The sequence below is a fragment of the Sceloporus occidentalis genome, unplaced genomic scaffold (genome assembly GCF_023333645.1).
Source record: "Sceloporus occidentalis isolate IW3139 unplaced genomic scaffold, rSceOcc1.0.p SCAF_1, whole genome shotgun sequence".
NCBI lineage: Eukaryota > Metazoa > Chordata > Lepidosauria > Squamata > Phrynosomatidae > Sceloporus > Sceloporus occidentalis.
In genome coordinates this window covers 284359730-284648087 of record NW_028316981.1, presented here as the reverse complement: position 1 = coordinate 284648087, position 288358 = coordinate 284359730, and the positions used below count along the sequence as shown (strand labels likewise).

The 288358-nt window shown below is 41.2% G+C and overlaps 1 protein-coding gene across 1 annotated transcript; it reads left to right on the top strand.

Annotated features, from left to right (window-relative positions):
• Window positions 1-53309: 53309 nt before the first annotated feature.
• On the top strand, window positions 53310-185308 carry LOC149324005 (zinc finger SWIM domain-containing protein 6-like). Its single transcript, XM_089495293.1, has 14 exons — window positions 53310-54039; window positions 110597-110953; window positions 122660-122808; window positions 125437-125587; window positions 152428-152607; window positions 154979-155155; window positions 155410-155556; window positions 158103-158249; window positions 159751-160011; window positions 164480-164615; window positions 174102-174259; window positions 175313-175476; window positions 179427-179508; window positions 182275-185308. The coding sequence occupies exons 1-14, from the start codon at window positions 53310-53312 to the stop codon at window positions 183135-183137; spliced, it is 3702 nt and encodes a 1233-aa protein (XP_089351419.1). The 3' UTR covers window positions 183138-185308.
• Window positions 185309-288358: the final 103050 nt, after the last annotated feature.

Genomic DNA, 288358 nt, shown 5'->3' with positions numbered 1-288358 from the left:
TGAAAGAGAAATAAAAGTCTTGGCAGAACATTTGCTTTTATTACTGCAGTTCTATCCAAAAGGGATAAATTTATTTTTCCCCATTTTTCTATATCTCTTAATTTCTTTCAAGACTTCTTCATAGGTTTTTTTTTTTAAAAAAATAATAAACTGCTGTTCTTTGGAATTGTAATTCCCAAATATTTGATCCCCCTTTTTTGCACTTCAAAATTTGAAAGAGCAGTTAGTTCATTGTCCTCTTCTGAAATCATATTTTTAGTCAGCAATTTTTTTTGTGACAATTTACTTTAAATCCACAGCATGTCCTAAACACCTTAAGCCCCCCCAAAAGATCTTTTATTGAGAACAGTGTGTTTTGTGTCATTATCACATTGTCATCTGCATAAACTCTCAGCTTCTACTGTTCTTTTAAAACCCTTATCCCATAGATTCTGTCACCTTGTCTAATATCTCTCAACAGGCCCTTCATTGCCAAAATAAACAGTAAAAGTTAGAGAGGGTCTGGTCTCATTTTGTATTTCAATAAATCTCACTGCATTGCCATTTACTAAAATCAGGACTTTTTCAACTGAGTAAATTGGTAAAAATATTATTCGGGCAATAAAGTCCATTCACTCCTGTACTTGAAATAAATAGATCCACGAAATAATGTCAAATGCTTTTTCTGCATCAAAAAAAATTAAAATAGCTTTCTTGTCATTTTGATGTTCTAAAAATTCAAGAATATTGAGAAAGGTTCTCACATCATTCTTTGATTGTCTTTTTGGTAAAAAAAAAAAATCCACTCTGGTCCTCATGAATATTCTGAGAAATGTATCTTCTCAATCTGCTTGCCAAGATGGTAGTAAATATCTTAAAGCCATTATTTAGTAGTGATGTCTCATCTGTACTTTCTTTATGAATCACTGTAATATAGGCATTTCCCCAATAATCTGGAAAATGCCCTTCTTCTAATAACTCATGATACACAATTTTAATGACTGAAATAGCTCATCAAATTTCTTATAATACGCTGCTGGTAGTCCATCTGGGCCTGGCACTTTTACAGATTTAATATTTTTAATTGCTTCAATAGGTTCCATAGTTGTCACAGGCCACCTTGTTTTTGTTCCAAGCATAATTTCTCCAGCTGGAGTTTATCCAAGTAGCTTTCCATATCAAATTTTTTTCATTGCCCCAGACATATAAATGTTTATTTTATTCCTCAAAGACTTTTAGTATTTTTAAATTATCTATTACAAACATAACTCCATTCCTGACCTTTGTGACATTTTTCTTTATCCTTTTCTGTCTCGACTTATAGGAAAGCTACTTCTCAGTTATTATTTGTGAATTCAAAGTTCTTTGGCTTAATATGTAGCCGCTTAGCATTCATTTCTCAGACTGTAAACAATGAAGAATGTTGTTGGAGTAACTTATATTTTGTTTAGCCTCTTTATCAATTTTTTTCTGTTTTTTCTTCATATTCTGTATTTCTTCCATTAACTCCTTTTAGCTTCTCTTTATTTTTTCAATCTAGAACCATATCTTGTCCCCTTGTATAAACTCTGCTTGCATCCCAAACTATTGTAGGCTCTGTACCCTTATTTATGATGGAGGTGATTTTCTAAGTGACCCTGTCTCTCCCATACAACTAGCTATTCAGAAAGTAGCTCTCTCTGTACAGCAGACATGGCAATTGACAGCACCAGTGGTACATGGACAGTGATGGGGGAAGACATTACTTCCTACCTCAGGTGGTAGAAGAGGTTTAGCTGCCCCTGGTCCTGTTTGGGCCATATTACTGTACAAAGTAATTAACTAAACACTTATGTTGCACATATCTTGTAATGTCTTCCTTGATGCACAACACTAATGCTTGTAAGGAATTAGCCTTTGTGTATATAGCACAAAGTGAGTTGGAACACTGATCTCAGACTTTTAGTGAAATCCTTAAGATGTGTGAAGGCCCCCTCCCTGGAGATGTTTGCAATATGTCCATACGTATGGGCATCAATGAAATGACAATATGATATTTATAATATCAGGGGGGTGATATTAAGTGTGGTTTGACCCCCACTTGCATATTCAATAACAATTTTGAATAATGTCTGAACAGGTCTAGAGTTATTTAGGGCTAGCCACTGGCAGCACCTTTTTATAATAGGTCACTGCAATACACTTCAGGAGCTGTATTTAAAAGGGCTTTAAAACAAGCTACAGAATACATTTTTAAGTAAATATCCTGGAAAGTTCTGTGTTTTTTTGAAATAATACTAGACCATTTTTATAGAGAACTATACTATAAATGTAAACATAAATTAAAGCACAGTCAAAGTTTTTGCTGATGAACTATGCATCAAATAGTGTACCATTTAAATTAAACATACCAATTTTCCCATCACTGTGAAGCAGCTTTCCCCAAGGATGATCAAAGTATTTTGACATACACTTCCAACAGTGGCAAAATGCCATCAATAAAAGAAAATCTTAGAACTAGTGTAGCCAGGCACTAAAGCTGATTAGAAAGAACAGTTTCTGGGAGAAAATCAGATTCTGAAGCAACCACTGAGCACCTGTTAAGCCATGCAATACACACAAAAATTACAGCACTCGCCACTCAAGCAGAACACTCAGATCTAATTATTGAATGTACTTAATGGAAAATGGGCTCCACTACTTTAAATGAAGTTTACTTTCTAAGTATGCATGCTTGGAAAGTTATTTTAAAAGTAATTAGCTGCAGTCATTATTCCAAGGGCCCTCAATGGTAATTAGGTACAGTTAAACTTCCATTTTGTTAAAAATGTAACTTCTGTTTTCTCCGTTTACAAAAAGGAACCAAGATGTTTATAGTTACCTAACCAGCCACTAACCTATGGTATGAAACACATTCTTTTCCTATCCATCTTTTCATCTCAACATCCATAAAAGAGCATGAGGCAGAAAGCCCCCAGAAGGAGTAGAAATGTCTCTTGTATGTTACAATTGTAACAACATAGCTATCCTTCAATTATTCCAAAAGGAATTAATTACAAGGAAATAATCTCTTTTAGGTGATGGTGGTGGTTCTGTGGCTACCAGTTGTTTCTGACTTATGGTGACCCTAAGACAACCCTATCAACGAGTTTTGGTGACAAGATTTGTTCAGAGGGGGTTTGCCATTGCCTTCCTCTGAGACTGAGAGAACGCTCCCCCATGGGTTTTCAGGGATTTGAACCCTAGTCTTAATCCAACACTCAAACCACTATACCCACACTGGCTCTTCTGCTCTTTTAGAGCTATAATGTAAAAAGAATTCCTCCATTCAAAGATGACAGGCAAGAAAGAAATTAAAAACACAATAATGAATTTCTTGCATTATGCAAATCAATTTGTCTTGCATTTTCTATCTCCGAATGCAGAAAAAGCTTGACTTTTAGATTACTTTTATGGGCCATCAGAGGGAGTGGCCTTCAAAGTCTGGAATTCTCAGGAGAAAGGGAGAACTTGTTCCAGGGCATCTTTGTGCTTCCTTCATATTTATAATGAAAACTTGAAAATAATGCAGAGGATTTCCTGAATTCCTCAAAAATTTCACACCATGTCCGTTAAATATAAGATGGGCTCTTGAAAAAGCAACAAATTTCTTTGCTTTAGCTCTAGCTCAGAAACAACAAGTTTAAATCTATTCATAAAAAATTATTTTTGTCTATCCTGGATTTTCTAAGCTTTCTAAACTGCTCTATACTGCATGAACAGCACTGGAAAATGGCTTTTTCATCTCTTGCTAGGATCTCTGCCTCTATCTCCATGCCTTTTATTTAAAATCAAAACGAAAAAACAAAGATCCTTTTGATCCTGTGTTTTATATGGTTGCATATACATCCTGTCTCTCAGGCTTGTAGCAGATGGAAAGGAAAAGCTGGCTCACCCTTGGGCTTTCCTGATTTGTAGGGAGAATCCGCTGACCACACTGCTGGTTCCCACAATGGCCCAGCTACTGATGCACAGTCTGCACTATTCCCCTCTTGGTGTGAGGAAAGACCTGCCAAAACGAAGCATTCAGATCTACAAGCTATGCTGCACCACTATTATTTTTCTGTTCCACTCCAAATGCATGCACATGAATGCACAATGCTCCTGTCAACCCCAGCTACTAGTCCATTGGATACCAAACGTGACTGGCCACTTGACTGTACGACTGATCAACTTCCCATAAGGAAGTGACACATTATCACAGCATGTCATGGTGCCCCACTGTACATACCCCTTTCCCCCCATCCCCATCCTGGACTCTTGTCAGACTGGCTAGTTTGTTAATGTTAATTAAATTAATGTTAATTAAATTAATTGCTCTGTTGGTAACTTGATGTCTTTGGCATCATTTCACTCCACAGGGTATACAATGGTTCAGTAGCACAGCTGACCACTCGTGTGCTTGCCCAATTGATTTATGGGTGGGTGACAATGGCCCGCAATGGCACTGGTAGCTCGCTTGGCTTTCCCCATCTCCGTACCAGAATGCAATCTGCATGCTGTTGTGACAGTTCACTCTCTCCAGCCTGAACCAGAGCAAACCAGAATTTATTTTTCTCCAGTGTTCAGCCCAAGTGTGTAGCTTGGGTTTGTTTTCCTCCCATTTTAGGCATGTGGATCTTCTAAACACATGAGTTCCAAAATGAGGTGGGGCTATTTCTTTTATCCCATGTGCACAGCTCCTAAGAAGACAACTGCTAGATCAAATCTCTTACATGTATCTCTGAAGTTGGCATTATTTGTTTTCTATGTATTTCTATATTATTTTTCTATATTGAATTCCATTTGCCATTTTGTTGCTCATTCTCTGGTCCTTCCTCAGGCTTCTTGTGTTTCCATAATTCTAAACAACTTGGTGCCATTTCAAAATTTGGCTACTTCACTGCTCATTCCTGATTCTAGGTGAGAAATTTAAACCAACATTTAAACTTTAGCTCTCCCTGCCCAAAGTGATATTAAGATGGGCTACCTTCTAATCCTTCACATTCAAAGTGAACAAATTGAAAATAATTAAATTATTCCAATAATGCTATTTTTAAATAAAATCCGATGAAAAAAAGTTGTTTATAGCCCCGCTAGTACAAAAACTGCCAAAGGTCCTAGTCATAATAAGGTCTGTCTGTTGTGGGGTGTGAAGCCATATGTCTATTCATCCCAGAGCTTGGTACAGTTTTATTGTTAATAGAAAGGGTACTTTGGATTGGGCAGAAATATTAAGACAGGGAATCACACAGGTAATGTGAAGAAGGAAGAACAGTAGGTGACAAGGTTAATGAACTATCCCCAGGTCTCCTTCCTCCCACTCCACCACCTTCCTCCCCCTTTCACCCTCTATATATCAGCTACTCAAAGGCTAATTAGATGCGGTTTTATATAGGACTGATATAACAAACCTGTCAGGAGCTGAGCTATGAATATGTGACAGCAAACACCCTCTACATTTAGCAATATGTTCTACTAATCCAAACAAAACCTTATACTGAATACAATAAAATGTTCTGATGAGTAACCTATTGCCTTGTTAAAAACAAAGGACAAAAGCTTGTGGCACTTTGACTGATCTGAATAAAGCATCTCCAAGCTTTTGAGGCTCTCAAATGCAAAACAGTAAAGATGAAGAATGGGCCCATTACCATGAGATATCACAACAGTCTGTCAAGATTCTTTTCTCTTCACAGAGAAGCAAGGCAGCCGAATGGAAGCACAGCTGTTTTCACAGTAGAGCAAATATGATTTTTAGAATAATATTCTGCAAAGATGATTTGGTTTGGAAAAATGGAGCACCTGCTTGTGCTTTACGGCATGCGTGACGTCTTCTTAATTTATGTTGTGATTTTTTAGATTGTAAATTAAGCCCCACATAGTTCTGGATTCAATATGAATCACAAAACAAGCCTTGCAACTGTATTATTCAAGTCAGCCTAGATTGCCACAATGAGACTGTTTTGCAGATAACCTCGGATGCCAAAATAAACAGAAGCAGCAACATGCTTGTTCTCTAAGGGCAAGTGTAGGCCAGTGCATTTGCAAAACCTTCTTTTGAAAGCCCATCCATATAATGATGTAGGTAGGTGTCCTGTCAAGAACCACACTGGGAATTTGCCAACAGTACAGAGACGATTTGAAGAAAGCAGAATTTTAGATGAATCTTGGGTTCTAATACTCCCTGTTTAGTGCTATTTTATAAAAAGACAGAAATACAGTATTAACAATACATTTACACAGGAGCTTATCATTTTGGCCAACAAGACAACTTACCTCTTCCAGCTTTAGTTCTGGATCTGGGATGCCCCCAGATGTTATCATAGCTAAACTGCCACTGATTGATGCTGCTGCTCAGTTGCAGCCTGCACTTTTTTGAAGTTGGGGAGTTTCCAACTTAAAAATAAAATTGGCTGGCTGAGCAAGGCTTCGACCTGGGATGCATCCGGGTGGCGGCATCCCATGTAGATTGGTGGCAGTTTAGCTATGATAATATCCAGGGGCATCCTGGATCCAGAATTGAAGCCAGAAGAGGTAAGATGGTTTATTGGCCAAAGAAATAAGCTGCTTACAGAAATCTCTTTACCTAAACCCTATTCCCTGCTTTGAAAAAGCAGGTTCTGTACAGTGTCATAATGCTATTTCAGTTCTATGTATCACCTGACTCCTATTGTTAGCTACAACTAGAGTAGACCCACCAAATCAATGGTATTTATCTATTTGTTGACTCATCATGCAACAGTTAATCCAATGAGTCTTCTCTAGTTGGGACTATCTAACAGGATTACAGGCTACACTTGTTTAGAATCCAGTATTACTTTACAGTGGCATTGTAAAATAAGAAAATAATGATGCCCTTAGTAAAGTAATCATTCTGTTAAGTTCCACATGAGACTCTTTAGAAAGGCAACACCATAGTGTGAATCAATTACAAGTTTCATATGTGGTCACATATGATTAACAAGTTTCACATGCAGTGTGTGTTAATTGTTGGTCAATGTAAATTTGGGGAAAGATTTTTGGTTTTTTAAAAAAATAAATACCAAATTATGTGCTTCCCCAAGTTTAAAAAAAAAACCTACAGATGTCATTTTGATGGATTTCACCATACTTAAATGGAAAGGCTTCAAGTGTGAGAAATAATTTAAAAAACTATAGAAGAGTATGGATTTTCCAAGAGAAGCGTTCCCAGGCATTGCATACTTGTCACTTGCTATTTGATGTTCTTTTGTTGCCTGTTTTATTGAATCATTTCCTGTATTGCTATGTATTTTATATGTATTATCCTACTAGAGAGGCAGGCTAACTCCAACAGGCCTCCCTGGAAGAAGTTTACCCATCCATTAAGAAGCCAAGCCCTCCCTCCAGTCCATCTCCCCTGATCCAGGCCTCGGAGGTAGAGAAGAACTGCTGGCCCTCATCCCCTTCTCCTCCACCACTCCCTTCTCCTTTTGTGTCATTTCTTTTTAGATTGTAAGCCTGAGGGCAGGGAACCGCCTAATTAAAAGATTGTATGTACAGCGCTGTGTAAATTTACAGCGCTTTATAAATAAAGGTTAATTAATTAATTAATTAATTATATCTTGAGGAGAAATTGTCTTAGTCTGATATAAGGAAGTAAAAAAAGAAATTCTGACCACCTTATTTGCTATCACATTTACTGTGTTTTTGTTTTCAATGGATATTAATTGATTATTAATATGTTTAATTGACTATTAAACTCTCTATAACTTATTTATGAATAGAGTAATAGAGACTATTAATTGATAATTTAATTGACTATTAAATTCTCAGGGTATTTCTTTCTTTAAAATCACACCTATTTAAAATTTTGTTTGTTTGTTTGTTTATTGGATTTATATCCTGCCTTTCTTCCAAAATGGGATTCAAGGCAGCTGTGACAGAGGTATTGCTCCATGCTGCTCTGTGAGAGAAGTATTGCTTTGGCACTGTCAGGCACTGTTTAATTGTAGTATCAAATCTACAAGGTTAAGAATTTGGCTATTTCATTTCCCATATATGCCTTTATTACCATCTATTTGAGATATTATTTCCGGGGGCACATAAAAGCAGCTGGCAATCCAAAGTGTTTATTTTAGTATCCTCTGTGATATCTGAAGAGATTCTTTGGTACAGTCATTTGAAGGAAAAATACTCTGTGCTTTCTTTCCTCTTTGGCATAATCTTCCTCTTTGAGTAATCTGTCTTCCTCTATATTCTCTGTCTCTTTCAGTCCTGCTCACATATTCCCAAGTCATCTTCCTGCACAAAAAGGCTCTCGCTTGTCCTCTCCACCCAGATGAATCACTCCAGTACAAGGCCTGCAGCATGGGTGGCAGCGTAATGTTTTTGGCCAAGCCCTGCACATTTCTGCACCTGTTTTTCCTCAAGGCTAAGGCAGCAATGCTGGGCTGATCTTCATCATCTCCTCCCTCTAAAGCAAAGCCACGGAGTTAAATGAACTGACTGCTCCCTGTTTTGTGAGACAAATCAAGTGTAGGAGATTGTACCCACAGCCACGCGCAGTTGGCTTCAAGAGAAGAAGAGCTCAACACTGAATAGTAATTGAGGCTGCCCAGTTCTGACCCATAAGTCACACACACCCTGTCATGTTGGCACAGACAAATGAAGATGCACACAGGATCTCCATCACATCATCCTCAATTCTCCCTGAAATGTTCTGTAGTGTGTGGAGCATACTGTTCTTACTATTTTCCTGCATATCAATATCTGCAGACACAGTACAACCCTTTGGTGTGAATAACGGAGACTATAAAGAAGAAATTTAGCTACTGAAAGTGAGAGTGTAACAGTCAACATGAGACCATGCTCTGGAGCATCACTCCCCAATTTGATGCTTCCAGTTGTCTTGGATTACAACTCCCATCATTCCCCACAGTCCAATACATAGTGAGGAAAGCTGCTTAGGAAAATACTTTCTTTTCCACGTAGTCATTTTACTAGATATATTTAAGACAATTTAGATCAAAAACACACTGCAGAAATAATCCAGTTTGAGACTGCCTTAACTGCCCTGGCTCAATACTAGGGAATTTTGGGAACTGTAATTTTGTGAGACGTTTTGTAACAGAAATTTCAGGAAACTTAAAAATCTAGGATTGGCAGAGCAAGGAATTCGCAAGAGGACCTAGTAATTGAAAATCCATAAGTTTATTTCCAATTGTCGACAAAGGAAAACATTGAACTCAGTGGAATTCAAGTTCCAAAAAGCTGAGACCCCGAACAAGACAAAATGGCTCTTTTTATATTATTCAAGACAAAGAAGCTTCTTCAATACACCTGATTGGCTAATTACAATTTAAACATACAGAATTCTTACAATCAGAACAGAAATACATGCATACATTAAAACTGCATCATCACTCCTTACCCCCTCCTGTAGCCTTCCTCCTAACCTTGCTTCTGAATGTCAACTATGTATCCTTATCTCAGTAGCTTATGTTATGTCTTTTTTACTGGTGCCAGCTTCCATCCAGGTCAAGATGCACTCATTATTCCTTTGCTCTAGTTTTTCTAAACTCCAAGCCTTTATTTCAAAAACCATCTCTCTGGCTGACAAAGGTGACTCCATCTTTCTATAGCTTTTTATTTCAACAAGGAATTTCCACCACAGTTTAGCCTTCTCTGTCAAAGAGCTGTGGTGCCACAATAAACTACAATTCCCAGGATTCCCTGGCACTGAGCCAAGGCAGTTAAAGCAGTCTCAAAGTGGATTATCTCTGCAATGTGTTTCAGACCTTAGTTTCTACACTTCTTGTGCTAAACCATAAATTCACAATCTCTGCAGTGCTGCTCATTAGATAAAAACTATAGCTTACATTTTCTTTCCTACAATCACACCTATAAACAGAACTACAACAAATTCTTGTGGCCCTCTAAGTTTCTAGAACCTCTGAAATGGTTTCTAGTAATATAAAGCCCTTGGTACGCCTTAGAAGATTGTGTTCTTCACCCACTGAAGCTGATAGTCTCATAGGGAACATGATGGCAGTGGTAGATTGGAAGCAGGTGGAAAACAAGGTGACTCAAAGACATTAGGAATATTTGATGTTGCTGTGTGCCTTCAAGTCATTTCTGACTTATTCCAACCCTAAGGCAAACCTATTATAGGGTTTGCTTGGCGAGATTTGTCCAGAAGGGTTTGTCTTTGCCTAGCTCTGAGGCTGACAAAGTGTGACATGCCCAAGGTTATGCAGTGTGTTTTCATGGCTGAATTGGGATTCGAGCTCTGGTCTCCAGAGTCATAGTCCAATGCTCAAACCACTATACTATGCTGGTTCTTTTTAGGGATATTAGATGGGTACTACTACAAACACTAATATTGTGCAGTTTGATGCAGAGAGATTTCATTAATTCTGTTTAATGCTTATTTTCAAGCTCTCTGAACTTCCATCCCAAATGTAATCTTTTATTAAAAGCTTTAGCAGAATGCTTAGCTTTCTTGCTTGAAAATTAGCCCAAGAACATAAATAATTATGACAGAAAGATCACAGTTGCAAAAGTAATATTCTCTCATATCATTTCTGTCTAAGCAAATGATCATTAAAATTCACATTGGGTTCTGAAAGAGTAAATATATGAAGGCAGGCTATTAACATATTTGGATGACAGAGAAGATCATAATGTTGTGACATCAAGACATAGATAAGTTATCCTAGTTGATACAGAGGGGGTAGAGGAAAAACATTTAAGTGCTAGCCTCTAGACAAAGTAATGTGTGCAATGCAATATACAGCTCAGTCCTAAGAGTATCGGCTGTTATGGTACTGACAGGGAAGTACCATAACAGACGATACTCTTTCTATATCTATATGTTGTTGTTATGTGCCTTCAAGTAATTTATAACTTATGGTGACCCTAAGGCGAACCTATGACTGGGTTTTCTTTTCAAGATTTGTTCGGAGGGGGCTTTGCCATTGCCTTCCTCTGAGGCTGAGAGGCTTTGACTTGTCCAAGATCACCCAGTCAGTTTCTGTGGTTGAGCAGGGATTTGTACCTCAGTCTCGGGGGTCCTTGTCCAACACCCAAACTGCTAGACCACAACATAGTAAGCATGGTACAGAGTCCTGGCACACTAGGGGGGAAACACTGCTGATCCCATGCATGGGATAACTTAAGAAGTATTGCTTTAAAGCATGTTAGAATCAAATATAACCATGCAGGCACATTGATGGTACTACATAAGTACTATATTAGTAACAGATAGTGTGATAATCAGATTGGGTTTTTTCTTCTATTTACCTTTTTGTTTTTGTTTTTAAAAAGTTATTTCTGGAACCTTAGATAACAAACAGAAATGAAACTCTCCCCAAAACTAACAAATGAACAAACAACCAATATAAATAGACATTTGACTGTAAAGAGGTGAATAAATCAGCAGAACACGGTAAAAACTATCAAGTATTTAACTTTACCCAACATTCTGAAAGATATCTGCAAGATAAAATTGTATTAATTTCGTGTCTCTAGAGGCTTAAAATTAGTGTGAAAAACAGCTTTACTCACAATCACGTTACTAAGAGCTAAGTATAAGAAAGACAATCCACTCCTGAGTTCAGATGAATGGTCTAATAAAACATAGCAGTTTTAATAACAAACATATTTTAGATTCTTAGGAAATGTTCATGTAGGCGCGTTACAGACCACCCATTTGGGGCGGCCTGTAACCGGCCCTTTCCCCACCGGATCGGGGCCTCACCTGCCACAACGGCAGCCTCCGAGGCCCCGATCCACCGCTTTCCAGGCTGCGGGGAAGCTGCAAAAGGTCACTTCCCCATGGCCTGGAAAGGGGTGTCCTTCGGGCTTCAAGCCCCAAGGACACCCGGCGGTGGCGGGGATGGCGCAGCCAGGTAAAGGCTGCGCCCAGCGATGCAAAGCTGGAAGGAGCTCCGAAATGGAGCTCCTTCCGGGGTCACAGAAATGGCGCCCTACACGCCCTTGCACAGCCCCACTATGTCACAACCGCGCTGCCCCATTTAGAGGCGGCGCGGTCGTGACGTAGTCATGGCGGCGACCGTGTGCATAGGGCACTGCCATTTTGTACGGACTCAGTCCGTATTAGGGTTAGGGGAGTCAAGAAGTGACGCCCCTTCCTAACCCTAGTACGGACCCAATCCGTACTTTTATGCCCGTTTGTAACAGGCCGTAATCTTACAACAAGTGCTGTTTAGCTTGCTATACTGGATATGCTGCTTCCTAAAAATTAAACTGCAGTGATCAGAATGAATTCTCCTACCTAGATATCAATAAATACTGGAAACAGCTGAAGACCTACAAAATATTGTCTGTATAGATAAATTAGATTTTTAATTGTAGATGATTTCTCTCTCTCTTTGCTTCCAATTAATTGGTGGGACAAGGAGAGTACTAATGACGTGGGATTTTAAGCTTTGTTCATACACAATTACCTGGAAGAAAGGGCCACAGAGCTGGCATATATAAGACTGCTGTATTTTTTTTTACTGATTAAAAGTTTATTGTTTTAAAATTATACATGTTGATAAAAAGATAAAGAAAAACAACAAAACAAAAAACCTGGAATATCATACATATTTCAAATACAGACAAACCAAATATACATTAAATCAACCAAACAATACTCAAACATGCCTAAGGAAGGTTAATTCCCTTGTTAAATCCTTCCATTCCATTTCTATCCTTCCCTTTCCAAATCTTTCTTCCTCTAACCTTCAGTTTCTTCAAAATCTTTCCATCCTTCCTCCTACTTTATTCTCCTTTCACCTTTCCCTCTCTTCCTATCCTCTAGAAATCCTTCCACCTCTCATTATTAACATCCTCTAATCTTTCATTTCTTATCCTCTTCACCTCTAACCTTCAATCACTTACTCTAACCATCTTCAACATTCTTTCTTCTTTCTCCATTCTTACCAACTTCCTCTTCCTTTAAGCACTGTTTGCTTTCATTTTACTTAACCTGACTTTCTTTTCTTAGATTTGAGTAACTTCATTACTTATTTCCCTTCTTAAATTATTTTTAACTACATTGCTAGCTTACCTAGACTGATAAGACTGCAGTATTAATGGACTTTGTTGTTGTTGCGTACCTTCAAATCATTTCCAGCTTATGGCTACCCTAAGATGAACCTATCATGGGATTTCTTGGCAAGATTAGTTCAGAGGAGGTTTGCCATTGCCTTCTTCTGAGGCTGAGAGCATGTGACTTGCCCAAGGTCACCCAGTGGGTTTTGTGGCCAAGCTGGGAATCAAATCACTGCAATGCAAAGCCACTGTGTTTTAGTGCCATTCTCCTCTCTTCGTTAGATTTGATGGACCAAATATTGATAGGATGCTTTTTCTTCTAGTTTGTACTCAGAATTAGTACATTTTTAAAATTTAAGCTTTCTCTCTCCAGTCAAAAACAAACTCTGAGCAACCCACAACAGTGTTATAATTACATAGGATTTTATAACCATCGTATGCAAATGAAATAGAATCTAAAAAAGGCCTGGGAATTTTTAAAGGTTTTTACCCTGGTGCTAAAATGATTTCAGACTCAACAAAAGGTGAATCTCTCCAGAGATGGTATTCCAAAGAGAGACCACCACCATCAAAGGGGTCCTTTTTCTTAGTCATTACTCACCTTGCCTGTATAGGCAGCCAGAAAAGAGCTTTGGTGATTTCTTAAAGGATCAGCAAGTCCATGTGAGACAAGGCAGGCTTTAAGGTAGCCAAACCCAAAACATTTAGGGTTTTAATGGCTTAACATCAGCTCTATGAAATCTGTATAGAACATACCAAATGATGACACATGTTCCATATATAAACAACCCTTCCTTCAGTAATTTTGATCTTTCCTCCAAATGTAGTTTTTGAACAATATTGAAAATCAGTCTTATGCATACTATATTGCAGTAATATGACCAGAGTATGGAAAACTGGCCCAGGGAAATTGCAGCCAAAACAGGCTACAGTTAGAGCACCAACTTCAGCTGGTGAAATGTGAGTAAGGTTATGGAAGCTACCAGGGCATCAAAAGATAAGGCCAAATAAAACAGCACCTTTAGACTGCAAACCAGATGCCTTAGGGTCAATGCAATCCCATCCTGAAGCAGCTAGCCACCACCTCAAGGGCAGAGTAACCCATGACAAATGCTACTTTCATCTTGCATTGACTGTCAGTTTATTACCCCTTTTCAAGAATTGGTTCAGCATAGTTCCTTTACATTTAATGAAGAGTAAGAGAATGCACTTTGCCTTTCTGTGTAAAGCTATTTAATTTAACTGAAGCAGGCAATAAATATTAGTATACTGTGTAAATGCTTTGAAGTCACCTGTCAACTTAGGTGACTCCATGAGTTTTCTTAGGCAAACACTAGACACCAGCACTAGAGTCAGCATGAACTACTGAGTAAAACTATTTGTTTTAGGGATATTTGGCACATCAAATATTTGCTTAGAGCCCTTTAAAGTGCTTAATGATTATTTCTTAGGGTTCAAGAAATACTTTTGTTAAGACAAACTACTAGTGCTTTCTTGTATTTGTATGTGCCTTCAAGCTGCTTGTCAACTTATGGCAACTCCATGAATTTCATAGGATTGTGTTAGGCAAGGAAGCCACAGAAGTGGTTTTGCCAGTTTCTTCCTCTGAAATATAGCCTACAGCACCTGATATTTATTGGTGGTCTCCCATCCAAGTACAAGCTTAAACATGATCTGGTATCTTTAAGGTACTTGGGCTCCTATGAGTATACTACATAGTGTAAATTTACAATCAATATTAGTATAACATTTATATCTAGATTTTTCACATTACTGTTAATATACCTTTAGCTGTGTATTAGGATATTTTACTGTGTTACAAGACACACTAGGTGTGACTAACTTAGTATGGATCCAACCCAGTGCTTTTAGGTTTGAACAAAATGCTTAAGATGGTATTATTTTCTAGTAAGGAGTGATAGCTATAGGTTTTTTTAAAAATTATCTTACATTTAATGTTTTTTTAATTCTGTCCTTTTCTCTCAAAACTCTCAGAACATATGTTATTTTATATCTACTTATATATAAATGTGAATAATTGATTAAAATAAGATACTTAAACCCCTAAATTGTGAAAATCTTATAAATAAGCACTTCCAATTACACGTCAGCCTAACTGGTAAGAATATTTGTTTCCTACACTGTTGGCAGAAAAATATAAACTACCATATTAATGAATAACAGATGTAAATGTCTACTAGGGCAGCTTTACTAATTCAAAGTGGTAAATCAGCTTCGAGTTGGGAGCATGGGACATCTAAGCTTTAAATAAAACATGAAATCATTGGTGGGAAATGTGCATTTATTGGGAAAGACACTGTATATTATTTTTGATATGTGATCCATAATTAGAAGAAATTTGTTGAAAGAAGCATGATACCTGTCAATTATCAGCAAGCAGAAAATTCAGTGAGTATAAATAATTCAGCAGAACACTGTCCTTTGTTGTTATGCTGACTGATAAAGCTTCCTAATATAAGATGCCTTATTCAGAAGAAAGTATTTAAAGTCAAACAAAACATGATTCCTTATATTCATTTAAAAATAGGCACATCCAGCTGCATTTTAAAATTGTAAGCAAATCGTAAAGCCCATAGACTTTTCTGTATGCACACATCTGTTGCATAAAGGAAACAAGAGCAGTATCTGTATTAGATATTCATTAAAGTCACCAGCAGAGAAATGTTTTACAATTTAGTCAACTGTAAAATTTTAATAGGGATGCTGTCCACTCATTTTCATTTTTTGGGGGCACTGTACAATTTTTCTAGTTTTATTTTTGTTATGTAGATTAAATTATCATAATAGTTTCAAAAATTTGAAGTCTCAAATGCAAAAACATCTAGTGAGTTAAATACTAATACCTGTGAATGTATTATCAAAGATGAAAAAAAGGAACTTAATGAAAGATTTTTTTAAAAAAAAACCTGAGGTTTTCAAGCCATTAAAAAAATCAATGAAGATATCAGTGGTGAGAGGTAGTGAATGTATGCATAAGGCTCAAGGCTAGTAAAGGGTCACTACTAAAGGCTTAATGGTACATGGGCAGACAGCACTCTGCCTTCTTTTCTTCACCTTGTCACAAAGGCTTTGGATCTTTGCTCATTGTTCTCCTCATTTCCCCAACTGTCTATGGTAGAAGTGTTCAGTCTTGAATCATCTGAACAAGTCCTTGCCAGGTCTAATCGGATTGCTGAGGTCATGTAGTATCTGAGCCATTCACTTTCCACTGTGCTTAATTCAGAAATTTGAGCCTTCTTCACAGGAGCCTTTTACTTTCTTACAACCAGCCTGGAGTTTAGAAAGAAGAGCCTCCCCTTTCAATAGAGATATTGCCTCTTGTTGCAGTTCTAATGCAAAATCATTCTTGTTTAACTAGAGTCACCCCTATAATGAGAGTAAATACCCTGACTTGTTTCTCTGAAACCCATGTTGACTTTTTGTGATTATGGAATTCTAGATGTTCACAGACTCTCTGTTTAATGATCTGCTCCAGAATCTTTCCTGGTATTGATGTTAGATTAACTGGACGATAATTGTTGGGATCCTCTTTTCCCCCCTTTTTGAAGATGGGGACAACGTTTGCCCTCCTCCAGTCTGCTGGGATTTCTCCTGTTCTCCAGGAGTTCTCAAAGATTTAGTGCCAGAGTTCCACTGGCTTCACAAAAAGAAACCTCCTTGGAGATCTAGGCCTTGCACAGGACAGGGACAACATGGAGGTCATCAAAGGAGGTTTCTTTTTATGTTGCTAATGGAGTTTAAATGTTATTTTCTGGACTTTATGACTCTTTGCCTCCCAGAGCCCGTGTGACAAAGGAGGATGAATAAATAATAATAAATAAAATAAAACTTTTATTTATATCCCGTTTTTTGTAATGCAACAATCAAAGTGGCTTACAACATTAAAACATTCAAAATACAATACAATTTTATATGATTCACCCCCTAAAAAAGGATTAAACAAATTACAATTAAAATTACAATTAAAAACAAATTACAATCCTTTAATTTAAAATAACATCTAAAATCAAATCAATGCTGGGCAGATGGTAGGATAATAGGTGGTAGATGGGAGTAATCCTTTTATGGCCAAGGACTTGATTTGGGGAAGGTCTGCTGGAAGAGATCCGTGTTGACGGCTTTTAAAAAACTGTCTAAATTGGTAATTTGATGGATCTCATTCGGCAGGCCATTCCATAAGCTGGGAGCAGATGCTGAAAAAGTCCTCTGGGAGGTTGCAGTTAATCTAATCTTTAAAGGCTGCAGTAAATTCCTCCCAAAGGGCCTGAGTGTGCAGGACAGATTATATGGAAGTAGGCGATCCCTTAGATAAGTTGGACCCAGGCCATATAGGGCTTTAAAGGAGATAACCAATGCCTTGTACTGTGCCTGGAAACCAATAGGCAGCCAGTGAAGTGATTTCAGAACTGGTGTTATGTAGTCACTCCTAGTTGTTCCAGTGACCAGCCTGGCTGCCATATTCTGTACCAGTTGGAGTTTCCAGATTAGGCACAAGGGTAGCCCCATGTAGAGCGCATTGCAAAAATCGTGTTGTGAGGTTACCAGTGCAGAATAGCTTCTGCCTACATGGATATCTGTGCCTACTGTATTAACTGAGAAAAGTTTAACAACATCTTGACAAAATGTATGCCTATGACTCTAAAACTGTCAACTAACAATAACTGACTCTGGCTAGAGGGGATACACACACACACACTAAATATCAAGTAACAATCATACAGTTACAACAAGGACTATAGTCCATGTACCCTCACAGACATTACAAAATACAATTCCTCATAATAAAAAACAACAACTATAATTAGTTCAGGGCTCAATTTTAAGTCAAACTTAGTTTCCGCTTCTGCCCGCCTTGCAGCGGACTTCCACCTAGATGTTAAAGCACCATATAATTGTCTTATTGAAAATGTACATCCCTGTCTTTTTTAGCTTGGTCACACCAAATATGGCTTTGTCTAGATGTTCAATTTCTTGTTTTATAATTTCTCACTTTCCCTGATTCATGCTTCTTGAATTCCAAACTCCTACTATATAACATTGTGCTGCTCTGAATGTTTCGTTTCCTTCTGCATATGTCAGCAGCTGGCTTGAGTCCAGCTGTATCATTAAGTCCAGCACTACTCACACTTGTCTTCTGTTCTTTCCCAGTAACTTGTTAGTGACCAGGAAGTCTCATCTTCCAGCACTATTTCTTGATTCATTTTGATTGTCTCATAATACGATTTTTTTAAAGTAAAAGGAGTCATTCTGTGTTACTAACTGACATGTGTTAGAAATGGTGCTACTTCCTTTGTCTTTGAGAGATCCTCCATCATTGTCATCCCATACACACACACACACACACACAGCTGCTGCCCGTAGCTGTTTGGTACATTTAATCTGCCTCCTCAGCAAAACATTTAATCTGGCTCCTCAGCAAAAGCTTGTCTAACCTGAGAGACCCCACCAGCAGCAGTGCTACCACCTGTACAACATCATGCCTTACAGGACATGCAATCCCACCATCACAGAAAGACAGTGCCAAGGTGGGTACCATTGCATAGTAGTTCCTAAAAAGGGACTTAACTGGTGCTCATCTGACAGTCTTGTTGTTTATCCACATTATTCCATTGCCTGGAGCTCTCATTTCCCTACTCCACAGATTCAGCCAGGGCATCAGTTGGATCACCAGCACCCAAGAATCCTTCCAGGTCCATTAGTCTTGGAGGACAGTCTATAGAGTTTATCACACAGGCCCCTGGAACAGGCCTTGTGCATTACAAAAGTTTATCACACAGGCCCCTGGAACGAGTGGGGGACACATTTTACCGCACACAAGAAGTCCCCGTTCCGTTCTCTTCCTTTCCATCCTCCATCCGTCCCACAGGAGGCGATTTTTGAGAACTGTTCAGCAGCCCCCCCCCCCCCCCAATAGTATAATTATAAAAATGGACAGTATTCCAAATGTTGCAGCTTACCTGCTTTTGATTTAGTTAATAGGTAATCTGGCTCACAACATTTGTTTCACATATTGATTCCCTTGGAAATCAACACAAATAAGTGATTAAGGGGTGAAACAGAGAGGTCAGAAAAAGTGGTCTCCATCCACTTTAGATGCATGCTTCCAAAGTGGGCAGAAACTGGATTCAAACTGCACTCCAGGGCTAAAAACAGTAAAAAGAAGCCAGGATAATTCAACTTAGCCCAGAAAATGAGCACCCTCAACCCTGCATATAAATGCCTCAATGTGAGAGCGGTTTGGAAGGAGCGATTTATCCTAACCCTAACCCAAAAGCTGCATATAGTTGCATTGGTGCAGGTGCACAATTAAAAAGGACAGAGCTGGGCAGTAATGCAAAAAAGTGAAAATGTGACACCTCCAATGGATATAGATACAACATACACAAACCAAACAGTGGAAGAAGGACCATGAGGTGAAGGGTGTATGTAGGGGGCCCAATGATTGTGCTTTGCCAGTGTTTTACTGGGCACACTCATGCTCCAATGCCCTGTATTGGAGGAGTATCGCAGATGCAACTGTGTGGCCGATCAAAGGGGTGGGATGGCATCTAGTCAGCAGGCAGTCACTGGCAGTGTGTTTATGCACTGGTGTGCATGCATGGTGGGGAGGCAACAAAAATAATTACCCAGCAGTGCGGCTTGATGCTGCACCATGCGGTTGAGCCATGTGCATTTGGACCTTGGGAGCAGCCAGTGTGGACAGCAGGGTTTCAACCCACTTCCAGAAAATGCAGCTGATTTTTCCTGCCCATCTGTTCTGCCCCTAAGAAAGAAAGTTGAGTTCTGTCTACAGATAGGCTTCACAGTCCTCCACCCAGGGACGTAGCCAAGGGGGGGGGGGTTGGGGGGTTTGGACCCCCCCCCCTTCAGGCCTGGGGACGTTCAAGCTCCTTCCTTCCCCCTCTCCTCCCCTCCATCAAAAGCGTGGAGGACTCAGATGGAGAGGGAAAAGGGGAAAGACAAAACTTGCAGGGAGGGAGCAGGGAGGCTCAGAGAGAGGGGGGGGGGAGGGATCCCTCCCTGTGATTTTTTTCTTTCCCTTTCGTTTCCTCTCTATCAGAGTCCTTCTTCTACTCCTCCTCCTCCCCTGTGCTTTTGCCAGAATAAAAGTCTCCCTTCCTGGGGAAGGAGAGAAGGAGGAAGAAGGGAAGGAAGGAAAAAAAGGAAGGAAGAATGATGGGAAGGGAGGGAGGGAGAACTGAAGAAAAGAAGGAAAAGAAAGGAAGGAAGAAGAAGGGGAGAAAGGAAGAAAGAAAAAGGAAGGAAGAAAGCTTCTAAAAGGAAATATAAAAGAAAGAAAAGGTGACTTCTGACTTTCCTTTCAGCAGTTATATCCATATACAATATAGTAAAATAATAATAATAATAATAATAATAATAATTCAGAGTTTGGTATATTTATATATGTCTAATGGGGTATTTTGGAGATGGGACCCAAGTCCAACCATTAAATCCATTTTTGTTTCATATGCATCTCATAGACATAGGCTGAAAGTAATTTCATACACAATATTTTTAAAATAATTTTGTGCTTCTGTACACTGAGCTGACAGTGAAATCCTGAGACCACTATTCCTTGTATAATTCAATAATTCAGTCATTTATCTAAACCTTCAGGATTCCCAAGTTTCCTTGAGTTGGGGTCAGACCAGATGCTCTCATGGTCAGTTTGGGGTTTCAGAATAATTTAGATTTCAGAAGTCCAGAGAAAGGAGACTCAGACTCTACTTCTGATAATGCACTCAGAGTTTCAAAAACAGTCATTTCTGGATTTTTGCAACAACAAAAAAGAGGAGGGTCTGTGATGCAAAAAGCAAGACGCTTCCTTCCAGCCTTGTTTTTTATTTTTTTTAAAAGACAAATAAAATAAAATACAGTTAGCTGGCCCCTTTTCAGCATGTCAGTGGGGATGCTTTGATTGAGAGTTCCTGCATGGCAGAATGGGGTTGGACTGGATGGCCCTTGGGGTCTCTTCCAACTCTATTATTCTGTGATTCTATGATTAATTAATTAACAAAAGGAATCAATCTAAGTGGGTCACCAATGAAAGGTCAGCTGCAAAGGTCTGGGCCTCTCTGCCCTTCTGCCTTGTAAGCAAAGTCCATTGGAAGACCTCTGGGTTTTACTTTGCAAGGAGTTTTTGATTTTCTTTACTTTGGCCTTTTTAAAGGAGTTTCCCCCAAATTCTGCCAGATGATGAATCGGGGCTGTTGAGTCCTATGGCCCTGCTTCAGGCAATGCTAGACTGCAGGCCCCATCATCCAGCAGCACCACAGACTGCTGGGAATTGCAGTCTAATAAGGCTGCACACTGCAGAAATAATCCAGTTCGACACCACTTTAATGCTATGGAAATCCTGGGATTTGTAGTATGTTGTGGCACCAGAGCTCTCTGACAAAGAATGCTAAATGTCTCACAAAACTACAATACCCAGATATTATTGTTGTTATTATTATTATTTTCTTATATCCCGCCTTTCTCCCAATATATGGACTCAAGTTGGTAATTTTCCATAGCATTAATCTAAAGTATGTTTTTCTACAATGTAGATGGACACCCCCATTACATAATTTGTTGGGGATGCTTTGATTTAGATTTCCTGCATGGCAGAATGGGGTTGGACTGGATGGCCCTTCTTTGGGTCTCTTCCAACTCTATGATTCCATGATTCTATAGCACTCTGATCCTACTGTGATTTTAATTGTTTTTAAATTTATAAAGTTTGAAAGTTATAAAGTCTTATAATGCAACCCATGCACTGATGGACTATTGCACTATAATTTTTTATTGATTGATTTTATATCCTGCCTTTCTCCCAAAATAGGATTCTCTTAAAGGGATTTGGTTTTTATAAAAAGAAAGGAACATATAATGTCTTGGAAATTAAAATTATGATAGATAGATAGATAGATAGATAGATAGATAAGTCTTGGAATTAAAAAGTGTGTGTGTGTGTCTTAAAATTAAAAATCCCTCTTGGAAGTGGAAATGAAATGTTGTGTGGATGCAGGCCTGATTTCTTCGCTCAGCTCAAAAGTTGGAATGCAGTGTCTCAAAGCATGAACAGAGTGTCTCTGAGCATGAACAGGGTGGCTGCCACTCATTGCTTGAGCAACTGCACTTTGCTTTATCGAGCTGAATTTATCTGATGTAAACACCTTCAGAGGAAGGACTCAGTTTGCATCTGCACTGAAAAAATAATCCAGTTTGATGCAACTTTAACTGCCCTTGGCTCCATGTTGTGGAATGCTGGGATTTGTAGTTTGTTGTGGCATCTGAGAGATGGCTAAACACCTCCTCAAAACTACAGATCCCAAGATTCCATAGCATGGAGCCATAACAGAAGTTAAAGTGGTGCCATCATGAGGTAAACGCTTGTCCTGGACTGCGGCCAGCACTCACAGACACAAGCCGATAAGAATAGCTCAGCTCAGCAAGTGGAGGCAAAACACAGACCTTGCAAGGATTCAGCGTGAAAGCAGTCCGAGAAGTCAAGCCGAGGTCGGGATACCAGAAGTCAAAGCAATCTGAAAACCAAGCCGAAGTCAGGATACTGGGAGTCAGAGTGGTCAAAGCAGTCCGAGGTCAAAGCAGCCAGAAGATAACAAGGGTCTGGTCCAAGGCCATAGCAACAAGGAATCAAGATACAAGAAGCCAGTGCTAGCAGCAATCATGCCAAGGGATCATGCAATAAACTCTGGCAAACAGTGAAGGTCTCTCAACAGTTTAAGTAAGGGAAACTCTCCCCCCTGCCACCTGAGGCTGGTTGGCTGATTGCCTCTCTGCAACAGTGTTGCCAATTTCGCGACTTTCACGCGAAAACGGGGACTTTTCAGAGCTTTTCGTGTGATTTTCGCGCCTTGCTCTATTTCAGTGCCTTTTCCGCGACTTTCGGGTTTTCCCACTTAAGATTTGAAACGATTTAAAATACAACGTTTTTAATAAAATCGATTCAAAATAACACTGTTCTTATCCCGCTATCCGAATCGCTTTGTTCATCGTTCCCATCTGTTTGTTTAAATCGAAGTTTTTACCTGCAAGCGTTCCTACTTGGCATGAAATCGGTGTTTAAATAAAGCGATTCTTCTCCTCCATACCTTATTTGGAGCTGTCAATCAATAGTACGTCAGAATGACGTAACGTTAATCCGGAATATTTGGAAGCGATTTATCTTTTGGCATCGTTTCCATTTCATTGACAGCCAGGGAGAATCCCTTCAGAGAGCACAGAGATCAATGAAGGAGGCTGCTGGAAAAGCAGGGAGGGAGCACTCTTCCCAAAGATTCTCTTTCCAGGGTTGGAGGAGAAGGCAGATTCCATTTGAGAAATGGAGGGAGAAAGGCTCTATCCCCCCCCCCCCATTGATCAGAGCCCTTCCTTGCCTGGGCGAGATCAGATGCCTCCTCGCGAGGAGCTTTCCCTTCCCTGCCTGGGTGAGATCAGATGCCTCCTTGCGAGGAGCCTTCCCTTCCCTGCCTGGGTGAGATCAGATGCCTCCTCGCGAGGAGCCTTCCCTTCCCTGCCTGGGCGAGATCAGTGCCCAAGCGGGCAGGGAATGCCTCTTTGAGAGGAGCCTTCCCTTCCTGCCTCTCCTCCATTAGAAATGGGCTCTCCCCACACAGAGGGGAGGTTGCAATCCACCGGGGGAAGCCTTGTACTCCTTTGGCAGATGCAGGCGCTTGAGCAGCCGGGACTTCAGGTGTTTAAAGCGCTGAAGAGATTAAGCGCCTGTAAACCATTAAAATAAAAAATAAAAATAATCCTTATCTCTTATTGAAAGACCACAGCGGACAAAGGGGTGAGGGAAGCAAAAATGGCGACAGCCAGACGGATGGGGCCAGAAAGGGCAACTCCCCCAAGGACAGCCCCATCGCACTCTGCTCCTCCCATTCATCTAACGCAATTTCAAAGGCTGTCGTTCCTATTTAAATGCTCCGGTTCCTAAATCGAATCAATGGAAAAACGTAGGTCAGACCCTAGTGTTTTTTTAACACGCGTTAAATGAGGAAAACTCGAATCAAAATTTTATTCCGCTCTACAATTCGATTTGTAGTGGAGACGATTGCGGGTTGCTCTAGAACCGTTCTAGGTTTAAATCGGATCCTAATAGGAACGCCACTCCTTGGATTCGATTCAGAACGCGGGGTTTCACCTAGTGAGAACAACCCCTTTGGCCCTTTCAGCTCCAGCCTGAGAAGGCTGCCTGCAGAGCAACCAAAACCCTTTGGAGTGTAACAGTTTTCAGCCAAGAGAGCTGGAGAAAAAACTCTCTCTCTCTCTCTCTCTCTCTCTCTCTCTCTCTCTCTCTCTCTAATGACTCCCTCTGAGAGCCAGGACGGAGCAAGCCCAACCAACTCCAACTGTTTGGAGGAATAGTTCAGCCAATCAGAGAGAGGACAGTGATTGCCCCCCCCCCCCTCAGGCATTCTCAGGCTCCAGGGGCAAAGCACAGTGGCTGCAGTGCTGGAGAGAGAGAGGCAGGGAGTGAGGGATCTTGGCTGGCTTAATCCCAATTGCCTTGGATTTCCAAGTAAGACATAAGTTTTAAGGCACACAAAGGCAATACTTGATCATGGTATCATGGCTTGACATTGTGGACTTCTGTGTGTGCCTGAGAGTGACATTTGAATTTATGAATTCCTGAGCTTGGGCAGAGTGCCCCAAGCCTACCTCTCAGGGTTGTTGTTGTACTGTGAGGACCATTTGGGTTGTGTGATGTGAATGTGATGTCCCTGAGTGTGTGTGTGTTAGTGATTAAATATGCCTCTGAGCATGGGCAGAGCACCTGGTAAGTTGGCATCCCTGCCCTGTCTTCCCAGAATTTTGTTTTGTGGCTCTCTTTCGTTCTCTTTTCCATTGCCATCCATACTGCAGAAATAATCCAGTTTGGCACTGCTTCTAACTGCAAGGTTCCCTGCAATGATGGGATTCTGGACACAACAAACCACCAAGCCCAGAATTTCATGTATGGAGCCCTGGCTGCCGGTAAAAGCAGTGTCTTAACATGTCACAAGAAACTACAATTCCCAGGATTCCCTGGTTGAACAAGGGAATTGCCTCCACGCTTCCAGATCACAGCCCCAGAGAATGAGTCTACAGGATATCAGTGTTGCCAGTTTAAGTCCACTTCTTCAGCTGCATTTGGATTTAATAATAATAATAATAATAATAATAATAATAATGGATGATGATAGAGAGATCTTGTAGCACCTTTGAGTCTCACTGAAAAAAAAGTTGGCAGCATGAGCTTTCCTAGACTTAAGCATATTTCCTCAGATGCATGGGAATTGTAGTTCATTGTGGCACCAGAGCTCTTTCTCACAAAACTACAATTCCCAGAGTTCCCTAGCACTGAGCCAGGGCAGTTAAAGCGGTCTCAAACTGGATTATTTCTGCAGTATGGATTGGACCTTGAGCATTTTTAATAACGAAGGTCCAAAACACTGCAGAAATAATCCAGTTTGTGACCGCTTTAACTCTCCTGGCTCACTGCTAGGGAATCCTGGGAATTGTAGTTTGTTGTGGCACCAGAGCTCTTTTTGATAAAGAAGGCTCAATGTCTCACAAAACTACACTTCCCAGGGTTCCCTAGCACTGACCCAGGGCAGTTAAAGCAGTCTCAAACTGGATTATTTCTGCAGTGTGTCTTGGACCCAACTCAGGCTGCATCTTCACTCCAGACTCCAGAAACAATTCCCAGGATTCCATAGCACTGAGCCAGGGCACCTAAAGTGGTCTTGAACTGGTTTATTTCTGCAGTGTGTCTTGGACCTAACTCAGGCTGCATCTTCACTCCAGAGACAACCCAGTTTCATACCGTTTTTACTGCCATGGCCATGGCCCAGTGCTATGAAATCCTGGGAATTGTAGTTTGTTGTCACACCAGAGTTTGCTGAGAGAGAAGGTTAAATGTCTCCCAAAACTAGAATTCCCAGGATTCCCTAGCACTGAGCCATGGCAATTAAAAGGGTGTCAAACTAGATTTATTTCTGCAGTGCGGTTGCAGCCGAACACGTTTCTATTTGGCACAAAGCTTCCTGAACCCCCTTCATGTCAAAATAAATATCTTAAAAGGACTGAAAGATTCTTTGTTTGGTTCAATGGTGATTTTGAGGGTTGAAAGAAGTTACAATTATTTTTATTCAATTATGTTTACGTTTATTTGCAAAACATCCGCCATTTTAACATTATGGGAATTTTCCGGGAATTGTGACTGAATATTCCGTGGGATCTGGGGGGATTCAGCGGGTTTTGGACAAACATTTCCGGGAATTATCTCCGAGGCTTGTTGGCAACACTGCTCTGCAATCCTCTTGGATCTGCGCCTGCAAGCACTCTATCAGCCCTTCTCTCTTTGAATGTAGGCACCTCCAGGCAAGCTTCCTCCCCAGAGTCACCACTAGGCTGTTGCACCATAGGAGGCCCCTCTCTAGCACTAGGACCTGGTTGGGCCTCCTCCTCTGGGGCTGGGAGAGCACAGTTGGGACCTGGCAGAGCAGGATGGCCACCTGGTGTAGCCTCAATCAGCTCTTGCTCTGGAGGAGGCTCATCCTCCTCCTCCTCCTCTGAGAGCTGATCTTGGCTGGCCATGACAATGCTCAACCCTCTTTTTGTGTCTTGGGGGGGGGGCTCTTAGCCTCTCAAAATGGTGGCACTTAGTGGCACTTAGTCTGGACCCCCCCCCTTCCCAAAATCCTGGCTATGTCCCTGCTCCACCTCCACTCAATTGTCTGTCAAATTGAGCTGAATGCTGGTATATGACAGCTATGTTATTTATTATTTATTTTATTTTATTTATAGCTCTCCTTTCTCACAACATTAGATCCAAGGCAGTGTACAACATTTTAAAAGCACAGAACAATAAAAAACTCTTAATAACCAATTATTCTAAATTTCTATTTTAAAAAACACAAGTTAAACACAGCATTAAAAGATGCTTAAAAACATAGTAAAGTAAAAACACAACACACACACACCCCCACACACAAAATTAAACACAAACAGGCAGAGCTAGTTATGTGAGTTTTGCTATTTCTGATAAAGGCATTAAAATAAGAGAAGCACACATCAAAACAAAGGGAGGCATAAAGGAAACAAGCAAAACATACATGAGTATTCAGTACATTTTAAGATGTGAGCAAAACTATTTAAGATATGGTAAATTTACAAATGTACAAATAACTGTGACATGCACATGCACATACTTGCCCAGCATCGGGCTTATACTATGAGTAGAAAGGCTGTCTGTGTATCTATTACAAATAAATGAGAAGAAGGTGCATGTAAATTCACATGCATGACACACCAGTTAGTTTTTAAACATTTAAATAAGTTTATCACTTGTAGTTAGGGCTGTACAGAGTGTGGCTGGACAACATTACTCCACAATTGTGTAATCAGGCTTTAAAAAAATCCAAACATAAATCAGATAATGTTTTTCCTGAAAAACATTTTTGTGTAATTAATGATTCACTGCAATAAATACCAAACTACTTGGGGAAAGTGATAAAAATTTTAACAGATTAATAATATTGAAGAGGACAAAGAGTATTTTTAGTATATAAAATGAAGGCATAGGAGTATACTTCTCTTCTACTATAAGGATAACAAGAAAATACTATGGTACAGTTGTATGCAAAACTTGTATCAATACGAACATAGCTCTTCAGTTCAAGATAAATATACTACAGCAGCAGCTCATATCTCCTTGCACAGTGTCACTTGTTTGCTAGGATGGCACTTATGAACAAAAGAGCTTCTTTCACCCAAGTACTGTTGAGTAACTAACTCTAACTAAAGCATTTAGAACATGAAGGTAATCTCAGGAAAAAGAGAGGGGAACACAATACCCACTTTTGATAATTTCTCACTGAGAAATTCCTCCGCACATTGTATAGCATTTGACATCTAATATAGTCTAATGAACAAAGATTTCCATAATATTTCTTGAGGAACTAAAAAAGAAATTCTGCCTCTAGATATCTCTTTAACTTTCTTGTACCATTCAACAATTGAACAAATTCATGCAAATTTAGGGTTTGGATATAATACTGAACTTCAGGTAATCTTTTTTTTAAAGTAATTTTATTGTAGAAGATCACTCGAGACAATATACATGAATTATATAAGAAAAAACATGGCAATTAACTTCATTTTATTAATTAATTCAGTTAATCTTAACTCATGACATGGAGGTGGCTTTGTTTATCAACCATGATTACGAATAGGATCAAACATCTCCACGGTCCCAACAGAAAGCTACAGCATCCCCAAATGAGCCAAAAACAAGGCATAAATCCAACCTGGAAGTGATCTGAAGTGGCCTGAAGTGACTTCCACTTTCAATTGCTAGGGTTCCCCCCCTCCAGAGCTCTCTCCTGGGTTTTTGTTTTGTTTTTCAGGGGTATGTAGGCTACAATTCACTAATCCAACATAGTTAGAGTCATCCAAATTTGAACTGGGGTGTATGGAATGGGGGGACACAAAGAGAGGTGCATTTCTCTCATGTTCCATTAAACTGAATTGGAGATTCAAATGAAAGAAAATGCTGTTCACATGAATGGAAGTGTGTAAGCTTCTGAGCTCATGAAGATACCAATGAAGAGACTGGGAGAACATGCTACTTACACATTCTCATTCATCTGCATGAATCCATATGTTTGCATACGTTCAACAAAATCTGAACTATGGGGATCTTATACAGAGCTGTGGCATGCACCCAGCAGACCTTGTACTGCATTTGGAAAAATGAGTAAATGGTCATCAACAAAGATCAAGAATTTTATTATACGAAATGAAATGAGACTTAACTGGCTGAACACCCAGCTAGAATGGACCTACAGACTGTCTCTATTGAAATTAATAGAAGGACAAGAGAAGTTGTCATTCACCCAAGAAGTATGGTAGAAACTAAGATTATGGGGGTGCAATGGTTAGGAACTATAGTCTGACACATGTGGAATGCTGCAAGGGTGCCAGATTGAGGAAGGATGTTCTAGGGGTGATACTAACAGCAGTGAAAAATATAAGCTACTTATGTACAACTTGTGGACTCTTTCAAAAAGCCAACTGTTCCAGTAATTGTCAGGCTATTTTGTTTTTCCTTATACTGACTGTTCTGATTTCCACATACAGTCAGGGTTCATTCATTCCAGAGATTCTGTCCCTTTCTTTCTTTCTTTCTTTCTTTGCTTGAAATGTGGTATGGGTGGGTTTTTCTCCCATCCTGGGAACCGCAATGAGGGAAGAAAGGTCTTTGTGGCAATGGTCATACCCCCATTCACAACATTAGCAGCCCATGAGTACAGGAAGAAACACAGGGTTGGTACACACTGCCACAAAGCTGAGTGCTGCCAGCGATACTAGGGTTAGGGAGTGTGCACCAACCGCACGCTCCCTAACCCTAGTCCATGGCAGTCCTGGCATGGCGGCCTCCTGTCCACACAGGGGCTGGCACTGCCGTGCAGTGTCCCCATCACCACACAAGGAAGCGATGTCATAAGAGATGCAATGCTCATTCCCGTGGCAACTACACGGCCGCGGGAACGATCCTGAGGGAAAGGGGCTGCCCCTTTCTCCTCTTGGCTGTCCAGGTGTCCGGGGCATGAAGCCCAAAAGACACCCCGTTTCTGAGCCATGGAGAAGTGGCATTTTGCTGCTTCTCTATGGCCCGGAAAATGCCGGATTGGGGTCACAGAGCTGCCGGTGAGGTTGCCCTGGCCCCAATCCACTGCAAAAAGGGGCAGGTGCAGGCCACCCCTTTGGGGCGGTCTGTACTGGGCCAGAGACAACCAAGACAGTCATGAACACAGAAAGCCAGACGAGAACATTGCCTATACTGGAATGTCCCAGGAGCAGAGCTGGATTCAAAATATCATAACTTGTTCTGGGAGCAAGAGTTCTGCCATTTGGATCTTTTAAAAAACAAAGGTGCAACTCCCAAGGGTTTTCACTAGCCTGGGTGAGCCCATAGCTGAGATTTTCAGCAACAACATGAATCTAAGGCTCACTACAACTCCTCCGTATCACAATCTGAAGATGGGATAGTAGCCAATGTTGGTGGGAACATAGGCCTCTGTGTGTATAAAGGCTTTCTCACACTCTTCTCCCCTTGGAGTCTCCCATGTCCCCTAAAGTCTGATTTGGAAGGCGTTTCAAACCTTTAGAACAGAGTTTGAGCATGCCTGACCACCCATTCCTACTGATGGAAATTATTCTAATCTATTCTATTGATGGAAACTAGCAGGACACCTTCACTGGATTTGACTTTTTTTTTTTTTTTTTACCAAATTAGTGTAGGCGGAAAAGATGCAATCATAGAAAATAACACCTCGGCTTCCCTGCCATTAATGTTTTTAGCTTGTTCAGACCAGTTGTGTTAGAAGTATAAATATGTTGTTTAATTAGTGTGGGAACTTGCTTCAGAGGGTTCATGAATTACATTTGCCCTAAATTGGGAAATGACATTGCTTTGTATGATAGTGTAGTCCTATAGGCAAGTTGCTTAACATTTAATGTTCCAATTTAGTGGAACATAAGTTCTGTTTTACAGGCATTGAGAAAGATAATGTTTCCCACAAACCAACATCACAATGACAGTGTTCACCATTCTGTCAATTTTAATTCCAAATAAAGGCATATTCTAAGGTGTTTATCACACGTGAGACTGGAGCTCTAAACCAAAGTGCTTCCGTATCAGAGTCACTTCAAATCCAAGGCAATTCACATGATGAACTATCACATGTGAAGAACGAAATTGTGGTAATTACAGGGTCAAAGAAGAGTGAGTGCACATTGTATGACCACACCGGTACATACCATGCAGATTCACCGATTTGAATCGGCACCCTTGCGCATGCTCCGTGGGGTCTGAATGCATCGTGAACCTTTGCACTTGTGGTGTGAAGAAGGGGGCCACTTCCTGATTCCAGTTTCATGTGAATGCTAGCCTCATGTGAATGACAGCTTCACATTTCCTCTTCCCTTCTATTTCCCCCCCTGAAATATCCGAATGTGCCATCCTTGCCAGCCCCCCAAACCCTGCCAGCATCATCCAAACGTGCCCTCCTTCACATCCTTCCATTCCTCCCTGAAACATCCAAATGTGCCATCCTTGCCAGCCCCCCAAAGCCTGCCAGCATCATCCAAACGTGCCCTCCTTCACAGTCCTCCATTCCTCCCTGAAACATCCAGCACTCTTTCTATGGGCTCTCGAGTCGGTTTTTGCATTCAAACCAGCACCCACTGCCCACCCTCAGCTCTGTCCACATTAAAACGTGAATACATTCATTCCTCAGTAGCTCTCTGCCCTTTCCCCAGCAGCATTTCCCCCTTGGCAGCTATGGAAGCAGATGGAGTACCAGAAGCAAATGGAGCAAGATTGCAGTGTCGCATCATGGGAAATGTGGGACCTTGGAGGTTTGGGGGTGTGTGTGTACCAGGACGGAAGCAAAGTTGCATTCCACACCAGACCAATTCGGAGTGAAATCGAAGTGAGCTTAGAAGCAATTTTTATGAATTCGCTTGTTACCTTATTCACCAAAATGAGGAGTCAACTTGGATTGACTGTGGAAGCGCCTCGGAACAACCCCCCCTAGAAAGCAATCACATGTGATAATACATCATGTTATCGCATGAATTCGCATCGTTGGACCCACAGTCATGTCAGAACAGAACTGCAAACACCCCTGTGTGATAAACACATTCTAAGTCTCTACTGAAATGAACTCTAGTTGTCCATATGACCTCCAGCCTTACCACCTTCTGCACATATAAATACAAATGTTCACAAATGATACATTCTTGTGGGAATGCAAAATCAGAACTAATCAGGGCTATGCAATCAGTAACATGTTATAAGTACAATCATGGATGTAGGTTCTAAATTTTCAAAGGCTTTGCTTTACCATTTGTCAACTCTTTCAGCTCCATGTAAGATAACAGAAGACTGTTCCCATATTGTTTGTTTTAGCTCTTCCTGCATATAGAAGCTCAGGGCTCCAGCAGCAAATGAAAGTGCAGGAGACACTGAGAAACTAGATTACTGTATATCCTCATGTATAAGTCTAGAACTTTTAGTCAAAAAAGTGACTCCCAAAAGCTTATGTCGACTTATCTCTGGGTACTGTACTTTAAGATTTATCAAAAAAGGAACCGTCCCTTTCTCTAAGGAGAGTGGCAAAAGACAAGAGTTTAGTCTGTCCCAGAACCACCTAAAAGAAACACTGCCCCCCCCCCCCGTACTCTCTCTTCTATGGCATCACTTCTGGCCTTTTTGAATGCCTGGGTGGGGCAATGATGCTGGTGGAAGCTCTTTGATGCTTCCCCTCATAGGAGTGCCAAGATGACTTTGAAGGATCTGAATAAGACATTTGTGTATGTCTTATTCTGTTAAAATCAGACAAAGACCTAGTACAGACCAGCGCTTTGCACTGGCCTGGGATCAAAAATAGGGTTCTGTAGGGCTAGGCGTCCACATGCACCCAGCCCTACTATCGGCACGTGGGTGCCATGATTGAGCACACCCATCCATACGGGGCATGCAACGATGACATCCGCAAGGCACAGCACCCAAACAGTCATTATTGCACGCAATGTCATCATTGGATGTGAGTGCGCCAATGGCGCCCTGCGTGCTGCATAGGAAGAACCTGCCAGGAGTGGGTTCTTTTTAGGCCTCGTGGAGGCTGTGGCATTTGATTCCTGTGGCCTCCATCTGGGATGGAAAGGGGCGGCCATGGTGTCTGGCTGCCACTTTCTGCCGACCTGTACCAGGCCAAAGTTATCACATTAAAGTTAAAGGCTACAATCACTACTAATATAGTCACAATTTTCTTTGCTTTGCCTTTTCATCCTTTCTGACATGTATTTGTTTTCTCAGCCCTACCTGTGCTAGGTTGCATCCTCCTGCATCCTACAGCCACCATTTACCATAGTTCCCTCCTCATCCGTCCAGCATTTAGTGTGAGCACAAACAGTTATGCTTGCCAGAATTTTGTAAGTTCTTTGGCATCATTTTTCTTTGCTTCATCCTTTACATCTTTTGCTAAACACCTCGAAATTTTACCCTTGACTTATCCATGGGTCATATCAAAATCCATAATTTTGCTCCCAAAACCTGCCTTTGATGAGGTGGACTTATAGTCAAGTATTTATGGTATATATTGCTTCTCTTTCACTACAGCTATAAGGCAAATATTTTGAAAAGAAGCTGGCATCCCATTCTATTTAAGCACAGTAATTCTGTTCTGCCCTGAAAGATTTTAGATTCTTGAGCCAGCTGAAAAGAAACTCTTGTAGACAAGTGACATTCTTCTGGCTGGCAATTCCAAATGTGCCATGTGATAAAAGAGTTACCATAGATATAATCCCTGTTTTGTAAATAAAAGGAAGGCAACAGATAGAAGGGAAATAAGACAATTTAGTCAGATATGCAGAAGTGCTTTAACATATTTTCTTCGAAGAATCAAGATGGTGGTTCCCACATTTGGGACAGGACCTCCTTTTTGCCATAGGTAGGAACATTTTCTGGTCTCACCAACATTAGGGAGTCTCTCCTGACTAGTCCTGTCTTTTGGCCGGGAAACTGTGTAGTTCTTTTGATGTCTCCTCATTCTGTATTAAGTTACATTTCATTGTTCCTCTTTAGTCTCTGGACCAAAAACCTATCGCCTCAAAGTCCAGGGACAAGGTACACAAAACATAGATAATTGGAGGAAAAAAATGGCCACAACTTTTTATTTATTACACCTGTGGATAAGGTTGGCTTATGCATGCATGTTCTTCTCTTGGTCCTAGAAGAATCAAAGATGTCTTTGAAAAAATTGTTGAGTTGAGAGGTCTGTGTTTATGCACGCTTCTGTGCTAGATAAGCATGCTGCAAAACTTACCCGTGACCAGCTGGATCCCAGCATTGATGAGCCCATCTCTTTGTTTTCTTTGGTCAGCAGCTAGCCCTCTGAGATGACAGGATTCGACTGTGTGGTTGCCCAGCATGGTTCCCGCTGCCACTGGGGTGGTGGTGCTGGAAATGTGTCAGTATCCACCATTGTTTCTGCTTCACACATCCCATGCTGCTGCTTCCTGTGTGGTCACACCACTGCCATGTGACACTATGGTGGAAGAAAGCTGGCATCCTGAATGGCTGGGGCCACTGGTGCTCTGCTCCATGCTATGATGGCAAATATAGCCACATTGGCATCTCTGGGTGTGTGTGGGATTCAGCCCACACCAGGTGGCAACCCAGAAGAGGTGTCCTGTACCTCTCGCTGCCACCACAAGTAGGACAATGTGGAAGCACTGAGGGAAAGGGCCAGACACTCCCTTCAAGAGCCATGTTCCTTGCTCCAGGTGAGACCTGAAGCAGGGACACCACTGGTCATGGGTAAGTCTTACAGTATGCTTATCTAGCACAGAGGTGTGCAGAAACAGACCTCTCAACTCATCAATTTTTGTCAGAGACATGTTTGATTCTTCTGGGACCAAGAAAAGAACATGCATGTACCTTGGCTCTAAGGGCAGTAGCAGTGCCTTGTACTACTTTTGTATTGACTGGTCAGGGGCCATCCATGAAGGCAGGTATTGCAGATGAAGCTGGGGAAAGGCAGAGAAGAGAGAGCAATATAGGGACCAAAGCATGTATTAAATCCTTCCATACTTTGTGTGGCAGAATTGTCCTTGGAAGGGGGTGCCAAATAGTCAAATCAGTTTCTGATGCCAGTAGCAGTAGTGGCTTCTGCAGCTGATTCCCTTTCATTTTCCTCCAAGCATGGCACAGCTTAAAATGTTCTTCTTCTCTTCCTCATTGGCTCTGAGCTCTAGTAGAACATGGTTGTTGCCTGGCTGCAGATTTCTTTTCATTTCCACTTGTTTGCACATGCAGCGGGACATGATTCAAATCAGAGCCCACACAGAATTTGCCTCTACTCTTTTTGGCTTTTCCTTGAAATATATTTCTGTCACAGATGGAGTTTTTCCAGGGTGCAGACTTGGTGTAGTTATGGGTGGGGATACAAATTAATTTATTCAGTTGTGATTTGGATGGAAATTATTTGTCTTGCCTTCTGTGATATTCACATTCTAGGGAAAGATCCAGTACTGGATTTCCAGTAGGAGAACAGTGAAATACAGCAGAACAGGGTGGACACAAACTCTCCTTCTGATTGTAGCCCCAAGGCATCTCAAAGCCTGTTTTGGTGTTCATGTCATCTGTATATATTCCTAAACATAATACGTCTTGTGCTATTATTTGCTCAGTTGCCAAAACAGTATAATCTTCACAGAAGAGGAAGATAAGAGTAGAATTCAGGGAACCTCATATCTGCAACTACCAATAAATAAATAAATTATAAAATAAAAAATGTTTAGAAAAAAATTGTAAGGGAGAGAAGTGCCAATTAAAGATAAAGCTTATTCAATGGCCGCAGGACACTGATTCCTGTTGGACTGAGTGAAACAGAAGAATGTAAGATGGGAAGGGAAACAGAATGGGAGAAGGCACAGCTCACTGAACAATGAATAGCAGCACTTCACACTGCAAAATTTTGTTGTCCCATTAATTTAATATAAAGTTTGTCTTCCTTTGATATCCCAATACTTTATGTACTTTCTTTATTCTTCATACTGATTTCTTTCAATCAATTTCTTTCTTTCAAGATCAATCACTTCACAAAATGGTCCTGTAGCAAACTGTTTTGATTGTTCCTCAAAACTCCTTCTTTGCTTCAACCTTCTTTTCTATATGCTTCTGTTGCAGAAAATAAGGTTTTTTAACCTGAGGTTTCACACCAACATGTCAGGCAACCAGCATGAATTCTAAATAGAAGAATTTTCTTTCCATTTTAATTATGCTGAATTATTCCTGTAAACTTTGCCTTATTACTCATAATTCAGAAAATTATAAGGAAGATAGCCAGCAAAGTGCAGAAAGGATAAGAATCTATTCACTAGCCATCTGCATAAATTAATATGGCAAGAGAATTTTAAAAGCTTGCAATTATAAGTATTTAATAACCCCAGCACTAGATGGATCATACAAATTATGCTTTTTCATTAAAGTTCGCACATAACGTCATCATAGATGAATAGCAAGCAAATTAGCTTTGCAACTGATATTACTTGTTGGAAGGTGGCACTCCATTTAGGAGTAAAGTTTCTTGCCAAGAATGAACAGGCTCCTTATCACAGCACAGCAGCTATAGGGGTGAGGACTAATGCACAGCCATTTAAAATGAGAATATGGTGTTTTATGGGGAAGAAATTAGGAATCACAAATTGAAATGTCTGCTATAAAACTACTCAAAGCAGCCAGCAAAAATTATTTAAACTTGCTTTATAATATACCCATACAAACAGCTTATCATGAGGAAGCCAGATACCACAGTTAGTTTCATCTACCGTATGATGCTTATGACAATGCCTCCTATTGCAGAGATAGGCATCTAAAGGCAAGACACAGTAAGCTGCTCAAAGTGATAATGAGCCCATCGCCCATGGGGAAAAAAGTTTAGATTTAAGATTCCAAGATCTGGGTCCAATAGTAATCTATTCCAAACTAGCTCTCAGCAAAGAACTTTATCATAGCAGAAGGAAAATAAAGAAGGCAGTGAAGTTTGGGCCAGAGATAAACAGAGCAGAAGGAACTAGATGTTTCACACACTAAATAAATTATAAGAATGTTAGCTTGCAGACGCAAGCATATCTAACTGAAGGAAGTGGCATGCTTGTGGCTGCCCATGCATTCTTAACATCTGTTCTCGTATAGCTTTCTATCCTGTGTACAGAATAAAAAGATAAAAACACACTGAATAAAATGTAATTGTATAAAGTGCCTTTCACTATTTCTATCCAAGCTCTTTAACTCCAAAGTAGTTTGCACAGCAACATCAGAATCCCATCCAAAACACCCTAGAATGGAAAAGTGTTTGACTTATATGAAAAAAACACACACCTTAAGACACAATATTTTTTGGACAAAATGGTAAGTAGTCATTATTGATGCACAGACAGATAAATGCACTCAGGCAGTCTTGATGTCTATAACAAACCCTTCTTTTTAGCATTACAAAATTAAAAAAAAAAGAGAGAGAGAGAGCTCTTTTTAATAGTTCTGTATATTTAACCCTTTATGTTAAATACTATTATTCTTCAAAATCTTGTCGCTGTCTGAAACCAAGCAGTGGGATCATGTTGCATTTTCAGGTTCAAGGACATGATGCAATTTTTGCTAAGACAGAAACTTCTCTTTTTTCCTATGCAATACAGAGTATAAATTATAATTCTTATAAAAACTGATATAAATGTATTGTGAAATATAATATGTGTGCATATGCTTCTGCTGAAGCAAATAGAATTACCTAGTAAATGCAAGATGCTGCCTTGAAGATGCACAAATTTTAACTGAAATATGAAATTAATGCTATTTGGCTAGAACAAAAAAAATCATTTTTACAGGAGAAAAGTCATCATACTAGTCTTCCACCAGACAGCTTAATATCTAGAAAACATATAGAATACCCATCATGCCCTTTTATACTTTCTATTTTTGTGCCATCCCTTTTCTCAAAAAAAGAGAAGGAAAAAGTCACTCCCCTGGTCCTTGTTGTCTCACGGGTATTTTCTCCTTCTCTGTCATCTATTTCAGGTACATTATATCTCCCAGAAGAATTTGCTAATGTTTTACTGTCATTTTGCTATGTTTGAAAGATGCACAGAGTCAGTGCTATGATTATGTTACATACTGTTGCCAACCTTATTATGAGCATGTCTGCTAAGATGCCTATAATGTACTATTTTGATGTATTACAAGCATCTTAACAGGTATTTTCTTATCTGATAAGATTTGAACTATTATTCTTTCAGAAAATTATTGATAGAAACTAAGAAAATAACATACTACCAAATGTGTCAGTGTGTCCTTCATTGGGAGCAAAAGGTATTTATTTGAGGTACACAAAGCATTCAGCCCTTGATAGTCCATGCACAGCCTCAAAGTCCTAGCCTTCTTGTGCTGAAACTGCATCAGGGCAGCCATTGAAGAATTGGCTGGATAGATAACTCCCTTGCTAGGTTTTTGTTTATAAATACCCTTAAAATCACCATTGACTTTGTGAGTCATGGAATATAAGCTAGTCTTAGGTAGCTCAGCCCCTGAAACTACCTCATTTACAGTCTGGCTTATGGTGGTGGTGAGGGGGAAGGGCATCAGATTCCTTTTCTTTAAAGACTTCCGCCAAATCAGCATGCTCTTTGGGCACCTCCGGTTCCATTGTGGGGGTGGCAGGGACGTAGCCAGGATTTTGGCAAGGGGGGTCCAGACTAAGTGCCACCATTATAATGGGGCTTAGGTGCGGCAGCGCGGCAGCACACACCATTTTATCTAATGGAAGGGGGCGTCCAGAGCCCAAGAACCCCCCCCCCTTGGCTATGTCCCTGGGGGTGGACAGTCCAGGGCAGGCACCAGAAGCCCCAGTCCTGCAAAGTCATCTGCATCTACTAGTCTGGGAGGTCTGAGTGTGGTCCTGGCCCTGGCACTGCAGGCTTATGAATTCTTTAATAGCCCAGCCAATGTGAGGGTTGTGTAACCTAAGCCAACCCAGTCCCTAAATGATGGTGTGAACTGCTGTAGGGTGCCTCTCCACCTCCATCTGCACTGGTTCAGTAAAGTTCTGGACTGGGTTGCTTGCTATCTGGTGACCATCCATTTGTGTTAACCTAATGAATTGTGGCAGTTTCTCTACCTGCAAATCCAGGCTGTTAATTGCAGTGGGATGGATCAGGCACCTTGTTAAGCCAGAGTCTACCATGCTTACAATATCCAGGTTCCCTGCTGCCAAGGGACCACAGTCTCATCCAAATGAAGAATAATGAAGAATATGAATAAGAATAAGGTAGTACATCCATTCACCATGATTTCAGGGCACCTTTTGCTCCACTCATTTCCTGACAGCTCTCTCTCATCTCCACTGTCACTGGATCAGTCAGCTTTCCACACTACTTGCTCTGTATCTGGGCACTCACCATCATGGCATTGTTTCAATCTGGCCCCATCACAGTCACACATTGACTGTTCCCTTTGATGTTTTAGAGTTGCACTTCTTAGAGGAGGGTGGTGTAGTGGGTCCTTCGGTGACAAGTGGTGATCTAGTGACCCTCCCCACAACACCACAAGTAGTCCTGCCATAAGTTTAGTGAACTTCACACTGAGCTGCATAGCTTCTGTTTCCTGGCCACATGCACCCATCCAAACAGGATATCAGGGCTTCTTGCACCAGGGACCATTCTTGGATACTGGGATTCAAGTTGTCCCCAAAATGCTGGATTTTTGTGGTTCCTGACCAGTCAGGTATGCAGCCCACCAGACATCAGAACTCCGACTCATACTCTGCTACTGATTTACCTCTCTGCTGCAACTGCTGAAATGTCAGCATGTGCTTTCTTCTGCTGGAATGGGTCTTCAAAACAGGCATGGAGACTGGTCATAAAGGTACTTAAATCTTCTAATTTGGCTGCTCCAATGGTTTACAGGTCATCCGGCAACTCTGCAGCCTCTCTCTCCAGCTGCGCTGACACATAATAGCTTCTTCTGACTGGAAGTTATGTTCCCACTCATGTATAAATCCCCCAACATGGGTGAGGAAGAATGGTAGCTTCTTGGACTTTCCATCAAAGGCAACCTTTGTCAGTGTGTGGGTGTGGCTTGCTTACGGCCAGGGGCTGTAGACTTTGAATGTGCCTTTTTCTTTTTAAGCTCCTCTGTATCCTCATCACTGGATGAGCCCGTGTCACCTCTCGTGGCTCATCCCTCACCACAGGTCTCCATTTGACCCTCGAGTACTGATGTTGTCAATTTTTCCTGTCACTCCAGTTGGGCTAAGATATCTTGTACGCACCCCTTGAGTTCTCTCATCATGGTGAGTACGCTTGTTAGTTCCACTTCCGTCTCTCCCAACCTGGACTCTCCTCTCTGGAATGGGCTGAAGGCTCCACTTGGTCTGACATCCCACCGTCCTGAGCAATGATGTTCCTTGCATTTTCCATGGCTCTTTGCCTCTGGAACCCATGCCCACTGGTCTCCAGTGGTGCCAGCTGAATGAGTCGCCCAGCCAGTAGCCGCTCAAGATGGTAGGACATCAGACCAAGTGGAGCCTTCAGCTCATTCCAGAGAGGTGTGGAGAGATGGAAGTGGAGCTAGCACTGAGATGAGAGAACTCAAGAGGTGCATACAAGAGATCTTGGCTGACTGGAGTGGCAGGAGAAACCAACAACATCGATACTTGAGGGCCACACAGAGACCTCTGGTGAGGGATCAGCCAACATAGGATAACTAGCAAAAATCACCCCTTTGCCTCCATCCTCCAGTAGGAAGGTTCCACTAGATCCCAGTTCCCTCTAAAAAGCGAAAGAGCCATTCCATTTACAGAAAGGGAAATCTGAATACAAAGCCATTATGTTTTAAACGCTAAACAAAATGGATTCTTCATATAATAATATACAAGTGAAAACATATTATACATTTAGTGTATAAAATGCAAACAAATTGGAGTCATCTAAAACAAAGACACTGGCTTAGCATAATATATTTTCTTAACGTTATGAATGTTAAGAGGCATGTGACTCAATTATGATATAATCAACAGCACCTAGTACATTTATCACCGTGAAGGCAACATTAATCTGATTTTATTGTTTTGATGAGCCATTTTGCGAAACATTATGGCTGAAGAATGTTATAAAAAATTATGTTAAATAAATGCACATATAACTAGTTATCTACACAGAATTCAGCCAGAGCCATGAAAGTACAGATGAGAAGATCATATGTAGATATAAACTATTCTCTGCTATTGAATACTGGAGATTTGCAGAGTAATGTTTATCTAATTAGTCCAAATTAAAATGCAAAACTCACCTTCATATTCCTCTGACCCATAGTTTCTTAGCCAGGACAGGACTGAATTTTGCATGTGACAGGATTAAACAGTTTTAGCTTATCACTATGCTTCAGTTCCAAGAATGATATGAAAAATGAGATTCAAATCAAGCCCAGGGGATACACTTTTGAAACAAAAATCTTAGGGTCAGAAAAGAAAAGAGTTAAAAGAATCTAATGGTGTATAAGCAAAATTGCAATTGTGCAGAACTTTCCTCCCTCTTTCCTGCTGTAGCCTTGTGTGCCCATTAAGAAGAAACACCATTAAGAAAGAATAACTCTGAACTAAAAGAACCATCAACAACAATGGCCCGTATTTTGGATTGGTACAAGTGTCGTCCATTCATATAAGATGCTCTCTGAATCCTGCTAAACATTGTATATGTGAAGTGCTGTAGTGCACACAAAACTCCTTGCTAAAAATTAACTAGAGCAGACGGTTAATACCAGTATTTTTTATAGATCCCTTTAAACACTAAAGGTTTTAATTGCATACAATTTGTTCCCAGTACACTGTGGCATAAACAAAGCTTTTCATGTTGGGATGACTATGGCGGGTTACAAACCGCCATAAAATACGTATTGACTACGTATTAGGGTTAGGAAGGGGCGGTGCTTCCGCACCCCCCTAACCCTAGTACGTAGTAAATACGTATAATATGGCAGCGGCCGTTCCACACGGCCGCTGCCATATTGACATTGCGGACGCTGTGCGTCCGCATGTCACACAGCGCTTATGACGTCGCGAGTGCGCCATTGGCACCTCACGGCGTCATAACCGCACCGCAGGAAGAAGCTCCATTTTGGAGCTTCTTTTTTGCTCCGCGAGGGAGTCGCGCGGTTTGGCTGCTGCGGCTCCCTCGCAGAGCAAACAGCAGCGCCGGCAGACCGCCGCAAAGCGGTGGTCTGTAACGCTCCTATGTTTAAGTTGGACCATATGTTAACTTAGTTTACCACACTGCTCACCTAAATTTTAGCAATATTAGACTGCTGAATAAGGCTGTATTACCAGTCCTTGTATGTTTTTAGTATCCAAGAAGTGCCTGCTGCATAGATAACCAGCAATAATCCTAGGTATTTACTTCTGGCAGCCATATTTTGTTATAGGATCATAGAATTTTAGAATTAGAAAGGACCACAAGGGCCATCTAGTTCAAACCTTTGCCATGCAACAATACACAACTAAAGCATGCCTGGAAAAGGCCCATCCAATCTCTGTTTTAAAAAAAGGAAATCTAAAATCTCAGTTCATTGGAAAGTTCTTTCTACATCTACCATGGTTTCTTTACACCCTTCCCATTTGTCTTTCTCCTTGGAATTGTTTATAAGAGTCCAGTATTCCACCTTTAAGTAACTACCATGCATCATGAACTCCCTTCCATCTGAGCATTTTCTGATCATGTGATTTCACCCACCTCTAAACTTACTGAAAACAGCTTTCTTGAAGTTCAGAGTGCATGTCTGACTCTGTTTAGCTTCTCCTTTCATCTGTATAATAAATCCTAAGAGGACTTTGTCACTCCCAGCCAAATATCCCACTATTTCCATCCCATCCAACAATTTATCTCTGTTGGTTAGGATCAAATCCAAAATAGTTTATCCCCTTGTTGCCATGTCCACCTGCTGAGCAATAAAATTGTCTGCAACGCAGTTTGACTTCCAACAAATATCAGGATGGTTGACATTTCCCAACATTGATATATATCTCCCTTTTAAATATTTGCTTATTTGTTTAAGGAAAGCATCATACAGCTCTTCTATTTGGCTTGGAGACTGTAGTTGACTCCCACAATGAGGTCACTATTGTTTCTCTCCCCTTTAATTTTTACCCAAATGCACTCTACCTGTTTTCTAAGTCATGGATCTCCTCATCACAGGTGTACACATCCTTAACATCAACTTCTCATGCTACTTCTCATTCTTTCCTGTTTGATCTTTCTTTGGAATTGGTTACATTCCTCCATTACTATGTCCCAGTTATGAGACTCATCCCACCAGGTTGCAGTGGTCCTATTAAATAATGTTTGCCTTCCGATGTTAAGAGTTCTAATATATCTTGTTTACTTCCCATGCTGTCATACCTCCATATTTTCCACCAGTGGCTTTTACCCCTACAACAGCCATGTTTATCATATTATGGTAAACTTGTGTGTGAATCCCACTAAAGAGAAAACAACTCAGTCTTTCAAAGGTTAAAGAGAGCCAGTCAGTTTAACCTCATTTAATAATGATCTGCCCATGACAATGTTCTTTCAGTACTCATCCTTCACAGATCACCTTCATCTTGGTCAGCAAAAACAAAACAAAAAACCAATATATCCTGCACAATATGTAGTGCCTGATACAAGTTTAAGTAGTCCCATGGTTGCCATGGAAGTGATGAAATCCTGAGCTGGTCCTCATGAGGAAGTCTCAGCATGAATGTTAAAATACTGTAGCACATACTGAACATTTGTATCCTATCCAAAACCACCTTAATGAACTGAATTCCATAACACAGAGCCATGGCAGTTAAAGCGGTGTCAAACTGCATTATTTCTGCAGTGCAGATACAGCTCAAGAAAAGGGGAAAGGGGACAAAGAAGAATGGGGGAGAGGGAATAAAAGGATGGCTACAATGGACTATTTCATCTCATCCTCAAATATTGCTGCTGATTAGTGCCAATCTCATCCATATTTGCCGCCTCTGTCTCTCTCTCTCACACACATACACACACACCCTGCACCAGTTATGCTATGTGATTCTACATATGCATACAGTGTGGAGGTCTGTTTTAATGTTTACAAAAACATTTTAAAACCCTTTCTGAATCAAATACTATGCTTTGTAGGATATACATGTAAATTCTTGGGCTGAAAAGAAAAAAAATTGTAGTTTCCACAAAAACAGGAAAAACTCACCAGGTGACCAGCTGGTAACCCTGACATGCTCCCTGCCCGTTGATCAGGTGCAGGATCAATGCTGAGCCTAAACTGGGACACCAGTTTGTGTGTATGTGCATGTAAGAGAGAGATGTATCATGCTTTATTGTGTGTGTGTGTGTGTGTGTGTAGGTGTATCTTCAGGTTGCCTGATTATGTATCGCAATCCTTTGAATTTCATAGGGTTTTCTTAGGCAAGGCATATTCAGAGATGGTTTGCCAGTTCTTTCTTCTGAAATACAGATTACAGCACCTGGTCTTCCTTAGTGGTCTCTCATCCAAGATCTGACCCTGCTTAGCTTCCAAGATCAGATCATTAAATAGGCAGATCTTTCCACTTAAAATGGATAGAAGTCTCTCAGATTATGCTGGCTACATCCTCACAGATGTAATAATCCAGTTTAAAACCACTTTAACTGCCATGGCTCAATGCTATGGAATTCTGGGAAATGTAGTTTGTTGTGGCACCAGAGCTCTCTAACAGAGAAGGCCAAATGTCTCACAAAACTATAATTCCCAGAATTCTATAGCACTGAGCCATGGCAGTTAAAGTGGAATCAAACTGGACTTGTTCTGCAGTGTGGATGCAGCCGCTATCTCACTTTCAACAGAATGTTCTCTTGTTGTTGTGTCTTCTCCAAACCCCAAGAAAGGGAGAACTATTATGTGATCAGTGAGCCTGCACCATTGCATACTCACTGTTTACCAACAGAAATGTAGGCTACAACACTAGAAACATCATAATAAAGCTCTTAATAGACACTGCAAAAATAATAACTAGGAAGGTTTTTAAATGCACTTGAATCCTTTATATTAGAATACTTTCATCCTCTAGAATAAGAACCCTTGAAAGGCCAAAAACAGTCTTTCATCTCTATTTACTATTCATCTACCTCTTTCCCCATAGTCTCTCATCCTCTTCCTGTGGAGACTCTCTGCTTTGAACCAGAATGATAGAAGTGAACTTGAAAAGTACAAACAAGCAACATTTACCAAACTTGTTCTAACAGAAGTTAAATATAGGAGTGAGGGAAGGTATGCCATTGCATATTTGAAAGTCACCATGCTAGACTGGTCCAGGGATGGCTGGGATGAAAACAACAAATGTTCTTCTACATCAAAGTCTGTTGTGGCTGGGGAAATCTATTCATTTTCTAAGAAACAACTGTACGCTAATCAGTGGTGCAACAACTGAGCGGTACAAAATGGACAAAGTGATATTTTACTTGCAGCTACTACTGGATGAAGGTATTCAAGCAGCACATATTACTTTTACAGGACTTTCCATTAGACCATCTGTGAGTTTCCAACAATTTACAGACCAGCTCACAAATGCTTCAAAGCACTATGTGGAAAATAAAACTGTGTTTCATACAGCGTGATTAACAGTTCCATAAACTAGTCATATGTTTTTCATACTTTCAAATATATGTTTGTACACTAAGCCATTGTATTCTTGTATCACCATGTATGGATGTGAGAGATGGTCAGTGAAGATAGTGGACAGGAAGAAAATCAACTCATTTGAGATGTGGTGCTGGAGAAGAGTGCTGAGGATACCATGGATATCCAAAAAGACAAATTGGTCCTTGAATAGATGAAGCCTGATCTTTCCCTGGAAACCAGGATGGTCAAATTGAGGTTGTCGTATTTGGCCACGTCATGAGAAGACACAACAGTTTAGAAAAGACAATAATGCTAGGAAAGATAGAGGGCAGTAGAAAGAGAAGAAGACCATATGCCAGATGGATGGACTCAATCAGAGATGTCACAGGCCTGAATTTGGAGGACCTAAACAGAGCAGTGGAGGACAGGGAATCTTGTGGAGATGTCTCATCCACAGGGTCACCATGAGTTGGGGTCAACTTGAGGATAGTTAACAACAACAAACAACACACTGTCTTGAATAGGTATTAAAGCATTCAGAAGGCAAGAATGTACATGACTATCTGAATGCCCCCACAAAAGTTATCAGGACACCAATTCAAATATTGATTTTAGTGTAGAGCAAAGGAAGAGAAAAGTGGCAGTTTATATCTATTTTATTGATGTTTTTAAAACTGCTTTTGTTTTAATATTTTGTAAGCCACTTTGAGTCTCGATATTGAGGCAAAGGTGGAATATAAATCAATAAAATGACAATGATGATGAGAAGGAGAAGTAGGAGGACACCTCTATTCTAAAAAAAGGGGTTACACAAGCGTGCCTAAATTGGAGACTACACTCAATCTACTTTTGTTTACACTCCACCTTTCTTCCAACATGGGATGCAAGATGGCTTACTGCACAGATTTTTAAAGAAAAATTATAGCTAAAAATCAAGTAATTAGAAAAGTTTTAAAAATAAAAAGCTATCCTATCAAAATACCACCAATTTTAATAGTATAAATAATTTAAAACATTGAATATTTTAAATTGCTTTTAATTCTATAGATAGTTTAATTATATTTTAACTTTTTGCATGTTTTTACTGATGTGAAAAATTCAGCTGTACCTGTTTTAGATTTTTGTAACCTTTTCCCGGTCTGAGACCTGTAAAAAGTGGGACATAAATAAACAGAAACAACATGGCCAAGACAAGGCTTAAATTACACCATTTCTTAGACATCAGGCGTAGTGCAAAAGAAAAATACTGTATTCATTATGGTGATAAGATGTTCACAAAACATAGCTTCCAAACAGAAGAGTGGCTGCTTCTCTTTAAAAATGAGATGCAGAGAAGAAAGTGTCAGGGTGCTGGAATAGATTATTTTATTCTTGTATTTGCTAGGGGTAATTGCAAGAACAAAATCATTCTTTCAACACCTTACAACTCTCTTCTATTGGGTTTTACCAGTACTGTTTGCTTACCCATCCTAGCTTTATAAAAGGAAAGTGTCCTTTTTTCTTAGAAGATCTGAGGGTCAGTTTAAACAACTAGCAGAACAGAGGAATATTAATGGATATTTGGTTCTAGGTGAGGGCTACCCATTAAGAAAATATTATTAGAATATTGTATGTGTGTAAGAAATGATGTGAGAACCTTTGCCTCTGATCTATATGTGTATGGGAAATATTCAGACTATTTCTTGCAGTCTCAAGGGTAGTTTAATTTAAAATCAGGTTTACAGATTTCATGTTCACATGTTTCTTAAATAAATCCTCATGTTTAATTTTATAACAATTAAAAATATTACATTGTAACTTAGCAGGGCCTTTGTATTACCTAAGAACCTTATTGAAAGCCTCAGGTTCCTCTTACAGGATTTCTCCAACATAAACTGTTTTTATGCTGGAATTATATCACAATAAATCTAAAACTGGTTGTTCACTTATTTATGATTTATTTAATGTACTTATATACTACTTTTCACCCTCAGGATAAGCTTCTACAGAAGATTACCATTCAAAAAAAATTGTCCCACACATGCACATACAAACTGAAGCCTTGTAAATCAGTCTATAGATTTTTCTAGCCAGCAGAAGTTGTTATTTGTGTTACCACATATGGATTTTAATAAATTTTGGAGTGTGTGTGGATGTCGCTTTGACCCCAATCTGACCTCCCAGGGGCACCGCCATTTCTCCAAAGCAGAGATGTCATGTGGGCAGCTTGCTAAGGAGAGGGCAGGAGCCCTAGAGAAAAGGATTGGAAAATCCCGACAGGAAGTTTGGGAGTTGCTAGACAAGAAAAACCATCTCCTCCAAAACCAGTACAATACAGGCTGTTCGTTTTCAGCCTCACACTTGATGGCCCAGTGATTACGTCACTGGCCATCTATTCACCTGTTTGCCTTCCTTGATTGTGTTCAGATCCAAGTGCATTGGCTCAGTCTATTCTTCACCTTGGTTTAACAAAAGCCCAGGTCTTCATACCCTTGTCTTGGCTGAAGTTAAGTCATCAAGTTCATAGCCAGGAGCTTCAAATTGTCTATATAAGCCTCAGTCTAAGCATATACCAGTGTGCTACATTCAGAATACAGCCTGGCTTCATGTCAGACCGAACTCTGATTTTAGCTCCCTCGGCCATTTCCCCCCCCACACGGCCGTGTCATCTCATCATCTATATCCACATCTGGTTCCTGGAGAAGCCTTCGGAAGTGAGAATCTCCCTTAGATTTGCCTCTCTCAACTCTCCCAAATTCCCTCCTTTACTTTCATTGAGAATTGCGCGTGTGTGTGAGTGTGTGTCCCCTTTTGCTATGTGTTTGTTTTTCCCTATTAATGAATATTTGGACTCAATTGGAGCAGTCCGTCTCAGCGTCATCTCTCAAGGGATTCTCGTGGACCTCTCGTAGACATCTTGAGACCCAGTCTCGAAAGGGTATTGTTAGAACTCTACGGCCCGTTACAGACGGGCAGGAAAGTACGCGCGGAGCGTGCACTAGGGTTAGAAAGTGGCGGCGGCCGTTCCACACAGCCGCCGCCATGAGGACGTCATGACCGCACCACCTCTATACGGGGCGGCGTGGAAGTGACGTCCTCGCTCCGCGCCAGGGCACCTAGTGCGCCCTTAGCGTGGAGCAGGAAGGAGCTCCGTTTCGGAGCTCCTTCCTGGTTTGGTCCGCTGGGCGCAGCCTTCACACGGCTGCGCCCAGCAGACCAAAGGAGAAAGGGGCCAAGCAGCCCCTTTCTCCTCCTCCCCGCCGCCGTGGGGTGTCCTTGGGGCTTGAAGCCCCAAGGACACCCCTTTCCAGGCTGCAGGGAAGGGGCCTTTTGCCACTTCCCCGCAGCCTGAAAAGTGGCGGATCGGGGCCTCAGCGGCTGCCGCTCTAGACACTGAGGCCCCGATACACCGGGGAAAGGGGAGGGTGCAGCCCGCCCCAAATGGGCAGTCTGTAACCTGCCCAACTCAGCAATTGAGCCTGAAGAAAGAGGCTCCTCCCTCCTTAACTGTCATCTTTTGGCCTCTGAGGGAGAGAATAGACTGGCCCAGCTCCATCAGGGCTAGCCTGAAGAAGAAGAGCCCTCCTTCCAGTCCATCTGCCTTGGTCCAGGCCTCAGAAGGAGAGAAGAATGCTGAACCTGATCCCCTTCCCTCCTCACCATTCCCTTCCCCTTTTGTGTCGTGTCTTTTAGATTGTAAGCCTGAGGGCAGGGAACCGTCAATAATAATAATAATAATGATGATGATGATGATGATGATGATTTATTTCTAGCCCGCCCAATCAAGAAGAATCTGAGCGGGTTACAACAATAAAATAGATCAAATTACAATAGTGTTTTTTTTAAAAATCAAACCCTAGACCTTCCCCCCCCCCCATTCCCAGTACTAAAACAGAATTAAACAGTAATAGTATAAAAACATTAAAAACATTTAAAAAATAGGTAGAAACATAGGCGGGGAAGAATAGACAGATGAGGGGGACAAATATCTCTATATCTGGGGAGGGTAACTAAGTTGGAAAGGCGGGCTGGAAGAGATCCGTCTTGAGTGCTTTCTTAAAAGCTGTCAGAGTGGAAATGTGACGGATCTCCTCCGGCAGGTCGTTCCATAGATTAGGAGCAGTAGTAGAGAAGGCCCTCTGGGAGACAGATATTAGCCTAGATTTTTTGGCTGTAGTAGATTTCTTCCAGAGGACCTTACTGTGCGGGACGGACAATAGGGAAGAAGGCGTTTCCTCAAGTACTCTGGGCCCAAGCCATGTGGGGCTTTAAAGGTAATCACCAACACCTTGTACTTTGCCCGGAAACTAATAGGCAGCCAGTGCAGGGACTTCAAGACTGGTGTTATACGGTCATTCCTAGAGGTTCCCGTGATCAATCTGGCTGCCATATTTTGTACCAACTGAAGTTTCCGAACTTGGCACAAGGGTAGCCCCAAGCAGAGCGCATTACAAAAGTCCAATCGAGAGGTTACCAGTGCATGCACTACTGTTTCCAGGTCCCTCGGCTCCAAGAAGGGGCGCAGTTGGTGTATCAGACGAAGCTGATAGCAGGCACTCTTGACTGTTGCATCCACCTGAGCAGTCAGTTGAAGCGACGAGTCAAGGAGCACCCCCCAGACTGCGAATAGAATCCTTCAGGGGATGTGTGACCCCATCCAGAACAGGCTGATACAACTCAGTTCTTGGATTCGGGGTTCCTATAACAAGTACCTCTGTCTTACCTGGATTCAGCTTGTCAGTTTTCCCTCATCCAGTCCATTACCGCCCCAAGACAGGCATTCAGAGGAGAGATGCCATCCTTAGTCACTGCTTCAGTCCAAGACATAGAGAAATATATTTGGATGTCATCAGCGTACTGATAACACCCCGCCCCATGTCTCTGGATGATATCACCCAGCGGCTTCATGTAAATGTTAAACAGCATTGGGGACAGAATCGCGCCTTGAGGGACGCCCGATTTGAGCTCCCTCTTGGCCGAACAACTGTCCCCAAGCGACACCATCTGGAACCTGCCCGAGAGATAGGATCAGAATCACTGCAAAGCAGTGCCTCCAATACCCAACTCTCTCAGGCGTTCCAGAAGGATACTGTGGTCAATGGTATCGAAGGCCACTGAGATGTCCAAGAGCACCAGCAGGGTCACACTTCTCCTGTCGATGCCCAGACGGAGATCATTGACTCAGGCGACCATGGCAGTCTCAACTCCGTAGCCCGTCCTGAATGTGGTTTGAAATGGATCCAGAAAATCTGTTTCCTCCAAGACTGCTTGGAGCTGATTGGCGACCGCCCTCTCGATTACCTTGCTCAGAAATGGTAGTAGCGAGACTGGTCTATAGTTATTTCTATCCAGGGGTTCCAGGGAAGGCTTTTTAAAGAGTGGTCTAACTTCTGCCTCCTTGAGACAGGGAGGCAGGGAGCCTTCCCTGAGGGTTGCATTAATTATGTTTTTCAGCATCACCATGATTTTTTCTCCCCCCTGGATAGCCAGCCAGGTTGGGCAAGGGTCGAGAGGGCAAGTCGTCTTTTTCAAACTACTAAGAAGCTTGTCCACATCCTCAGTACTTACTGACTCAAATTGATCTAGTCTAACAGTAATGGCGGAGGCACTGGATGCCTCTCTAGTTGTCTCTGTCCTCAAATTGGCATCCAAATCAGCTCTTATCTGAGAGATTTTATCTGCAAAATAATCATTATCCCCTCTGTTGTAAGCTGCCTGGATTCCCAGTGATTGGGCGGCATATAAATAAATCCTATTATTATTATTATTATTATTATTAGAGTTAAATTCAGAAATTCCCCTAATTAGATCCTTCCTAACATTTATCTTTCAAATAGTGTGGAGCATTCCTTCAGTGCTTTGTCTGCCCCTTTGCTAGTTGGTATGGTGTTACCCAAAATGCAAGGGTCCTGAGAGGGCACCCACAATCGATATACAAAGGGGAAATTTAATTAGTTCAAATGACGACTGCAAGAGGGCTTTGGGTATGCTTAAGGGAGCCCTGATGGCACAATGGTTAAATACTGGTCCTCCAGTCACAAAGTTGTGAGTTTGATCCCAGGGGGCTCCAAGGATGACTCAGCCTTCCATCTTTTCTTAGGTCAGTAAAATGAGAACCCAGCTTGTTGGGGGCAATTGGCTTACAGACTGTAAACCACTTAGAGAGTGCTGAGTTCACTATTAAAGAGTATAGAAATGTGAATGCTATTGTTATTGCTATTGCTACAGGTCAGACCTGTGTAGTTTCCGAAAAACTAAACTCCAGAATGCAAGTTCCAAACGTTTTTTATTTGGAAATAAAAGAATCACCGTTCATGCACTAGTCCAAGAACTAACAATATAAAGGTGGTAGCTGACAGCAACATGGAGGTTTTAGCAGAGCCTAATACCGTACCCTTGTGCCAACCTAGCAGTATGAAAGCGTGTAAAAGTGCAAGGAGATAAATAGGTACCACTTTGGTGGGAAAGTAACAGCGTTCTATGCGGTCATGCTGGCCACATGATCACAGAGGCGTCTTTTACAGTCGGAAACGGCTAGACAATCTTGTCAAGGGAAAACCTCTACCCATTTAATACTGTACCAGCTCCAGGTGCAGAGCACTGATTGGGGAAATAGAGTGAAGTGGGCCTGGCATAGCGGCTGTTTTAGGGTGGCCTGCGCCTGCCAAGGAGTTAAGAGAGATACGGACAGACTGTCTGTCAGACCTCAACCGAGGCCGAACTGGCACTGCCCAGGTGGGCACATCCATAGGGCGAAATCTATCCTGGGGCAATTTCAGGAGTTGAATGGGTTATCAAACTGGATTATCTCCGCAGTGTGATCTAATAGTGCTTGGACTATGTATGTGACTCTGGAGACCAGGGTTCGGATCCTGGCTCGGCTGTGTCAACCCAGTCACACTCTCTCAGCCTCTGAGGGCGATGGCAATGGCAAACCCCTCTGTGATGAAACTGGCCAATAAAACCCCATGATCGGTTCGCCTGAGGGTCGCCATCAATCAGGAAATGCCTCCTTTGGGCTGCATCCACACTGAAGGAATAACCCGTTTTGGCAGCGCTTTAAATGTGTCTTGGCTCAAGGCTATGGAATTCTGGGTGTTGGAGTTTGTTTTGGGCCCATGTGGACATTTAAAGCGGTGCCAAAACGGGCTGCCCCTCAGCGTTGCCCCGCCCCTTTCTCAGTCTACCGTTAACGGACCCAACGGTCGCCCCGCCTCAACGTTCCAACCACCAGACCTCCCTCTTTTCCCTTTCTTCTTCTAAAGCCCCGCCCCCTCCCTCCCTCCCTCTCTCTCAATGACTTTCCTGCCGCGCTTGACTGCAAAGGGTGACCGCCAGGAAGCCCCGCCTCCAGCTCCACGTTCCATTCCCTAAAAGGAGCCACAGAGGAAGCCGACCTGCCACGCCCCCTCCCTCCCTCCCAAGGACAGCACGCGCGTGAAGCTGGGGGAGGCGGAGCAATCAAGGCTCTGTCTACTGTTACATTGTAGACCTGCGCGCGCCGGTGGGGGGGAAGAGGGTGTGTCAAAGGAGAGCCCAGAGAGAGACCAAACGGAGGTGTGTGCCCTTTTCGATAGCAATTAGGGCCCGCCCTCTCCCTCGAAAATTTCGAACCACACCCCCGGTGTTTCGTCACTGCTGCAGACGCCGCAGACTCACAAGGATGTTCTATTTATGTTTCTGTTTTGGCATATCCCCGCCCCTCGCTCACTGAGGAAAGGGCAGGCGGATGGTCCCCGCCCCCTTTTGCCCATATGCCTCTGAAAGGGGCGTGTCCTCCCATCCCTGTGCCTCTAGCGTTTGCATATCTCCGCCCCTCGCCCACTGAGGAAAGGGCAGGAGGATAATCCCGCCCCCTTTTGCCCGTATATGACTCTAAAAGGGGCGTGTTCTCCCCATCCCGATGCATCTCGCTTTTCCATATCCCCGTCCCTCGCCCACTGAAGAAAGGGCAGGAAAATAATCCACGCCCCCTTTTGCCCTTATATGCCTCTGAAAGAGGCGTGGCCTTCTCGTCCCGGGGCCGTTTATATAGCAGAGGCACTTCCGCTCTCGGTTCAGACGCGGCGCGACCATGGCGGAGAGAGGACAGCTCCCTCTTCCCCCCGCCAAGCGCCTCTGCTGCAGACCGGGCTACGGCGCCGGGTGCAGGCCGGGACAGCGGCCGGGGAGCGGAGGCGGCGTCGTGGCTGAAGGCAATGTAGTGGTGGCGGGTCCGTCCTCGGTGGCCTTCCCTCCCGCCTTGGCCGCCGCCTACGCCGCCGCGCTGGGGGTCCTCCCTTTAGGCAAGACGCAGAGCCCCGAGTCGCTGCTGGACATCGCGGCGCGGCGGGTGGCGGAGAAGTGGCCCTTCCAGCGGGTGGAGGAGCGCTTCGAGCGCATCCCGGAGCCCGTCCAGCGCCGCATCGTCTACTGGTCCTTCCCGCGGAGCGAGCGCGAGATCTGCATGTACTCCTCCTTCAACGCCGGGGCCGCCGCCGCCGGGGCCTCGGGAGCCGAGGACGCTGCCTCCGCCGCCAATGGCAACGGCAACGGCAACAGCAACGCAGCCGCCTCCGCCCCCGCCGCCCCCGGAGCAGGATCTACCGCCCTCGGCTCCGCCGGCACCGCCTCGCCCGCCACCGGCTCCAGCAACAGCGGCGGAGGCGCCCCCAATGCCCTGCCCGGCGGCGGAGGAGCAGGAGGCGGAGGAGGGGCGGCGGGAGGAGGGGCGGCGGAGGCCTCGGCCGACGAGAACCGCTTGCCCTTCCGCAGGGGCATCGCGCTGCTCGAGGGGGGCTGCGTCGACAACGTCCTCCAAGTCGGTGAGTCACTCCACACGAGGAAGGAAGGAAGGAGGATGGGGAATGGGGCTAGGCTTCCTCCCTGCCTTTCTTCCCCTCCAGCCCCGGGGTTCGGGGGATCCTCCGTCTCTTCCCCTCCATCTCCTGCCAGACAGACAGACGGACTCTTTCCCCTTGGCTCAGCCCCTGCCCAGGCGGCCCCCTTTCGCCTCTTTTCTCCCTTTCCTTCCTTTTTCCTCTCCCCTTCCCCCTTTCTCTCTTCCCTTTCCCCATTTCTTTTCTCTTTCCCTCCTTTCCCTTTCCCCTCTTCCTTTTCCCTCCCCCTTTTCCCATTTTCTTTTTACCACCTTTTCCCTTTCCTTTTTTCTCCCATTTCCCTTTCCTCCTGTTCCCCCTTTCCTCCTTTCTTCAGTTGTCCTTCCTTCCCCCCTTTCTTTTTCCCTTCCTCTCTTTCTCCTCAGTCTCTCACCCTTCCTTGCCTTTCTCTCTATCCTCAGCTGCAGAAACCTAGACCCTTCAAAGAGAGCGCCCTTTCCTTGGAGACACACACAACACACTGAACTCCCTGCTTCCAGCCTTTCCACTTCCCTTTACATTCTTTGTCTACTCTAGGGAATGTATCGCCTGCCTTTCTCCCAGACTGGGATCCAAGGAGGCTCCTTCTGCCCCTGCCATAAATCTCATGCCTCTCCTTACCCTCATGGCTTTGTTTCCTCCGCTCAACACTCCTTCGTGCTCTTTTGATGCTTGATTCTGTTAAGGACAACAACCTGGGTTCATCCCAGAACATTATAACCCTTTCCCCCCTCGCCCCCTCCCTCGCAGCAGCATACTCTCCCCCTTTTTCTTCTACAAGTGCCCCAATCCTGCCTAGCGGAGCCTCTTCTCTTCTCCTCCTCTGCTTCTTCTGCCCCATGTCATAAACCTCCTGCCCCACAGCATCCCCATTGGTCTCATTCAGCGTGACCCTGCTCCTTGTCTTTTAAAACATTGTCCTCCTCCCCCCCTCCACCAGCCTCCTCCTCCCCTTGCGCCGCTGTCTTCCTTATCCAGATGCCCCCAGTCCCACCTAGGGCTGCCTGCCCCTGTCTCTTCCACTGCCCTTCTCCCCCATCAGAGGAGGGGGGATGGAAGGGAACCAGCAGCAGCAGGAGTCACCAGAGGCCCCCCCCGGGGGGGGGGGAAGGAAAGAGGGCGGGGGAGAACAGAGCCAGGGATCTCTTGGATTTTGCCAGGAGAGAATGGGAGTCTCCAAACAAAGACATTTCTAGGGCAGCAGCGCCTGAGCAGCAGGGGCCGCCGAGGATGGGTTGAGGGCAGGCTTTCTGGGTGCTCCTGGGTCCAGGCGGCATCGCCCTGCCTGTCACTCTGGCTTGTGTTAGGGGTGGGATCCGGGTAGGTCAGTGGGTCATAAAGCTGTCAGATTGCTGATGGAGCTGAGGCTGAAAGGAGGCCTGCCTGCAGGGAAGGCGGGGGAGGCTGAGTGCTGAGGGGTCTGTTCTGGGGGAAGGCAGAGCCAGCCAGCCTCTAATGCTGCCAGATGCCTTCAGGACGGAGCAGTTTCCCTTCTCTTTGGCTTTCTCCATCTCAGCAGAGGGGGCAAAGGGCTGATTTCTCCCTGAAATCCTGCTTCGTCTCCAGTTTTTGCTGCCCCTCTTTCTCTCTGTCCTGTGCCATTGAATTCCTCCCTTTCTAAATCAAAGAAACACCCCTCAACCTTTCTGCCTTGTTCATGGCGGTTTGGTTTTCCCTTTTTATGTGTCTGGCTTTGGCACCAGGTCTTCTGGCCGATGAGTGGCCATTTCCCTTTGAAAACTTCCTGCTCTGGGTGAGGTTCTCTGTAGAGCTGGAACTGTTGTTGTTGTTGTTGTTGTTGTTGTTGCGTTTTCAAGGAGGCTCTGTTTTGGCAGGACATCTCTCAATGGCCTGCCGGAAATTCCCTTTGGAGGAAAAACCTGGCACCTTTTCATTTTCATGTTTGTGTGTGAATGCGTGTGTGTTTTTCAGGGTGCTGTGTGTGCATGCGCACGCCCGCTTTCTGAAAGGAGGGGGGAACCAAACAAAAGAACTTCTTTCAGTGCTTTTCACTGCGAGCAAAATAGCAGGGCTCTGACAAGGGGAAGATGATCTGGAGGTATTTAAACTACGCAGCTCTGTTTATCCTCTGCCTGAAATTTAGATGACCTCCATGGGTACCTTTGGGGTGCTACGACTCCCCATCCTTGCTCAGTAGCTCCTAGCATTCAGACATAGATGAGGTGACATTTTTTAATGTCAGCCACAGCACAGAACATTGTGGCTCTCCCTTCGCAAGTATACCTCCCCCCCCCCCCCCCAGTGCTAAGTTTTCTTGGCATTGAAAGATGTGGATACACCTAGAATCTAAATGCTAATGCGGTTGTGCCTTTGCCTTCTCTAGGTGTGGGAGGTCGGCACTGCCCTCCTCCTTCTCTTTAAGTCAAAGCCAGCTTGAATTAAAATGGAATTATTGAATTGCAAGACAGACTTCATTCTCCTCATGGTGCCTTTCCCTTTCGGCCTGCAAATAATTTAGCTTTGGGCACTCCTCTAAGTTCTAATTAACATTCCACAAGACTTTTGGTCTGCCCCTCCAGCAGCGGTTTGAGGCATCTCTCTGCTACGTGATGGCACCACCAGAACAAAACCTCTTCCAGTTTGGCTGGCATTGCCAAGGGCTTTTCATAGCAGTCTTCTTCAACTTTTTGCCTCTGCTTGACTCCACTTGCAAGGGATGAGGAATGACAGGAGTGCACATAGGGAGGGTTTCTTGGCTGATTACATTTTAGCTAGGAATTCACTGTGAAAATAAAGCCAAGGGATGATAAATAAAAGATGCAATCTTCTGTAGGAGACAGACACTCAGCATGGGCTTAGCTTTGCTTGCTTTCAGCACTTAAAGAAGCCTCATTGAGAAGTCCTGAAAGGGCAGGGTTGGGGGGGATACTTGTGCTGCCTTGAAAAGGGGAGGGATATTGGGTAGTGTTGACAAAGGTCATTGTGAGCAGAGGAAAATATGCGTAAATAGAGCTGATGTGTACTGCTCCGTCTGGAACGTTTAAATAAATGTGCATCCAGTGCTACACAATTGGAAGTATACTTTCATTTCTTCCTTACACGATCCCTTTGGAAACTCTCCAGGCTATAAATGTATGGAAACTTTGCATTTCACAGCCATACAAATATGTGACTTTATGTGGGGTGTGGTGAGAGAAGAGCATAACAGATGCTGAAGTTTTCCGAATCACAAATATTTTCCTTTACTCAACGCTAGGCTCATTAAGCTTTGTGAAGGTTTTAGGTAGGGTAAAAACTGCCAGAGGATATGTAGTTAGAAACAGTTCTAATACTGCAGAACTAGACTTTTATCACTGGATTGTTTATCACTGGATTTACGTGCAAAATACATGTTTACCTCTAAGCTACAGTTCTTCACTTGTTTCAGATGAAGTTTTCAGAACACTATACTGTATATTGCTGTATGTGCTTTTCAGAAAATAAAATATTTGTAGAGTTTCTGTTGGAAAACTGTGATGTGTAGTCCTTATCTCAGACTTGAATGAAACCATAGGTAAAATTAGTTGGCAGTGTGAGTTCACTGAGAAAGGTTATAATGATGTTTACCATGTCTTGATTGCGATTACAGCAGGGTTCTCACTTGGTTTTATGGAGGACCTCTGTGATCTTTGCGAAGCAGAGCAAAACTGTGGTCAAGCTTATTATCCCCAAATCAGTGTTGATTGAAGACCAAGATTTGAAGCCATTTGTCACAGTACAAATAAAATGTACTTATGCTGTAAAATTCTGTCTCAACTTTGGTGCTTAGATTCTAGGATACAGGACACTCAACCATCTTTGTGGAACAGTATTACTTACTTACTGTTACTATTACAGTACTAAAGAATGCATTTATTAAAAAAGTGTTGTTTCACATTGTATGCCTGCCTGAAAGTAATAACTGGGAATTGGCCTTTCAATCTCAGTTTTTATTCACCTTGGAGAAGAACAACAAGCAATCAGCTCATATTCTGTGTATATTAGAACTGAGATGTTTCTTGTTAGAGGTTCAATAAATTAAATTGCCCTTTTCACTGGAGAAGGACTTGCTTATATTTACATAATTTGAAACAAAAAACAGATCATTGTTTTTGTGACTTGCATTCAGTTTCAGGGGAGGAGCTCGATGGCTGTTGATTTAAGGCTTAGGATACAAACCTGGGGTCCAAAATTTTGGAGCTTTACAGTAATAACAATCAAAGTGGTATTGTTTGTAAGGATATTCATTTCTCTAGTAACATGAAGCAATAGTCACTGGGCTATTCCTTTGGAAATGGGGAAATGTTTTCTGCTGAGAGTTTCTTGTGACTGCAGAATTGCAGTCTGTCCCATGCTGGCCTTACCTGTAGCCCTGCTTTGTGCAGCTGCAGTATTTTTGTACTACCGTTGAGGCATGGAGCCATATATATTTCTGAAAAACTGTCAGCATGGAACTACAGCCAAGGCTGCAGCATTTCACTGTCACCCTTCCACTCATTAGGCCTTGCCATCCTTTGTGAGACTCCCTCTTGTTCTCCACATGCCAGCCCCTACTACTATCCCTCAAAAACAACTTGTGTTGTTAAAGGGCTGGCATTTTTCTTTCCCCTTCTTCTTGGGGCATAGGAAGAATTAAATTTCCAGTTGGAATTTTTTTCATTCTTCATATTTTTTTCATTCTTTGTGCTGTCATGCTAGTTAACATAATTCAGGTTCAAAACACACTGCAGAAATAAACCAGTTAGAGACCACTTTAACTGCCCTGGCTCAGTGCTAGGGAATCCTCGGAATTGTAGTTTATTGTGGCACCAGACCTAAATGTCTCACAAAATTACAGTTCCCAGAATTCCTCAGCAGGGCAGTTAACACAATCTGAAATTGGATTATTTCTGCAGTGTGTTTTGGGCCATCATTTACTCCTGGCATAGGAATCATGTGTTCCATTAAATGCTGTTGGACTGCACCACTGGCTAGAATTGCTGGGAGTTTCTATCCAATACCTGGAGGGCCACATGTTCTTTGCCCTGGTTGAGATGTTCTTATACATGCTTCAACTCTGCGTATTACTATAAATTACTAATGGTTATTTTTGTGTGATTTTATTTTTTTAAAATCGGTATTTTTGAGTAAGTGAAACGGGTTGTTCAGTTCAGCCTATACATCTAGACTTGCATGTCCCTGGCATGAGCAGTGATTGGCTCAGTCAGCTGCTATAGTCACCTTGAAGAGCCCTGTTCTAGCAGTGACTTCTTTGTTACCTTCCATGGGCAATAAAAGAAAGGCATGTAAATCAGGGTAGCAGAGTTGGTGTGAGGAATGAAGCGTGAAGCTCTGTAGGTTTAGTATATGAGCTGTCCTACACATACTACTGTGTGAGCTGGGCCTATAATACCTTAAAACACAATACTCTGTACTAGGTTGCTGGTTACTGTACTGATTAAGCTTTCTTCTAGGCAATGCCTTACTAAGTTATGATGATTGTGGCTAATACTGTACCAGTTTTCTCATCTGTTGATGGTCCATAAATAAACAGTAATTTAAAATTAAATCCTGTATAGTGGTTGATAAGAATCAACTAGATACTGAAATAAGGAGATTTTTATCTTGTCATTTATTTAGTTGTACACAATGTTTTGCACAGTTTCATCCATCTGCTTGATGACTATGTGCTTGTTGTGTAAAATGTTGGCATTCAGTAGTGTTTGCATAAACCTCACCCTCAACATATACAAAATCAGCAGTAAAAGAAACTGCAGATGATAGGTAAAATGCTTTATATTGCATAATTTAAAATATTGCTGGGGGGATATATTGGTTAGAATTTCACCTACTAGTTAATCCAGTTTTGATGCCAAGACAGCATCTTGGCTGTTAATGCAATAGAATACTTGCATATCTTGTTAATACATAACTGAGGAAAGTGGATGCGCTGGGCCCTCTTCTGTGAAACTACCCTTGGGCAACTTGTGACAGTGAGGTGCATTAAATGGCTAGACATTTCTAATCAGTTGAATTTGAACATAGTAATTGGTTCTAAAATATCTGTATGTAGATTTTGGCTAAATGTAGTTGCCATGAAAATAGCCAAATACTTTTCTGTCTCTGCTACGTTAAATGTCTAATCTGGCTCCTTGCAAGTCAGGTGAGACATAATTCTGGGCACAAGAAAAGGTTGGATGTAACCAGGCAATAGCAGATTGCTTATTGGCACTATGGTATGTATTTCCTGTTAATATTCAGAGCAGCAGCAAACCTATCTGTATGCCTCTATATAGAGCTGGGCTGTACAAGATGACTGGGTCTATATAATGCTATTCTTTTCTGTCAAGATTATTTTCTGCCTTTGGGTAGGATTTGATGGTGGCTTGTAAGATGAACCCTCTTGCCCTTCCACTTTTAAGAACTGCTACAGTCTTGGGCTCTTAACAGCTGAGGAGTTTGAGAAACCTGTAGGCCTTGCCTATGTGGATTTTGATCTGAAGACACAACAGAAATTTCCCTTTCCTCTGATTCTCTTTTCATAAAGTCCACTGTGTACTAGTCTAGATCCAACCCAGAGTGTTACAATCTTTTTTAGGGAGTACAAGGGGCAATTTTGTCACCCATGTTTAAGGTTGAACACTGAATATTGTTTCTGTTCTTTTATTGACTAATTTGGGCATTTTCTGGCTGAGCACTATGTAATGTAAAATATATGTAATGAAATATATGTTGACCAACTTATTGGTAATGTTTATTGACAGTTTTCTCTTAGTTTCGTATGCATTGAGTAGCATCAAGGACACTATGCCATTTGCTTAGAAGTGTTTGTGTATGTGTGTTGGTGAGGAGACAGTCAGCAGTGATATCAGTGCAATAGTTGTTTTGAGAGGTTTGAAAAATACAAAAAATGCCAGCACTTTGCCCAGCTATACTTTCTGTAATAAAGGACAAGATCTTCAAACCTTGACAATTTTTGCTTGTTTGAAATGTCCTCCTTTACAGCATCATTACATGTCTAAAATGGCCTCATGGCACTTAATTGTTGAAGGCTATTATAATCATCTACTTTTTGCCTTTTAATGTTAAGGTTTTCCCTGGAAGAATTTCAGTTTTGAAACAGCCACATTTATTTAAATCTATGAGTATATTGGAAAACTATGTTCTGCACCAGCACACCTGTAAAAGGAGAGCTTAATTTTTCTTTCTTTTTTTCTTAGTGTTGCTTTCTTGTTGTGAGTGAGTGTGTTTGACAGTCTTTGAAATAGCTTGAAGTTGTGTATGGGCAATGGCTGAGGAGGTCTGACATTAATTGGAAAGATGCAGTAGAACCTGTCAGGAAGTTTAAATTTTCACTACTGGAGTTAGCTGATCGAATATATTGGAAGCTCATTTACTGAATTAATGTGTTGGAAATCTAGGTGATTTACCCCTTGTCTTTCTTTAACAGCCTGTCTCTTTTTATAAGTCCTCCTTTATTGTTAATTGGTGTCAGATCTACTAATGTTAATAAAGGATTCCATGAAAGACGCGGTGGGGAACGAAGGGAGGCGAATAGCACATAGATGTAGATTTAAAGTCGTCTTTTGTCTTTTTTTCCCATTTCACCAAAGTCTCCTTTTATTCTAGTGATCTGGGAAGTGTAATATCTCAAGGTTTTTAAAAAGCAAAATCCTTCTTACTCACATTGACATTTACATTCTGACAAACTACCAGTAGGGTAGCGTTGGCTAATAAAGATAAATTTTGCAATGTTGTTTCCTTATCCAGATAGTTAACCACTTAAATATTTAACGACTACTGCAGTTGATTATTTAATATCTCTCAATTAAAGCTGGGTTATGGGAGATTAGGCCGGTTTTAATAAAGTCTAGTCGCTTCAAATTGGTATACTTCAGGAGTATTGGCTAAGGATTCCTACCTTCCTCACCCTTCGTGGATACACAACTGGAGATCATCAGGTAAGGGAAGGATAGTAAATTTCATGAGTTCATCCTTTCATTCAGGTTCTTGCCTGCAGGAATTAGCTGTATACAGTTCAATAGGATTCTTTGAAATAAACAAGTCCTCCTGATTGTGATGTATTAGCATTTCTCTGTGAAGTCTGAGCTGTGTTGGTTGTACAACCTCTATCTGTTCAACTCTCTTCTTTGTAAGTGAAGCCACAGAAATGGCTTCTGTAATCAGTCTTTCTTCTGAACTTTTGTTTTAAATTGAGCTTTTGTTTTAAAGTAATTCTGTTCCTTTGAGAACAGCTTTGGAAAAAAACAACCTATAAACCATAGTGGTTCTCACGCAAATCTGAAGCTGTCTGAAATGCTTGCCCTTTAGGGACCTGTGAATTCAGTGTTGAAGAATTGAATGCTAAAATTGTTCTAAGATTGGGTAAGCCTCAGGAAATCTTAAAGGGCATGGATGAGGAAGTATTAATTGAAACCCAGGCTAATAAAATACTGTTGAACCATGATAGGTACTTTGAATCGAGCTTGGTAGCTTGTTTGGCAGTGGAATAAACAGCTATATTACCTTCTGCTCTGTTGAGACATATCCAGCTGTGAGAGCAACGAATACTTCATCTGAAGGAATGTTCTTAAATTTCTACAGCATTATTTAGAAAAAGTAATTTAATCAAGGGAAACAACACATCTCACGTGTAGTTATATTTAGTTTTATCTGTTGAGCTTAGGGAAGATTTCTTAAAGAGATTGTACTGGATCAGCTTCAATCAGTGAGTACTGATGACATGGACAAGCTCCTTGGTAAAGTGAGGAAAACAACTTGCTCTCTTAACCCTTGCCCATCGTGGCTGGCCATCCAGCGGGGGGATGCATTGAGACAGTTCCTCGCGAACATCATCGGTGCATCCTTCAGGGAAGGTTATATTCCATCTTGCTTAAAGGAAGCGGCTGTTAGGCCGCTTCTGAAAGAACCTTCCCTGGACCCCCTGGATATGAACAACTATAGGCCAGTCTCTTTGCTACCATTCTTGAGCAAGGTAATCGAGAGGGTGGTTGCTCTTCAACTCCAAGCTGTCTTGGATGAAACCGATTATCTAGACCCATTTCAAATTGGCTTCAGGACAGGTTTTGGGGTTGAGACTGCCATGGTTGCCTTGACCGACGATCTGCGTCTGAGCATCGACAGGGGCAGTGTGACCCTGTTGGTGCTTTTAGACCTCTCAGATGCTTTTGATACGATAGATCATGGCATCCTCTTGGATCACCTGAGGGGGTTGGGAATTGGAGGCACTGCATTGCAGTGGTTCCGTTCCTTTCTCTCGGGCAGATCCCAGAGGGTGCTGCTCGGGGACAGTTGCTCTAGTAGGAGGGAGCTTACCTGTGGTGTCCCACAGGGTGCTATTCTGTCCCAGATGTTATTTAACATCTATATGAAGCCGCTGGGCGAGATCATTCGGAGTTATGGAACTGGGTGTTATCAGTATGCTGATAACACCCAAATGTATTTCTCCATGTCTCGTTCATCGGCCTCGAATTCTGATGACGTCTCCTCTCTCAATGAACATCTTCGGGCAGTAATGGGCCAGATGAGGAGAAACAGATTGATGCTGAATCCAGAAAAAACGGAGGTGCTCACCGTAGCGGCCCCGAAACAAAGAATTGGGTTGCAACCTCTGGTCCTGGATGGGGTCACACTCTCCGTCAAGGACTGCGTTCACAGTCAGGGGGTGCTCCTTGACTCGTCGCTCCTGATGTCAAACCAGGTAAATGCGACAGTCAGGAGCGCCTGTTATCAGCTTCGGCTGATACGCCAGTTGCACCCTTTTCTGGAAGTAAGGGATCTTGAGACTGTTGTGCACATGCTGGTAACCTCACGTCTAGACTTCTGTAATGCGCTCTACATGGGGCTACCCTTGTGCTTGGTCCGGAAACTGCAACTAGTACTGAATATGGCAGCCAGGGTAATTTCTGGAACATCCAGGAGGGACCATATTACCCCGGTTCTAATGTCCTTCCACTGGCTGCCCATTAGCTTCTGGACCCAGTACAAGGTGTTGGTTATCACCTTTAAAGCCCTAAATGGCTTGGGTCCAAACTATCTTCAGGACTGCCTTCTCCCCTACAATCTTCCCCGCACACTCCGCTCCTCTGGAAGGTGCCTACTTCAGCCTCAAAAATCTAGGCTCTCGGCCACCTCCCAGAGGGCATTTTCCATCGTCGCCCCCAGATTATGGAATGGCCTGCCGGATGAGATCCGTCTACTTACATCCTTAGACAGCTTTAAAAAGGCTGTTAAGACAGATCTCTTCCGGCAGGCCTCCCCAGAATAGAGAACCTGGCCTCAGAAAAACATCTGGGAATAAGATACTGCTGCTCCCATTGATTGTTTTGCTGATGTGATGTTGTTGACCTTCTGGTCAGTTTTTAACTTGTATTTTTTTAAATTCTGCATTGGATTTAATACTTTTTTAAGGACGGGAGGGTATCGGGGATTTTATATGTTCTGTATTTTTAACTTTGTTAGCCGCCCCAATTGTTCTCAGAGGGGCGGGATACAAATAACATTATTATTATTATTATTATTATTATTATTATTATTATTATTATCTGACAACGTTTCTGTCCCTTGTTGTGAAAATAGCATTCAAGATAGCTACCATGGTTTGAAAAATTAAAATTCGACAAAAACATACCCAACAAATTAAACAAAAGAAACAATAGAATGATAAGATAAGGAGGTGAGGAGTAGAATTTCAAACCACTTGCTATCAAAACCTTTGTAAACATAATCCCCCAATGAAGTAGCTACCTAATGATATTTCTGGAAAGGGATTTCAACAACATGTGCTACCACTGAAGAGGCCCTGCCTTGGCACCAAGGCACTCAGCTAACCTTTAAAGGTAGGGACATAGTTTCTGATAACCTCAGTAAACTGTAGGTTCATACGGGAGAAAGTTAGAGCTTCCTTGGTCACTATTAGTACCGTATATTCCAGCGTATAAGACGACCCCCAAATTTACAACTTAAAATAGAGTGTTTGGGATATACTCACCGTATAAGACTACCCCTATCTTCCACAATAAGTCAGAAAGGAGCTGAAGGCACACAACAACAGCAGCAGCAGCGACAGAGGAGAAAGAGGGGGGGAGGAGAAAAAAGGAGAAGGAGAAAGAAGAAAAGGAGGGGAAGAGGAGGGACACTCCACTACATTCTGAGGAAGGAGTGTGTTCCACGTTTGAAATAACAGCATACACAACATTATTTCACCCGCGTCGACAACTCCTCCCGCCCTTCCTCTTGGTGCATCTACACTTTAGAATTAATGCAGTTTGACACCACTTTAAGAGCTCCTGCTCCATCCTATTGGTATCCTAGGATTTGTAGTTTTATAAGGTCTTTTTCCTTCTCTGCCCAAAGAATGCGGGGGGGGGGGGCACTGCTCCAAACTACAAATCCCAGGGATTCTGTATGGATGGAACCGTGCCAGTTCAAGTGGCTCCTATTGGAATCAAAGCCCATGAAGCTTTGTGCCAAATAGAAATGTGTTAGGCTGCAACTGCACTGCAGAAATAATCCAGTTTGACACCCCTTTAACTGCCCTGGCTCAGTGCTATGGAATCCTGGGAATTCTAGTTTTCTGAGACATTTAACCTTCTCTCTCAGCAAACTTTGGTGTGACAACAAACTACAATTCCCAGGATTTCATAGCACTGGGCCATGGCAGTTAAAATGGTATGAAACTGGATTGTCTCTGGAGTGAAGATGCAGCCTGAGTTGGGTCCAAGACACACTGCAGAAATAATCCAGTTTGAGACTGCTTTAACTGCCCTGGCTCAGTGCTAGGGAACCCTGGGAATGGTAGTTTTGTGAGACATTGAGCGTTCTCTATCAGAAAGAGCTCTGGTGCCACAACAAACTACAATTCCCAGGATTCCTTTGCACTGAGCCAGGAGAGTTAAAGTGGTCACAAACTGGATTATTTCTGCAGTGTGTTTTGGACCTTCGTTATTAAAAATGCTCAAGGTCCAATCCATACTGCAGAAATAATCCAGTTTGAGACTGCTTTAGCTGCCCTGGCTCAGTGCTAGGGAACCCTGGGAATTGTAGTTTTGTGAGAAAGAGCTCTGGTGCCACAGTGAACTACAATTCCCATGCATCTGAGGAAGTACGCTTAAGTCTAAGAAAGCTGCCAACTTTTCTTTCAGTGAGTCTCAAAGGTGCTACAAGATCTCTCTATCATAATCACCATTATTGTTATCATTATTAAATCCAAATGCATCTGCAGAAGTGGACTTAAATTGGCAACACTGGTATACTGTAGACTCATTCTCTGGGGCTGTGATCTGGAAGTGTGGAGGCAATTCTCTTGAAAAACCAGGGAATCCTGGGAATTGTAGTTTGTGAGGGTGGGGAGGGCGACCACTGTCCTCTCTCTGGTTGGCTCGCTCTCAGAGTCAGGGCTGGAGCTGAATGTGCAAAAGTCACCAAATCTGCCCTGAAATAGACACCAAAATCACACCAAAAGCACTTTAATATCCCAATTTTTCATGTGAAAGTCACCAAATTGGCAACCCTGAAAAGACCTTCTGCCGTCCGCCGCCCTCACTTCCCTCCTGGGCACCCGGGAAAAGGAGGACAGGAGGGGAAGGGAGCGAAGGAAGGAAGGAAGAGAAGGGAAGAAAGGAGGGAGGGAGAGAAGGAAGGAGGGGAAAAGAAAGGGAGAGAAGGAAGAAAGGGGGAAAAGCAAAGGAGGGAAGGAAAGGGAAAGTGGTGGAGAAAGAGAGAGAAACCTAGGAAGGGAAGGGAAGGAAGAAGGGAGGAAAGGAAAGGAAGAAGGAAGGAAAGGAGGAGATGAAAGAAGAAAGGGGAGGAAGGGAAGGGAAGGGAAGGAAGGGAGGAGGACGCTACTTTGCCTTTGGGAGAAGGCTTTGCTGCCGAGGGCTCTCTTTAGGACCCAGCGGCTTTCCGGCGTACAAGACGGCCCCCGACTTTGGGGAAGATTTTCCTGGACTAAAAAGGCATCTTGTACGCCGGAAAATACAGTACTTTGAATTGTTCTTGGAAATAAATTGGCCACCACTGTTTGTTTTTAGCATTGAGATAATACTAAATTTATACCAAACACTCAACAGAGGTTGTTCTGTAGTCACCTACATTACCATATATATTCAGCTATAAGTTGACCTCATGTATAAATTGAGGACAGGTTTTGGGGGTAAAATTATGGATTTTGCCATGACCCTTGGATAAGTTGAGGGTAAAACTTCGGGCCATACAACAAAATATCTAAATGATGAAGCAAAGGAAAACAATGCGAAAGAACGTACAAAATTATGGCAGGCATAACTGTTTTGACTCACACTGAAGACTGGATGGAAGAGAAAGTAGAGGGAGGTCAGTGCTTCCAGGACAGAGTGCAGTCTTGCCTTTCACCAGGGGATGGTTCCCTTTTTAAATAAGTGTTACAGTATTTCCATTGACCTGTGGATAAGTCGACCTAGGTTTTTGGGATCAATTTTTTGACTAAAATTTCTAGACTTAAACATGAGTATATACAGTAATTAAAGATACTTAGGTGACAAGACCAGGGTGTGCATTCTCCTGGCTGCCAACCCACATTGGTAGCACTTCCAAGCTGACAGTATCCTGCTCAACTGTTAATAACTGTAAACTATTATGTGTCTATGAGGGAAGAGTTCCATGTCATGGAAGTTAGAATGTGTATGTTGTCAAAAAGAGTGCTTTCATATTGATTTGTCCCTATTTTAATACTCAGGAACACTGAATCTGGTACGTGGCATCTAGAATAAAACAGACGTGGAAGTCCTAATGCATTGCTAGGCTTCTTTTAAATGGCTAGACCTGTATATTTGGAAGCAACAAACCTTATCCATAATGCCTTCTGACGGTGAATAGAACTTTAGAAATCCTGGCATTGTTTGGTTTTTCCTTGTTAAAAATGGTTGCAGCCTGTAGTCCATGAAACACTGCTTGGGTTTCTAATCCATTTTCTTTCCTTTGGTGAAAACACAGCAAAAATAACTGTGAAGGTGACTGACTGATATTATACATAACTAGCCAAAATGCAATACATCTTGAAAGAGAAATTAGAAGCAAAACAAAGTATAGGGAATGGTTTAAAAAATAGATCATAATTCTATCTGTCGTTTTGTGATGAGTTAGGAAGGAGCACAAGAGTCTCCTTGTGTAAGCACAGGACATGTGCTCACATGTTGTGAAGTAATTGGTGGTGTTAAAACCATTGAAGAAAGCTTTTAAATGAGGAATGATCACTTATTAGTACTCAGGGTGGGTTCAGTTCTTTAAAGCCTAACTGAAGCTGCTCATGCCCTCAGGACTGTTGCTGGCAGGGGAAAAATATTCATACTGTAAGTTAATTCACAGAGACTTGAATAAATTGTTGAAGTTTATTTCAAAGCTATTACATCTCACCATATACTTGATGGCTATACTTTGTTGCTTTCGATGTTTAATCCCCCACCCCCAATACTCTGCTTCTGCTAACTGCTGGAATTTTCACAGGCTGATCCACTGTGGATAATTTCAGGTCTGACTCACTTTACTGAACATGTTAAATTGCTTCTCTTCCCCATGATAACAGTGGAGTTACTTGAACAAAATGTGTTTCCCACTTGACTCAGCATGAAAGGATTTTCTGTTAAACTAGTCAGCTGTTTATTTGGGAGCAGCTGACAAAATTTCCTAGTTTCAAGCTCAAAGGGTAAAATGAGCCGGTCCTTCAGGCAGCTTTAGATAAATTCCAGGCTTCTAGAAACTTGAGTCTTGTGCCTAGGGACTGGAAATATTTTTTTTGTTTCTTCTGCACATGGTAGCTTCCGCCCCTTCTTCCCTCCTGAGTAGACCAAAGGTCTGACTTAAAAAGAACACAGAATAGTAAGCTTCTGTATAATTATAACGGAGTAATACTAGAGAACATGCCTGTTTCAGTATAGCAATAGCAAAGTGTTCAGAACTTTTCAGCTAGATCTGGATTATTGAAAATGTTTCTGGGTCAATTTAAGTTACAGTGGTGGTGACTGCAGTACGTGTTCATGACTGAATAACCAAGGATCTTCCCTCTCTGTTTTCCTTTGCAAATATTGGACACATTCTGTATGAGCGTACATCTCTCCCGCTTGAGGACTCAGGTGGGCATAATCCCTTCATTCCCACAGATTGGGGCAGTCACTGAGTCTCAGCCAATCAATCTCAATTTCTCTTTGTGTGTATGTATATATGTGCATGTGCACATGTCCTACTTTGCCAACAACAAATGTCCAAACCATATTGCTTCTTTCATGTTTAAGTAGAAGTCAGTTGCTGCTATCATTCCTTCATAATGCAGCTGTTCTCTCCCAGGTTGGGATGTAGTGTTCATGCAGAAGCAGAATTTCAGATACTGCAGGGAACCAAAAACTGCCCACCATCTACCCCATTCTGTCAGTGGAAAATGAACAATAAGTCTTTGCTAGAAGGAAGACATTTTTTCAGCTCTCAGGATGTAAATTCTGGATGCAGTGCATTGTTTATGTGACAATTTCTGTGCTGGGTAGAGGCAAAACAACTTACTTGTTGAAAACATTTTGTGAGGGAGCTGGGAAAAAAGGAGAAGGGAGAGAAGCTGCAAATCAGGGACAGGCAAACTGTGGCCCTCTGGTTGAAGTTGGACTGGTGGTATTCTCCTGTATTGGTCATGTTTCTGAGGCTTATGTTTAATCAAGTCCAACAACGTATGTAAGGTCATGGCTACCCCACTCCCATAATAATTGGATGCCATTAAAATATCACCAAGTACAAATGCCTGCATAGGTTGTTAGGAACCAGGACAGTTAGGCACATCCCCTTGGTTGAGTATTTGCCCTTTCCTCAAATCAGTTGTTACTCCCTGCAGTGTTGTTCATTAAAGGAAGAAATACATTTATTTTAAAAGGTCAGTATATTAAATGATCCTCTCAGTTGCAGGCACAGTCTGTGCTATTAGGGGCATTTGAGAGATATTTACACCAATGTCCCTCCTTATTTGGGACAATAACCTCCTGTCTTCAGAAGCGCTCTACAGACTGTGGGATAGATTCAAGAAATAAAAAACAAAACAAAAACTTGCTGGTTTGAGACTACAGTTAAGTCTGTCTTGTGTAGGTTTCGAATTCACAAAGCAAAGTAGTGAAGCTTGATTTCTTAAGTGGCATACTCTGTGGTCAGCAATGATGTGCAAGTGTCTGTAATCATGCTTGTTTACATGCTACCCCCAATGTGGCAAGAGTTCTCCTTGGTTTTCAGGCCCAAATCCTGTAGTAGTGTATGTCTGTATGTGACTTCAAGATGCCTGACAATTTATGGCGATCCCATGAATTTCATAGGGTTTTAGGCAAGGAGTACTCAGAGGTACAGTGGACCCTTGTTATAGGGTTTGGTTTCAAGATCCCCCGTGTCTAACAAAATCCGTGGCTGCTCAAGTCCCATTAAATATAATGACATAGCAAAATGATGTCCCTTATAAAAAAAATGGAAAATCAAGGTGAACACAAGTCATTGGCTAGATAGAAACAGTCGGCCCTTCTTATACACAGATTTTTTATACATGGATTCAAGCATACACGGTTTGAAAATGTTCAAAAAACGTATAAATTCCTAATATCAAACCTTGATTTTTCAATTTTTATAAGGACACCATTTTGCTATATCATTATATTGAATGGGACTTGAGCATCTGCGGATTTTGTTATACACGGGGGATCTTGGAATCAAACCCCAGCGTATAACAAGGATCCACCTTTGTATTCAGAGAGAATTACTTCTGAATAATTCTACACAGGATTGCAGCATATTCCTGATGCTTTCTTCCTTCTCTTCACGAATGATTTATCTGCCCAACAGAGTGACTCCCTCAGTCCTCAAGATTACTTCACTTGTCAGGGTTGGCAGTTTCCTGCTGCCTCTCCTGCTCTGTCAGAATGTATTTATTGGCTATTCATTCAGAGCTTTCTAATTTCTCTGTTCTAGCCTCTAGACATTGTTAAAAAAATACAGTGGAAAAACTCTTATGCTGGCATATGTATCAGTATGGTTTCCTTAAAATACTAAAAATCAAGAGTATGGTTTGCAATTTCTCTTGCAAAAGTTTTGAGTGTATTATCTTTCTGAACAGTATGGAGGCATACTAGATATGTTGGACTGAAAGAAATTATCATGAGCAAGTAATTATACATGTGTGCGTGTGCATGTGACAAAGGTGTGAAGCATAATCAGCACATTTTACCCTACTTTCTTTTTCACAGTCTTGTGTGAAATATAATCTGTTTACCTTTTGCAGGAAACCAGTGATGTAGGGGAGACTGAGAACAGTGCTGTTCACACATTACTTTGAACACACATACAATCTGTATATATGTAATTTCTTCAGATGTAATGTTCAGTATGTGTGAAATGGCCGAGAATTTATAACACTGGTGGAGTATAAAGCACTGCCAGTGTATTTATGAAGAGGTCTTGGCAGGTGCCAGCTGGGAGACAGCTTCCCTGGCATACACCCCAGCCAATTGGTGGCTGTTGGGAGAGGGCAGAGCTGTGCCTGGCACTGTTCATCAACTATTGTGCAGATGGGGACAATGTGTGGCACAAGAAAGTTTGGGATAATTCCCTGTGCAACCTTCCAAAAAAGTACCTACCTTAGCATAACCCCAGTTGCTCCAGTGTAAGTCATCAAGAAGGCTTCTGATCACTGTGTCCAGACTGTGGATCTCTACATATGTTCATTAATTAAAAAAATAACAGAATACCTGCACTTATACAAGGAGTTTTGATTTGTAGCCTAGTATACTTTTGTTCCTTTCAGGGCATGCCTTTTTCTAGAAGAACATGCGACAGACTACTGTAATGCTTGTATTACTGCTATATTTAGGTTTCTTAATTAACAAACAGCATTTGTAGAGTCTGAGTATGTGGGTTAGTGTTTTCTTTTTCTTTTCTTTTTTAAGTAACCACTTGCTCTGACAAGTAGTCTTGTTAAACAGAGTCTTGTTATACAGAAATAAATTCTACATAAAATTGTGCTTTCTGAGAAAGTTTCTTGTTCTGCCTAAACCAGTGTAAATATTGTACAGTTCTTAGTTTTTATCTTCTCACCCAAAATAACACAAACTTTGAAAACCAAATAAAATTCACTTGTGAAAGTCGAAAATATTTGTTGGCATGCAGTCGTTTATTTAATAAGAAGGAGAAAATAAAGATGGAAACAATATGAATTATTCGAATAACTATAGTTCAACCTACTTCCCTAAACTGTAGACAGAGAATAGATGATGGAATTAATTAAATCAATTATCCAGTGCTAGTGAGAGATAGAAGTCTCTCATCTCAGGCTGCTTGCTGCTGCACTGTGCTGGGCTGGAAAGAAACTTCTCCCCAATCTGTCATTCTTTGGGACTACAGTTCTCTCCTCCACTGTCTTCTCAGCTAAAGGTTTTAACTCACACTTGCTTCTTCAGAATCTTTTATAGCAAACTTTCTTACATCTGAACTTAATCAGTCCCCACCCGTTCTTATGGGAAGTGCTGGCACATGGAGAGGAGAATGTCAGCCTTGCCAACATGCTGTCCTCATCACAGTCATGCTTACCCTGCCCAGCAATGCAGGGCAGGGTGAGAGCATGATTTTCATGGGAAGGATGCAGTGCTGGGATGAATCACTCGTATGCTCTCCTTCAGAAAATTCTGCTATTTCCAGTATTCCACACAGCTGAATGGTGGGCTTGAGGAAATGTGATTTGCTGGGAAGATGCTCAGTGGTTTGGCCACCCTTGCAAGGCCTACAAAGCTATATGCAAGATGCAAGTTGTTGACAAGTAATGCTGAGGAATTTTTCATAGAGGTATGTGTGTGTGTCCATCCATGTCTATCCATCCACAGCTTTAAAGGATGTGCATATTTTGATACTAGTGGTGCTTGATCATATTTTAGGGCGAACTACCTTCATTAAGTGGATCTCAGTGGAGAAAATCTGTCTCCCTGGTGGCTAATCTGTCCAAAGTTGTGATGTGTCGGAACAGAGACTATATGGGATTCCAGCACATCAGTAATGGGTAAGTGCTGTTGCCAGTACTTGTTAAAAAGGATCCGTTTCTCTTTTAACTTACCCGTCAGATGTCATCTTAAATGTTTAGGAGAAATGTTAGTAAAGAGAAGTGTTGCTACAAAATGGGTGAAAATTAGTATGCTTTTTCTGTAATGATATACATTGTAAACAGGATCCAGATATAGTGATGTAATACCTAGTTCCATGTTCTACTATAATTTGTTTTAAGTTGTCAGAAGTAGTTATGCAGCAGTAGAAATGCTGAGTTCATGTTATGTTGTCACAAGGAAGAGATGAAGTGTCCTATATCAACATTAGTACCATGAACTCAGTAAAACACAGAGTAATGGGACGGGGAGAAGCCATCACTGTCAAGTTCCTAGCATGGGTTTCTTGTTTGAAATGACTAGATACAGAGATGACAGAATAACCCTATTCAGATACTGAAATGGCAGATTGAACACACAGGACAGATGCAGTAGTTATGCCCCCTGATGTCATGAGCATCATGTGACACACCTACCCACCTGGCATCCATATGTAGAGCAGATCTGTGGAGAGGAATCCTTGCTTACATTGCTACTTCATGGGATACACAGATAGGACTTGTCTTGTCTCACAATTAATCGTTCAGTTTCAGCTAAATTCAGGTATCTTGGAGTTTTTCTAGATAAACTAGATTTTCTGTCTGGATGTTATCTGCTTTATCAGAGAAGGCTTTTATTATAAAGTCAAAGGCTTTAATGGCCGGCATGCATAGTTTTTTGTGGGTTTTTCGGGCTATGTGACCATGTTCTAGCAGAGTTTCTTTCTGACGTTTCACCAGCATCTGTGGCTGGCATCTTCAGAGAATGCTTTGCCTGGAAAAATTGGATGTATATATCCTGTGTGAGCCTGGGAATGCAGGAGTGATTTGCATGTGTATTGTTCTGTGTTGATGGCTGACCTCAGGCTGGGAGGCTAATGCAAAACAGGATTAATGTCTGCTAATTGGTGATCATTATCTGCTGGGAAAGCCCCTGACTCTGAGTGGTTTCCCATTTGCATTTGCTGAGTCCTGATTTTGCTATTCCTCAGGACTGGTAGCCAAATTTTGTTCATTTTAAGGGTTTCTTCTTTCCGGTTGAAATTGTCCAGGTGTTTGTGGATTTCAATGGCTTCCCTGTGCATCCTGACATGGTTGTGGTTGGCATGGTCCAGAACTTAGGTGTTTTCAAACAGTATTTTTTGTGTGCCCATTGTGGGCATGAAATACTGTTTGATAAACAAATCACCCCTTCCTCTATCTTATGTTTGCAGAAAAATCTTTTAAAATCTTCCGCACTCGCCCAAAATTTCATATACATTAAATGTGCACGTTTCAGTGCTGCAAACTAATTTTTAAAATGTATTGAGATTGGGAATGCCAGCAATAGTGTTTGAGGTAAAATGCTTGCTCATTATTATTATTATTTTGTGCAAGCAGCTATGTCTCTTATTATTGGAAGGGATTATCTGAGTGCCCAAAATTAATCATGCCTCTCGTTCTAAACTGGAATGTATGGTTTCTAAAGAGTAGGAACTGCGAAAGCTTTGAAAACTGGGAGTTTCTGTTAGCATATAAAGCTACATAGAGACACCACTTCTTTGTGTGTGGACAACCTTTTGGCTATTAAAATTCACAAATCAATGCTTGACCTTCAGGCAAACTTGCCAGGTGGAAGGCATGCATTCTATAAAAGAGGAAGGGAGCACAGATGTAGTAAGGAAAATGCACCTGAAGCAAATGGTAAGGCTAATGTTTCAGATTCCAGGGTGGCAGCTGGGATATTTCTTGGGAAGCAGACAAGCAAACCTTTCATGGAGATACTTTTGTAAGTCTGTTAAAATATATCATTGACAACTAGTAATAATAATAATAATAATAAATTTTTATTCGGTCATTGACCAGCAATATAGTACAGAATGCAATTGCAGCAATACAAAAACAGAATGTAATTGTATTATTTGTACATTGCTACTTATATAATAAAAACATTAAAAACAGAATTAAGAATAAAAAGTAGAATGTGTATACATGCGATTAAAGCAGCGAAGGTTGAGTAGCACAATATGTTTCTAGCTCCGGTAATTTCCAGATTTTGGCCTATGTGAGTGACACTTTCTATTAGCCTTCGAGGTTTTATCTCGTCATGAGAGGGCTTATTTTACATATGATGTAGCAAAATTTAGCCACTGTATATACAATACTAGGCGACTGGCTATTCAAGAGATTACAAACAAGTACAGTGTCTGAGCTTCCCGGGAACTTTTCCAAAAGTGGGGTGATCAGTTGGAACCGGATATCTTTGAAGAATAAGCAATACAGGAAAGTATGTTCAAGGGTTTCAATATCGCAATTATTGCAAGGGCAAAGCCGTGCTTTGAAAGGAGTTTTCTTGTATCTTCCTTCTAAAACCGCTGAAGGGAGGGCGTTAAAGTGGGCTAAAGAGAAAGCTCTTCTGAATTTAGGTAATGTAATTTGGAACAAGTATGAAGCTTGTGACAACATAGAAATTGATCTGTTGATTAGAATGCGCCCCGGAAAGGCAGCAGTCTCTATCTGTCCTTCTATATCGAGTAGTCTCTGCTTTATGGACAGTTTGGCCTGATTGAGATTTAATTCTAGTATGAAATCTTTCGATAGGCCTATAGATAATAGTTTCTTATTTATGGCTGATTCCCAGTGAGATTTATAGGTATCGGTCAAGATATATTTTGTTAGTCCATCCGGGGTTTTATTTAGTTTGAGCCAATAGAATAAAACATAAATCCACATACTTGTTTCAATTTTACTGACTCCAGCCTCTCTCCTCAATACCGCGTTGGGAACGCTACTACCAACTTGAAAGATTTTTCTTAAAAAATTTGTTTGTACCCGTTCAAGGGGCATAAGATCATTATAAGGGCCCAATTGAGCGCCATATAAGAGTTGTGGTCTGGCCTTAGCCTGGAAAAGTTTAATTGCTGCTGGAATAAATTGGGCTCCCTTAGAAAAAAAGTATTGTTGGATTGCATTAGCTGTTTTTTGTGCATTTTTTGAAATGTATTCCAAGTGTGCAGTTCTATTACCCGTGACCTGAAGCACAATTCCCAAGTATCTGAATGTCTTTACCTGTTCAATAGTTTCTTTTCCCAGTTTCCAATTTCTTCTTCTGGGTTGCTTAGAGAAAGTAATGATTTTAGTTTTAGAACAATTTATTGTTAATCTTTCTTCACTACAATAAGTGACTAGCGACCTCAGGGCTGTTCTTAATCCGATGGGAGTCAGAGATAATATGACAACATCATCGGCATAAAGAAGTAGATTTACATGTCTATTTGTTATTTTAGGAGGGTGAAAGGAGATCTTATTCAAGTGGGGAACTAAGGAATTTATATAATAATTGAACAGAAAAGGGGCTAGAACACATCCTTGTCTAACTCCGATCTTAACTTGGATTTCTTTGGACATATGGCCTGCTGAACTACATCTCACTCTCAGCCGATTATCCTCATGCAATTTAATAATCAGGAGGAGAAGCCCTTTTGTCAATTGAACTATTCATAAGTTTTTCCCACAATCTAGATCTGGGGACAGTATCAAAGGCAGCTTTAAAGTCTACAAAAGCTGCATGGAGCGAGATGCCCATTTTGGAATATTTTTCTATCAGATGTTGTAGCAATAATACATGATCAATCGTTGATCGTCCTGCTCTAAATCCTGCTTGTTCTTCGTTCAAGATGTTCTCTGACTCGAGCCAATCCATTAATTTAGTTTGTAGGTGTTTAGCATACATTTTGCTAATTTGGCTCAGCAAGCTGATTGGTCTAAAATTAGATGGATCACTCCTTTTACCTTTTTTGTATACAGGGATTATGATAGCAAGACCCCACACAGGAGGAATCATGGCCTGTTAAATATATCTGTTAAAATATATCATTGACAACTAGTATAGGGGTGGTATTTTAGGATTTGATCATGTTAGATTTCAGTGCTGGAAAATGAAGTAATATAGTTTACTCTTGTTTTACAGTGCTTCTGATTCTTCCTTTGTTGAAGAATTGAGGAAGATGCAAGAATTTAAGTTTTCGTGGGGAGGGAGGAACCCTAATGTCCCAAAGAGGGACAGTATTTTTGTTTCAGCCTTTTCCGGTTTACTGTTGGTTAAAAATAATAGACCACAACCTTCAGCAGCCAGCATGGCCATCTTGGCTGGGGAAGATGGAGGTTCTAATGGCACACATATAACAGATGGTACAATAGGCATTTGGACAAATAACACTGCAGTACTCATTGGAGGCATAATCTAGTAGGGAGCCCTCTCAAGAGAAGCTTTTTTGAAAAAAAGCACTGGTATAAAGGTGCAGTATTTACTTCTGATGTCTTAATACTCTAAAGACACCAGAACCTGTCAAATCTTGGAAGCTAAACAGGGTAAGCACTGTTTAGTACTTGGAGGGAAGACTGTCAATGAATATCAGGCACATTAGGCTATATTTCAGAGGAAGGAACCTGGCAAACACGCCTCTTGAGTATTCCTTGTCTAATTTATTTTAAAGAAATTCATGGGGTCACCATAAATCAACAGGCAACTTGAAGATACATACACACCTTGACTTCTCTGAATTTTAAATGGACTGTGCCTAGCAGATCCATGGGTAGGATTGCTTGCAAGGGTGAGGTTGCTTTTTCTTGTCTCATCTGTACATTACTTACATTAGGCAAGGAATACTCATGATAGGACATTATTTCTGCTAGACAAAATTAGAGCAGGAGATGCAGGTACTTACTGTGAGATAATGTGATAAGAGATGTGTTCCTCTGTCACAGTCTGAGACTGAAAAGTTCATACTGCAATCATGGATGTTTAATGCTGGGAGTAAGCCCAGTGGAATTCAGTGAGACCTAATTCTGACAATATGTCTATTGCATGGATGGGGAACGTCTAGTTGTCCAGATGTTGCTCTACTGTTGGCTAGACATACAACTCAGCACAAAAGTCAGAATCATACAAGCCATTGTATTCCCTATTACCATGTATGGCTGTGAGAGCTGAACATTCAAAAAAGAAAATAGGAGTAAAATCAACTCATTTCTGATGTGGTGCTGGAGAAAAGTGCTGAGGAGTCTATGGACAGCCAAAAGGACAAACAAATGGGTCTTAGAGGAGCAGATCAAGCCAGAACTATCCCTAGAAGCCAAGATGACAAGACTTAGACTGTCATACTTTGGACACATCATGAGAAGGCATGAATTGTTCGAAAAGACGATGTTGGGAAATGGGGAGGGAAGTAGAAAGAGATGAAGGCTACGTGCTAGATGGATGGACTTTATTAAAGAGACCACAAATATGAATTTGCAGGAGCTGGGCAGAGCAGTAGAGGATGGGGGCTTGGAGGTGTCTCATCCATAGGATTGCCATGGGTCAAGATTGATGCGAAGGCAGTTAACAACAACAATGACAAAAAAACCTTGGGGACATGTAATAAAGGGCCTAAAGGATGAAACAAAGGAAAACAGTGCCATAGAACTTAACAAAATTCCAGCAATGTTTGTCCTCACACTAAAGGTTGGTTGGCAAGAGAGTAGAGAGGGATCAGTGCTTCAAGGACAGATTACACTCTTGCCTTTCACCAGGAATGGTTCATAGATCAGTTGATTCAGGCTTTTGGAGGTCAATTTTTTTGACTAAAATTCCTAGACTTCTACATGAGCATATACAATAAGAAGCCATTTGTTTGTGATCACTGTTTTTACAAGGAATCTAGATAGCAGACTATAGTCAAAATGTTTAATCTATGTAAACCTATTAAGAAACAACTAGAAAGGAATGTGGAAAGTCAGTTGTATCAAATATCCATCTAATGGTTCCTATTGATTTTTTTGCGGGGGTTATATCTGACATTATTGATTGCTTTTTACTTATTTAAAAGTGGGTGGCTGTTGAAGTAAGATTGATATTTTTCCAGATTAGGTCTTTTGAGCATAATCACACTGTTTTCAAAACATGTTTTCATATCCCTCCCCTTCCCCATTCCTTGCAACCCTCTGCAGCTCAGTATTTGTTGTTTGGTCCACTGGTCATATTTGTTATTTCTCCAACTGCACTGATGCTTCTGAAGACATTTTGCGTATATGTATTTCCTACAAAATGACGTTGCTTGAAAATATTTTTATCCCATATTCTGAAGACTCAGACTAGCTAACACACGCCACCCCACTCCACCCCACCCCCATGGAATGTTTGTAACGTTGAAATTGGAGGAAGAGGAGCAGAATTAAGACATACTGTTGGCGCACAAAGTCAGTTTACTGTATAATCTGTTCTAGGACAAGGATGCCCTCTCAGGCAGCTGAGCCTTGAAAACACTGGAGTATGTTTCTTTGGGGAGTAGTCATCTGTTCCTTCCATCACCACTGACAAGCTTAATGTGACAACTGAATTTTAATTCATTAGCTTTGATTCAACAAATAAGCAGTAGAGCTTGGACGTTGTTCCTATTCCTCCTCCCCGCCATTCTTAACTGTCAAAAGACTAAGTGTGAGTTGGAGACCAAAAGTCAAAATCTAAAAGTTACATCTGCTATGGGGACTGTAACTCTGCCCAATACACATTATGTGTTGAATATACTAAATCTCGGGGAATAATAGATGTATGTAGTTACAGTTGTAGTATCTGTGGGGAAAATTCACTCAGATAAATGGCTCTGAGAATCCAGAAGCATTAAACGAACCCACTTTTTCACAAATAATGTGTATGAATTCCTGTAGCCAGGCAGGGGAGGGGGAAGAGAGGGTTGATCGGGAGGAACAGGGAACTGAGGGGCGAGAAGACCCAGGGGAGTCCAGAGTACAAGGGAGTCCTGCCCCATGGGCGGGATATAAAAGGAGAGGGACAGGTGGATGCGAGGGGGGGGGCAACGAATGCGGTAGACTGGGGCATGCAGCAGCAGTCACGGAAGGGAAAGGCCGGATCCTTAGGAGCCCAGGCCGAGCAGGCTGTCTGGTGACCCTGCGAGGAAGACACAGCTTGTTGAGGGTCGGACCCTGCTTGGAAGTAAGGTTGCCAGACCCAAAGAGAGAAGGCAACTTCAGATATCTGGAGGAAGGAGCCTGGAGGAGCCAGTCGAGGGAAACACTAGAAGGGGAGTGGTGGGACCCTCGAGCCAACCAGTGGGAACAGTGTCTGGGGCCGAAGTTGGAGGACAAGGCAGAGACAGAATGGCTAGAAAAGTATATGGGAGGAACCCGCATGGAAGAGGAACTCGGGGATGAGTGAAGAGCAGAAGGGCCGACAGTGAAGCAACTGGAGGTGTGAGGAAGTTAATGGAAAAAAAGTTGTAAAAGTTGTGTTGAAAGTAAAGTTTGAAGCACCCAAACAAGGACTGGTGTGGTTTTGGGGTTGAGCGGATCAATGAGTTGCATGTGAGCTGGAACTATGTCCCAGGGAGTTAATGCCCTGCCCACAATTCCATTTCTTAGAACTGCTGTATGTGTAAGGAGAATAAAGTTTCTGGGGGGGGGGGGGGTGTTAAGCAGATTACTTGATTGACCAGATTTTTATTTTCATTTGTTATTAACAATGTGCATAATAAGGGCTACCAAATATTTAGAGAGCTTTCTCTTCTGTATCCAAAAGAGGTATTGGAGCAAGTAAATTTAAAGCAGCTGTTTTGAAGTAATTTTTTTAATGCCACCAGACATTAAATCTTCCTTCCAAAATGCCCTGGGGGGGAAAAACTGCAGATGAATTTAAAGGAAAAATCTTCTAAGCTAATGTGGGTTTTTATATACTGTTCAATACCCATTTGTTCATGATGTTTTTTTGGGTGACTTTAGGGCAGACACTATTAGATCTACCTCAGAAACTTGCTGAAATATAACAGTGGAAAGGAACCTTCTGTGCCGTCCTAAGAGCCTTGGAAGGGGTGAGAGAAAATGTGATAAATCTTGACACATTTTGGAATTTGAATGCAGCTTTCCTAGTTGGAAATCATTTGTGGTTTTTCCAAGGATGTTTGTCCTCCACTACTGAAAATCAATTTTTTTCCATGCTGTGCAGAAGCATTGTTTTTCCATGCTCTGCAAAGGTAAGCACAGAAGTTGGGATCCTTTGACTCGCAAGTATTCTCCATAGCATACACTCATTTTCTTTTGTGGAAGTTATTGAATGAAATGTGCTGCATGTAAACATTAGTATTTGCTGTGCATTCCCCATTTTTAGTTGAACCATTTAACAAACCCTTAAGAGTTTGAGAACATGTCCTTGGAATCCTTTTTTTTAAAAAATTACACACTCACTCACATTAAGCAGGTCCTGAAATCTTCTCCCCTTGAAGTAAGAGACCTTTAACTCTAGCTGCTCTGTGCCTCCAGGGTGTCAGCTATTGTGCTCTGATGCAAATAGAGCCCTTGGCACTTTATATTTTGGATTAGGTAAGGAGAGGGTTAAAGGTGGAATTGACTGAGGCATTATGCAAGCTGTTAAGCAAAAAGGAAGTGCATTACAAAATGCTGAGCTCAGTAGTCTGGCTTCCAGCCAAACCTTTCTTTCTTCACTACAGCTGAGGGCTTTCTAAGCTTCCCACCAGTGGGTTTATCTGAACTGTTTAGGAATGCTGTCTCAGTCGCCAGCTGACGTCAGCACAGGCAGTTCAGCTGAGGGCCAGGCCAGACAGTGTGGATGGGAGGGGCATTGTGTAGGCTGGCTTTCTGTCTCTGGTGCGTGCGTGTGTGTGTGTGTGTGTGTACGTTCAGGCTACACATTCTCTCTCTCTCTGGACCTGACTGGAAGAGTGAGACTGCAGTTTCTTCTGCTGTAGCTATACTCACAAAGTTGGGACTTCACTTTCTCTGCTGCTTTTCTTGGTGGGCCTAAATATCCTAAAGCCACCAGGTCCCATCTGGTCTTGGAAGCCAAGTGGGGTCAGCCCTGGTTAGTTCTTGCATGGGAGACCACCAATGAATCCCAGGTGCTGTAGGCTATACTTCAGAGGAAGGAATTGGCAAACCCACCTCTGAGGATGCCTTACCTAAGAGGACCCTTTCAAATACAGTACATAGTCTCCATAAGTCGACAGAACAACTTGAAGGTGAATGCACACACACATTGCTTTTCACTCAAAACTTCATTTGGATCTAGCACTTTTGATTTCTGCTTTTCCTGAAATACTGTTGTTGGTTTTCTGTCTCAGATTTATGCAGATAGTGTCATATTTTCTTGCAGTAGCTTTGAAAAATGAATATATAAGAACCCGACTTTTTTTAAAAAAAATGCTTTTTGGGCTTCAGCAAGGGTGGATGATGAAGGGATTCTGTCACAGCTGCTAAGCTTGTGGTACCAAGAGGGTTATTTCCTCAGTTTGTGTACACAAGCAAGGAGAAGGAAAAGTGGCTTGTGTGATTTTTGAGTGTTCACTTCTTCATTACAATGTGCTGTGACATTTTGCATTGCCACCCACTCTTAATATGACACTTGCAAATGTTTAAGGCAAACAGCCACCCAGATGGGGCTGGTTGAGCTTTGGCTAAAGCAGACTTCTAAAGTGTGGCTTGCAAAACAAATTCCATCTACTAGAACAGAAATGTTCTTGCTGTCATGATTTGATCCCCCTCATTCCTTTCTAATTTGATTAAAAGAACATCATGTTGTAAAAGTCAGGGTTACAAATAAGACACTTGTATAAAACTACAAGCTTCAAAATTGAGATTTGTTTCACTGTTGAAAAAAAAGTTTGCTTTGCTTGCTGATTCCAAACATGAATAGTTAATCAAGTTTCTTTCATGTTTGTGACCCAGATTTGTGTGCATGCTCCATTGCATAGCTTTCAGAAAGAAAGGGAGTTGATAAATAAATGCTTATGTACATTTTAAGTCTATATGGTGGCACCATGAATTGTATCAGTTATACAGTGCGCCCGCGCCAGGCTTACACGGAAGCCATGCGGGGAGAACAACAATGGTGCGTGCAGTATGCCGCCGCATGCACACGCCCCATTATTTCCTATGGGGCTTGAGCATAGGTGAATTTTCTCTTATGCGGGGGGATCTGGAACAGATCCCCCACATAAGGAGAGGGCCCACTGTATACAAGGAGCCCTGGTAGCGCAGTGGTTAAATGCATGTACTGCAGCCAATTACTCAAAACCATAAGGTTACGAGTTCAATACCAGCAAAAGGGCTCAAGCTTGACTCAGGCTTGCATCCTTTCGAGGTCGCAATTAGCTTACAGTTGTAAGCTGCTTAGACACTGTTAGTTCAGTATGAAGCGGTATATAAATGAAGCTATTTGGCTTTTATATGGAAAAGGTTCAACCTGATTGCTGTGTAGTCTCATTCAGATGGTTAGAAGTGTGGTTCAGTGGCTCCCATCACCTAAAAGCTGATTTTCTATTCAGAATGTTTCATTGCAGCATTAAGAAAAAGGTTACATATTGACTAAATATTACTGTGTGACTTACATGATTAACAGCCCGTGGGAGGCAGGAACCCACGAGACATTTCTAGTGACTGATAATGTGGCAACACTGAAAATTTGAGCCTAGTTGGATTAGACTGATTTCCCCAAGTTTTGAACCCAGGAATCCATTTACAGTACTTTAAATTATGTCCTAAATTTTCCAGTGTTCAACTTTGTCGTGAGTTTACTCAATCATGAGTCTTTCTTGTTGACTCTTTCTCTTCCCCGTTGAAATAACCTGGTAATGTGTATTATGAAAAACTATTGATTTAGACCCATGCTAAATATCTGAGAGTTTGTGACTGTCAGGATACTCTAGAGCAGGATAAGCTTTAGAAGAATGAAAACATGAATGGGCAGGAGGATTCTGAGGCTTGGTTGAGTTAAGAGGCTCTTGAGGCACTGTCATGGTCTCAATGATAACAGCAGTGCAGGGTGTTCTCTGAGCTGAGAAATCAAATTATTTATATTCTAATCTTTCTAACAATACAGTAATTTTACTGACCCCTATTCCAAACTTGGGTAGGGCTTACCTATTAAGAAATTGACAGTCTCCCCTGGGTGTTTTCTTGGATGGAGAAAATGAGTAAGGAGTGTTGATAAGCATCTGTATCTTATGAGCTGTACTGGACTTGTTAAATTAGAATAGAATATTAGGATCACAAATCAAAGGATTTGCACCCTATTCTGTCATTATGCCTAATGGTCAGTGGGTGTTGGAAACTGTATTGTACAGTCTTGTATTAATAATAATATGATTTATTTATATGCCGCCCAATCACTGGGAATCCAGGCGGCTTACAACAGAGGGGATAATAGACGGTTCCCTGCCCTCAGGCTTACAATCTAAAAAGACACGACACAAAAGGAGAAGGGAATGGTGAGTGGGGGGGGGGGGGAATCAGGTCCAGCAGATTCTTCTCTCCCTCTGAGGCCTGGACCAAGGCAGATGGACTGGAGGGAGGGCTCTTCTTCTTCAGGCTAGCCCTGATGGAGCTGGGCCAGCCTATTCTCTCCCGCATAGTATTGTGCTTTGCCCAGACAGTGTGCATAATCTGTCCAATGTTTATATTGGCCAGCTGGTATACACTGTGTTTAATAGATTTTGTGAAGTTCCAACAGCTTTTTTAAAAAGCTGGATGTTGTGTGAAATTCCCTGTTCATTTTATCTGTACCCAGTCACTCATGTTCATAAACATCATGCAAGGAATTCTCATTAACTCCATTATTCAAAACAAAGCAGTAAAAAGCCTGTATCTTGAATCATTTGCAAAGTTTGTAGATGCCTTGTCCAGATGGTTAGTGTGTGTTTTGTGGTTAGTGTGTGTTTCGTACTTTGTATTTCTTTTCTTGTTCCAGGTACTCCAGGCAAGCACCTGGAAAGCCAGGGACCTTCTAGCTTGGTTCAGCCCTGTCTTCTAAAACTGTATTGAAGCCAAATCTTAAAGTCTGAAAGTTCTACAAAATTTCAGCATTTGACGGGTTGGGGACTGTGAGTCAGCCAGATCCATATGGAAGAGGATGTTTGTATTAAAATATCAGGAAAATATATTGCCAGGAAGTAGGAGTCTGTGTTACAGGCAGGAGGAAAGGGGATCAGGAGAATTCCTAATACTTGAATGCTTTGTAAGCTAGCTACCTTGGGAATGCCAACTAGATAGAGATGTACATGAAATAAACCACTGCTATTCATTAATAGGAATACGATTTTCTGACATATGTCAATGTATAAATATGCATAGTTGGAAATTAATTGAAACGGTTTAATTTACAAAACATCACTAAAGAGCCTAGGCCAGCTAGTGCACTTCCAGTTTGATAGACTGATGAAATTTTTAACACATTAGGTTCAGTTGAAACAGAATCTATATCACTGCTTATGAAGCTCTTTCCAAAAGCTATTCAGCAAGATCTTAAACTGGGACAGCCTGTTAATGCAGAAGAATAGGAGGTTGCCTTATTCCAAATCAGTTCATTGAACCAGTTAGCCAATTATTGTCAGCATTTACTGCCAGTGGCTCTGCAGGGTTTCAGACAGAATCCTTTACCAGTGCTACTTGAACATTGTCAGGCATGGAAACTCTGCTGTGCCACTGAGCCATTTGCAAGAATTAAACTTTAGAATTTCAAATTTAAATTTATTTAAGAATCAATTTACAGTTAATTTCTTTAAATTTGGAAAGTAGTAAAATACGATCACCTTGCCTTGTCTAAGATCCTTTAAAACTGAGTCTTCTGGGGTTGCTTAATGAGACATGGTTTTAATTTTGCTTAAAATATAGTATTTCATGACTGCTATCCCGCTCCCTACCCACCCTTGTGTCTCCATCAGTGTCAGGTCATATTGGGAATATATTTCCCCAGCTGTTAATAAGATAGCAAACTCGAGATTCCTGTCTCCAGTTTTTAAAGTTAGTCATATATGGAAAGGAGTCACTGTTTATGGTATCAAGTGTCTTTTGCCTGAAACACAAAGTCTCTTTGTCGCAGTAAGTCAAGCTCAATGATCTTTCAGGCTGTTGAGGAAACAGGTGCTCATTTTTTCTTTTAAGCTGAGGAAAACACATTGCACCAATAAAACTGTGCATAGGAATTTGCACAACAGAACATCTCTGTTAAGCCCATTACATTGTGTACAAGGCATGGGAACTGATTACAGTTCTTAACAAATGTTCATGTGTTGGTAAATGAGGAGCACAGCTGTGTTTGTAGAAGTGCAATCAGAACATTTTGAGACAAACTTGATCTGTATTGAGGTCTTGCTCTAAAAATGGGGAGCTGAAACTAATTGCGTAGTGAATCTGCCCCTGGCAAGGTAGTCAAACTTTCTGAAACTAAGATAAGATGGCATTGTTTACTGTCCACTGTCTGTAATATTTGGCTTCGGACAACAAATTGAACGGGTAGGCGTCATACACACAGAGAGTAGGGCACATAGTTTATAGTTTACCATGTACTGTTAATGGCTTTGAACTCTGCCTTAAAATTGATCAAGAGAGAAAACAGTTTAATAATACTCATGGTCTCCTAGAAATTAAGTATATTTTTAAAGGGAGATCTCTTTCGTTCTTTGGATGCACTGTAAAAATCAGAGGGTGGAGAAAGTCATAACAACAGCTCTAATGCAAGGGATCAAGAAAACAATGTAAAGTATGGCAATAATGCACATTAAATAAAGTCATATTTCTGAAACAATTCTTAATACAGCATATAAATGGAAACAGTACATTGGAAGGTTTGCTATAACCAGGCCTCAAGATAATTTAGTTCATGGCTTAAGTTCTCTAGAAGGGCAATATGCCAAACCCAGCAGAACCAGTTTTGTAGACAGCAGGAATCCAGGGTCATTCAGTGTTCAGTCTCTGTGCTTGTAGCAACTAATAAAGTTATGAATTCTTAATGTGCAACCACTTCATGTTCTTCCCAGTATGTTGTAGAGAGAGCCAGCTTAGGCCCTCACTGTGGAGAATAATGAGCAATCTTGGAAGTTTTACCTGTTAGAGTCAAAAATGGTGCTCCGCTGATCACTAGACAGAGTGAGGTGGTTGCCTCAGACAGCAGATTGTTGATATATCTGTTGATTAGTTGTTGTTGTAGTAGTAGTAGTAGTAGTATTTTTGGTGCCAGGAAGAAAGAGATGCTTGTTTTGTTTATTTTTGGCTCAGATGCAAAAAAAGTCTTTGTTGATTATGGCTACAATGTACTTTGACTAGAGGAGTGAAGCATGTTTTGCTGCTGTGTGTCAGATATCAAAATGTCTTGGGGCAGCCCTGGCCAGAAAGGTATCCACAACTCAGCAGTACCACAGTTCATGAATTCAAGTCTCTCATTACATTCCTCACAGCATGTATGTGAATACAAACATGGTGAACTCAGAATGAGAAAGTACTAGTGGTGCATTAATATCAGAAAAAGTTCCCTGAACTTAACTGGATTAGATTTGAAATTGTTCATTTCACATTGTGACTGTTAGTGAGTAGACATGAATTTGGGATCCTGTTCCCAAATAAGTTTCTAGATCTTGAAGGAGCCATGTATTGTAGGCACCAGTATGTTATAAATAGATGAAATTGGCCCTTTGGTTTCAGGTGTCGCCAGAACACATTGCGATTCAAAATTAGTTAAAGCTTGTGTGGCTTGTTGAATGCTAGTGGTTGGTTGCAAAGTGGTGAATTTGGTGTAATTGAAACCAAGAAGACCGAGTACCTTAAAACTGTACTGACAACTGAGCAACGGTGACAGATTGACCTTTGACATAAGAGTGTCTCTGTAGACCGAACACAGTTCCCATATTTTAGATTACAGTCATTATCTGAACATGTTCTATCAACATGTAAAGCCCCACCACTTCCATTCCCTGTTTTACTGCTCTCCTCACATGGAGAGTCCTAAATCTGAATAAGAGAGCTCCCTCTAAGCATGAATGCATTCCATGCAGTAGGAACTGATCCATAAATAAAAATAACAATTTTTTTAAATTAATGTTTGTAATCACATGTGAAGAGACCATCCTCTCTTATCAAATTAACTGCTCTTCTCATGAGGAGAGCAGTGGAACTGGGGACAAAGGGGAGTGGGGCTCCATCGCCCTATTTCACATGTTGATAGAACATGCTTAGATAATCATTGCATAGACTAAAATTTATCCCTTTTTTGGACTAAAGGATGATTGACATTTCTTGCCTCATATGTCATAAAAGTTTTTGTTGTAAAATATTGAGCTTCTCTCTTCGGAGTACCTCCCCTGTCCAAAGAGTAAGTATGAAGCCCCATGGTAATGCTTGTCAGAGCCCATTACCTGAGAAAATGATGCACGCCAGAGTTCAGAAATAATAATAATATAATAATAAAAATAATGATTTATTTATAGCCCGCCCAATCACAAGGAATCCAAGCGGGTTACAGCAATAAAAATATAGAGAATACAATAAAATAAAATACAAAAAATAAAATACAATAAAATAAAAGAGAGCGATGAGAATTACAGAAATTCACAGTTAGACCTGATGAAATTGGGCCTGTCTTTTTCACTCCCTCCCCGGTCTGATGATGACATTTGGGACGGAGGGAGGGCTCTTCTTGAGGCAAAAATATAATGTTTATTAATTTTAATTTAATTATTATTAAATTAAGAGAAGAATTGGTGGACAGAGTGACGTAAGTCACAGTAAACGGGGAGAGGAACTGGGTAGGGAAGGCCTGCCGGAAAAGATCCGTCTTAAGAGCCTTCTTAAAGGATGTAAGAGTAGAAATGTCATGGATCTCCTTAGCAGGTCATCCCATAGCTTTGAAGCAGCGATGGAAAAGGCCCTCTGGGTGACTGAAGTTAGCCTAAATTTTATTGGCTGAAGTAGATTCTTCCCTGAGGACCTTACAGTGCGGGACGGATAGTACGGAAGAAGGTGTTCCCTTAAGTATTCTGGACCCAAGCCGTGTAGGGCTTTAAAGGTAACCTTGTACCTTGCCCAGAAACTAATTGGCAGCCAGTGAAGGGATTTAAATAAATAAATAAATAAATTAATAATAATAATAATAATAATAATAATAATAATAAATCTTTTATTTGTATCCTGATTTTCTGTGACGAGACAATCAAAGCGGCTCACAACACAGGCCGTTTCATAGTTTTCAAAACCGGTGTTATGTGATCATTACAACGAGAATTTGTAATTAACCTGGCTGCCATATTTTGTACAAGTTGAACAAGTGCTCCTGACTGTTGCATCCACCTGAGCTGTCAGGTGAAGTGACAAGTCGTGGAGCACCCCCAAGCTGCGGACAGAGTCTTTCAGGGGAAGTATGACCTCATCCAGAACTGGCTGACATAATTCCATACCTGGGCTTGAGTTTTCTATAACGAGTACCTCCATCTTACCTGGATTCAGCTTGAGTCGGTTTTCCCTCATCCAGTCCATTACTGCCCCAAGACAGGCATTCAGAGGAGAGATGCCATCCTTAGTCACTGCATCAGTCTGAGACCTAGAGAAATATATTTGGGTGTCATCAGCGTACTGATAACACCCTGCCCCATGTCTCCGGATGATTTCGCCCAACAGCTTCATGTAAATGTTAAACAGCATGAGAGACAATATGGCGCCCTGGGGGACGCCAAATTTTATCTCTCTTTTAGAAGAGCAACTGTCTCCCAGCACCACCATCTAGAATCTGCCTGAGAGGCAGGACCAGAACCACTGTGGAACAGTGCCTCCGATACCTAACTCTCTCAGGCATTCCAGAAGGATTCCATGGCCAATGGTATTGAAGGCCGCTGAGAGGTCTAAGAGCACCAGCAGGGTCACACTTCCCCTGTGGATGCCCAGACGGAGATCATTGATTAAAGCGACCATGGCCGTCTCAACTCCGTATCCTGCCCTGAATCCGGTTTGAAATGGGTCCAGATAATCGGCTTCATCCAAGATTGCCTGTAGTTGATTGGCGACTGCCCTCTCGATCACCTTGCTCAAAAATGGCAACAACAAGACTGGCCTATGGTTATTTCTATCCAGGGGGTCCAGGGAGGGCTTTTTAAAGAGTGGTCTGACCACTGCCTCCTTAAGACAAGAAGGCAGGGTACCCCCCCTGAAGGATGCATTGATTATATTTTTCAGCATCAGCTTGACTGTATCACCCCCCTAGACAGCCAGCCAGGATGGGCAAGGGTCGAAAGGGCAAGTTGTTTTTGTCAGCTTTTGTTCCTGGCTTTAGGAAAAGAGAGTAGTCTGCTTATACCACTGGAAGGAATGCAGAGGAAATTAATATTAATTCTTGAAGATCATTGTAATGCAGTACATTGAGGACACAGCTTCCGTAGCTGGCTGTGGTTCACAGTAGGAAGTGAAATGTGTCTTATGTTCTTATAGAGGCACTCTGCAATGGACAGTCTGCAGCCTCTCTTTTGAATAACCCTCTCTTCCTTTTTCTCAAAGATTTGCAGGTAATGTGTAACTCTTTCTGACAAGCCCCTCTTTCTGCCCAGAAACCCTTGACAATTAATTCCAGTTAGTTCAGTTCTGTTGTATCAGTGTAAATTGATGGTTTTGTTTTCTATGTTAGCAGATGAAGGTGGACACAACTGAAATAACTGTTTTCCTTTCTAGGAAATATTTGCTAGTTCTGGCAGTTTAAAGGAGTTAAGTGAAGTGCAAATGCCTGTGCAGCGTGTTCTTTGCCTGTACAAACAGTTCAGTACATATTACTAATTAAGCCAGCATTGGCACACAAATTCATTGTCTGCATCACCATGGAATGCTCATGCCTGAGTTTTTAAAAAGGAATTAGAACGTTTGTGTTGGAACATTAATCCTTCCAGAAGAACATATCAAAGAATTATGTTCATACCCTGTATTTGGAGGGAGTAGGTTAACTTGTAATACCTATATCCCAAAAAAGATCCCTGAATGTTTTTACTTCTTTGTTTGTTTGAATGGGTTTAAGCATGGGAATATGGTGCAGATTCTCTAGCAGGAGAAAACAGGATTGTTTTATTAATTGAAGTTTCCTAAGCAAAAAGATTTAGAAGTATTTATGAGCCTTCTCTCCAGGCTTAGTAAAGCCACTTGTCTTCAGATAAAGATTTTTGTGAATTAGCACTGTTGTTTCAGGCTGTCAAGTATGTCACAGATATGAAAGGGTTGCCGGATATCCCTTATTCTAAGTAATGTCCCTTTTTTGAAGGCTAAAAAGATGACAGGGTTCCCTTGTTATTGTGTGTTTTCAAGTAATTTCCAACTTATGGTAAGTCTAACGGGAATGTATGAATGCAGGAGGTTTTGTTGGGAAATTTGTTCAGAAGGGTTTTTCCATGATCCAGTGGATTTCCATGGCTAAGTGGGGATTTGAATCCTGGTTGTCCTAGTCCAACAGTCAAACCAATACACTTTAATTTATCACTTATGGTAAGAGATATCACCTATTACAATGGCTGTCCCCTATTTGAGGGTTGGAAAGCTTTTTCTTTTATACAGCCTGAAAGAGAACCCCCTCCCTCCAAACTTGGTTTGTGGGCCCTTAATAAAGGCAAAAACGTGTGCATCATATAATTTATGAATATGAATAATATGGTACCTTTTAAAAATATGGCTAGATTAATTGAAATCAGTACTTCCATTTGGTATTTAGGTAGAACACAAACGTTTTAGTAGCTGCTTCCTGATTGTCAAGACTGCATGTCATGCATTCTGCTAGGCTCTTATTGCTATTCTGAGAACCTGGCACCACTAATGTTGATCTAGTAATAATTAGTAGATTTATTATTTCCCGCTGTGGTGCCACCCTTATGGAATACCTTTTCCAAAAGGTTTCTTGGCCCCAAAACTTGTATCTTGAGATCAAAACATGGTGCTCCACAATTTTTAGAGGGAGCCAGTTGATTTGATGCTCTGCTTTTCTGGCTTGCTTGGTTTTTGTTTTGCTGCTTGTAGTTGAGACGGGCTGCTCCTGAACTGCAGAAATAAAGCAGTTTGACACCACTTTAATTGCCCTGACTCAATGCTATAGAATTCTGGGAATTGTATTTTTGTGAGATATCTAGCCTTCTCTGCCAGAGAACTCTGGTGCCATGACAGACTACAAATCCCAGCATTGCACAGCATTGAACCATGGCAATTAAAGCTGTGTCAAACTAAATTATTTCTGCAGTGCAGATGCAACCTTTCCTATATAATAAAATAAATCACCACTACTATATTGTTGATATTCCATTGTTTTAATTTTCCATGTATATAAATTCATATAAAATATAGATGTGAACACATGTACATATTACCAAATATCAGTCCATCCTTCCTTGGCAGGGGGCTACTGATGGACTGCTTGGACCTTAGGTGAGTGACTTCTATTGTCTGTTATACAACTATGGATACTCTGGTTTGACTTGATATGAGAGAGTTCTTCAAACACGGACCTGGATCTTGTTGATATTCTGACTAGAGAAGACCCATTGAATCAGTGAGATGTGCGTACATGTTGACTTACCATTCAACAGTTAATAAAATAGCTCTGTGCTAGTTGGGGCATACAATGGAATTCAGGCCTTAAATATTTTGAATTTTAGCAAAGGCTTGGCAGTTGACCATGTAGAGATTCCTCAAGTCAAAGTTCTACAGTTCCCAATTGTGAATCCTGGTATACTTTTGTTTAAAACATGGGTGAGGAAAGTTGTCTTCAGGTAATTAAGCAATATTTCCCCCCCCCCCCCCCAAATTGTTCTATGAGTTTGAGACAACTTTAGCCTAGCAGCTTAAGCCTGGTGCTTAAAAACAAAGTTTAATTAAGATACTGTCAGCGTATCTGGCACAGACATAAAATCAATGCTTAGTTTGCTTGAGGAAAGTCTGCTTCCATCCTTTTGAATTGTGGCTAAGGCTTAAAAAAATACATTACGAATTCAGAAAGCAAGACCAAATAGCCATTTTTAAAATTCATGTCCTCCAAATGTTAATTTGATGCTTTGAGGCATAAATGACCTTTCTAGCCAGCTCAAACTTGTCAAACAAAGGAGCGATAGAAACAAGCTTCTGTTTGTTCTAAAACAACAGCCTGCTTCTCTGAGAGAATTTCAGGGCAATGTGGTCTGCTCCCCCCCTCTTTTTGCAGTAACCGTAAATGAAACTTTGGGTTGCCTGGAGTTTGGGAAAAGGAGCCGTGGCCATACATATATCATGTTAGGTTGGGATGAACTCAAGATGAGCTGGGTACATTGAGTCGTCAGGGACAACTTCATCCATCTTGAAGATTTGATCAGTGCACTGACCCATAACCACTGAAGCTGGTGTTATTTTGTACAACGTCAGTGGATCTTACAAAATTGATAATACTGCATTAGTATATTTTTTAAATTCTTCATGAAGGCTTTTCAAAACTGTGTTTAAGGCAAGATAAAATGATTTGTTTTTGGCATTTCAGTTCTGCTGTTTATGGCCCTATACAAGGTAACCAACCCCCAAATCCATCCTGGTAAAAGAGGTCTTTAGATGGAGTGTGGTCAAGTAGGTGGTAAAATCAAATATATATTTTAAATCTAGGTGGGAACTGAACAACTTGCTTTCTTTATCACAGCAGAAGCTTCTCTTGAAAGGATGTGCTGCCTCAAGGCAGTATTGATTTCTTCCCCTCCTCCTCCTCAATAAAACGCTTAAAGAACAGCAACTTCTTCAAGAACACAAACAAGTAGTAAAGCCCAGCGGCCAAATACTTATGTGCTACAGAAGGACTGATCAAGCGAGGAAGAAGGCCTTGCATGGATTTCTGTGGGTGGGATACAGGGGGCAGGTTGTTGGCAACATTTGTTGTTGATACAGCCCCAAGATGTATCGAGTATGTTAAGTAGAGCAAAGAATACAAGTAAAATAAAAATCTCAGAGGCCAAAAGGCTGATATTTCTTGTTCTGTTTGTTGTTGTTAGATATCTATAGGGCTGTCCTAAAATCACACCATCCATACACTGAAAAAAATATGAAAGGCAAGTTAGTAAAATAATATGTATTTCCTAACGAACACATTGTCAGAACACATGGTAACAGATCGTAACCTTTTAAAAAGCTCATTTTGGCAGAGGATGCTTTTTTCACACACTGGAATAAAAATAGTTCTGTGTGAAGAAAGCTAGATGACCTGGGGTAGAAGCCATCTAAATTTTACTTTTGCTTCATACATTGCAGCGGGGGCATGGAGCAATATTCAGTCAGTCAGACAGTCATCTTACTTGCTATTTGAGCTGATAGAGTCCAGGAACTATTTTACTATTTGATCTCTTTGCCTTTTAGTTCCTGGAAGGCATTATGAAGGCCTGGAACAAGTCCATATGATTGGTCATCCAGGCACTTTGCATTAATAACAAAACATTAAACAAACCAAAACTTTCTATCTTTGCTTCAGGCATTTGCATTGATCATTTAGCATATTACATCATAGAGCTGGAAGAGACCACAAGGACCATTCAGTCCAATCCCATGCCATGTAGGAACACACACCCAACAGATGACATCTCCAAAGGAGACTTCACCGAACTCTGAGGGAGTGTATTCCACTGCCAAACAGTTCTTACTGTCAGGAGATTCTTTCTAATGCTCAGGTGGAATCTCTTCTCTTGTAGTTTGAATCCATTGTTCCAGGTACTATTCTCTAGAGCAGCAGAAAGCAAGCTTGCTCTGTCCTTGATGTTATACCCCTTCAGATACTTAAACAGGGCTGTCTTATCATCTCTTAACTGTCTCTTCTCCAAGCAAAACATACCCAGCTCCCTAAATCTCTCCTCATGAGGCATGGTTTCCAGACCCTTCACCATTTTGGTTGTCCTCCTCTGGACATGCTCCAGCTTCTCAACATCCTTTTTGAATTGTGGTGCCCAGAACTGGACACAGTATTCTGGGGAAGGCCATGCTTATGAGTACATCGTTGGCTGCATCATTTACCTTGACATTTAAAAATAGAAAGTTGATGGATGTGACCCTGTGCCATGAAAACTGGATAGTGTAAGTATGAGGGCTTTGTGCCAGCTTGTTGCTCTGCTGCAGAGTTCTTGGTAGGTTAACTATATGGAGGTCATTGCCTCCTTACAGAATATGTAGACCAGCTATTTACAAGGATGCTCTGCAAAAATTAAAATGAGCAAAAACGGTTATACTGTACAACATGAAGCTACTTTTCTTGCTGTTCGTTGGAATTCATAATAAAATTGCTAGCCATCTTCATTGTGCTTGTTACATTTTCCTCATAGAACATACTTAAAATTTTCTACATGTGTTTGTATTATTTGTTGGGCAGTATGTATCCCTCTAGATGCTAGACTATGGGCTGAAACATATGGCTCTTTTGTGCCACCTTTCAGATAGCTTGGGAGCATGGCGTTTACATGCTGCATGCTCCCAAACCATTTTGAAGCTGCCCAGAAGCCACCTGGCCGTTTACATGGGGGTGACATTATAATGCTCCAGCAGTCCAGTGTTTACATGCTGCACACTGCCAGGGCCTCATGAACCTGGCTTACAGGCATGGTGCAGGTGTAAAGATGTATTTTGCCACCCAAAAAAGAGGCAGCTCTTTGCTACTCCTTTTTTGGGTGGCTTCAAGGCAGATTGGGGGTGCAGTGTGCGATTGCTGCGCCACAAGCTGCTCCTTCCAACAGTCTATTTTGGCCCTGTGGCTTCCATCAGCCTAGTCCACACAACTAGTGGTGAATGATGATGGGAGTTGCAGTCCAGCAGTATCTCTCTCGATCACATGTTCACCATACTTGAGTGTAAATTGGAAGAGGTTCTTTGAAAGGCAAGATAGTTCTTGCCTGTAGGCTCCACAGTGTAGTAGACAGGACAAAAAAGTTGAGAGAGGATGACATCGAAAGCAAACATTGGATCAGAAACATCTCTAATTAGTGGATGGGGTTGGAGAGATCTCCATCTTGCTATTATGTTCTTCCTTGGGGTCTGTCAATTCGTATATTGAAAACTATATTTGTTTTGTTTTACATTTGACACAAATATGAACCAATAGACTGGCGATAGGAAAAGATTAACAATGGGTGTCCCTTAATTATTTTGGCAGCCTCAAGGAAACCAGTGTTCAGCTTTTCTAAACTGAATCTTGAAATTGCACAAGAAGTGTCTAATCCTTGGAAATTATATGGAGTTAAATAGTGACAATTGCTTTCATTATTAACAATGACATTTTAAACATAACCCACCCCCCAGTAAAGCTTAATGCATACTTTCCTGGGTTAGGTAAATATTTTCTTTTATGTCTCAGTGTAAGGTCAACACACTGGATATCTTTGTCTCAAAACCATTTAGCATTTATTTGTTTAATTTTAACTACAAACCAGATGGTGGTGTATACCATAATGCCCCTTTTAATCCTTTTACTCCCTCTGTGGTCAACAGATGTGGAAGAAAACATCTGTGCACTAACAACAACCACATTAAATTGTTGACCTATACTAGCAGATTAATTAAATTACTTTATTTCATATGATGTGTGTTAGCTTAGTAAAATGTATGTACAGCTACAGTTTTGGTAAAGAACTAAGTAAACACATGTGTTAATGTTTTGATATTATATGACACTGATATAGAATTATACAGTGTTCTTGAATTTAGTGCACACACTAGATGTGTTTGAATTATCGTTGCAGCAGGCTGCTATAACAAATACACATCTTGTGTAGAATGCAAAGATGCTTATTCAGTTAGCAGTTGATTCTTTCTGATAGATGAACCAAATTGCTGTCAAGCTATATTTATTTACACACACAAACAGATGTGATTTTGGTCAGAATCAAGATAATTACTCCATGCTTAGCCATATCTCTGTGTGTAGATCAAACAACTGTTAAAAGGCTGTATTTTAAACCACTCTGGTTTAATGAACCAAGTCGCATATTGCCCTTTTGGAGGAAGCAGGCAGCATTTGTGGTTGATTATCACGAAATGCTGGCACAGTTCATGAGTGAGTTATTGTGAGCTGAAAATCATGACTGTTTAATAAAACCAGATTTCTTATCTGGACCTTCTTAACTTAATGCATTTGCTTTTGTGGGGAAATTTAAGAGCCTATGTAGATATGATAGCCAGCCAGTTCAACATTACATGTCAACATACAGGTATGAGTAACACACCCACAGTGCTCCTTTCTGCTGTCCTCAGTGTCATTGAAACAGGTGATGCAGCTGAGAAAGGGTATCTGGACCTGTATTGCAACAGATTTGCTATCAATAATTACTTTCCTTAGCAATTCTGCTCATTTAAATTTCTACCCATTCCATTGATGATTGGCACCACTTGGTGGAAAGGGCCTTGTATTGTTACACACACTGAATATAAATTTCTTGTTTGTTACTATTTATTTCATTTTTCTGTTTAGACTATGGGCTATCAGACTAGGAATCTAATTTTGCCTTACTTTGTAATAACACTTACCTAGCCTTTACTTTCTGGTACAGTCTGGGACTACTGTTGGCCTGCCTTACAGAACTTTTGTAAAGGTTAATTAAAAATGTGCATAAAGCACTATTAAACCCCACAATAGGGTTGCCTTAGGGTTGGCATAAGATGGAAATGACTTGAAGGCACAGAACAATAAGTCCCAATACTTGTTTTGCACAAGCATCTAGTGTCACATTATGGCTACAATTCAGCATCCCCTCGGCATAAGTAACTGCATATGTAAATGCTCTGTGTGAGCATTATGCAACCCTAATGTAGAATTCTAACATTGTGCAACACAAGTCAGTGGCTAGGTATCATTCCACAATGTACAGTGTGCAACTGCAGCAAACAGCATGCAGCTGCAACATACAGTGTACAAATGCAACATGCAGAGACAAATCACAGATGGACATGCAGTCTATGCAGCTCTGCTCCTGTCACTGTCAGCATAATAGGTCCATTGTGCAATAGTGGTTTTTGGGCCCTGCATGATTTACACGTGCCTATGCTCCTAACTGGATGTCTGCCAGCCTGTACATGTGACTCCTTACTAAAACAGACGCACTGAATTGCAACTCTCATTGGTTCAGTAGGTCAGTTTACATTGAGATTACCAGCTTGATTTATATCTTCAGTGTCAGTTTTGCTTCCAAACAATATCACATCATCTTTGAGTATAGATGAAATACTGTCTTGGCTTCATTAGAGGATCATCTCATGTCCCTTTTTTTCTTCTTGTAATTGTCCTTAAAATACCATATACTGTATGTGCATGAGGTCATTACTGTCAGAAAGTGCAGATGCCAAACACTAATGATATTCCATGAAGTTCTGCTGGGGGGAGTAGTGGGACACTTCTACCTGTTTATCCATTTCAGTGAACATTTTAATTAGGTCCTGTTATTTATCATTCTTGGGGGCTATATCTTTTATTAGAGTAGGCAGTACTCTGATATGTAGAGGGAATCTGGAGAGGACAGTTCCTACATATAGTGGGTTTTGTTTTGTTTTGTTTTTAAAAGCAGTGCTTTCCTATCACTGTATAATAGTGGTTCTCAACCTTCCTAATGCCGTGACCATTTAAGACAGTTCCTCACGTTGTGGTGACCCCCAATCATAAACTTATTTTCATTGTTACATGCAAATATGTGTTTTCCGATGGTCTTAGGAGTGGTCCTGACCCACAGGTTGGGAACCACTGCTCTGTAAGATTTTTTCCCTTGCATGCCAATTCCATCTCATACATAGTATAAAGTCATTTCTATGAGAAGGGACAGTTACCAAACTTGAGTGATACTCCATGGGATTAGACTGGAGTAAAAAAATACAATCCTGATATCCAGGTACATAGTTGCGTGGAATTTGTGTAAATTTACAGCGCTTTATAAATAAAGGTTAATAATAATAATTTGGGAACAGAAAATTTGCTAAACATTTTTATTTTGAGGGGAAGTTTGTGGGCTTTGGAAGTCTCTTAAAGACTTGGATAGGCTCCAAAAATGTGGCTGGAGCCACCTACAGTCCAGGGGCCACACATTCCTCATCCATGTTTTTGGGATTGGGGTGTCTTGAGATGGCTGATGTAGTTTGCAATTAAGCAATCTCTAACAGGACGAGTTTTCCATATCTCATATGTTGAAGATAACTAGTAAGTAACATTGTAAAATCTTTTCTGCATTGGGTTTGGATTAGATTTTAGCTTTATAAGGCACTAGACAACTAATTTTCTCAAGCACCTTTTAAACTTTGCACTCAAACAAATATATTTAGATTTATTGTGCAAGAAAATTGTAATGCTAGAAAAGTGGTGTGTGTTATAAGTGGTGTCATAAGTTTCATCAATGGGGATTTCTTTTGCTGATGTTGTTTTGTTGTCTGCTTTATTGAATCATTTCCTGTATTGCTATGTATTTTATATGTATTATCTTACTAGACAGGCCCCTTCCCCACCACCACTCCCTTCTCCTTCTGTGTCCTGTCTTTTTAGATTGTAAGCCTGAGGGCAGGGAACCATCCAATTAATAAGATTGTATGTACAGCACTGTGTAAATTTACAGCGCTTTATAAATAAAGGTTAATAAATAATAATAATAATAATAATGAATCATAGAATCATAGAATCGTAGAGTTGGAAGAGACCACTAGGGCCATCCAGTCCAACCCCCTGCCATGCAGGAAATCCAAATCAAAGCATCCCTGACAGATGGTCATCCAGCCTCTGTTTAAAGACCTCCAAGGAAGGAGACTCTATCACCTTCCGAGGAAGTGCATTCCACTGTCGAACAGCCCTTACTGTCAGGAAGTTCCTCCTAATGTTCAGGTGGAATCTCTTTTCCTGTAGCTTGCATCCATTGTTCCGGGTCCTGTTCTCTGGAGCAGCAGAAAACAAGCTTGCTCCCTCCTCAATATGACATCCTTTCAAATATTTAAACAGGGCTATCATATCACCTCTTAACCTTCTTTTCTCCAGGCTAAACATCCCCAGCTCCCTAAGTCGTTCCTCATAGGGCATGGTTTCCAGACCCTTCACCATTTTTGTCGCCCTCCTTTGGACACGCTCCAGTTTCTCAATGTCCTTTCTGAATTGTGGCGCCCAGAACTGGACACAATATTCTAGGTGGGGCCTGACCAAAGCAGAATACAGTGGCACTATTACTTCTCTTGATCTAGACACTATACTTCTATTGATGCAGCCTAAAATAGCATTGGCCTTTTTAGCTGCCACATCACACTGTTCACTCATGTTCAACTTGTGGTCTACTTGGACTCCTAGATCCCTTTCACACGTAGTTTCATTCAGCCAGGTGTCACCCATCCTATATCTGTGCATTTTATTTTTCTGCCCTAAGTGCAATACCTTACATTTCTCTGTGTTGAATTTCATTTTGTTAGCTTTGGCCCAGCTTTCTAGTCTATTCAGGTCATTTTGAATCTTGATCCTGTCCTCTGGGGTATTAGCTATTCCCCCTAATTTGGTGTCATCTGCAAATTTGATAAGTATGCTCCCAATTCTGTCATCCAGGTCATTGATAAAGATGTTGAATAGCACTGGGCCCAGGACAGAGCCCTGTGGGACCCCACTGGTCACTTCTCTCCAGGATGAAAAGGAGCCATTGTTGAGCACTCTTTGGGTTCAGCCGGTCAACCAATTACAGATCCATTTAACAGTTCCTTTGTCTAGCCCACATTTTACAAGCTTGTTTGCAAGAATGTCATGGGAAACCTTGTCAAAGGCCTTACTGAAATCAAGATATACTATATCCACAGCATTCCCTTCATCTACCAAGCTGGTAATTTTATCAAAGAAAGAGATTAGATTTGTCTGGCATGACTTGTTTCTCTGAAACCCATGTTGACTTTTTGTGATTATGGCATTGCCTTCTAGATGTTCACAGACTCTCTGTTTAATGATCTGCTCCAGAATCTTTCCTAGAACTGATGTCAGACTAACTGGACGATAATTGTTGGGATCCTCTTTTTTCCCCTTTTTGAAGATGGGGACAACGTTTGCCCTTTGCCAGTCTGCTGGGATCTCTCCTGTTCTCCAGGAGTTTTCAAATATGATTGCCAATGGCTCCGATATTACTTTTGCCAGTTCTTTTAATACCCTTGGATGGAGTTCATCTGGTCCCAGAGACTTAAATTCATTTAGATTAACAAGGTGTTCCTCTACTATCTCTTTACTTATTCTGTGCTGAAATTCCCCTATTCTGTCCTCTGCTCCATTATCCTCAGGTTGAGCACCCTTTGCCTTTTCTGAGAAGACTGAGGCAAAGAAGGTGTTGAGTAATTCTGCCTTTTCTCTATCTCCTGTTAGCATTTTGCCATCTTCTCCACGCAGTGACCCTACCGTTTCCTTCTTCTTCCTCTTGCTGCGGACATATCCAAAAAAGCCCTTTTTATTGTTCTTAACCTCTCTAGCAAGCCTGAGTTCATTCTGCGCTTTAGCTTTCCTGACTTTACCCCTACACGTGCCTGCTATTTCTTTGAATTCCTTTTTCGTGATTTCCCCCTTTTTCCATTTCTTATACATGTTCCGTTTCAAACTTAGCTCGGTTGAAAGTTCCTTAGTCATCCATCCTGGTTTCTTGAGACACCTCCCGTTTTTCTTTCTCACTGGAACTGTTTAAAATTGTGCCTTCAGTATCTCCCTTTTGAGAAACTCCCATCCGTCCTGAACTCCTTTATCTTTTAGTATTTCTGACCATGGAATCGCCCTCAATACTTCTCTAAGTTTACTGAAATCCGTTCTCCTAAAGTCTAGGATGCGTGTCTGACTCTGCCTGGCTTCTCCTTTCCACTGTATTACAAACTCCAGGAGAACATGGTCACTTCCACCTAATGATCCCACCACTTGCACCTCATTAACCAAGTCATCCTTGTTGGTTAGGATCAGATCTAAAATAGCCGACCCCCTTGTTGCCTCTTCCACCTTTTGGACCATGAAATTGTCTTCCAGGCAAGTGAGGAATTTGCTAGACCTTGAGGATTTTGCTGAGTTTGACTTCCAGCAAATATCAGGATAGTTGAAATCGCCCATCACTTCTACATCTCTCTTTTCTGACTGTGTGGTCATCTGTTCTAGAAAGATATCATCCAATTCCTCAGTCTGACTTGGGGGTCTGTAGTAGACTCCCACCGTAACACCCTTGTTGTTTCCCTCCCCTTTGATTCTTATCCAGATGCTCTCCACCTGGCTTCCATGATTGATGTCCAGGATCTCTTCACTGGTGTAAATATCTCTGACATATAGTGCTATTCCTCCTCCTTTCCTGTTTGGCCTATTTCTCTTAATAAGGTTATACCCCTCTATTTCCACATTCCAATCATGAGACTCATCCCACCAGGTTTCAGTGATGCCTATTATATCATATTTGCTTTGTTGTACTAGGAGTTCGAGTTCATCCTGCTTATTTCCCATGCTCTGTGCATTAGTGTAGAGACATCGCAGACCATGGTTCCCTTTTACTTGCTGCCTGTGCAAGTTTTTTTGCCTCCCACTGTTGGGTCCTTGCACTGTTTGCCTTGTTTCCTCTATATCAGTTTGACTATTTTCGCCATCCCTTTCGCCTTCCTTAATATTGTCTCCCTTCCCCTCGGAACTCAGTTTAAAGCTCGCCTGATCAAGTTCTTGAGTGATTAATTTGGTTATTTCCTGACCTAGAGTAATATTTCTGTGTTTACTTTGTCATGTATTCTAAGTCATGATTGTTTTTGTGTATGTTCTGGACTGCATCACACTGCAGAAATAATCCAATTTGACACCACTTTGATTGCCATGGCTCAATGCTATAGAATTTTAGGAATTGTAGTTTTGTGAGACATTTAGCCTTGTCTGTCAGAGAGCTCTGGTGCCACAACAAACTACAATTCCTAGAATTCTATAGCATTGAGCCATGGCAGTTAAAGTGGTGCTAAACTCGATTATTTCTGCATGGCACACGCAGCTGTAGGTGAACTTTTGTTAATATTTGAGGTAGTGCCAACAATGTGTATTAGCAGTTCTTGGGCAGAAATGTCATGTTTGGTCAACTCATCTAAAATATGTTGACTGCCATCCTAGACGAGTACAGGCTATATGCAGAGGTTTTTTTTTTTTGGGGGGGGGGAATATTCTCTCTCTCTCCCTCTCCCTCCCTCCCTCCCTTCCTCTGTGTGTGTGTGTGTGTGTGTGTGTGTGGGTCTCATGAGTGTCTTACAAAGAATACCAGGAAATTGAGGCCTCAGAGGGAATAATTTTGTGCAGTCCTCCTTAGACATTCATTATATTTCAACAAACAGGCAATGAACAGCATATAATCTGCAGCAGCTTTAAATATACATATTAGTAAAATAGCAGATGCTCTTGTTCTGAAATTGACATGTAAAGTAGCAGTCTTCCTCAGCAGGGTGTAGCTTTATCTGTGACTCTTTCACATGTAATGAATAACTAATTTATGCAGTATAGTCCACTAGAGACTGAAGGAAGATGAGAAGTGGGGAGCATTCTGGAGACCAAAGCTAGCAGGATGTGCTGAACTGTGCTTTTAATGGAAACACATTTAAGAACTCTTTTTGGCTTGTGAAGGGATGTAGAATTGATTTATAAGAGGATTGCTCATATCTTATTTTGTATTAAATTCAAATTATTGCTACAAATGGACAATCAGACATTTGTTCCTGTTGCCGAATGAGAAACTGGCAGGCTTTGGTGATTACGAATTGTCTGTTTTTCAAAGAGAGAATTTGTAGGGGAATTTGCAGTGAAAATTGAACTAGCTTTTCTGTCTTCACATTTGGGGCTGTTACAGGCAACAGTCCAGTCACTGTCAAATGAATACCCGCCCATCTGTTGAAGGAGAGCTCTGTTTTTCTGTATCTCTTAATCGTCTAGATTTTCTTTCATGAATGATGTGTGTAAAATAGATTGGGTGAACAAGCTGACTTGATAATATGAGTCTGATTGTGGTTAAAAATCAGTTAATGAAATCTGTTAATGACAAATAAGCATTTTAACAAGCACTTTTTCTTCATTTCCTAGAAAGTAAGGCAGTTTTATGTAGCATCTGTTGTAATTTTGCAACCAAATGGCAAGTCTGGAAAAGGAAACAAAGGAAATGTTTGAGACTTTTGATGTCTTTCACAGTTCTTATCTGTATAGACAGGCTTCTCCTACTATATAAACAGGAAAGGCATGATAAGGGTTTGCAGTAATTTAAACCGAAAGGGGTTTTTTTTTTTTAAAAAAAAAGAAGACTATAGGGGCACCCACTGTCTTCCCAGTGAGAAGCAGTAGTTTGTAGATACTACCACTATGACCTCACTGAGAAGACAAATCTATCTAGGATGCATAGTATAAGATTGTAGGTGGAAGGAAGATCAGTTGTTCAAATGTGCCTCAGTATGATATTTCCTGTATGTAGAAAGCTGGCAAATCAGGGAAGAATCCATCAAATGCCAAGTGCTGGCCTTGCCTGTGTCTTTCTAGTCTGCATTTAGGTAAAGATCAGAATGCTGTAGGAAGAGTGATGCTATTTGGGAAGAGAAATTATTTAATTCTGCATGGAAATATAAATCTTCAGAATGTTCAGAGTAGCTAATCTAAAAGCACTAAAAGGGAAGCAATATTTGATTCCTTGAATACAGCAAAATAGTTTTCAAGGTGAATCAAAGAACCAAAGGAATAGGCTTATTCGGGGACTTTTAGATTTGTCCAGTGCATGACTATTTTTTTTTTAAAAAAGGGAAGTGGCTGAATATTTCTTAATGTTCTACTTGACTCTTTCCGCCTCTTAACCTGGGATGAAGGGCTGGGTTGGAAATTGTTCAGATCTGCTCATTTTGCAGATCACTAGAAGAGGATGAAGGTCCATCAAGCCATCATAGAGGGGAACATTCTTGTCCGATGAGGTTATAATGTGGGAGAGAGAGATTAAATGAGAATGTAAAATTTTTGCTTAAATTAAAGATCCTTTTAAAAAGTACTCTTTTAAAGTGAAATTTGAATTCTGTTAATTCACCTAGTAGTCTGAATATCTAGTAGGCTGAATACACATTTTTGCTTAAACTGGGATCCACAACCCCCTATTTATATATTAATTTAATTTGTTGATATCCCACTCTTATCCCATGTCGGACCCAAAGCAACTGTCATACATTAAAAACAATACAGCTGAAACAGTCTGAAACTATACAAATTAAAAAGCATCAGACAATCCACTTAAAAATATTAATTTAAAACTGTTAAAATGAAATGAAAACATCTTACGCGTGAAAAACCAACATACACATTACACTATCCCAATCAGTTAAAATTGTAGGCGTGTTTAAGCTTCCCTTTGGCAGAGAGTTCCATAGCCTGGGAGTAGTTGCTGAGAAGGCTGTCTCCCAAATCCTCACTAGCCTTCCTTGAAGATCTTAAAACTCAGGTAGGCGCCTATACGAAGAATGAACTGAGATAAAAATATCTGTGATCAAGCACAATAAATGTATACAGTGAGCTCGCACCATACACGGGCTTCCCTTCCACGGCTTTCAGCATACACTGAAGTCGCAGTACAATACAATGAATGGCACGTGCGCTGTGGCGCAAGCACTGCACTGCACCACATACACGTGCCCCATTATTTTCATGTGCATATGTGATTTTCTGCTTACGAAGGGGGCCCCAGAATGGGTCCCCTGTGTAAGGGAAGGGAGGAATGTATTGCAGCACATATCAAGATTTGGACTACCTAGGAGTATGGACATTTGGTTTCTGTTTTAGTTGCTATTTTAGGCACTTAGTCCTCAAGTAAATGATTTTGGTCAGGGATGGTTAATGCCAAGCCATGCTTGGAGTCTCTGCGAACAAACCTACCAGAATTCTTCAGGTTGTGCACTATCTCCCTTCTTCCCTGACATAAGGCAAACTATAGATTTCCATATTGTCTGAACGATGTTCGTTTTGAAAGCCAATTGTAGTAAGGTACTCACCCAGGTGGAGAGAGCTGAAGGGGCTAAGGGCAGCCAGGTGGTGGAGGTTGAGGGGAAGGAGGAAGTTAACCCAGAGGTGGAGCCAGTGGAGGAAGGAGGAGGAGCTGGAAGGACTATAAAAGCAGAAGGGCTGAGGCGTGCAAGGATGGATGTGGAAGAGCTGTTCGGGCAGCAGCGGCCGGGGAAGGGAAAGAACAGGGTTTAAGGAGGCCAGAGAGGGACAGAGTCCCTGTGCCTCTTCCAAGAAGGGCCCTATGGCCAAAGCAGAGACCCCAAGAGGAGGAGAGGCTACAGAACCCTCAAGAGGAGGGAGCCTGGGCTTTTGCGGGCTCTGGGGAATGGACAACCAGAGACCTTGAGGATTTGGAGGATGAGTGGTGGAGTCCACATGAGAAGCTTTGAGAAACAAGCCATGTCATAATGGGAAGTGGGAATGTCTGACTTGAAGACTGGACTTTATGTTTTGAGTTATCATCTACTTGATACGAAGCTATTTTCTTATTAAAGGTACAGTTGTGCCACACTTGCCTGAGTAAGTTTGTTGTGCATGTGGGAGAGAACATAAGGGGAGGAGTCTGTTTCCTTGCAAGATGGAGTCTGCTATGCCAGCCCCGCCCACACCAATATTCTCTGTTTAGGTAGTACAGTATAGTAACCAGAAATTTGACATCAGTCAACTCACCTTGCAACTTGTGGAGGTGATTGTCCACATGATTCTGATCTTTGGTAAAAGATAGAAAGGGTACTGTTTGTTTGTTTCTGCAGCCTGTTACTCAGGTCCAGGGTGTTGCACATTTTTTCTCATGTGGTTTTCATTTTTCTATCAGTCTCTTTAGAAGATCTAGGGCAGAGATTCTTCCTTTTGGATAGAAAGTCTATGTTGGTCTCTAAGCAGTGATTCCCAAACTCTGACTTTCCAAGTGTTTTGGATTTCAACTCCTTAAACCCCAAACCATTGCCCAAGATGGCTGAGGTTTCTGGGAACTGAGGTCCAAAACACCTGGAGGTGATCAGCGTTTGGGAATCACTGGTCTATAGTCATTTAAACTGGAATCGCCAAAGATAAAAAATAAATTAATTTCCAGTTGTTTGAAGAGTCTGACCATCTGACCACTAAAGTCTTTCACTTTGCCTTTTGGATGCGCTCTCTCTCTCTCTCTCTCTCTCTGAAGGACCAGTATAGATAGTTATGAGGCAAGTCCTAGGTAGCTATTGATAAAACTGAGCTGTAAACTGATTTGCATGCCTAGTAGGAAAATGACCAAATGGATAAGAATTACATCTGAAGTCACCCACTTTGTCTTCAACTACTTTGTCCTTTGTCCTTGTGCCCTTTATCTTGCCCAATGCTACAGTGCAGTCCCTCACATGCTTCTTAACTTGAATTTCACCTCCCTGACTAATGAAGATGTACCACCACTGATTTGGGAGAACCATCTTCTGGCATGTTGTTGAAGGTTCACTTGCCAACAAAGGTGCACCTATAGTAGACTTGCTCAAGTAATATATTTGAGTATGAGAAGTGTCATAATATCAGTGGGCCCAGAAAAAAATTGTTTATTAATAATTCACTGTTTAGATATAGTTTCAGTGTCTAAGAGACATGAGCCAAATTCTTGTTTCATGTATGGTTCTAGTAAGGTTTTTTTTTTTAAAAAAGCTAACATCTAAGCTCATGAAATGTTCTAGTAACAGCTTCATGATGACATGTAATCTTACCAAGTGGAAATAGAAACAGATGGGTAGTAGCAAAACATTATTGAAAGTTCTGGCAAAAACATCACTGCTTGGCTTTGTATCGTGATCTCAGTTGTGTTCGGTAAAAAATGGGAACAGAAAATTCTGTCTCAAACAAATTGTATTTTAATCTCAGACCTTTTCACTTGTTTCCTTTATGACTGGCTGTCTAGCCATTATCATGTGTGCTCTTCGTTTGTGGTGTGTCAATCCTTGTGCCCCTTCAAAGTCATACTGAGGGTTAGCTAACCACAATGTTAGGCACTGAACTGGATATGTCTGTATTTCCAGACAGTTGGAATCTTGAGGTCAGAGTAGCTGGTGTTAAATCATTTAAGCTTCCCATCCTTGAGCTGTTCCCTTCTGTGGTTTTTGGTGGCATATTATTGCTGCCTTGACTGGAAACTTGAGTATTTACTACCTGAGATTTCAGTAAATAATAATTTCTACTGAAGTAAGGAATGACGAGAAGTGAGGATCCATATGAAATTCCTTACATAAAGTATGGCAAGTTGGTAGTTTCTGAGTATCTTTTTCTTGAGCTGGTCTGCCTTTCTTCCTGTTTTTGATCATTCTGGGTTCAAGAGTTACTTGTACTTGGTACAAGTTGTGTGTGTGTGTGTGTGTGTGTGTGTGCAGCATGCATATACAGGTTGAGTATTGCTTACCCGAAATGCGTGGGACCAGAAGTGTTCTGTATTTTGGATTTTTGGAGGCTGAAGAGATACTGAGAATCTGAAATGGTGGGAGGCATTAAGAAATACCCAACCTGTATACTGTTTCATTCTGTGATATTCAGAATAAACACAGCGTCTACATAATAGTCTCTTAATGTATACTCTTGGATCCTGGGAACCCATGAGTGAAACGGTGCTTACACTGTGGGCCCACTATTGGAAAATTGAACTGATTCTCACAGATCCCCCCCCCCCCCCCCCAATCTGCTCCAGGGGATTGGAGAGCCATGAAAATAACTGTCATGGCCAGTAGATAGTTGAGGGTATCTGAGAAAATTACCACCTCTGCTTGGCCTTCCACAAGTGAGAGCCGCTGCTACATAAAACTCTTCATTTTGCATAAGAGCAACTCTATAGTCCATCTTCTTGAGTTCATATTACTCATACTAAATGTTTTCTTAGCAGTTAGTAGCTTTTAATGTCAAAAAGAGATTGTCAGCCGTTATATATTGACAACTAAGGCGAATCCCCTCCCTCTTTGAACACAAGTCTTCATTTTATTGAGCACCTGTTATAGTTAGGAGGGGATTATTTATTCAAGGTTACTGGGGAAATGGACCAGGCTCTTATCAGCAGGTGCAGAACTGGTTTCGCTACAAATAAATTTGTGCAGGTTTGAAATGCTTTGTTTTTATTCATGCCTTTCTTTCTGTATTGCTTTGTCTTACCTTGGTATATTTGCTTACAAGACACACCCCAGATCACTCACATCAATCTTGTGTTGTGCAGCACTTTGGACATGCAAGATTGATACCACTTTATCTAATTTTTGATGCAAGTCTTACGGATACAATGACTGGCTTTTATCTGAAACACCTCTTAATACATAGCTACAAAGTAGGACAGGCTTACAGTCTACTGCTGTGGATCAGGGCGTTTAAAAAGATTACATATGCAATGAAAACAATGGGAACACAGCAGGGATTTCTGCCTTTTGGTTGGTTTATATGGTTGAAGGGTGCTCTGCTGGCTGTGACCTACCTGCGTTGGCTGCATGCTCATTGCATGTATAAACAACATTTACAGTATTTTCTGGCATATAAGACTACTTTTTAACCCAGGAAGATTTTCTCAAAAGTCAGGGTTCGTCTTATAGGGCAGGTGCTGAAACTTCTGAGCCAGACTGGAGAATCTGCGGTCGCTGCATATGGTGGGGGGAGCTCAAAAACAGCTGCAGCCACATCCCCTCCATATGTGGCAAATGTATGAAAGCAGCAAGGTCGGCACTGTACAAGTACGGTAGAAGAAAATCTTGGAGACAGGGAGGGCTGGGCAGACAGGGAGAGCTGTCCAATCCAAGCAGGCTTTGTATACAACAAGTTTTCCTGCTAAGTACCTGCATGTCATAAGCATTTGAATTAAAATTACCATATTGAAATCAAATCTGATGTTTTTTAAAAAAATTATTTGGAAGAGGGGTAGTCTTATACGGCGAGTATATCCCAAACTATATTTTAACTGGAAAAGTTGGGGGGTCGTCTTATACACCCAGTCGTCTTATACACTGGAAAATACGGTATATACAATCTGGAGATCTCACTTGCAGACTCTACACCTTTTATTTTTCTAAGTTGTATACTTAAGATTGTGAGTTGTAGTATTTCTAGGCTTGCACACCTCCTCTAGGTACACCCTTCAAGAAACAATTTGGCTTCTCTTTGTTATCTTAGCGACCAACTATGTACTTATGTAGATTAACATGACAGAAATAAAGCCTACTGTCCTGAATAACCTGCCCAGAACTACTAAACATTGTTTTTGACTTTGTCAATATGAACATGCCCTGGGGCTCTTTTTATTTATTTATTGAGACTAGTGAAATCTTGCCAGATTCCACAGATGGAAGGTTCCAACTTGTGTTTTTAGACTCTGGAGCTGGAAAAATGTACTGTTTTGAGAATCTGAAAATAATGGAGGTCTAGTGTCCTGGTGTGTTCAGTCCATTTCCTGTTTTTTCCCCCCTGTAGTCATGGTCCACCACAATTACCACTCTGTGTGTGTGAAACTATTTATATGCACAATGTTCTTTGGGTAATGTTTAGTTGCTGCTGAACCACTGTTGCTGTCTGAGATAGTTGATGAACTCCCTCTTAAAACTATTCAGCCTGTGGAACTACTTTGCTCTTTTAAGATGGTAGTCATAAATGCTTTACTTGAATTGTCCCTTTCTTCTTTTAACAAACAGGTTTCCACCTGAGCGGCACAGTGACCGAACCTGCAGTGCAGTCGGAGCCAGAAACTGTTTGCAATGTAGCTATCAGCTTTGATCGTTGCAAGATTACCTCAGTGACCTGTAGCTGTGGAAACAAAGACATATTTTACTGTGCCCATGTCGTGGCACTTTCTTTATATCGGATCCGCAAGCCTGATCAGGTCAAACTGCATCTTCCCATTTCAGAGACTCTCTTTCAAATGAACAGAGACCAACTCCAGAAGTTTGTACAGTATTTGATCACAGTGCACCATACAGAAGTTTTGCCAACTGCTCAAAAGTTAGCAGATGAAATCCTTTCTCAGAATTCAGAGATCAATCAAGTTCATGGTGAGTTAGTTTCCTCTTTGGAACTCTACCTTCCTTTTTCTTTCAAGGATACACATGGATTCAGCCATATTGAGATATTATCTCTGGAGGTGTGCTGAACTTTATTCTGTACTTTCACAACAAATGCATAAGTCTCATTCGTTTTCCTGAGCAAGGGAGTGCCTAGCCCCACTACCATCCAGTGCTGTTTTGATCATGTGGGCAGTGATATGTTTGAGGAGGAGAAGTTCATAATGCTTTCCAAATAAGCATTTTCTATTGCTTTGTACACTTCATATTCTTAAGCAGAGCCTCCATGTGAATAGCAACTCTCTTCAGATGCATCACTTTCCATGTGCAGAAATAACAGCAAAGGGGAAAAAAGCTAAGTGGTCTCTTGTTCAGAAGTGTGTGGTGAGTAATACCTGAACAGGGCTGCAGTCTAACCAATTAAATCATTATGGGAAAAGTGCAGCCTCTGGGCTACATGTGCCCCCAAGAGCATTTGAGGCCCCAATGGCCCCAAGGATCTCCCCCAATTATTATTTTAAAAAGACCCTCAAAACTCCATAGACAGAAATGCCTCATCACACTCCCGGGGAGTGCAATTTCTTCACATCCCAACCTTGGACTAGGGGTATATTGTGACCTCACTATCATAGCCTCTGTCCAAGACTTGTGTGAAGTCTTTTTAAGCTGCTGCTTTGTTGTTCCACTCAAGGGCTTTGCTGGGTGTCCCCTCATCAGAATCAAGTTTGGGACTGGGCCATGCATCTTTGGTGATGGAAAGGTGTCTGCTTCGTCAACAGAGCTCTCACCACCCACTGTTGCATTTCAAGCTCCCCAACAATCTTCCCCCAGTCTTCTTGCAAATGGCTCATACTGATGTCTACCACATCTTCCACCTCTCCAGCTCCCTCATTCATTTCCTTCCTTCCACATCCACCCTGCTTCCCTGACATGCTAACTGCTTCCCTTCCTTCTGTGTCTGTTTCTTCCTCTTCCCTTTGCATACTGACCTGCTCTTTATCCTGCTGGCTTCCCCACACTCCTCCTCTTACCAGCACTTGTCTTGTTTGGTCACCCAGACGTCCCAGACTGAGGCTGGAGGCAGAGGCACACAGTACTTGGCCTTTCCCTCCTTTGCCAGAGCCAACTGATGTTGTCCTTGTTGACAAGCAGGTAATTTACAGGCCACCTTGGATTCCCTACCTCACTACACTAAGTCTATGCACCAGCTAATTGTAAAAATGCTACATTTACTTTTCCTATTCTCTCATTCAGTCTTAACTCTCACTATCTTAACAGATGCATATTATCATGTTGCTAATTAGAAAGGTAGAGAAGAGGGTAAAGAAATAGCAACTAGTGTCTCTATGGTTTTCAGTCTTTTAAAAGTTTGGATACTGTTGTAAAATTCAGAGATTCTCATAGTGAGTTGCCTAAACCAACTTTGTGACTTCATAGCAAGAACAACATGCACTCCTCTAGGGATTCTGTTGACAAATTTACTTTATTTACAGGACTCATTGACTGTTTGGACCTTTAGTGTAATCTGTAAGGGCTCTTAGGTCAGTCTCAAACATTCACAATATTGAAACACTATGGACACATCATAGCACATAATTAGTAACACTTAAGTGTAGTGTTAATTCATTGCCTAAAACAAGAGTTGTAAAGGAGGTTTTAGCTTGCTGTGTCTAATAATAACATGCACAGCATATTGAATAAAATGCCAATGCCACTTTTTATGTAGTATTCAGAAACATTATATAAGACCAAAACCTTTCTGGAATATTATATTTCCAAGCCAAAACTCTGTTTAAATCACCATAACTTCTTTATATTCTATTCTTAATGCACTACTTCCAAACTTATTTATATTATTGCAGTATAATCAGGCAGCTATCTCCCTCAGTTTTGTCTCCCATGCTTTTAAAGATAAACACCTAACTTTTGGAGAGAATATCTGGAGTTTTGGGGGGTTCATACCACCATTATGCCAACACCCAACTCCACCTCTCTTTCTCAGCCAGCAGAGAAGAAGCAATTCAGGAAAGTGTTAATTCCAGGCACTGTCCAGGTGAGGTAAAAGGTTATATGTTAATTGAGTGATTCAGTATCCTGATACCTAGGTCCTCTTCTTCACTTCTGTTCCATACCTTGTCCAAGAAAGGGTCATAAGCAAGCTCCTCCATCTTTCTCTGACTATTTCCCCCCCCCCTTTCCTATGAATTTCACATCCATCCTTCCTCCTCTCCCTCGTGCCTTTTTTTTGTTCCATTTCCTGCTGCCCCCATGCCTCTTTCTTCTTAGTATGTTTATTGTATGTTTTTGCTGGGTAGGGGTAAATAGGGAAGGGTTAAGTGAAATCACAAGCTACTTTCCCTGCTAGGCCAAGTGGTTTAGAAAGAGAGGTTAGAGCACTCCTGGCTAATTCATGCAAGGGCTTACACTTAATGCCCACCTCCAGTGATTGCCCCTGCCAGAGCTTTTTCTGCAGAGAGGGAAGTTGATATGGAAGAAAATCCTCTCTCTGGGAAGACAATTCAAACTCATACAGGGCTGAGAAAGCTGATCTCTCACCCCTGCTCTTAACTCAAAGGTCAGGTCCTGAAAGCTTCTTCAGTGCTGATAAGCAAATGACAGAGGTGGTTGTTTTGGGGAAGAATTTCTGAGAACATGTCCCCATAGCATTTAGAAAAGGCAGGTTCTGCTACAGAACTCTCTTCCAGAACTGAAAAATGAAACCGCAGCAGGCTTTCAAGCAACAGCAACAATGTGCTTGTCCTCATGCCAGCGGCCATTTTGAATCAGGTCTACGAGGTGGCCATTTTGAATTAACTGAACAAGCATTACCTATGCCCTTTTCAGTTGCTATGTCTGTTATGGATCAGAGAGTATGGGTCTCAAATAATTTTCCTCCATGGTGGGTCAGAAACCTGGGCTGTGCCAGTCAACTCCCCCTTGCCCACTGCAGCTCCACATCAAAAAAGACTATAGGGTTCCTTCTCTGGGCCTTCCTACCTCTGCCACCCCCCACCCTCCACAGCACCCCAGAAAACAGGAAAAGACCAAAGGCCATTACACATTAAATCAGCCAGGCCATTCCTCTAATGAGGATTCTACTCCCTTCTGGGAATATTGAGATGGCTTTGCTCCATTCCAGTTCTCTCAAAGATTTATCTGACTCAGACCCAGGTGATCACATACTCTGGAGAACAGGAGGATAATTCCACAGAAAGACATTTATCCAAAACGATTTTCTCCATTGTGTGTCTAAGGCTGTGGCAGCTTTGGGCTTCCAAAAACCCCAGTCTGACTCTCCTACTGCTCTATCTGCTGAACAATCTAGCCGTTGGGCAGCTATGTTCCCAAAGACAAAGGTCTCCTGTCTGTGGCTCCCTTTCCTTCTGATTTCAGTGACTTCCTAAAATCAAAATGGCCCTCTCCTACACAGGACAGAAAAGGAACTAGTATAGCCCCCAAACTGTATAGCCTACTATCAGAGACCATGAATTCGCTCTCATTAAAGCTCACTCTCTTTGATGGACCCAATTCTAGTCTTTTGACCTGTGCTCTCGCTCCTAAGGCTCAGTTATTGGACCGCAATAGAAAAAAAGCTGATAACTCACTTAAATGCTTCCACTAACCTTCTGCACAATCAATTTGTGTCTTATAGCCAGAGCAACTGTGTTCTGGGTACAAGATATTTGTCTCTGAAGACGTGGATGCAAAATTCCTTCACAAGACACTGCTTAAGATTTATAAATCCTTAGCTAATGTGGCTGATGCCACCAGAAATACCCTTACTTTTTCTGCCTACTACATTGCAGCTACTATTGGTGCTCTATTTGGCTAAGGCACTGGAACATAGATTCCCAATTCAGGTCCACTGCAGCCATGGTCCCTTATACTGGTTCCCTTCTGTCCGACATAGAGACTCTCAAGAACATCCTAATTGAAACAAGAAGAAGACTATGCCTTTTTAAAAAAAATTCCTGATGACTTAAGACTGTGCATTATGTGCCCAAGAAGGAATTTAAATGTCAGAGTAAATAATCCCAGCCTATTTGTCCCACCCACTTCTCAGGATTTAGGTCATTCAAACTTGCTTGATCTAGATCCCACTTTTCCTTTATCACCAAGGACACTCAGGCAGACTTGCACCACCAAGAAGCCAGTCTTACAAACAAACAAACAAACAAAAAACAAACCAAAAAACCAACTATTTAAATATCCTCCCTGTCAGATAGAGGGCAGGCATTCCCTTTTTTCAGAGACATGGGTCACATCAGCATACTGGATCAGTATGTTTTGCACACAGTGAATGAAGGGTACTCAGTGAATGAGGTGGTTGTCATAGCACCTCATTGGCCCTATAACACCTTGGTTCACCCATCTTTTAGATCCAGTCACCTGGGACCCTCTTTTCCTGATCAAGCCCTATCTTCCCAGTCTCAGACACATTCTGTCTACACCCGGATCCAGTTTGGCTGCACCTAGCCACCTGCCAACTGAAAGAAGATTTTATATGAGGGCTAATTAGTCACGTAACATAGGCCGGTTACAGACCGGCACTTTAGTGCGTGACGAGCACGCACTAGGGTTACAAAAGGGCGGTGCTTCCGCACCGCCCTAACCCTAGTGCGTGCTCGTCACGCACTAAACGGTGGCGGCCCTTCCATACGGCCGCCGCCTTGAGGACGTCATGGCCATGCCGCCTCTAGACGGGGCGGCGCGGACGTGACGTCCTTGCTCCGCGCCAGGGCGCTTAGTGCGCCCTGAACACGGAGCAGGAAGGAGCTCCGTTTCGGAGCTCCTTCCTGGTTTAGTCCGCTGGGCGCAGCCTTCAGACGGCTGCGCCCAGCGGACTAAAAGAGAAAGGGGCCAAGCGGCCTCTTTCTCTTCTCCCCGTCGCCGCGGGGTGTCCTTGGGGCTTGAAGCCCCAGGGACACCCCTTTTCAGGCTGCGGGGAAGCGGCCTTTTTCTGCTTCCCCGCAGCCTGAAAAGCGGCGGATCGGGGCCTCAGCGGCTGCCGTTCTGGCCGCTGAGGCCCCGATACTCCGGGGAAAGGGGCGGGTCCAGACCGCCCCAAATGGGTGGTCTATAACCCGCCATAGTAAAAACGTTTAGTCTCCAGGAGTTTCACCAGTAGACTATATAAGACCACTCGAAAGCTTTTCTAAGATGGGCTTACTGGTCAACCATTTCTCCCCGTACAACTGGTGTAAAGGAGATTTTAGAGTTTCTTCAAGAGGTTCTGAATGCTAGTATGGAATCCAGCACACTGAGGCATCTGGCCACAGCCTGAAGATTAATCCTAACAAGACAAGCGATACTGCTCAGCTGTTAGGCAAAACAGGGAATAAGGATTCAGCTAGCACTATATGGCGTGCACTCTGAAATCTTAGGTTCTCAGCTTGGGTATTTTCTTGGGTTCAGCTCTGAGTCTGGGTGTTCATGGTTCTGCCAGTGACCAGTAGTGCATTTATATTTGAAATTAGTGCAGCAACTATTGTCGTTGTTGTTGTTATTATTATTTATATAGTGCTGTAGAATTATGCCTGTTTCTGGAGATATTTGGTTTAGCCATGATGATACATGCCTTGGTTATATCCCATTTGATTTACTGTACACTGTGTGCAACTGTGACCAGACATTTAACCAGAGTTCATTACAGGAAAAACGTAACACCCTTCTTAGAACAGCTTCATTGGCCACCAGTCTGTTTTTGAGTTCATTTCAGAGTGTTTGTTATGACCTGTACAGCTTGGGACCAAATTGTCTCAACGTGTTCCCCACGTGAGGTTGCCTGCTGCTTCCTTGTTAAATACTTTCAAAGTGTTTATTTATTTTATTTATTTAATGTTGTTGCTAATATGATAGCTTAGTTTTGTTATTGTTTGTAAATTTTATAATTTATTTGAGCTATATTATGTTTTAATGTTTGTTCTAACAGGAAATAAATACAATAAATAAATAATATTAAGTAATAAGTGAAGCCCATGGTCTTTAGATTTTAATCAGCATGACTATGCCATCCAACCATTTTTGATAATTCAACAAGAATTAGGGCCTAAATTTGGTTGCTTGTAGACCAATTCAATCAGTGAAATTTACATAATTTTGATTAACATTGAATATTTGCTTATATGGCTCTTCTGTAATCAGTACTAAGAACTGAATTTTAGGCTAGGATTGCTATGACATGATTTCACTGGTATCTATTATCACTATCAGAGAAACATTTAATCACTTCCAAATATTTGCAGGGTAGTATTAATTTTGCAGGCTTCAGTGCCCATTTCCATGTCTTCTTTTAATCATGTTTTGACAAGTGAACACTTTCCAGCTATAAGAAATAGATATCAGTGGCTTTCATATAAATGGTTTAAAATATATCAATGGTGAGACAGAAGAATGTTGCAGTTTACAGGTATGTTTTTATGATTCTCAAAATAATAACTGAATATATTTTCTATATAGCCACAGAAAAGAGTTGATCTTTAGCAGTTTGCTGTAAAATTGTGCACTCTTTTGCAGCAAACCTAATTTTATGTCATGAACGAAAAAGGGTCACGAACTTTCCTGAGTTCTCAAAGGCTTGGTCCTCTAAGCAGCATCTTAGCAAAGGTTCATTACAGAAAGTACTATAGTTTAATTTGCCAATTCCAGAAATATAGTCTAGATATTTTGTTGAAACAGTTTGTATAGAACATCCTTCCCTAGCCTGGTTTGCTCCAGAACTTTTGGGCTGCAGCTCTCACTATTTCCAGCCAGCCTGGAGGGCATCAAGGTGGGACAAGGTCCAGGAAAATCTACATTGAAATTGCTGTTCTGTATTAAAGCTCATTTCTGGGCAGAAAATAGTTTGCAACTTTCTGCAACATTTTGGCAGTAGCTCCGCCCACCCTTATATATAGCCCCTAGTGGTCCCGCTCTCCTCAGTTCCTTCATTCCGCCGTGCAAAGCAGCTCGAGGAACTTTGCTAGCATTTTGCTTCTACTCTCAATCGGATCTCTGGACCCTTGACCATTTGTATGACTGACCATTCTATTGGACTCTGTTTTCAACTCGACGACTCGGTACTGTGACTCTTGATTGCCTCCTTTAAGAGCTGTGCCAATTGTGGGGTTAAAATCCCCATGGCCGATGGCCACGACAAGTGCGTGCTCTGCTTGGGGGATACCCATATTCCAGGCACTTGCTCTCACTGCAGGGCCATGTCCTCTCAGGCCTTCAAGACTTTAAAGGCTGCCTTATATGACAAGGTTCGCCAGCCCTCAATCACCACCTCGGGAGAGCTCCTAAGCCAACCGTCCACTTCAGTGGCCTCCAGAGAAGGAGGGGATAAATCCTCCAAAACCACCAGGAAGAAGCAAGGGGACAAGCATAAGCCTCCTAAGTCTTCTTGCCCCGACCGGGGTTCCAAACGGGCTCACTCAGCTTCACCTGCCCCCAAGTTTCACCGTAAGGGGCTGCCGAGCACGATTTCTGTGCCCCCACCGGATTCGAGGCCAACTACTGTTCCTTCACATGAGTCCAGGCCAACTGCGACTCTGACGCTGATAGTACTTCCAACGTCGGTCCCGGTCCCGTTGGAACCGAGGGTCATTCTCTCCAGTCATCTTTCCATCCCTGGTGATGACCTCCAAATCGTGGACCTGGACCGCTCCTCTGAATCCAAGGGTGAAATCCTGGACTTGGACGGCCCAATTTCTCCGCAGAGACCCAGGCTTTGGTCTTGCTCTTCTCCACGGGACAGGTCTCGGATTCACTCTCCCCCACGCAAGGATAGAGCCACCCTCGGTACAAAGGCAGATGAAGCGTCAGCCTATGACCTACCAGACAGGGATCTTCCGGACCGAGATCTGTTCGACTCCTACCCGGACCTTGTCTATGACCATCGTTCTGGCCAGTACCTCCTGCCGGTTGCCGCCTCACACCTTCGGCGCAACATCCCTGGACCCATGAGAGCCAGACCTGTGTCGCCTCACCACCTCAACGAGGCCCTCAAAACCGACAATCGTCCCAGGCGCCCCTTGACGCCTCAGAGGGACATCCCTCCGACTGGTTGCCGTATGAGTCGGTCCCAATCTAGATCCCACTCTCGATCTTGATCTTGTTCTGAATCACCATTCTCAGGTGTTGAGTCCCCATTGGCTTTTGTGGAGCCCGCGGCACCTTCTCCCACAGACGACGTGAAATCTTTTGCCGACCGTATCATTAGAATGGCTGGCGTCCTCAAGTTGGAGGTCGCTCACCCTGCCGCCGCCGCCCTCGATCCCGTCGAGAGGAGGATCCATGGTTTGGCGCCCGCGCCACCTGCCTTGGCCTTTCTCCCTTCATTGGAGAAGATTGCTAAGAGATTGTGGGACACACCTGCTACCATTGCGTCCACCTCCCGCAAGATCGAGAACCTTTATAGGGTGACACTATCTGCCCCTTTTTACGTTTTCATAAAGACAAAGTGGTTCTCCATACCGACATTACCTTCCTGCCGAAGATAGTGTCTGCTTTTCATATGAACCAGGACATTGTTTTGCATGCAACACGGGCGGTAGCAACATCCTCCGCATTTTTAACGGGGATCCCATTGGAGGATGTTTGTAAGGCTGCTGTCTGGTCCCAGCCATTGACTTTCATCAGACATTACAGGCTGGACGCTAGAGCCGGACAGGAGGCAGCCTTCGGGAGGGCAGTGTTACTTTCTGCTTTGCATTAATCCTGTTGGAGTGTTAATAAATGACAGTACGTCTGTTTTGTTCAACTGTTTATTGTTGATTATTGAAATTGGTAATTTCAGCCATTGTGGTTTCATGACACTCCCTCCTCCTGTGTGATTCACAGAGACCACAAAGAAGAAGAACAGGTTGCTCACCTGTAACTGTGTTTCTTCGAGTGGTCATCTGCGAATTCACACAAATCCGCCCATCCTCCCCTCAGTGTCTTGCTCTTTGCTAATTTTGCTGTCGCGCTTTGCGGCTCATTCAGAACTGAGGAGAGTGGGACTGCTAGGGGCTATATATAAGGGTGGGCGGAACTACCGCCAAAAAGTTGCAGAAAGTTGCAAACTATTTTCTGCCCAGAGATTCTAGAAGTTTCCGAGTATTGCTGCGCAGGCGCAGAATAAATCCATTTGTGTGAATTCGCAGATGACCACTCGAAGAAACACAGTTACAGATGAGCAACCTGTTCTTTTTTTCCTTTCTTATAATATTACACCTTGGGACCACAAATGAAGCTGAGTGACACGAGATTCAAAACATATTAAAGAAACTACTTATTCATACATTGGCCCAATACACACCGCCAGGACATAATGTCCTGGCAGTGATAGTAGGACTCGGGGCCACGCACCAACCGCACGCTCCCGAGCCGTACTGCGTGCCGGTGGCGCCACTATTCAGTGGCACCGCCCGCATGGGGGGGAGGCGTAGGAATGATGTGTGAGCGTCTGAGCACCCACATGTCTCAGCAAGGAAGTGGCGTCATAAGCTCTAGGTGGCTCCTTTTTTGCTGCGCAGCGTTACCGCTCTGTTTTGTTGCTGCTGTAGCACTGTGCAGGAAAAAAGGGTGGCATTTATACGCCGGTCTGTACTGCCCCATTGTGTAGTTAAACTATGAGAGTTGCTAATGTATGTAGATATAGATGTAGATCTAGTTGCCAACATGAACAGCTTTAACATAGATTATGCAAATTCATGGAAGATGAGACCATCAGTGGTTATAATATTCATGATGGATATATGTTGCCTGCGATATCAGAAGTATGCTTGGGAATACTAGTTACTTTGCATACAAGTTGAAAAGTACTATTGATTTTTGTATCGTGCTTGGGTTCCCATAGGCATCCAGTCAATCATGTTGGAAGCATCATATTGAACTGGATTGAAAGTGTAAAAGGCTGAACAAAAACAGGAAAATTCAAGAGGAAATGCCCCTCCCTCCTACAAATTTTCTGCTTTTTTTCTAGTGGGGGAAAAATGATGTTTTGGTGGATGTAGGAAATAAAAGTCATTCTTCTTTGGAAAACCAGAAATTGCAGGATGAATATTTATAAAATAAGAATTAGAGAATGATAATTTCTCTGCTTAAATTAAACTGGGTTGGGAAAAGTGCACCTTGCAAGGTACATGCTTCCCCCCTCAGACTCTCATTTTAAAAAGTTTTCAAAAGCTTCCTCCAATCCACCACATTTTGGATTCCTCATGGACTGTTTTAGACTCATGAGGCCTTTATTTAACAAGGAAATAAACGAAACGTTGACCTGCATTTTACTTTGCTGTTAAATAACAGTCTCTATGAGCCTAAAATTGTTCAAGGAAACCAAAAAGCATAGTAAACTTGCCCCTACGCCTTGGTGGGAAATTGCCCCCACACCCTACACACAAAAGGTATGTAGGGGGGTTTGGAACTTTCTTTTTTTTTAAAAGCAATTTTTTAAAATATGTGAGTTGGAGAGAAGTCCTCCAGGGAACGTAATAGGGTCAGTTCATCCCCCAATTCCAAGCAGTTGCTGACCCCCACATAAGCAACACTGAAATTGAAGTTACTTTTCTGCCATATACACTGCAGAATTAATGCAGTTTTACACCACTGTAACTGTTAGGGCTCCATGCTATGAAATTCTGGGATTTGTAGTTTTGTGAGGTATTTTGCCCTCTGTCAGAGAGCTCTGGTGCCACAACAAACTACAAATCCCAGGATACCGTCAGATGGAGTCATGATTGTTAAAACCTTTAAGACAGGATGATAATGCACTATTGCAGAGTTCAGTGTTTTCTGTGTTGTGTTAAACATTACTACCGAGTATGCTGCTGGTGTAGTCCTTAGGACTGTGATTTCACGATTCTGTTTCTCTCCATATGATATACTTTGCTTTGTTCGTTACAAATTTTGTGGTTTTTATTGTCATTTCTCTCCCATCCTCAGATGTCAAAAACTAAGATACATTGATTAGATTGCATAGGCTACAGCAGTTTTCAGTTCCATATTTAGTATAGAGTATAATCACAGTTTTGCTTGTACAAAGCTATGGCTTTTATGTTCTTAAATTTCTTAATTATGCCAAGTTATAACTGAAGTACTTTATATTGTAAAACAGTAAAACATGTTTAAATTTAATAAGAAAGTAGGTAGTGCATGCATTTCAGTTCCCCAACTCCCAAATTATTCTTCCTGGGTGAAAATTAGGAAAATACTATTTTTTATGGCTTCAACATTTCTAGAAATTCTACATCTCTAGACTGAATAGGATATTCTTATGTTCTCAGCTATAAGGAAATGTTTCAGAGTCACACCACCAAGTTTGAAGTAGAGATCATTTTCAAGGTCAACAGCCCTTAACCGAAATGCTACAGAATGAACCTGCTTTCTCCTGCTTTCTCCTGTGTGAAACATGTACTTCTGTGAAACTAATAAACTACTATTTATGTTGAGTTTTACCTGTTGGCACCATGCTCTGAAGTTGTGTGAAAGCATGTTAATTTTAGTATCCTTCTATAATCATATGCTGTGCTATTAAAATAGTGCATGTTGAATTCTGAATGCATCACCTTGCATGCAGAAGTCTTAGTGCCAGCAGTTAGCATTTGGCACATATAGCAGCAGATTGTCAGAAGAATCACCCATAACCATATTCTGTTTTACGTGGAACCAACTTCATCTGCATTGCCAGCTAAACCTATCTTCTGTTTATTTGCTTTTCTGCTGCACTTGTAGGTGCCCCTGATCCAACAGCTGGTGCTAGCATAGATGATGAAAATTGCTGGCATCTTGATGAAGAGCAAGTCCAAGAACAAGTTAAGCTCTTTCTTTCCCAGGGTGGATATCATGGATCAGGGAAACAGCTCAACTTGCTTTTTGCAAAGGTAGGTGTGTGTTTGTAAGTGGTAGCTGGCCTCAGGTAGTTGAGCCCAACTCATGATGACTCTGTGAATGAGAGATCTCTAAGACTCTCAATCCACCACTGCTGTGCTCATGTCCTGTAAATTCATGACCGTGATTTCTCTTTCCTGGCATTATTGTCTTTTCTAATGAGTCATTCCTCCTCATGATATGGCCAAAGTATGACAGCCTCAATTTGGTCAACTTGGCTTCCAGGGAGAGTTCAGGCTTGTGATGTTCCTCGTGTCTGTTGGTTTTGCTGTTACTAGCAAATGAGGGGCTTATAATCAGTTGTCTTCAGGTTCCCAGGCCAATTGTCTTACAGGCTGTTTGGGTACTGGCAGTGGCAAAGCCCCCAGCTCTGCTAAATGGAGAATGAAAGGGCTTTCTAAGATAAAACCAACTCTCCTTGTTTCAAGTTGAAATTTTCAGTTCATTTGACACAATCCAATTTATTTCTATTTTTAATGGCTCCAATTTGTGCATCCCATACCCAAATCCCATCCCCCCTTTCCTTCACCCCCTCCTTCCCCATATCCGATTCGCCTCCCCACTTCCATTCAGGGCCATATTTTGTAATGGCCTACCTTAAGTAAATCTGGCCCAGCATGGGAAGACTTGGAGTTGAGAAGGTGGCAGCACTGAGTGAGATGCAAAAGTTCTCTCAGTTGCTTTCTCAGTGATCACTCCCAAACTGTCCCAGTGAGCCAGAATAGGCAGTCTTCCTCCTTGTTGTACTTCCACCAATAGGCAAAGATGGTTTAATTTTCTTTACATTCAAGTGGGCCTTTAACAACTGATCTCACTTGCTCTAGAAGGAGCTTCTAACTGGGCAAGTGGTATATTTTCTTTTACGTGTGTGTGTGTATACATAAACATATCTGTTCCGCTTATATTCATTTTATGTTTTGTTTAATGTTGTTGTAATCCACTTATGGAGAAAAGGTTGAATATAAATCACAGATAAATAATGGCCCTAGAGAAGAACCTGTAGTATTGCAGTCATGGGCTGAAATTAACTCTGCTTATTAGCCAGTAGCGAAGTTTCATGCTTCTGCTATTGGGTATATACACATTAGACTGGTGATGGAGGTAGAAGCTACTTGTAGAAAATCTGAAGAAGTCAGGTAGAAGACTGCCATACTTAACTTGGTCCAGAGTGGAATGTTAAAGTCAGAAATCAGTAATCAAATAACAGCCCCAAATTAGAGCAATTCGTTACCTGGAACTTGGGTAGCACAACTGCAGGTTATTGATGTTGGAATAATGTAATGTCAAGCCAGCTGTGCCCCAGATCTGTGTACTCCAGGTCCTTGGAATCTGCTGGGGGTTGGTTACAGGACACCCCCCCCCCCCGGTGGATACCAAAATCTGTGGATGCTCAAGTCTAAGACTGAATTGGTATAATGGATATTGGGATACAATGGTTTGTGTGTCTGCCCAGCAGCTTTCTCACAGTGATAACACTGCCCATACTTTCCCCTTTCAATACATTCTTTAAAAATTTTAGTAACATTTCCAGAGCCCAAAGGATAAAATCATGGAAGGAAAAAATGTTAAAGGTTGTTTCTTTTATTAAATGTGTGCATATTCAGTATGCCTGGGGGAAATTTGGACAACATAATTTGGATGTAGTCCTTTTTGCTGCAAAAGGACAAGCTACACACTATGTTTTGCCAATAATGTTTTTTGCAACACATATTTTCGAAGCACAGTGAAACAGCATGAAGTTCCTCCTGTACTGTGAGCATTTCTCAATTCATGTCATTAATATTCCATATTATGGTTATATCAGAACCCATATCTACATTTGCTAATACATGGTAATCCATGCAACAAAGTTGCCGCGAGCATGAGCCCCATTACTTTCAATGGGGCTCGAGCATATGCGTTTTTGTTTTATGTGTGTGTGTGTGTGTGGGGGGGCAGAATGGATCCCCTGCATAAAACAAGGGCACACTACACACAGGAAGGCTGTCTCTACAGCATAAAACAATCTAGATATTGATCAACCCAATTTATTTAAATTACAAGTTATCTAATGTCCTGCTCTGTATTTGACAATAAATATGGCAGTTGTCCATAGATCATATAGCCATTCCGTCCATACCTGACATCTTACAAATTTAGTTTTTGTGATATGTTGAACGTGCTCTTCTGTCAGTTGCTAGAATAATATTTTTAAAAGAATTCTTTCTCCCTTATTGATCCTCCTTGTGTGTAAATCAAAAGCTATAGTTTTGGAGCTAGCGAAAGATCATATTGAAAACTCCATAGCAGTTTTTTTCAGTCTCTCAGTATGGAATAGGTCCACCACAGTTAAAATAAAGTCCAACCCTGCCATACTTCTTTTACTTGGAGTTATTTCTTATACGTTTTGCTCACTTTTCAGTAAGTTGTATGCACTTACATCTGTAGGCAACTGTTTAGTTTCCAGTTGACAGTAAATCACAATATCTATAATCTTCTGTTTTCCTTGATGTCTCCAATGTCTACATGATTTCCTTCAGTATATGTGAGAGAGATTCTCTCCCCCCCACTAAATTGTAGGATATTGCATTTCTCTTATAACATGTTCTTTATTTTTGTTACACTGCTATTCTATATTTTAGGTGCGAGAGATGTTAAAGATGAGAGATTCAAATGGTGCTCGAATGTTGACATTGATTACAGAACAGTTCATGGCTGACCCTCGCCTGTCGCTTTGGAGGCAACAAGGGACTGCAATGACAGACAAATACAGGCAACTGTGGGATGAACTAGGTAAATACAAAGGACTCTTTTGCAGATTTTTAAGTGATGGAAACAGTTCAGAGTTTTGAGAAACACTGGCTCTTGTTAGCAAAGCTTGGAACTGTTGCCCCCTTCTGAGAAATATGGCAGCCTGGGTACTTTGTTTTTATGGGCAAAACCAGTGCAGTTTTGCTAAAGTCAAGGACATGTAGCCAAAAATAACTACTACATGACTGTTTAATAGTAGGAGCTGGAATATAAACACTTCCTAGGTAATAAGTAATCCATTGTATTAACAAGGGCTAGGTTTGCAGCTATTAATAGTAAATGTTTACCTTTCTGCTTAGGTCTGCCTATCTCTTGATTCCAAAAATGTCTATGAAAGGACATGCAGCTTTTAGCCATTAGTTTTCAGTTGGTGTGGAAAATTGTGTGGCCCTCTGTTTAAACTTGACATGTGGCATAGTGTTGCCTTGGGTCCCTAGGTCCATACTTTAGTCAAGTGGCTGTGTTTACATGGGCTGGCATATAATAGGATGCCTTTTGTGTGTGTTTTGTGTGTGCTTGGGTTTGAGGTGGTGAAGACAGGAAGATGAAAACACTATTAATTCATCTAGACTGGTGGTAGGTCATTCTCCAAATTAGACTGTTAATTTGGCAATTTAACCAAATACTTCAGGGACTTCTGTAATCCAAGAGCAGTTAAGTGTGCATTAAGGAACTTTAGGTGTGTATAGCAGCAGCTGAGGTGTGTTCTGAAGTTTATCAGGGGACAAATATGATCGTCTGTTTGAAAACTGGAAAAATGTAAAGTTTTTTTTCCCAAAAGAAGTGCTGGTGTGTTATGAGTATCTTAATCCAGTTTAATGGAAACTGGAACTGAGATAACTGCCATAGTTGTAATTCACACCTAGTGTTATTTTGGTGTGTCATTTATTTTGGAATGGTAGTTCCATATTTTTACATGGCTCAATATGAAATGAATATAACACTGGAAGGTCCAGAGGTACAAATTATGAGCTGCAGCTATTTCAGTTTATCTTCTCTGTAGACAAGCAATCAGTAAGGGAATCCAGGCAACACATTCCATCAGCGTTCTTTTGGGTATGTTCTATATTTAATGGTGACGTTGTGTTATGGGGATCTAGATGGATGAAAGTAGTGGGGTGTTTGGACCTAGTAGGTGTCAGCTCTACACAAGGGGAGTTTAGGGGTAGTTGATGGAGGGAATAGAGCTGTTGAGCCTGATAAAAATTCAATCTCCTTTACCATTATTTTGAATACGTATATTTCAAAATGGACAATTGGGGCAGGAATTCTGTAGATATTAATCAACTGCTTATGTGCCTGTAAGTGTGCCATTAAGGAATCCCATGCTTAAGAATCTTAGGCCAAACCCACTCAACACCAGTTACTATCTGTAGTAAGACCAGCGTATGTGTATCTCGTGTACTTTAAAGGATGCATTATGTAACAGAAATTTCAGGAAACTTAAAAATCTAGGATTGGCAGAGCAAAGAATTCGCAAGAGGACCTAGTAATTGAAAATCCATAAGTTTATTTCCATTTGTCGACAAAGGAAAACAATGAACTCAGTGGAATTCAAGTTCCAAAAAGCTGAGACCCCGAACAAGACAAAATGGCTCTTTTTATATTATTCAAGACAAAGAAGCTTCTTCAATACACCTGATTGGCTAATTACAATTTAAACATACGGAATTCTTACAATCAGAACAGAAATACATGCATACATTAAAACTGCATCATCACTCCTTACCCCCTCCTGTAGGAATTTAGTAGCTTTCCTCCTAACCTTGCTTCTGAATGTCAACTATGTACATTATTTCAGTAGTTTATGTTATGTCTTTTTACTGGTGCCAGCTTCCATCCAGGTCAAGATGCACTCATTATTCCTTTGCTCTAGTTTTTCTAAACTCCAAGCCTTTATTTCAAAAACCATCTCTCTGGCTGACAAAGGTGACTCCATCTTTCTATAGTTTTTTTATCTCAACAAGGAATTTCCACCACATTAGCCATGGGTGAAGTGCCTGTGATACCTTAACTAGGAACAGATCAATCCCTGGTTGATGTTAGAGTTGAAAATCTCTACCGTAAAGATGGCCTACAGCCAATTTTTACGACATTGCTGGCATGCTGCATCTGCATGGTAAAACAAAATGAAAATTAATTGTTTTGATGGAAGCTGTCTTAGAGAGCTTCACGGGCTTTAGAGACTGCATATGGCTCATGGACCATTTCCCCCACTGCTGCTCTATAATCTCTTTGTGTTTTTTGAACTCAAGATAGAACAACAAACTGAAAACTTGTACGCCATGGGTGGGTTTACTCTTATCTGTTTTATTGTTTGTATGTACAGCTCTGTGCAAATCTACAGCATAATAATGAAGCAGTTGATACAATAGCTCTTAGGGACCTTTTCATTGTGATAAAAGGGTGGCTCCAACCAGACATCCTTCTGTGACTTCAGAACCCTTCATGGTGAAATATGATGACTTTACAGAGTGCTTTGTAAGTAAAATGACTTGGATAGTTGCAAGTTGGATATAGTAAAAGGGACTAGAAGAAAAGTGTCCAGAGCTGACTCTTAGTTTGTTTTTACTGGATGAATATTACCTATTGACACCTGAGAATGTAGGCTAAGTGCTTGGGGCTGTTTGACCCTACTGTGTGCCTGTTTTACTCATGCCATCCTTCCTAATGCAAGTTTGGCAGGAGACACCATTTTGAATTGGTTAATATTAGCCTTTCTTTACTTCCCTGAAAAGGCAATTAGAAGATCCCTCACTCTCTTAGCTGTTTTGTTCTAGGCAACTAAAGGTGAGCCATATGCATGCCATTCTTGGTAGATTTGGCTGAATGGGTGATGATATATAACTGATTATTTGATACCAGTTTTATACCTGGTCTAAGGGCAGGGTTCAGGATAAAAATGGTCTTGAATGACATGTATTGAGAGTAATGTGGAATGTGACTCTTGAACAGACTTGTCTTTGTGGCTTTCAGTACCATCAACCACAAATTATTCCAGATTGCTTCACAAGACTTGGGAGTAGGGACATGATTCTGCAATGGTACCATTTCTTCCTTGTAAACTGTATTCCAGGCCATGTAGTAAAATTACAGCTGTACCCCTGAACAGTGCTGTTAAGTTGTTTGTGCTGTAAAATACATGAAACAGGTGGTTGAGGACATTTTAGGATTTGAAGCTCTGTCACCTTTTAAAAGAAAATAATTGCAACAAAACCATTAACACTTTTTTATATTATCTTGTAGCTAGAAGAATATTAATTTAATTAATCTAGATCTAGTAAGTCTCTAGAACAGTGGTCCCCAAACGTTTTTTGCACTACTGCCCCCTTTTTTCTTGAATAACAATTCTAGCACACCACCACCACTACATATATTTCTTGATATTAGGTCTGCTGTTCTACTGCACATTCAAAACAACGGGTCATTGCTCCCTTTGCCACCCAGTCACTCTGGGAGCAGAAACCAAGTAACTGACTGAGAAATAACAGGCCTCTTGCCTGCGCTGGCCTTGTGGCATGCAGGATGTAAATGGGATGACACCACAGCCATCATCCTAGCAATGCCCTGTTGCTCCCTAAACATCTGTTTTTGGGAAGAAACAGGACTTAGCATTCGCGTAAGACACAAGGGACTCAGTGGAAGAGAAGATGTGGCCTCTCCTTTCTCCTATCGCTGAGTTTCAAACACACTCTGGGAGACGAGCAAGAGACATGGCAGGACTTTCTGGGTTCTTCCATCTTCCAGGTATGGCGTGACCTAATCTGTGTGAGAGAGAGGAGCAGGCAGGCGGATCAGGGAGCCACTGAGTGTGAGGAAGGCTGCTGTCAGCCGTTGACACAAGACCCTCCAGCTTCAGGAATGGGATGCAGGAAGAATCCAGGGATTCTTCCTTCTCTTTTAACTCCCAAAACAGAAGGCTGTTGTTAGAGTGGGAGACAGCAATTTCCAGCTTCAGGAGTGAGGTGCAGGAAGAATCCAGTGATTTCCCAGCAGAGAAGGAGCCGAGCCTCCTTAATACTGGGTAACTCCGCCTCATTGGCACCTGGTAGGCAGGGAGACAAAAAACAAAGACCAGGGGCTGGGCCCCGCCTCCATGGGCGGAGTGACCCCTCGAGACCCCAGTCTTCTTCCTGCCTCGCTCGTGCTAGGACGCATCTTTCTCTGCTCTCTGAGCTTCTCCATTTGGACGCTGCTTTAGGCTCCCCTGGCTCGCCTGGCTTTTTCCTCCCTTCCTTCTTTCACTTTGCCCTTAAAAAAAACAACAACCTTTCCCTTTTCCCCTTCTTTCCCATTTCCTAAGGCCATGCATAGCGACAGGGAAACCAGCCCTTTTGGGGAGCCTGCTTCCACCCAACCCTGGCAAGTCCCGGCTTTGCTGGCTGCGGGCCCTGGGTCTCCCCCGCTGGAGCGGCTGGTGGAAGCGCAGCAGCAGCCGTCTGAGGGGACCCCCTCCCTACCGCTGCTGAGGCCACGGCCTCCCAAACGACCTGATCAGGGTTGATTATGGGAGAGCCCACCATCCCAACCTCTGAGGACACCAGGGACGATGTGAGTAACCCTCCTTCCCCGGGAATGGTGCGGTGGCTCAAGTCCTTCCTACTCCAGGAGGCCCCGACCATTGTCAGGGCGTCCTGGGTGGAGAGCGACCCAGCGGGATTGCGCCCCTTCGGGTCCTGCATGCCGGTATGGGGTGGGGGCCTCTTTCCCGGGGCAGGGCCCCTCTGGATGTGGCCAGGTGCCTTCCCTCCTTCAGGCCCCTCTTTGGCCAGCGGCCTCGCTCCTACCCCCTCTGTGACCGCAGTTTGGGTTCGGGGGCCGTGTAGCCTGCAGACCCCTTCCGCGGCTTCCCCGACGCCTCAGCAGCAGCCATGGCGGCGGCCACGGGGGGCAGCCATCTTGACCGCGTGGTTCCCCATGGGGGCCGCCATCTTGGCGCGGACCCGGAAGTCCACCAGGAGGGCCACGTGGTCCTCCATGGGGGCTGCCATTTTGAGGTGGACCCGGAAGTCTGCCAGGACGACCGCGTGGTGTGCCATGGGGGCCACCATCTTGAGGCGGACTCGGATGTCTGCCAGGAGGGCTGCGTGGTGCGCCATGGGGGCTGCCATCTTGTGGTGGAACCGGAAGTCGGCCATCTTGGGCGCTCCGGCTCGGGTGGCGGCCGCCACCTCAGAGACTGGGCCAGCAACCGCACGCCCTCCCTGGGCCGCATCGCCTCCCAATCATCCTCCAAGGACCCCACCCAGGAGCCTTCCAGCCAGACTCCTAGGGAGGGGGGCGCCCATAAGCTAGGCAAACAGTCAATCCCCCACAGAGGCAGATCTTCCAGTGAGGGGTCCGGGGGCCGCTCAGACCTTCCAGACCTGCCGCCCACGCAGGTCTCCTCTGAGTCCAGGGCAGACAAGAATGGCGAATCCTGCTCAGGGTCAGACTCTGAGCACTCTTACCACCCCCCCACCAAAAAGGGCCAGACATGCCAGGAGCGCCACGAAGCGCAAACGCTCCTGCCCCGCTCATTCCTCGGAGGACGAGACCTCCGAGATTGCACTAGATTCATCTGATTCCGAGCCTGAAGAGGGCGAGCTGTCTCTCGATGAGGGAGACGACGCCAAGGAGCCACCCATATCCTCTCACTTATTCAGACCTGAGGACTATGCCCTGTTAATTAAAAAGACCACCAAGACACTCGGCGTTTGTCTACCATCTATCCACACCCCCCCCCCCAGAGGCCGACCTCCCCAGGGTCAGTGAGGACTTATTCTCAGTCACAGCGCCCTCTGTCCATGAGATTCCATGTCCTTCTAACATCATGCAGATTATCAAGGATGAATGGAATAGACCTGCCACCAGCAGACCCAATCATAGTGTTACACGGAAACACTATATCCTTCAGCCAACTGTTATGGATAGGTTAAAGATCCCGGTGATCGATGCTCTGGTGTCGGCTCTCGTCTTGTCCGCTGTCTTCAGCAGAGACGGAGAGGATGCCCTCAGAAACCAGGAGGATAGAAGGGCTGAAGGGGCCCTCAAAAAGGCCCATGAGGCCATGTCCATAGCCATTAGGGCAGATACCACCGTCTCCATGGTCATGCGCGCCAACCTTCAGTGGTCATGAGACCTGCTTGATCTCCTTCCCATTGCAGACACTAAGGTCAAACAGACGATCAATATCATCAAGGCATCAGCTTTTGCAGCGGATGGCACCCTCGATGCTATCCAGCAGACCGCTAGGGCACAGGCGGTGACCATGGCGGTCAGACGCCAGCTCTGGCTAAAAAATTGGAGTGTAGATGCTAAGTCCAAACAAAATTTAGCCTTCACTCCATTTCTAGGCTCTAAGCTATTCGGAGAATCGCTAGACCCTGTTTTAGTGGAGGGAAAGGACAAGAAGAAGGCCTTACCCTCTGCAAAGAAAAAAGAGGATCGGAGACAGTTTAAAAACCGTTCAGCCTTTTGCTCCTCTCAGTCATTCTTTCCCTTTAACTCCAACTCCTTTCGAGCCAGGGAGTCCAGGTCCAACAAGCCACGTTGGGGAGACTCCAAGTTCTCAAGCAAAACCGATCGCCCTTCTCTTCCAAAGGCGGAGGTGGCTCCAAACCTCCCCGAAAAAAACAACAGCAGTGACAGGATCCCTCCAGTAGGGGGCAGGCATCAATGGTTCAGTCACGTTTGGGAGACATCCACGCGGTCAAGATGGGGTGGACCTTCACGATGCATATTTGCATATCCCTATTCACCCATCGTCTCGGCGCTTCCTTCGATTCCAATATGGCCTACACCATTTCCAGTACAAAGCGTTGCCTTTTGGTCTTTCTTTGGCTCCCAGAGTTTTTACCAAAGTCATGGTGGCCCTGGTGGCGCATTGGAGATCACAGCACATCCATGTCCACCCTTACCTGGACGATCTCCTAATCAGGTCCCCCTCCAGTCAACAGGCCAAACTCGACACTGACAAGGTCCTCAGCTCGCTTCAGCACCACGGCTTCTTGGTCAATCTGGAAAAGAGTTCTCTACTCCCCAGCCAACAGATTCTCCATTTGGGAGCCCAGATAGACACCCCAGATGGGGGCAGTTTGCCTTCCATTAGACCGAATCACTTCCATTCAATCTTCGGTTCAAAAGATCCTTCATTCACCATGGGCCAGTCTCCAACAGCTCGCCCGCCTTCAGGGTCTGATTATCGCCACCATCAAGTGTCTGCCTTGGGCGAGGTTCCATTGAAGACCCCTGCAATGGCTCCTCCTGCCTCACCAATGAGCCATCGCCCTCAAGAGGTCCAGGAGGATTCTGGTCCCAGAATCAGTGATTCGATCCCTCCATTGGTGGATCTCACCATCGATCCTGAAGGGTCATCCCATCTGGGAGACAGAAAAGATTCAGATCACCACGGACACCAGTCTTCAGGGCTGAGGGGCCCTCTACGGACCCCATCTAGCTCAGGGCTGTTGGAACCGTCAGGAAAAGAGCCACAGCATCAACTGGCTAGAACTTTGAGCAATCAGATTGGTGCTCCGTTCCTTCAAACAGCTGATTCTCCACAAGCCTGTTCTCATCAGGACGGACAATATCATGGCCAAGGCCCATGTCAACCGACAGGGGGGACAAGATCGCGGTCCCTGATGAACGAGGCCCAGACCCTCCTGTCCTGGGCGGAAATCAACTTGCTCTCCCTGGAGGCTGAACATCTTCAAGGTCAGCTAAACTCAAAAGCAGACTGGTTAAGTCGGACCGACATAGATCAGAGAGAGTGGAGTCTTCACCCAGAAGTGTTCCAGTTAATCAGTCAAGAGTTCGGTCACCCGATAGTGGACCCATTTGAGTCGCCAGCCAACGCCAAGACCCTCAGGTTCTTCTCGAGATTTCGGACCCAGGGGTCGGAGGACTTTGACGCCCTCAACTGCCACTGGCCGACGGGTCTCCTATATGCCTTTCCGCCGACTCCCCTGCTGACGAGATTCCTGGCCAAGGTTCGGAGATCCAGAGCGGAAGTCATCCTGGTGGCCCCAGCATGGCCTCGCTGGCCTTGGTTTTCAGAGATTCTCAGTCTGGCCACCAACAGTCTTCCTCTTCCGACCAGACTGGACCTGCTGACTCAGGGTCAAGTCCATCACCCAGACCCAACCTGGCTTCAGCTTCACGCCTGGAAATTGAGCACCTCATGCTGTCACGGTATGACTACTCCCCAGAGGTGATTGAGTCCATTCTGGCATCCAGACGGCCATCTACCATCAAGATCTATGAATATACATTCAAGGTTTTCAAGCGTTGGTGCAAGCGAAAAAAGAGAGACTTTATTCGGATTACGGTCTCCACGCTTCTCCAGTTCCTCCAGGACGGCGTCGACCAGGGACTCTGTCCTAACACAGTTAAGAGACAGGTTTCAGCCATTATGTCCATCCTGCCCCACGATGAGGCGGCCCATATTTCCCAGCACCCCCACATTCGAAGGTTGCTCAAGGGGATTTCCAACACGTCACCTCCAACTAAACATCATTTTCCTTCATGGGACCTTCATAAGGTCCTAAAGGCCTTGACGATACAACCCTTTGAGCCCTTCTCTCAAGTTTCTCACCTTTAAGACGCTGATCCTCACAGCCGTAACGTCAGCGTGTCGCGTCTCTGAGCTGGGGTCTCTATCCGTTAGAAAAGAACTGTGCATGTTCAGACCTGACTCCGTCATACTTCGACCAGACCCGTCTTTCATCCACTCTTCTCAGGACATCATACTCCCTTCCTTCTTTCCACGGCCATCTAAGGACCTAGAGAGGATCTGGCACACGCTGGATGTGTGCAGAGCCATCAGGATTTACCTCAAAAGGACTGCTGGTTTTAGAAAGTCGGAAGCCCTGTTTGTCTCCTTCAACCCGAGTTCCCAGGGCAAAAAGGTTTCGACTTCTACGGTTTCAAGATGGAATTAGGGAATATATCTGTGCCTGCTACAGAGCCCTAGACCTGTTACCACCGGAGGGCATCACTGCCCACTCCACTAGAAGCGCGGCCACTTCAGCAGCCTTCTCCACTAACGCCCCTTTGGCCAAGATTTGTAGAGCGGCCACGTGGAAGTCTCCCTCCACGTTCATAAGACACTACAAGCTTGACATTTTTCAGTCTGCTGAGGCTGCCTTTGGCCGCAGGGTGCTTCAACAAATAGTCACTGATTTGTCTGTGGGGTCAGCAGGCCCTCCCTGAATGAGGGTTAGGCTTGTGTAAATCCCAGTATTAAGGAGGCTCGGCTCCTTCTCTGCTGGGAAATGGAACGTGGGTTCTTACCTGATTACGTCCCTTTCCAGCAGAGAAGGTCCGAGGATCCTTCCCCACCCGTTTTTTCCTGCTGACACCCACGGTCAAAAGACCATCGGATTGGTTCATGTTCTCAATAGGGAAGGCCATTATTGATTCGTTTAAGGGTTCCTTACAAATATATATATAGAAAAATTAAAATGAATAAAACAAGTGAGGCCTCAACAGTTCTCAGCTGATCTTTGTCTGCTGTCTCGAGGGGTCACTCTGCCCATGGAGAAGGGGCCTGGCCCCATGTCTCCCTGCCTACCAGGTGCCAATGAGGCGGAGTTACCCAGTATTAAGGATGCTCGGACCTTCTCTGATGGAAAGGGATGTAATCAGGTAAGAACCTACGTTCCATTCTGCTTCAGGAATCAGTCTGTCCTAAAAAATGGCACTGCTCCAAACCTCAGAAGAGATGCCCTGCATCCAAGCCACACGAGAATTTCCCAACCACCACTCTTAGTGAAGGAAGAGTGAAGGGCAGGAGACACCATTGCATGAAGCAATCAGCATAGCTGTGCAGCATACGATTTAAGTGGTCAGGCTTTGTGCACTGGAGTTTTCTTTTCTTTTCTTTTTTAGCCAGCTGTTAGACACAGAGGCACTTAAGTTCACCTGTGTTAGGTAATTTTAAGCCTCTGAAATATTCTAGTGCAATGCATTCTCAACTAGAGGCTAAGCAGTTTCATGGTAGTAGCTGAATAGGTTTTCTTGCTAACAAAATTGCTCCTGTGCAGTGGGAGAGTGATCCTCCCTTCCTCCTCCACACCATCAAAATCTGCACCTTCATCCAGATTCATTCCAGAAAAGTATTGGTTTTTGGTAGGCATGAACAGGCTGTAGACAGGAGAAATATATGTATGTGTAGCAAATCAGCATACAATTAAAATGTCTTACCCAGCATCTTAAAAGTAAACAGGAAAGAGAACAAAACCTAACATCAAATAGATATACAGTCGGCCCTTCTTATACACGGATTTTTTATACACGGATTTAAGCATACACGGTTTGACAAGGTTCCAAAAAAGTATAAATTTACCTTGATTTTCCATTTTTTATAAGGGACACCATTTTGCTATGTCATTATATGTAATGTGACTTGAGCATACACGGATTTTGTTATACACGGGGGATCTTGGAACCAAACCCCAGCGTATAACAAGGGTCCACTGTATTACATGCAGAGGCAACACATAGGTTTTCCACAATATGGTAATTTTTTTTTATTAGAATCCACACCTGTCACTCCTCTGTGTCATGTGAATCTCCTTTCTTAGTTGCTTTTATCTCTCACTTGGGCAGTTGGAGACTTCCAATCTTCCTTCAAGCAACACATGCACTCACTGTTGATATTATTCAGTCTGTCCAGCAAGCACCCTCCCAATATTATCTTCAAATAGCAGGCTTTATGAAGTAGCAAGGCAGTGGGGTGGAGTGGGTTGAGCTAGTTGGAAATGTTCAGCCTCATAAATATATGGTGTGGTTTTCTCTATTCATTACACTTTACCTGCTGCATGGTGATGAGCTGATGCTATAGAACAACTAACCTGGGAAGATTTACTTTCCCCATCTTGTAAAGGTGCATTTGAGTTCAGTCAAAAAATTACTCCTCTAGGCCATGCCTCAGTTCTTTCATACTTGATATTTTTTCATTCCTTGACACTGTTCATGTATTTTGTTTATCACACTTTTAAACCCTCACCCCCAGACTAATGTTTTCTGGGTAATGTACAGTAAAAATCTGAAATACAACAGATGCTATTCAGAGAGTCCTTGGAGAAGATTTATTTTTCAACAATGTGAGATTACTCTATATGGGGGCACTGGAGTTCTTCTAGCCTCTCCCCCCTCCCCCCTTACCCATTCTTGTTAAAAACAGTGATTATAGAACATTTTGGTGGTTTCTGAATTGTAACGTGTTTCACATTTCAGTGAAGCAGAAGAATTTTTTTCTTTTGTTGATAAATACAGTTTGAAAAACATCCAGAGACTATAGATAATTTCAGCAAACATCAAAAGAAAAATAAAATAAAGCTAGATTCTATTCACATGTTCACACATGCTCACAAGCTGTCCCTCGAGTCAACTAGATAAGTTTTCATAAGTACGTGTTAGAAATTCCCCTGGATGAGACAGGTTTGGCTACCTTTCCCCCCATGGGGACGAAGTCACTTTTAAAAAGTAATGTTTAAAAAAAATGGTTTAGCTTCTGGAACCAGTAAGCTTTTCATGAGGGCTGAGCTAAGCTAACTTAAGATGTTAGTTGAAGTTTGGCCAAATGCTAGCAACATTCCCACAGTCAGATGAACAGTGAGAGCACTTCCTTTGAAGGTGCAATTCATTCAGTATTTTTATAGTGCATCATAGTACAAAGGAGTCTGTAACTTAAGTTCCTTTACAGGACTAAAAGGTCTAGCTAGCAAGGTTGGCCATTAAGATATGGGGAGAGTTGCTGTTTCAACAGAGATAATTACATGTGAAAGACACCAGTAGTTAAACCAAGGGAAAAGGGAAGTGATTACTTTGAAATATACGTTTCCTAGAACTGATGGGTTGCAGTTATATAACAGATGCTGTGATCTTATTTGGATAGCTTACACACATGATTCCAAGTGAGGCATATTGGTTTTATAGATGGCTTACAGTATCAGAAATTGACTCAAAAAAAGCTTTTTCCCATTCAGTGAAAAATAGCTAGTTGTTGCTTTAGTCCTTCAATTTAACATTTGGCATAATTGTGGTGTTATTTGTTTAAGATGACACTTGAGCCTTAGATTGCCATCTGGTGCCAAATTGTAACTTCTATTAGCCCAGGGACTGATTATGAAAAGTTCAGATTTTATTGAATTTGAATACATTGATTTAATAATTCAAATATATAGCTGTGTTAGTCTGTAGAATGAGTATGTAGAGAGATCTTGTAGCACCTTTGAGACTAACCAAAAGAAAGAAATTGGCAGCATTAACTTTCGTAGGCTTCAGTCTGCTTCCTCAGATGCATTATTGTTTGCTGATCAAATAGTTTTTATGCCTCTTTCAACTGTAGTTTGTATTGCTGATGTATTTGTAAACTTTTATGCACAGGATATATAAAATTTATCAGATTTTGTGTTTGTGGATATGTATATGTAGTGTTAACATGACAATATCAGCATCTTGTTGTTCAAGCAGTGAGGAAAAGAAAATGGCAGTGACAGGAAGATGATGAAGTAAATGATGGAAATAGGCTATGTTTGGATCCAAGCCACCTATTCCATGAATGCAAAATGGGGAGGGGGTCTCAAAGGCAAAGCATTATAGGAGGGTGGCTTGGAAAAAACTAGTGGTTAGGCCAAACTCAGATTCATCAGGTAAATATTAAAACCTGTTTGAAACCTTACAGCGAAAAGGGCTAGACCCTACGAAGGACTTCCATTATATTGGATTCACCACCAAGAAAGTCTTGTCATTTAGGCCTGGCAATCTGATGAACCTACTCAAATACTTGTGAACACAATCCTTAGAGTCTTAATCTCTGGGAAGGTTTCCATGGGTGTTGGCAGTCTTTCACATAAACTATGAAGGTCTTAAAAGATAACTTTAAATGAACTTGCTGCAGAAGCCCACTGACAACCAGTGAAGCAGACATAAAAATTGCTAATACAGTACTGTACCTTTTGCAATCTCTTGGACAGTTGCATTTGGTGCCAGTTAAAGCTTCCAAACTATAGTTACAGTGAGCCTCATATAAATCTTGCTGCTCTAATCTAGTTTGCATGTAACTCAGGCAAGGTCTGTTTTGTACAGATAGGAACATGTTGTGGAGTCACTGGTAACTGCTAGTGTCTTTACTTACTAACTCAACAGTGGTTCAGAGTTTGGCAGCAAGTTTATTTACTGTTTCATCCCTACGAACATACATGGATACAGGGTTTAGCCAATTGGTTATGGTGCGCAGAGTAATTCTGAAAAAAATACATGTGAAGATCATCTTATGAATGAAGATGCTTTTGCAACATAGTGTATGGATGCTTTTTAAACATTGACACAAGCAGATTTTGTTCAAAGTCCCTGTCAGTTGGCAGGAAGTTAAAGGCAGGAGTAGGAATTATGTGGTCCTTCAGAGGTTGTTGGATTTCAAGTCCCAGCAATCAACTAGTGTAGCCAGTGCTGGGAATTGCAGTCCAACAGCATCTGGACGGCAGCATGATGCACATTCCTAGCTAAAGCGATAACCTTTGAAATATTTAGTTTGTCTTTGAATGCTCATTTTATGAAACTAGAAAATTTAGAGGAGTGGTATGCATGAATACATATAAACTAGTGCTTGTTGCAAGCTGTTATCTGATTTCACAAAAAGGTCTTCTTTGGAATAACTGTCCTTGTCTGTAGTTCAGTTAGTTCCTGGAGATTGCAACTTGCAATATCTCCTTAACTGTCATGTGTCAAAAATTTAGATGTAAGTTGTTTCTGGGCTGATGAAATGAAAAACATTTTTATTTAGTTGATAGCGGGGGGAAAGATTCAGCTTTGTGACTGTATGTGGGGATCACATTTCTGCAAGGCTGTGCTTTGGAATTAAATGCTGAGTGCTACCCAATGCCAAACACAGAGAAGAGGCTCAGTTTTGTCAGCAAATGGGATCTGCAAGTTAATTGGTATTTTCTACAGGCTCCTGGCTGTGATATGAAATTGGAAGCCCTTTAGCCACATGGATAATACAGGGACTGAATACAAATGTCACATGTCACTATCGGGACCCACTGAGAGACAATAGTGCTCTCCACTTGAACGCTGCGCCATTACCGATCATTTAAATATGGGGATTATGGTTTTAAACTAAAAGCCCCATTTGCCTTTTAACTGCAATTTGAATGTCCTCTTAGCAAAAGCTAAGTGACAAATTAAATGAAAAAAAATCTTCATTTTTTTCAAAAAAATCCAGTAATGCAAAACAACCTTTTATTGCTTCTCGTGTGCCACGAATAAATCATTATACTTGTCAACTCTAAACCAAGCCATAATTGGCACAGTTACTGTTATCAAAGTGGGGGCTGCTCCTGTGACAGCTTAATAAAGCTGAAACTGTTAAATTAAATCTTTGATGCTTTATCTGATGAGAGCAGTCAAGTAGAAGAATCTGAAACTGGTATCTGTGCTCTGTGGAGTGATGGAGACCAACAACTTGTCAACACGTAGATCACAGGATCAGATATGTGCTTTTCAGATCTTCGATTATTGTTTAGCCTATTCTAAGATTTCCTCTTATTTTTAGGAGTGAGGAAGCATTGCACAAGTCTTGTATTTCAAAACAAATGTTTCAGCTCCCCCACCTCATATTGGACATTCCCAGATTCCCATATTGGACTTATGTATAAACAAGGGAACTCTTAAACTGTGAATCCATTATCAAGTGGCTGCCTGAGCATGAATGGAGAATGTTTACAGCAACATTCATACTTAATGTGTAGCAGAAATGGAGTAGAAATGCCTAATGACTGTCTGCTTAAATTCCTTAGCTTTTGTTTGCCATTACTGACTTGATCAAGCTTTGGCCTTTCTTTTGCTTTACTGAATTGATGGCAGTTTGCCCAAGTTTCACAGGGAGTTTCATTTTATCTTTCCTGAACAGTAGTGTTCTTCAATCAGAGTTCATCAGATTGTCCTGCTCCTTGCAGTGACTGCTCATTGATTTCTTCCTGAGGTTCTTGTAAGATACTTACCTTTTTGAAAATGAAACTTGCAAAACACTTATACATTGGTCCAATTCAGACAATGGGAAACAGTGGCAAGCCATGAACAGATTTCAGCACTATTCTTTCCTCTTTCACATATAAGGAGAGGAGACTGGAAACAATGCCTGTGTGAGAGGAGGAAAGAAATGTTATTGAAAACCTCAGAACAGGTTTTAGTAATAATAATAATAATAATAATAATACATTTTATTTATATTCTGTCTCTCCCACAATAATCAAGTAGTCATACGTATTTGGGAAAAATTTAGACCTCATTGAGTTGTGAGAACATTGTTGTATGTGACACACTAACATGAGAAACAGGCTTTGCTTAACATAAAGATGCATCAATATTCATGTGTGGAAAGAGTTAAACCGATAGGATTAGAGGACTGCATTAGCTCCCCAGGAAACATAGAGGACCATACCACGCAATCCTGGGAGAAAATATCCCCCCAAATTTATGCCTCCTGTGCTTCCTAGTGGGCATGTTTTTTTTCCAACAGGTAATGACCCAGAAGTTAAATTTTGAGTCCCTTGTTGTGATCCATAGTGCACTGAGGGAGAAAAATCAATTGAGGGAGTGCTAAGGACCTCAGTTACAGCTTTGGCAGGGGTGGGGGGCTCACACAGGCCAGACTTTCCCCCACTCCTGTTTTAAAGCTTCCTCTGCCAGCATAAATACATCCCAAAATCATTCTGTAGTAGACATTAGTGCTAAATAATATAAGTATATATACTAAATACCAAGATATACAAAAACCTAATATTAAAGGTGAAATAAAACTAATATATGTGAAGACGAAGGCTTTCATGGGCGGCATCCATAGTTTTTTGTGGGTTTTTCGGCCACATAGCCAGAAAAACCCACAAAAAACTAAAAATAATATAGTATCCGGGGAGGGGGGGGCAACTCCTTTCTGGGACCCGCCCCATGTATGCAAAAAACTGCGGGACCTAAATTCAAGAATTGGGAACATCAATCTGTACTGCACAATGGAACTTTTCAAGCTCTTTTTCTGCATATAAATTACATGTAAATTGTACTTGTACAAGGAGTCCTGTTGGCGCAGTGGTTAAATGCTGGTACTGCAGCCACAACGTTGTACGTTCAGTCTTAGAGGAGCGCTTCAAGGTCCACTCAGCCTTCCATAGCTCGGTAAAATGAGTACCCAGCTTGTTGGGGGCAATTGGCTTACATCTTGTAAACTGCTTAGAGGGTGCTAGTTCACTGATAACCTCTATAGAAATGTATTTGCTATTGCTATTTAGTTATATATCAAATGTAATTTCCATTTGATTTTGGTAAGAAGGGGTAACTATTCAGAATGAAGGTTTTTTCTTAAACTTTTTTTAAAATAAGCATTGAACAAGTTACATTGTTATCCTTGATTAAACTAGAGCTGAGGTATAGAGACTGAACCATCTAAAATAGGTCTTCTCTGTCACTTTAGAAAAAATTCAGAGCATGCAAGTTGTTTAGAACAGATAACCTGTTTCACCTCTTCTTCAGCCCCCATCTTCTCAAATGTGCTGATAAGGGCTGGGGGCCCTTGCAGAGCTGTGTGGGAAGTGGTGCTAAAGACTGCAAGTGGAGAGGAGAACCAGCAAAAACATTCATTCTTTCTGCCAACTGAAGTGTCCAGACTAGAACTCCACTCGGGGAATGCTCTAATTGGTGTGCATAATCTCTAGTGTCAACTCCTTGTATATTCCATGGCATGTACATGAGCCCTGATCAGTAATTAAAGTTAGCCTTAACTATGGTGTTATCCATGCTGTTGAGCTTTAGGGAGTTGTTTAATTGGTGTCTCTGTGTAGTATTTGTATTACGTACAGTTTTAAGGGTCTTCACTTAACTTACACAATAATGGCTACAGTTTTTAGACCCTTGAGTCTGCTATGCCTTCTCTGCATTTGGTCTAAACCCTCAGTGTATCTGAGGAAGTACACTGAAGATTACAAAAGCTCATAGAATCATAGAGTTGGAAGAGACCGCAAGGGCCATCCAGTCCACATACTGCCAATTTCTTTCGGTTATTCTCCAAGGTGCTACTAAATGTCTCTACATACTGATTCTACAAACTAACACAGCTATATCTTTGAATTCTGCATTTGGTCCGATTGTTTTCTTCTCTCTATATATATGTGGTTTGATAGTTTTGACACAGTAGCTACTATTTATTATTTGCCAGTAAAAATCACCCATTTAAAAAGATTTGAGCAGAAGATATTCTGTTTGGTGTAACAAATTATTTGTCCTGAGCCAAGTCACATACGGTTGTAAATATATGTAGGATTGGGAAGAGCCATTGAAAACTGAAGCCAGGGAAATATTTTGAGACATATTCCACACATTGCTGAGCAACTGATTTCTGCCTTTATGTACATTCAGTAGGGGCCACAGGCAGTCTTGGTTCTTTTCATCAATGTATGTGTTATCATAGAATCATAGAGTTGGAAGAGACCGCAAGGGCCATCCAGTTCAACCCCCCGCCATGCAGGAAATCCAAATCAAAGCATCCCCAGCAGATGGCCATCTAGCCTCTGCTTACAGACCTCCAAGGAAGGAGACGCCACTAGCCACTACACTCCGAGGGAGTGTGTTCCACTGTCGAACAGCCCTTACTGTCAGGAAGTTCTTCCTAATGTTGAGGTGGAATCTCTTTTCCTGTAGCTTGCATCCATTGTTCCGGGTCCTGTTCTCTGGAGCAGCAGAAAACAAGCTTGTTGTGAAATGACTGAGTACTACATTTAGACTTCACACATCACCTAAAAATGTATGGAGGCCTTAAGAATAACTTGAGCTTGGTAGCAGTGACGAAAAAGAAAAAGAAGCCCAGGGCAGGATTTGAAGGCACAGAAGACTACAATCCTGGGTCTCCTTCTTGCACTGACTGAGAATCTGGGAATGTATATATATGCTGGATAGTCATAGCTGTTTGATACTACTTTAACTACCAGGATTAATTTATAATATTCTTGTTAGAGAGCTGTAGTGCTCTCCTTTGAGCTACAATATTACAGTTATCTAGAGAAGATTTCTAGGTGCCTGACCAAACTGCAAATCCAAGAATGGTGTAGGATGGAATCAGGACAATTCAAAGGGTATCAGATTGCTATAATTGTAGTGTAAATACACTATGATTGAGACTCCTTTCTGTTCTGCCTTCAGTTTCATGGCAAAAGAAAAGCAGGAAATAAATATAATTGAAGAAATATGATAATGTTGAATGGACAATTCAGAGTACCATGAGTTTTTTAAAAAAAATATTTTTATTAACATTTTAAAACTTCCACAGGATAATACACAATAGAAAAAGATAGAAAAAAAGAAAGAATAACACAAGAAGAAAACACTAAAATGAAAAAAAAAGGAATATTTACTTCCGACTTACTTACCAATGGTTATAAATTATATGAAATTCTATTTCCCATACACAATAATGTTTCATGTTTCTACCTCAAAATTAATCCTACTAATAGTCAAAATCCATGGTTAATACTTTATCTTTTTGCTCATGCAATAAGATAATAAAAGGTTCCCAATCTTTCTTAAAAGTTCTCAAAGGTTTCTCTCTCAATAAGGTGGGTAGTCTATCCCAGTGCTCCCCAAAGCTCCACCATGTTGGCCACTAGTCTGGGATTCTGGGAGCTGAAGTCCAAAATCCCTTAAAGAGCACAGTGTGGGGACCACTGGTCTATCCATTTCTGTCAAATTTGTTATCCAGTCATCATGCATTGGGATCTTGGAATTTTTCTCTTTCTGAGCATATAACAACTTTGCTGTGGGAATCATATATTGTAGTAGTTTTTGGTATTTCTTCTCTATCTGGGAGGAAATCCAGCAGCCCCAATAAAAACACTTCTGTAATTCTATTTTGAAAATTCTCTGGATCATAGTGCAAAACTGCTTCCAGTATTTTCTTGCTTTCTCACAAGCCTGCCACATGTTCTAAAAAGTTCCCATTTCTAGCATAAATTCAATACACCTTTATGCATTTTAGACAGTTTTTCAGGAGAGAGATACCATCAGTACATAATCTTATAAATGTTCTCTTTAAAGTTATAACATAAAGTAAATTTCTTATCTTTAGGCCACATCGTTTTCCATTGTTCCATTTGTATATTATACTGTATATACTCATGAATAAGTCTAGAAATTTTAGTCAAAAAAGTGACCCCAAAAATCTGAGTAGACTTATCCATGGGTCAATGTAAGTATTGTACTTTAACTCATTATATAACAAGGAACCATCCCCTGGTAAAAAGCAAGAGAATAATCTGTCCTGGAAGCACTGACTTCCTTCTACTCTCTCTTCAATCCATCTTTTAATATGAGCACAAACTGTTATGCCACCTGTAAATCTGCAAGTTCTTTGGTATTGTTTTCCTTTGCTTCATCCTTTTCTTACATGGCCCTAAATTTTACCCTCTACTTATCCATATCAAAATCCGTAATTTTTGCTCCAAAACCTGCCCTCGACTTATACATGAGGTCGACTTATAGTCGAGTATATATGGTAACCAAAATTTTTAGCTTATTTTGTTATGCATTCTTTAACATGTTCATCCTCCATTTCCAATCCCAACAGCAATTTATACATTTTACCAGATGTTTGTCGTCTGAGCATAACATTTACTCAACCTTGGATTTTTCCAGTTCAAAACAAATATTATTTTGTCCATTTTAAGTACTGTGAGTTTCTAATGATGGTTCTTTAACAGTTGGACAGTAAGGACCTTTTTAGATCTACTGTAGCTTTTCACACATTATCCCCCACCCCCAGGAATATTTACAGATGGCTATTCCTGGCTTTCTGAACTGATTGCCATAAGTATTTCCTATATCTGTGTAACTATTTACAAAGCTAAAGTAATCCCTTAGTGTACACAGACTACTCCCTGCTGACTAGATTAAAAAATAAGAACCATTTCCTGTTTGCCATAGTATAGGTGTAACTATTAAAATATATTATAGGCTTTAAAATAAAAGAAAGACCACACGTACACAAATATGCAAAAACACTCATACAGTGGGTGTTGAACTATTGAATACTGACCAGTGTCCTGCTTCTCTTACTGCAAGCAACTAAGAGTAAAGAAGATGTGTACAATAAATAATTTGGACCCAATGCTGTTGCTGTACTAAGTTAGTCTGTATCTTATAACTGATTTTATTAGAGCATCACTCTGAGTAAGATTGTCAGTGTATTTAATTGGTTTGGGAACAGTTTTCACCTGGATCATCACAGGCCTGATTTTGAATTTTGGGACACTGTTCTTGTAGCAGTCATATACCTTAAACACAAACATATGATGTATTGATGCTTCATTTGGAGGATGTGACAGTAGATTGAATATTAATCCCCAATTCCATAGAAATATGTGAAGCAATTGACAAAGGAAAGGCTAAAACCACGGGGCTTTTTTTTAACCCATTCTAGAGGTTCCTTTATCCATTGACAGGGCAGACTTATAACAGCACTCTCTTTTTTGAGCAGAAGAAAAGCTTTAAGGTGGGTTCTGTGCTGTGTGTCTTTATTACATCCAACCTCCACCACTGTGCACAGACTGTAGTTTATGGAAGGACCATAATTCCCCCTTGCCATCAGTGCTGCAGGTAATCTATTGCATTAATCAGCCAGCTAGTGTGAAAAGCATGGGGAGTGATTATACTATCATACACAATACTATTGGCATGAAGCACTTGTCAGGACCAATACATCAAAGTTTAATTCAGTAATAGAATGAATTAGAGCAAAATACATAGTAAGCACTCCTGTGCTGCCCTAGTCACAGTAAGAATCTCAAGAATACGAACATGCACTACAGAGGCACATTCACTGCAATTTTTATTCATAAATGTGCTCTCTCAGTAAAATTTGGTTTTCCTACAGTGCATTTCAGGAAGAATGTGCAGCGGGCTACTGTAGTTCTTGGGACTACAGATTATTTCATTCTATGTTGATGATACCACTGGTTTAATTAGATTATTCCCAATAGGGTTTCTGATTTACACTTAGTTCTAATAGATCTCTGGTTGCATGGACAGAACTAGTTTTGGTTGTAACTGGAAGCAATTGCTTTTGAAACAGAGTAAGAGGGGAAAGGAGAAAGTACTGACATAGATGATAAGTCTTCCAAGCTGATCAGATTCCCTGCCTTATCTTTTAATAATTTTAATAATTTGTAATAATGTGATAACTAATTGCATATTATACCTAGTTTGAAACCTGGACTTGCACAACCTGATTATAAGATGAGCCTTGTAAGCTTTGCTGCAGACCTGTGGTTTTCACAAGGAAAAGGATAAGGAATTATTTTCCAGTAACGTAGTGGCATAAATGATTTTTATGGGCATATGGCAGGAGTGAATTTCATTTTTTCCAGATGGGCTCTTCAAAAATCCTGTGTATGCATCATCCTTGAATTCATGCATGATACATACACGTGTTATGAGTTTGTTCTTTGCAGAACTTGCAGGAGACATCTGATATTTGGGCTCAAGTACATGACTGCTTATGCCTAATGAAGGTTATAGTATTTAAAGTGATTCAAGATATTTTTTGCTCATCTGAACTTAACTATCACTTTCCCAGTTATATAGGAGACAGTGGAGAAAGCTCCTGTGTAGGACTATCCCAATCATGTCAGATTAGCATAATATAGTTCTACATGTAATAAAGAATGGTGCAAAAGTGTACCATTGTCTTTTCTGTTTTAATGTAGACTTGTATATCTGGAAACAGGTCTTTTCCATGCAGTTAGCACCCTCAATCATATATAGCATTGATCTATGCAGGTAATGCATGTAAACATGAATAAGAAACTTTTGCATATAATGTGCTGAACGTGCCAGTGTTGAGGGCACTGCCAGCAACATAGTTTTGCTTTTTCTCTGCAGACAAGTGATTTTGCTGTGCTTGGAGAGAGCTTGATTGGAACATGGGACTGTTAAATAAATAAGCCTCTCATTATGTCTGATGTGGCCATCATGTTGCAAGCAGTTAAATACTTTTGGGCTACAACTCCCAGTACTCCCTAATTAGTATGACTGATGACTGGGGGATTCTATGAACAGTGGTCCCAAATTTTTTCTGATCTCTGAAATATGTTTCAGGCCCACATGGATATGGAATCATATGGCCACTTACTTCCAGATGCCTAGCTGTCCTCTTTTTCCTCTGGGTACAGCTCTGGGCAGGCTCTGGTAAACTCCTGTGCACCAGCTGGACTGCCTTCATTTTGGTAATCTTTAACCCAGTCCATTGCAAACTTTATTCAGTATTGCGTCAAGCTCCTCAGGCTTTACCAGATATGTTTCTGCAGTCTCAAGCATTGCAAACATATTCTTTTAAAAAACAATAATTTTTAGGAAGTGTGAGCTATATGTCTAAACAGTCTTTTCTGCAGTTGTGAGCAAAATTATTGCACCAGAGCAATATTTCTTCATCTCCCTGTCTCCCAGAAATGTAAGCTCAAACCTTCTTGATAGTTGAGGTTTAGGCGGTGCATCTTTTTGCCTCTAGATAGTCATATAATCCTCACCTAACAGAGCTGTTGCCATTTTCTGAAAATCTGTCTAGCCCAGCAGGAGAGGTTTTTTTCAAAAGTTATTTTTATATACTTTTAAAAATCTGTTCACTGTCTTGGCTTTTATTACATTAATGCTGTGTTTATTTGACTGATATTGATGTTTTGATTCAGCCTTGTTAGCTGCCTTCTGCACTCTTGGATAGAAAGAGAGGATGTACATTGACCAAAATAGTCATTTCTTTCATTACAAATGAAATTTCTTCAGTTTTACAGGAAACGTACCAATCTCCGAAGACCAATTGAACACGGACCTCCTTTGTGGTTTATGAAACTGATCCATACTGAGAAGCATAGCTATTAATGTGACCTAGCACTTTAATAATGCCACTTTGTATTTATTAGTTGAAATGCTGATGTAAGAAACAAGTTCAGCATCTGATCTCCAGTCTCTTTCTTTTTACCTGATGGAGGATGAAACATTTCTGTATGGTTGGTCTTTATAATGTTTCTGTTGGAATCAGAGGTTTGATCTGGCGAGGCCACTTTTTATTGAAGGCAAGCAAATGATTGTGAAACTGGAACCAACAATACCTCACTAAGAAGTGACAGTTTTAATATTATTTTCTCTTGTGTGAAATTAATACCAAATTGCAGTCGCAGCATGATGCATCTTCCAATTATCTTCAGGGAAATATGAAATTTGCATATTGGCCTGTGATGTGTGTTTGCTTTTGCATTGGGAAAATTTCATAGCAGGGTGAGTTGCACTGTTGCTAAAGAGAAAGTTTAGATACGTAGCTCAAGAGATCTTATATAAAATTTCTAGCCTGGATCAAATGTCTGTGCTTCTACTTGTTGGAATGGGTGGCTGCCCATATTAAAGTTGAGCTTAGTTTTGTCCATTTCAGTGCAAAAACAGGCAAAAGGCAACACATTGTTCAACCCATTTGGTGATCTTGCTTTAGTGCTACTGGTATTCTGAATTCAACTGTTAACTTGGAAAACAAAAACAAAAAACAGACGAACAAGTTGGAGTCTGAGTTCAGATCCTCCCAGCAAAATGTGAGATGGATCTCACATTTCCTCCTTTGTCATTCCTCTGTACTGAGAAGGAGAAAAGCTGAGACTGCTTAGTCCTTTAGCACTAATAGAGATGAAAGGACTTTCCCCATTTTCCCCAAAGCGCTTAGAAATTGATTATGGAATACTTTCTGTTAGAATGCAGGATGAAATGTTAAAGACGAGGTGTTCACATGTTCAGATCCCCATTCAACCATGGAAATTCACTGTTTGACCTTGGGAAGGTCAGAAGAAGACAGTGGCAAACCCTCTCTGAACAAATCTTGCCAAGAAAATCCCAGTACGCAGTCTGGGGGTGCTCCTTGACTCGTCGCTCCATCTTACATCTCAGGTGGATGTGACGGTCAGGAGCACCTGTTATCAGCTTAGGCTGATACGCCAGCTGCGTCTCTACCTGGGCCGGGGGGACCTTGAAACGGTAGTACATGCTCTGGTAACCTCTCGTTTGGATTTCTGCAATGCGCTCTACATGGGGCAACCCTTGTACCATACCCGGAAGCTGCAACTGGTGCAGAATATGGCGGCAAGACTGGTCACTAATACATCTAGGACCAGTCATATAACACCGGTCCTTAAAGACCTTCATTGGCTGTCTATTTGCTTCCGGGCGCAATACAAGGTGTTGGTTATTACCTATAAAGCCCTAAATGGCTTGGGCCCAGGGTACTTGGAGGACCGCCTCTCTCCGTACAATCCGCTCCACACACTCAGATCAACCGGAAAGCAACTGTTAAGGGTTCCGGAGGTCAGATTAGCTACCACCACCAGGAGGGCTTTTTCTACTTCGGCCCCCATCCTCTGGAACTCGCTTCCCGACGAGCTCCGCTTGGCCACCTCACTGAACCAATTTAAGAAGGGGTTAAAAACACACCTTTTCAAGCAGGCATACCCCTGACCCCTGATTCCTGACACCCGATGTGTCCCCCCCTCGTCAGCATTGTTGAGCTGGCATGAGATGTGGTTTTAATTGTGATTTTATTGTGTAAATTTGGTGTTTATGATGTTTTGTATTTGATGGTTTTGTATTGTATGCATAGATGTTGTTAACCGCTTTGATTTGAAGAAAAGCAGTATATAAATAAAATTTTTAATATTATTTATTATGACAGGTTTCCCTTAGACTCACCATAAATCAGAAATGACAACAACAAGAAGAAATGATACACAAACAATGGTCATAGTCCTGTTCTTAGTCCTGACTAAAATGAACTAGAATAGTCAACAGAATTTTACCTATCAGTTTATTCTCCATTCATCAATTGATTGAATAGGTCTACTTTAGATGGAACTAACAAACAGGATAGCAGCTTGTGTGGCGCTATCCCACTTTTGCAGTGTCACAAAAGAAGAAATTGCATTGTTTCAAAACAAAAACAGCTTCATTTATATATTGCTTCATATTGAACTAACAGTGTCTAAGTAGTTTACAACTGTAAGCTAATTGCCCCCAACAATCTGGGTACTCATTTTAGCGAACTCGGAAGGATGCAAGCCTGAGCTCTTTTGCTGGTATTGAACTCGCAACCTTATGGTTTTGAGTGAGTGGCTGCAATACAGGCATTTAACCATTGCGCCACCAGGGCTTCACCTGGCAAGGACTGAATTATCTTAAAATTGGGTAGGTTCCATACTATATAGTATAAAAATATAATATGTATTATGCATCAAAGCAACTGCCTTACAATCAGTGTGTTTTTTGGGCCATTTTGGGGGGGGGGGTCATTGCTAATTTAGTAGACTTTTTTTTTAGCAGTTCAGCTCTTGAGTAAATGAACTTCATGCTAAAGAAAATGAGGGAGATGGTTACAATCTGCTGGCTTGCCTTTCTTTATTCATACTGTTTCCTAACAAGATCATACTTGCATATTGTCAAGAATATACTACTTACTTTTGGGGCTGAATTGCTTCTGGGGACCAACATAATATATGGGAACCTTTTGTTGCAGACTCACATTTATTTTCTTTGTTAGTCACATTTGGCTGCTGTGCCTCCCTCCTTGAAAGGCTGTCATTCATTTTTAGCAGATACTGCAGTTCTCTGAAGTGTGTAAAAACTCTTCCTTGATGAACAAATGAAGTGTTGCTAAATAGTACTGGTGGATGTCTTCACCATGCATGTCAGAAGTCTGCAACAGCAGTAAGACAGCTGATTTTAAAAGCGATATCTTAAAATTGTTCTAGTAGTCCTTGATTTATTCATGCCTCTCTTGGCATGCAGTGTCAGGGATATAATTCCTGCATTGGTTCAGAGTTAAATGTCAGCAGAAAATTGAAATTCTAAATTTTCATGAAGGGTATTTCATGCATAATTGTAGGAATAATTATGAAGCATATTTCTATTTTTTGAAGGGAAAGCCAAGCATTACTGAATCAATATAGCTGAATTTAGCAATTCTTTCATCATATCTACAGAAAAATAACCCAACCCATATATCCTAAATTAACTTGTACCTTGGTAAAGAGAGATCAGAGTGGATTAAATCTTCTGGTTTTTTAAATGAATGTGTAATTCTGACTTCGTGTAAATTGGACGTTTGGGATTTTCCTTGGAATTTTGTTTCACTTTTCTTAAGGTCTTACATAAATTTTAAACTTTTAGTAGGCTGTTCATCTGATTTCCACTTGACTGGTTAGAGAGGGGGGGGAAGGGAGGGAGAGAGAGAGATTAAGTGCATCTTATTTGGACATCCTTCAGTTAGAAAAGGGCAATACAGATACATTCCTCAGTTTTTCATTAACCAATATAAAATTGAGCTTTTATTTTGAAATTTCATAATCAATTTCCACATGTATGTTCTCTTTTCAGAATCTGAAAAATTCAGATTTACTGAATGTGTAACACAGTATATTAAAAATCAAAAGGACAGATCATTTTGATTGGTGTAACTAACTTTTAGGTTCTTTGTAGATATGCATAACATCTTTGTTAAATTCTATAGTTTTGGGTTTTCTTGTAATTATTTATTTCTTCCAAATTGCCTGCTTTCTTACAAAATAAATGTTCTGGTTAGCTCCTTTCAGGAGACTGAAACAGTACTGTGCACGGGTTGCTATTACAGAATCCTTGACATTGTGGTGGCAGACTGGATCAAGTGGTTTTGCAGGGTAACATTGGCATCCATTTATAGACTTGCATTTCCTGTGCTTTTCATAAAGTTTAAGGTAATGTGCCTCCATTGAGTTTTGTGTATCCCTTAATAGGTGCTCTTTGGATGTGTATAGTCTTAAATCCCCATTGCAAAGTGGAACAAAAGGCCAGTTGGCTGAAGCAGCTGAAAAAATGGAACAGTGTTGATGTTTGTCCCTGGGAAGATGGGAACCATGGAAATGACTTGCCCAGTCTAACCCATGCTTTGCCTCAGGGTGTAAATGCAATCCAAGGTGAGCCCTCACTTAATATCCTCCCTGAACTATCTAAAATATACTTTTGTTGCACAGTTGCTTTTTGTTCTCTATTTTGCCCTAACCTTTTTTTTTTCATTCCATGGTGATGCTATACTTAGTAAAAGGATACTTATGTTTACAAACAGTAAACACCAGGGTGAGCAACTCTCCCTCCACCCCCACCCCCAGTTGGACTTCAACTCTCATCAGCTGTAGCCAACGTATACATTGATGGGAAATTGTGGGAGTTACAGTCCAACATTATCTGGCATATTTTCTTCTGTTCACTCACAGGTACTGAAAACATCTGTGGTGCTAGATGACTTACTGCAATTCTTTGTATATTGATCACCTTCTCAGCTTGGTTGAAGGTTGAAATCCAAACTTTACTTGCAGAATATTCTGTATGGTATTAAATATTACCATATATACTTGTGTATAAGTTGACCTCATGTATAAGTCAAGGGTAGGTTTTTGGACGGATTTTGATATGACTTGTGAATAATTCGAGGGTGAAACCTAGGGGCACTTAACAGGATAAAGTGTGTGTGTGTGTGTGGGGGGGGTAAAATCTGGTATGCCTCCAAAAATAAACAGAAAAAGATTTCAGAGCTTGAGGAGAAAGACATTCCCACCACGATCACTGTTGCCGTGTTCCTCCCAAAGAGGAAATCTGGGCTGCCTCCATCATAGGCAGTACAGAGCTATGCTGGGCAGTGGGAGAAAAGAACGCATGAGGATGGGGGAGAAGAAGCAGACTGTGGTCAGGATGCAAAGGGAACCTTTCTCTTTTTGGGTCTGGAGAGGGTAAAAAGAGGGGGTGGGGTTAAAATCCAGTTTGCCCAGCAAACTAAAATAATAAACTTAGGGCCGGTACAGACAGGCCAGAATAAAGCTGCTTTGGGTCACTTAGGAGGTATGCTGTTTCAATGATGCATGCGTCCTAAGAGGCCAGAAGCTGCACCAAAGCTGCATTCCAGTCCTAAGGACTGGAGCATGGTTTTGGCATGGCTTCCAGACTCTTAGGACACATGCATCATTGAAACAGCATACCTCTAAAGTGACCTGAGGCAGCTTTATTTTGGCCTGTCTGTACCGGCCCTTAGAGCTTGATGGGGCTCTGGAAGTTAAAAAGAGAGGGGGCTAATATCTAGTTTGCCCAATGGACAGAATAAACTTGGAGCTTGATGGACATGGGGAGAGTAAAAAAAAAAGAGAATGGTTAAATCAAGTGTGCCCTACAATCAAACCCTACTTATACTTAAGGCCCAGTGTAAATTGATAAAGTTGATCCAGTTTTTGGGGTCAATTTTTTGAACAACGTTTCTTGACTTGTACACAAGTATATACAGTAAATACTCCATTTCAAGGGCAGTATTCCAGCTCGCACCACATTGACATTTGTTTGTAATTGCTTGCACCTGTTCTCTAGATGCCCTTCCATTGTAAATACAGTGCTAAATATGACATTAATAAGAGCTGCATGTACCTGGGGTTGGGATGATGTAGTGACATGGATATGTTTGCATTGGCAGCCTCTTTTCAAAAGTTACTAAATGAAATGTTAGTAGCTTTTTACATACGATGAATAAGAATTTTTATTGATGCCCCAAAGAACATACAAAAAGACTTGAATTAGTTTTATCCCAGAATCCTGAAATGACTGGGACTCTGAGCACTGGTTGAATATTGCATTTCATAGGGGAAAGCACACTTTGCAAGCTTTCTGAAGCTAACAGTTGCAAGATTATATGAGAGCATTCAGTAGATAACTTTCCACAGCATGTTATTTCTCAGATCTCACACAGTTTCATTTGTCTGATTAACCTTTCTTCTTCTGTTACACTCCCCTCCTCCATATTGATTGCATAGGGATGTCAACAGTCGTTCTCCTACAGTTCACTGATAAATTAAAGTCACCATGACAGAGGGAGTGTCTTCCTGCTGTACAGAAGCACATTGTACTTTATACAGTTTGTATGATTTGAAGGAGCACCTTTAAATTCAGTTGTAAAGTTTCCTTCGTATAGCAAAGCTATAGCCATGCCTCAGTTTTGTTAGTTTCAATCTGTAATTGCATGGCCTTAATCTACACAAACACACACACTCAGTCTGAACACCTAGTACCATTCTGTACATATACAACACTAAGAGGATGTGTGCTGACCAGTTGTAGACTACCTTAGTTTACTATTAACATATCCTGACATTTTTTTTCAAAGTAATTAGAATGTGTTAAATAAATCTCTTATTTTTGGGGAGTTTGTCATCATAGCAACATTAAGAGACAGGGAACAGGAGGGGATGGGGTGAGTGAAGTGTTGCCATATGATGGTATAAATACTGAAGCTATTTGTTGGCTGGACAGATTCATCAAACAGGTCTCACCGGACAGTGTTCACTCGAGCCATTGAGGCGTGCGATCTCCACTGGCAGGACAGCCATTTACAGCACATTATTAGCAGTGACCTGTACACCAACTACTGCTACCATGATGATGTTGAAAACTCACTCTTTGACTCTCACGGCTGGCCCCTCTGGCATGGTAAGTTTATCAATTGGAAAGACATTTTCATGACTTAGTGCTTTGTTTTGTTTCTGTGGCACTGTTTTAGGAGGCAGGGGGTATGAGAAGAAGAATGACACCATCTGGTCAATGGCAACAAATGATCTTTCTTCTTTTTAAATTACTGTTCTTGTAGATTCTTAAACAGACCCCCTTGTATGACCCTCTGTGATAGGTTTACTGCTGTCATGCTCTATTTTTAATAAATTCCTGTCCCTTTTCCCCTCTGTTAGAACATGTGCCTACAGCCTGTGCAAGGGTGGATGCGCTGAGATCTCATGGCTATCCTAGAGAAGCACTGCGGCTTGCTATAGCTATTGTCAATACTTTAAGGAGGCAGCAGCAGAAACAGCAGGAAATGTTCCGGTTCCAGAAGAAAGGTGAATGTGGGCAAGAGGAGGGTAAAGGGCACAGCATGACAAGAGGAGCACTGGAATGGTGCCAAAGTGTAATACAGAGCAATAACTGATTGTAGCTGGTAATGAAAGGTGAAAGGGATGAGATAGCTTTTCTGTACTGTCCAGTAAGAGAACAGCAAGAGAATGGTCTTAATGCTGGTTTAGAGCTTTTCAGTTGTGTTCTCAATTTCTTTCCCCATCTAAATACAAAGTTAGAAATTATATAATAACATTATCTTTAAAAAAAAACATGTATAAAGATATCCAGGGTACAAAGTAATTTGACAGATACTGCACTGTATATCATGTTGAGGTTTCTTCACACTGTATTTACAGATGTGATGCTAAGATTTTTCAGGTGACAGCTGAGCAACTGTGGCAAGTGAGTTTTGAAAACATGTATGTCATACAGATTTTTATCAGAGGTCCAGGATGTTTTGAATGTAAACTTGAGTGTGTATATAATGTCTGAAACAGATGTTGTGGTCAGATTAGCAGTGTAGTTGTGGAATGGGTTTCATCTGTGTTCATAAAAACTAAGGATTGTTGTTGTCATGAAAGTCTTATGGCATTATCTCTTATTTAATTTTTTTAAGGAAAGACTATGCCAAGGTATCACAATAAAAATATAAAATGTAAGCCTCCTTTCTTAAGAAATTTGTGTGTGATCATGGCCTTCATTTGAATTTTGGAAATCTGTTTAGTGTATTTGTACATTCAAAAATTTTCAACTAGACTGCACAAGAACCAAACATGTTGATGAATTTTTTTTTCACTTTGTGCATTACTCACATAAATTTGGAATGAATTTGGGTTCTACATTGGGAAGTAACTGAATACACTGTTCTAGAGGTTCCATGCTTATAGCTGCTAAATTTCACCAATAAACAGCTGAAATTGATTCTTTCTCAGTAAGCAAAGGTTAGTTAAATTGGAAGTGTAGAAGTTGTTCACCAGATTATTTCCATGGTTTTAGTCTCTGCATAATCTCCAAAGCATCGTTTATGCTGCCTTCTGCTATTTTCTGTACCAATATTTAAAATTAAAAGCTAGGTGTTTTTAACTAATTAATATTAACAAACAGTCTGAAAGTACCTTGACCTTCTGATACAAGCAGTAAATTTTGCCTTTGATATATTCTGTGAAGTAGTGTAGGAAATAGACTTTTTAAAAATGTGTATACATCTGTTCTTTCAGGATATTGCTCTCAAAAAATAAATTTGAGCGTGTCTAGATACTTATACATTTGTACTTCACTTGTCTCTGCTCCATAAAATTTAGCCAATGATCTAGGGCACACAAGATACAGCATATATGTAATTCAAGCTACAGCTAGGTTTTTGTGACTCTTAGGTAAGAAAGCTTCAGGCATTGCTTGTTCCATCATGACTTATAGTCAAAGCCTCTTCTCACTGTTCCATTCATACTGCTGTTGCTTCCTCCCTGCTATCCCTGTGATGCCAAATATAGGTACCATAGCTGATTGCCCTTCTGCTGGGATATTGCAAGGACATCTTCCAGTTGGTGCTGGCAGCCACAAAATGAGTGCATAAAGTTTGCAGTTTAGTTTGCCTTAGGTTCCCTGATGTTGCCATTTTCTCATGGAAAGAATTTTGCATTTCCCAGTTAGATCAGCAGTAGGCCTGAGCTGTTTCCCCCCCTGACATCTCCAGTTGTCAACAAGCACTCTTCTGATCCATGAGCCTCAGCAGGTGCTGCTCTGTAAACATGGACTGTGGATTCTGTTCATAACTGATCTGTTACTTTTTCAAATTAACTACTTTTTAAGACTTTCCTTGTGAAATGTTTTGCTTTGTGTTTCTTTGTTTCAGTTCTGCTGGGTTAACTTAGTTAAAATAGTTCTCCTTGTTTTTGTCTGCAAGGAAACTAAAATAGATATCTCTTCTCTGCAGACCACAACAGTATTTCCTGTTTATAAACTCTACAGCAATGGCCCTAAAAAAGAGTTTGGATAGCTCAAGGAGCCTTCCATAGACTGTAGAACAAGCAGTTCTGTTGCATGGCTTATCATGAAAGGCAGTGAAAAATTGCTTTGTTTTTGTTGATGCTCAAAGTTCAGCTGGCTTATGTTCTTCTTCACCACAAAAGGAGGGAAGAAGCTGAATAAAGTGTCTCTTCTCTGTTGGGTGAAGCAGTGTTCAATCATGATGCTTCTGTGGTTAGTCTCGATCTAATGTGGGTGACTGGCAGAGTTCCCCCCACCCATGTGTTGTAAAATGGAACTTATCCACTAGCCATCACTGTAGCACTGCTCTAGATAATGAACAATAATTCAAATCTTCCAGGAAGAGAGAAAGAACCTCTGTCTGGAAGATCTGGATTCAGTCCCCTGCTCATTTGTGGTTGTTCACTGGTGGTGGATAACTCATTGCTACCTTCTGTTTTCCTGTCTGAAAAGTTAGATTGAATAGAATGACTGTTTTAAAAAATGCAGTGTGTTTTGAATATTAAAAACACTGTGTCATCAGTAAGGCTGTGTGTTTTGTTTTCTGTTTGCCCGGATACAGAACTTCTCCATAAAGGAATAACCAATATAACTAACCTAGAAGGGTGGGTTGGGCACCCCTTGGATCCAATTGGCACTCTTTTTAGTAGTCTTATGGAAGCATGCAGAGTGGATGAAGAGAGCTTCCATGTATTCTCAGATTTCACAGGTAAGATCAGGCCATAAGTTAAAATACATACTCTATGTTTGTGTGTATGTGTGTGAGAGAGAAAGAAAGAGAATAAGTATTTAAAAACATATTGTCTCTTTGAATTTGAATTTTAAAGGAAAACTAACATTGGAACTGTTGTTAGTAATCATGCTTACCGTATATACTTGTGTATATATTGACCTCTTGTATAAGTTGAGGGCAGTTTTTGTGGGCAAAATCATGGATTTTGATATGACCTATAGATAAGTCAAGGGTCAAACTCAGGGGCATGTAACAAAGGATCTAAATGGAGGGGGAAACACACCACTTCCCTCCCTCCTTTTCCCTCTCTGGACCTCTCCCAAAGGTCATAGTCTGGGCATGCAAAATGTGGACATAGACCTCCAGTATCCCTCCCTTCCCCACAACCTTTCCCAAGGCTGATGGCTTGCAGAAAGGGAGGCAGAGATCTCTTATTTCTCTCCTCTCTCCCTTCTCCACAGCTTTCTCAAGACTCACGGAGAAGTATTATCATATTGACCCGTATATATGTCTACCTAGGATTTTGGAGCCCATTTTTTGGGCTTAAATTTTTTGACTTGTAGATGAATATATATGGTAAATGAAAATAATTTTTGATTTAAATCTTAAGAAAAGGGTTGTTGAAGATGCATGTGAGATTGATGGGTTTATGGTTTGTGTTGGAGTGGGATTAAGGATTTAAGTTTACCATTAGAATGTAGAGACATGCCTCATAACAGGTCAGCTGTTTGTTCACGTAGCTCAGCTTTCCTTCCAAAGTCCAGATACCTTGGACTTCAGCTCGCACAATACTTTACCATAGTCCATATTAATTGAGGTGCATAGGAAACATGACCTTGCTAATGGTATTTGCTGTGACTGGCAGTAGCTTTAATGACTCAAGTTCGCAATTATACCTACCCTCAATGTTTTCTTAACTGGAGATGCCAAGATTGACTCTGCAAATCTTGTCTTTTGCAGTTGGTGTTGTTATTAATAGTTTTAATAGTAATACTTAACATTTGTATAGCATTTTCATGTTTTCATAGAACTAATCTAGTCACAGTCTTCATAACAACTTTATAAAATACAGTACCATTATCTCCTGTACTACAGATGGGATGAATGAGTAAAGTTAAGAGATAGCAGTTTGCATAAGACAACTAGTGTAATAATAGCAGAGGTGGAATTCAGCTATCTATAGATAATAGCATTGTGCATGCTGATGCAGATATTATTGCTAAACCTCAGTTGCAGTTCTAAATGCTGTTGATTTTCTGTCACATCATTTGGCTTACAGTAAATATTAGCAAAAATTGGGAAGATTATTGTGAAATGTGGGAAGGTTGCAAATGTAGAAGAGGACAGACACAAAGTAGTTAAATTACTAAGTGACTTGATGGTTTACCTGGATTCCTTGTGATTGGGCGGGCTATAAATAAATCATTATTATTATTATTATTATTATTATTATTACCTTTTGAAATTTTCATTCCAGATAATATGGGCCAGTGCAGATCTCTGGATTACTACCACCTGCCTACTCATAAATTTTTGGAAGAAGGGGAAACTTTCCTGACATTAGCTGTGGAAGTGGCATTGATAGGACTGGGGCAGCAGCGAATAATGCCGGATGGCTTGTATGCACAAGAAAAGGTTTGTCGGAATGAGGAACAGCTGATTTCCAAGCTCCAGGAAATAGAACTGGATGACACCCTGGTGAAGATTTTCCAAAAGCAAGCAGTCTTCTTATTAGAAGGTAGTTTTCTGTTGAAAATACCCCTTTTAAAAAGTAGTTTCTTATTCAAAAAAGAAGTAAAGACCAAGTAATCCTGTGAGAATTGGCTTCTTTGGTAATTATCAGGCTCTGAGGAATCTAATGGGTGTTTATAGATCAGCTTTCAATCTACTGTCCCTATAATGATGCAGAGATGCAGAGTCTTATCTAGATTGTATACATTAAAATATTTTCGGGTTTTCTAGTACTGTATTTTCTGGCTTATAAGGCGACTTTTTAAGTCTGCCTTATGCGCCGAAATTAGAGCCCAGAGACAGGCAAATGGCATAGCCACCTCCCTGTCTCTGGGCTACTTGCTGGGTCCTCTCCCAGCCAGCTGGCACTCGCGCTGGCTGGAGGGGGCCTCTCTGGAGGCCTGCGAGAGGATCCTTGGCGGCTCGGCTCTCACCGCCATTTTTTCCCCAAAGGCGGTGGCGAAGCGGCTCCAGAGCCATCCGGGCCGAGGAAAAGAACCGGCCCCTTACTCCTCCACATCGCCGCCGCCGGGGATCCTCCAATCCTCCAGCAGCTTCAGAAGTCCTCTGCGGAAGCCGCTGGAGGAGTGGAGGATCCCGGGTGGCGGTGGTGGCGGCTTCCGTGGAGGACTGCTGAAGCCGCTGGAGGATAGGGGGATCCCCGGCGGCGGCGGCATGGAGGAGTAAGGGGCCGGCTCTTTTCCTCAGCCTGGCCGGCTCTGGAGCCGCTTCCCCGCCGCCTTTGGGAAAAAATGGCGGCGAGAGCCGAGCCGCCGAGGATCCTCTCTCAGGCTTCTAGAGAGGCCCCCTCCAGCCAGTGCGAGAGCCCCTCAGGGGCGTCCAGGGATGCTGCCGGCGGGCGACTTGGGGGTCGTCTTATACCCCCCCCCCCCCATCGCCTTATACGCCGGAAAATACGGTATGTTCTGGCCAGTTCCAGCTGACTTGAAATGTTACATTGCTCTCTGCTAGGACATTCATAAATACACCTCTTTCTAGTTATATATTAGCCCGCGAGTACTCCCTGAACTATTTGTCTAGCCCCTCTAGACTCACTGACATTTTTTTCTGGCCAAAAAACCTTCAGGAGTGGCAATTTACCTTTTAAATAGGTTGCCCCTCCCCGCACATTTTTAACATGAACAAAATCTATTTTCCCCAGCTGCTTACATTTTTTGTTTTGGAAGTCCATGTCACCCAAGAAGGAACAGAACATTGACTCCCAAACATGCCACAGTTTCTCATGCTTCTATTATCCCTGTCCAGACATTCTGTATAAGAGTTAACCGATCATATGCGGATGAGAGGTTATTCGTCCCACCCCTTCTACCATCATTTTGCTCACATGAAAAATGATAAGTCTACAAAAGAGAGTCTCTTTTGGAACTCCTCCATGTGGTTTGGAACTCTTTTTTTTTTTTTTTTTTTTTAAGGGTTCTGACTTGTGTGGAGAGCATTCATGGATAGAAGGTGCTCTCCTTAAGACAAGCAACAGCTGAGGAGATGCTCATATGCTTACTGAACCCTGGTCCCATTGTCGGACTTTTGCAGACAGAAATTGTAAATTAAACTTTAAAATAAAATAATTTTTAAAATAACCATTGTGCTGACTCACTTAAGATCACTTATTTTTCACACACTGATGAAAACTCACTTGATTAGTGAATGCCCATATGTTAAAAATGTCACTTTAGCCTAAAACAGGCTATTTGTGCCAAAAACTTGGCAAGGGAAGAGCTGAAATGCATTGTTGCATCATGAATAGATTGTGAATCATAAAAATGCATTTTAAAATATTAAAAATAAAACAAAGAAAATGCATATTTATTTTACTATGAAGAATACCTTTTTATGGCTCTTGAAAAGTTGCCCCCATAATCACATCTGATTTGTATTGGTTTTACAGAGGCAGTGCTGTGCCTCATGGCCTATTTTCATGACTACTAAAATTGTAATTATTTGTATTAAAATAATCTTAAAATAGTTACAACAGGTAAATGTAAGAAGCAACACTGGCATTAAAGCAAGGGTGGATAACTGATATGTTGTGCTGGTTCAGTGCTTCACACCTCCTGGCATCATAGGTATGCTCATGCCCCGGATATCACAGATTCCTTAGTTGAGGGTGTAGAGTTTCCAGGAGGTGAAACACCCAGGAATCTGACTTTGCTCCACCTTCATCTTCTCCGAACAGGCAGAGCAAAGTTGCAAAAAAGGCATCCATCTTACATTCCCCCCATAAGTTAGCATGTATTATGGTGATGCTCTCAGCTGTTATTTCTCACTGGAGATCATACAGAACAGTAGAGATAACTCTGTACACCACTGGCCTTCCCAGCTGAGAGAGCAGGTTGTGACTGTGGAATTCACATTATTATTGCCCCTCTTCCTCACCTTATTACTGTTTCAGAGACTGAAAGAGAGTTTAAACAGCTTTGATTTGGGCTGGGCATCCCCAAGAGCCTTCCTAGACTGCATTGGGGGACTGCTTGCAGGTCAAATTAGGCTTGCAGGCTAGAAGTTCACCTTCCATGCTCTAAAGCCAATGGTGTCATTCTTATTATCTGTTTCTGCTATTTATTATTCATTTTAATTGATTTTTATCTCATCTTCCAAGTATATTATTTATTTACTCATTGCATTTTATATCTCGCCTTTCTCCCGTTGAGCTCAAGACAGCTCAAAAAGCATAACATATGCATTTTATGACTAGAAAAATAAAGAACGTATTTAAAAAAACATAACATATGCAACAACAAAATGCTAGATATTAAAATGATAGAATTCCAAATGTTAAAAATTATAGTAATTAAAATAATAATCAGATTTAAAATAGTAGATAAATATTTGCCAATCCACAGCCCCATAATATCTTCAAAATTCTTCGTAAGTTATTTTAAAAGTAGTAGCATTTAAGAAGTTTGTGATGAGAAAAATCTGGCTCGGAGAGAATCCATATTGCTATTAATGCTAATTATTAATATGAGAGTATTTTTAAAACAATGCTACTATTTTCTGTAGCTTAATTTTCCAGCAATCCTGTGATACCAACTTTTTTTTTTTTTTTTTTTTTTTTTTTTTTTTTTTTGCATTAAATCAAGAATGCAGAGGTAAACTTCCAAATGTAGTTGGACTGTAGTTGGATCTCTCTGCTTTGGTTATGATAGCCACAGTTGATGGGAAGTTTAGTTACAACAACATCTTGAGGTATGCCCATGCCCCTGACATTATAGGTATGTTCATCCCTATGTGTTAAAGGGTGGATTCGTCCAGTTTCAGCTTCCTTCCAGATGGCTCTTCAGAGTCTCCAAAACCAGATGAATATTCATGGAATTATTAGGGTAAATGGTTATCAAATTTTTCAGTACCTTGACATTTTCATAAAACCCACACCCGAAGCTGATGACATTAACATTCCTTTTAAAGATGGGATTCATAGGGATATGCCTAACACCAGGTAAGACCGGTGACCCCTCTGGCTTAGTTTGTACTTACCAGCAGTGGGTTCCCAAGGTTCTAGACACAAGTCTTTCTCAACCCTGCATAGCTCTGCTTATGTATTAAAAACTTCTGCAGGCTTCAGGTTTAAATGGTAAACGTCTGGGCAAAGGGAAGTGTGAGACGCTTTGTTAATTCTGTAGCAGTCCATACCTTGTAGCTTGTATCTCAGTAGCAGAACGCATGTATAATTTCTGAGTTGTAATTCCCTGTGTCTTCAGCTAGAGGAACTCTGTTGATGGGTCTCAGAAAGATCTGGGTAGGCCACTCTTGTCATGAACATCTTATGCTTTAAAAATCTGCCCAGCCACCAAATAAAAACATAGAAACACACTGCTTCTCATACCTATCTTCCCCCCAACTCATGGCAGTAGACCTGCATGTTGTGTAGCTTGACTACATCTGAGGCCAGTGAGGGTGGTGTCGTAGCTGAAATGCTTCCTTGTCTGTGCTTACTTCCACTTTGCCTGGAACACGAGCCTCCTGTGTGTCAGCAAGGCAAAGGCAGTTTTCATAACAACATAACGCAATATGCACAGACTGGAAGTAGATTTGGTATCAGCATGTGGCAAGGTTTCACTTCCCAGTAATAGAAATATTGAAGACCCTTTAAATTCTAAAACTTTAAAAAATGGTTTATTTAAAAACTTCCTTAGTTTACAATTTTTAACAAATGTTACTTAACTTTTGGGCTCTTTGAATCCTCTTTGAAAAGCTATAGCCAGGCCACCTTATTTGTCTCAATAAGATATATTTATCACAACCATTTTCTTTTAGTACTGCAAATTACTTAGAGGATCCCCTCACCAGAGAGTTTATTTCTCTTCACTGTGAGTGCTTTTTTTTTGACAAGGATTATTATAATATTTCTATATAACCTTTAGTGTCTTTTTTATTTTATGTACTGTAAAAATATAGTGCTATTTATAAAGCTTTCCTCTTCGCCCTTTCCCCCCCCCCTTCCCCCTCTCTCATAGCTGGACCTTATAGCGGCCTAGGTGAAATCATCCATCGAGAGAGTGTTCCAATGCACACATTTGCCAAGTATCTTTTCACCTCTCTCCTACCTCATGATGCTGAACTAGCATACAAAACTGCACTGAGAGCAATGCGGTACGTATCATTAAAACTCATTTTGAAAGAAAGCAAAGCTCAAGCAACAGCATGAACCCCCTCAGTCCTTAGATCATCAGGAGGAGGCCTTGCTCCAGACACCTGGTCGTTTAGACGTGAAAAGGATGGTGACAAGGAGCAAGACCTTTTCTGTGGTGGCACCCTGTGTTGTGGAATTCCAGTCTCTAAAGGATCTCATCAGGTAAGGTTCTTTGACTTTCAGAAGGCTGGCAAATAAATTCTGATTTTAGGAAGGCTTCTGGGCCTGGTAGATATTTCATACATTTGATTTTATAAGTCTATTTCTAGTTTTGAAATTTTTTATTTTAATTGCAGGTATTTATGGAGTTCTGAAATATTTGAGCAAGTTATGAGGCTATGTTGATGTGCAAGTTTAATGAATGAGAAAACAGTAAATATTGTTCTTTCAGAGAGTCATTGGCACCTGATTAATACACCAGTGCTTATATATGGTATATTCATTGCATGGGTTAACTTCAAAGTGTTTTCCTCTAACTTCTCCGAATACTAATGCAAGCCCCATCAACTGAATCAGTAGTTAAAATATATATTCACATCTAAACCTTCTGACACAAGCAGTTCAAAGTTGTTCTTTTAATCTACTCTTCCCAAGACATAGTGAAATTCAGAAATAACTCTTGACATTCATCCTTCTGAAAAAGGATATTTGATGTTCCTGACACCAAAGGCCAAAGCTGCGTTTGTGATGCAGTAATAAATAACACTTGGAAGGATTGCCTTTGTAGATTGTCTCTGTTTCAAGTCTGTGCTGCAGTCTTGTGAACACACAGAAATTCCTGGAAAACAATGGCAACTTTTTTCTCCTTAACAGCTCTAGGCATTCTATAGATAGGTCTCTGAAACACTTGGTTGTGTTTATCACTGGTGGTAGTAAACCTGAGAATTGTAATCTGTTAAATCTGTTCGGCAGGGCTGTTTAATTCCTACACCTTCTTTGACTTCTCATAGATATATTCCTCTTTCAGGGGAGGAAGGGATGTTAGATCTATGCTACTGCATGGTCCAGTCTAGTTCCTTTTTCTGTCTCATTAACAGCCATCCTTGGGCATACCAGAATAGCAAATTGGAAATAAATGAGGTGTGTTATAAAAACACCCATTGCTTTTAGTACTAGGAAACTAGGTCTGTCCCAAGGGAAATTTGAGTATAAACTGAGACTACTCCCTCAGCGAGCTTTGTATCATGGCTGTATCATGAAGGAAGCTCTCTGGCACATACCAAGAGATTGTGGCAGTGAGTGAGGGAAATGGGTCCTCCTCAAGTCCAACTGTGGAGTTTATCACACGGGAGGAATTTCTCTTAATTTCGAATGAAAAGAAAGTGGGGCCAGAACGCATTCACATGAATTTGCTAGTTCAGCGAATTTACGTGAATTCGAATTGCATTCAAACTGATTTCCCTTTGCCTGAAAATAGCTTGCCATTGCCCAAAATTGCATGTGATCACCTCTCATGCATAACGCGAAACCCCATGTTTACGTTTGGACTGACTTATCATTGCCCGAAATTGCGTGTTGTAGTCTATCATGCAGTAAGGTTAAACCCGATGATTGTGTTTGGATTGCCATTGGATTATACTTCCAATTTCCCTTGTTTGATAAACTCCTAAGTATTGCCCTTTTCTTTGGACCAGGGAATAATCCTTTAGAGCTAAGGCACCTAAAATGTAGTCTGTGGCGCGTTACAGACAGCCCAAAATGGGCAGTCTCACGCCGCTGCCGGTTGCTCCACGAGAGAGCCGCAGCAGCCAAACTGCGTGGCTCCCTCGCGGAGCAAAAAGAAGCCCCAAAATGGCGCTTCTTCCTGCACCCCGGAAGAGGCTCCGCAAGGCGTGAGGCGCGCACTCGCGACGCCACTTCCGGTGTGTGACGTCTGGACGCTGTGCGTGCGTGACATCAAAATGGCAGCACCCATCTGTATGCGGCACTGCCATTTTTATGTAGTCGTTACGCGCGAGGGGCAAGGCGTGTCAGGAAGCGCTGCCCCTCGCGCGTAACGACGGCGCCACATAGGGCCCGTCCGGAACGCGCCTGTAATATGGATAAAGACTCCTACAACTCAATTTATGTAGGAATGTTCAATACTGTGTTTGTGTGCATCCATGCATGCAGATACACACTCTAAAATCCTGTGATCAAGCTGACCACATTCTGTGCCAAGAAAAGCAAGAGGCTTTTCAGCTTATGCATATTGTGCAGCATCAGCAAACTTGTATAATATGTCTTTATTCTACAGTTTTAAAAACTACTTTCTGTATGAACTCTTTTACTTATACATGTTGGGAACATGAAGAGCTATCTAGAAAATAGTGCTCTGCGTCAAATCAGAAGTTAGCTTTCTCTGAAGCCAGTTCTTTTAGCAGGCTTTTCCCATTTAGTCCTTCCCAGACTTCACAGCAATATAGGCTAGAACAGTACTTCCCAGTCTTTGGTCCTGCAGACAAGTTAGATTTCAGCTCCTACAGTTCCTGACTGTTTGCAAAGTTGGCTGGTACTTCTGGGAGTTGAAGGTTGGGAACCACTGGGCTTGGTATTTAAAAAAGAAAAGAAAAAAGAAGTAAGCAGAAACTTTTCAGAAAGTAAGGACGCTGGGCTCATTGCCTTTTCTTGTGCTGCTCTGGAATCACAGTTTGCACACAGTCCTGTAAATGCTTGGGCTGATGTACCGTTCTTTCTTGAGATCTCTGTTCATTGCACACATGGGCTCTACACCTGTGAAGAGCCCCCCCTTCTGAACCTCCAAGAACAGGGGACAACAAAGTAAGGCCCATGAGCCGCATGATCTCTCCTCGGGGTCAAAAAATATTTTCCCACATTTTTTCCTCTCCAGATGCCCTGTAGTGCAACTTAGGTGCAGGAGAGGCCTTTTTAATGCCCTTCCCCTTCTACTTTTGTGTCGTGTCTTTTTTAGATTGTAAGCCTTAAGGCAGGGAACCGTCCAATTAAAAAGATTGTATGTACAGTGCTGTGTAAATTTACAGCGCTTTATAAATAAAGGTTAATAATAATAATAATAATTTTTAAAAAGTAGGTGAACAGGAAATAACGTACGCTCATTTCCTGGGCCTGAAATGGCTATGGGAGCCCTAAAACATAGTGAAAATGCCCCTTAGACATTATTAGAGACAAAAACTGATAAGTTTGTTTGCAGAAGGTGCAGAGGAGATGTAGCTCTCCAAGTTCACCAATGGGCTAATGTGCCCCCTAGCTTTCCACAGCTTTCCACAGTTGCCTACCTCTATTCTAGAACTACAGGTTTTGGCTGGAGCTCCATCCCAGCTGCTTAAATCCCAGGATATACTCTTACTCATTTGAAGGACAGAAGCAAAGCTTTGAAATTCAGTCAACTGGTAGCAATGCAGTCTGTTTCCTATATCCGCAGAGGATATGTTCCTAGACCTACCACAGAAGCACAAAAATGCAGATAATAAACCCTGTTAAAATGAATGACGTCTGGAGGACGTTAACCATAGAGTTACACTGGACAATCTAGACATTCCTAGACAGAATATCTCTCCATGCATTTCAAGGTCCTCCAGTGCAACTCTGCTCAACCTCTGCCAGAAACATATCATACAATCATGCTAGAGGACCTAGAAAATGCCTAGAGAGAACTTTTTTTCAGACCTGGGTAAGTGAAATATCAGGTGCTGGCAGATACGGGGGTTGCACTGTACATTGTAAAAGGAATAGTACATTTAGCATGCCAGCTATTACATTCAGCCATCTTGGGGGCCTTTCTCATTCCTGTGCTGCTGTGATTAGTGGAAATGTAGATTTTGAGAATCCTGTGCTGGTCCAGTTTACTTTGATGCCTCAAAGATGCACACAAAAGATCCTGGAATGCAGCTTCTCTGGTCATACATAGCTGCTTCATTCCAAGTATTGAGACCTACCATTGAAATTAAAATAGTTAAGAATCATGGAAATCAGACACCTTAAACACTGTGTTTCATGTGTGCCTTCCAGAGTTTTGTTCTGACTGGCAATCTTGCTTGATCAGTATCTGCAGATGTTGGCTGTGTAAGTATTCAGATTATGTGGTAAAGTAGAATGTGTATGTTAAGCGAATTGTAAAAACAAAAACTTCTTGTGGGCTATTCAGTGATGCAAATACACGATAAAGCGTGAAATACTTAATGGGACCAATTGTAACAAAAAGAATCAGTCTTTTTTCTTGCTTTTACTTTGTAAATAATTTAAAAACCCTACATATTGGGTTAAATTCAGATATGTCCCTCCACAAAGAGATAGGCTCCTTTTGTTCAAGGAGAAAGACAGAATTTATTGGAGATTTTGCATTAGATCAAAGTTGGGGAATATGCAGCCTTCTTGATATTTTTGATGGCAATTCCCACCAGCCTTTTAATTCATCAGGATAACCAACAGTGAGGCATCATGGGAGTTGCAGCTCAACAATATCTTGAGGGCCACACATTTTTCATGCCTGCACTAAAGGAAATGATGGCTCCAAACTGTTTCCTTCATCAAGCATCCAACAGAACTCCATTCAACACAAGTCTGGATCCATCCTGATGTCTGGAGTTGTGCGTATTCCTGAAGTGGAGATAGAAATTTGTAAGCTCTTTCAACAGTGCAATTGGCAAAACCATTTTTGTACTAGATTTCAGTGATAGGCATGCTTTGCATAACTATGGCCCCATACAGACAGGCCAAAATGAAGCTGCTCCAGGCCACTTTGGAGGTATGCTGTTTAAATGATGCATGTGTCCTAAGAGTCTGGAAGCTACACAAAAGCTGTGCTCCAGCCCTTAGGCTGACGTAGGCCCTTTCACACTACATAATTATAGCAGTATGATTCCACATTAACATTAACAAGGGCTGTGCCCTGTGGATTTCTAGGGTTTATAATTTAGGGGAAGTACTTAAGGTGTCTGGCTTAGAATCCTAAGTATCCTTAAACTGTAAGTCCCAGGCTTCCAGTGGATGGAAGCATGAGAGTTAAAGTGGAATCATAGCTCTGTAATTATGTAATGTGAAAAGGTCTCATACGTAGAATAGAAAGAATGTTAACCCTGACCATGAGATCACAATAATTAAATTAAAACAGTCCCTTATTCTACAGAAAACCCAAGCAAGCAGATTCTGCATTGAGGTGATGAAAGGTGGTCTGAAATTAGATGCTTTAAATACCCGGTTCTCAATTCTACAGATTCATTAATTAGAGTTCTGTAGAAAAAACCAGAATTTCATTGGCTGTGTCTAGAGCTTCTTTTACTTTCTCAGCAATTTGGCAAACCTAGTTTGGGCTGTCTTTAGTTTGAGTAGTTCTGGTGCCTTGAGAGCAGAGGTTTGAAAATGAGGCAGCTTCTTAGTTTTCTCTGTCATTCTGCTTTCCTCTCTGAGTCACAATTTATCCACTTCGGAAAAGCGAACTAGTCATACAAACTTTGCAAACATTGTAGCATTTGTGACGTCAAAGGCTTTCATGGCCGGTATCCATGGTTTTTTTGTGGGTTTTTTGGGCTATGTGGCCATGTTCTGGAAGAGTTTCTTCCTGACGTTTTGCCAGCATCTGTGGCTGGCATCTTCAGAGAATGTATTGTTTTTCTCTTTGTGGCATTTTCTTTTAATAAAACTTTGTGGCAGAATTCAAAGCTTCTGAATACAGACTCAGAGGGTCTGCATTGATTACAATGGTGGAGCCATAGGTTTCTGCATGTTAACATTCCTTTTCTAGTTGTCCTTCAATAGCTTGTTGACCTTTCAGATAGTGAGGCTGTCCTGAATCATTGTGGTAGGGAGTTCATGTACAAAAACAAAAATGCACAGTCCTATTTTGATTCAAGTAGATTACAGTGTAGTCCTTTCTAATAATAGGTTTGTAGGAGGAAAAATAACTTTGTAACTTATCAGCTTAGGGAAACCTATTTCTGTTACAGCTGCTAACCTTTCTAGCCACTATCTATATGTAGGTTTGCTTGGATGCTCACTTGCTGCATATTATTTTAGAAAGTGGTTTTACATTTGCAAGCACAAAAATGAAATAGAGCCTCTAGAATGGCTTTTGCAGTGACACCCTTTAGCTTGTATGTATTAGATTTTTCCTTTTCTGCACACCACCCCACTCCAAATAATGCCCAGTATTACATCAGTGGAAGCAGCAAGAAAAATTCAGTCCCTTCTTTCTGTTGAAATGAAATAGTATCAGTGATACTAAGAGCTTGTTCTTTTAGAACTGATATCCTGTGTGCTTAAAATAGGGATGGGAAAAACTATCAGTTTAAATGTCTCCTGTGCTCAAACTTTTTAAAGCCCCTTCCATTCCAAATATGAAGTTTGTCAATGTTGGTAAACTCCTCTAAATCAAATTGAAATACAGTTCCCCTCATTGGAACCAGCTGAATTCAGTAGGTACAGCTATTCACATCTTGGAGAAGGCCATGTTGTACTTCCCTGATGTTTAGATGTTAAAGATGAAGACTTTAACAAGAAGACTTTAAAAAGAGGTGACCAAGTTAATTTTGTACCGGCTGAGCTGAATATACAGGAATTTGAACTAGGCATAAAGAATATTCACACATTTTCTTATCCTCAGACATGGGAGGGCCTCATATTTTAGACTTCAGAATAGAGATGTAAAAGATGAGGAAATTTTGAAACCATGGTCAAAACCTGAAGTTTTTCTGGGGGACTGGGGTTGGGTGGAAGAAACAGAACCTTTTGGAAGAAATTAAAAATGCAGTATTAACCCCCTCCTTTTACCGATTGAAAGTCAAATTGTTATTTTAGGACATTAAAATTCATTATACATAACTATGGCACAAAATTATGTGTGGTATATTAAAAGTTTAGTTTATGTACACTACAATTGTAAACTTTATTTTTTGGAAAAAACATTTTCTGCAAAGAAGGTACAAATGGAAGAACTGTAAGAAACATCTAAACTTAAAGGAACCTTTTGGTTTGCCAGTTTATGAGGAACAGGCAGAAACCCTCCAATAAAAATAGAAGAAGTCATATCACTTTAGTAAAACAAATAAAATGGTTTTGTTGTCACTAGTTCTCTATAGTGTTGTGCAGATATAAAGCATTCAGAAAAGGAAGCCAAGACCAGGAATCATAGTGACCTGATACTGTCCATAAAAGTCTTCCTTTTAGATATTTAAAAAAATGATTTTTGGGCAATAAATATGTAAACAACTTGTCTTAGACACTTTATGCATCATTCTAAAAGAAAATATTCTATAATCTATTTGTTCAATATTTTTAAAGGCTTCAAGAAAAAAATCAGAACCTCCCTTTCTCCCCCAGAATTTCTACAGTTATCTTTTAATTTCTAGTTCAGAAAATAATAAAGACCAGCAATCTCAACTTGGATATTAGTTTATCCGTATTCACATGATGCAATCTTATGTATATTTGAGAATGAGCCCCATTGTACTCAGTGGAGCCTGGGCACATAAACATAGAATCACATTGTGAAGTTGAAGGCTTACACAACCATTGTCCATAGTTTTCTGTGAGTTTTCCAGGCTATGTGGCCATGTTCCGGAAGAATTTATTCCTGACGTTTTGCCTGCATCTGTGGCTGGCATCTTCAGAAACGTCAGGAATAAATTCTTCCAGAACATGGCCATATATCCTGGGAAACCTACAGAAAACTACAGGATCACATTGCAAATGGCATAGTAATTGTAAGGAAAAGTTTCTGTTTGACTTCTGTTTCAAGGATAATGTATATTAACAAAGCCAGTGTAGTGTAGTGGTTTCATCATTGGACTATGACTCTGGAGATCAGGATTCGATTCCCCGCTTGACCATGGAAACCCACTTGGGTGAGTCACATACTCTCAGCCCCAGAAAACCTTGTAATAGGCTCACTTTAGGGTAGACATAAGTCAGAAGTGACTTGAAGGACCACCACCACTTTAAATATAATCAAATATTAACAGTGGAGCTTGTATTTTATTTCTATGGCCAGAAATACAGGCCTCTTTGATGTAGAGGTTCAGGGACTTAAAAGGGAAACATTTTCATTAACTGAAATAAGCTTCTCACATTATTATATTTCTGTATGTATGTAGACTACATCTTGTTATGTAACACTGGAGATAAATAGGAGGCAAGTGAGAAACAAAAGGAGTTAAAGGCTTATTGTGTAAAGGCTATGTGGTTATACAGACACAGTGTGCATAATACAGGTACAATATGTGAGAGGCACAATTGTTTAGCCAAATAACTTGCTAATTTGCAATACTATAATCATGGACATTATTACCTTTGAATACTGGATGTGAAGGTTTTCTACCAAATTGGCTATGCCAGTATTTTAAAAAGCTGCTTTAAAGAAGCTCATGTCCTATTCAGTATTTATGAGATTGTAATGACCACAAAAACCTACCTCTTAGGCCAGACAGCACCCCAGTTACAGGGTTTCCAAGGCATGCAAATCAGGGTGCTAGGAAATGATAGCTGTGTCTTCTGGTCACAGGGTGCATCAAGGGATGTTGCTGTGGCAGAACGCTAAGAGATCCCTCTAGCTGCCCATAGTGTACCCTGTGACCAGGGGAGTGCTGCAGTCATTATTTCCCAACTCCCCCATCTGCTCTACTTTGAAAATCCTTCACATGGGCTGCTACCTGGCTTAAGAGGTAGGGTTTTTGTTTGTTTGTTTTGTTTTTGTGGGGAGGGGGGTATTGGCAGTAGTTAACAATGCCAGAATTTCAGAATCCCAAAAAGAGAAAATACTATGTAACATTTTTTTTTTTTATAAAAAGATGTCTCTTCCCATTTTTTTCTACTAGAAAAAATGTCTCCAAAATCTTCATTGAACAAAAATGTTTTTCCACTTTTGGTTTCTTCTTTTGTTCAAACCCTTGACACACAGTTACTCAAAATCATACCATAGAGAATCTATCTTAAAACAGTTCCAGTTTTTCTAATTATGCTTAAAGAGATTCATTGGTCATTGCAGAAGAAGATTTGTTACCCTTTAAGGGAAGCATTTACTCTGCCAAGCCTATGATCTTGTAAATTTGCATAGCAGTTTACTGCTTTGAGAGTAAACTGGATTTGTATTCTCTCTCCCACCTCTTTCCCATGGGGAAGAAGAGATCACAAGCTTTCTGTTTTTGAAGTAGCCATGGTGGCCTCAGACATACGCACCTCCTTGGTAGATGGGGGAGACTGCAGTTTTTCTCAAACTATGGTTAAATAAGACAAACCAGGTTTATCAAGCCATGGATTGATCCTGGTTTGTTTTAGTTTTAGGACTGAGGATTTCCTTTCTGGTGCAACCAGCTACTGTATTCATTTCAAATGTGGAAGCTTTTTTATTTCTTACTATACTAAGAGGTGCAGTGTGTGTTCCTAAAACTAATGCAAGGAAACCAGCTGAATGCTGCTAAGTTTGGTAAAAGGCAGATGGTTTTGTTATGGCTTTAATTAAATAATCAATTAAAGGTTATGTTTCTTACTTACAGTTTACTGGTATTGGAATCCACAGCTCCATCGGGAGATATGTCTCGTCCACATCACATTGCATCAGTTGTTCCAAACCGGTATCCCCGATGGTTCACCCTCAGTCACATTGAATCTCAGCAATGTGAGTTGGCATCAACTATGCTAACTGCAGCCAAAGGTACAGTACTGGTGATTAAGCAGATACCTATTTTTACTTGACTGTATACTTGAGTTCATACTGGCCTTATTTGGACATAGTACTAAACTGTGGCTTAGTGTTGTGTCCATGAAAATATGCCTCATGTTCATCACCCCCTCAGGTACAGAAACTAGGAAATCAGAATTTCTCACTTTTTTCAACTGACCACATTGTTGTAACTGGACCCATATAAACTACATGAGTCCAAACTATGATTTAGGAAAAAAGTGAAATTCATCAACCAGGATTTCTAGATAATTTGATACCCTGTGAATTATGAAATAACCCTGTTTCTCTAAACCAGTCTTTCCCAACCTAGTGCCCTCATTGTTGGCCATTTTAGCTGTTGCTTATGTAGAAAATCGAGTCCAAATAACCCACAAAAACCTGGAGAGCACTAGGTAGGAGCAGTAGTCTTAAGATCAGTTTAATTCAAATTAGATGAAGTTTAGTGTTTGGACATAACACTAAACTGTGGTTAGGCAGAAGCTACTGATCATTGTATAGTAATGCTCACAGATAAGAGGCTGGAGAAATGCATGAGCCCAGGCATCACAAACTTAATACAAAAACAAAGCTGTGTAATATTGCATCCAAACCAGACTGTTGTATGTTTTAAAAATAGTTGTAGAATTCAGAGACATAGCTGTATTAGTCTGGAATATCAGTAGAGAAAGAGATCTTATAGCACCTTTTGAGACTGATTGAGCAAAAGAAGTTGTAACATGAGCTTTCTGCTTCCTAAGATGCATGGAGTAAACTGGTGCCCGAGAAAGACCTTTATAATTAGACTGTATGAATAGCCATGGAAATGCAAAACTTGCTCTGGGATCTAAAATATTTTAGTATCTTTAACTTTTAGTATCTTTACCTTTAGTATCTATTCACTCAGAATATCTTCTGAGTTAACCTTTCTGTGGTTCAGATTTGATCTTCTGAAATTTTGGCTGAACCTAACAATGACAGCACTGCACTGTTCTTATGTTTATGCTTTTTAAAAAATAAATAAATAAATAAATCTGAATCTGGCAGGTGACGTTCGCAGGCTTGAAACAGTGTTAGAATCTATCCAGAAAAACATTCACTCCTCATCACACATCTTCAAGCTGGCACAGGATGCATTTAAAATAGCAACACTTATGGATACTCTGCCAGATATCACCCTTCTGAAAGTCTCTCTGGAGCTGGGTCTTCAGGTATTTTAATTTCTTTACTTAATGCACTGTTAATTTTGCAGTAAAAACTGTACATTTTTTGATAAGTCTTGTACATACATTCGTGACACAAGTTTGAAAACTTGAGTTTTCTCTACCAATTCAGGGTAGAGATTTTGTAATTATTGTGTTGTACAAAATGATAGGACAGGATAAGGGTGGAGGTTCTATCTTGACTGTTGACATGAATGCAGGTGATGATTTGAGAAAGAGCTGGTGGTGTAGTGGATTGCGTGTTAGACTAGGACACTGGGAGACCAGGGTTTGAATCTTCACTCAGCTATGGAACCCTACCAGGTGACCTTGGGCAAATCATACTCTCTCAGCCTCAGAGGAAGACAAGGGCAAATTCCTTCTGAACAAATTCTATCAAGAAAATCCTGTGATAGGTTCACCAAAATTTACCATAAGTCAGAAATGACTTGAAGGCACACAACAAAGATGACTAGAGGAAGGCCTCAGAAATTTATCATATCATTTGGGCAGCTTTATAAGAGAGAAGGTGCTCCTTTATATACCCAGGATCCAAACTAGTCTTTTAAAATGGGTTGTTGTCCATATTTGGGGTTGTTAAAAGAAAGGCTCTTTAAAAAACAAATCATAGGGTGTACACAATTTTTATTAGTGTTGCTCTGTACAGAAGTATTACTTTTGATCCTTCTGCAGTGTTTCGTCTTAATGTGTTGAGGAAGGTTTGTATCAAAACCACTGATGGTTTTGCTGGGCATTTCTGCTATCAGTGTTTGGCATGGCTTTTGTGTTGGAGGAATGTTCCAACCTTCTTTCCCGTAAACAAACATCTAAACAAAGAATGATGCCCAATTGAAACAGTGCCAAAGGGAAGTGGATGCTGTAGCAAATGCTGCATAGTAACATGTTTAGTTTCCTCTTTCTTTTTTGCTCAGCAGCTCAAAAATATTCCTCAATGCTAACAAGAATGTTACAGATTAAGAATGTAAGATATAAGTGGGAACCGCTAGAGGGAATTTCCTTCTCATGGAGACAGAAGCAATATAAGATTGATACGGTCGAAAAAGCACGAACCTTCTATAATAAATGGTTCAGAGAAGAAGAAGGAAGTTACAAAGACCCGAAGGAGACAAAAAAGAAAACAGAAGAAGAAGCCTGCAAAAATTTGGAAGAAGATTCTGAAAGAACAGGAAGAAAAATAATTAAGGAAAAAAGTGACGTTGTAACAGAAGCTGTGGGAGGAGAAACACCGGGACAAGATGAAGGAAGTGAAATAGATGAAGGATAAGAAGCAGAAGAAAGAAAAGGAGAAGAGGAGGACTTGGAAGAAAAAGAAGGGGAAGAAAGGAATAAAGAACAAGGAGGAAGAGGAGTAGAGGAAGAAGAAAGGGAAACTTGGTAGAGACAAGACAAAAGGAAATTTAAAAAACAAAAAACAAAAATGAAGTTCCTATCTTGGAACATTAAAGGAATGAACACACCATATAAAAGAAAGAAGATATTTCATGTTTTAGAGAAAGAAAAAATAGATATTTGTTGTATACAAGAAACAAGGATTAAAAAAAATGAAATTAAATATTTGAAAAATCCCAAGATGGGTAAAATATATGTAACTGCCTTTGATAAGAAAAAGATTGGTGTAGCAATTTTTTTCAAAAGTCAGATCGAAACGAAAGAAATAATGAACGATACGGAAGGTAGATATATAGGAATAGAAATCAAGATGAATGAAAAACAAGTTTTGGTAATAGGAATATATGGTTCATTTGAGAAGAAAGTAAATTTCTATAAGAAATTAACTAAAAAGATTAAAAATTTAAAATATGAATACTTAATTTTTCTAGGGGACTGGAACGGAGTAATAGACCCAGTAATGGATAGAAAGTCTGGGGGAAAAATAAATGTTAAGCAAGGAAAACTCCCACAAACATTATTTGACAAAAACAAATTAGAGAGATCTTCGAAAAATATTATAAGACACTCTTATAGGAACAGCAGAAAAGGAGAAAAGCCGCTGAAAAATTAGAGAAATATTTGGAAACAGTAAAGACAATCAATTTAAAAAAAGATATCAAAGAGATTACAAACCAGAAGATTACAAGACAGGAAATTAAAGAGGCAATAAAAAGAACCAAAGGAGGGAAGGCACTAGGTCCGGACGGATACACAGTGGCCTATTATAAAACATTCGAGGAAGAATTGATTGAACCACTCCAAAAAGTATTTAATCATATAATTGATAATGATGTACCTAATTCTTGTAAAGAAGCCAGCATAGTATTAATTCCAAAAAATGATAACGATCCTAGCCAGCCCCAAAACTATAGACCGTTCTCGCTTCTTAATACAGACTATAAAATATTTGCAAGCATTATATCAGAAAGATTTTAAAAAGTACTAAAAGATTGGATTAAAGATGATCAATGTGGTTTTTTTGCCAAAGAGACAAGCAAAACAAAATATAAGACTCATCTTGGATCTAGTAGAATATTATAACAAAAACCCTGAGAAAGAATCAGTTATTTTTAGATGCCGAAAAGGCTTTTGACAACTTAAATTGGCAGTATATGATGAAAGTCCTACATAAATTAGATCTAGGAGAAAATATAGTGAATTGGATACAGGAAGTATACAAAGAACAATCTGCGAGAATTATAGTAAATGGAAATAGTACTGAAAAATTTAATATATCTAAAGGTACAAGACAGAGGTGTCCATTATCCCCTCTGTTGTTTATAACAGGACTAGAAATACTCTGTAATAGAATTAGGGAAGAAAGCCAAATTAGCCAAACAAGAATACCCTTTAGTCCCAGAATTATATCTACCGAATATGGTGGAAAATAAAAATGCAAGAAAAATTCTAAAACATCTGTTATATATGATAACAACAGCCAGAATAATGTTAGCAAAGTATTGGAGATGTAGTGACATGCTGAAAATCGGTGAGTGGTTACAAAAGTCATTAGAAGTAATAGAAATGGACAGACCCTCCAACTGAAGGATGTTGAGATGAATCAGGATGGATATATCTGGGAACCCTTACTCAAGTATTGTGAGAAAAGATGGTGTAATTAAAACATAAACACAAAGAGTAGATATAGAATAATCATGTATGTTATATTATAATATAGTATGTGTTTTACCAATGGAGAGTTGGAAAGTGAGTTTTGTGGTTTGTAAGCAAAAAGCATGAAGAAAAAAATGCACAGTGTTTTATTTTGAAACATAAGATTATTTTTGAGAAGAGAGATAAAAAGTCAGGTAAAAAAATATATCAGAGGAATATAGGATAAAGGGCTGAAATTATGTGTAGCTATGTAAATTGTAAGAAGGGGAGGGGGGACAAGGAACGGCTTATTATGAGACTATGTACAAAGCACTGTATTTTAATTGTAAATGTTTCAATAAAGAATATTAAATAAAATGTATTGCCTTTTTTCTTTTGCCTAATAGGTGAGAATAGTACAGCCTTCCAGATGTTATTGGACTCCAGCTCCCTTCATTTCTCATTGTAGGCTGTGCTGCCTAGGAGCTTCTGGGTACTGCAGTCCTGCAATATTTAGAATAGCAGAAATTACTAGGGAATGGCCATAGTGTAAAATTAGAGTTTTAAGCTAATGTATCTGTTAGGTGTAGTTCAGGGGAAACTGCACACCAAAGAAGATAGCAAGGATAGTGTTCAGGTAGGGATGGGTGAAGTGCAGCCATTCAGATGTTGTTGGACGTCAGCTTCCATCAGCCCAAGCCACAGCAGGCATGATGATGGACACTGAGAGTTGCAATCCAACAACATGGTCTCCCCACATTTAATGATGTTTTCATAATGTTTTGGGATGGCATGGCTATTCATGATTGATCATCTTGATTAGAAGACACAGTGGCTATAAATAACTGTTTGATATCTAGAAATTAATAACTTGGAAAAATCTTACATATTTTGAAAAAATATTTTTTGCATAGGTGATGCGTATGACATTATCAACGTTGAATTGGCGGCGGCGGGAGATGGTGAGATGGTTGGTAACGTGTGCAACAGAAGTAGGTATGTGTTGCCCTTGATCTCCAAAAGAACATTAGTTTAACTTGTGTTCTAAAATAGTATGTTCACTTCCGGTATGTAGGAGTTCATAAATTTTGCTCTTTCAGTGCAAAATAGATCATTTCCATATAAAACATTTGGTGTTTTGAATTTATGGTCTCTGAGATTAACATCACATGGACTGAGTGCAACAAACATTAACATCTTTCTCTCATTTAAATTCCATTCTAAGCATTTTAAGAAGGTGAAGAACCACTCAGTATCAAAGCTATGGAGGAGAGCCCATTCAGCTCCAGGACTAGCACTGTGTCCCTAGAACAAGAACTTTGCAGTAGTTTGTATATATAGCTGCTGAAAAAATTCCTCTTTCATTAGCTTTCCCCAACAGAATGCTCTCCAGATTATTGTGCTATGCTGCACACCAAGCCCAACCTGTAACACCTTGGACATATCTGGAGACTACAATTGTGGAAGGTACCTTATATAAATTGCCACTAGGAATTGAGGTAGGGGAGGGTACATCCCCAAAAAAGGTGTGGAGAAAATCATTAAATGCTTGAAAATTCCAGCCACTCTCAGTTAACATATATAAATGTTTTAAATAAAATAAAATGAGAGCTCTCCAACCGATCAGTCAAATTAAATAGCAGTGTTTTCAGGAACTACATGTTTTCTTAGCATGCTGCATTGATCATGTATGTTTCTTTGCAAAAAAAAAAAGAAAAATCAAGCTTTCCATAGCTTCAGAAAACACATTTTAGTGCTCTAGTCCCCCAAACTAATTAGTCCAATGCTCTGTCCATAGTATTAGCCTCTGTTAATTATAGAGTTTTTTGTTTCTTCTCTTACTAAAATGTGTAACTTCTGTTATCAAAGCAGATGTTCTAAATTACTTTTCCACCATCACTGCAAAAACTGCATCTTCTACCAGTCAAAGAACTAAAATGGACAAAATGTAGCATTCCTTACCCTTGCATCAAGTGACTGTCACCTTCAAATTTATATCTTCTTTTTTTAAATAGCACTTTTCTCGTGACCAGGATAACTTGAACCTTGATTGTGTTCTTGATATTAGAGGGCAAATATATTGTTTCACCCAGAGCACAATAGGCAAGTGAAATCTTTGGTTTTTTAAAAATTCTGCAGTACATTAGCATATATATGTATAGTTTCCATAAGGAAGCCATAATGTCATGCAAAAATCACCTCGGAGACTCAGGATGGTTTATAAAATGAGAGGTATGTTTGTTTATGTAAATGAGTGCCAGGCATTCAGTGCCTGATCTCAGTGCCTAGCATTGGGTAAAGGGATATATGTGTATGCATCCACATAGTACAGTATGGGCCAACTGAGCAAAATAAGGACCTCTGGGTGTGGTTAGATGAGCACACAGATGTGTGCAAATTACTTCAAGCAATAATGTGACACTCAAGATGCCTATAAGCTTCAATTTATGGAGCCCATCAGTCATTATTCACCCTTGCAAGAACAACAAAAGGGTACTAAAGACGCCTGCACATTTCAGATAGAAAACTGGTAGTGACTGTAGATGAGGACATTTCCTTAAGGGCATGAATGTTTTTTTTCTTACCAGCTTCTATCCAATGCAGTATAGATTTCTTTGTAAAAAAATATGTTGCTTTCTTAGGAAGAAATGTTTTGGCTGTTGGGATTTATTTGGAACAGCCAAGTCTACACACTCATAGGCTTCTGGAGTAGGTTATTTGCATAAATGATACAAGATATATTGTGACAATATCTATATTGGAGTCTTTCATCCATAACATTTCCAGCATCCAGGGAAGGCTTGGCATTAACAGAAATTGAGTGTGGGCTGAAGGAGTAATGGGATGATAAACCAGATTTGAACAAAGCCTGCAAACAGCTTGTCCCTTCTTTAAAATGAAAAACAAAAACAAAAACAAAACCAGTTTTCTTCCAGAACCCTTATATGTCACTACCATTTAACCCTAGGTTTAACAAAGCTAAGAACTGAGTCTTTGTCTTTTAGTCTTCAGCTTAGATCTTTTAGCATTTATAATAGAGATTTTCAGAGGTAGAGGGAATATTTGGAATGACATAGCTTTGACTGGACTGAGTCCAGCTAATGGCTTTACAAAGGCAGTTCACTGTTTGTTTTAGAAAGTACAAGTTATGTTTGGATGGCAGGGTAATGTGTTGGGTCCTCTGAGGATTGATTGATTGATTGATCTTATTTCACTAGATTCCTGCCTTTTTGAAAGAGATTGTTGTGCATGTCCCACTGTGAATCCATGCATCTTTAAGCAGGGTTCTGTGCTATCTATCTCAAAAAGTAGGGAGTTCTTCTAGAGAGACAGTCATACAGACCAACAGACAGATACATATGCATACACACACTTATTTTATTTTCATATATCATTTTCTATATGCTCTGAGAATGATAAAAGTTTCAGGCTATTGAAGCTGCAGTCCATGACAAATGGAAATCCTATTACTTCTGATACATTAAACAGTGTTACCAGCATAATTCTAAATGTACCTTTGTGAACATAAGGGGTATTACTTTGCCTTTTTAAAAAAGAAAAAAGAAAAACTAAAATTTTCTTAGTGGTGAATTTAGTACTGTTGTTGCTGCACATTTGTGGGCTACGCACAGGCTTGATCTTAACAGACACTGATTGGGGCTTCTACAAAACATTATGAACAAAAGCCTTCTGGTTTCATTGCTTGCTTCATATTCACATTTGGGTCCATCTTGGTGACAGACATTTTTCTATGCCTCACAGGTGTTTATGCACTGGATAGCATCATGCAAAGCTGGTTTACACTTTTCACTCCAACTGAAGCGACGAGTATTGTTGCTACTACAGTGATGTCCAACAGCACCATAGTCCGCTTGCACCTGGACTGCCATCAGCAGGAGAAACTGGCCAGCAGTGCTAGGACGCTTGCTTTGCAGTGTGCGATGAAGGATCCTCAGAACTGTGCCCTCTCTGCACTTACCTTATGTGAAAAAGACCATATAGCTTTTGAGACTGCTTACCAAATTGTTCTCGATGCTGCTGCAACCGGCATGAGCTATACGCAGCTGTTCACTATAGCACGTTATATGGAACATCGTGGTTACCCTATGCGGGCCTACAAACTGGCCACATTGGCTATGACGCATCTCAACCTGAGCTACAATCAGGACACACACCCTGCCATTAATGATGTTCTTTGGGCATGCGCACTTAGCCACTCCCTTGGCAAAAATGAACTAGCAGCTATTATACCTCTGGTGGTCAAAAGTGTCAAATGTGCAACGGTACTGTCAGACATCTTGCGTAGATGTACTTTGACCACTCCGGGAATGGTGGGACTTCATGGAAGGAGGAACTCTGGTAAACTCATGTCATTGGACAAAGCCCCACTAAGGCAACTCCTGGATGCCACAATTGGAGCGTATATTAATACCACACATTCTCGGCTCACGCACATCAGTCCACGACATTACAGTGAGTTTATAGAATTCCTGAGTAAGGCCCGAGAGACTTTCTTAATGGCTCACGATGGACATATTCAGTTTACACAGTTCATTGACAACCTGAAACAAATCTACAAAGGCAAAAAGAAACTGATGATGTTGGTTCGTGAACGGTTTGGTTGACAAAAGAAAATGTGTGAATTGGGTGGGGTGGGGGAAGTGGGAGGGCAGTATGTTTTTACTTGAGCCTGCCTTTGTATCCTTTATAACTTAAACAGAGCCACGCCGGTATTATATGTGTATAGTTATATACTGAGTTTGCAAAACTAAAATGTCACGTAAAATTTGTATATATGTGTGCGTGTGCATTTTCCTTTCCTTTTCTTTTCTGTATGAGAGATTGAGAGGCTTAAAAATTTTTTTGGTTTACACTGAGTATATGTTGTCAAGTGGCAGAAGTCCACAGAGCTCTCCTGTTCTTTCTGTATATGTTCACAGCCTCAAAACAAAAAACAAAAAGAGAGAGAGAGAGAAAATATATTGCAATGGCTTTAAAAAGAAAAACCAAACAAAAACACCTCCATCCTGTGATAAGTACCTCGAATGGCTTCAGCTTTACTCCTTTGTAACTCATCCTGACATTTCAGCTTACTTAAATGAACCAACCACACAAATAACAAAATAGTTTCAAAGGCTGACCCACCATGCAGCTTTGCAGTGCTTGTTCATCCAAAAGCATGGCACATGATGCTTGCGCATGTGGAACCTTAGCGACTGTCAACATACATTCTCAGGGATTTATCTGAAAAAAAATAATTAAAGAATGAGAGCATTTATTGTACTGTATATATATTATAGTATATGTCGGAATATTGAGAAAAAATATAACATTAACTAATTTATAAAAAAATTCTATAATGCGAAAATACTTGAAGCTGCAGTAGCTTGGTTTTAAACAAAAACAAGAAAAACGTATTGAAAAGACGTTAAGTGCACCTAGCTTCAGGGCTGGCTCAGGTGATCAAAGTAATATGCTGGGCATCTATGCAGAGCCACCTTTTGAATTGCATTGTTGAACGGAAATTAGGGGGAAATTTATACACACATGGCACACACACAGAGAGGCAGGTGTATACATATGTATGTATGTATGTATGTATACAGTACATATTTGTGTGCTTCTTAACATGCACTCTAATAAAGAGGGGACAACACAGCCAGAGCAGCAAGCCTTAGCAAGAATCCAGTATGCCAGACTTGGGGTTTTTACTCCTAGCCTAGAAAACTTAAATACCCTCCCCCTCCACATACACACAAGGTGGCTACAGATAATAATGTACCACATTGTCACCCCATGTAAATGTAACTGGGACACAGGCAAATGATATTGCATTCTGATTACCTGCTGTATGTAGCCATTTGATGAGGTGGTTGAATTTTTATTTTTTTTAAACCACTTGTCCTGAAACAAAACATATTACAGAAGCAGTAAGGTGGAAAAATTGCCTTACCATTTGGCCAGTCACTATAAGTGACCAGCTTCTGCTGTTTGTGTGCACTACACTTAGCTTGGAAGTGGTGACCATGTGGGATACATTCACCTGTTGCTACCTGCAATGTTTTCCAAAACAATTGACATAGTACATTATGCCTTTGCAGTGAGCTAATAATAAGCTAACCTTTGTGCACAAATAACATATATATTATATATATATATATAAATATATTCTGCATAGGTATTTGACTTTGTGCAGGACAGAAAGTTGTGTAGGTATGACTGTTCTACTATTCAGTTTGTTTGTTTTTAATATTTTTATTTCCTATAGAATTACTTCAGAAGAAAGCAGCCTTCTATCTTGCCTTGTCTTAATGCTTTAAAATAACCAAACTGGAGATCTAACTACCAAACTGTTTATTATTATTATTATTATTATTATTATTATTATTATTATTACCACCACCACCAACTTTCGTTACAGTATAGTGTCTTTTACTTTAGCTGATGGTTCTGTACCCTTGTGCTTTTAAAAGCATTTTTTTAAACATTTTGGTGCAAAAGATGTCCCGTGTCTCGTTCCTTTCATTAGAGGACATGCTAGAGGTATGTTTGTAGGCATTTTTATGTTTGTTTAGAAGGGGGGAAACTTGTTCCATGCTCTCCATTTTATTTATTATACTGGGGGAGGGGGGGAGGTTGTATTTCATCACCCATGTAAACATGCTCATGAAGTTGAAAGTAATTAAGATTTGATACACTGATATCAATTTATTTATGTAACTAAATCACTGTTTTATAAACTTGTTAATGATCAACAATTTTTTGTTTTGATTAAAATTAGTTTTTTGGAAGTTGATTTGGGACTCATTTATGGTTTTGGTGACTTGAGGAGACAATTTTAAAAACCCTGTTAATCCTGAATTTTATTATTATTATTATTATTATTATTATTTTGATGGCAGTGAAGCAGTCTTAACAAGGTTTGTCTAATAATTGTTACATTGGGTTTAAATGCAAAAGTTCCTGCTGGTGCAAGATCACCGTTTAAAAGAAATACTAAATCCACATTTAATATGAGGTTGTCATATGTACAGGTCCCACATGGAGGCAAAGGCTGGCCATCCAGCAGCACACACAAACCATCCTAAGGTACAAGCATTTGGTTATTGTTATTGTTCATGTAAAGCAGTGTGAAACAGAATTTTACATGAGCACTGTGTAGTCATGGTCGTTCAGTGCTTCTCAGCAATAGATATGGGGCCAACCTGAGTATAAGCAGCCCATTTAGAAACTGCATTTTATGATCTGCTTCTCTTGTATTGAATTTATTGACATCCCGGTGAAATCTAAATAGCAATCAGAAGATCCTTATTTCTCTAAGTCAGTGTTGGACAAGTTCTGGAGGTCCAATGGATAATACTCACAGATAAAACTGCCACAACTGGAAGCTTCCAGAAATTGAAATTTCTGTTTTCCCACCCAACCTCTTATTATGTTAGGGATTTTAGGTGGGTTTATGAGAGACCCAGAAGCTGCCAACAAAACAAAACAAAAGCTGGGGCACACAAAGCTGTAGGATTCTCAAAACTGCTCTGAGTTCTAGCAGACATTCCATGTTCCCCTTTACTGCCCAAGACCAATGACTTTACACATTCATAATACCACTTTCATAAAATTTGATATTGTATAAGTTAGTTTCCTGTTCGTACATCATGATAATACAGCAACCTATTATGCTTGCATTGTGCTCTTTTTTCAGGTTTTTGCAGCAGTGATGGGAGCAAGACAGGAACCCCTTCTTGTTACTGTCTAGAAGAGGAGAGCAACCTATTTCTCTAGTGTCTGGTTTCTGGTTGGATCTTTGAAGCAGGACAGGTGACTTTCCAAGGAAGCCTTCCCAGAGTGCCTTTAGCTTCAAATATCTACCCAAATGCAAGGTACTGCAGAGATAGGTTGCTTGGCAGCTTCCCTTCTGAACAGCTTTTTCTGCCTTTGCCCTATGAGCATCATATCAGTGTTCATTTTACTCATGCCATGCCTTCTGTTGGCTACACCAAAAGACTGTCAGTCCACAGGATCTTAGCCGTAGTCTAGAGAAACATGAATTTAGAAAATACAAAAGCAAAAGTGCTACAAGGCAATCCTTGGCATATGTGTGTGTGTGTGCCTTCAAGACGTTTGTTGGTTTAAGGTGCCCCATGAATTTTATAGGTTTTCCTTAGACGGAATACTCAAAGATGGTATTGCCAGTTCCTTCCTCTAAAATATAACTTACAGCACCTAGTAGTTGTTGGTAGTCTCCCATCCAAGTACTAATAAGGATTGACTCTGTATAGCATCCAAGATCAGATGGGGTCTGGTGGTTTTAGGACAGTGGTTCCCAATCTTTTCTATGCTCCATAGCCTAGGAAATGTTTGATTAATGTTTGCACCCACCAGAAAAGTAGTATCACACTTGAAGATGAAGATGTCTAATTTCTAATTTTTGAACTACAGTGGTACCCCGGGATACAAATTGACCGCGTTACGAAATTTCCGGGGTATGAAAAAGTTAGATTTAAAAAAACTGTTCCGGGTAACAAAAGATTTTTCGGGTTACGAAAATCTTTTCGGCGCGTTTCGGCGCGAAATTCAAAGCGCGGCTAGCGGCTAGCGGCTTTCCAGCGGCTTTTCGGGTTGCGAAATGTATCGGGTTACGAACGGCGCCGCGGAACGAATTAAATTCGTAACCCGAGGTAGCACTGTATGTATAATACTGTGGGTGAGCAAACCGAACTTAAAAAAATGAGCTTTTAACTCAGTGTATAAAATGCAAATATAAATTGAGCAATTAGATTCTAATTTATTCAGAAAAAAATGAGTGATGACTCATGACTTGTCACTCAAGGACACCAGACACTTTTTGTTGCACCACCTGAAATTCATCTCACACCCCAGGTTGGGAACCCCTGTTTTAGGGTATTTAGGCCTAGGTATATTTACTGCAGAACAATATGTACTGTGCCAAAAAGGAATGTACCTAATATTCTGAACAGGTAAAATTTAAAAGCAAGAAAGATCTGAACACATTGAAGCTCCAGAGGTTAAAATCTGTAAAAATTTCACTGGCTGTGTCCCTCAATCATCTATATACAGACAATGTGTAAATGAAATTGTCCTAAGAAATTTGCCTACACATTGTATTTGTGTGGCAATCAGTGAATCTGTCCATTTTCTGTTTTTCATTTTTCCACTTTTTCATTCTGCCTGTTTTTCCATAACTTTGTGATTTTTAAAACAAAAATTGCATTAAAAAAAGTTTCGTTCTCACGATCATTTAATTCTAAGTGTAAATACCAAAGGATATTAACATTGTGATTTGCATTCTGATTTGGGAAGTACAGACTTGATAAATTCATATGAAAAAGCATGTATACGTCACAAATAATGTATCTAGCTGGAGGTGGTGGTGGTGGTGATGATGATAATGGTTACAAAAAATCCATTAAAAATCCCTTTCCTCTTAGTATAGATAAAAACATAGAACACATTATAATTAAAGTTTTACATAAACAATTACAGCATTAAAAATAATTTATGACATTCATTAAAAAAAGATAGCATACAATATCATATCCTATTAAATGTCCTATTTTTCTCCAATCTTGGGAGAAAGTATCATTTATTTATTTATTTATTTATATAGCACTAGATTTACACAGTGATGTACATAAAAACAATAAATATATAAGAGTAAACCTGCCTATGGCGTACAATCTAAGAATAAATGCAATAAATACATAATCCAGTTCCAAAAATAATGTCGAAGTTGCTAATCAACAGATTAATAGCAAGGATGGGCCTCTGTAGGACAGGAGATCCAGAGCTAGAAGCAGCAACTAAGAAAGCATTCTCTTGCACCTCCACCAAATGTCCCTGTGGGAGTGGTATGTCAGAGAGAAGGACCTTTCCCAAAGATCTCAGGACCCAACAAAGCTTTCATGGGAGATAACACTCCTACAGATAGTCTTGGACTCTAGCTGTGTAGTGTTTTATAGATCATTGTCAGTACTTTGTATTGAGTTTGGAAGCAGCCTGGTAGCCATTGAAGCTGTTGTAACAAGGGAGTTGCTTATTGTGAGCCAGTTGGAAAATAACTTGTTCTTAGAAGCAGGAGAAAATAGTGCCCCAATGCTATGAAATATTCTCTTCCTTCATATTTCAGCAACAAAAGAAAATCTGAAAGCAATTAAAATGGAGTTAGATGCTAGGCAAGTCAGTTGCTTTGGTGAAATAACTTCCAGAAAAGAACTTCTTGTCCTGCTTCAGAGTGATCCTCAGTCATCCACACCCTTGTTGATACTACCACGTTTTAAACTCTGGGGACTCTGATCTATAAATATTTCTGATGTCAGAACATTCTTGTGAGTCCTAGCTAATGCAATTACGATATTGTTCAGCAATGTGTGTATCTTGGTGACTGGTCCAAAGTGTCACCATTCTGTTACGAACTCAATGATGCTCTGCTCTTAGCCCAGCAAAGTAAATGGTACTCTACAGGTCTGCTTATCATCTGAAAAAAATATTTCATGTCAGGAGAGATGTCATATGGTTTGGTCTTCACCAACATCCTGTTAACTCTGACATGGTACCATAAACTTTTTATTTGCTGTACTTTAACCTAACTCTCAATAAAAGGTTTTCCTCTCTATCCAGTCCTTCTATAGATGATTTCCAGAGAGTAGTTCTCTTCCCTGCCCTGTTGCAGAAGGAGTTGAAAAGTTTTCAGGCTTCATCGTTTGCTAACTCTTACATGACCTCAAGAACAAGACACTATATATCAAACAGTGGCAAAGCCCTACCTGTAGGCATACTATCTAAATTTTTGCCTGATCCTTAATGTTTCTTTTTTAAAGAAGTATTTTAAGTCTTTTAATACAACTCCAAGAAAGTTATTTGTGTTTATAAAGCAAGTCTCACTACATAGTGGCTTGGTTGGGGTGTTCCAATTTGGCATCAGATTTTTTGGTGGTGGAGGGGGTTCTATGAAGCTCTGAAAGATGGCAGAAATGGGCTCTAGACCTCAGAACCTTCCTTCCTTGTTGTGTGCCTTGAAGTTGTTTTCATATGATACAGACCCTAAGGCAGACCTATCATGGGAGTTTCTTGGAAATGTTACCTTCCTTTTGAGGAAAAAGGAACATGATTTGGCCAAGTTTACGCAGTGGGTTTCCATCGCTGAGTGGCCATTCAAACCATGGTCTCCCAGAGTACTACTACAACACTCAAATCACTAAACTATGCTGGCTCTTGCAGAGGTTTCCAACTAATATATGCTCTGAGGGTGATGAGGAAAGTCCATTGTCCCTCATTATACAATAGAAAGTGGTGGTAGCATCTTCAGTATGGATAGACAGATCAGACAGTTTCATTTCGTCTTACAGTGGGCCCTTGGTATCCACTAAGGTTTGGTTCTACGACCCCCCATGGATACCAAAAAATTATGGATGCCCAAGTCCCATTATATACAGTGGTGTAGTAAATTGATCTACTGTATAAAAAATGGCAAAATCAAAGTTCACTTTTTGGATTTTTCAAAAAAATATATTTTCAAGCTGTGGACGGTGGACTCTGTAGATGCAGAATCCATGGATAAGGAGAGCTGATTGTAGTTGTGTTTATTTCATAGCTACTGTACTGTACTGCTTTCAATTTATATTGCAAAGTTGTGTACAATGAAGAGAAAACAGTAAAACCAACTGCTAAAAAGAATGGAAGAATGAAACAATAAAATCGATTAAAACCAATTAATAAAAACCAGAGGGAACTAACAGCTAATCTTAGTTCAATTTCAGTTTGTTTGTTCCACTGTCAAACAGCCCTTACTGTCAGGAAGTTCCTCCTAATGTTGAGGTGGAATCTCTTTTCCTGTAACTTGCATCCGTTGTTCCAGGTCCTCTGGAGCAAAAGAAAACAAGCTTGCTCCATCCGCATTATGACACTCCTTCAAATAGTTAAACAGGGCATCATATCACCTCTTAACCTTCTCTTCTCCAGGCTAAACCAACCCAGTTCCCTAAGTCTCTCCTCAAAGGACATGGTTTCTAGACTCTTCACCATTTTGGTCACCCTCTGGACATGCTCCAGATTCTCAACATCCTCAACATCTCAACATTACGAGCGGAGCTCCTATTGAGGTAGTGTGGGGCAGGGGGAGGTATGGCGGTGGGAGAAGGGACTTGCGTTCCAGGGGAAGGCGAGATTGATGCGTTATATCTATCTCTCCTTCCTGTCCCCCTCCCAACCTAAGGGACCTGAGGGTCACTCCAACCGTGCCACAAACCCTGTCGCTGCTCCTGTGCAATGCCAGATCAATTAACAACAAGTCCCACATCCTCCACGACTTGTTGGAGGACCAAAATTGTGATCTGGCTTGCATCACCGAGACCTGGCTTGGGCCTGTAGGGGATGCTGTGTGGGCTCAGGCCCTGCCTGCTGGGTTCTCGGTGAAGGACCAGCCCAGGTTAGGTGGGCGGGGGGGTGTGTGGCCTTGATACATAGGAACACCGTGTCCCTCACCAGGAACCACATCCGACAGACGTCCTACATCGAGTGTATTTACCTGACCCTAAAAGTGAGGGACAGTCTAGGGATTCTGTTAGTGTATCGGCCACCCCGTGCGCTAACGGACTCCCTTAACGAGCTGACACAGCTGGTCGCTGAACTGATGCTGGAGACGCCCAGGCTACTTGTCTTGGGTGACTTCAACATCTCTCTCACGGCCAGCTATGTTCCACCCGGTGCGGCTCGAGAATTCATGGATACCATGGCGGCCATGGGCCTGTCCCAGCTGGTTTCTGGTCCTACGCATTGCGCGGGTAATACGCTTGATTTGGTCTTCTGTTCGGATGCGGATAATCCGTGGGCGGAAATAACTAATATTTCCCCCCTGCCATGGACGGATCACTTCCTGGTAGAGGCTACAATCAAGGTCTCTACCCAGATCCCCCCCGGGGGTGGCGGACCTATTAGGATGATCCACCCTCAAAGGCTGATGGAACCCAAAAGGTTCCAGGAAGCTCTAGAGGGACACATGGTTGGTAGTGACGGCGACTCTGTTGATGCCCTGACTGGTATCTGGAATACCGGTCTCTCTAGGGCTATACACAGTATCGCTCCCAAGCGCCCTCTCAGACCCGCTTCCAAGTGTAAGCCCTGGTATACGGAAGATCTCCGGGTAAGGAAGCGGGAACTGCGACGGCTAGAGTACCGTTGGCGGAAACACCTTTGCTTAGACGACAAGGCTCTCCTAGACCAACTGTTAGAGGACTACGGAGAGGCGATACGAGCAGCAAAGAACTCGTTCTATGGTGCTCGTATTGCGTCCGCGGAGTCGCGTCCAGCAGAGTTGTTCAGGGTGGTCAGGGAGCTAACTCAGCTCCCTCCTGCCCTGAACCAGATCCTTGAACCTTCTAAGGCCTGCTGTGACAAATTTAATAGCTTCTTCACGGATAAAACCTCTCGGATAAGCGAAGGTCTTAACGCCGACATTATAGCAGAACCTAGGGTAGAGGCGTCCAGAGCCTCCGTGGACTCTATTAAACTGGATCAGTTTGAGTTGGTAAGCACCGATGATGTGGACAAGATCCTCGGAAGTGTTCGGAAGACAACCTGCTCTCTCGATCCCTGCCCCTAGTGGCTAGCGGCCCAGGAGGGACCGGCAGTAACTTCACTGTTACGCCGGATCATTAATACATCTCTGAGGGAAGGGCAATTTCCATCTGATTTAAAATTGGCCATTGTTAAACCTTTATTAAAAAAGCCCTCCCTCGACCCCCTAGTACATAATAATTATCGGCCAGTCTCGCTGCTGCCATTTTTGGGGAAGGTGATCGAGAGGGCGGTTGCAATCCAGCTTCAGTCGGTCTTGGATGAAACGGATTATCTGGACCCATTTCAAACTGGCTTTCGGGCGGGTTACGGGGTTGAGACGGCCATGGTCGCCTTGGTCGATGATCTCCGTCTGGGCATCAACAGGGGAAGCGTGTCCCTGCTGGTGCTCTTGGACATCTCAGCGGCTTTCGATACCATAGACCATGGTATCCTTCTGGGGCGCCTGGCAGAGGTGGGAATCGGGGGCACTGTACTCCAGTGGTTCCGGTCCTACCTCTCTGGGAGGTCCCAGATGGTGCAGCTGGGAGACGTGTGCTCCGATGAGCGGGCCCTTAAAACCGGGGTCCCTCAAGGAGCCATTCTGTCTCCCATGCTATTTAACATTTACATGAAACCTCTGGGAGAGATCATCCGGAGACATGGGGCGCGGGGTTATCAGTATGCTGATGACACCCAAATAATCTTCTCTATGTCTCCGACTGATGCAGTGACTGAGGATGGCGTCTCTCCTCTTGTGGCCTGTCTGGAGTCAGTAATGGGCTGGATGAGGGAAAACCAACTCAAGCTGAATCCAGAGAAAACGGAGGTACTTGTGATAGGTTCCCCTGGTCCAGGAATGGCGGTGGTTCCACCTGTCCTGAACGGGGTCACACTCCCTGTGAAGGACTCCGTGCGCAGTCTGGGGGTGCTTCTTGACTCGTCGCTTCACCTGACTGCTCAGGTGAATGCGACGGTCAAGAACACCTGTTATCAGCTTCGGCTTATTCGCCAGCTGCGCCCATACCTGACCCAGAGGGACCTTGAAACTGTGGTACATGCTCTGGTAACCTCGAGACTGGATTTCTGCAATGTACTCTACATGGGGCAACCCTTATACCAAACCCGGAAGCTACAAATGGTTCAGAATATGGCAGCCAGGCTGGTCACTGGTACTTCCAGGGCCAGCCATATAACACCGGTGTTAAAAGATCTCCATTGGCTGCCCATTCACTTCCGGGCACAATATAAGGCGTTGGTGATCACCTATAAAGCCCTAAATGGCTTGGGCCCGGGATACCTGAAGGACCGCCTCTCCCCGTATATTCCGTCCCGCACCCTCAGAACATCTGGGCAGCAACTACTTAGGGTACCGGGGGCTAGGCTCACCTCCACCATGAGGAGGACTTCTTCCATCGCCGCCCCGGCCCTTTGGAACACGCTGCCCACAGAGCTCCGCTCGGCCACCTCCCTGGCCCAATTTAGAAGGGACTTGAAAACCTTTCTATTTCAGTCTGCATTCCCCGAGTAAAGTCCATCCAGACCTCCATCCCTCTTTAAGAGCAAGAGGATCGGCTAACGGGGCTTTTAGTTATTGTTATTTTTATTGTATGTATTTTTATACTAATGTATGTTGGTTTTTGTATTGTTGCTATTTTACTGTGAACCGCCCTGATCTTTGGAAGGAGCGGTATAAAAATAAAAAAATTATTTATTTATTATTTATTATTTTTGAATTGTGGTGCCCAGAACTGGACACAGTATTCCAGGTGAGGCCTGACCATAGCCGAATAGAGTGGCACTATTACTTCCCTTGATCTAGACACTATGGTTCTATTGATGCAGCTTAGAATCGTATTTGCCCTCTTAGCTTCTGCATTACACTGTTGACTCATGTTCAACTTGAGGTCTACTTGGACACCTAGATCCTTTTCACATATAGTCTTGTTAAGCCAGGTGTCCCCCATCCTATATCTATATCCTGAAGTTTAAGCATTGTTTCTACTTAAGGTTTGTATGAAAATTTATACACATTTTTGTGTGCCTTTTCCAGATTTATGCACATGTGCCATCTTGTACATTTGTTCCTCCACATTTACGGCTTTGACTTTTGCAGATTTGATTTTTCACGGATTTTATTAATATGTTCTCTCTAGGAATGTCTAGGTCCTCCAGAGCAACTCTGATCAACTTTAATCAAAAGTCACACTGAAGGATCTAGAGATTCCTAGAGAGGACACTCCATTAGGCTTTTCTAGCTCCTCCAGCACAATTCTATGGTCAATGTCTGGCAGATGTTGACCACAGAGTTGCACTGGAGGCCCTAGAGATTCCTAGAGAGGTGTTCTCTCAGGTAAAAAATTGTTTTTGTTATCCACAGTTTTTCCACATTCACGGGGATCCTGTGCCCTTAGCACCAGCAAATGCGGATGGACAAGTGTAGAATGTTTTTGAATGTTGTTCTTACTTATAAACTTGTGTGTGTGAATTTTTTAATTGGAAAACTTGATTACAAGATTTGGAGAAAACTAACTGGATTTTGGTTCATTTATTGGTTCAAGTACAAACAGGTGCGTGTTCAAGTTAAATTGCCAACTAAATAAAATGTTTTGGCAGGAAAATGCATTTCTCATAAATCTTAAAATGAAGGAGGGGCTGTTTTTTTTAAAAGCCAAAAGCAGTTCAGAAGAATTCCATCCTCCATTGTGTTTGTGATTGCCAATCCAATTGCCATCTCAGGGTACGCTTGTTTTGTAAATATCTGAAACAATGGTTCCATTTTTAACTGATACAAAACCTGTTGAAGATGAAGCCAGATTGACTATGTACATACTATGAGCAGTGAACCCTCTTTCCAACTTGTTTTATTCTCCCATGGGAGAAACATTTTGTTTACTGGCAGCCTGTTGGCTGCTCTGCCGAGGAAATTGTGGCAAGATGAGAATGGTATGTTTTATATAATCCAAATGTATTCTGAAAGTGCTCTTTCTCACTCATCCAGCTGTGTAGACCTATAGCTAAAAATACTTATTTCTGGCTGGGCACCTGGAATTGATAGAAAGAAGGAGAACATCAAAGGAGGAAAATTGGAAGGAAGATACTTCTGTCAACACATGTCTGTGGGATTTATAGTCTGATGCTGTAGATTACTGAAGTAATACCTTACACTAATAAATTAACTCTAAAGACATTCCATGTGCTAGTAGTTGAGGTCTGTGCCAGAAAGTGAAAATTGCTTATCTTGAATGTACAAGACTTTAAAGCCATTTTGGATGAAGGGCTACTGATGCAAGTCACAGCCCAAGACTGCAAACTGCACTCTTCATTGAATTTACCCTTTCAAAACAATTAAGAGAAAAGACCAGGACATTAAATTTCCCCATTTGTTTTCCAATCACAGGCAAACTCCCTCTTACAGAGATCGTGTTCTTATAGACATCAGATACGGTTTGAAGGGTTGGGATATTTCAGTTTCCTGGAGCTAAAAGGTTTACTTGGTCAAAGCATAAACTTCAATCAATTTGAAATTTAAAAATAGTGTGTCTGGATATACTTTGAAAGGTTGATTTGTAGTTGATTTTCTTTAATGTCACCCCTATTTTTGATATTCCCTCTTTCGTTCCTTTTCCCTTCTTTCCTACATGAGATTCTAACTCAGTATAGAAGGAAATAAGGCTCAGAGAGCTCTTTTCATCTGCTTGATTAATGACATGAAGGCTTTGTCTTGAGAAGACATCAACTAAAATATAGAAAATATCCACCAGAAAAACCTGTAACTTTAAGGATTCTTTTTTTTAAATGACTTTAGAAGAGTAAGAGCAGTTGTTTTCTCTGTCGTTCTTACAGTGCTCCACTAATGCCATGTGTTCCAGGTGACACAAAGAGAAGTTCATGCATGAGAGTCATCTATGTAGTTGGTCAGGATGAAGTGACCATCTCAGGGGGCAGATTTGGGGTGTCCTCAGAGGCAGCAAATTGTTAATTATTTGGTTTGTTTTTGGCACATTTTCATTGCCAGAGATGGAGAGAGGTACCTGTGAGGTCTTCTGCCTCATGTGCCAAAATAAATTTTACCAGTTATGGGTAGTATACACCTTGAGCTGTGTGACTGGCAAGCATTTATGTTTCCTGAGACTGAGCTCCACAGCAATGGGGAACCTGTGGCTTTCCTGATGCTGTTGGACTCCAGCTCTCAGAAATCCCACACTGCATGGTAAGTGGTTATGGATATTGGGATATTCAGTGCAACAAACAGATAGTAAAAGGTCATCTTACTGTGTGATGCCTTTCTTTTTCTTTTCCCCCTTTTGCTTCAGTTGCCTCAGACAAGAGCTTTGCTTCTGTTGTCAGAGGGTGAATATTTGGATTTCTTAATTTGTCAGCACATTTGCTTTCCTGTCCGACAGCTACACCCATCCTGTGGGAACATTGCAATAGGCATTAACACACCAATAGTTTGCTCAACATCTATGAGTAGCCATTGCAAAAGGGAAGTCTTGGGGTGAATCATCAAGGATTGCAAATTTGGGTAGATTTTAGTTAGCACTTGACAACTTTTGCTATTAGTGTTCAAAGCAGTCATCACAAGCAGAGCTTTCTTTCCTCTGTGACTTTTGAGAAGTCAAACTGTTATCTTAGGTTCAAGATCCATTATTTGAGAATCTCATGGTTGTTTTGAGGATTTTTTAAAAATAATGTTTCTGGATCAAAGAAAGAGAAGCTGTGTTGGCCGTTTAGTAAATTCAAACAAAAATCTACCAAACAGTGATACCTTCATTGGCCAACCGAAATGCGCAATATACTTGTTGAAAGCTTTTGAAGCTCTGGGACCTTCAGCCAAGGTAAAAAAAGTCTTCTCACATTTGGACTGGATTGGCATGTTTTACCTCCACACCTACCAAAATGTTCCTGATGCAAAAACACGGAGACTTCTTGAGGGAACCCATTGTCCTCTGACTACAAAGATGCCTGTGGCCTCACAGGTATGGAGACATACTGGATTGCAATAGCAGAGTCCTTGTTGATTTGCAAATGGACTTTAAATTTCCTGGACTTTGAAAATCTTCCAATGCCACATGGCCAGAGGAGGAAGGGCCAGTCTGCTAAAGATACTGTCCCCATACCATCTTAACTAAGCACAGAAACAACAAAATGTAGGCATTTTACTAACATCTCCATTTTTTGTCCTGCTTGGTATATAATGTCTTGCCTGATGAAGAAGCCAGTGGAGCTTTGAAAGCTTGCAACAAATATATTGTGCATTTTGGTTGGTCAATAAAAGTATCACTGTTTGGTGGATTTTTGTTTGAATTTTCTGAATGGCCAACACAGCTACCCCTGCATGTTTTAAAGATGTGTTGCGTGTCTGCTGAAATCTAAAAAACAAACAAAAAAAACAGAAGAGAATTGAATAAAAATTACATGTGGGGTGGGGTGGAGTGGTATAGTCCTTTGACATACCCAGGATAATCAAACCAAAATCCATTACTTTAAAATGATTGCATTGCATGCAAATTCACCTGATTTGGGTAAATTAGATACGATACTGAATTTGGATAATCTTGGCATAAGATTCCATTTTCTAAGCGAACGCAGGCTTCACATAACTCAGCCCATAATCTTTTATTTTAAATGTTATGATATGGGGATACCCCCCCCCATGCTCCATTCCTACGAAATATGGCCACATGCACACACATGGCATATGTAAAATATGGTCAAAAATAAAAGAACAATATGAAAGTATTAAATAAAACAAAGAAAATTAAAGAGCGCAATCAATAGACCAGCTCTCCTCCCAAAACTGCATCCATTAGTTTATTATTATAGTGCAGACATTAAAAGCCTACCTACATGAATGAGCCTTGCATTTCTTTTTAAGAGGCAAACTATGCCCTTCTCAACTGATTGATTGCTCATTTAAACCATATTCTTTTCACTTTTATCATATCACAGCAGGGCATTTGAAAGTGGTGTGATGTGTTTTTACCTTGTTTCCTTTCAGTTATGTTTTGAATCTATTTTAAACTGTATTAACCATGTGCTTTTTAAAAATAGAATTGTGATTTAATTGTTTTTAAAAACTTTTGTAGAATAATTTTTTAGCTAAACTTTTATTTTACATTTTATAAGCCATTTTGGAACCCTTGCTAGGAGAAAGGTGGAATATAAATTGAATGAAGGAAGGAAATAAAACATAGTTTGTGGACAGTGTGTGCACATGTGTGTGCTTGCACATGCCTTCTATTTGCCTATTGATTTATAGGGACCTCATTAATTTCATAGGGTTTTCTTAGGTAAAGAACATGCAGAGATGGTTTTGCCAGTTGCTTCCTCTGAAATATTGCCCACAGCACCTACTATTCATCTCCCATCCAAGTACTAACCAGAGCTGAGCTTTTTAGCTTCCAAGATCAGATAGGATCTGGTGCCTTTAGGGTATTTAGGCCAACTTGGGCAATGTATAATATAGGAAAAGGGCAAACTACAATAATGGAGCACTAATACAACAGTAAAAAAAAAAAAGACTAGAGACAACAGAATATAAAAGCCCCATAAAGCTAGAATCAAACATAAAAACATCACAGTATTTTTTACAAAATACCCAGACTAGAACTTGCAGCCAAAATGTAAAAACCTACAGGATTAAAGAGGTTGTTACTTGGCAATGAAAATACCATTATGGTGAGTGCTTGGTGATGGTGAGACCCTCTGGGGAGGCTATTTCACTGATGGGGGGTACCACCGCTGATAAGGCCCTCTTGGTCTCATGTCATTTTTTTTTCTCATTACCTGTCCCACAACCCATGTAGTATATCAAAATGGTATACTGTCATTGCCTATAAAACTGCTTTGAATTTAATCTAAAGGATAGTTAGGTGACAGTCTGTGCAGATTTTGAATACATATAACTGTATTGAGGAACTTCAGAGTCCAGGAGTCTTTAAATGCAAACACAGTAGTCTTTTTTTAAAAAGAAAACAAATTCATAACTACTAGCTTGTTGTTGTGTGCCTTTTCGACTTATGGCGACCTTAAGTGGTTCCCATATGATGAGGTTTTCTTGGCAAGATTTGTTCAGAGGAGGTTTGCTGTTGCCTTCCTCTGAAGCTGAGAGCATGTGACTTGCCCAAGATCACTCAGTGGGTTTTATGGCTGAATGATGTCCCCCCAGTAAGCATTCTGTGACCCCATATGTTCCTTCAGTCCCCAAATTTCTAGGACTGCAGAGAGTGAGATACCTGGAACTCATATTTGCTGTTTGCATTCCCTTGATTGAATTTCCATGTCCCTTTACTTCGGATGCCTAAACTCTACTTCTAAATGCTCAGCTGATGCTTTAAGTTACAGCAATGCTAGAAATTTTGGAAACTAAAGGAAAATTTAATATGGGGGGGGGGGGAGATTACTATCCCAATTACTATGTCCCCCCCATAGATGCATTCCTGTACTACTCCCTCCCAATATAGTGTGGACCTAGCTGGAAATAATAATAATATAACAACAATAATAATTTTATTTATATGCCGCCTCTCCCACAGGATTGAGGTGGCTCGCATCTCCTCTCTGAGTCAAAGGGGACAAGGGGAAAATACACATGTTTTTGGTTGAACACTAACAAACGTTATGCTCTCACCCTCAGCCTCCACAACTAAAAAATCTCTCCAACACAACTGGATCAGACAGAGTTCTGGACTCCCAACAACTGGAATTGGCCAAACTATGGAGTCTTAAGATGCAACTGTCATTGCCTTTGAAATATTTTACATAACTATCATGGCACATTGCTGATGGTGCAACCAACTAACTCTCTCTCTCTCTCTCTGGCTAGATAACAAAAAAATCCTTACCACTCAGAAGAAGACTCATGGGATGGCACTGAAGATTCAGTGGGGAAAAGAAATCCTCCTTTGTCAACCTCACTGCCACAACAGAGGCTTGATAAGAGATTCTAAGCCATATTTTCATCTGATTCAGCACAAGTTTTCCTCCACCTGCATTCCAGCTGTCCTCCCACTCACTTCATTTCCCTCAGCAAAACTGTATATTAATGTTCTGCTTACACTTTTCAAGGAGGGACACGGGTGTAATTACGTCAGCTGCAAGGGCACCACCATATCCATAGACTGACAATGACACTGGCTGTGCTAGTAGGAGCTTCACCTCCATCTCATGCCTTCTGAAATCCTGCTTCTTTGTGACCACTTTAGTAGTGGATTTTGTGTGACGTCATGTGAAATCCTTTCACATAATTACACTATTTTTCTGAGATATTCATGGGATAAACTCCTGATCTCTTTTGTGTGATAAACTCCCTACAAAAGATCATGCTGCTAGCTTCTTTCTTTCAGTTAGTCTCAAAGGTGACACAAGATCCCTTTGCATACAAGAAATTACCTGACTGTGATAAGAGAACAGAGGGTAAATCCACCTACACATCACCATCCTGCCTGTCTGTCTGGAAAAATTTTTAAAAAATAAAAATCCACAGCCAGCATTTGTCTTTGTCTGTCTTCAGCACTGCTGCATGATCCTGGAGAGAGTGGAACTACTAGTGCAATTCACCAACAAGATCCTTACCAAAATTTACAAGTAATTGGCAAACAGTCTGCTGGCATCCTTTGATTGTATGTATGTAAACAAATAGAAATCAGCTTTTTTGTCACCTCTTATATACATTGGATGCAAAAGAACTGTCCAGATATAATACAGTCCAAAGCAGTCTTCCATTATGTCTTCCATACAGAGCTTCATCTTTTGTCCATGCACATATTGATCAGTGAGCTCAAGGACATGAAGTGGCTGTACCACTGTGCCAAGTGGCAATGAAGATTTTACAGTGCCTCAATCGGTTGTAAATATGGTTGCCCATAATGCACCTAGGTGAGTGTGAAAATATATAGAGAGAAAACATTTCTGGTCAATACAAACCTCTCTTTCATAATAGAGACACTTTCTTTGCTCTTATGTGTGGGTTTTGTGTGTGAAATTGCTATCTTAATGTTTCTAAACGACATGGATGAGAAATTATTTTTTGGGCTAGGGGCCAAATTCAACTTCAGGGTCTGCTTTCTTCTGTGGATAGGGCTAAAGGGATGGGGTGAGATCAAAGCAAAAAACAAAACAAAACCCAAAAACAAACCATCTTAACACTTTGGACATTTTTTCCCAACCAAGCATAGCTCAATTCTATGTCATCACAGCATTAAAGCTTCCTAGTTTGTCCATGCAGACCCTTTGTAGGTTGCAAACTAGAGCTCCTTTTCCATGCAAAATCTTCCCTGGGCTAAAACCAGTGCTGCTACTTTGTAGTGTATGATAACCAAACATGCTTAGAAAGACAGATTACAGAATACACAGGAGATATCTCACTTTTCCTGATTTCTCTTACTTCATAAATTATTAGTCTGGCAGACAAAAATGTTTGCAGTTTTTAAGGTATTTGAAATATGTGTGTTTTTATTTTATTTTTTAATGTAGGATCTTATACAGTAGCTCAGAAAGCTAGTCAAAGTGATATGAAATACAGTGCGCCCTTCTTTTACGTGGGGGATCTGTTCTGGATCCCCCCCTTCCCGCATAAAAGAAATAGCGTGTATGCTTGAACCCCATTACAAGTTATGGGGCTTGTGCTTGCGGTGGCGCGGCAGCGTGGTGGCACACGTGCACCACATGCATGGGTACCATTGTTCCTTCCGGCGCACAGCACCACTTCTTGTACCACTGCTTTCAGCGAAAGCAGCGTATAATGCACCCATGTATGACGCGGGCACACTGTGTTTGTGTTGCAGCTGTATATTGTAATAAGTGAATCAAAGCAGCAAGAACAAAAGCATTTTCTGAAATTTAAGTGCATATGGTTGCTGGTTATCGTCTGTATATTTCCCTGTTCAAACATTATTTTACATAGTCTATGTTTAATAATAATAATAATAATAATAATAATAATATTTTATTTATATGCTGCCTACTTTTCTCCTTACAATTCCATTCACCCTGCTCTGTAACTTCTAACAGGATAATATATCATGCACTTGGTGCAGTGGGTTGTAGACTATAAATTAGTTTTTAAGGTGTTACCACAAGAGCCCCCCCCCTTTTTATTTTTTGTTTTCTATCAGAAGTTCTACAACTCCATTTTTTGCACTCATTTTGGTATTTTTGTCCCCATTAAAGCATAATTTTATTCTTCACAATTACATTAAGAATGAGCACAGGTAATTCTGTCCATAATTCATTTTAGTTAGAAAATAAGAATTTTGCCTTCTTAACACTCCTTTTTTTTTTAAATGCAAAGAGTTATGGATTTCTTGGCTATTATCCTTATGCAAAGCAGCCATTACATTTAAAAAAGTGAAAAATTCTTCAGTCAGCATGCAGTGGCTGAAGCCTTCAGGCTGAAATGCTAATTGGTTATCTTGCACATTAAATGTGTATTATTCTTCTGCCAAAGCTATTGCTAATACACCAGTAGCTTCAGTCTAGATTGCTGATTTTGTGAGTGAAATTAGTTCTTACTTACTCCATTGTTGATTGTGTGTGTAGGTATGCATAGGGGTGCTTACTTGAGCCACTCTCATGACTGCTGCTGTTGTGTGTCTTCAGATCTTTTCCAACTTATGACAGCCCTTAGGTGACCCTATCACAGGGTTTTCTTGGCAAGGTTGGTACAGAAGGGGGTTGCCTTTGCCTTCCTGTAAGGCTGAGAGACTGTGACTTGCTCAAGGTCATCCAGGGAGTTAATGATTAAGTAGAGACTTGAACTCTGGTCTCCAGAGTCAAACTGGTGCTACTCTCCTAATAGGATACTTAAAAGAAAATTGGGATGGTTTTCCCCGTTATAATAAAAAAATAGTAGTGTGTGAGTGTTAAATGGCAAGTTTCCTTACACTTAGTTCAGTATCTCAGAAAGACAATCCACACTGGTTTGGGTTATATGAAAAAGATATAAGGGTCTTAGTAAATCACAAGCTAAACAGTAAGGGTCAACAGTATGTAGAGAGATCTTGTAGCACCTTTGAGACTAACTGAAAGAAATACATTGGCAACATGAGCTTTCGTAGACTTTGATCTAATTTGGAAAAGCGGTATATAAATAAACATTATTATTATTATTACTTCCTCAGATGCATTTTTGTGATGCAACAGCCAAGAAGAAGAAGAAGAAGAAGAAGAGCCAATACAGGTTGAGTATCCCTTATCCAGAATTCTGAAATCTGAAGTACTCCAAATCCAAAATTGTCCACAAGTGGTTGAGATAGTGACACCTTTGCTCTCTGATGGTTCAGTGTGCATAACATTTATTTAAAACATAAACTTATTAAAATATTATGTATAATATTATTCGCAGGCTGTGTTTATAAGATGCATAAGAAACAAACAAATTTCATATTTAGACTTGGGTCCCAGCCCCAAGATTTCTCATTATTCCAGAATTCAAAATCCAAACCACTTCTGGTCCAAACCATTTTGGATAAGGGAGATTCAACCTATATAATTCTAGGCTGCCACAATAGGAGTACAGCCTCCTGATCACTCTATTCCACTTTGGTCATACACTTGGAATACCATTTCCAGTGCTCACCACAAGAAGGATGCTGACAATTTGAAATGCATCCAGAGGTGGGTTACCAAGAAGATCAAAGTCTAGAAACAAACACCTTATGAGGAATAACGTAGGAAGCTGAGTATGTTTAGCTTGGAGAAAAACAAACTAGAAATGACGTGATAGCCATCTTTATATATCTAAAGAGTTGACACACAGAAGACAGAGTGAACTTGTTTTGTGCTGTTTCAGAGAATAGAACACGAACCAATGGGTTCAAATTAAAAGGAAAGAGATTTAGAAAAGAACATTAGATAAGAGCTGTTCAGTAATGGAATAACAGACACATACTGCCTGTCCTTCAAGACAGTGGAATGACCAGGACGCTCAGGAGCACTGGCCCTTAGCATATGCTGCCTATGGCAACTGACTCACTCAGGTTAATGGGGGAAACAGCTCTGAAGAATCTGTTCTTTGAGGAAGCATCTTTGGATAAACAAAAGCACAGAGAAGGGATGGTCTCCTCATATGAGGAAGTCCCTGCCCCCTTTCAATGGCCATAGAAAAAGGCAGAGTGATAACCTGTAGCAGGTGTGCCAGAGCCTGCCAGAGGTGTTTTTGTATAACCCACAATTGCTTCCTACACTGCTGAAGTCCTTAGAGATGGAATTTCACTGTAAAGATTCTCAGGCTTGAAGGCAAAGCAGAAGAATCCCACAGTATATTTTCAGATTCTGTTATGAGAAAGGATAGCTGGCTGTCCTAATGGGCAACTTTAGCAGGAGTGTTGTTGGGAAGCTAAAGGAATTAATATATCAGTCCACATGTCTGATATTCATGACTGAAAAAGTCATTGGCACGGGATAGTTAGAACATTGGTTGTGCTCAGGGTGTGTATATACACTACAAAGGTATATCTACTTCATACCATTTTAACTATATATCCTGGGATCAATTGGTTGGAAATACCTAGAGTCCTCCCCTAGAGAGTTCTGAATTCTTCTGAATTCTAAGTACAGCACCAATCTACAAATCCAGATTTCTGTAGGATGGAGACAGATCTGATCAAGAAAGGCACCACCAGTTTGGATGACATGGCACTGGATGTAGTAAGAACTTGGGAGAGTTCTTGTTGTGGAAAGGAAAAAAAAATCTTAGCTCATGTTTCTGGGTTTCCACACCCACCTTGCTCAGTGATGTCAATGTGAAATGACTGCACTTTGGGGGAAAGAATCTCAGAGGGAGAGTATTATGTTCAGCTCCACAGTAAACAAAGTGGGTTGTTACCATGTAGAACTTCAGATATAAAATAGAATGATGGAAAAAGTAGTCTAGGCCTCATGAACTGAATGTTTGCTATCTCAGGCCTATATCCCTAACAATTCTTCATCTATCATCTTCCTCCCAAAACTGGAACTTAAGATGGCTTAGAAAGAGATTAAAAAGAGACGCGCAAATAAATAGTTACATTACTAAAACACAATTAAACAAATTACAGTATTAAAGCGCAAACGGATTAGTTGTGAACTGAATTTTAAAAAGAACTTCTCAGGCACCCAAAAATAAGGCACCACATTGTCTATTGCCATGTCTAACAAACCTGCCCACAGGCCTGCAATGTAAATAAACTGAAAAGGGGGGGGGGGGAGGGCATAGGATGGTAAAGAAAGATGCTGAATGAAGAAAGGGATTGAACTGAGATCTCAACCAGTTAGAGACAGTCTGGGGAAACATGTTTCTTGAAATACTTTGTCATCAATGGGAAGGACTGAACCAATACTTGGTAACAACAATAACTTTCAAGGATAAGATGCTGCCAAGGCAAATGTATGGAGTTGCAAAATAATTACAAGAAGTAGTTTTTCTGCTTAAGAGACTAGGGCCTTGGTAATGGGATGAAGCTGTAGATCATCATCATCATCATCATCATCATCATCATCATCATCATCATCATCATCATCAATATCCCACCTTTTCCTCCAGTTCATGACTCAAAGCTCTCATACAAAACAAAACAAAACACGTAATTGAAAATTTACCAAATATAAAAGTTAAAATGATCAAAACAATTAAAACCAGTTAAAATATGCACCATTAAACACACACACACAGACACACACAGGAACATCTAGAACATTGTTTAGGTGGAATGGCCCTTGTACAATCAGTTATCAACTGCCTGTTGAAATAATCTTTACTTGTCTGTGAAAATAAAGGAAGAAGGGTGGCAATCTAACTTCTTCGTGAATGGAGTTCCACAGCATGGAGCAGTCTTTGAGAAGGCCCTCTCCTGTGTTCCTACCAAATGTATCTGTGAAGGTGGTGGGACAGAAAGAAAGGCTTCCCCAGGTTTGGGCAGGTTCATACAGAAATATTGCTAGTGTTGTTAACTGCCTTTGAGTTGGCCCTGACTCATGGTGACCCTGTGGATGATCTGTCTGAACACAAGGGGACAACAAGAGATCTGTGTAACTACTAAACTACTTCTATTTACAAGATATATATATCAGGATACATAATTATAAAAGACATCAACAATTGCCAATATGCATCAGAAAAGTGGAGTGATAACAGTCCATGTGAACAATGTTGCTAATTTAAGCAGTGAAAATGGTTCTACTGCTGCAACATAATATTAAAGTTCAAAATCTAGAAAGCAATAATAATAGATGATGATTGGAGTAAATGAACTTGAAGTTGGAACTGATAATATTGGCTGGTAGCAGGGTCCTTTATGGGTTGAATTCAGACGGGACGGCTACCTCCGGAGTCCTGTGTGGCCATTTCGACTCACCAAGGTCTTCATCAGCATATTAATTTCATAACCGGATTAATATTGTACATTATGTGTTCCATACTTCTAAATGCACAAGGTTGACAATAAATGATACATTAATTACCATCAATAACATAATACACAATACACAATTTAATACATATATTACTAATCCAGATAGGAATCCTTTTCATAAATATTTACAATATTATGGAAGATATATTGATGACATTTTTGTAATATTTTCTGACAGATCTAGAGTTGAGAACTTTTTCACCTGGATGAATTCTGTAAGCCAACATATTAAATTCTCATGCCAGTCCAACTCCCAGCATATTTCTTTTTTAGATGTAGAAGTTTATATTCATAATCATAAGATTGGAGTCCGTAATTTTCACAAGGCAACGGACCGTAATTCCATGCTACATTTTTCCAGTTGTCACCCTCACCATCTGAAAAAAAACTTACCATATTCTCAATTCCTAAGATTAAAAAGAAATTCTTCCATTAACACTCATTATGAAAAGGCAGCTGATCAGTATCAATTAGAATTACAGGATAGAGCTTTTCCTCCTCATATAGTCCAACATGCTAGATACAGAGCTTCCCTCAAAGATCGCTCCACATTATTTCTCCCTTCAAATAGAACAACTGAGAACAGGATTATAGGATCCTTCACCTTCACTCATGCTGCTCATCATATCAAACATATTATACAAAAACATTGGCATATGGTTCAGAACATTCCAGGCTGTGCACAGGCACCCATTATAACTTTTCGGAGAACTAGAAATCTCAAGGACTCTTTAGTACATACAGATTTTTATGAACATGCTCAAGAGCCTTTTCATGTAAGAGGACATCACAGATGTGGCCATTGCAGCTGTTGCAAACAATCTTTAAACATAAAATACTTTATCCATCCCATATCAAAGGAATGTTATGAATTAAATTCATTTACTAATTGTAACTCCCTAAATGTCATTTATGTGATTTTATGCCCTTGTCAGAAGATATATGTAGGACAAACTTCAAGACCTCTAAGAATTAGAATATCTGAACATAAAAGTACCATCCGAAATAAAAGTTTAGATACCTCATTTGTCACACACTGGTCACAATTACATCACTCTCCAGAATCCTTAAAATTCTTTGCAATTGAGCAAGTCAAGTTTGGTACTTTTTATAGTGGTAACAAACACACTAAACTCCTACAAAGAGAATCATTTTGGATTCATAAGTTGTCAACAAACATACCCAAGGGTCTAAATGATCGGTTGGATTTAAGTTCTTTTTTATGAAATTGTATATATTGGTTAATATTGTACACATCAGAGACAGATATGGATATGGGAAGGAGGCCAGGCAGATTATATAGAGCTATATTGTGCTTATAACGGATTTAGAATGAGTCAGAGTTGTTAGGTACCTTTCAATTATTGTAAGTGTTATAGTGCATTCAGCTATGGTTTGGGCTTACTTTGTGGGACATGTAGGATAGTATGTCTCTAGAGGATATACCTTTAAGAGAATTCAATGCATCATGCTATCACCTGCAGCCTATTGCTGAGGTAGAGTATACTATGACTTACTATTCCTGTGAACTTGTACCAGCATTCTTCTTATCAGTCAAGTCAAGCTGTTCAATGTCGTAGGTAAGAGATAATGATTTAACTTTGTAAATTTGTTTGTCAATTGTATTCTATTGTGTATTATGTTATTGATGGTAATTAATGTATCATTTATTGTCAACCTTGTGCATTTAGAAGTATGGAACACATAATGTACAATATTAATCCGGTTATGAAATTAATATGCTGATGAAGACCTTGGTGAGTCGAAATGGCCACACAGGACTCCGGAGGTAGCCGTCCCGTCTGAATTCAACCCATAAAGGACCCTGCTACCAGCCAATATTATCAGTTCCAACTTCAAGTTCATTTGCTCCAATCATCATCTATTATTATTGCTTTCTAGATTTTGAACTTTAATATTATGTTGCAGCAGTAGAACCATTTTCACTGCTTAAATTAGCAACATTGTTCACATGGACTGTTATCACTCCACTTTTCTGATGCATATTGGCAATTGTTGATGTCTTTTATAATTATGTACCCTGATATATATATCTTGTAAATAGAAGTAGTTTAGTAGTTACACAGATCTCTTGTTGTCCCCTTGTGTTCAGACTGTCTAAGTGTAAGCCTGCTGCTCATTGTTGGTGACCCTGTGGATGAGACATCTCCAAGATCCACTGTCCTCTACTGCTCTGCTTAGTTTCTTTAGATTCAGGCCTGTGGCTTCCCTGATTGAGTATATTCATCTGGTGTGCAAACATCCTCTCTTTCTACTGCCTTCTACCTTCCCTAGAATTACAATGAGCCATCCACATTCACTGGGGATAAGGGTATAGGACCCTCATGAAAGTGGAAAAAAATCAAGCACATCTCTTGAAATTTGTAGGTCCTCCTGTGTATGGCTGTTATAAGCTGACCATAGAATTGCACTAGAGGACCTACCAATGCCTAGAGAAATGTTCCCTCTAGGAATCTCTAGGTCCACCAAAATAACATCTGGTGGACATTGACCACAGAGTCAAACTGGAGGACCTAGAGATTCCTAGAAAGAACACATTAATCAAATCAGTGAATAAGCAAACCCGCAAATGTCAAAACTGCAAATGTGGAGGACCAACTGTATCATCTTTTGTAGTAGTCATGCCTTCTCATGATGTGGTCAAAGTATGACAGCCTTAGTTTCATCATCCTGGTTTCCAGGAGAATTCCTGTTTAATCTGTTCAAGGACCCATTTGTTTGTCTTTTTGGCCATCCACAGTATCCTCAGCACTCTTCTCCAGCACCACATCTCAAATGAGCTGATTTTCTTTCTGTTGGCTTTCTTCATGGTTCAGCTCTTATATCCATACAGGGCGATGGGGGATATAATGGCTTGAATTATTCTAACTTTAGTGCTCAGTTGTATATGTTTGGAATTTGTATGATTGTATGTATTTTATTTGTTGTGATCCCACCTTGATCTGCAGGGAAAGGCGGGAAACAGAAATAAATTATTATTATTATTATTATTATTATTATTATTATTATTATATTTTTATACTTTAGGATCTTACCTAGTTCTTTCATGGCTGCCCTTCCCATTCCTAGACTTCTTTATTGTTTCAAATAACTACAAATGGAGCAAGTCTGTTTTCTGCTGCTCTGTAGAACCAATGGATTCAGATTACAGTAAGCGATTCTACTCAAGCATTAGAAAGCACTTCTTGACTGTAAGATCTGTTTGACAATGAACTAGACTGCCTCAGAGGGTGGTGGGCTCTATTTTTTTTCCGAGGTCATTAAACAGAAGCTGAGTGGTCATTTCTCAGAGTGCTTTAGTGGTCTATTCTATTTATTATTATTGCTGCATAGCAAGGATTGGACTAGCCATTGCAGCCCCTTCCAACTCTAAGATTCTAATAACATATCTTGCCAGTCCTGTGACCTTCTAATTGCATTACAGCCTATGTCATCCCTAATCATTCATCATGCAGAACCTAGCTGATGACAGTTGGAATCCCACAATATCTAGAGACAGTCACAGGTTTCTCATGCTTACCTTTCAGCACTAGCTATGAAGTACTTGAAGGATTGCCTGTTTCAGGATGAACCTACAGTCTTGTGCATTCAGATAGTATGTATATTCAGATCAGTCACTAATTTATTCATCACCAAAATAAAAGAAACACAAAAGAAGAAAAAGAGGGTGCTATCTGGTTTAAAATGTGCATGTTAACTCATAGGTACAGAGGCAGACTTAGAAAATAGTGGCTACAAATAATTAAAACAGAAATACATTACATCTCTTACCACATCTTGGAGGTAGTGATGTGTTTATCAGTCTAAATTTTCATGAACAATTTCAAGGGCCTTAAACCAATTGTTTAGTCCTGGCCATAGCAGATTTACTGAGTCAAGGGGACTTGTACAAGGGTTGATTTACCAAGTTCCCATTGATTCAGTGGGGCCATTTAAGTTGGACCTTGCAATTGGTTTTAAGATAGGTGAATATGATTTGAAGTCTTTCAGATGCTGGTGATTGTAACTCCCATTAGACATAGTCAGAACAGCCAATGGTGAAGAGTCATGGAACCTGCTGCCCAAAAACATGTGAAGGGCTAGAAATTCCCCATCTATGATTTAGACCAAGGTTCCTGCTCTCCTTTTGTTTAGCTGTAAACTGGATTTGGACTGGAGAGTCCTTCCAAGACAGAATGCCTTCCAATGGATACCATCTTATGTAAAGTAAGACATATGATCATCATACATTAGGGCCATTTTTGAAGGCCCTTTACATGACGTAGAGTAACTGGAGGAAGAGTTCTCTTAGTGATGCCATAATAATATAATTCTCTCCCAGGGAATCCCATCAAGCACTGAATCTGTTGGCTTTTGATGTCAATTCATCCTTCTTTTTTATATTCTTAGGCTTTTAACTTTTATTTTTTTAAAAAGGGGCAAAATTGCCTCTAACATTTCATAGATGAAAACAGGGGCAAGTATGGCCAAGCAAGATCAGAGTGTGGTCAAGATGGCAAAAGATGCACAAGCTAGGAGAGGCTGCAGCAGTTTGCTCTGGCCTGAGCCTACTGAGAAGGGTGAGATTCTGCCCATTTGGCTCCTCTCCTTTGTTGATTTAACCGAGTGCAAACTATTTTTGCACTTTAAACTCAGTCTGCAGCAATTCAATTAAGCTTAGGACATGGGGAAAGTGGGAGGAGGAGAGAGAAACTGAAAATTTTTAAAAGCCATGGAAGAAGTGGGATGGCAGAGGATGAATTGGGACTGTCCCTGCCAAAATGGGACACTTTGAGAGTACAGTGTTTTCAAAGGTCCATCACATGGCTCAGTGCATCCTCCTGACCTCAGAACCTCAGAACAAGTGGCTGGAGACAGTGGTGGATGTGCAGGGTGGCTCAGTGAGGTGCACCTGCAGATAGTCACCTCAGGGTGGGAACAGAGGGCTCTGGGAGGTTTTTATATTCATCTTATAAATATAACACCAATTTCTACTCCCAGACTTTGTGTGAACAAAGATGAACTCACTTTTTCAGAAAGATACAGTGTTCTCTGTTCAGACAGTTGCAGATTCTATGCCAGTGGTAAGGTGGCATTGAATCTGGGAGAAAGGTGGAAAAAGCAGAGAGGTAAGGTTTTTATTTTCATGTTAAGGTTTTATACCCTGGTTCTGGTGCTGAACATGCCGGACATTATCTGGTCCAGAAACAGGGTTCAGGCTGTGTGTTGTCCAAATAGGAGGCTACCAGAATGGGAGGAAATGGGCCTTTTGGTCCATGCAGACAAGGCAGATCTACCATCAGAAGAACAGGAAAAGAAGGGGGAGTGGAGAAAGGTGGGATGAAGGAAGACCAAAATCATGACAAATCCAATCCAGTGTGGATCACAGCCACAAGAGGCCAGGGGGTTAGGTCAGGCTGAAGGTATCCTTTAGTAATATCCAGCATCTCTAGGCTGAGAGGTGTTTTGGATTCAGCACTTCTCATGGTGGCCTGGTGTTGGCTCAACTGGCTCTTGGCCATCTTGGCTACTTTGGTTTTAGGGCTTTAGGCAAACTTTAAGGACATACAAAGCTTGAAAGGTGGAATTAGAGTAGGGTAGTAGTATTTGTGTCTATAATTTATCACATGGCACTGTGTCTATACACTAGCTGATGCGTCTGTCCAGCCTATCCATTGCTGAAGAGCACCTTCTCATTGAGGACAAAACCTGCCAATGCCTCTCAGTCTCACTGCTTTTCCACTCTTGATGCACTTATAAGTTCCTTCTGGGAAGCAGTTCCAATATGCTGTGAACGGGCATGATTCTGCTCCTCTCTTCCCCCTCAGTATTCCCAGTGGGCTATTTCTCCAACTTCTCATTTTTTTCCCTTTTTTCCTTTTTGACTTAATGGATTGCCATTATCACCCAATTGTGATAAACATAAAAATAAATCAAAAAGGATGCTGGGAAGGGCAGAGGGCAGGGAGGTGGAGCTATGGAGACCAGTGTGCAGAAGACAGCGCTCAGGACAGAAGATTTGGAAGAGCTTAGTCCTTAGCCTATTTTCCAACATATGTGCAGATTTCACTCTCAGACCCATGCCTTCCTCCCATGTTTTGATAACTATGATTCTCTGTTGTGAAGTGCTTAGGCATATATTGTAGTAAAGTTGTTATTATTTAGTATGTGCTTTCCCCATCCTCGATGATTAAATCCATTATACTTTGTTGAATTTTCCTCTTTTGTTCCATGAAGCAGAACTGCTTTTTGGAGATGGTAGAGGAAGACTAGGTTAGATTTTCCATCATAGATGAGCAAGCGTTGCTTTTTCCCAGAGATATTTTGCTATTAACACTTGGTTTCTCATCTATGCAAACAGCTCCCCAATTCATTTGAATCCTATTATTAACTTGTCTCAAAGTGCCATGTAAAATTAATAAGCAGAGGAAAAAATAAGTGCCTTCATTCTTGGGAGAATTTAGAATCATGATCTCATGATATGTGGAAGAGGAATGTACAGTATATGGGCATCCCATTGTAATAGAGTTCAACAATGCAAAAGGGCTGTTAATGATTTCAGGATATGTGTGCATGAACACACACATGCTGGAACATAGAAGAACAACAGTAATTTAATTAAAACTAGATTTCTAGATTGTAAGCCTGAGCGCAGGGAACCGTCCAATTAAAAAGATTGCATGTACAGCACTGTGTAAATTTACAGCGCTTTATAAATAAAGGTTAATAATAATAATTTTAACTCAGATTTGAAATGGGCCCAATCAAGGATGTAGGGAGGTGTAAAATGAGGGCACTGCCCACAGTTAAAATTCCTTTCTGGTTCATGATTTCAGTCCTCAGATTTCTAGCATTAAAGTAACTTAAACCTCAGTTGAGCATGTACAAATACAGTGTTCAGCATTTAGAAATACACTGACTCTGACAATTGCAAGATTGACCGGTTGGCAGTTTGAGACCCAAGTGCAGCATGACAGAGTGAACTCCCACCAGCTTCTGCCAACCTAGCAATTCGAAAGCATGTAAAAGTGCAAGTAGATAAATAGGTACCACTTTGGTGGGAAGGTAACAGCATTCTATACAGTCATGCTGACCACATGTCCCAAAGAAGAGTATTTGACAACGCTTGCTCTCCAGCTTAGTAAAAGAGATGACTACCACCCCCTACAGTCGGATACGGCTTGACAATCTTGTCAAAGGTAAAACCTTTACCTTTACATAGTTTTTTGTGGGGTTTTTGGGCTATGTGGCCATGTTCTAGAAGAGTTTCTTCCTGACGTCTGCAGATGCCAGACACAGATGCTGGTGAAACGTCAGGAAGAAACTCTTCTAGAACATAGCCACATAGCCCGAAAAACCCACAAAAAACTATACATGCTGGCCATGAAAGCCGTCGACTTTACCTTTACTTTTACACAAAGAAAAAGAGCAGAAAAAAATATCACAAGGGAATGATAGCACAAACCATTGTATGTAAATGTTTTAGATGTGAATGGTTTTGAACATCTCTCTGTAATGCTAGAAATTTGGGGAAGATTTCACTGGGTGGGCCTAGAATTTTTTATCGGGAGTGCATTAAAACAAAAAACCCCAAATAGTTTCTTGTAATTGATGAAGAAGAAAAGGTACATTTTGATATGTCTTTCTAAAATGTGTCTGGAAGGCTCAAGAGACACTGATCTCTCCCAGTTGTGCCTGAACAATATGTTCAGGGTAAAACCATGTGTTGCATTAAATCTGGCTTGGACTTCATTTCCAGGTTTGTGTTGAACTAACATTTCATCTCTCTCTCTCTCTCGCTTTTAAATGAAAGATTTCATAACTTTAACATGTACATGGTAGGTAGCTACAACATGGTCCTCTTCATGGTGGAAATAGCTATACCAGTTCAATTTGGCTAGTTCAAATACTGAAGGAGGGGAATGTTTGCAAATTGAAGAATTTACCAAAACCCACCGATATCTTTGTATTAAAAATGAAAAGAGTTCAAAGATTTCTTCATTCCTAGGCTCAAGTGACTCCAAGAGTGGCAGTGGCAATGAAATCTATAAGAATGCTTCCTCCCTCTTCAGGTCTCCGGTCCTATAGAGCATCCATAACAAAGGTCTGCACCTACTTCTGGGATCTCAGCAGCTTAGGGATTCTAATGTTTTCCCAGACACCTGCTGTTACATGGATTAAAGGAACTGGTCTAGGAATGATGTTGAAGATTAAGAAGCTGTTGGTCATATGAAGCTAGTATCTTCACTAAGGTTTCTTTGATGATGTTACAAGGGTAATATTGCAAGGTGCAGCTCTTGCTGATGTCATTAAGTATGTTACCTTAACAAGCAATCACATTTTCACAGAGTACACTATTCAAGTAAAAATTACCAAGTGACATAAAAATCTGATGCTGCCAATATGAAGAATACAGACACACACTTTTCAAGGCAGCATTCTTACCTGAGATTTGTCCCACTCACCCTGACAGCTTGAGAAGAGAATCCAGCTTCTGAGATCTGGGCCCCGCTAAGTGTAGCCCATGGACCATGCCAAGATTGTTGAAACACCCCCAGTTCCCAGAGTTCCCCATGGCTACTGGTGGGGAAGCAGAAAATTGCACTTTTTGAAGCCTTCAAGAGAGCTGATTCTTATGCAAAAGTAGGCATGCCATAAACCATGTTTTGGCCCTCAATCAACTTTTTCTTACCTAAAAGAGCATGCTGCAGGGGTACAGGGTATGGATATAGGGCATGTGCAGCAGCAGACTCACCTTGGCTGTCCTCAATACATGTTATGAAAGCTGCCTTGGGTCCTGGAGAAAGGCAGCATATAAACAAATAAAAATAAAAATTAATAATAATACAGAGTTTAACAAAAGAGAATCTCCTCAGTGATTTTACTCATCTCACAAAATTTAGCCTGGTTGTCTTCCAAATTATTTTATTGAATTGGCCAGGTATATCTCGACCACCCTTTCCTTATCCAAATGTGTTGTCATTGCTATCATCCCCAGCCAGCATGAGCAATGGCTAGGGATGATGTGAACAATTGTAATCTAAAACAGCTGAAGAGCAATAGGTTGGGGAAGGTTGATCTGGACCTTCTCAAGTCTCTTCTCTCTTTCTCTACACATAAATGATTATAGTTTCTTCCCCTGTAAATATATTTTCCAGTTTCTAGTTAGGGTGACAATGAAAGGGAGATGTTGAGAGGATGGGCAAAGCGTTCAATATTATAAATTGTTAAAACCCTATTAAAATTTAAATGATAAAACAGTGCTTGGTTACCTAGATGGAAGCTATTGTTGATTTCCTGGTGTAGAGATTTCTGCTTGATTTGTTGTAATTGCTTTATGAAATTTTTATTTTGTTACCCACCTTCAGCATATCAATTCAAAGGCAGAATTATAAATAATAGAAATAAATAAATAAAATTGCCCAGGGATTGTTCAAGCTAAGGGTCAGCAATGGTGGAGGAGGGGAAACATCTCTGGATGACTTAAAACAGTATCGGCCTGAAGTTGGGTCTGGCTCCAGGTTTGATGAGACTTTGGACAGAGTGCCTGTCCTACATCCACCCTCTTTCTCCCTTCAGCATGTTCGTGAGTCCTAGAGGGCTTACCTGGATGTGGTCAAGACAAACACTCTGATCTGTGCCATATAGTTGGGACCTCTCCATTCCTCCAAATGTTTCCAGTATAATATAAAATTCATCTCACAATCACCAAGTGCTGGTTGGAACACTGTTGTTGTTCTTTTTTAAAAGGACAGAATACCAAGACAGGTTGGCATCAATGGTGCTCTCCATTGCTGACATCCCATGGTTATTCAAAGATCTTTCTTCCTGATATTTGCCCTCCTACCCCTGGTAACAATTACTACTTTGCATCTTGAACCAGTTCTGTTTTTTTAAAAATTTAATTCTACATCTGTGATGTACAGCTTAATTGCAGTACAGTGGGCCTTTGATTCCAGGACCCCCTGTGTATACAAAAATCCATGGATGCTCAAGTCCCATTAAATACAGTGGCATAGTAAAATGGTGTCCCTTATATAAAATGGCAAAATCAAGGTTTGCTTGTTGGAATGTAATGAGATAATACAGGAATATCTGGTTAATCTAAATGAATATAAGTCTTCAGGACCTGATGAACTACACCCAAGAGTATTAAAAGAACTGGCAAATGTAATATCGGAACCATTGGCAATAATCTTTGAGAACTCCTGGAGAACAGGAGACGTCCCAGAAGATGGGAGGAGGGCAAACGTTGTCCCCATCTTCAAAAAGGGGGAAAAAGAGCATCCCAACAATTATTGTCCAGTTAGTTTGACATCAGTACCAGGAAACATTCTGGAGCTGATTATTAAACAGAGAGTCTGTGAACATCTAGAAAGCAATGCCATAATCACAAAAAGTCAACAGGGGTTTCAGAGGAACAAGTCATGCCAGACAAATCTTATCTCTTTCTTTGATAAAATTACCAGCTTGTTAGATGAATGGAATGCTGTGGATATAGTATATCTTGATTTCAGTAAGGCTTTTGACAAGGTTCCCCATGACATTCTTGCAAACAAGCTTGTAAAATGTGGGCTAGACAAAGTAACTGTTAAATGGATTAGTAATTGGTTGGCTGGCCAAACCCAAAGGATGCTCAGTAATGGCTCCTTTTCATCCTGGTGAGAAGTGACCAGCAGGGTCCCACAGGGTTCTGTCCTGGGCTCAGTGGTATTCAACATCTTTATCAGTGACTTGGATGACAGAATTGGGAGCATACTTATCAAATTTGCAGATGACACCAAACTAGGAAGAGTAGCTAATACCCAAGAAGACAGGATCAAAATTCAAAATGACCTTAATGGATTAGAAAGCTGGGCCAAAGCTAACAAAATGAAATTCAACATGAAGAAAGGTACTGCACTTAGGGAGGAAAAGTAAAATGCACAGATATAGGATGGGGGACACCTGGCTGAACAAGAGGCTACATATTGAAAGGATCTAGGAGTTCAAGTAGATCACAAGTTGAACATGAGTCGTCAGTGCGATGCGGCAGCTAAAAAGGCCAATGCAATTTTAGGCTGCATCAATAAAATTATAGTGTCTAGATCAAGGGAAGTAATAGTGACATTCTATTCTGATTTAGTCAGGCCCCACCTGGAATCCTGTGTCCAGTTCTGGGCACCACTATTCAAAAATGATGTTGAGAAACTGGAGCGTGTCCAAAGGAGGGCGACTAAAATGATGAAGGGCCTGGAAACCATGCCTTATGAGGAACGATTTAGGGAGCTGGGGATGTTTAGCCTCGAGAAGAGAAGGTTAAGAGGTGATATGATAGCCCTGTTTAAATATTTGAAGGGATGTCATATTGAGGAGGGAGCAAGCTTGTTTTCTGCTGCTCCAGAGAACAGGACCCGGAACAATGGATGCAAACTACAGGAAAAGAGATTCCACCTCAACATTAGGAGGAACTTCCTGACAGTAAGGGCTGTTTGACAGTGGAACACACTCCCTCGGAGTGTAGTGGAGTCTCCTTCCTTAGAGGTCTTCAAACAGAGGCTGGATGGCCATCTGTCAGGGATGCTTTGATGGAGATTTCCTTCATGGCAGGGGGTTGCACTGGATGACCATTGCGGTCTCTTCCAACTCTACGATTCTACAATTCTATGATTCTATGTATATGTTTTAAAAATATTTTCAAGCCATGGATGCTTGAATCTGACAATAAAAAGCCAGTGGGTATGGAGAGCTGACTGTATTACTAATAAGTTAAAGGTGGCACTGTGTCCAGCCTCAAACAGTTACTTGTACTCTTGTTCTATATTGCTCCTTACTTAAATGCACTTGGGTCAGGCTTCTCTCTGATATAATCTGACAACATGTACCTCTAACCTTTCTAGGCCTTATCTAGTGCTCTGGAACTCAAGTTCTTTCATGTTCTGGCAGTGGGCTGACTTGCTTCTAGACCTTGGATTCTTGTTTATTTCTTTGAGGGGTTAAACAGACCAGCTTGCAGGGGCAGTGTGGGGGGTGGCTGCATTTTGCTGCCTCTTTTTGAGCTGGCAAACTGCCAGATCAGGGCTGCGGTGTGTGGTTGCCGTCACCCTGATCTGACGCTGATGCTGGCAGATGCTGCTTTTTCAGGGCCATCTGTTTTGCCTCTGAGACTCCATTTGCCTTGAATTTCAGACATGTATAGCCTAATAACCATCTCCTGCAGGTTTTATAGGCATCCAATTGCTCATGTCTGACTCTTGCCCAAGGCCTGACACAGCCTTGTATTAGAGAACCCAATATGAGATGCTTTACTCTGGGAAACTTCAAGAGTGTATACAGCTCTCACAATGTCTCTCAACCCAAGATGATGGGTTGGAATTAGCCCATAGCAGTAGCATTCGACCTAGCAAGGATTCTATCAATGTAAATATGGTACAATTTGCTTAGCCTGGCTATTCATTTATTGAGAGCTAGTATGGTCTAACAATGAGGATGTTGGACTGAGAAGAGTGAGGTTGAAATCCCTACCTGGTCATAAAGCCAAGTAAGGAAGACTGGACTTCCGTACCTCAAAGTATTGTAATGAGGATAAGCATAGGGAGCAGGTCCAGGTACACCACCTTGAGCTCTTTGAGGATAATAGGGGGAATATAACTTTAAGATAAATAATACATCGCTTTCAAGGGTGGTGTCTGGTTCTTGCCAATGCTGAAGTGCATCTCTATTGCATTATCTCCTGGTAAAATTTTTGGGTGCACCTAGATAATCTTGCATTATGTTGTCTTCTCCTGCATTCTTTGACCTATACCTATAGCTCCTAGTCTCTCCCAGGTGCTCCTGCATGTTCACTTAGGGATGGAAAGGAATTTCATTTGACTAACTGAAAACAACCATTTTGCGTCTCTTCGGACTTGCTGTGAACCAAAACATGTGTTCCCTTGAAAACTGGTATATTTGCAAGCTTTGTTAGACATTTTGGGAGAATGAAGTGTACACAAAATAGGGCACACATTTTGAAATGCAAAGAATGAATAATGTGTATAATTGGGGGAAATGCACAAATATGACTTAGCTGCTATGTAAAATGCAGAAACAAAATGCACACATTTGGAAAAATGTGTTAAAAATACATATGGATTTCAAGGCAGGAAAAAAGGAAAAAAGCAAATCTAGAAGCCCAATAGAAAATAAATGACTGGACAAGTATAACAATGGAATTCCGATAAAAACAATGAAATTGTGAATGAGCGGTTTTCATGTCCCTCCTGTTACTGCCATCATTTACCTGGGAAGACCATAAAGAAAATGCTTCTAAAATATATCCAGTTTTTGCTTGCAGTACCTATTGCCAAGTTTCTCCTTGATTCTTTCCACGGACTTCATTCAAACATCATTATGGCTTCTCTCCCCTAGACCATGTAACTTTTTAAAAAGGCAATTGCATCATGCTTGTGCCTCTCGCGTGGGGTGCCGACTGGAAATTTAAGTAATATGTTGCCACCTTTTTTCTTACTACTTTTGTCTCCCCATTGTTAACTCAATCAACTTTAATTCACTTCCGTCTCTCTTACTGCCTTTAGCAACTTAACCTATTCTCCCCAGTGCATTTTTATAATTGGAGTTTTCTCCCAGAACACCTAGTTGTTTCACTTCCCTCCGATCTTTCCAATCATGCCGTTTTTAAATCTACCTTGTCATAAAGTCCTTGCTTTCCAATACTGTAATCTAAATGCTGGATTTGTTCCCAGGCAATGGTTGGTATTTTTAACCTTTGTATCCCCCTTTTCTTTTTCCTTCATCTGTTGGTGTATAATAACTTCTTTTGATATTCTCTTTGCTGGGCCATATTCAGAAAAATGCCCTAGAAATGTAGGCAGTTAACTGTGTTTATAATAGAATCATAGAATCATAGAGTTGGAAGAGACCACTAGGGCCATCCAATCCAACCCCCTGCCATGCAGGAAATCCAAATCAAAGCATCCCCGACAGATGGCCATCCAGCCTCTGTTTAAAGACCTCCAAGGAAGGAGACTCTATCACCCTCTGAGGGAGTGCGTTCCACTGTCGAACAGCCCTTACTGTCAGGAAGTTCTTCCTAATGTTGAGGTGGAATCTCTTTTCCTGTAGCTTGCATCCATTGTTCCGGGTTCTGTTCTCTGGAGCAGCAGAAAATAAGCTTGCTCCCTCCTCAACATGACATCCCTTCAAATATTTAAACAGGGCTATCATATCACCTCTTAACCTTCTTTTCTCCAGGCTAAACATACCCAGCTCCCTAAGTCGTTCCTCATAGGACATGGTTTCCAGACCCTTCATCATTTTAGTCGCCCTCCTTTGGACACGCTCCAGTTTCTCAATGTCCTTTTTGAATAGTGGTGCCCAGAACTGGACACAATATTCCAGGTGGGGCCTGACCAGAGCAGAATACAGTGGCACTATTACTTCTCTTGATCTAGACCAGGGGTAGGCAACCTGAGGCCCGCGGGCCGGATGCGGCCCGGCGAGGCCTTGGGACCAGCCCCAGCCCAGTCCTGCCGCCAATTGTCGCCGGGGCCTTTGGCCTCTCGCGCGCAGGGGCAAGGGGAGCAATTGTCTATAGACGCCTCAGAAACATGCATTTATATTAACTTTTTTAAAAAGTCAGCAATTTTTTTTGCGTGTCCTCCACTTTTTTAAAAAAAGTGTCCACCATTTGAAAATGTTGTCCTACATTTGTCCCGGTTTATTAATTTATTTAAATTTTTTAAAAATTATTTAATTATTTATTTTTTGGCTTCGGCCCCCCAGTTGTCTGAGGGACAGCAACCCGGCCCCCGGCTCAAAACGGTTGCCTACCCCTGATCTAGACACTATACTTTTATTGATGCAGCCTAAAATTGCATTGGCCTTTTTAGCTGCCGCATCACACTGTTCACTCATGTTCAACTTGTGGTCTACTTGGACTCCCAGATCCCTTTCACATGGTGTCCTCAATCCTATATTTGTGCATTTTATTTTTCCGCCCTAAGTGCAATACCTTACATTTCTCCGTGTTGAATTTCATTTTGTTAGCTTTGGCCCAGTTTTCTAATCAATTAAGGTCATTTTGAATTTTGATCCTGTCCTCTTGGGTATTAGCTGTTCCTCCTAATTTGGTGTCATCTGCAAATTTGATAAGTATACTCCCAATTCTGTCATCCAAGTCATTGATAAAGATGTTGAATACCACTGGGCCCAGGACAGAGCCCTGTGGGACCCCACTGGTCCCTTCTCTCCAGGATGAAAAGGTGCCATTATTGAGCAACCTTTGTGTTCGACCGGTCAACCAGTTATAAATCCATGTAACAGTTACCTTGTCTAGTCCACATTTTACAAGCTTGTTTGCAAGAATGTCATGGGGAACCTTGTCAAAGGCCTTACTGAAATCAAGATATACTATATCCACAGTATTCCCTTCATCTACCAAGCTGGTAATTTTATCAAAGAAAGAGATTAGATTTTTGGTATTTGTCTGTGAGCAAATCCAGATGGAGCAAACATATCAGGAGATTAAAGTACTTTAATCTGCATACTTTTTCTGGGTGGGGGGATGTCCAAACAATGTTTCCGTTGTTCTGGACTATTTTATGGATTTATAAATAAAAAATAAAATAAAATTTTTATTTTTATCCTGCTTTTCTGTGATAAAATAATCAAAGCGGCTAATAGTGCTTGATTTCCCAGCACTAGTGGCAATACTTTATTCCTACCCTTGAGGGGGTTTCTTTTTAATTCTCAGCCATGTCAGAATGAAAAAGTATCCCCCTCTTCTCTTCTTCCTTTCTCTATTTTAATTTTTATTAAAAGACATGGTGCATCCATGTATCAGTGAAATGGCACTTTTGTACTATAACATTATCACGCTACAATTTTAAAAAAACACACAGAAGGTAGAAAAATTGACCTTCAGAACACATCATCAAACCATATTCCCCAGTTTTATAAAGTTCACTTTCAAAAGAACTCTAGTAATGATCCATGAAATTGCTACAAATGCTACCACCATTCCCATGCTGTGGAATGGATGAACACAAAAGTGACAAAAGCCAGAAAAACCTGGCAAAACTTATGGAACTCTACCATAGTAATTGCAAGTACACAACTTATGCTTCTTTAGACTCATCTGGATGACCCTTTGCCTTTTAAAAAAATGTGCTGTGAAATGCTCTGGATGTTTTCATATAGTAACATGGGTTGTACTTCATTGGAATGAAGGCTGGAAGGGAAGAACTTTCCTGCGTGTACTTTTACACTGATGGCACCCTGTCTTAGCTTCCTGTGAGGGCTGGTCCTAGCTTTTAGTTTATGAATGAGAAAGGCAGATCTGGGGGAAATTCCCATTTTACCCATGGCACTTGTAAAATTATTGACCACAAGTAATGAGAAATTTCTCCTGAAGGGGAAATCACCCCTTTAATAAAAATTAAAATGTACCAAAAATGATCAGGGCACACACAATTGTGTGGCACTGCTTTCCATGATGCAGGAAGATGTCAAACACTTCTCTTCCACACCATAAAACATAGCCTACACAATGTGTAGGTCAAAGCATCTTCCAGAAGGGAAAGAAAGGCACAGATCACTGGGTTTAAGCCAATCAACCACTGACAAATTTTGGCAACACAGTTGTCAGCAGTGGCACTCTGTTGCTGGCACTGGTGACAAAATGAACTAGATCCTCCTGTGTCAGATAGCTTGCAGGAACATACCTCTTCAGTCAATACTTGGGGTAAGGTTTGACGAAGTCTCACTGCTCCCTCAAAGGTGGGGAGTTTGATCGTAAATTAGTGGACAAGGCAGAGCCTCCTTCCATCCCAAGAGGGCACTGACCATTGAAAACATGGACAAGGCTGATGGGCCTCTTGAAGGAATGCTCCTTTGTCAGAAAAGACTCAGATCCTCATGAATAAGGCTGACATCAAGCATAACATTTCCTTCAAGGTGCTTGAAAGTGAGCCCTTGGTATCTATGAAAACCTAGGCCCATATTAAAGTTCTAGGCCAGGAGTATTGCTGGAAATGATATCTTATCCTGGCTCCAACTGTTATCAGCGGTGATATTCAAGTCCTTTACTCCAGGTTTCAAGTCAGGTCTCAAGTGTCTACCTTCAAGTCTCAAGTCGAGTTTCAAGTCCTTGCAAGATCCTTTCAAGTCAAGTCTCATGTTGAGGTTCAAGTCCCTGCAAGTCGAGTCTCAAATCTGGAAGCCAATTATTAACAGGGAAAAAAACAGATGGGGCACATTTCTCAGAGGGGAACAGCAAGCACATTAATCAGTGGGCTTGAGGTGGAGCTGTATCCAAGGGTCTGATTAGGGGAATTTTATTATTATTATATTAGCTCAATATCACGAGAGGGGGCTTGCTAGGACAGCCCTGCGAGGCCGTCTTCCGTTATGTATACGGAGAAGACCTGGTAATTCCAGAAATGGAGCAGAGACAAGCTTCTATAATTAATATCCAATTTATTAATAGTCAAAACCACACACAATTTCTTAACACACACAATCATACAAGGCTCAGGAAAACCAGAGATTAGTGTGGGAAAAGAGTTCAGGCTTCACTAGGGTTTTACTCACCAAAGTGTAGATTCGCCTCTGGGAATTGAATGGGAAGAATGCGGATAGATTCATAGAATCATAGGAATAATAGAGATGGAAGAGACCACTAGGGCCATCCAGTCCAACCCCCTGCCATGCAGGAACTCTCAATCAAAGCATCCCCGACAGATGGCCATCCAGCCTCTGTTTAAAAACCTCTAAGGAAGGAGACTCCACTACACTCCAGGGGAGTTTGTTCCACTGTCGAACAGCCCTTACTGTCAGAAAGTTCCTCCTAAAGCTGAGATGGAATCTCTTTTCCTGGAGCTTGCATCCATTGTTACAGGTCCTGTTCTCTGGAACAGCAGAAAACAAGCTTGTTCCCTCCTCAATATAACATCCCTTCAAATATTTAAACAGGGCTATCATATCACCTCTTAACCTTCTCTTCTCCAGGCTAAACATCTCCAGCTCCCCGAGTCTTTCCTCATAGGGCATGGTTTCCAGACCCTTCACCATTTTAGTCGCCCTCCTTTGGACACGCTCTAGTTTCTCAATGTCCTTTTTGAATTGTGGTACCCAGAACTGAAAACAATATTCCAGGTGGGGTATGACCAAAGCAGAATAGAGTGGCACTATTACTTCCCTTCATCTAGACCAGTGGTTCCCAACCTGTGGGTCGGGACCCCTTTGGGGATCGTAAGACCCTTTCACAGGGGTCGCCGAGGACCAGCAGTGAGGCAGTGTGTGTGTGGGGGGGAGCCTAGAGCCGCCTCTCCAGAAGCCTCTCAGGGCTGCGAGGGAGGCAGAATGGGCTCTTCGGGGCCATGAGGCCAGAAGGAGGAGGAGGCGTTGCCTGGGAACAGTGAAAGCAGTGTCAAACTGCTTTAATTCTGCAGTGTGGCAGCAGCCTAAGTGTGCTTAATGCAGTTCTTAACATGGTGCACCTCTTGCATACCAAGTCTCGCAAGACTTTTTTGTTTAACAACTTGTACCCATTAACTCCATTTCATGTCTCCAATACAGACAAAACAAGGCAAAATTTAATTGATTGATTAATATCCCATCTTTCTCCCAGTACAGAAACCAAGGCAACATACAAGTTCAAAAACACAATACCCACTTGGTGAACTTGGGCAAATCACACTCTCTCAGGCTCAGAAAAGGACAATGCCAAACCCCCTCTGAGCAAATCATGGCAAGAAAATCCTGTGATAGGTCACACTTAGGGTCTGCCGTGTATCAGAAATGACTTGAAGGCACGGAACCACAAAGTGGAACAGGACTGGATCCAGAAGGTTCTGGAATGCTGTGAGAAGACTAAGACCATCGGAAAACACATATTTCCGATGGTCTTAGGAACCAAGACACCACTCCAATGTGGTTGGGGGTCACCGCAACATGAGGAACTGTATTAAAGGGTCACGGCATTAGAAAAGTTGGGAACCACTGATCTAGACACTCTACTTCTTTTCTGCAACGTGGGTTTGAACAGAAATGCTGGTGTCCAAGTCAAAGGTCTGACTGACATGAAGTGTGGAGACCTCTCTGATGGCACACAGACTTGTAAAAGTCTGGGGTTTTTATGGGGGCAACAGACCCCTCAGGCAAAGGCATATAATTGCTTGTCTAACACCTGGATGACTAAGTCTGATTGTCTTAATCTGCATGGACAACAGAGCTGGGGGGGGGGGGGGTAAGCGCCTCTGGGAAGGCAAACATTGTACCTCTTGGGCAAAATGATAATCTCATCTGTGACTTCCTAGACTATCTGGAATGACAATGTTTAAAATGACTATGCCTTTAGGTGTGGTGAGTACATGTCCTCTTGCTTGGCTCTTAATGGTGGATAGGCAACCAGAGTTCATCTAGGAGTCATATGGCTATCATTTATACCAAAATTTTATATAGAGTGTAATCAGTAACAGGACTTGAGGTCTGCTTGGCAGCATGTCCTGGCTGCAAATCAGAGGAGCCTTCCAAAGCTTCAGAAGAATTCTTCTGCCTTAAACCCATTGCCTAACACATTTGAAATTCCAAGAAATGTTCCCTGTGCTCTGGGGTCTTGTCTTGTCTGCTGCTCAAAGTGAATGATGCCAGCAAGTCTCAAGTCAAATCAAGTCAGTAGATCATTTATTGTCGAGTGGCGAAGACATGAGCCTGCTGGACCTGAGCAGAGTTGTGGAGGACAGGGAGTCTTGGAGATGTCTCATCCATAGGGTTGCCATAAGTCTAGGTCAACTCAAGGGCAGTTAACAACAACAGACAACATTAAAGTCTGTCACTGAGTCACATTGCCTCATTACGTTTTACTGCAGATCTTGTCCTCCATCCTGTTTTTTGTTTTCTCAACTAAAACTTTCAGTTTAGGACAATGTGTGCATCAACACTACACTACACAACTGCCATGGCTCCATCCTACTAAATCCCAGGATTTGTAGTTTTGTGAGATAGTTAACCTTTTCTGACAGAAAGTTCTGGTGCCACAACAAACTACAAATCCCACGATTCCATAGGATGGAGTTACAGCACTTAAAATCACGTCACACTGTATAATTTTTACTATGTATATGCAGCTCTTGGTCTCTTTCACACCACACCATTATAGCATTATGATTCCACTGTAATTGTCATAGCAAAATTCTATTGGGTAAAGCACTAGAGCTCTCTGGATGCTACTTCTAAATACCTATCCCTAAACTGCAAGTCCCAGAATTCTGTAGGAAATTACCATGACTATTAAAGTGGAATCATAGTGCTAAAAATATTGCCTGAAAGGGATGCTGGGTATCTCAAGACTTTTTTGGGGAAATCTTCTCTCTAGATATTTGCTTCCACATTCCAGACCTGTAGTTGAGTACCACAGAACAACATGTCCTCTGCTGAAAATGAGGCAGAGTGACCGCTGTCCACCCTGAAAACATCTTGTCTGGGACAATGTCACAGGGAAGAAGATAACAACAACCTGGCAGCTTCCTAATAAAGTTCTCAAAAAATCAAGCATGTGGTTCTAACAGCATACTCACTTGGTTATTTTTCTTTTCTTTTTCTTTTTCTAAAAAAAGGATGAATGTATGTGTGTGTGTGGGAGGGAGTGCATCAGGCAGAAAGACTTGCACTTTTTATTATTGATAGTGTGTCATTTGCAGTTGAAGCAAAAGGATGCCCTCTGACATCTACAAAGGAGTTCATGGTTTATTGGAAGCTTTGAAAGAAATACAAAGACAAATAGTAATATAATCCCCCAAGGAAGCTTTATTCTCTTCTCTGCAAACAGTTGGACTTGAAAAAAATACACACAGAGGCAAATGTTGAACCCAGCTTTTGTTTTTTGTTTTTTTTTTTGGGGGGGGTTGGTATTCTTTGTTGTTAAGTATCAAGAGAGTACAGTCATACTCAGTTCTTAAGCACAGAAAACCTGTAATCTTTTTTTAAAAAATTGCAAATGTTAAAGTTCACAGAATTGGTGAACTTATGGTATTTTGTGAGTTGATGGACACAATCTAGTGCAAAGTTATGTATCTTTAAACACCTTTAAAACAGATGTACCTAGCTCTTTGCTGGATTTTTTTAAACCATCAACCCCATATAATTAAAGCCCAGATGTTCTTTTTGGGGGATCCTGGAACAATACCACTGGCAGCTCTTTGCATGAATTCCTTTGGAAGGAGTACAGTGTAACGTACCAGTAATCCATTTCTACTGCAATAAATAGTTGGCAGAATGGAAAAGAATGGTGTGTCATGTGTACAGAAGTTTATGTGCAGGTCACTATAAGTTGGAAAGCACACCACCACCACCACCACCACCACCACCACCACCACATATCATATCTTATTGGACTGGTATGGGAGGGATGTGCTCACGTGGGACAGCTGTGCAGTAATAGGTAGAAAAATTAGAAAAGCTGTTGTGAGAACTCATCACAAGCTATTTCAAAAGAGATCTTCACAATCTACTATTTAAAGAAGATGGAACCCACAACTTAATCATTTAAGTGTTACTGACATGTACTGAAGTGCAAGGCTATTAAGATCAGTGGATTCACACTTGTATTCTCTTTCCCACATGGATATAGGAAAACAACAGTAGCATAGTTGTCTGCTTTAATTTCAACAACCTTCTTCTTGCTTCCAGTATTGTTGTTGTGCACCTTCAAGTTGTTTCCAACATATGATGCTCCTAAGGCAATCCTATCATGGAGTTTTCTTGGCAAGATTTATTTAGAAGGCATTTGCCTTGGCCTTCTTCAGAGGCTGTGAGAATGAGATTTGCCCATGGCACCCAGTAGCTTTCCGTGGTCAAGTGGGGATTCAAATCCTAGTTTACATAGTCCAATGCCCAAACCTCTACACCACACTGACTCTTGCCTACAGTACACCAATGAAACGATCAGAACTTGTTTGCCATAGGTTAATTCAATTACCTAAGCCACAAAGTCTTCCATTTTGTAATTAATTATTATTTCTGTATTAAAGAGCTAATCCTGATTCTACTGAGATGAATAATTACATTCTACTTCCGCATTTTATCTCAGTTGTACCCAGATTCTTTTGTTGTAGTTGCTGTTCCAACCTTCCTTTCCAACTTATGGAGACCCTAAGGCAGTCCTGTCATGGGATTTTATTGGGAAGATTTGTTCAAAGGAAGTTTTCTATTGCCTCCCCCTGAGGTTGAGAGTATGTGACTTGCCAAGGACACTCAGTGGTTTTCATGGCTGAGCAAGGAAACAAACCCTGGTCTCCAGAGTTGTCATCCAGCATTCAAACCTCTAAACCATGCTGGCTCTATCCAGATGCTACAATAAACAATAAACTTTTTCAAGACCATCTTTTTGGTTGAATCATACTTGAAGTTTACAAACTAGGCAGGGCAAATGGAAAAATGAGCCCAAGTGAACGGTTAATAAAGAGCTGTTGAATAAAATGGCAGGTTGAAAAGACAGTGGCTCAGATGCTACATTGTCTCAGCATAGCATAGTATCTGTGGAAGAGTTAGGCTGTGCTAGCACTATACTGAATACCTCTGTAATGCAACACATGATAGTCAATGAGCCTAGCCATCACCTCATTACACAACGCACAGAGGCAATGCCCAATGTGCAATGTGCACTGACATGCTACTCAAGGTGCATTATTGTGCATCTGTATTGTATCTCAATACGTAACTCCATATTGATAGAGTTTCTGGTGCCATCAGCCAGATATGTCCACTCTATGTTTTCCAAAAAAGTTACTCTGCATGCATAGCACAATGTCTATATGTGTTTGTCATCAATGGCCAGAATTTACTTGAGGATTTATGTCTTTGTAAGTGGACTTATATCTGCAGGAATAGAACTGAGCCATTCCGTAATATCTCTATTTAGCATGGGGCTGCTGTTAATGTAACAATGTTGGGGAGCCAGAAATGTAACCAACACACAACTGGACTGAACTGCATCAGGACACTAGCTAGGAAGTATCAGTTTGCATTGGTAGAGCCCAATGCACATCAGAACTACGGATGTGATGATGTCTCGTCACTATTCATTAAACATATGGGATATTGGTTTCTCAATGCTTCAATAACGTCTTCAATGAGCTGTGAAACCTGGCAGCTTCTCTACTAAGGTGTTAGAATTTTAATTTACAAAAGAAGGCTCTTTATATAGGTTTGTAAAAAAAATTTAAAACCTTTCTCACATGTATTATTATGTCTTAGTATAGGTTTGTTGATTATATACATTGTAATTTATGTTGGTCATTATACTACAGCGTGCCCGCGCCATACGCGGGCACGCCATACGCGGCCTTGAGCATATGCGCTCAAGCCACGGGGCGCGCGCGGGGCGGCACGTCCCATTCAATTACTACAGAGTTGGACTGCATATAATTTGTTGTTATATGATCATTATTTCTATAGACCACTGCTATATCAGGATTGTTGTTGTTAGTGTAATTAATTGTTGGGTCGCCTTGTTGTTTTTGAATTATCTCCCAGATATAAGAATGCCAGAATGGGTGACCCTGGAAGTTGTAGTATACTGCAATAGTCTGGACCCAGATATGAGAATGCCAGAATGGAAGGTGTTATTTACTTAAGACACCAAGTCATTTCCTTACAGTGAAACTATAGCAAACTTATCATAGTTTTTTTTTTTAAGTTTGGAATGCAGCAACAGGAGGGAAGCCTATATAGGTGGTACCATAAAATTCCCTCTGTAAGAAATCTGTGGCAATCTCTTGTGCTGTTGAAGCCATTGAGGAAAAGGGAGTACTATAACGTGCACTGAGTAGTTTTTATTATCGTATGGGGGAGTGAACAGCAGCAGCTCTAGACACTTCCCATTGTTGGTGCGGAATCTTCTTCCACCAAGCAGGAAATCTGAAATGAGAGGTAGGATAACATATTAAAGGAATATTCTAGGACCCACTAGAAAGAATGTGTGACTGTTTGAATCACAGAACATAATGAATCACAGAGAGGCTGATGATTCAGTTTCACCAGTTTTTCTTTTTCCCAACTTAATTTCATCCCTCTTCCTTGTCATTTTTCTTTTTAAAATACAAATCATCATAACATGCACATATATTTCAGTGAACATTATTTTCATTATTTGGAGAATGATGATTTCTTATGTATTGTACAAAATAGACACCTCTCAAATACAAGTTACATCTAGAGTTTGATTGCATGAAACTATTATCATCCAAATAATATATTTACACTTCTGTGCAACATTTGTGATTTCTATTTTCTATGGAATTTATCAGACAAGGGAAATTGGAAGTATAATCCAATGGCAATCTGAACACAATCATGAGGTTTAATGGTACTGCGTGATAACCCACTACACGCAAATTAAGGCAATGGGAAGTCAGTCTGAACATAATCATGTGGTTTCACGTTATTGCGTGATAGACTGCCACACGCAAATTCGGGCAATGGCATGCTATTTTCGGGCAATGGGGCACCAGTTTGAACACAATGCGCATTCACGTAATTGCATTAAACTGGTGACTTTCAGTGAATGCATTCTGGCTCCACTTTCTTTTCATTTGAATTTAAGAGAAATTCCTCCAGTTTGATAAACTCCTATGTCTATTCCTTCCCCCTATTTCTCACATGGCAGCAACTAACACACATATGCTTAGATAGCATAATATTCAGCAATTTGTTCTCTGTCCTGCATTGGATATAGTCACAATTTTGCATGTAGTAACAAAAATGTATTCACCAGTTGTAAAAAACATTTTTTTGCACACTTACCTAGAATTAAACTCTGCTAAAAAAAGACAGGATCTTACTTTTGAGTAAGCATTATAACTTTGTTCTGTAAATTTCATAATCATGCCAAATGCCACTATTTTATATGTCTAGTTAAATTATATTGAGGATTGGTATGAAAGTAAGTACTGTACACCTTTTCTTTTTCCCCTAAATTTTCATTTTCCACATATTTTTTTTTGGTATGAATTTTAGAGGTTTTATATCTGCCTCTCAGTCATGGAAACCCACTGAGTGACCTTGGACAAGTTACACTCTTTCAGCTCAGAAGGAGGCAAAGGCAAAGCTAAACGTCTTCTGACCAAATGTTTCCAATAAATCCTGTGATATTTTTGTCTTAGGGTCACAATAAGTCTGAAAGAACTTGAAGGTAGACAACAACAAGAAACAGTGCGTCCCTTATAGGACAGGCAGGTGTCCCTTAAAAGGGATGCTCCCTATTTAAAAGGCTCACTCAGCTAAAGTAATTAGGCCTTAGGGCTTACAGGGGGCAGTTCCCTTTGTAGCTATAACCCTTACATCACTCTGCATCAGTGGTAGGGTTCTGCATCAGGGGTAGGAATCATACATTCCTCTACTAGCACTACTACTCTTCCCTTTCTTTCTTCTACATACAGTGCCATTTGTGTCTTCATTGTTTTCTAAGAGCATACATGCAAAGCTGGCAAAATTAATAATGACATGACTGCCAATGTTGAGACCCTTTACAAAAAGGTCCTGCCTGCATAGGCCAGGCTGCCCCTAGGGTGTCCTGGTCCCAGAGTTGCCCCAACCTCATCTTGTTACACCGAGGAGCTGTTTACACAGGCAACCTGCTGTGTTGCCTTATGCAGATGCTTCCATGGTGAGTGGTTAGGTTAGAATGAAGTGTCCATACTAGATCACATGGTTGGGCACCTCATCCTGACCTCAGAAACCAGCGGTGGTGGCCATGCTGGATGGCACAGTGAGGAGCCCATGGAAACAATTGTTTGACGTCAAAATGGAGGGCTCTGAATCTTCCAGGAAGATCCACAGCAATTGGGGAGTTTTTAAAATCCACAATAAGAGACATATACCCCAGGTTTGGTGCTGAAGGGGCTGGACATCATCCAATCTGTTTGCACCAGATTCAGGGATTGGCCCCTGTGTTGTCCAGTCTCACCACTGAGAGGATGTGGGGAGGCTGGTTTATTCACCGATTGCAGATAGGACCATAGTTCCAGTGTCTCTGGCTGGGATATGCAACCCGACAACGTCCGAAGGACCACACAGTTCCCACTCTTGTAATCTACACAGTTGTGAATAGCTTTTTCAACTTCAAATTTGTAACTCCATTTAACACGGTGGAATTCACCACACAGTGTACATCCATTGGCTAGTACTGTTCTGTTCTGAATTTATATAATCCTTTTAAAACCACCTAAATGATGATCTTCATACAGAAAGAGTTAACAATTCATACCATGTTACCTTTTCATATAGGCCTTTCTTTCAATTATCTGTCTACAGATGCTGCTCTTTCTGGAACAGAACTGAATTAGAAAAGTTCTCAGTGCCGTGCGTGAAATAGGATATATACATGGAACTGTAAAACAAGCATTGAAAGCTTTCTGTTGATCCCACTGAAATAAACATTTACAGTTTTTCTGACCTTTTCCCATGGATCATGTGTAGCCCTTCATTAGGTTTGGTATGATTTGAAATTTCAAGCAACACTCCCTTTAGGCTGTGTACATTTAAGTCCCAGATAGGAATGAACCTTCAAACTCAATTTGAAATTTTCCACCGACTTCCAAATTTATTACCTGCAGGCAAACATGAGAGGATTAGCTCTGCTACCTTTTCACTGGTACATTTTTTGGGGGTAAAAAATATGTCATTTTTTCACCATTACATTAGAAATGGATTGGCCACAGTCTTACACAAAGTTAAGCATGTGAAAGCCAATTAAAAATGATGCACTCGTCTATGTGTGAGATTGTAGCTATTGTCTAATCTTCCTTTAAAAAAATGAGTGTTTAATATTTCTTAACTTCATCTTACATAACATTTTACTATTAATTTCATATTTCTAGAAGGCTATACACAAAGGCAATGTAATGTAGTGTTGTGGTTAGAATGTCGAGTTCACTGAGTGAAAACCCCAGTTCAAATTCTCTCCTTGGGCCTGAGGTTTATAGGGTGACCTTGGACCAATGAGTCACTCAGTCTACTGAATTTACCTTGCAGTAAGTTGTTTTCGGGATAAAATGGGAGGGAAAGTCCAAGTATGCATGGCCTCAGCAACATGGAGGAAAGGAGGGATATAAATATAGTTATTAATATTAATATTATCATAATATTTATGGTAAGCAGTCATTTATTAGTGTGAATGTGTAGCAAATCCAGTTAGCACCATCACTACTTAAATCCAAGGTCAGCTCTAGTTATTGTGTTATTGAGGCAAGGCAACTAAGGGCACCTCATTCTCCAAATTATTTTTGACACATGTATACATCTTATTTGTCCTTTTAAAGTAATGTGTGTCTTCTAACTGATGTTATTTGTTTGATAATTGTTGTTATTCCCTGCCTCGATCCATGGGGAGAGATGGGCAAGATTACTACTACTACTACTACTACTACTTCTTCTTCTTCTTCTTCTTCTTCTTCTTCTTCTTCTTCTTCTTCTTCTTCAACAAGCTCCTCTCCCATTTATAAAATATAATCACAGTATGAGATGTAATTAAAAGTCTGCTGCCCTTTCATGGCACATGACTACCTGATGGGCCACCTTACTCTGCCTAATGGTAGGAGCAGGTCTGTTTGGACCAGAAACCATAGCATAGGACTATAGATGAGACTGTTTCAAGCAAAGCAGTTTGTACAGTGGGGTCTCATTATCCACTGGCTTGCCATCTGTGGATTTAAGCATCTGCGAATGGCAAGTCTCATTGTTCCCAATGGGAGCATGTGCACATGGCCACTCTAGCAGGCATGCGACTAGGGACAATGGGACTTGAAGTTTTGTGTTTTTTGGTATCTGGGGGGTGAGTCTAGAAAAGATGCCCCATGGATACCAAGGTCCAATTATATTTCGAAAAGAGCTATAGTTCAGTGGTAGAGAACATGCTTTACCTGAAGAAGACTCTAATTCAATAGTTTGCTAAGGCAATTTCTTTGCCTTGCATCTAATGGTCTTATAACTTCCTCCAGATCTTTATATGGTAAGACAGATTTCTGATGGTTCTGATGATGGCAAACCTCTTCTGAACAAATCTTGCCAAGAAAAACCCATGATAGGGTTGTTGTAACGTGTCCCCACCACCTCACAATTCTTTCCTTCTTTGTGACCCAACACACCTGTGGGTTTTTAAAGGTCAGTAGCGTGGATGGATGTTAAATCACAGGCCAAGTGGATAGTTAAACAAGAATAAAAGTTTATTTTAACACAGAATAGGCAAAGGTATCTTTGACATGAAGTTGTTACTATGTCTTCTTTTGCTGCATATATACAAGTCTGGTTTTAACTTTCCAATAATAACGCAGCCGCACAGGCTATACTATCACTCCAGAAATTATGTAGCCCAAACCCCTCTTCCTGAGTCTGGCTACACTGAGTCTCTCCTCTCTAGACTCTCCAGAACTACTATTGTCCCTCTCTGGACCCAACAGACCCCTCCTTGGTCTATTATCAAAATACTGTTCCCTCAGTCTCTAATCCTAACTATCTCCCCCACTGAACTCCAGCTTCATCCCTCAGGATTACAAACCCTAACTGACTCAACCCAACTGCCAAGTGGAATGTTCAAACTCCTCAGCCAGCACCTGATTGGTTAGTGGATCTCTGGCTTCTGATTGGCTGGTTTGTAAGTCAGTTCATCACAGTCATCTTAATAATAATAATAATAATAATAATAATAAGCTTTATTTGTATACCACTTTTCCGTGGACGATCAAAGCCGTTTCCAATATCAGATTAACAATACATAACACATCATGACTCTGCCTCTCTCCCCTCACGATGATCTTAAGGTTGCCATGAGTCGGAAATGACTTGAAGGCTTACAACACACACACAGCTACTACACCAGAGTTATTCTCTCAGGCTGAGAGAATGTGACTTCCCCAAGTTTTCCATGGCTAGGTGGGGACTCAAACACTGGTCTCCCTGAGTCCTAGCTGAACACTGAAACCACTACCCCATTCTAGCTCTGTTATTTATTTTACTTTTGTGTTTTCTCAAGCTTTAGGAAGCGTCCTCAGTGCAATTTTAGTTATGTCTATTTGAAAGTAAATTTCTCTGTATTCAGATGGGATTATTTCCCAAGGAAGTGGTCATAGGTTTGCAAGCTAACAATGCAGTCCATCCATGTCTACTCCATATTGCAGTCAGTTAATCTTCACATAAGTGGATATAGGGCTATAGCCTAAAACAATTATTTTGTTGGATCTGTCGTCTCCATGTTTTATATATATATATATATTCCAATATATTATTCTCAAAGCCAGCCAGTTCCAGATCTTAAAGGCTTCATTTTACTCTCCAAAACCTGCTAAATTTCATTTTATGAGAGATCTTAGCTCAGTGAACTGCCAGGGTACAACATGTACTTGCAATTACTTTTAGGATGTACATCAACAAGAGATGTGCTAATGATGCTTATTTCTTTTTTAAACCATCTGTTATCAAAACACTTTTAGCCTAATCACATTTTAAGAACATTTATAGAAGTTCATACATCTACACAGTGACCTTTTTTTTAAAAAAGCAAAACAAGTAGTTAGAGAATGAAAAGCAGGAAGAGCAAAGAAATTAACAGCTACTACTGAACAAACACTACTCGGGGCCAGAGTAGTAGCTTTACAGCAGATGCATGTTAATAGCTTACCCTCCAATGTCTCCACCCTCCTTTTTCTTTTTTAAGATGAAAAGATACCAGGAAAGATTGTGAATTAGACTGAAGAAACAGGATGCCTGCAACAGGGATCCCTGGAAGGGCCCTTCAGATGATAATAATAATAATAATAATAATAATAATAATAATGCTTTTATTTATACGGCGTTCCTGTGCCATATGCGGGTGCGCCTTACGCGGCCTTGAGCATACGCGCTCAAGCTGCGGGGCACGCGCGGGGCGGAAGGGGCAGCGCGTCCCATTCAATTGAATGGGCGTGCGTGCCTGCGCCGCCGCGCCGCCGCACACGAGCCCCATTGTTTCCAATGGGGCTCGAGCATAGGCGGAGTTTGCCTTACGTGGAGGGATCCAGAATGGATCCCCGCGTAAGGCGAGGACGGACTGTATACCGCTTTTCCTCCAGATCAAAGCGGTGCAAAGATGATGTCCTTGCAATGTGTCCAGCTACATAAAATAGCTAGTTGTTTCCCTGATGGTCCCCACTCACTCTCCAGCAACATTGAAAGGGCTAAAAAGTAGCAAGAAAATGAACATCACACAGGGCTATAGCCTTCTCTTATTATGTTTTGCACTGCTCCTTATATGATGACTCGGATGATGGATTTTTAAAATCTTTAATTGAGAATTCGTCTCACCAAAACCCACTGGACATTAAATTTATCTCCTAGTAGGCAAAGATAACTATTTGACTTGGCATGTAACTCTCTTTCCCATCACTGCCAAGAAGTGCAAAAGAAGATATATGGTAGAAAGAGCTCCCAGGTGCAATGAAATTGATTGTATTTGATTGACACCATAACAGGTATTTAAATGGACCAAAGTCAGATTCTTTTACAACTCATCTTATATATATAGTATACTTCACACATTATTTTTATAACTTTTGTAGTTTCCGCTTCTTTGTACGGCCTTGTTCATGACTGAATCCCAAGTTGGGGTATAAACACAATTTGCTGGCAATTGAGACCCAGCATAGTATAGTGGTTTGAATGTTAGATTAGAATCATAGAATTGGAAGAGGCCACAAAGGCCATCCAGTCCAACCCCCTGCCATGCAGGAACACACAATCAAAGCACCCCCAACAAATGGCCATCCAACCTCTGTTTAAAGACCTCCAAAGAACGAGATCCCACCACACTCCGAGGGAGTGTCTTCCACTGTTGAACAACTCAGGAAGTTCTTCCTAATGTTGAGCTGGAATATTGATTCCTATACAGTCGGCCCTTCTTATACACGAATCTTTTTATACATGGATTCAAGCATCCACGGTTAGAAAATGTTTTAAAAAAGTATAAATTTCTAATCTCAGACCTTGATTTTCCATTTTTTATAAGGGACACCATTTTGCTGTGTCATTATATTTAATGGGAATTGAGCATCCACGGATTTTGTTATCCACAGGGGATCTTGGAACCAAACCTCAGCGGATAACAAGGGTCCACTGTAGTTTGACATCCCTCCAAATAAACAGAGCTATCATATCACCTCTTAACTTTCACTTCTTTGGGCTAAACACAGCCAGCTCTCTAAGTCGCTCCTCATAGGGTGAGGTTTCCAGACCCTTCATCATTTTGATTGCCCTCCTCTGGACATACTCCAGCTTGTCAATATCCTTTTGGTGCCCAGAATTGGTCTCTGTATTCCAGGTGAGGCCTGACCAAAGCAGAATATACTGGTATTATTACTTCCCTTGATCTAGGCACTATATTTGTATTGATGCAACTTAGAATCACATTGGCTTTTCTTAGATGAAGCATCACAATATTGACTCATGTTTAACCTTTGGTCTACCAGCACTCTCAGATCTTTTTCACATGTACTGTTGTCAAGCCAGGTGTCCTGCATGCTATATCTGTGCATTTCATTTTTTTTCTCCTTAAGTGTAGTACCTTACCTTGCTCTGTGTTGAAATTTATTTTGTTAGTTTTGTCCCAACTTTCTAATCTATTCAGGTCATTTTGGATTTTGATCCTGTCCTTGGGGTATTAGCTACTCCTTATTTGGTGTCATCTGCAAATTTTATAAGCATGCCCTTAGATTAAGCATGGTTTTAGATTAGGACTCTGGGAGACCCGGATTCAAATCCTTACTATGCCATGGAAACCCAAGGGTCATCTTGGGCAAGTCACACTTTCTCCACCTCAGAGAAAGGCAATGGCAAATTTCCATTGATTAAATCCTCCCAAGAAACCCCACGAAAGGGTGTTGATTTCAAGACACACATGTGTATGCATGTGTGTGTGTGTGTGTGTGGGGGGGGGGGCAACAAGTTGCCTGTTGATTTTTGGTGACCTCAGGAATTTCATAGTGTTTTCTTAGGAAAGGAATACTCACTGGCTTTATTTATTTTATAGCTCATCTTTCTCTTGATATAGGTACTCTTTCCTGATATAGGGACTCAAGAGCTAACAGCAAATTTTAAATTTTAGGCCAGCAAGGAGAGGTAACATTTTAGTACACAGGGTGTGTGGTAAGATCTAAGTTGGTGGCCATCACCACATCTTGTGATAGTGAATTCCTTATTTTAATTATTCATTGTGTTGTTCATTTTGCCCCTTTTGAATCTTCTATTCAGCTCCAACTGATAAATCTGGGTTCTCGTATTATATGAGATGAAATAAAACATCTTCATTTTCACCACCCTGTGCATAATCCTGTATCCTTCTATCATGTCTTCCTGTCTTTTCTTTCCTCACAGTGAAGTTGCTTCAGACTTCAGTCATTTTGGTTGCATCCTTCTCCACCCTTTCTAATATCCACTATCTTTTTTGAGATACGTGAAAAATCTGGAATTGTGCACATTTCCAGAAAATTAGCTGTGTTAGTCTGTGTAGGTAGACAAAGTAGGAGTCTTGTGGTGTCAATTTATTTCAGTTTAAGCTTTTGTGGGCTACAGTCCACTTGCTCAGAACTGTACAGTGTACTGCAGAGTGTAATTGTATAGATTTTTATAAAGACATTATTATATTGTCATTTTTGTTTCTGTTCCTTTCCTAAAGCCTTGTAGTGCTGAATGTATCTCTTTCACAGCTTCTATACATTGGGCTGACATTTTCATTGAGCTATCTACCATGATTCTGAGTTGTCTTTTTTGGTCAGTTAACCTTGCTCAGATTGCATCAGTATAAATGTAAAGTTAGGGGTGGGGGGTTGCCTCCAAGATGCTTACACCAAATTTAATTTGCAATTTTATTGTCCAGTTCATTCTGAAGATCCTTTGCCTTGAGCAAGACAGCTTGGTGCACTACCACACACTTGACCCTGCAAATTGGAACATGGAAATACAAGTTGTTAGTGTTTGGAGACTAGTACTAGACTCCTTCCCAGATTTCAATATTACATGGTATATTGGTGATTTCTTGTGCATCTCCCAAAAGGCAGTCAGTGAATTTAACTCTGCAGGCCACCACAGAACTTCCCTAGAATTGTGGAACTGACTAATACAATTTGAATGATGAAGCCCCTATGTAACAAAATGATTACAAAAGTATTTCATTGATACCCATAGGGGTTGCAAAGCCAATATGGAGACATTTTGCCTCATCCACATACCTGAATGATGCAGTTTGAAAGGCAATCTGCCTAAATACTTGCCTAAACGTACCAGAACCTATCTGATTTTGTAAGCTAAGCAGGCTTAGCCCTGGTTAATATTTGGATGGGAGACTGCCATTAATATACTGTAGCTGTAGGCTATATTTCAGAGGAAGAACCACCTCTAAGTATTTCTTGCCTAAGAAATTTGTGAAGTTCTCAAAAGTGGATAGGTAACTTCAAGGTGCATGTGCATGTGCGCGTGTGTGCGCACACACGCACACACACAGTTTGAATGTCACTCTTTAGCATCCATTGCAACTTCACAAGGGATCTTCATGTATGTGTATCCATGTGCATCATGGATCATCTTCCCTGATGCTTCAAAAAACACTGCCATTGCAAATAGGTTTTTCTGTGTTTGACATCTGGGTTGACCCACTAGGGATCCATTCAAGCCACATTCTCAGTGTGCAAAAGTTGACTCTGTGAATGGACCCCAGGTGTGACATAATGACCCAGAAACAAAACTGGTTCCCCTCCTTTGACCTCTCAGGACATGGCATTCAAGTGTTGAAAGCTCTTTGACTCAGTCCTAAGAGAGTTATTCTTCAGTACTTCTCTCTAGTTAATCCTTCCACCCTGGCTTCCTTCCCTGAGCTTGTTATGCATAAAACTGGCAGCAGAGATTGCAAGCAGATGCTGATGTATCTCAGTACAAAGGCTGTGGTGCTAAAGACGCATTGCATGTTGTGCTTTTCCCTGGAGCCCTATGATCATTATCTCCATCATGCTCTTAGCTAATTCTTTGAGCAAATAACCCAAAGAGACTAATGGGAAAATACATCTCTTTCTGTCTTTTTTTAAAAACTGCACATGATGCTTAATTATTAGGCTGGGGTTTGGCACTTCAATCCCTGGCTGAGTTGTATTAATTTCAACGTGCCTATTGCTGTTTGCTTTGGTTCACTGTGGCTGGAGCTCTCTCTGGCACAGATGGAAAATGGGCCCATGCAAGGAGCAGTCTTTTAACACTCTTGAGGGCTCAAATTTTCAAAACATTAGTGTACATCAACTGCAGCATGTCACCGAATGTACAAAGTAATTGGAAAGTGTTCAGTACACCTCTGTGCATAGGTTCTATTTATTAAGTGGTGTGAGACAAAATAGGAAATGGAATAAAACTCAATGGTCTGCGTTCACTGTACTTCAGAAAACATCCCCCCTACTGAGCATCACAACCTGTTAATTGCCTTGATGAGCGGTGGCCATCATGGTGTTTGATACCAAAGTCATTTTCAACAAGGCTAAGTAAAAGTCTCTGAGCTGGGCATCCTGAAAGGACAAAATGTGGTTGGAGTTGGTTTAGCCTGCTGAAGGAAACACTACTCAGACATTCCTTTAATATTTAATTTCAGGTGAAATGCATCACATCACCCAATGTTATTATTTTTAGTATGGACTATGGGAGCCTCTGAGGGCCTAACCTTTGCTTGAACATATAGGTGTTGATGAGTGAGGCTGGGTGATGTACAGAAGTTGGCGATAAAGACAGTTGGTACAATCCTGCTTTGCCTCTACACATGAAAGTTAACATGGCAGCAGGGCTGTTACAGAGGGAACTACACAGGCCATAGTAAAGGTGGTTGGCGTTGAGTGGGATCTTGTTCAAGGATTAATAATAATAATAATATGTTTTATTTATAGACCGCTATTCCGCAATGATCATAGCGGTGTACAGTAAAAATCATAATGCAATACAAAATACAAGGTGACAAAGGAGGGAGAAGTCTCGTCCTTCAGGCAGTCCCCGATGTTGCTGGGTCTGCCTGATCGCTCCCTCTGAGGCCAAGATGACAGTTGAGGAGGGAGGGGCCTCTTCCTTCAGACAGTCCCTGATGTTGCTGGGTCTGCCTGATCTCTCCCTCTGAGGCCAAGATGACAGTTGAGGAGGGAGGGGCCTCTTCCTTTAGGCAGTCCCTGATGTTGCTGGGTCTGCCTGATCGCTCCCTCTGAGGCCAAGATGACAGTTGAGGAGGGAGGGGCCTCTTCCTTCAGGCAGTCCCTGATGTTGCTGGGTCTGCCTGATCGCTCCCTCTGATTAGCTCCAGAACCAAATAGCTGCCCTAAAGGTGGTGGCACACCCTTGGCAAGTGAAGGTTAGGTTCAATAGTTTGATCTGGTTCTTCATATATACAATAGACTGCAGTCCTTGCCTTCTCTCATTTTATGAATGGGTAGAAAAAATTCACTTCGTGGAACTCTTCCTAACAGGCAATTTTGAGTGTAAGAATCTTCTTAGCATGAAGATCTGGCAACACTATGGTGAAAATGATCAGACCTGTAGCTATTTTCCTGCACACCTAGCCATTATTTTCAAATATTTTTGGTTTTAAATCAATCTATCAACCAATCAATCAAAATAAATCAGTATGATTCTGAATACTAGTTGCTGAGGAACAACAGCAGGAGAAATGTACTGCCCTCATTATTATTATTATTATTATTATTATTATTATACTTTATTTATATAGCATTGTAGATTTACACAGCGCTGTACATACAAACAATAAAACAGATAAAAGTAAACCTGCCCATATATGTATTATGCTATTATATGTAATACATAACAATACAGGAAAGGGTTCAATAAAGTAAGGCAGGCAACAAATTAAAAACGTCACACCTTACTTCTGGGCCAGGGATGTCCTTCTCAATAGGCAAAACAAAGGGGCTGCATGAAACATTAGATTATGGGTAGTCTGTTGGAGACATGACAGCTCTGTCTCTGAATTGCATGGAACAGCCAGGGGGTCTATGTCCTTCTGCCCTCGGCCTCTTTAAAAAGCCCTGCTGTCTTTGAGTGAAGTGGCAAATATGGTTAAAATAAGATTCAATTGCCTGTCTGGGATCAGCTTCTGTAGGTGGAATTATGGTAGTGCCCTTTGTCATAGGTGAAAATATATTTTGTGCCAGAGCCTACTGTGGATTTTCCATGAGCATCTGTAAGACTGCAGTGAGAAACAGGATGCTGGAGTAGATAGGCCTTTGGTCTGATTTAGGAAGACTTTTAATAGCAATACATGTCTTGCTGTGGTGCAAAATGACTCCCAGATTTTGAAAAACCATGTCAATCCTTCAAGGCCATCCAACATACCAATCTTTGACAGAACAGCCAGTGTGGTGTAGTGGTTTGAGTGATGGACTACAAAACTAGAGACCAGGGTTTGAATCCCCACCAAGCCATAAACCTACTGGGTGACCTTGAGCAAGTCACACTCTCTCAGCCTCAGAGAAAGGCAGTGGCAAACACTCTCTGAACAAATTTTGTCAAGAAAACCCCATGAAAGATTCACCTTAGGGTCACCATAAGTCAGAAATAACTTAAAGACACACAACAACAACAACAACAGCAGCAGCAGCAGCAGCAGCAAGAGATAAGTAGGGAGAAGCATGGCTTTTGGAGGCTAGAAAAATGGGAATTTACCCCCAACACATCTTGAAAGTTGAAGAAAAGTTTTTTAAAGAGAACATAGCATATTGTAGAAGAGATGCTTCTAGGACTGTGTGAAAGAACTATCTCCAGTTAGTAACTGTAGGATATTCTTTGTATTGACAGGAAATGTCTGTAGATGGGAACTAAGAACTGCACAGCATAGTATGGGCAATATCTTTTTAAAAAACACATTGCAGGCTGGTGCTGCTCCTATTTTGCATAATGCCACAGAGACTTTTTGAAATGTTATTCTACAATCTGTTGAAGCAGCGTCTTTTTAAAAAGAACATTTCCTCAATGGACAATGAATATGCACAAAGGTAATGCATGTCCTGAGGGAGTTCTGCATTGCAGGCACCCCCTCCCACCACAAATGTTCTGCCATACGTTTTTGTCATATTGTAATTTACATGAACATGACACAATGGATAAAATATACATATATATAGAAAGACTTCTGCATGCGCTGCATTGTTATTGGCTTTTTACACTGCTGTTAACTACTCCACACTGGTTTGGATAACATTATAAAGGTGAAAGAGAAAATCAACCACCATTCTAGCAGAGGCATAGAGAAGTCCAGCTGAGAACTGCACTGAGAAACAAGGTTCAGCTAGCTTTCTTCTTGAACTCTTTCTGTTCCAGAGAGTTATTTTTTAAATTTTTTAAATGTTCTTTATTGAAATTCTAAAATATTCCATATATTACACATACTCATAATAATACATATACATAATATGTTCCAGAGAATCTTTAGACAAACTTTGAGGTACAGAACTAGTGCCTTTTCTCCTTCTCTTTTTTCCTAATTTCTTTTCTTTTTGTGTTATGTCCAATGATGTAGTGGGGTGAAGGCTCACTGGGTTGAAGTCCTGGACTTTTTGATGAGTGGGGACTATGGCATCATCCACAACCCTTTCCATATTTAATGTTTCTTGTTCCTAGTGGCAGCTAGAGTCTCTCATGTCAGAGGGGCAGTGAATCCACTTTAAATTTTAATCCCTGAAGGCTTTAAAGGTATTAGCCAAGTTGCTGAACTTTGTTTCTAAATAGGTCCAGTTGACTGTGTAGCTCCTTTAAAGCTCGTGAAAACCTAGAATGGGTTCATCACCCCACTGACCTGGGAGCAACCAGCTGCCACTCCTTCATTTCTCTTCCTCCCCCCTGCTGAGTGTCATGTTTGTTTTTACTTTTTGTACTCTTTCCCCTTTCAGTCCTCCCCACCCAACTGATCAGCATTGTGTCATCCTTGTTTTGAATGGAGTGTGCCCATTCCTTCTCCCCCCCCCCCCATCATTCAATCACTCACTCATGCAGAGAACTCATGCACTCCCTCTCCCCAATCCCCTGATCATTTGCTCACTCACTCATGTGGAGATCTGCAATGTATGTATGGGGGTATGGGGAGAGTGAGTGAGTAAAAACTCCACACGAGTGAGCAAGCACATGATTAGGTGGTAGGGAATGCTGAATTTTCACTGAAGTGAAAAGAAACGCAACATGACGCTGATGGGGGGGGGGGGAGGACTGGTGAGGTCTTGTACCTAAAAATTTAGCAGACTCAATGCAGCTTAGAACAAGTTAGATACAGCTCAAAATTCACATTGTACATTGTTCTTCACCAGCCATTGTGTGGGGTTGATGCAATAGATAAATTGTGAATCTGAGGGTGGGTTTGGTCATTGATGGGAAAATATAGCAACTTTTGCCATGACCAAAAGGAGACTTATGTAGGTGCATTACATGTGCAAATGTCACTAACAGGTTACCAGGCACAAAGTAACCACTAAGATAACCTGCTAACAAAGGAGAATTTAATTACTGAAATAAATTAGGTTTGGGGAATTTGTGGATGTTGTTGGGCTTCAAGTAGCAGCAGTTTTACCCAATATATCCAAAGGTGAAGGATTATGAGACTTTCCGCTCAACTTGAATAATTCATTTTGTCCACTCCTGGACTTATTCCAAAGTTAGTCCTATTTAAAGCAGAGCCAGTGAAATTAAAATGACATAAGGGAATATTGAATGCCATCTTATACTGAGCCAGACCATTGGTCCATCTAATCCAGAACTGTCAACTCTGATTGACAGTAGATCTCCAAGGTCTCAGGCAGGTCTTATTCGCCAAGCCTTTTCTGGAGATTCTCCATATTCCCTGGTGGTTTCCCATGCAGATGCTACTCAGACCTGCCCATACCTAATAATTAAATCAGACAAGTTCATATGTGTTCAGAGTGATATGATGGAATTGTCAGTCTGTGATGTTAATTTACAGCTAGTTCACATCCTACAAATTTCAACATGCCTACTTTAGGCATCCTAACATTGTATTTTGCCCATTAGCTTTATTAACATTGTGACTGTGTTGACATCACAGTCTGGTTGCAATTCCAATATTTCTACAGTATTTACATTCTTTGTAAGAACCCAAGTGAAAAAAGTAAAATTGAGGACCAGACACAAAACACTGCTGCTTTCCGCCTCTCCCCATCTCTATCTTTGAAGCCACATCACGTTTAAAATTTTGATTCTATTCCTGTTGGGGCATTTCATGTTTAGGAAACAATTCATGGCATATGGGGAAGTGTGACAAATCCCAGCTGAGTAGTACAACCAGATGGGTGATACGCAACAGCTCTTCAAAACCATATTTACAAACACGATACATTTGGGAGACATCTTTTCCCCTCCTGCTTCTGAAAACTGTAGACAGATTAGTTCCATCCTTTCATGCTCATGTCTACATCCATGACAGCTGGTATCAAAGGCCAGCATCCTATGCAGTTTTAGTGCTACATAAAAATACACAAGTAGAGATATCCTGGACCCAACTGTTCTGCGGCCAGTGCAATGCCCCAGTAAGATCATAGCCTTGAGTTCAACTTTAGAAATCAAAATGGTGTCAGATATTAGAGTGTGTGCAATGATACCAAAGCTTACCACATGGGACCAGATAAATCCCACACAAAACTCAGGACATCCATTGTGGTTCATTCAAATGAGCTGTTCCATGGACTGCTAAAAAGACAAATAAATGGGTCCTCAAGCAAATCAGGCCTGAACTCTCTTCAGAAGCCAAGATGATTAAACTGAGATTGTCACAGTTTGGCCATATCATGAGTAGACAATAGAAAATACAACAATGCTTAGTAAGGTAGAAGGCAGTAGGAAAAAAAGAAGAAGACTGTATTCCAAGTGGATAGATTCAATCAAAGAAGCCTGAGCCCTGAGTCTGCAAGACCTGAGTAGGGCTGCTGAGGATAGGGTGACTTGAAGATCTCTCATTCATAGAGTTGCCATAAGTTTAAGTTAACCAGTCAGCAGTTAACAATAACAACATAACAATACTATGTAGTTGCTGTCATTGTGCCTTCAAATCAACTCCAACTTATGGCACAGTTATATGGTTTTTGTGTTAAGATTTATTTAGAGGGAAGATTGCTATTGCCTTCCTCTGAGGTTGAAAGAATGTGACTTGCCCATGGTCATCCAGAGGGTTTCCAGGGCTGAGTAGAGATTTAAACCATGGGCTCTGAGGAGCCTAGTCCAACACACAAACCACTATATATGCTGACTTCTTCTTAGAATAAATCTTAGGAAATTATTGCACATCTATTTTCACCTGATCCAGGCATGGGCTGGGCATGGACTTGAATGGGTGAAAACAGATCTTATTGCATGGCTTTTTGCCAACTCAAATGCATTGTGTACCTGATCCCAGACTCCTGGAGTACTTTTCGAAGGATGGGAAAGTATTGTAGGTTCAATCGAGTCCAGATTGAGTATGCTACGCAGCTGAGTTGGGCAAAAAGGCACGTTCAAACCTGTGCTTACCTGTGTCCAGATTGGGCAAAAATAGATGTGTGAGAATCTCCTTAGTTCCCATGCTTACTTTTTAATTTTTTTTCACCGTTAAACTATTACAAAGACTACTAGATGTCAAAAGCTGCATTCTGTTCAAAATCTCAGCTTTAAAATATACAGATATTGTGTGTGTGGTGGTGCGGGGAGAGAAGATAAAGGCTTGACAAAGAAATTTCTAGACAAATGACCTTAAAATTTCCACATATTTGTGTCTCTCCCTGATTTTCCGGAGGGCCGTGTCCCTCTTTAAGAGCTAATGTGTTTGGAGAGCAATAAAAAGCTCCTTGTTATTGGGGAGAATCCCTTTTATATACAGGGAATTGGATCAATTTGACCCTGATTGTCTCTCTTCGCTTTATTGTCCGTCTACTTCAAACACCAGGCCCTTGGCATTATCTTAAGGAAGAGGCTGATTGAACCATAGGCCTGACACTTGTCAGTTGTGGATAATGCTGGTCTCAGTCTGTCATGTTCACACATAAATGAGCAGTGACAGAGATAGACTGTTGAATAGAAAAAGCAGTTTTACTGTGGATAACCTTTCCTTGTATAAATGCAACCAATAATAAGGCTTGAAAATAGGTTGTGTTCCTTAGAAAGAACACTCTGAAGTATATAACAGGATGATGTATTATCTCTTTGGCTATCAGAAATTGCCCAGTTAAGAATGGGAATCTTACTGTGTGGAAAAGCAGAATGGACCGTAATTAGGAAAATGTCCCCACCCTGCATATTTTAGTGTCAGCTCCCTATATAATATTTAGCATATATATAAAAACCCAACACATCATCTCTCTGTTTTGAAAGGAAGATGTTGGAGCATAAACAAATTAAACTGAAGCCTTGTTTAATAAACCAGTCCTTTAAAAACTGAAAATTAATTAAAAGAGTAGAGTCTGAATTTTCCCTTTTAAATTTTTTAAATAAGTCCTTCCAAAGGAAGGAATTGGCAAAGCCACTTCTGAATATTCCTTGTTTAAGAATATCCTATGAAATTCATTGGATTGCCATAAATTGACAGGCAACTTGAAGGCAGAGACACACACACCAAACAAATAACTTAAAACCCCTCTGCTTTAGCTGGCATATTTGAAAGCACAATTTGTATTTAGCATTCTGGAAATGTGAACAAATGTATTGTAGCTTTTAATTACTTATATGATGCTGCTGAAACTCTGTTGTATAAAGCACACATTTTAATATGGGAGAGATGTTTCTTTAAAAGCAAATTTAACTCTGCCGCAGCTTCAGACTAATTTGCATAAATGTCTATACTGTGATTTTTTTTATTTATGGCCCCTAAGTTTCTAATTAAATACTAATTAATACTATCACCAGAATTGTCTCCCATCCCCAGCTCTTCATAGTTTTGTCACTTTGATTAATGCATAGTCATTTATTAACTTATTTAACAAGCTGAGGTGCTTCATGACAAACCAGATTAAATTATCCTCGTAACAGTCTCATTACTGGAAAAAAAGAGGAGAGGAATTTTAAACTTAATAAAAATTATCCTCAATAATCTTACAGCTTTTTCACAGCATCCCTAAAAGATGGAAATAGGCTCCTTGTTTGATTTATAATGTATGGGGTTGTATAAAGCATCCATTAATAAAATTTATACATTCATTTAAGCTGGAGCATTACAGTGGTTCTGTAGCCCTGAGTGCTTATTATTTAACTTTTGCTGTAGTTATGAAAATAATTAATGTCCTGACCAGACAGGGACTAAAATACCCACTAGAATGAGATAATTAGAGGCATAAATAATGCTTAGGTCTAGCGTGTTAGTTTAAAAAAATATTAATTGCTTGTGCTTCCCAGTTAAACTTTATCAAGGCAGAATAAGAGTTTATGTAAGTTAGCTTTAAGGGAAATAATGCAAAACTAATTTAGAGATGTAGGCTGCAGAAGTATCAAGGAATGTCATTTATGAGCATAATAAGTACAAGGGTTGTTGGGACAGAATAACACACTTAGGGTAAATGCTGAAAGCCCCAACTTGTTTCCACCACGTTGATATCAAGTAGGGGAGAAGGGGATGCTTTTTCCCCACTTATTTCTGTTTCCAGGTCCTGGTTGTTTTCTTTGGTTAGGGTTCTGTGATGTGTTTGCTGGCCAAGTGAAGGGAAATTATTGGAAGATGGAATCAGAAGGAGACAGTGTCAAGTGAAAGAACAGTTAGATATCCTAGACTGCTGTGTATCCACATCAAACTATGCAAATTTGCCACCAAACATAATCTGTCTTCAGGGAATCCATAAATTCCTTGGAATGTCAAGGAAAGTTTTCAAAGTTTTGAGGGAACTAAGTAACATCAAATGAGCAGTCACTCCTGGAATGCCTAGCAGGTAGCCCTCCATTTTCTTTTTGTTTTGGGCTTCTGTGCTCCAGGGTATGTCATTTGTCACAATTGTGGAGGGGTGGTAGCATGGAACATGGATCCAGGATATCGTTCACCAGTGCAGCACGGGCATTGGTAATGTATGAGAGTCCCTTTATGGGATGCAGGGTGTGTGGTGCAGATAGGGTGTCAGCCAGAGAGGGGCAGACACCTTGCCAGCATTCCTCAGTAACAGGGGTTACACTGGCCAGCCAGTTCTCCCTTTCCCCCTGAACTTGGTTGCTGTGGGTGGTCTTTCATGCCTTGTGACCTTGCCCATGTATCAACATTGTTTCATAAACAACTTGATTCATGTTTTTACTTAGCATCTTTTGATTAGGGATGTACTGTAATTCTTCACTTATTTCATTCTTGACGGAAGTAATGAATAACTTTTAACAGTCCCCGCCCCCCCCCCCCCCCCCCCGCATAAAACTGGGCAGCTTTCGAAGACAGTTTACAGTTTACGGTATGCACTAAATTATTTTCTTATTGAAGATTCTCAACAGTCCAGGATTCTTGAGAAATACATTTTTTAACGTGTGTGTGTGTGTGTGTGTGTGTGTATATATGTATATATATAGGGTATTTCTTTCTCTGCCAACATCTCTGGGAAACAAGTCCCAGTCCAATGAGGACACAATCTATGTAACAGAAGCATATTTGACAAGGAAAAAAAAGCTAGCTGTTTTGTACATTTTCCTCTTGCACTGTATAAAAATTATGTCAGAAGGAGCAGTGATTGTTGCTAATGCCTTCCATGTATATAGATGGCTTGTTTGTGTGCTGGCTCTTTTATGTTGAGCAAGTATGTTAAAATACTTGCTTCCAGAATCTCTTAACAACACAAGTATAATTTTTGTTCATATTCTACTAGAGATGTAAATCATACAGATATTGTTGTGTTGCAAGTCCCAGCAGCTTTAGCCAACATCACCCACGAGGAAGGATGCTGGAAACTACCATCCAACAATATCTGGAGGGCTGCACTCTTTCTTCCAACAGGGCAACCAGTTTGTACTTGCTCCAGGTATATGGAGATCCTCTGACAAGTAAAAAGCGAACATGACACAGATGTTGCTAGTCATCACAACAACTCTGTCACCAGCCACATCCATCTCCCCACACAGCAGGCAGCACTGTCTGCAGGAGCATAGAACAACATGGTATCCAGGGAGCTGCATTCCATGTGAACCTATATGTAGCCAGATTTTGCTGTAGCTTATGTTGACATTACTGAGGAAAAATCTGGCTTAAAATGAGAGAAATGTCTCTTCCAAAAATAAATTGTCCTCACACTGGATTGGCTCCATTTTCCTCAGTGCTATCATTGCATCCACAGTTAATTGCATGTATGATGACCTGAGGCTGCCATAAAGCTCATGCAAGGCATCAGAGTCCAATAACTCAATTGGGTCTATTCTGCAGCAGCCGCTGCTACTCCCAGCACTGCATTTTGCAGGCTTTATTGTTGCTTTGTTTTCTCTGCAATTGTTAGTCTCTTCCTCCCTGTTTACTCATCCTGTTTACTCACTCAGGGATATAAGAAAGTGAGTGGCAGATTCAGGAGAGAGGGAGCGGAATACCCACCACCACAATAACAATAAAGTTATGGCCTTTTCCCCCTCCACTTGGTTGTTGTGGGTGGTCTTTTGTGCCTTGCGACCTCACCCCTGTATCAACAATGTTTGATGCAACAAGCTTGTCAAAGTTATTGCAGTTCTGAATACCAGCCAATATTGCTAAGCTCTTTGTAAATCATACCCTTTAACTGTGTTGCATTTCTGCTCAAACATTTGTGTGTGGTACCCTTCAAGATAAGAGAACTGTTGTCACTCCTCACTTGCTCAACAGATGTGATATAAAGTTAAATTTCATGGTTGTGAAAAGCAAATCGGAGGTTGCTTGGCATTTCTTGAATACATGAAATGCTTTTGACACCTCTGCATAGGATCCTCTTTACTTTTTATACAGTAGAGATGATAAATGCATTAAATGCATAAAATATTCATTCATTCATTCATTCATTCAGAGACAGCATGCATCGTGACATGAAACAAGATTTTTCTTCATAGTGCCTGAACGTAACAAAAATTGAGCCTGTATTCCCACCCCCAAGTTAGAAACATTATGCAAGTGACAATTTTATACCTTTGAAGATACTGAAGAACAAGGGTATTTGATTGCGAGTTTGCAGAAGCAAACAAAGAATTGAAAACTAAACCTGAAATGGTTTATATTTGGGATGTAAATATGTCATTGTGCAAACCAAAGCAACAATTGTATCGCTAGCCATTATCTCTTTAGTATATTCCAAATGAATATCAGCCGCAAGGTAAGATTTAACAAGATGTGTCAATTTGACAACATGGAGATAGAAGACAAAAGAATTCTACAGCAGCAATGAGATCAAAGTTGTTTCTTTTTTAACCTTTGCACAAATTCTGCATTAAAACAATATTTAATTATTAAACTGAATGTTATCACTTGTGAAATAGGCCAGATAGACCTAGAGGCTTGGAGCATTTATTTGTCTACTAACAGATCATGTACTGATGTATCCATGACAGTGTAAGAAAGCTGTCAGTATGTTTTTAACTGCTTTAACTCCAGACATCATTAGATTTGGGAAATTAGGTGTTTTCTGACCTTTTCAACCAAATAGAGGGCATTTTCAATGGTAGTACCCCGGATTTGCAATATCCTCTGCAAATTTAGAGCATTTATTTAGAGCATAGTAAAGAGATCTCCCAGATGCTGTGGTTGGAAAAGAAATTTACTGGGCTTTTATTTTCTGATGAAAATGTCCATTTTTCATCTCCTGAGACTGGCAATAGGATATGGTACATCTTGCTTTTAGAAATATGTACATATCTGAGGCTTACAGTGCATTGTGGTAAAGAAAAAGGCTTACAGAATTGTTATATATTTGAAGGATATACATGACTAAAAATGGCTTTTAAAAAATCCTGTACATAATCACATGCTTTAGGTTACAGGGAAAATATGCACATTAGAAAAAATGCATAAAAATGTGCACATTAGGGAAAAAATGCATGACACCTGATAAAGAATCCTATGGAACCCTAAAAGCTTTCTCATTATTTTGTGAATGTTGAGTTGGTCTGATGAAGCATTGGACTGAAGTGGATTGCAATATAATTGTAATTCTTTTGGAATTTTTCTTTTGGCCAACGTGGGTACCGTTTCTTTTATTGTATAATTTAGAATTTAAGGATATATCAGCTCCTTGCTATGTTGGATGCAGGATGATAATACAAATGCTTTTACACATGCAAAACAAACAGTACAGTACAAAGAATTGGAAAAAAAAACCTTCCTGAGAAAGTGATACAGCAAACAGTAAGTCGGGCTTCTATGTGGGAGCAAAGTGGATTCTGCTCCTGCATCTGATATTGACTGTCTTGTTTGGAAATAACACAATCACTAGACAAACCAAGATTCTTAGGAATCTTGATAACAATGTAGAGAAGAAAAGACATTCTTCCTTTCATAGGAAAGAAAAGAGGGGCATTTACCAGCAGATGCTGTATCTGTTATGTGCCTTTGAGTCTGACTTATGGCGACCCTCTCATAGGATTTTAGCAATATAGACCTCCATCTGACAGAACTGAAGATTATGGTCTAATATCTAAACATTCTCTGTTCATGGGAGGTTATTGCCCCGTAACTGTGTTTAGGATCACAACCTTAATCATAATTACAGCAGACTCACTGAAATCAGTAGGTCTACATTTGACCACTACAGATATAAACCTATATTCTGTTCAGTGGGGATTATGCCATTGTATCTGTATTTAGGATCACAACCTTAGTTGTACTTTGAGTAGACTAAATGAAATAAATAGGATTTCATTTAGCTACTGCAAATGTAAATCCCATTGTTTCAATGGGTTTACTCTATGGATGACTAAAGAGATTACTACGTACAGTTTTTAAACTATGAACTTTATTGCATGGGGCTTAAACCGTTCCCCAGCGCGTTCTAATGGGGGCGCACGGGGGCACGCACGGAACGCGATGGGCACAGGATGGGGCCCAGAACGCGACTTTACCGCACGGGGAACGCCGCCGTGCATTCCCATCGCGTTCCAATTCAGTTCCAGAGGGCGCCATTTCTGGGGACGCTTTGAAACAGTTCCCAGAAATGGCGCCCTCTGGAACTGAATTGGAACGTGATGGGAATGTACGGCGGTGGCGGCGGCGTTCCCCCGTGTGGTAAAGTCGTGTTCTGGGCCCCATCCTGTGCCCATCGCGTTCCGTGCGCGCCCCCGCACGCCCCCGTTAGAACGCGCTGGGGAATGGTTTAAGCCCCATGCGATAAAGTTCATACCCAGGGAAAAGTGGCTTTGATAAGACTTATTGCATGACACCTCTGACCATAGCTGCTCTGTTCCCAACCCATAGCTGCCACAATCCTTTTCATCAACAAGGGAAACCCATCAATGACCTCCCAATCGCATTAGTCTCTGATTGCAAAATGTTGCTGCCAGGGCAGTTGCGATATTGGCAGTCATGTGGTGTCACAGTCTCCTCCTCTTCCCCCTCTCCCTTGCTGTTTCCTTACTATTCTCAAGCAGCCTGATTACCTTTATTTTTTATATATTTCTTTTCTTTTTTAAAACTTAAATTGCATTAGCAGAACTCCAGAATTGTGTTAAAAAGTAAAATAATAATAATAATAATAATAATAATATATTATTATTATTATTATTATTATTATTATTATTATTATTATTATTATTATTTAAAAAACATGAAAAGCACACTGGGTAGGGGAGGTAGGGCTAAGGGGAAGTGCCAGAAAGACCACGATGGGAGAAGCAGCCCCAGTCATGCGATTGTGAAGGCATGTATTAATGGCTGCTCTTAAACTGGTATTTTTTCATTTTCATTGACTAGCTCGATTGTGGCAAGAAGGGGATTCATGTGGTAATGTCCTATGTCTCCCAGGCAAAAGGAAATAGAGGCTCGAAAAGTTTGCAGAATTCTTGAAATTAAATGGGTCTCAGTTGATATCATTTGCCTATACATGCCTTCTTTCTACATAGCATGACAAATATGTTCCTATTTTCATCTCACAAAGGATATTGTGTATAGTTTTCTCATATTAAAACAATACTAGCTGTCATGGGGGGGGGCAGAGGGAGAGGAGGAGACACTGACGCCACATGATTCCTAATATTGCAAATGCCTTAGCAGTGACGTTTTGTACATGAGGTCTAATAGGACTGCAGTGTGATTAGGAGCTTATTGATGGGTTTCCCCTGTCAATGGAAAGGGACACCCTACTCATGCTTTGCAACCACAGCAATTATGAGTCAGTGACTTCATGTGATAAATATCACCAAAGGTGCTATTTTATTACCGCAACTGTGGTTTAAAATCTGCACGTGATAATCTCCCCAAATTACTTTTTAAGTGTATCCTACAAATATAGTTGTTTCATTTTTTAGAGTCCCAGTAATTGGTGCAGAATAATCAGCACAGTTTCCTAAAGCAGGATTCAAAAAAGACATGTGGGCTGGCATCCTGTTAGGAAGTTACAAGGTCATAAGCTAGATTTACGACATCATAACTCTTTTGTATTTGCGTTTATGTTTATGGCACCATTGCTACTACCACAAATATCCCTAACCCCCCCTCCCCCTTAAAAAACAGGCACTCATCCCAGGCATGCCTTCCTGGGCCATCAGGTGCAGGGTTCAACGCCCAGGTCTCCATGGGGTGTGGGTCGACCAGCAGGCATTGGGTTTCCCCAAGTTTTCCAGGGGTGAAAATCCTCCAGGCATTCACCTTCGGAACAGAGTTAGCAAAAAGATCTTTAAGGGGTATTTTGTAGATGTTTGCACCCTCCTTAGGCCATGGGGGGAGGAGGCGGGGGCTGTCATGTCCGCCAAGAAAGACAAAAAGGGAGCCAAGCCCCCCCCCCCCCGGTAGAGCGCACCTTCATGAACTGGGTCGAGGGTTATGGGGTTTTCATGGCTGTGGTCTCCATGGCCTACCCGGAAAGGGCTGGCACCTCATCAGCCACATGCTCAACGTCCTCAGGGCCCGGGCCATTGGGGGAGACGTCGCTGCCATTGCCTATGACACAGCTTTCCGCCAGCGGGCATCTCAGAGTGGGTCTGACAGGTGGGACCTCATTGAGAGTGACATCTGGCTGCTCGAGGTGGGTCCTCATGCCAAGGCCAGGCCCGCAGCCAGGTGGCAGGTCAAGTGGGACCCCAAGAGATTGTTATGTTGGGAATTCAATTCAGGAAGGTGCGTCCGGCCCCAGTGCAAGTTTGACCACTGCTGTGAGGTCTGTTTCGGCCCCCATGCCAAGCTGGCCTGCTCTCGCCCTCCTGGATCTCAGCAGCCCTTTCAATCAGGACGCCCCACTCAGGCAGCTTCCGGAAAAAAGGGAGTTTTCAACTCTGACTCCGGAAAAGTGGGGAGTCCCCAGTGAGCCAGCACAGGCTGTCGCCTTGGGTTTCAGATTAGCATCCACCCCCATCTGCCCACAGGCCCTCCTCCCGCTGCTAGAGCAGTACCCTGACAAACAGGCAGCCTCCCTCCTTAGAATGGGTTTCACAGAGGGGTTCAGGATCCCGGCGGCGGGCCCCAGGCTGCCCTCTGATGCTCGAAACTTAAAATCTGCACGGGATATGCCCCACATTCTCATCGACAAGGTCAACAAGGAGTGGGCAGCAGGCAGGGTGGCTGGCCTGTTCTCGTCCCCACCCATGCCTAACTTGAGGGTGTCCCCCTTGGGTGTTGTCGCCAAAAAGGGCCCCGGGGAATACCGGCTCATTCACCACCTTTCTTACCCCCCGGTGAGTCGGTTAATGATGCCATCCCACCTGAGCTCTGCTCTGTCCGCTAAGCCACTTTTGATCAGGCAGTCCGGTTGGTTCGGTCCTGTGGGCGGGGGGCCCTCATGGCTAAGTGTGACATCCAATTGGCCTTTCGGTTGTTACCAGTGCACCCTGATGACTTTTGCCTCCTGGGCTTCAAGGTCCAGGGCCAGTGGTACTTCGACAAGGCCATGCCCATGGGTTGTTCCATCAGCTGCTGTGCCTTTGAGACCTTCAGCACCTTCCTCGAGTGGGAGGTGAAACGCAGAGCCACCTCCCCCTTGGTAACACACTATCTAGATGATTTCCTTTTCATGGGTGAGGCACACTCCGACACATGCGCCAGGCTGCTGTGCACCTTCCAAAACCTGGCCGAGGAATTGGGTGTCCCTTTGGCCCCCAACAAGACTGAGGGTCCCACCATGTCACTCACTTATTTAGGCATTGAACTGGACTCAGTGGCCGGGACATCATGGCTCCCCCCTGACAAGCTAGAGTCACTTCACAGAAAAATCAGAGCCATGCTCGCAGCCAGCAAGGCGACATTGAAAGACATCCAGTCCTTGCTCGGGCACCTCAACTTCGCTTGCAGGGTGGTTGCCCCAGGCAGGGCCTTCTGCGCCAGACTGGCCAGGATCACCACGGGGATACACGCCGCCCATCATCATGTGCGCCTGACACGAGGCATTAAGCAGGACCTTGTGGTCTGGGTGGGTTTCTTAAGCCATTTCAATGGGATCTCCATCTGGCAGTGCCCTTGGGAACTCGGCCAGGGTCTGCAGGTCCACTCGGACGCAGCGGGTAGTTTGGGCTTTGGCATCTATTTCCAAGGTCACTGGTGCGCCCAGCGATGGCCCCAACACTGGGCCAGCAGCGGCATTTGCCGTGACCTCACATTCCTAGAGCTCTTCCCCATTGTGGTAGCCGTTCACTTGTGGGATGGGGCGCTCAGCAACAAAGCTGTCTGTTTTTGGTGTGACAACCAGGCGGTTGTGAACATCATCAACAGGCAAAGCTCCAAATCAGAGAGGGTCATGCAGCTCGTCAGGCACTTCATGCTTCGCTGCCTACAAAAGAACATCACCTTCAGGGCATGTTTTGTCCCGGGTTTAGATAATAATGTTGCAGATTCTCTTTCCCGTTTTCAGGAATCCAGGTTCCGCTCGTTGGTGCCCGAGGCAGACCTCTCAACAACGCCTTTAACGGAGAAACTGTGGGAGATTGGGAAATTGATGTGATGCAGGATATCCTAACATCGGTGGCCCCTGCCACCCTCAGGGCCTACTACCAGGCTATGGCTAAGCTGCAGGTTTTCTTCAAGGCAGCCCGCTTGCAGACCCACTGGCCTATTCAGTCCCAAACTGTTCTCCGGTTCCTGGTGTGGCTGAGACGGATGGGCACATCTCCGTGGACCATGTCGGTACACCTAGCGGGGATATCCTTCTTCTCAAAGGCTGAAGGGCACCCTGACCCGTGTGCCGCCTTTCGGGTCAGGAGAACGTTGGAGGGGTGGAGGAGAGCACATCGCTCTACCCGGGACGGGAGGAGGCCCATCTGTTTCATGCTTCTCAATAAGATTATGGGACAGTTGCCCTCGGTTTGCATCTCCACCCGTGAGGCTGACTTGTTCAAAGCTGCATTCATCACGGCTTTCTTTGGGGCTTTCAGGGTGGGAGAGTTGGTGCTCGCCTCCAGGGCCGATAAATCTGTGCAGGCTTTACAGATCGGGGATGTGTCTTTTGCCTGAAATGTTGTATATTTAGTTCTTCGCAGGTCCAAGTGTGATCAACTAGGGAAAGGAGCGACCGTGGAGCTGAGGAGACTGCGGGGGTCACACATGTGCCCAGTAAAAACTCTTCAGAGATTTGTGGCAGCCCACTCTCCAAAGGACGGTTCGCTCTTTGTTCATGCCGACGGGACCTCGCTAATGCGCTACCAGCTGGTGTCGGTGTTGCGGATGGCCCTGAGGAGCCTCAACCTACCACCAGAGGAGTTTGGCGGCCATTCCTTCTGCATTGGGGCTGCCACATCTGCTGCCCAATGTGGAGTGCCGGTGGACACTATAAAGAGATTTGGACAGTGGAAATCTGGGGCATTTGCGGGTTACATCCGCCCGAACAGAGACACTTGCACCTCTTTGAGTTCGGGGCTGTAGGGTTGGCGGAAGGCAGGCTTGCCTTCTGTGGCGGTTGCATAGGTCTAGGATCTGGTGGGCGTGGTTTCCAGGGCTGCATAGCGCTGGATCGGGAGTCCCTCTGGACACGGGGGCGCTGCGAGCGATGCAGTATTGCCATTGCGGGGGCATCACCAGCACAGCGTCCTCCGTTGGCAAGAGATAGGGCAGCGATGGATATGCGGTTGATGGAGCGTGAACAACAACCCATAATCTCTTGCCATCCCGAAGCTTGGCCGTGACCAAGCACTTGGTTCATCCAATCAGTACTGGGCTGATGGATGACAGATCCAGACCTCATGCATTGGAGCCAACCCTACATTTGCATTGCTTGATCCTTGGTTATGTTAATAAAGTTGTGGCCTTTACCTCCAACATGTTGTGGTTTATTGTGTCCGGGGAGGCATCCCTCTGAGGCAATTAAGGATATAGTTCAGTGACATTTAGAAGGCCTCGCGTTCTTCAGTTGAAAAACATTGCAAAATATCCAATATTTAGATTTCTCCCCATCCTGGAGCTGGAAGAAGCAAAATATAGTGATACAAATCTTTTGCATGCCGCAGCAGTACTTGCCCAGATTCTCTGCCTGTCTTCTCACTGAATATATATGAACATTAGTGACATTTCTCTGCATATTGAATGATGCAATGAAAAGAAAATGGGAAGAACATTCTTAAAACAGAACCAGAGGAACAAGGACTCAGCAGAGTTCCTCTTTAGAGGATATTCAAGGGAAAATGGTGTGGATAGCCTTGGCCCCACATAGCAAATGAGCATGGGCAACTCGGGAATAGTACTCTTTGGCAATGTTACTTCCTGGGAAAATTACTTCAGTGACTGATCTGTGAGTCGCAGTCCAAAAAGGTAAGGGTTCCAGGTTCTGTGAACAAGACAGGCTCCAAATGCTCACACCCTTCAAACAGGATGGTTCTGAAATGCCCATTACTTTTGTGACACATTGACGTGGCATATGCTAACTTGGCTGTAGAGCCAGTGTCTTTCCTTTATTTACATGGAGCACCTGTCTAACCTCATCACTCTGGGGATCAAGCCATAGCAGAGCAAGGTTTGCCCTCTGGCATTTTTTCCCCCAGAGCCACTAACAGTTTCTCCAACACTGCTTAGCCATTCTGAAATGGGCTGAGATCCCACTTGTTAATCCAACATCAAATGTCAACTTGCTGGAGAATTTGACTCCTGAACTCCCTTAAGATTGTGAGTCAGCCATTGTCTAAATTCACATACTGTGCAGTGACTGGCAGGATAGCAAGGGAAATTATCACTTAATTGAGAGGAAGCTTTCTTAGTCCCTTTCACGAGGCCTAATATACTGTGTCAGGAACTTGCTGGTTGCCTCATTCAGTACCCTTGATGTTTTATCTGAAGGGCAATGCTAGCAGACTTTAGGTAAATATACCTGAAGATCAGATGTATTTCATCTGATCAGTTGTATTTTATTATGCATTTGAGATGGTGTGTATATGGGGGAAGGAGGTGAAGTGTTCCTGCTTGCCTCACAAAAGATGTATGTGTTTAATCCATTTCTAAAAACTGCACAGAACAGTCTTCACACTATTTTATAAAACATTAAAAGTTGCACTATGTACAGTGTCAGATACTACATAGAAAGAAAATAAAGTGAAGGCAGTAGGCATTGGCCACTGATTTCAACGGGAGAGATGCCCTGAACGATATGAAATGCCTTAGATAGATAGATAGATAGATAGATAGATAGATAGATGATAGATAGATAGATAGACAGATAGATATAATCTGACCATATAAGAAAATGAGGAAGTGAGCACAATTGACAATTCAGAAAAACCAGACAGAGAGGCTGAATGCATTGAGGATACTATCCGTTTCAGTTTATCACTCTCCATGGGAAGAGAGGGACAAAGAAGAGGACAAAAGTAGCCTCCTCCCTTTCCTCATTTATTCTGTGAGTAGATCTAGTTATACTTGGGTATACAGGATAAAAAGGCATGGTCTTTGGAGGGATTTATTTCTAATGGAGTGTGCAAAGGATTCTAGTTTTCAACAAAGGTTTCTCTCACTCTCACTAAGATAACTGGGTCTTTGATTTTAGCTTGATCATGGCCAGTGACTCTAGCAAACTGGTCTGGCTGGTTTGGTGTCTGGATCTGAGAAGCTGTCTGTCAAGAGTGAGCTTTCTCCTCCATCCTAGAATCAGAAAAGGGAGGGGGAGAGACTCCCTGTCTTTTGACAAGTGAGTGTTAAGAGTGGCAGTTTGCCAGAGAGAGAAAGAGAGAGAGAGAGAGAGAGAACAAGAGACAGTGAAATATGGTAGTGGATTCACTCTAAGTCTTGTCTGTCACACACATATCTGGTGATGCTGCATTTTAATGTCCCCAGGTTTGGAATTAATTAACCTAGAGATGGCAGCACGTTTACAATTCTTTTTCCTCGACAGAGGTCCTCTACTTTGATCTTTGCATTTTCCTCTCTGCTGGAAATCCTCTGCTTATAACTATTAATAAAAAAAGTCCTATTTTCATTATAAGTGAACCTGGAGATGTTGCTGTATAACCTCAATCTTGTGTTTGTGTCACAAATATTAGGGGTATGCTCAGCTCAACCAGAAAATATGGCAAGTGGAATGGTGGCAGTAAAACTGAGCAGAACTTGAGAATGATTGATTAGTTATACCAAATTGGGAAGTGGTATGAGTCACAGGCTCCATGCCAAGAGCATACATAGTTCAGCCAAGGTTTAGTGTGTTATTGTGGGTTGTTTCTGTGGTTACATTCACTACAGTTCTCTAAATGGTGAGATACTATAGAGACACAGAACTCTCTTGAGATTGATTTCCTTTGGAAAGAAGTCACTTGGAGGCTCATTGATATTTTGTAATATTTGTAATTTTTAAGACACAATTATTTATATTGGGCACACACAGAAGAGGAAGGACAGTTTGGATACTCCAAAAGAAAACCGATGTCCAGATCTTTTCACTTCAGATATCCAGGGAGACCCCCAGCAACTTGCTTGTTGTTGTTATATGCCTTCAGACCAACTCCAGCTTGTGGCAACCCTATCACTGGGTTTTCTTGGCAATTTTTTTTCAGAGGAGGTTTTTCATTGCTTTACTGCTGAGGGACTGTGACTTGCTTACAGTCACCCAGAGGGTTTCCATGGCTGTATGGGAATCCCTGATCTCTAGGGTCCAGTACTAAAATCACAGTGCCCCACTAGTTTTCTGTTAAGATACCTGCAGAATTCTTCTCTTGATGTCTCTTAGGGCCAGCCTAAAACATTTTGTTGTCTGAGACAGAAGATAAATTGCACTTCCTTCCACCTATACAATCTGAGCTTACTTGCCATTGGAAACCCATTACAACAGTGGTGAATGATGCAACAATATCCAGCACATCACCCAAGAGCAGCAGACTTAAGGTGTGCCATTCAGGCTGCATGGAACACAGGGCTACGTCTTCCAAGAGTGGGACAGATAGAAAGTTTACACCAGTATCCTAAAAAACCCACATGCCTCATATGCTCCCTAGGGTATCTGTCTGATAACTTTGCTTAATAACAGTTCTCGTCCTAATGTCTCCTTTCATTTCTCTCAGATTACACCTGTCCTTTGATTCTTTCACAAACACTTAGATTGACAACTTTGTTGCCAGGACTGAACAGCAGTCTCTAGAAGCACTTCAGGATCCACTACCTGTCTCACGCTTGGTCTTAAAACATCTCTCCCCCTCCATAGTCCTTTCTGTTCCTCAGCTGCTTACCTTGCCACTCAACTCTAGCTACCCACTTGTGAGAATCTTCCAATTCTTGTCCCACAGGTTTGGGTGTTGTTTCTGCACATGTGCCAAATAGGAACCCCTGGAGCTGTTCTGAGTGGTGAGTAATGGTGGAGCAATGAGCTGTACTGTTTTGGAGAAAGCAGTTAGAGAGGCGTGGACACCTTGGAATATATGCAACATGGAGAGAGTTTCCAGTGCACACACAGTGAAGGAAAGGTAAGAAAATGACCTAATTTGTTTTTTCAAATACTCCAAATTATTTTAGATTTGAACAGAACATTTTAGACTTGAACAGAACTAGTACTTCCCTCCACCCTCCAGGAAACCCGTATCACCATCTCCGTGTGCAAAATGGCCAAGATGAAATCACACAGTCTTCTGTTATGTAATAGATTTTCCTAATATATTCTGTGACTAATTCACAATTTCCAGGATTGTGAATTCACCCATTAAATGTTCCAGGCTAGGGCTCAATTTGGGTTTAGCATTCCTGATCATTATGGTCAAGACTAACTGTATACCTTCTGCTGAAATAAAATTCAAGTCCTATTGCAAAGATGTCCCACAATGAATCAATGGTTCATGTTGTGCAAATGTGCACAGTTGTGCTTATTATTTTGTCCAAACTGTGATTAGAAACTGTGCATGGGCAGACTTATGAACTGTGAACAGTCTAGGAATGTGAGTTCCACTGCTTATTTTATTAGGAGCCTGCAGTCCACCAACCTCAACCAGGTGAAAATGGTACCACAGGAACAGTGTCAATTCCGAACTGCACCCCATGAGTTCTACCCATCCCTGTTAGAACTGAACAGATGACTGTGTATCTAATAAAACACTTACATATATGCATGTCTGCTTTGGTCCCAGTCCAAATGGAACACCAATATACTGTTAGAACTGACTGTGAGATTTCACCAGGAAGTGGACACATAAATAAGCAATCTCAATTTCAGAACTGTAAGAACTAGGAAATGTATAAGTTTGCAAGTGTGAAGGAAGCGGAATTTCTCAGATAACTGCTTTCTCTGAGTGATGCTGAATTTTGTATTTGTTCTGATTTGATTGTAGAAAGTGTCACACAGTCTTGGTTATTGCTACTTGGAACTATTTTATAGTTTTGACTTGAAGTCTTGATTTTGCCTCTTATCATGCTCTGCCTACACATATTATACCAATATTTTTTTTTTTTTTTTGGAATGGAGAACTGAGATTAAAAGATAACAATTCAGGAATCAAATATACGCTCTACCTACCTGAGCATTCTAGTGTTAATGTTTAAAGGTTTTCTTAAAAGCAAATCAGTTAATGCGTGTGATTTTCTTCCTTTTACATTGTACATTCTGGCAACAAAGGGTGAAACTCCCAGAAGGTCTATTCTAAAGTGCAAACGTATAATGCTAATGTAGAGGTTGAAACGCTAATATCATAATTAAAGAACTCTCCAGAGAACCTATTGTGATGGGCAGATTCTCCAGTTGCAGCAAGCAACAGCCACCATTGCACACTGACAAGACTTCCATGTATTTCTCTTTAGTGAAAAATAGCAAGTCTAATAGATGCTATAACCGGACAGATACTTTATTATTATTTGTTATTTTATTCATTTCTATCCCACCTTTCTCCCAATAATGGGACTCCAGGCAGTGGTTAACAGCATTTTTAAAAATGATACAAGAATGATACAAATGAAAAACTATACAGAAATGCTAATAAGAATATAAATATAAGATTTAAAAAGCAATTAAACAATTTATAAAGTTAAAAACTTAGACATTACGAGTATTAAAATTCATTAAAAGACTATATACAAACCTTAAAAACTTCTTATAAGCAATGGGCTTTCACAATATAAGATGCGTTTGATATTTCCATTTCAAACTGCAGATTGGGATGGACAAAGGCTGGTAGCTTCCATTGCCAGCTGTAGTATAGAAGCTTCACATACAGACCTACATGATGCCTCTCCTATCACTATCCTTCTCGACTCTCCATCTGCAGTTGAATGGTCATGGGGCAGGGCTATTGAAACAATACAGTAAGTGCACCCAACACTGTGTCATTAAATAAACAGCTGTGTTCAGTCTACTTTTCAACACCTTCATGAACCTTGAAGATTGTTAAAGTTCCTCTTTAGGACTTTGGATATTGTGCACACAGGATGAAAGTAAAAACCTCTGCAATGACAAAAGTAAATAAATATTGATCTACATTGATCTGATGCTTAAGTATGTCACTAACACTGAACCAGTGTGGTATAGTAGTTTGAGTATTGGACTAGGACACTGGGAGACCAGAGTGTGAAATTCAGCTCAGCCATGGAGACCTGCTCTCTCAGTCTTAGACAAAGACAATGGCAGATCCCCTCTGAACAAATTCTGCCATGAAAACCTCATGTTAGTTTTACCATAGGGTCATCATAAGTTGGGGGAGGTATGCAGTTTACCAAAGCGAAAGGAGGACAAAAATGGTCTTTGGTCTTTCAGATGTTGACCATTCCTGCTGTTGGTGGAGGCTGAATATTTCTCTGTCTAAAATAAATAAATAAATAAATACATTTTCTGCATGTAGAAAAGAAGATACTAGGGATAAAGCTTCTAGCCTTTTCTGTGACAGGCAGGTTTTTCTACATGATGAAATTTATATCTATTTTTAAACACAATAATATTCAGCCCCCTGCACTTCTACTTATTGAATCAAATAGTACACTTAATGGTTATCTGCAATGCATGGATCTGGTATGGCCACTCAGACATATCATCAGTAAACTATAATCTATTCTAGACAATAATGCTGCCCTCTCAAGGTGTCTTGATGGCAGGCCTTTACTTCCCTACTGCAGGCCTCTCAGTCTCAAACAGTTGCTTACTACAGGAAGACACACAATATGGATGGAGACATGGGTACAAGATCTTGCCACAAACAGAGATGCTAACTCTGCCTACAGTCACTTTACTCACAATATTAGAGGGACTTTCACTTGCTCTTTATGTAATGCGATATATGGCATCCTCTGTCAACAATGCCCTTCAGCACTCTACATTGGGCAAACAGGCTAATCTCGGTGCCAGAGGATAAATGGACATCAGCCACTGGAAATTGGAATACACAAAAACTGGTTGAATGCTTCAATCTTCCTGATCCTTCTGTCTCAGATCTCAGACCTCAGAATAGCAGTTCTTGGACAAACAAGCAAAAAATCTACAAAGAAAGACTGGAAAGAGAAACATCAGAATTGGATTATATCCACAAACTCCAATCCATCAAGAGTAGGTTGAACAGAAACAATGTTTTCCTGGCACACTACACATATTATAAAATTACTGAAAACCCCAACCTCATGAGAGCTGTCTTGGTGAGTTTATCACCTCTCCTTTCTGGTTCCCAGCCAGCATCTCACTACATTCAAGTAACTCCCTCCACCATTCATATGGTCACCTTGGCTTTGGACAACATTCTCCTGCCTTATCCACCAATGACCAGACTATTGGTAAAACTAAATTTGTCACCTCAACACCATACTCACAAGTTTTTCTATTATTATTCACACATACATCCAGGTCATTTATGGTGATAAATATCTATTTCTAGGCACTTCACTCCATGCATCTAATGAAGCAAATTTAAATCTATGAAAGCTTCTGCTATCAACTTCTTTCTCTCACTTGATCTCAAAGGTGTTCCCTTTGCATCCAAATGGCATGATGAAGCCAAATGCATGCATCCATGATCTCTTCCCCACTCTCTTCCACCATAATACTGTTTTTTTTTAAAAATACAAGCACATTCAAGCTGAGTGAGAGAGCCCTGGAGCCAGCTGGAAATGGATGAAGATGGGTTCACAGGGTTTAAATACAATACTCAGACAAAAACAAAACTTAACCTGCATTGAGACTTTCTTCAGGTCTTCGCAGCCATTCCCTGAAATTTTAGCCAATGCCTGGGACCTGACAACTATGTATGGACAACATTCTCAATTGTTTTTTAAGACTGGAAAGTAAAACCTGTTATAGTTCCTTTCTTCACTCAAATCTTTTTACAGAAAATTGCATCCTTCAATGCCCTTACCCAAATAGTTGCTACTCTGCCATTCTTCTGGATGATTGTGAATTTCATCAGCTAACTATGGACATGTATTTTGACTTGCCCTAAAAACACAGAGTATTAAATCAGAAAGCTTGGTGGATCCAATAGCCTTGTGTACCATTCAAGAAGTCCCTCTGTTTTTTAAAAGGGGGGTATGAGAACAGCAGCAACACTTTACTTTTCCCTTTGGCAAAACCACCTCTGAGTATTCCTTGCCTAAGAAAAGCCTATGAAATTTATGGGGTGTGATAAGTCAACAGGTGACCTGAAGTGAAGTACACACAGTCACACACACACACACACTGGACATACTGTTTCTAAAAAATCTTCTGGTCTACCTATTTTAGTTTTTTGTCTCTGCCACCTTCCTAACATTTTAACATAGTAAACTTCCCAGGAAGAAGGCTTGCATTTCATGGGTGATGAAATAAGATGTTACTGGGCCAAGTAGGCACTAATGCTTATATTGTACTAACTGAGTAAGATAGAAGATTACATAATAAAAATGATGTTGTGTTGTTTTGAATTTGTATTGTTTTAAACATGTTGTTAGCTACATTAAATCCCATACTGGGAGAAAGGCAGGATATAAATGAATAAAAATAAAATAAAATAAGTCAGAGGAGAAAGTTTCTAAGGACCAAACCACACTGCCAAAGTAATGTAGTTTGAGATCACTTTAAATGCCCTTGTTCGGTGCTATGGAATCCTGGGAACTGTAGTTTATTGTGGCACCAGAGCTCTTTGTCAGTGAAGGCTAAATGCCTCACAAAACTACAGTTCCCAGTGGTTAAAGCAGGGAACAGCCTGGGAAAAGCCAGGGCAGTTAAAGTGGTCTCAAGCTGGACTATTTCCGCAGTGTGCTTTGGACCGTAGATAGCAGTGAAACTGTCCAGCTACACAGTCACAGGGAGCAGCATAAAATGAGGTGTTGCATCAGCAACTGCTTTGCAGTGACTGGAAAAACTGTTCTGAACCAGACCATGTCTTATTTTTTACTTCCTCTTCCTAAAAGGCTCACTAAAGTGAAGTATAGTGCTGTCACTTGGGCACTGCAACCTTCTGGTCTGGACCTTTCCACTCACCTGCTACTGTTTTTTTCCCCCTTGAGTTTCTGGCGGTGATTTTGAAGGGTGCATAGTGCACTGGCTTCCCTTGTATCTGTGTCAGAAAGGCCTCTCAGCCACTCTTAGCTGTTCTGAAGCCAAGTTAGAATAGGCCTGATATCTTGGGAGGAGTGAACAGCTGCTGGGTGTTGTTGGTGGGATTCAAGGTCATGTAGCTGCCTGGTACTATGTGTGGGAAAGAATGCAGGCCATTGGGAGGAGGAGTGATAGTGGGTTATCTTATGCTGCAACCTCCGATCTGGCAGTGAGCTTGCTACTGTGCTGAACCTAATCTTCAATAAATCACTGTCTGGATCAAACCATGAAGTCTGTTCTTTGATTTAGGTAGAGATAGGACATCACAATATGTATTCTCTTGTGGGTCTGGGCCCACAACGAAGATAATGGAACAGGACACCCCAAGATCAAGGTTGTGGAATTTGACATCACTAGAGCACACCTTTTTCCAAGGTAGCTGGGAAAAGCTGGACTGGTCACATTAAGGCTCCATTCAATAGTGCCAGTCCAATTAAGGCGCCATCCAACAGTGCTGACCCCATTCTAGAAAAGCTGAGAATGACCTTGCCTAGAACAGAATGGGAAAGAGTGATCCCCAGCACTGGCTCTCAGGCTGTCAGTTTAGGGTGGCCATATATACTACTTTCCAGAGAACAGTACTCTATTTGAAAGGTTGTCAGATACCAATCCTATGCTAAACCCATCTTCTGTTTGAAAGGCTCTTCAGTTGAAATCCAGTTTAAAGATGAGGAGCCACTAAGAAAGGATAGCGAACATGGTACAGTGATTTGTGTTATGGAGCTGAACCTCAGGAGATCAGGGTTCACCCATTGTATGATCTTGGGCAAATATTTTTTCAGTAAGAGACATGGGCAATGGTAAACCTCCTCTGAAAAATCTTGCCAAGTAAACCTTATGGAAGGGTCACCATAAGTTGCCATAACAACACCAACAAAGAAAGGAGAGCAACATGGCTACCCCTGGATATTTTTTAGGGATTTAGAAGTTACCTGATTCATTGTTAGTACCTGGATAAAATACTGAGAAGGTACTTGGGACACCTAGTCACAGTCTTCCCCACTGTAGTGCTGTGTTGTATTCCATTTTTAAATTATAGTCCTTATTTCTAAGTTTGTATTGAAGCATACCAAGTATTTACAAGTATGGAAATTTGATGCAGTTTGGTCTCTTCTTTTATCTCCTTCTTTAGTGCTGTATTTTTTCTCTTCCTGTGAAGATGCCCAAGTGGCCACCCTACTTCACTCTGCAGAGACATTCACAGAGTGGGAGGAGACAGATGATCTTCTGCTAAAAGAAGAGAGGGGTTGTTGCAGTGGTTTTGAAAAGAGCATTAACATAGATGAGATCCAAAAAGGTGAAAGTCTTTCCATATTAAAAGGGATTTTTTTCTCCCCACCGTTTCCTCTCCTGCCCTCTTTTCCAAGATGCTGACATTTCTGTGTGCTTAAGGTGGAATTTACTACTTTAAAAGGACTGTGACTCACAGAGGCCAGGTGACAGTTGCTCTTTTCAGTGTTTAGAACTATAATTCTTCTCAATTATCAAAGACATAAATTACTATTATTTCCCTAGCCAGATCGAACATCTCCCCTAAATACGTGAAGGAAAAATTGCAGGTTGTCTAGTGAATTTTCCTCTTGGAAAAACTGCTTATTCTTAATATACAAGTTCAATGAAAGTTCAAAAGTTTATCTGTGGAAAGCCTTCATTCTATAATGTATCTGCTGGTGTCTCTACCCATTATTCCAATATTCTGAATTAAATAAAAATTTTTTAGGGGGGAGGGATATTGTCTTCTTTATAAAAGTAATCACACAGCACATTTCTAGAGTGTGTTGCAGTGCCGATTGATCATAATCAAACTACAGATGGTGTTAGCATAAGAGGAAGCTGGCTGTGGTACAGGATGTGTCAATCACAGGAACAAATTGATTTTGACTGTCGCAGGAAAATATTCTTTGAGACCAGCATAATTCCACAAGCCTTTGTCGCCTGAAGAATTTTGATCAGTTTTTTGGGGGGTGGGGTGGGGGAGAGGTGTCACAGCGTCAACTTATTGCCGAGTTAAATGTGATTCCAGGGAGGGAGGGATGGTTGATTTCAGTTTGTTTCAAATCTTATGTGCCTGTATACTACAAGGAAGTCAATTGTTCCATCTTGGAAAGCATTGCACATGAAAGCATTGTTAATGAAAATATAGGTTTACTGGAGAGCTTCAGAGAAGGCTTTTCAAAGCCTTCATTGCTTGCAAATACTGACAAGAGCTTTTAATACTGTGATTTGACTCAGTTACTTATGCACTGGGACCCCTAAGCACTAATATAGCCACATGGGCAGGCTGGGGCTTTTTAAAGGACTTTGAAACTGGATACATGGCTTCTTAGGCCCTGTCTGTAAGGACCAAATGAAACTGCCTGCCCCCATCCTCTTTGCAGGGAGTCCAGGTGACAAAGGGCCCAATCCCCAAATCTGGGGCGAATAGTTTGGACAACATTTGGCCCATTCAGCACCAAAGTCAAGGTATACCCCCACCCTATAATGGATTTATTGCTCTGGATCTTCCTGGAGGATATAGAACCCCCTGTTGCAATCGAGACAGTCAGAGACAAAGGGGTGGGCAATTTGAGTAATCTCTATGATAGTCTGTATGGTAAGTTATTCCTCAACATTCCCTGGTGTATCTCCAAGTATCACATTGTTCAGAAATGTCCTCAATGGCATTCACCAAATTTTGGACATTTACCAGAAGATACATGCTTGCAAACTTTACTTATCTTTATGCCTGGATAGTACAAGAATAAATGTTAAATATAAAATAACAAGTCAGCTAGTTAATGGTTGATATTATATGCTGAATGTCTGGATTTTCAATACGCTTTGGGTATCTCACTCCTGGCAGTGGAGAATGGGGTGGATTTATGCATGTAAATTCATTCAACCTCATAGCAATATATGCTAACAGTTCATATCCTCTTTGCTTTCCTGTCATCTCATATTTTCTAGATGGCATCAATAAATAATAAGCAAAGCCTGACACATTTTCTAGTATCTCACATTACACATTCCTTCGTAGGGTTTAGGGAATGCCTGACTAGGGGGAACCATTTAGGTATGCCATATCTTTCTAGAATGCGCTGGACCTTTCCCAAACATTCTCAGGGCTTTACATACATTCTTTCATATCATGTTTATGACTTTGGGATATTGATTTTTGCTTAATGTTTGCTCCAGCCTTTTAAGCAAAGACTGTTATACACGTATGTCATAATATTACTAAAGAGATCTTTGAGCTCATAATTTCCTATGGTGTCACCACTGTCATTTCATCGTTGCTCCAACTGCAAGAAAAGCAACTCAGAAAATTCGGTCTCCTAAAATTTTCACTAAAGTGCCCTCTTTCTTCAGGTAAGTGGGGAAAGTCATGTCAATACAGTGTTCTACATTTCCTCATTCTTTTTCTTCAGCAGTTGTGTGAGTACCAGAGACACAGAACCAAAATAGTGGCTATTTGTATTTGGCTCAATGCACTAGTATAGACCGGTATCACATTATGTCCCTCCATGCCTTCTCAAAGCATGCATGTGACTAGTTAAAACTAAGAAGTTATTTGGAATCCATCAATTTCTACAACAACAGAAACATACCGTAACTACATTGTAATGTAAATGTAATATAATGAGGGATGCCATCATTTCTTTTATGTTGTAACAATAACACTGTGGTTATTTTTGCAGTTTATGGAGGAATTGTCTCACAGAAAGATACAGGAGAACTATCACATGATTCAAGTGCTGATTTTACTTAGTGTTGTACTGCTGCCTTATTCTCTGTTGTGCATATTCAGTTAACAGCAAAGCAGAAGGAAGGAGAGTGTTGTTTTTTTGTTTTGCTAAAAGCAACTATTTTAGAAATAGGAAAGTTACCTCTACAATTTTAACAAAAACTATCTTTGGCCTTGGAACAGCCATTGAAACTAATTGCTTTCTGAAAGTAACATTCCAAGCCCTATATCTTCCTGAGAGAACCCAGCATCCTGTCCTGTGTGGTGTTACTGCTCTCCAATAATGTGTACGACTCTCAAGACATGATAATGGGTTTAGAGGAATGGGAAGAAGATATTGTGGTTGATGAGTGCCTTTAAGTCATTTCCATCTTATGGTGATCCTAAGGCAAACCTATCGCAGTGTTTTCTTGGCAAGGCAGGTTCAGAGCAGGTTTGTCATTGCCTTCTTCTGAAACTGAGAGCATGTGGCTCTCCCAAGGTCACCCAGTGGGTTTCATGGCTGAGTGGGGAATCTAACCTTGGTCTCCAGGGTCATGGTCCAAACTCAAACTATTACGCCACACTGGTTCATCACATCAGGCGAACAAGGTGAAATTTCAACAAAATTAAAGAGGTTTTGGTGGTACATAGAGCCCTGGTGGTGCAGTGGTTAAATGCCTATACTGCAGCCGCTCACTCACAAACCATATGGTGGTGAGTTCAATACCAGCCAGGGCTTAGGCTCGACTCAAGCTTGTATCCTTCTGAGGCCACTAAAATGAGTACCCAGATTGTTGATGGAAATTATCTTACAGCTGTAAACTGCTTAGAGACAGCTTAGGTGGTATGAAGTGGTATATAAAAAATTAAGCTGCTGCTGCTACATGTCACATGATGTCATGTCCATCTTGCAGCTATTTTGCATTCTCTCTGTTCCTAGAGCACTTGTTTTCATTGATGGGTAAAACCTGCCAGTGCCTCCCAATTGTGATGCTTCTCTATTATGTATTTCCATGTGATTTAATGAGCGCTGCCATCATTCCTTTTATGGTGTAAAACTCCCACTGCACTTCCAGTTCTCTGGCAGTCACGTGGTATGAATAGGTTTGATTCTGCTCCTCCTCTTTCTCCCCTCACTATTCCCAAGCAAGCTGCTTTCCTTTCCTTTCTCATTTTTTATCTTTTTAAAAAATTCTATCACATTGCTTTGTTGTGCAATTGTGAAAAAAATAGAAATAAAAATAATAAAACCCAAAAAGCATGCTGGGAAGGTCATAGGGCAGGAAGGTGGGGCTATGGAGGCCGTGGGGAAGAAAGACTGCAGGACCATAGATTGCCAAAGTAGTGCTTTAGCGCTATTGCAGACATCTGTGATAATGAATATTTCCCAAACTGGTATGTTTCCATTTCCTTAAACTAATGCAATTGTACCAAGACAGCAGGCAGGTGTAATAAAATCCACAGTGTGTATAATATTGCTCTGTGTTGAAAAGGAAGAGCTGATAAATGCAACTTCTATTGTGTGATAACTTTCTGTGAAACAAGATATATTAAATACATTTCAATTTCCTATTTAAAAGAACTATTTTCCCATGAACCAGACCCTATGAGGAACAGCATAGGGAGCTGAATATATTCAGCCTGGAGAAGAGAAGGTTAATAGGTGATGTGACAGCCATGTTTAAATATTTGAAGGGATGTCACATTGAAGATGAAGCAAGTTCATTTTCTGCTGCTCCAGAGACTACGGCATGGAATAAAGGATTGAAACTACAGGAAAAGAAATTCCATCTAAATGTTGGGAAGAACTTCTTGATGGTAAGAGCTGACTGACAGTGGAATATGCTGCCTCAGAGTGTTGTGGAGAGGGATAGCAGTTTTTAGAATTTTTTAACTGTATCTCATTTTATTTTTGTAATCCGCTTGGATTAATAATAATAATAATGATGATAATAATAATAATAATAGTATTTATTTATAACCCGCCTCTCCCTGTGTTGGATCAAGGTGGGTAACAGCATATAAAATGAGAAAACAATAAAATCAAAAGCACAGAAATGGTAGATAAAAGTACACTAGACTCCAGATTCCCACTCCCTCCCCCCAAGTGATTAAGGGGAATATAAATTATTATTATTATTATTATTATTATTATTATTATTATTATTGTGGGGTCTCCTTCTTTGAAGGTTTTTAAACAGAGGCTGGAAGGCCCTCTATCTAGAGTGCTTTGATTGTGTGTTCTTGCATGGCAAAGGGTTGGATCGGATGGCCCTTGCGGTTTCTTTCAACTCTATGATTCTATTATTGTATTCCTGGATCTACCACTAGTCATAGATTGCCGCCACACTGCAGAGTTAATTCAGTTTGACATCACTTTAATTGTCATGGCTCAATGTTATGGAAATTTATGATTTTTAGTTTGTTGTGGCACCAGAGCTCTCTGACACAGAAAGCTAAATATGTCACAAAATTACAGATCCCAGAGTCCTATATTATTGAACCATGGCAGTTAAAGTGATGTCAAACAGCATTAATTCTGCAGTGTGGCAGTAGTCTACAGGTAGTTGTAGATCGAGGAATACAGTCATAGGAGCATAGAGTTGGAAGAGACCACAAGGCCCATCCAGTCCAACCCCCGCCATTTAGGATTACACAATCCTGATCACAACAGATGGAAATCTGTATTTAAGTGATGTCACACTACATTAATTCTGCAGTGTAGATGCAGCCCTAGACTGGCTGTAAGCTGATGCTGAACATTCTGGACCTCCCTATCAATAATGAAAGATTGCCCTCCCTCAGTTCCCTGAAAAAGCTGTATCCTGGTATCTTGAAGCTGATCCTGGTATTTTGGGGCCTTCAACATCACATTTCACACTCAGGCTGCTTAGATCTGGCTAAGTGTGGATGCTTATATCTGAACCTGGAACAGTTACTCTCTAAATCTCAAGCTCCCAATATTCCCCAGCTAGTATGGCTAAACAAAATTCTCATTTACCCATAGGAAGAGAATCTGGGAAGTGAGGAAAAATAAGGTCCACTCCTTACTGACTCCCTATACTTCCTTCAAAAATCCTCCTTTAGAAATGGCAGAAGCAATGAAAGGATATTTTACCTTGTCAGTCATAATAATGTCTCTTCAAAATTTCTGCTCTGTATTTTAAACTTGAACTGTGTTGCAAATTCTCTTCATACAGTCATGACCAAGATAAATAGGTCTTGAAGTGGGTGTATATGGGAAGGATTTTAGATCACTTGGTTGTGTTTAACAGAATACTGCAAAGCAGCTGAAGATTTTCACTTATTGTTTCAAAGGGAACATGGCAGAAGTTACAATTGAATTTCTGTATTTTCCAGGAGTGGAAATTAAAAATGGAAGCCAGTTATATCATCCATACTCCACGACTGCTTAAAGGCTTATTGCAACCCCACTGTCTACTTGGGCTCCACTGTAGAGCAGGGGGCTTCCAAATATCTATTAATGTCAGGCCCATCCCTTCATCTTTGGGAAGACAACAAGGAGTCATTCAAGCCTATCAAAAATAGCAATCCTTGGGAGAGGTGGGAAATATAAATAAGCATTATTATTAAGCAGGGGATGATGGAATAAGTCGCAGGGGGTCACTGGAGCCAGGATTCGGATGCAGGAGCAGGCAGGGGATGATGGGATGGGTGGCAGAGGGTCACTGGGGCCAGGATTCGGATGCAGGCACAGGCAGGGGATGATGTGATAGGTCGCAATGGGTCACTGGAGCCAGGGTTAGGATGCAGGAGCAGTCAGGGGATGATGGGATAGGTTGCATGGGGTCACTGGAGCCAGGATTTAAGATGCAGAAGCAGGCAGGGGATGATGGGATGGGTGGCAGAGGGTCACTAGGGCCAGGATTCAGATGCAGGAGCAGGCAGAGAATGATGGGATGGGTGGCAGGGGGTCACTGGGGCCAGGATTCTGATGCAGGAGCAGGCAGGGGATGATGGGATAGGCAGCAGGGTGGCAGAGAGAACGAGATGGGGATGCAGGACCAGACAGGGGATGATGGGTGGCAGGGTGGCAGAGAGGACGAGATGGCATGAAGGAGGAGGGGGATGAAGGAGGAGGATGTAATGGGCCAAGGGGGCGACATCGGAGTGATCTTCCACACCAGATCAATTCGAAGTGAAATCAAAGTGAGCTTGAAAGCAAATTCCTTGAATTCATTTCCCCCCCAATTTTACCAAAATGAGGGGTCACTTTGGAATCACTGTGGAAGTCCCACGGAAGGAGTGCCCATAGAAAGGAATCTCATCTGATAACACATTCACGTTATGACGTGAATTCACATCGTGGACCCACAGTCACCCCGGATCTGAGCTCCAAAAATCCCCCAAAACCTCCATGTGATAAACGCCTTAGTGTGGTATTACTGCTGAACTCAGCAAGAAAAAGTAGACACAATGAGAATGAGATGAACAAAGACGGAGACAAAATATACTCTGGAGGAAGAATGAAGAGGAAATGATTTGAAGAGAGAGGAGAGAAACCTGTGCTATGGGGAAAGACGAAAGCACTATGGGGTGCAAAGAGGGAAACTGGCAAATGGACTGCAAAGAAATGTGTGGTTTTAGAAATATAGAAGTGCTCAGAAATATGGGGGGATTGTGAAATAGAAGAAAAAGCAAAACAGTAATGGGAGTACAGGAAGGCAATGGGGATTGTAAAAGAGAAAAGAAGTGTAAATGACATTGGTGTGCAGCTCTTTGATGGAACTGGAAGAATGAAGAGCTCTCAGGTGAAGAGACACAAGGGAGTGCTACTTCATAGAGCCTACATGCAGTTGTTGGTCCCAATTAAAGCAGATCCATTAAATCAAAAGATTTAAAATGTTCTAGTTCCTCTCTCCTACTTTCCCCCTTTACCTTCAACTTGCATCAATTGGTGAAAAGTGACTTCAAAGTGTAAAAGTAGTTGCAATCAATTAACTGAGCAGGGAGGAAAGGAGAGGTAAGGAAGGGGGAGAACCTTGCCTTTTCCAGTAGGCTTAGGTAAAAGCAAACTGCTGCAACCTCTTGTATTTTTGTGTGTTCTTCCTCATTTTGGGCCACATTTTCTACACTCTGATGTTGCTCAACCACAGGTATCCCAATTTTCATGGGTGAAAGTGTGGAGCGATGGAAAAGGCCCCTCTAGAAGGGCCTTTTCCATCTCGGCCCCCACCCTCTGGAACTCGCTGCCCACTGAACTCCGCTCAGCTACCTCCTTGGCCCAGTTTAAGAAGGGGTTGAAAACACTTTTCTTCGAGCAGGCCTACCCCTGACTCCTCCCCCTGAATGCCTCCCCCCCCCCCCCTTTTGCCAGTTGCACTGATGACCTGGCATGAGTTTTAAGTTGTTGTTGTTGTTTCTTGCCCTGTTATTTTATGTATATGTATTTTGCACTGCTGTAAACCGCCCTGATGTTTTCGAAGGGCGGTATATAAATAAAGCTTTTATTATTTGTTATTTATGAAATCAAATCCATGTATTCTGTGGAGTTAGCTGGTGCCACACATACAAAACAAGGAAACATGAGGAAGTTGATTTGGTATGATTCAGGCAAGTTTACATCTGTTTCAGCAGAATGCCTAATCCTGTACATGCTTTCTTTATTCTGTGGGGCTCACAACCAAGGAGGTGAACACAGGATTGTAGCTCAACTCTACCACTGAAAACAATCAGGAAAAAGCAAAGTCAGCTACATTGGCCATAAATCCAGAAACCATATTAGGGTAGGGTTGCCAGATCAAGCCAGGGCTCCTGCATCTTTAAAAATATTGGAGAGTGCAAAAAGCATTCTCATGCATGTGTAGGGTAGACCAAGGAAGGATCAACTGAATCCAAAGCTTGTTCACTCGTTTGCACTGTGTCCTGAATGGGGTGGGGGTGGGATGGGGAGCAACATGCCAAATGGTATTTGCCCTTTCACTGACATCAGGAAACATAAAGAAAATATTATATCCCCATCTTTTGGCATGCTGACTGAGAAAGGTGGGATTGTCCATTGAATCTGGAAGATACCAGACTGGGCAAGGCTGTTCTAGAGAGATTCTTCAACTGTAGTTCCTTAAAAGATTAAGAGTCTACACATGCAGACATTTTGCTTTCAAAGGCATTGACAGACCATTAAGAAAAAGGAAAGGTGAAAGTTTTGGCAAGAGATGGTCATTTACATTTCACAAACTCAAACAAATGACTTCCAGACCAATAGACTGGTTAATAATTACTTTTACATCCACATTTCCGCACTGCATCTGATTCTCTTACATTGCCTTATGGATGCAGAATGGATTCACAGAGGATTCTGAGTAGCACAAAAATGAATTTAAAAGCCAGACTTTCCCATCACATCATCCGTTACAATTTCACAAAAACCACGATAAGGCTGAAAGGAGATTGTCAATTCACCTTTATACATGGCCATTGATCAATTTTTAAAATATCTAATGCAAGCACTTTTAAAACTGCATTTCACATCACATTTGCACAGCAATAGTGGAAGAGAAGCTGAAAATCACTTCATGCCACATGTAAACTGTGTCTTTGCTGCCCTCATACTCTAAGGGCTGAACTCCACACCTTTGGATTTAACATGGATTTTATTCCAAATGCAAAAAGCAGTTGCAGGGCATAGGGCAAAGAGGAAAATAAATATATAAATATATAAATAAATAAATAAAGAAAGAAAGAAAGAAAGAAAGAAGAAAGAATGCTGGAATTTGTAGCTAGTCTCTGTCAGAGACCTCTGGTGCACAACAAACTATCAGTCCCATAATTCCATAGCACTGAGCCATGGCAGTTAAAGTGTTGTTAATCTGGATGATTTCTGCAGTATGGATGCAGTCTAAATCAGAATTCTGTGTTCTCATTAATAAAGACATTCCCCTAGCTCAAGGACTAAGTTGCCTTATGGCTTATAAGATACACAAAATGGGGCAGTTGCCAGAATAAAGTGCTAAAGAAATTAGCCATTTCATCACATCACTAATGTTAATACAGGCAATATAATACCTTTCTCTCAAACAAGAAACAGCTTCATCCTGCTTAGTTGAGTCCTGTGAAATTGCCATCTGAGAATATTAAGTAAAATGTCCCTATAAACAAGACATAAACTACCTTACCACTGGACATCATAAAAAATATGTGCATAGTAATTGTGAAAATCTCCACTTTGGAGATTATCACACAAGGGGTAATTCCATAACAATAATGCTATTGGAAGATAACAGAAGCATAGCGCTATAGCGATCTATAGTTCTGCACAGTTGCACAATTGCGCTATAATAACCAAAATAAAAGCCAAACGAAAATGCATTCATGTTCTGCATACAAAAGCCAATTGCATTGCTGTATCATTAGTACAGCATGATTGGATGTTTTGCCCATGCATCATTATTGCGCTACTGTGCATGTCTGAAAAATATTGTTCCGGCCCAAACAGAATAAAATAAATTTTCTATATTTAACAACATGATATATATCCAGTTCAAATAAATAGTGCCCTATACCCTCAAAATAAGGCAGACATCTACTTCGAACTGCAATGAGAGCAAATTGCGTGTGACAAAATAGATTATAACACCGGGAAAAAATACGGGAGCATAGTGGCATGCTCCCATTAATATCACATGATAATGCAAATGTTCCGTCATGTCACAATTATCCCGTGAATAAAGACAAATTCTAGCACCAACTTTTATTCATAGAAAATCCCCGTGAATAAAAAGGGGCACTAGAATTCCTCTTTATTCATGGGATAATCGTGATGTGGTGCAATGTTGTTTGATAATCTTCTTTGACTCCTTGAGGTAGAAGGGAGATCTGTTTAGCCTTCTATGTTGTGTTTCTGTGTGAGGCATTATTCTCTGGCTTGATTAGTTTTAAGTAATAGGATAGATTGTTATAATAATGGAATCTTAGAGTTGGAAAAGAACACAAGGGCCATCTAGTTGGCCCTTGTCATGCAGAAATACACAACTAAAACACTCTGAAAGATGCCCATCCAATCTCTGTTTAAAGAGCACCAAATCCAAAGAGTCCACAACCCTTTGAAGCACTCTATTCCACTGAATTGCTTTACAGCAAAATAAATAAATAAATACAAATCTTCCTGATGTTTAGGTGGAACCCCTTTATTGTAATTTTAATCCATTGGATCATGACCTAGTTTGTGGAGTAACAGAAAGCAGTCTTGCTATATCTTCTACATGACATTTGTTCAAGTCGTTTCTGACCTATGGCATTCCTAATGCAAACCTATCATAGGGTTTTGTTGACAAGATTTGTTCAGAGGAGGTTTGCCATTGCCTTCCCCTGAGGCTGTGAGAGTGTGACTTGACTAGGCCACCCAATGGGGTTTAACATGGCTAAACTTGGAATTGAACCCTGGTCTCCAGAGTTGCAGTCCAACACTCAAACACTACACCATGCTGGCTCACTAAAAATGATTGTTGTCGTGTTTTTCCCCCACTTATAGTGATCCTAAGATGAACCTATCATGGGTTTTTCTTGGCAAGATTTGTTCAGAAGAGGTTTGCCATTTGCCAAGAGGAGACCAAGGTCACCTAATGGGTTTCATGACTGAGTGGAAATTGAACCCTGGTCTCCAGAGTCATAGCCCCAAACTAAAATCAATAGGCTCTCTAAAGGAAGGTCACAGGTACTGTAATTCAGGGCCAAAACAGACAGGCCAAAATAAAGCTGCTTCAGGTCACTTAGAGGTATGCTGTTTAAATGACACAAACATCTTAAGAGGCCAGAATCAATCATAGAATCATAGAATCATAGAATCGTAGAGTTGGAAGAGACCACTAGGGCCATCCAGTCCAACCCCCTGCCATGCAGGAAATCCAAATCAAAGCATCCCTGACAGATGGCCATCCAGCCTCTGTTTAAAGACCTCCAAGGAAGGAGACTCTATCACCTTCCGAGGAAGTGCATTCCATTGCCGAACAGCCCTTACTGTCAGGAAGTTCCTCCTAATGTTCAGGTGGAATCTCTTTTCCTGTAGCTTGCATCCATTGTTCCGGGTCCTGTTCTCTGGAGCAGCAGAAAACAAGCTTGCTCCCTCCTCAATATGACATCCTTTCAAATATTTAAACAGGGCTATCATATCACCTCTTAACCTTCTTTTCTCCAGGCTAAACATCCCCAGCTCCCTAAGTCGTTCCTCATAGGGCATGGTTTCCAGACCCTTCACCATTTTTGTCGCCCTCCTTTGGACACGCTCCAGTTTCTCAATGTCCTTTTTGAATTGTGGCGCCCAGAACTGGACACAATATTCTAGGTGGGGCCTGACCAAAGCAGAATACAGTGGCACTATTACATCTCTTGATCTAGACACTCCTTAGGAGTGGAGCATGGCTTTGGGGTGACTTCCGGCCTCTTAAGACACATGCATCATTTAAATAGCATATCTCCAAAGTGACTCGAAGTAGCTTTATTCTGGCCTGTCAGTTTGGGCCCTCAGAATGTAGAGAAAGAACTGACTCTTCTAATCTCTCTAAGCAACCTTGCATATGGACCCACTTCTTTCAACTGAATAGTTCAAAATAGGCCCTATATAAATAGGTTGCCTCATTTGATGTTGTATACATATCAAATCTTGCCAAGAAAACCCCATGATAGGTTGAGTTTGGAGTCACCCTAAGTTGGAAAGCCCAGAGCAGCAGCAACACTGTTGTACCTAAATACTTGCAAAATTGTCAGAATACTGTAAAAATCTAAGGGGATGTCATGTAGAAGATGGAGCAATGCCATTCCAGATAGCAGAACATGAGTCAATGGATTCAAATTACAAGAAAAGTGATCCCACCTAAATATTATGAAGAGTAATTTTTTACTGAAAGAACAGTTCAATAGTGGAATAGATTGTCTTGGAGAGTGATAGAGTCTCCATCTTTGGAAGTCTTTAAACAGAGGTTGGGTGGACATGTTTCAGGAGTTGTATTAATTATGTCTTCCTGCATGGCAGGAGGTTGGATTGGATGGCCCCTGTGATCCCTTCCAGCGTCATGATTCTATTATTCCTTCCACTTTAAAGTCAGTTCAATGCATGTATAAATAAGAAGCCTTAAAAACTATAAAATGGATGGAACAAAGAAAGGCAGTTGTGCGAGCTGGTTACTGTAACTGCTTTATTTTCATTCTGTTTTGTAGCACGCACACACATACGCACAGAACCCAACCTCATTCCCAAAGTTTTAAAGCCTTGTGTTTAGGCTTTCAATCACATATTCATTTCAGATGCAGGCACGGTGTTTTGAAGGGCACTTTGTAATGGTTTTATCCAGATTCAGATTATTTGTAATCCAGAGGGAAAGCACACATTCTCTGCAAGGCAAGGAGAAAACATATCTGAGCACAAATCAAAAGAATGATTACGGTATGCGTGCTCTGTACCCATTACCAAATCCCCAAGGGCTCCCTTGGTTTGTTTAGGCACTTTTTCTTCTTCTGCCTCTGGTTGGACTGGGTGTAAACTCAGCAATGAATAAGAATGGTTAAAATGGAGAACTTAAAAAGATGTGACATTCCTGAAGGATCCCATGTTTCAAACTAGATCCAATGAAAGCTGCTAAAGGAATACCTCCCAATGGTCTCCAGTAGACTTTTCATCAGTCATTGGGGGTTTGCTTATCCCCTTGCTAGGACTGTTTCGCTGATCTTATTTTAGTCTCGGGTCACCTTCTGTTCAAGACGGTGCTTGTCTAACATGTACTTGAAGTCTGCATTTGTTGGAGAAGGGTCGGATATATAGTTTCTATAGAATGTTTAGTTTAAAATGAGCTCCAAGTTGACAAGAAACAAACACATAAAATGCTTCTGCATTTTAAAGAAAGACCTGTTCCTGGTGTGCATGCTCATTCACTCCATTTTCAATCCAAAACACCAGTTTGGCAGGATTTTGTTTTGTTTTGATGTTTCATAAAAACCTGCCATACAACCTGCCAGGGGTGCCTGAATGAAGGATATGTGAGTATTAGGGATGTTATTCCTCATTAATTTGTTTTCAAAGGCAGCAACAAGTAATTTGAACAATTTTCTTGCCATTGTAAGAAGATGATTTGCTGTTAAGAACTTCTTCGGCACAAAATTCATAGGGAGTGTTCTGGCAAAGAGATTAGCATTTTCTTCATAGAGAACAGAATTTTTATCCTATATGCCAGTGATGGCGAACCTTTTACATTCCTTGTGCTGCGGGTGAGGCTTCCGCTCCTGAGGCAGGGGCTGCATGCCAGGGAGCAGGACTTCCACCCCACGGAGGTGGGGCTTCTGTTATCTGGAGGTAGGACTTCTGCTCTGTGGAGGCGGGGCTTCTGCTATCTAGAGGTGAGACTTCCAGGCGGGACTTCTCCAGCTATCTCTGAGAGACAGCTAAAAGCTAGGGAAGGTTCGGGGGGAGGCGATGGGCACATGCAGTTGCTCCTCCTCCTCCTCCTGCCCTTTCCCCAGCCTCCAGACAGCTGGAGGTCAGGAAGGGCCCGTGGGGGGGGGCAGAGGGGTCAGCATGCCGCTGTTTCTCAGTCCCCCCCGGGCCTCTCTTAGACCCACAGCTGTCTCTTCAGAGGCAGCTATGGGTCAGGAAGGGCCCATGGGGGGTTGAAGGAGGAGTCGCCATGCGCCCCAGTCCTCCTCCCCATGGACCTTTCCCTGCCCCCAGCTGTTCCTCCAGAGGCAGCTGGAGGCTGGGGAAAGATCTCTGGGTAGGAGCAACTGGTGTGCACCGGTCACTCCTTCACACACACCACCCGCTCTTTCCCCAGCCTCCAGCTGTTTCGGGGATGCAGCTGAAGGCCAGGAGAGGGCTGGGAGGAGGAGCCAGAGGAACGCATCTCTGGCTCCTTATCCCCAGCACCATTTTCTGGCTTCCAGCTGTCTTGGAGAGACAGCTGGAGACAGGGAAAAGGAAGGGAGGAGGAGGAACAGGCACATGTGTGTGTCTTCATCCTTGTCCCTGGCCTGTGCCCGGCAAAATGGCGTCACATGTCACCAGTGGCACACATGCCATAGGTTCACCATCATGGCTTAATATAATATACAGATGACCCTCGCCTTACGCGGGGATCCGTTCTGGATCCCTCCGCCTAAGGTGAATTCCGCCTATGCTCAAGCCCCATTGGAAACAATGGAGCTCGTGCACGGTGGCGCGGCAGTGCGGGTGGCGGTGGGGTGCAACGGGCGCGTGCACCCATTCAATTGAATGGGACGCGCCACCCCTTCCACCTTGCGCGTGCCCCACGGCTTGAGCGCATAAGCTGAAGTCCGCGTAAAGTGCGCCCGCATATGATGCGGGCACGCTGTAATATATAATTTTCTGCAAAAATATAACATGCAGATTTTGCACAGAAAAAGGCCTGCACTGTGAAGATTTTTTGTCAATTTTCTCAGTAGTGCTTCTCAAAACTTGAGAAAATTTTTGTTCATATCCCAAATATTTGGAATATTAATTCCATCTCTAATATGTATATCAGGATGGATAAACTGCAGCCTGCATGTAGTTTGCCAGGGCCATTTTGGTGACACACAGAGTGTTAGCTGTTGAACATTTTTAAAGAATTTTGCTCCAAAATGTCCTCAAATGACCATTAGGGAGTGTGAAGACCATTCACATCTCGGGGAAGGGGGGTGTTCCAAGGATCAAAACCAATATCTGGGGGGGGGGGGGGAACTTCCAAACCACTTTCCCCTTCTTCTTCTTCTTCTTCTTCTTCTTCTTCTTCTTTGTATGAAATGCTTCAAAATGTCCTCTGCATATGAGATGCATTTACACCCGACATTTATACCTCACTGGGGAAATTTAGGCCCAGGAGAGGCCTTTTTGAGATTGGAAGTAAACATGAAATGACTTCTACTCATTCCTGTTATTCTATTTTAAAAGGGCCTTTTCTGTTCTACAAAGGCCCAGGGCAGTCCTAAAACATGGTGGAATGCCCCAATACACCCCATAGAGGATTTGGGAGGCAGGTGTGGTCGACTGGAGAGGGGGCTAATGTGGCCCTCTAGCCTTCCACAATTGTTCATCCCTGGTGTAAACCAATGGGAAGTGAAGCTCCTCAGAGTATCTCCAATTCTCTTAAAGAACCTAATGCCCTTCTTAAACTATTGCATCCATTAAAAACACTTGCTCCAGATCAGCAGAGTAAGAGTTTTGCACAAGTATAATTCTTCCTGGTTCAGGTCTATGGACACTATGGACATGAAAATACAGCCTGTTCTTGCCAATTCCTGGTCGCAAATTTGAGGAGGATGAGTTGACTCATCCTTTTGTTTAAGCATGGATAGGGAAAGCTGAACACTGAAGAAAGCTGAGAGGAAGAGAATGTAGTGCTGCAGGCACTGCTATGGATATAACGGACTGCCAAAATAGTCAAATAAATGGGTCCTAGAGCAAATCAAGCTGGACAGGAAGCGAAAATGACCAAACTGATGCTATTGTACATTAGACCAGTCATGAGATGACATTACTCATTAGAAAAAAATAATGCTTGGTAAAGCTGAAGACAGTAGGAAAGAGAAAACCCACATTACTGATGGATTTACTCAACAGAGAAAGCCCTAGCCCTGTGTTTGCAGGATCTGAGTATAGCTGTTACTAAGACATCTCTTGGAAGTCTCTCATTCCTAGAGTCACCATAGGTTGAAGGTGACTTGATGGCAGATTAACAGCAGCAGCATTCTCTTCTATCCTCATAGGTGAGCCTTGCTGAGAGTGATTATCTTCCTTTTCATTAAAAAGAGATACGTATAGTATTCAGCAGGGGATATCTAGACTGATGGCTTTCTCTCTCTTTTACTAGATAAAATTTTGATGTATGGTTATGTGAGGTGGACACAGAGGTCCTCCAGATGTTTTTGGTTGTCACTGTTATAATCCCCTACTATTGCCTAGTTGGCTAAGGCTGATGGGAGTTGCAAGCCAAAACATTTAGAGGTGTACATGTTTCTTATCCTCATGTTAAGATCATTTTTGGATGCTATACTCTTTGTCCTGCCACCAAGATCTGCAAGCTTGAGAGGCACTAGATATAAGACCTTCTGTGTGGTGGCCTCTGCTTACTGGAATTCTCTTCCAAGGCTTCTGTTAATATGTTTTTAGGTGGCTTTTAAACCTGTGGTTCTTTGGCTTATAATGGAATATCTTTAATTTTATGTGTCGTTTATATCACTTTTGTTCTGTATGTATTGGATTTGACTATTTTGTTTAATGTGCTTCTATTTAAATTTGTTTCAATATGACTTTTTTTTTAATAATCTGATATGAATCACAACATATAAGATATGTTTTAATGATATGGATTGTGGAATGTATATGTAAGCCCTCATGACTTCCAATATTTCACAGACAAAACTGGGAAAATATGATGAAGCAATATCAGAGTGTGGTTAAGTTGGCAAAAGTGAGGAATGAAGAAGAACACACGAGCTAGGAGAGGCTGCAGCAGTACAAACTACTCTGAATGCAATTTGCAGCAACTGAAGTAAACTGACGACAAAGGGAGGAGGTGAGAGAACCTGAGATATTTTTATAGCAGCTGAAAAGTGAGACAAGAGGGAATTAACTGGGACTGTCCCTGCCAGCTTGAGACAGTTGGAGGATATGTGCTCTGTTTGAAAGCTAGTCCTGAAACTACAGACAGACAGAGAGAGAGAATAAGAAGAGGGGAAGGTTTTGTTAGCTGAGGACAAAACCTAATTCTTTATTGTTATTTTCCAGCTGCTCTGGTTAAAAATCTATGGATGTTGGTTAAAAGCCACCCAGCATAATGTGATTATTGGCCAGTCCAATACTGAGTGCCCATGGGCAGAGCTGTGTAGGGTTACCAAATGTTCATTAATCAGACCTAGATTGTTTTTGTGCCATTAATAGCAACTGGTATTTGAAGTTTTTCACCACATGCCTAGGCTGTAAACACAATCACCTGCTAATGTCTTCTTACCAAAGCTGGCATCAAAAGCAGAGCTATGCGGGCAGTTGAAAAATGGGCAACCCCACAAGTCACATGGCCCTCCCCAGAAAAGGCCCTTTGAGAGTGCTTGGTCCAACGTGATCTGTGTTTTATCAGCCCGCCTAGTCAGACCTTTAATAATAGCCTAGTGTAAACATCTGGCATCAGCTGCTTTCAAGCTCCCCTTTGTTTAGGCATGAATTGTTCATTTTTATGCCTTTTGTACACTGCCTGAAGGAAAGATAAATGATACAAGGGATGTTTTACATTATCAGTTGTGGCAGAGGTTATGCCAGTATTTATCTGATATTCTTTTATTGTATTATAAATGGCGAGACACTCTCCTTGTCATACAATAGCCATTAATTCTAGCACATGTAAGGTTTTTTTTTTGTTTAATTTAAAATGTATTAGATGCAAGATAACTCATTTTGTCTAAGGTTTCTTCAGCTGCAATAAATAAATAAATAAATAAATAAACAAACATACATACATACATACTGTAGCAATTTCTTTTAATAGAACACTTCCCTTTCCCCCAACTAATTTAGAAATATAAGCTTTCTTTCTTCTTGTATTAGAAAAGCAACTCTTTCTGTGGGTCACTTGCAGTCTCATTCAGGAGCTGCTAGCCCTCTAGATTAAGCCAAAAACCTTTGCCTGCCAATAGCTACTCACATAACCCAGGCCTAACAGCTGTTTCCCATATTTTATTTTAAAGATACAGGATAACTCCCATGAGTGACTCCCATTTCCAAAGAGATGGGCAAATGTCATGAAGAAATTTAATTATTAATTTGGATATATCATCTGGATATATCATTCCAAAGACTTGGGTATCAATATGTGAATCCACATATTAAAAAGCCATCTATAGTAAACCATAGAGGTCATAGTCATAACCAGAGGAGAAAAGCATTTATCTAAGGGTGTAAAGTCCAAATGACACAGTTCAGGGCCAGTGTTCTAAATAGTAAGTTGGTTAGGGCTGGCCCTCCTGTTAAGTAACGCGAAGCTCTCACTTCAGGTAACAGATGCTGAGGGGCAGCTGTCACAGCCTCCTGTTCCCGGAGTCTGCAAATGTTAGCAGTGACACACTGATGTTAAATTACCAAAGAAAATTAATTTGTTAAAGAAAATTAAAGAAAATTTTATACAATTAATTTGATAATCAATTTGTTGATTGAGCCATTCAATCTTTAAATTTAAACCATTAATATTTTGAATTTGGTAGAGATGACAAGCATTGTGTTAAGGTAACAGGAATTGTGAATTGTTATTAAAAGAAAACCCTGCTGTTGGGTTTTAAAGGTTAAAATAATGAATTTTTAAATCACTGTTGACAATTTTAACAAATGAGTAGCAGAAAATGATTTTTTTTACAAGCTCTGGCTGTTCCTTATGAACTCTCCAGCTGTTCCCCTCTGCTGAAGGACAGAAGGTATCTCTTTGGCTGATTCCAGTTCTGAAACAGGAAGATTGTACAAAACAAGTCTGTACAAATTCCAGTCCACTACACTTTCCAATTATATGGAGATCCTCTGTGGAGCCAGAGGCCTGCATGGGCCAAATAAAACATCCTATCCTGCCCAACACTTTGGCAGGGGTCTGGTTGATGCACAGCCCAATTCTGGTTCTGGTGTCAATTCTGAATGAAGTTCAGCAAGTTCAACACTGAACCCGAAGTATAACAGTTTTTAAAATCTAGAAGAGTCAGAGCCCTCCATTGCAATACGAGGTGGTTGTTTGCACATGCATCCCACTGTGTGGCCTGGTGCAGCTGCCATGATGAACCACTCACTCTGAAGTCACATAAAGGTATCCAGCCATGATGGTGGGTGCTTTGTTCTGACCTCAGAGTGAGTGACTTGCCATGGTAGTGGCCATGCTGAGAAGCACAGTGGGACGTATATGGAAACAGCTGCACCATACCACAATGGAGGGCCCCAGGTAATGAGGGAAGGTCAGCTTGAAGACCTGAATACTCTGGTGTATTCTGCCCTGTGCAGACATCACTGATATGTAGGAGAAATACTCCTGTGCAGATTTGTTACTGAGGAGAGAGATGGAACTGGATACAGACACAACTTGGCCAGTGTGCCTACCTTTCATGTATTGATTGAACATGGTTCCCTTACAAGCCAATATTATTTGCCA

Coding starts and splice junctions, on each gene's coding strand:
- LOC149324005 (XM_089495293.1), top strand. CDS start 53,310: ATGGCGGAGAGAGGACAGCTCCCTCTTCCCCCCGCCAAGCGCCTCTGC. Junction 155,557..158,102: donor GTTCCGGTTCCAGAAGAAAG/GTGAATGTGGGC, acceptor GCCCGGATACAG/AACTTCTCCATAAAGGAATA. Junction 179,509..182,274: donor AACGTGTGCAACAGAAGTAG/GTATGTGTTGCC, acceptor TATGCCTCACAG/GTGTTTATGCACTGGATAGC.